The 288,358-nt window shown below is 42.7% G+C and overlaps 4 protein-coding genes and 1 non-coding gene across 10 annotated transcripts in view; 3 read left to right on the forward strand and 2 right to left on the reverse strand.

The window, feature by feature from the left end:
• The window catches only part of LOC139582876 (adhesion G protein-coupled receptor F4-like), a 16,931-nt gene extending 15,932 nt beyond the window's left edge, over positions 1–999 (reverse strand). Inside the window, exons 1-2 of the mRNA XM_071413289.1 lie at positions 864–999; positions 77–180 (exon numbers count right to left, since the gene is read on the reverse strand). Of these exons, the coding sequence (XP_071269390.1) occupies positions 77–178 (102 nt within the window). The 5' untranslated portion in view covers positions 179–180; positions 864–999. The remainder of the gene's footprint in view (positions 1–76; positions 181–863) is intronic.
• A 33,195-nt stretch (positions 1,000–34,194) lies between these two features.
• Positions 34,195–72,901, reverse strand: LOC139582880 (tumor necrosis factor receptor superfamily member 21-like). The gene is made up of 6 exons (XM_071413299.1): positions 72,501–72,901; positions 66,208–66,871; positions 61,534–62,103; positions 44,936–45,201; positions 37,126–37,336; positions 34,195–36,782 (listed from the first exon to the last, which is right to left on the reverse strand). The coding sequence occupies exons 1-6, from the start codon at positions 72,537–72,539 to the stop codon at positions 36,553–36,555; spliced, it is 1,980 nt and encodes a 659-aa protein (XP_071269400.1). The 5' UTR covers positions 72,540–72,901; the 3' UTR covers positions 34,195–36,552.
• Positions 35,531–35,583, forward strand: LOC139583882 (U7 small nuclear RNA). The gene has a single exon (XR_011676641.1). It is a non-coding gene; the product is annotated as a U7 small nuclear RNA (small nuclear RNA).
• LOC139582879 (CD2-associated protein-like) lies at positions 67,278–181,454 on the forward strand. Of its 6 annotated transcripts, none has more exons than XM_071413296.1 (19): positions 67,278–69,796; positions 117,958–118,115; positions 127,024–127,198; positions 128,083–128,183; positions 129,309–129,429; positions 129,660–129,847; positions 133,150–133,237; positions 133,641–133,735; positions 134,980–135,078; positions 135,221–135,277; positions 142,119–142,155; positions 143,375–143,437; positions 165,396–165,540; positions 166,014–166,123; positions 170,398–170,510; positions 170,963–171,046; positions 175,934–176,193; positions 176,576–176,639; positions 178,963–181,454. In XM_071413296.1, exons 2-19 carry the CDS (start codon positions 118,062–118,064, stop codon positions 179,002–179,004), a joined length of 1,896 nt encoding a protein of 631 aa, XP_071269397.1. In that variant the 5' UTR covers positions 67,278–69,796; positions 117,958–118,061; the 3' UTR covers positions 179,005–181,454. The 6 variants fall into 6 exon arrangements, with proteins under 6 accessions (XP_071269397.1, XP_071269396.1, XP_071269394.1 ...); XM_071413295.1 differs by lacking the exon at positions 67,278–69,796 and adding an exon at positions 81,672–81,978 and having other exon boundaries at positions 117,955–118,115; positions 175,976–176,193; XM_071413293.1 differs by lacking the exon at positions 67,278–69,796 and adding an exon at positions 81,677–81,978 and having other exon boundaries at positions 117,955–118,115.
• Positions 181,455–226,943: 45,489 nt separating this feature from the next.
• Positions 226,944–276,498, forward strand: LOC139582877 (opsin-5-like). Its single transcript, XM_071413290.1, has 7 exons — positions 226,944–227,239; positions 235,576–235,726; positions 260,473–260,592; positions 261,895–262,065; positions 270,328–270,662; positions 271,495–271,739; positions 272,233–276,498. Exons 2-7 carry the CDS (start codon positions 235,594–235,596, stop codon positions 272,291–272,293), a joined length of 1,065 nt encoding a protein of 354 aa, XP_071269391.1. The 5' UTR covers positions 226,944–227,239; positions 235,576–235,593; the 3' UTR covers positions 272,294–276,498.
• The last annotated feature ends 11,860 nt before the right edge of the window (positions 276,499–288,358 follow it).

The following is a 288,358-nucleotide window of genomic DNA, read 5'->3' on the forward strand; positions in this document are numbered from 1 at the left end:
TATTTCTCTGACATGCTAAATATCGCCTTGTGAACAATTTTTTAAAGTTTTTGAAGTTTATTGACTGGCATCTTACCTCTGATGTTACATTTGGAGTTTCCAAGCAATCTTGTTTTTCCAGACTACAGCAAAATACCAAGAGGACACTAAAGTACCAAACTGTCTTTGGTGAGGCCATATCTGTATGAATATAGCATAAGATATACAAAACAAAACATCATACTGTCAATATTACACATTTGAGATTTTTTCCCCCAAAGGAATACCATATGGTGTGCAGATTGTGAGATAGCATGGTTGCCAAAAAGGATACAATTAAACACAACTAAATACGCACAAGTTATGGTGACAGCTGAGGTATTTGTGGGCTGTTTTCTTGATTATGTTACTTATTAATATTCATTAACCTGATTGGAATGCTTAGAAGAAAATTGTTGCGTCTGATGAAGAAGGAAACATATGACTGACCAAATGGTTGGTCACGTCTCTGCTGCATTTCAGTGAATATATTAACCTAACTTTTCTGTACATACTGATCCAATTGCATTAAATGCAATTTAATCTGAAATTCATGCTCAAAATGACGCACATAGCATGCACTCCTGGATCTGTATACTACATATGTTCAAATAAGAGATGAGAAAGATTACTTATTATAATAATTGTGACACAGTGTCACAAGCACCATATGTTGTCTAAGAGTCCTTCATTTACTCTTCTGTATTCACATTGTTAAACCTTTAACAAATACTACATTTCTATTTATACCTGAACCCTGTGAAAGGTCATACTTAAAAATGAACTCAATCAAATCATTTACATCTTTTCAATATAAAATGTGAAAAGTACAATTATAATCTTACCTCTCCGACTCTCTAAATTGACTTCTCATGGAAGGGCAAGAAGGTTTTGGTGTGTCTCTTGCCAATTTGCCACTGTACTCTGATTCAGAGGGGTTGGGTTAAATGCGGAAGACACATTTCAGTTGAATGCATTGAGTTGTATAACTGACTAGGTATCTCCCCTATCCCTTTCGCTATCCACATGCCACATCACCTGCTTGACAGGTTTAGGTTTCTCTTCGTTGTCCTTGAACTGTGAGAGCATAGTTGAGTTGAGTCAGAATCTTGATTACAATCCCAAAAATGTGATCATATTACTCCAGTGCTAGCCTGATGAACTCAGGAAGTGCATGAAATGGATGGAAGGGGTGGTTGGGGGGTGAAAGGGAGGTGGAATTAGGGACGTGACTACAGGTTTGGTGGATTTTGAGGTGTTAATGGCAAGAGGGGACTGGGGGGACAAATTGATATATGGGAGAGTGGGGAAAGAAATGGCTGCTTTCCAAAACTCTTCAACCAGAAGTGTTCACAATTTATTTATTTTTTAACTTTTATTTAATTAGGCAAATAAGTTAAGAACAAATTCTTATTTACAGGCAAAAGGCAAAAGGCCTTGTTAAAAACATTAGATTGTTGCAAGCATAATGGGGAGACATTCCACCACAGCACAAGACCACTGGACAACCCCAGGCCAAGTGTTTGCTTTCCTAACCCCTGTATTATTTGAATATTGTGAAAAAAATAATCAACAATTCACCACCTAAAACATTGCAGATGAGGCAGAATCACACAACAGGATAAAATCATGTTTAGTTAGAGTACTGTAAATGGCATTTTATCAGCACAGAAGTAATACTGTGTTATGCTCAAATGTTTTCAGTTGAATTACACTACCTATCCAGGGTTTTTCTTTATTTTTAATATTTTCTACATTGTAGAATAATAGTGAAGACATCAAAACTATGAAATAACACATATGGAACCATGTAGTAACAAAAAAATATATTTGACATGTGAGATTCTTCAAATAGCCACCCTTTGCCTTGATGACAGATTTGCACACTCTTGGCATTCTCTCAACCAGCTTCACCTGGAATGCTTTTCCAACAGTCTTGAAGGAGTTCCCACATATGCTGAGCACTTGTTGGCTGCTTTTCCTTCAGTCTGTGGTCCAACTCCTCCCAAACCATCTCAATTGGGTTGAGGTTGGGTGATTGTGGAGGCCAGGTCATCTGATGTAGCAATCCACCACTCTCCTTGGTCAAATAGCCCTTACACAGCCTGGAGGTGTGTTGGGTCATTGTCCTGTTGAAAACCAAATGATAGTCCCACTAAGCGCAAACCAGATGGATGGCGTATCGCTGTAAAATGCTGTGAAAGCAATGCTGGTTATGTGAGCCTTGATTTGTAATCAATCAAGACAATGTTACCAGCAAAGCACCCCCACACCATGACACCTCCTCCATACTTTACGGTGGGAAATATACATGCAGAGATCATCCGTTCACCTACTCTGCGTCTCACATGGACACAACGGTTGGAACCAAAAACCTAACATTTGGACTCATCAGACCAAAGCACAGATTTCCACCGGTCTAATGACCATTGCTTGTGTTTCTTGGCCCAAACAAGTCTCTTCTTATTATTGGTGTCCTTTAGTAGTGGTTTCTTGGCATCAATTTGACCATGAAGGCCTGATTGACTCAGTCTCCTCTGAACAGTTGATGTTGAGATGTGTCTGTTGAACTCTGTGAAGCATTTATTTGGGCTGCAATCTGACTTGCATTTAACTCTGTTCATATATCCTCTGTAGCAGAGGTAACTCTGGGTCTTCATTTCCTGTGGCTGTCCTCATTAGAGCCAGTTTCATCATCATTTTCCGGATTGACTGACCTTCATGTCTTAAAGTAATGATGGACTGTCGTTTCTCTTTGTTATTTCGAGCTGTTCTTGCCATAATATGGACTTGGTCTTTTACCAAATAGGGCTATCTTCTGTAAACCAACCCTACCTTGTCACAACACATCTGATTGGCTCAAACGCATTAAGAAGGAAAGAAATTACACAAATTAACTTTTAACAAGGCACACCTGTTCATTTAAATGCATTCCAGGTGACTACCTCATGAAGCTTTATGAGAGATTGCCAAGAGTTTGCAAAGGGTGGCTACTTTGAAGAATCTCAAATATAAAATGTTTTGGTTACTACTTGATTCCATATGTGTTATTTCATATGTTTGATATCTTCACTATTTTTGTACAATGCAGAAACGTGTAAAAACAAAGAAAAACTCTGGAATGAGTAGGTGTGTCCAAACTTTTGACTGGTACTGTATGTATATTTATTTTTATGGTCCACAAGAATTGCACTTCGGGGACCATAAAGATCTCTTGAATTGAATTGTTTCCACAGTGACAGCAACCCTCATTGAGAAGGTTGGTGAAGTTGAGTTGGACGTCTATAATATTCCACTTGAAGCCATACATTACCTAAAGTTCCATGTGCTAAATTTAACCCACCCCATCTCCAGTGTGTTAAATGTAACAGAGATGAACATTACTACTGGTAAGAGTTTTTAATTGTTCTTTTTTTCTTCATTTTATAAAAGGTTCAAGACCTACAGGGCTCATGTGTTAGTAAATGGTGTATTTAAAAAACTAACTTGGACGTTGTTGGCATCAGAAGAAAATGTTGTATCTCCATGTTGAGGATGTTCAATCCACTTCCGCTCCATTCACAGAATGCTCCTCAGACTCCGGTGGATTCAGGTGCAGATGTGAGGACCAGTATAGTTGGTCATGTGATCAGTGATCTTACTGCTTGTCCAAGTCCAACTACTACAGCAGGTATTCCAAGAAGTTACTCAAGCAATAGATTACATTTTCTGAAAATAATAGACATGCTTGTCATGATTTATTTTATTGTAATTTTCCATAGAGCCATCAACCATTTCTGGCAGAATCATTGAAATTGAGTTGGACATGACAGATATTTCGGCTACATTGATAGATGTACTTAGGGTCAGTGTGAATGGTCTGACCTCCGATGTGTTAAGTGTAACAGAGGTGAACTTCACTACTGGTAAGAATTTTCTGTTGCTGATGCTCATTTGAGTTTTAATTCCTTGTGCATTGTAAAATATATTCAAGAACTGGTTCAGATATTTTCAAATAGTTGGTCTCACAGATGATGATGATGTTCATTCCACTCTCCTTTCATTCACAGCATGCTACCCAAACAACACATGCAGATGTGAGGATCAGTATGGTTGGTCATGTGACCAGTGTCTCTCTTATGGGTCCTGTGACAACATCACTGATGACTCCTGTGGATGTATCAAAGCCATTCCTCCTTATGGACCGTTTTGTCAGCCAATCACAAGTAACTGTTTCCTTACCACCTCCACTGTGCTAGTTTAATCAATGTTTATGTATTCATTCATCAATGTTTACACTCAAAGCTTACCCCCATCTCATTTACCACATAGATCTGACGGCTTGTCCAACACCATCTCCAACACCAGGTATGAGACAATTATTCATGACTATTTAATTAACAAATGTTTTACTGTACTAATTAGAGTCTTACTAAGAGCAACTTGCCATAGTGTTATTCATAGTTGTATATTTACTTGAGACCTACAGCTGTAAGACAAAAAGCTGTGAAACAGGTTAGAGAACCAGCCACCATCATAATCATCTCACACTTCTCTGCGTCCACAGCTTTTCCAGCAGAAGAGGAAACAAGTACTGGTTTTACACAATAATCTATGTATTTCAAATACATGTAACAGTGTCGAAAATCCACTGACCTGTTCAGATGTGATTTTGTTTGGGTTATCTTTTTGAACTTTTATTTAACTATGCAAGTCAGTTAAGATTAAGAACAAATTCTTATTTTCAATGACAGCCTAGGAACAGGGGGTTAACTGCCTTGTTCAGGGGCAGAACAACAGATTTTTACCTTGTCAGCTTGGGGATTCAATCTCGCTACCTTTCGGTTACTAGTCCAACGCTCTAACCACTGGGCTACCTAACCACTAGGCTATCTCAGAGTATTACACAATAAACAAATTATGGCTAGTGTATGGAAAGTCATTTACAATTTAAAAAATAGATACTCTGTTGGTTAATTAAATATATTTAAAAGTCCATAACAAATAACTTGAGCATTCCAACTCCTGCCGTAACAAGTAAGTTCCTTATTCCATACGTAATTTTTCTCTCACAGTAGTTACGGTACATAACTACTCTTTTAATCAAAATGCAATCATTCAGTGATACACAGCAATGTCAGTAAAGTGAATACTTTTACGCATTAGTGCCAACAACAAGACAGTCCACAGCAAGTTCAACAACTCCAACAACTCCCTCCAGTACAACATCAAAGAAACAAATCAATCATATAATTTCATTGGACCTACGGTATTTCCTTGTGGTATTATTGAGTCGGGCATCACCAATATTCCAGTAACATGCATGCATGAAAACCTATCGTACACACTTTCTACCTACAGCATCTATAGCTATCCCCTCGCCTGACAACTACCGACGCCAATTCAAGTCATACTCTAGTGCAGGGGTGTCAAACTCAAATACCCAGTGGGTCAAAATGTAAAACCTGAACAAAGTCGCGGGCCAACATTGAACAAATTAACCTTTTAATATGGACCCAAACAAGTTTTGCTTTAACATTGAATATGGAACAAGCATCGCTTATTACCATACAATATATAATTTAATAGTGGAGACATGCAAAATCGAATTTCAAATGAAAAAACACTTCAATGGCATTCATTTATTAAATAAATAAAATTTAAATAAAAATCGTATGCCTCTTTTCTATTTGCAGCCTTCTGATTTAAATACCAAAATAAACTTTTTTAAACTTTTTCCACTGGCTAATAATTTTACAAATAAAATGATAATAAATCAATCAACCATTCAAGCCCATGCCTTGTAGCAAGAAAAAGTGCACAAAGAAAACGTTAATTATTGCACACTGATCTAATCTTTTTCACGAACTCTCCCTCATTAAAGGGCCGGGCTGATTTTGCGATCTCTGCAGCCACTATATAACTAGCCTTTACAGCAGCCTCACTTTGTGATGTGGCTTTTTTGAACATATTCTGTTGTGAAACCAAACTTCTTTTCATCTCCTCTACTTTCTGGCTCCTTTGAGTCATGTCCAGGTCCTTGTATTTGTCATGGTGTTTCGTTTCATAGCGTCGTTGTACTCCTTACTTACAGCCACGTTGACTCCACAAACAAGACAAACAGGTTTGTCTTTTACATATGTAAACAGACATTCTGCCTCCCACTTGTCCAGAAAGCTCCTGTTTTCTGCCTTTCTTTTCGCCATTTTTGGGAAGGGATAGCGCGCTGACAGTTGTAGCGTCTATGTTGCTATGACTAGAGAGGGCGTTTCTGGGTCCTGTCCTGATTGGCGCGCGAAAACAACAGCAGAGCATTATGGGATTCGTAGTATTAGCGGTGAATGCGCTGTATAATACCGGCGGGCCAGCTCTAGTAGTAATTTGGTATTGTCTCGCGGGCCAAATATAATTACCCCGCGGGCCAAATTTGGCCCGCGGGCCAGAGTTTGACACCCATGCTCTAGTGGGTCCATTCGATCGTTGGAGTATATTTTTATTCAACATGCTTTGAATAGGGGTGAGAAGGCGTTTGCGTCTTATCATGTAGATGGATACACACAGATTGACGGTGTTGAGACCGTGTTTGAGTCAACGGTTATTTCTTCCACGGTTGTAAATCTTGCTTTGTGCCCCAGGCCATGTGTGTCCTAACCCAAAATACTTTTGGGGAAATGTACCAAGAGTTTCAAGACAAATTGGATTCTTTACAGGCTACTTGCGGGTTAAACGTGGATGTGATGTGGGAGCATGAATGGATCGCACTCAAAAAGTCTGATCCTCATGTTCGAGCCTTCCTTTCCAGCTTTGACACACCAGAACCCTTGGAACCACGACAGGCCTTGTATGGAGGCCGTACCAATGCTTTGACATTGAGGTATGTAGCGCAACCCGACGAGACAATAGGATATGTAGATTTTACATCCCTCATGTAATGAGTTCCTCATGCTATCCTATGGGGCATCCTGAAAGTATTCACCGCGACTTTGACTTACCCCAAAACTATTTTGGTCTGATCAAAGCAACTGTCTACCCTCCTAGGGGTTTGTTTATACCAGTGTTGCCTTACAGGGGACCTCAAGGAAAACGTTTCTTTCCCCTTTGTCGCACCTGCAGTGAAAACAACAACCAGGAAAACCCTTGTGATCACTCAGATCAAGAAAGAGCCCTGACAGGTGTATGGGTCACAGTTGCATTCTCTAAGGCTCTAGAGATGGGGTATCGTGTAGCCAAAATCTTTGAAGTGTGGAACTATTCCAGGAAATCAGACACTCTTTTTAAGAGTACATCAAGACCTTCTTGAGATGCAAGCAAATGGCTTCAGGCTATCCTGCATCGGTCACAGATAAAGAGAGCAAAGACAAGTACATTCAAGACTATCACAACAGAGAAGGCATACTTCTTGACCCTGACAGAATAGAGGTCAACAAAACCAAAAGAAATTTGTCGAAATTGTTATTGAACTCGCTTTGGGGTAAGCTTTTGTAGAGATGCAATATGCTAACAACATCGATCATTAAAGACCCCAAATAATTTTTGGAATTTGTTTTTTCGGACCAATACGAAATTTCACATTTTTAATTCTTGAGTCAAGACATTGCCCTGGTGCAATGGAGGCGTAACAAGAAGTGGGTTCTACCCCCGGGTAATGTAAATGTGTTTCTTGCAGCATTTACCACGGCCTATGGCCGACTTGAACTGTACACCCTCATGGAGCAGCTTCAGAGTTGCGTTCTTTACCACGACACAGACTCTGTGGTCTATGTAAGCAAACAGGGTGATTGGAACCCCCCACTTAGCAAATATCTGAGTGGTTTAACGAGTGAACTCGAAGATGGTGACCATATCACAGAATGGTCCTCCTGTGGTCCCAAAAGCTATGCTTTTAGGACTAAAGACAATCACGTGGTGTTGAAAGCCAAAGGCGTGACTCAAAACCATGAAAATGCCCCGCGTGTAAACTTGGAATCAATCACACGCTTGGTCGAGGGGTTCATAAACGACCGGAATAGTGACTTGGAGATTTTGAGCTCCTACAAAAAAATTGTTAGGGCTAAAAAGGGCTTCCCTTTAAGGAATGCCCCACTTACTAAAAGATTCAGGGTAGTCTATGACAAGAGACTGCTTTTACCTGACGGGACCACATTGCCCTTTGGCTACTGACTTATGCTACAAGCCCCAGTGTGTCTTAAAGCTTAAGATATAATGACTGCTGTAGAAGGTTTTGACCCCCGGTTGCAACTACCATTTTCGGCCTTAATCGCAGGCCCATCCAATAGTGGTAAAACTTGTTTTGTAAAAAGTATTTCAGAGAATTCTGAACATGTGTTATCTCAAAAGCCTGATGATATTGTGTGGTGTTATTCGTGTTATCAACCTTTGTATGATGAATTGTTGAAGAAAATAAAAATCAAGTTTGTTGAAAGAATACCTGATGAACTTCTCCCTCCTCATAAAAACAATCTGCTGGTTTTGGACGATATGCCATTTGCAGGTAGCGAACATACCGAAATTGCACGAGCTTTTACCCAATATACTCATCATAGAAACCTGTCCGTGCTTTACTTGGTGCAGAATGTGTTTCACCAAGGTAAAAATAGTCTACCATTAGTTTGAACGCCAATTACATGGTTTTGTTCAAAAACCCTAGAGACAAACTACAAATTAACACTCTAGCTCAGCAGATGTACCTGGGAAGGACATCTTACTTTATGGAGAGCTATGAGGACGCTACCAAAGCGGCATTTTCTTATTTAATCGTGGATTTAAAAGCAAATACTCCAGAACACCTGAGGCTACGAACCGGTCTGTTCCCATGGGAGTGGCCGGCTGCGTACATTCCTAAAAAGTAACCGCTATGTCTCTGCGTTTCAAAAAGAAACCTGCCCCTCTTGAGAAGCCTAGTTGGGGCTACAGCTAAAGAACGGAAGGCCATCTTGGGTCACTGTTCTTCAGATCTCATATTATCCATATGTGAGATTGCTTTGAATCTTCTCAAAGGACGCATTCCACTCACCCTGACCCAATTGAAAAAACTAAAGAGACAAAAGACATCGATTAAACTCTTTGCCAATAAAAGGGCCAGTCTTCAAAAGAAAAGACATAGCATACAACAGTCTGGGGGTTTTCTTCTACCTTTACTAAGTATAGCCGTGCCCTTCATCACCAGCCTTATTGCTGCCAGACGTGGGGGTTGAACACAGAGTGTGATGGCCAATAAAATGTACTTGGTGCCACAACAAGAGTTGGATAGACTTAAAAAACAAATGCGGGGTCCTGAAAATATCAGACAAACATCAGAAAATTATTTGGATACGGCCATGAAGGATATTTTGAACCAAAAAGGATTGAACCCCTATGATAAGGTCCAAAAATACACAAACCTCTTGCAAAGGTATTTGGCCTTGGTAAAACAAGGTGAGAGAGAGACCAACCATTTAACGCTTTCCCTACTGGACCCTTTAAAAGATGACGAGCCTAGCGAGAGCCAAGCCCCTGTAATGCCTGTACCTGCGATCTTACCGACTGAAGATCAAATGTCTGTTGAAGATAAAGTTATGCATGACATGTTGACACATGTTCAGGCACGTAACAGGAAAAATGTTAGATACATTATGAACAAGATAAAAGACTCAAAGGGGACCACTACTTGGAATGACAAAGGAGAGTTTATCCTTCAGGCCTCTGTTGTCAGGGGTTCATATATGCTTGACTTGCTTAAAAGTACCACGGTTGCCCACAAGGTTGCTGATGACAGAAGACCTCCCGGGTGGCGTCAGTTTCTTACGGCCCTGGCAATCCTCAACATTCCCCTCTCGGGTGTACCCAACTATAAGCTCCGTCAACAGATTCAAGCTTTAAAACAAAAACCTTCAACAAGCTACAGCACCCCTAAAGATGTCCCAACAACCCTGCCCCCTATGAAAGGGATGATGATAACTCATTTACCCACCTGAACATCTCCAGACTTTTTCCTAATCCCGATCTCTCAGGGTGGTTAGACTTTTGAATGACTTTTGAATGACTATGATTAAATTCAATATATTTTATTAGAAAAAATAAGCAGTTTAACATTTGTGGCATTCTTGAAACATTTGACGTGAACATACGCCTTGATTACACGGTCTTAAAGGACACATATTTGAACACTTTTGATATTTTCTAACAAAACAAGCTACAATGTTATCATTACTTCTTAAATCATCATTATAAAGAGACATAACATCTTCAAAATAAACTTCCCGGGCTCTTTGGCATAGGTAGAATACACAGTGTTGACCACATGTAGTGGAAAGGTTATCTTGCACTTGTTTGATGCTGTAGTATATCTTTGATCCGTTTTTGGTCAAAAACTCTTTAATAGATTTGGGGAAATGTGAAAAACCGGGGGGAATAAAAAAAGTTGAGATTTTTCTTCCTCCTTCGTCTTCTAATGTCACAGCTAGCCACTGTTCCCCCGGCATGTGTTTAGGATGGGTATTGACAATAAACATGGCCGGACGCTCCGGCCATTTCTCAATAGGTAATTCATCACAAGCCAACACTCCACAAAATTGTTTTCCAATCAATCGGCTCATGAGCCCTTCCAACTCTTGGGTATTCATGTCTTTGCTCAACGATCCTTAATAATAATCCACTAAGACCTGTCTTCGGGCATTCACTTCCAAGATTGAATCAGAGCATGCATAAACAATCATGCTAACTGTACAGGCTAAAGGTGTACGGAAACGCATTTCCAGCCTGAGGTTACCTTGGGACACCACAGACAGATTTCCTGAGGTGTCATCATCAGGTGATAAATTGAAAGCATACAACGTGTAACCCTCTGCAAAATCATGTCTGTCAATAGGTAAAGAGAGATCTTTTATATGCCTCCCTGTAGCCAGGAATAGATTGTAAAATTCTCGCACAGATATGTTGAACCTCTTAGCGCTAGGGGTCAAAATACATTTTCTTCTTAAAATATTGTTCCCAAGGTAAACTGACATTTTCTCTGGCCCAGATCGTAGAATATGCATATAATTTACAGATTAGGATAGAAAACACTCCAACGTTTCCAAAACTGTCAAAATATTGTCTGTGAGTATAACAAAACGTATTCTGCAGACGAAAACCTGAGAAAATATAACCCGGAAGTGACTCTTGAGCCCTCATTCTGCATTTGGTTATCCCCATGTGTCCGTCATGCACTCTGTCTAGCAATTCTGGTTGTAGAGTCTCTGGGATAACTATCCGTTGTCCTTTCATGAGAAGGTCTCCATTACAGTGGAAGTCACTTTGGTGCACCCAGTAGGGCTTCAGCATTTGAGGCAGTTCCTCCTGCCTGGGCCATCCCTTTTTGCACTGCTGTTGGCAGATGTGGTCTCGTTGTTGCTCCTCTGCAATCTGCTGCAGTTTGGTCTGAGATGCAGGTAGACTGTCCCTTATTGCATTAATGGACACCTGTACCTCACCCTCTAGACATTGCTCCTCCTCTGATAATGGACGTTTAATTGGGGCCCTGGAGAGTGCATCTGCTGTGATCAGTGCCTTCCCTGGCACATACACCATCTTGTAGGTGAACCTCAGTAATCTGAGGCGGAAGCGCAGAACTCTGGGAGGCAAGTCGTCCAGTGCTTTTGTCCCTAACAGAGCCAACAGTGGTTTGTGGTCAGTCTCTGCTGTAAACTGCAGGCCAATAAGGTATTGGCTGAGCCTTTCACATGCCCATGTGATAGCCAACGCCTCCTTCTCCACTTGAGCATATCTTTGCTCTGTGTTGGATAAGCTTCGGGAGATGTATGCTATTGGACGCCACTCCATGTTGTCCTGCATCTGTGTGAGGACCGCCCCTAGCCCAAAGGATGATGCATCTGCTGATACTTTTGTCTTAGCGTGGGGACGGTACTGGGCCAGCACTCTCTGTGAGGCCAGATCTCCTTTGATTTTGTCAAACGCTACCTGTTGCATGTGACCCCATGACCAGTCATTCTCTTTGGCTAGTAAGTCTCTCAGAGGTTTGGTTGTATCTGAGAACTGTGGGAGGAACTTACTCACATATGTGGCCATGCCTAAGAAGGTCCTGACTTCAGCCACATTCTGGGGTCTGGGTATATCTGTGATGGCGCTGATCTTCTCTGGGTCCGGCTCTATTCCAGCTGCACTGATTTTGTGTCCCAAGAACAAGACCTCTGATTGTGCAAAAGTGCATTTTTCATTGAGTGTCAGGCCAGTCTCCTGGAGTCGGGTCAGAACTGCTGTGAGCCTTACATCATGTTCTGCTCTGTCCCTTCCGCACACGAGCACATCGTCCGCATGGACTATGACGCCACTCAGCCCATCCAACAGCTGGGACATGCGTCTTTGGAAATGCTCAGGACCGGAAGCGATTCCAAATGGCAAAACATTAAACCTCCCCATTGAGTTTAATGTCTGAATGCCAGCCAGCATTGTTTTCCTTTACTTCTCCCAGAAAGATGCTGTCCTGCTGTACCTCCTCTGAGACCTCATGCATTTGCTTTAATCGACAGACAGCGGAAAAGTGTCCTCTCCTGTGACATTTCCTGCCTTCCACATCCTTTGCTGGGCAATCTTTCCATCTGTGGAAAGGGGATTTCCCACATTTGCGACAAACACTTGAACTAGCTACTGGTGCTGTCTGTGATTGTTTTCTTCACGTCTGTCTCTGTTCTGTGTTCCCCTCTGTTTTTTTAGCTCTGTATGAAAATGCATGTATTTCCTCACTCTCTTCGTTCTGCAAGGAGCTGCTGTCGGGCAGTATCGTCTGCTGTCTTTTTACTGTCTCACTCTGCCTAACCTGGTTTACCGCTTTGGACAAGGTAAGCTGGGAATCCAACTGTAACTTTTCAGAAAGTGATATATTTCTTATTCCGACTACAATCCGATCTCGGATCAGCTCTTCCCTGAGCGCGCCAAACTGACAATGTTCTGCTAGTTTGTGAACAGCTGTGATAAAACTGTCGGTGGTTTCACCCTGCTCCTGTTTGCGCATATTAAACCTAGCTCTCTCAAAAATAATGTTGTGTCTCCCTACAAAATGCGTTTCAAAACAGTCTTTAACGGCACTGTAGTTAAGTTTCTCTTCCTCGGTCAACGTTGAAGCATTTAATATATCTTCGGCTTCATCACCCTTAATACCCAACTGTTAAACTTTTGGGGCCAGTTTTTCCAGCGGACCAGCACCCATTTTTTACCCTTTTCTAGCTTGGATGAAAGGTGCACAGAGGTGCCCATAGTAAACTGCCTGCTCCTCAGTCCCAGTTGCTAATATATATATATATATATATAATTTAGCTATTGTTCTGAGCTCCGTCTCAGATTATTGCATGATTTGCTTTTTCCATAAAGTTTTTTTGAAATCTGACACAGCGGTTGCATTAAGGAGAGGTATATCTATAATTCCATGTGTATAACTTGTATTATCATCTACATTTATGATGAGTATTTCTGTTGAAACGATGTGGCTATGCAAAATCACTTGATGTTTTTGGAAGTAGTGAATGTAACGCGCCAATGTAAACTCAGATTTTTTGTTATAAATATGAACTTTATCAAACAAAACATGCATGTATTGTGTAACATGAAGTCCTATGAGTGTCATCTGATGAAGATAATGAAAGGTTAGTGATTAATTTTATCTCTATTTCTGCTTTTTCTGACTGCTATCTTTCGCTGGAAAAATGGCTGTGCTTATTGTGGTTTGGTGGTGACCTAACATAATCGTTTGTAGTGCTTTCGCTGAAAAGCGTATTTGAAATCGGACACTTTGGTGGGATTAACAACAAGATTACCTTTAAAATTATATAAGATACATGTATTTTTGAGGAATTTTAATTTTGAGATTTCTGTTGTTTGAATTTGGCGCCCTGCACTTTCACTGGTTGTTGTCATATCGATCCCGGTAGCGGGATGCAGCCATAAGAAGTAAAAGCGATCAACAACTGAAGCTTTCAAATCCGAGCCTGTAGCAAAATGTACAATATTGCGCTTCTTCATGAGTTTCTGAAAAGTATTATTAAAAAATTATTTTCCGCCATCAGTCTGCACTTTCTTGGGGGCTCCTCCTTCCTTCAAGATAGAGTCAAAGGCCCGGGTCACCTCTGCCCCGCTCTTATTTTTTAAGACCCTTACAAATGCTATTTTAGAGAAAATATCTATAACCGTTAGCATGTAGCGATTTTCATAATTTCTATCTGCAAGGGCCTGCATGTCACATAGATCCACCTGAAATTGGGACAAGGAATGAGTAGAAAAAACTATATTTCTTGGAAATTGTTTTCGTACAGGTTTATGTAGAGTATGAGCATCCTGCTCGGCTAACCACTCATTCACTTTAGCTGCGCTTACCCGGCTACCTGTTTCTTCGGCTATAGCTCTCTGTAAACGCTCTTTACCCCCATAAGACCCGGGGTTAGAGGGGTTATAATAAATGTTTTTCAACATCTGCTCCGCCATCCTTCTTGCCTCTCTGAGGTACAATAACGTTAATGAGCCACTTTCAAATAACGACAACATTTCATTTTCATTTTCATTTTTGATTTTTTTTTTGTGCAAACATCAAGTATTACGTATACAGACAATTCAGGACTCGTTGCAGGATACTTGTCCCCGTTTTCTCAACGATCCCAGCATGCAACACCCTGTATATTTGGTTTAGATTTACAGGCTTGTGTCGCTGAATTTTTAAAACACACACATCCGCTATATAAGTATATAAACAACAAATATGATACATGTTACAATTAAATGGTGTTTCAAACAAATAAAGTAAAATCTTAGACAAAGTTGTTTCTAGTTCTTCAGAATCATCCACAAGACGGGATACCAGTTGTGTCCATTGTAGACTCTCGTCCGTATGTCGTACATGATTCATGATTTGCTCCATTTTTAGCACACGCTCTACATTAGCCCAGGCATTGTGTGTTGTGTAGAACGATACATTGTTCACTTTATTGTCAATAATTTGATGCATAACATTTGTAAGTTCTCTCAAAATATTTTATTTATTTATTCTCTCTAACATCGTATGCATATAGTTGCCCATTGCTTTACATTTAAATAACAAATATGTATTGTCACTCGGTCTCTTGGGGTTTATTGAGCCAGAAAGTCATCACATCAGCCACCACAGCTTCCCTGTATTTGTTGTCGTCCACCAGGGTGTGTCGCATTTCTTTGAGTTTCTCGTGGATGTAGATCGCCTTCTTCAGTTCATGTAGGAAGGCCTCGGTTACCCCGTAAACTCTGGGAATAGATGGCACAAGACCCATAGACTCCAGGGCTCTGACCAGCGAAGGTATAAACCTGCAGGACCACAGTCTTTTCACCAGCTCCTCAAAATGGTTGAATAAGTAGTATCTTGGGGGCTCGTATAAACACGGATGACGGCGCTGGCTGGGGTGATTGATCTCACAACCGATGCATTTTTCTCTTATATACTCTCCAATCACCACGTCTAAAAGTGTGGCTACAGAGGCCTTGATGGTGTCCACAAAAATAGTACTGACCACCCCATCAAACACATCCTCGGGCTGTGTACATGTAGGTGGTGTCGTGGGTCTTGCCCGGGGGGAGTAATGGGTGGGCTGCGAAGAATTGCCAGCAGCATACCACCCTGCATACCACTGTTGGCTTGCTTCTGAAGCTAAGCAGGGTCAGTCCTGGTCAGTCCCTGGATGGGATACCAGATGCTGCTGGAAGTGGTGTTGGAGGGCCAGTAGGAGGCACTCTTTCCTCTGGTCTAAAAAATATCCCAATGCCCCAGGGCAGTGATTGGGGACACTGCCCTGTGTAGGGTGCCGTCTTTCGGATGGGACGTTAAACGGGTGTCCTGACTCTCTGAGGTCATTAAAGATCCCATGGCACTTATCGTAAGAGTAGGGGTGTTAACCCCGGTGTCCTGGCTAAATTCCCAATCTGGCCCTCAAACCATCTTGGTCACCTAATAATCCCCAGTTTATAATTGGCTCATTCATCCCCCTCCTCTCCCCTGTAACTATTCCCCAGGTCGTTGCTGCAAATGAGAACGTGTTCTCAGTCAACTTACCTGGTAAAATAACGGTAAAATAAAAAATAAATAAAAAAATAGAGTCCTTAGGGTCTGGCCCCCATGACGTATCGGAGTCCTGGTATGTTGTATGAATATCCATGATATATGCTGAAATTAAGAACTGGAGGCTCTAAGGGCACTCCTTTTATTGTTGAACCAGTCCTTTGGTTATCAGGGCGTGGTTAACGCAGCCGCGTACTTAGTTTTGTTCGGGTCTGACCCTTCAGAGGATGTACCTTCTTGGGGATATTTTGAATCATAATCCTCAGAATTCGTATATATTATGCACTTCCTTAGCTTAACAATGCTCTGCCGCTGTTGGCTCTGTACAAAAAGAGCGTCCAACAACTCTAACATTTTCAATTCCATTAGATCCCAACTTTTAAAAGGAATAAGCATGCGCAACCTAAAATCCCCAGTCAGGCAACCATCACGAATGTTTTGGATGCGGGTTTCCTCGTTGCTGATATAGAATTCCACGCATCCACATGGAAGTCCATTCTTTCTTTGTATTTTCACCCTGTGAAATACTCTTCCTGAGGAGTCAAGGGTACCTTCCCAACTCTCAGTTTGGGACACACAACCTTGCGAAAAACCGGCCAGTCTTCAAGCCCGTAGTCCACTCCTAAAGTCCGGTCTGTATATTATTCTCCTTCGGCTACGGTATAGAGCTTCACTCTACAGGCCTGGTAATCAAACTGATACCCCCATTGCTGTCCATTAGACATCATCACTTGATCTTTCAGCGCAGTTGCGGGCGGTATTTGGGTTCTATACACACTTAGAAACCACTTTTTTGGTGCATCGTATAATGTGGCTTTATACTTGGCCCTTTCTCTATGTTTCAGCCACGGTCCTGCTTCCGTTGTTACGGTCATCACTGCTTTGCTACTGATCATAAAATCCATGTTTATTTTTAAAATCTTGTTTAGTGTTCTGGGGCCACATGTCTTGTTCTGGGCTTTATAATGCGTCTGCCGCAAATACAACCTCCCGGAGATTCCTACTTCATAGACAACAACCCTAAGGGCAATAAAATAGGGCGGGTGTGGGGTCATCCTCTATGAAATGTTCAAACATCCCAGCATGCAACCCCCCCCCCCCCCCCAGTTCAACCAGGTCCCTACACATCAATCATCATGACAACTCCAAAGGAATAGATGCAATATAGATATAAAATAACACACCCTCTAACACGTGACAACAGGAACAGGATGTCCTGGCCGGATGCCCATCTTTGGGCATGTACGCGTCATCCGGACATAGGATCATAAATCAGACATTTGACCCGTGCTGTCTACTTTATTCTCTCTCCCGCCTGCCTGCCCATTCTGCCTGCCCTGACCTCGACCCTGCCTGCCACTCTGTACCTCCTGGACTCTGAACTGGTTTTGACCTTTTGCCTGTCCACGACCATTCTCTTGCCTACCCTTTAAGGATTGTTTAATAAATATCAAGACTCAAACCATCTGCCTCCCGTGTCTGCATCTGGGTCTCGCCTTGTGCCCTTATACTCCATTCCATGATGTGTCTTTCCACATTAATAATTTTTTAGTCAGGAAAATATTATATATTTTCTGCTGGATAATTTTTTAAAGGATTTTTAAAGTAAGGGTATTATTTCAAAAATTATATTAACTGGCCAACGACATCCTTTTTTTGTATTTTTTTCACGTTGGGAAAGTGTTTGGTTTAAGGATCATTACAGAATTGGAGTACATTTTCTGTCCTACCCATGAAATGTAAAATAATCCATGCCCAAAACACAAAAACATGCACTTGTTGTGTAAATTATACTTGTCCTGGGACAAAATGTAAATATAGTTGTAGAAAGAAAGTGGTTACAAAACTATTTAAAATGCCAAATAGCTCTCCACCCCCTAAAATGGCATTTTTCTCTAATCCCACCTTCTTGATGACCAACTTGCACATCAAATATAACAGTTAAAATACGTTTTGTCAATAGGGGGGCGCTATTTTCACTTTGTAAAAAATCGTGCCCAAATTAAACTGCCTCGTACTCAATTCTTGCTCGTACAATATGCATATTATTATTACTATTGGATAGAAAACACTCTCTAGTTTCTAAAACCGTTTGAATTATATCTGTGAGTAAAACAGAACTCATTTTGCAGCAAACTTCCTGTTAGGAAGTGAAAAATCTGAAATCGAGGCTCTGTTCCAGGGCCTTCCTATTAATTTGCCTGAAATCTATGGATCTACATGCACTGCATACGCCTTCCACTAGATGTCAACAGGCAGTGAGAGGTGGAATGGGGTGTCTAGCTTGATCTGAGGCCGAACAAGAGCTTTTGGAATGACGTGACCAGAATTTTCATTGTCTTGGGACCCCCGAGAAGGGACCCCAGATTGCGTTCTGAAAAGCTTTCGGTATCGACGTTAGATATCTCCGGCTCTGATTTTATTTGATATATGTGATAAAACCATCATGAAGTAGTTATTTTAAACAGATTTATATCAGTTTATTGAACGTTTATTGCGATTTTCGGCATTTTCTTTTCTTTGCGTTATGTGAAGTTGGACACGTTTGCGCCACATGGCTAGCTTTGGTTGCTAATTCGACAGGAGAAGAGGACATTCTACAACCAAACAACGATTATTCTGGACAAAGGATAACTTGTACAACATTCTGATGGAAGCTCATCAAAAGTAGGAACCATTTATGATGTTATTTCGTATTTCTGTTGAAAATGTTTAGTCATATTTTCCGCCCTGATTTTGGGCGCTGTCTCGCTATAACGCACGCTGTATGTCGTACTAAAGTTATTTTTAAAAATCTAACACAGCGGTTGCATTAAGAACTAGTGTATCTTTAATTTGCTGTACAACATGTATTTTTTAGTAAAGTTTATGATGAGTTATTTGATTAGATTAGGTGACTCTCCAAGATTTCTCCGGACAATTTTGTGCATTTTGACTACGTATTCACATTGTAAAACCACGATTTGTACCGCTAAATATGCACATTTTCGAACAAAACATATATGTATTGTGTAATATGATGTTATAGGACTGTCATCTGATGAAGTTTGTCAAGGTTAGTGAATAAATGTATATCTTTTGCTGGTTTTTTCGCTATCGCTACCTTTGCGGTGAATGAATGCGGTTGTGTGGTTGGCTATTGTAGTAAGCTAATATAATGCTATATTGTGTTTTCGCTGTAAAACACTTAAAAAATCGGAAATATTGGCTGGATTCACAAGATGTTTGTCTTTCATTTGCTGTACACCATGTATTTTTCATAAATGTTTTATGATGAGTATTTAGGTATTTCACGTTGCTCTCTGTAGTTATTCTAGCTGCTTTGGTGATATTTGTGATTGTAGCTGCAATGTAAAACTATGATTTATACCTGAAATATGCACATTTTTCGAACAAAACATAGATTTATTGTATAACATGTTATAAGACTGTCATCTGATGAAGTTGTTTCTTGGTTAGTGACTAATTATATCTTTATTTGGTCGAATTTGTGATAGCTACCTATGCGGTAAAAGAATGGTGAAAATATGCGGTTGAGTCTTTTGCTATCGTGGTTAGCTAATAGAAATACATATTGTGTTTTCGCTGTAAAACATTTTAAAAATCGGAAATGATGGCTGGATTCACAAGATGTGTATCTTTCATTTGGTGTCTTGGACTTGTGATTTCATGATATTTATATGCTAGTATTTACTTGTGGCGCTATGCTAGGCTATGCTAGTCAGCTTTTAACTGATGAGGATGCTCCCGGATCCGGGATTGGGACCAAGTAGAAGTTAAATCTACTTTTTTGGTATGATTTTGTTGATATGTCTCTGTAATTGTTAAAAAAAATAATAATCATCAACATATTTTAAATTGTATAAATTATGCAATGAAGTTGTGTCCCACAACATGCACGCAGCCCTGTTACCGAAACCTATTTAGCCTGGCAGAGGAAGAGAAAAAACAGTCACATGACACAGCGGAAATGACATCATCAAGACATTTGCTATCACCACGGGTAGACCAAAGGTAAGTCCTCTCTTCTATTTTTCAAACGTTTCCAAATTTTTCAGCCTTGATTGAGTGTCACTCACCAACACAACCCTGTTACTCATATCAGAATAAGACAAATGAATTTCAAAATGTTATGTATTCATTTATATAACTAAGTTGGTCCTTGACCTTGACAGTAATAGCTAGCATCTATTCCTTAGAAAAAGCTAACATTAGCATTGATTCAAGTAACAATTTTGCACTACAGTAACAGGGTTGTGTCTCCTTCAGTTCACTAAGAAGGGACAATCTATTCGTAAAATGAACACTATAACCACGATTTGCCACGTCATTCAACAGAGTTCTGGCACAAGATTGAGCCGTGCTGAAAAGCAGAGGCGCTACCGTGCCAGGCATGATGCCAATGAACAGAGGAGACAGCAGTAGTTAGAAAAAGAGAGCGAAGTGGATGAAAAACTTAGAAACAGGGAAGAAGTGTTCGAGAGCAGCGTGCCCAGCGAAAAAAAGTGGAGAGAGGCTCATAAGAGGAGTAATGCCAGTCAGCCCTGATTCTCCAGTCAGACCAGAATATCCAGTCAGCTCTCAACCTGGGACTTCAAGATCAGAACAGAAGTTAAGGTTATTGAGGAATGCAAGTTAGTGTAGGCACAGATCATGAGGACATATTTAAGTAAAGGAACTGTATCTGTACAATGAACAGTGAAATAGGCATCACTTTTACTTGATAGGTATAATATGTAATAATTACAAGGGCAACACTTTATGATAACCATCATTAGTAAGTCATTTACATCTATCAACTACTGGGTAACTACCCTTAAATAAGTTGCTACTGTGAAATCAATAATGAAAGTATCTATATGGTTACACTTAATGGTTGGCGATGTCTAGTTTGCTGCAGATGAAATGGTTAAGTGACAATATATTTATGTTTGTATGTTTCTTTTAGGCAACATGATCTTGGGAGAGGAAAAATGAGGGCTGCCAAAGCAAAATTAAACAGGGAGTTGCCGCAACTACAAGATCAGTTGAAGAAAGTCGAACAGTGAGCAGAAAAATACAGAAAGCGGCTCCAACGATCGAAAAAGGACCACCCATCTCCAAGATCCAAAGTCAACAAGTTTCAAAAGTGTTGATGCCTAAATTGTCCTCCAATTATGGAATGACCCTTAAGGTGGTAGGGCTGGTTTAGGGTAAGGATTTGGTTTAGGGTAAGGATTTGGTTTAAGGTGGTAGGGCTGGTTTAGGGTAAGGGTTTGGTTTAGGGTAAGGGTTTGGTTTAGGGTAAGAGTTTGGTTTAAGGTGGTAGGGCTGGTTTAGGGTAAGGGTTTGGTTTAAGGTGGTAGGGTTGGGAATAGGAGCTAAAGGCCCGGGCACCCATGGTGGAGAGGTGGAATGGGGGGAGACATCCATGGTGGAGAGGTGGAATGGGGGAGAGACACCCATGGTGGAGAGGTGGAATGGGGGGTGACACCCATGGTGGAGAGGTGGAATAGGGGGGGGGGGGGCATCCATGGTGGAGAGTTGCAATGGGGGAGACACCCATGGTGGAGAGGTGGAATGGGGGGTGACACCCATGGTGGAGAGGTGGAATAGGGGGGGGGACATCCATGGTGGAGAGTTGCAATGGGGGAGACACCCATGGGGGGAGACAAGGAGACCAGCAGAGGAGGAGTGGAGGGAGCTGGAGGGGGCATAGACTTGGAGAAGATCAGAGAGGTAGGTGGGTGCCAGGTTGTGGAGGGCTTTGTAGGTGAGGAGTGTTTTAAAGTTAATACAGGATTGCACAGGGAGCCAGTATAGATCGTTGAGGATTGGTTTGATGTGTTCAGAACCAGCTAAAGTCTAGTGATGAGTTTGGTGGGGATCTGGAGAGTTGACTCTTACAGTAGACCAGTCTGGAAGTAAAGAAGGATGAGGGATTCAGTGCTGGAGTGTGACAGTGAGAGGCGGAGCCTGGAGATTTTGCGGAGGTGGAAGAATGCTGTCCGGGTGCTTGTTTTTGACCTGTGTTTACAGAGGGACTGGGAAACCATCTATTGTGATGCTTGGAAAGAGTGGATTTGGAGCCGATGTGCATGACCTCTGTCTTGTTGCTGTTGAGTTTGAGGAGGTTCATGCTCATCCAGCTCCAGATGTCATGACGGCAGCTGATGAGGGAGTGGAGTGTTGGGTGTTGGGGAGAGGTAGAGCTGGGTGTCATCAACATAGCAGTGGAAGTGAACTTTGTGATGTTGCATGATCTTGCCCAGGGGTAGGAGGTATAGGGACTCTTCTGACAATAACATTCATGGTTGAGAAAGGTTTTTACACATGAATCTGTGATTTACAGGAATGAGGTCCATGGTTTGAATCATATAAATGTAAATAAATACATAAATGTATTCAGAAATCTATTACTTAAAACTATGCGGTTCACTACAAATCACTTATCAATCCATAATCATCCAGCAGCTGTGAGATGGAGGCCTATGTCAGTAGAAATGACAGTATAACTAGTCACTGTAAATCAAGCTGCCCTCAAACCTATATAACTAGTACACAGTAATAAATACAGTATCAACATTGTTCTGAAACACGTTGGCTGGAGTTGTGCTGTTATCTATCAACCAATGCCACTACACTGTAATTACATAGCAGTTATTATGTAAGTACAAAGTGATACCATGTTTCCTAATTAGTTTCCAAGTGAACAGTAAGAAAGCATTTTTATCCAGCACTATCACACCTGAATTGACTGGCCAACAAATCACAAAGCCCTTCATACAGCCTAATGTAATCCGTTGTATCTGATGTGCCTGAGATAGATTTAAAATAGACAGAATATTTATTTACTGAACCACCAATACCTTTCAGCACCAATATTAGAGTCACAGCATTGGAGCACTCCGCAAAATATCACACAATCTTCAGCGCTAACACTCATAAAATGATCCTATCACCAATATCTACTTATTCACTTTCACTTTAAAATAGAAACAGAAATGCACACAAAGTGCATAGGTTTAGTGAGACACGCCCAGGGAGTGTTGTGTTCCTGGCTGGCGGTCATACGTTTGCCATACTTAGGATTCAACGACCAGGCTGCCATTACTGGAAATTGTGTCTAAGGCACCTTCACTTCTCTTGTCCTCTCAAGGAATGGCAACCTTTACAAATAATGGGACTGTTCTGGCCACTGGGAAACACTGGCAATTTATAGGGAAAACCCCACCCACCTGGGGGCAATTACAGTTAGGTGACGCATGTCACACCAATAAAACAGTCGATTTGGGTATTCCGTATTGTTTAATTAGAGAACAATTTAAAAGTGAATCATTATATTACACATGTACTCTTCATTACATAAAGCAATTTGTTTTCCAACATATTTATGTACAAAGAGGTTAAGCTACGCATGACTAAGTCTGCTTAATGAAGTATATTTAAGCAATAAGCTCCGGGGGGGTGTGGTATATGGCCAATATACCACGGCTAAGGGCTGTTCTTAACTCGACGCAACGCGGAGTGCCTGGACACAGCCCTTAGCCGTGGTATATTGGCCATATATCACAAACCCCCGAGGTGCCTTATTGCTATTATAAACTGTTTAACAATGGAATTAGAGCAGTAGAAATAAGTGTTTTGTCATACCCGTAGTATACGGTCTGATATACCAAAGCTGTCAGCCAATCAGCATAGAGGGCTCAAACCACCCAATTTATAATATCATATATTATTAGATAATATCATAAGATGACTATAATACATTACCAAAAGTATGTGGACACTGAAGGTCATGCAAGTACCAGTCCATTGAGTACTTTGTAGGTGAACATGAGCAGTTTGAAAGTGATCCTGTAAACCAATAACACTTGTCACATACAATAGATTGCATATACAGTTGAAGTCGGATGTTTACATACACCTTAGCCAAATATATTTAAACTCAGATTTTCACAATTCCTGACATTTAATCCTAGTAAAAATTCCCTGTCTTAGGTCAGTTGGGATCACCACTTTATTTTAAGAATATTAAATGTCAGAATAATAGTAGAGAGAATGATTTATTTCAGCTTTTATTTCTTTCATCACATTCCCAGTGGGTCAGAAGTTTACATATACTCAATTAGTATTTGGTAGCATTGCCTTTAAATTGTTTAACTTGGGTCAAACGTTTCAGGTAGCCTTCCACAAGCTTCCCACACTAAGTTGGGTGAATTTTGGCCCATTCCTCCTGACAGAGCTGGTGAAACTGAGTCAGGTTTGTAGGCCTCCATGCTCGCACACGCTTTTTCAGTTCTGCCCACAAATGTTCTATAGGATTGAGGTCAGGGCTTTGTGATGGCCACTCCAATACCTTGACTTTGTTGTCCTTAAGCCATTTTGCCACAACTTTGGAAGTATGCTTTGGGTCATTGTCCATTTGGAAGATCCATTTGCGACCAAGCTTTAACTTCCTGACTGAGGTCTTGAGATGATGTTTCAATATATCCACATAATTGTCCTCCCTCATGATGCCATCTATTTTGTGAAGTGCACCAGTCCCTCCTGCAGCAAAGCAACCCCACAACATGATGCTGCCACCCCGTGCTTCACGATTGGGATGGTGTTCTTCGGCTTGCAAGCCTCCCCCTTTTTCCTCCAAACATAATGATGGTCATTATGGCCAAACAGTTCTATTTTTGTTTCATCAGACCAGAGGACATTTCTCCAAAAAGTACAATCTTTGTCCCCATGTGCAGTTGCAAACTGTAGTCTGGCTTTTTTATGGCAGTTTTGGAGCAGTGGCTTCTTCCTTAATGAGCGGCCTTTCAGGTTATGTTGATATAGGACTCGTTTTACTGTGGATATAGATACTTTTGAACCTGTTTTCTCCAGCATCTTCACAAGGTCCTTTGCTGTTGTTCTGGGATTGATTTGCACTTCTCGCACCAAGTACTTTCATCTCTAGGAGTCAGAATGCATCTCCTTCCTGAGCGGTATGATGGCTGCGTATGATGGCTGCGTTGTCCCATGTGTTTATACTTGCGTACTATTGTTTGTACAGATGAACGTGGTACCTTCAGGCGTTTGGAAATTGCTCCCAAGGATGAACCAGACTTGTGGAGGTCTAAAAAAAAAAATCTGATGTCTTGGCTGATTTCTTTTGATTTTCCCATGTCAAGCAAAGAGGCACTGAGTTTGAAGGTAGGCCTTGAAATACATCCACAGGTACACCTTCAATTGACTCAAATTATGTCAATTAGCCTATCAGAAGCCTCTAAAGCCATGACATAATTTTCTGGAACTTTCCAATCTGTTTAAAAGGCACAGTCAACTTAGTGTATGTAAACTTCTGACCCACTGGAATTGTGACACTGTGAATTATAAGTGAAATAATCTGTCTGTAAACAATTGTTGGAAAAATTACTTGTTTCATGCGCAAAGTAGATGTCCTAACCGACTTGCCAAAACTATAGTTTGTTAAGAAGAAATTTGTGGAGTGGTTGAAAAACGAGTTTTAATGACTCCAACCTAAGTGTATGTAAACTTCTGACTTCAACTGTAACTAATTATGTGAAGGTAATTGGTTGCACCAGATTTTATTTAGGGGCTTCATAGCAAAGGGGGTGAATACATATGCAAGCACCACTTTTCCATTTTATATTTTTTCAATGTTTTTGAAACAAGTTATTTTTTTCATTTCACTTCACCAATTTAGACTATTTTGTGTATGTCCATTACATGAAATCCAAATAAAAATCTATTCAAATTACAGGTTGTAATGCAACAAAATAGGAAAAACTCTAAGGGGGATGAATACTTTTTCAAGGCACTGTATGGCGTTGTGTGGACGAGTGATTTGCTGATGTCAAGCGCTCATGGTGACGGTGGGCTTATGTTATGGGCAGGCATAAGCTACGGACAACGAACACAATGGCATTATATTGATGGCAATTTGAATGCACAGACATAACGTGACAAGATCCTGAGGCCCATTGTGAGGCCCATTTTTTTTTAAAGCTATCTGTGACCAACAGATGCATATCTAAACTCAGCAAAAAAAGAAACGGCCCTTTTTCAGGACCCTGTCTTTCAAAGATAATTCGTAAAAATCCAAATAACATCACAGATATTCATTGTAAAGGGTTTAAACCTTGTTTCCCTTGTGGAACGGTCGTTACGACTTTAACTTAGACGGTAGGCAATTAAGGTCACAGTTATGAAAACTTAGGACACTAAAGAGGCCTTTCTACTGACTCTGAAAAACACCAAAAGAAAGATACCCAGTGTCCCTGCTCATCTGCGTGAACGTGCCTTAGGCATGCTGCAAGGAGGCATGAGGACTGCAGATGTGGCCAGGGCAATAAATTGCAATGTCTGTACTGTGAGACGCCTAAGACAACGCTACAGCGAGACAGGACAGACAGCTGATCGTCCTCGCAGTGGCAGACCACGTGTAACAACACCTGCACAGAATTGGTACATCCGAACATCACACCTGCGGGACAGGTACAGGATGGCAACAACAACTGCCCGAGTTACACCAGGAATGCGCAATCCCTCCATCAGTGCTCAGACTGTCCGCAATAGGCTGAGAGAGGCTGGACTAAGGGCCTGTAGGCCTGTTGAAAGGCAGGTCCTCACCAGACATCACCGGCAACAACGTCGCCTATGGGCACAAAACCACCGTCGCTGGACCGACAAAAAGTGCTCTTCACTGACGAGTCGCGGTTTTGTCTCACCAGGGGTGATGGTCGGACTCTCGTTTATCATCGAATGGAATGAGCGTTACACAGAGGCCTGTACTCCTGGAGCGGGATCGAGGTGGAGGGTCCGTCATGGTCTGGGGCGGTGTGTCACAGAATCATTGGACTGAGCTTGTTGTCATTGCAGGCAATCTCAATGCTGTGCGTTACAGGGAAGACATCATTCTCCCTCATGTGGTACCCTTCCTGCAGGCTCATCCTGACATGACCCTCCAGCATGACAATGCCACCAGCCATACTGCTCGTTCTGTGCGTGATTTCCTGCTAGACAAGAATGTCAGTGTTTTGCCATGGCCAGCGAAGAGCCCGGATCTCAATCCCATTGAGCACGTCTGGGACCTGTTGGATCGGAGGGTGAGGGCTAGGGCCATTCCCCCCAGAAATATCCAGGAACTTGTAGGTGCCTTGGTGGAAGAGTGGGGTAACATCTCACAGCAAGAACTGGCAAATATGGTGCAGTCTATGAGGAGGAGATGCACGGCAGTACTTAATGCAGCTGGTGGCCACACCAGATACTGACTGTTACTTTGATTTTGACCCCCCATTTGTTCAGGGACACATTTTTCAATTTCTGTTAGTCACATGTCTGTGGAACTTGTTCAGTTTATGTCTCAGTTGTTGAATCTTGTTATGTTCATACAAATATTTACACATTTTTACACATTTTACACAGTTTGCTGAAAATAAACGCAGTTGACAGTGAGAGGACGTTTCTTTTGTGCTGAGTTTATATTCCCAATCTTGCGAAATCCATAGATTACGGCCTAATGAATTTATGTCAATCGATTGATTTCCTCATATGTAACTGTAACTCAGTAAAATCTTTGAAATTGTTGCAATTTGCGTTCATATTTGTGTTCGGTATAGATACTGTCACGATCGTCTGGACGTGGAAGAGAGGACATTTACATTTACATTTAAGTCATTTAGCAGACGCTCTTATCCAGAGCGACTTACAAATTGGAAAGTTCATACATATTCATCCTGGTCCCCCCGTGGGGAATGAACCCACAACCCTGGCGTTGCACGCGCCATGCTCTACCAACTGAGCCACACGGGACCAAAACGCAGCGTGTGAAAAATACATTCTTTTTTAAATTATATCGACGAAACAAAAACAACAAACTGACGATCGTGAAGCTATTTAAACAAATCGTGCAGACACTAAACACTACACAATGACATAGACAATTACCCACAACAGCCCAATGCCTATGGCTGCCTTAAATATGGCTCCCAATCAGAGACAAATGAATGACAGCTGTCTCTGATTGAGAACCATTCAGGCAACCATAGACATACCTAGAAACCTACACTCAACACTAACCCATACACTCTAACAAAACCCCCTAGACACTACAACCACCCAAGACAAGACAAAAACACAAACATCCCCCCTGTCACACCCTGACCTACCCAAAATATTACAGAAAATAAAGATAACTAAGGCCAGGGCGTGACAGTACCCCCCCCCAAAGGTGCGGACTCCGGCCGCAAAACCTGACACAGAAGGGGAGGGTCCGGGTGGGCCTTCCTACGGCGGCGGCTCGGGTGCGGGACGTGGCCCCCCCTCCACCATAGTTAATACCCGCTTTGGTGGCTCTGGCAGATCCTGTCTGGCGGAAGGCTCTGGCGGCTCCTGTCTGGCGGAAGGCTCTGGCGGCTCCTGTCTGGCGGAAGGCTCTGGCGGCTCCTGTCTGGCGGACGGCTCTGAAGGCTCAGGACAGACGGGCGGCTTTGAAGGCTCAGGACAGACGGTTGGCTTTGAAGGCTCAGTACAGACGGGCGGCTTTGAAGGCTCAGGACAGACGGATGGCTCAGATGGCGCTGGGCAGACGGATGGCTCAGATGGCGCTGGGCAGACGGATGGCTCAGATGGCGCTGGGCAGATAGATGGCTCAGACGGCGCTGGGCAGGCAGGCAGCTCAGACGGCGCTGGGCAGACGAGCAGTGCAGGCGGCGTTGGGCAGACGGCCGACTCTGACCTGCTGAGGCGCACAGTAGGCCTGGTGCGTGGTGCCGGAACTGGTGGTACCGGGCTGAGGGCACGCACCTCAGGGCGAGTGCGGGGAGAAGGAACAGTGCGTACAGGGCTCCGGAGACGCACAGGAGGCTTGATGCGTGGCACCGGAACTGGAGGTACCGGGCTGGGGACACGCACCTGAAGGCTAGTGCGGGGAGAAGGAACAGGGCATACTGGACCCTGGAGACGCACATTAGGCCTAGTGCGTGGTGCCGGAGCTGGTGGTACCGGGCTGGGGACACGCCTCTCAGGGCTAGTGCGGGGAGAAGGAACAGGGCATACTGGACCCTGGAGACGCACATTAGGCCTAGTTCGTGGTGCCGGAACTGGTGGTACCGGGCTGGTACGAGGGGCTGCCACAGGAGAGTTAGTACGTGGGGCTGCTACAGGAGGTGCAGGACTAGGGAGGCGTACAGGAGGCCTGGTTCGTGGGACTGTCATTCCCAGACGGTTAGCACGCACCTCAGGACGAGCATGGAGAGCTGACTCAGGTAACATCACTTCCCGCACACGCTCTGTCGGGCGGATTTTGTGCCTCACGCACCAACACAGCAGCTCCCTCATTTCACTCTCCTCCAAACTCCCCAATAAATCCTTAACATTCTCTGTATCATTCCCGTTGCTCACCTCCAATATCAGCCCGACTGGCTCAGGTTCTTTCTTAGGGTCCTCACGGGTAGCACGGGAGGTTGACGCAGATCTCCTATCTGAACTCGCCACACTCCCTATGAGCCCCTCCCCAAGAAATTTTTGGCGTTTCCTCGAGGGCTTCCTACCGCGCCGTCGTGCTCCTTTCTCCAACTCCATAATCCTGTAACCCTCCTCGCACTGCTCCAGCGAATCCCAGGCAGGCTCCGGCACTTTCTCTGGGTCGCACGCCCACCTGTCTATCTCTTCCCAGGTTGTTCTCCACTCATCCCTTTCCCGGGTCCATTCCTCCACAAAGCGCTGTTCCCTCCTTTCACGCTGCTTGGTCCTGGTTTGGTGGGTAATTCTGTCACGATCGTCTGGACGTGGAAGAGAGGACCAAAACGCAGCGTGTGAAAAATACATTATTTTTTAAATTATATCGACGAAACAAAAACAACAAACTGACGATCGTGAAGCTATTTAAACAAATCGTGCAGACACTAAACACTACACAATGACATAGACAATTACCCACAACAGCCCAATGCCTATGGCTGCCTTAAATATGGCTCCCAATCAGAGACAAATGAATGACAGCTGTCTCTGATTGAGAACCATTCAGGCAACCATAGACATACCTAGAAACCTACACTCAACACTAACCCATACACTCTAACAAAACCCCCTAGACACTACAACCACCCAAGACAAGACAAAAACACAAACATCCCCCCCGTCACACCCTGACCTAACCAAAATATTACAGAAAATAAAGATAACTAAGGCCAGGGCGTGACAGATACAGTGCATTAGGAAAGCATTCAGACCCCTTCCCTTTTTCCACATTTTGTTACGTTACAGCCTTACTCTAAAATTGATTTAATAATTTTTTCCCTCATCAATCCACATACAATACCCCATAATGACAAAGCAAAAACAGGTATTTAGAAATGTTTACACATTTTTAAAAACAGAAATACCTTATTTACATAAGCATTCAGACCCTTTGTTATGAGACTCGAAATTGAGCTCAGGTGCATCCTGTTTCCATTTATCATCCTTGAGATGTTTCTACAACTTGGTTCTACAACTTGATCCTACAATTTAATTGATTGGACATCATTTGGATTGGCACACACCTGTCTATATACGTAAGGATCTGTCAATATAAGGACCCACAATTGACAATGCATTTCAGAGCAAAGGCCAAGTAATGAGCTAGAAGGAATTGTCCGCAGAGCTCCGAGACATGATTGTGTCAAGGCACAGATCTGGGGAAGAGTATCAAAAAATGTCTGCAGCATTGAAGGTCCCCAAGAACACAGTGGCCTCCATCATTCTTAAATGGAAGAAGTTTTGAACCAAAGATTCTTCTTAGAGCTGGCCGCCTGGCCAAACTGAGCAATCGGGGGAGAAGGGCCTTTGTCAGGGAGGTGACCAAGAACCCATTGGTCACTTTTACAGAGCTCCAGAGTTCCTCTGTGGAGATGGGAGTACCTTCCAGAAGGACAACCATCTCTGCAGGACTCCACAAATCAGGCCTTTATAGTAGAGGAGCCAGACGGAAGCCACTCCTCAGTAAAAAGCACATGATACCCCGCTTGGAGTTTTCCAAAAGGCACCTAAAGGAGTCTCAGACCATATGAAACAAGATTCTCTGGTCTGATGGAACCAAATTAAACTCTTTCGCCTGAATGCAAAGCGTCACGTCTGGAGGAAACCAGGCACCATCCCACAGTGAAGCATGGTGGTGGTACCATCATGCTGTGTGAGAGCCCGGACTTGAACCCGATCGAACATATCTGAAGAGACCTGAAAATACAGTGGGGCAAAAAAGTATTTAGTCAGCCACCAATTGTGCAAGTTCTCCCACTTAAAAAGCTGAGAGAGGCCTGTAATTTTCATCATAGGTACACTTCAACTATGACAGACAAAATGAGAAAGAAAAATCCCGAAAATCACATTGTAGGATTTTTTATGAATTTATTTGCAAATTATGGTGGAAAATAAGTATTTGGTCACCTACAAACAAGCAAGATTTCTGGCTCTCACAGACCTGTAACTTCTTCTTTAAGAGGCTCCTCTGTCCTCCACTCGTTACCTGTATTAATGGCACCTGTTTGAACTTGTTATCAGTATAAAAGACAACTGTCCACAACCTCAAACTGTCACACTCCAAACTCCACTATGGCCAAGACCAAAGAGCTGTCAAAGGACACCAGAAACAAAATTGTAGACCTGCACCAGGCTGGGAAGACTGAATCTGCAATAGGTAAGCAGCTTGGTTTGAAGAAATCAACTGTGGGAGCAATTATTAGGAAATGGAAGACATACAAGACCACTGATAATCTCCCTCGATCTGGGGCTCCACGCAAGATCTCACCCCGTGGGGTCAAAATGATCACAAGAACGGTGAGCAAACATCCCAGAACCACACGGGGGGACCTAGTGAATGACCTGCAGAGAGCTGGGACCAAAGTAACAAAGCCTACCATCAGTAACACACTACGCCGCCAGGGACTCAAATCCTGCAGTGCCAGACGTGTCCCCCTGCTTAAGCCAGTACATGTCCAGGCCCATCTGAAGTTTGCTAGAGAGCATTTGGATGATCCAGAAGAAGATTGGGAGAATGTCATATGGTCAGATGAAACCTAAATATAACTTTTTGGTAAAAACTCAACTCGTCGTGTTTGGAGGACAAAGAATGCTGAGTTGCATCCAAAGAACACCATACCTACTGTGAAGCATGGGGGTGGAAACATCATGCTTTGGGGCTGTTTTTCTGCAAAGGGACCAGGACGACTGATCCGTGTAAAGGAAAGAATGAATGGGGCCATGTATCGTGAGATTTTGAGTGAAAACCTCCTTCCATCAGCAAGGGCATTGAAGATGAAACGTGGCTGGGTCTTTCAGCATGACAATGATCCCAAACACACCGCCCGGGCAACGAAGGAGTGGCATCGTAAGAAGCATTTCAAGGTCCTGGAGTGGCCTAGCCAGATCTCAACCCCATAGAAAATCTTTGGAGGGAGTTGAAAGTCCGTGTTGCCCAGCAACAGCCCCAAAACATCACTGCTCTAGAGGAGATCTGCATGGAGGAATGGGCCGAAATACCAGCAACAGTGTGTGAAAACCTTGTGAAGACTTACAGAAAACGTTTGACCTCTGTCATTGCCAACAAAGGGTATATAACAAAGTATTGAGATAAACTTTTGTTTTTGACCAAATACTTATTTTCCACCATAATTTGCAAATAAATTCATTAAAAATGTTCTCATTTTGTCTGTCATAGTTGAAGTGTACCTATGATGAAAATTACAGGCCTCTCTCATCTTTTTAAGTGGGAGAACTTGCACAATTGGCGGCTGACTAAATACTTTTTTGCCCCACTGTAGCTGTGTAACGACGGTCCCCATCCAACCTGACAGAGCATGAGGGGATTTGCAGAGAAGAATGGGAGAAACTCCCCAAATACAGGTGTGCCAAGCTTGTAGCATCATACCCAAGAAGATGTAAGGCTGTAATCACTGCCAAAGGTGCTTCAACAAAGTACTGAGTAAAGGGTCCTAATTCTTATGTAAATGTAATATCTCATTTAAAAAACAAACAAATTGCAAAATTTCTAAAAATCGTTTTTTGCTTTGTCATTGTGGGCTATTGTGTGTAGATTAATAAGGGAAAAAAACAATTGAATACATTTTAGAATAAGGCTGTAACGTAACAAAATGTGTAAAAAGTCAAGGGGTCTGAATACTTTCCGAATGCATTGTACAGTGTGGGTATAGCCTACATGATGAGATTATTATGGAAAAAAGAGCGAGATAATATTTATTTTTCAAACGGCAGCCAAGCATCGATCATCATGTCAACAGACTAAGCCTCTCGATATTTATTGGAAAGGAGCATCAAGCTCATCACCTTGCACTTTCACCAGCCTATGAAGTTCATCATAACTGATTTCATCTGTAGCCTAATAAACTGCATGCTTTCCGAGACTTAGTGGGAGGACCTCACAACATACTGTATTCAACGCGTGACTCCAACTTTGCTTCGATATAATGGATATCTTATCAATATTTGCACACGAAAGCATTTACACCACAATTTCTCACATAATACATTTTACTGACATAAAAATATCCCATCTTGTATAGCGTATTTTGTTTTGTCGACATTTGGAAAGTTTACCAACAAATTTACTGTTTCCATCAGGCTTGTCATTACATTTTTATCTGACATGTACTTTACTCATGTCACACCCTGATCTGTTTCACCTGTTCTTGTGCTCGTCTCCACCCCCTCCAGGTGTCGCCCATCTTCCCCATTATCCCCTGTGTATTTACACCTGTGTTTTCTGTCTGTCTGTGCCAGTTCATATTGTTGCCAAGTCAACCAGCGTTTTTCTCTTAGGTCCTGTTTTTTCCCGAGTCTCTCTTTTTCTCGTCCTCCTGGTTCTGACCCTTGCCTATCCTGACTGAGCCAGCCTGCCGTACCACTCTGCCTGCCCCTGACCTTGAGCCTGTCTTCTGCCCTGTACCGTTATGGAATCTGCCCTGGCTATGAACTCTTGCCTGTCCCCGACCTGTCTTTTGCCTACCCCTTGGACTATAATAAATATCAGAGCTCAAACCATCTGCCGCCTGTGTCTGGATCTGAGTCTCGCTTTGTGTCGTTATAACTCGCATAAAAAGGTTACATGGAAACCTGTTTACTGTAACAAATTCTTGCTGAAAGAGAGATACAGTAAGTATGACACACACTCCACATTATGACAAACGTTTTAACTTTAATTGGTTGATTTAAGATTTTACATAATAGTAAATGTACTGGTTACACGTGTTATGTTTAAGAACAGCCACCAGAGTACATGTACAGTATACCTCAACTTCAACGTTTCAGACTCGTTCTATATGCTTACCTTCACACTCCTACATTAGACCCAACAGCGATGTGGACAGCTCAAACAACACTTCAATTCAGTCCAACAAAGTCCAGAGCAGCTGCATCTATTTTACCCTCCGCAAAGTCCAGAATACTTTAGTAGCGATTGTCCTGAAAGCCCCCCATATCATCCTGGTATTATGCCCAAATAGAGAATTTCAAGTCTAGCACCAGAATAGCTTGATATGATTGGCTTGGCAAAAAGTCAGTCTGTGTTCCTTTCCTAACATCTGTGAGTTGAATACTGGCACTTCACAGCAACATGTTTTTTGGTGGTGCTTTTTTTAAGATGTTGAATTTAAAAGGAACTATAGTTGTACATTGTTATTTTTTAATCAAGTACCACAATCCAGAAGATGACTGTCAGATTCAAGTAGAATATGGAGCAACTATGCATATCTTACATCCAGTAAGATGGTCTCATTACACCAAGCTGGGACATATCAGAATGCCCTTGAAATCATGACAAACATAGTTGCTAAGAAATCAAAAAGCTAAAAAAACAGAAATGGTAATACTCAAAATAAATGTAGAAAAAATATGTGTGACATGTAAGTAAACAGCATTTCAAAGAGACATTGAAGCACATATGGCAGAATGCATACAGATGAAATGGTTATGTTACTCAAAGAACAAGAATTAGTGCATCAATCATATTACATACTATTAGTGTAAGACATTGTGCATCATGAGAGTGTGTCGTAGTGTCCCTCATAAAAAAATACTACAGTTTATTCTAGAATACTACAGTATTTACTATAGAAGTATGTAGTAAACTGTAGTATACTATAAAATTGTATACACTGTAGTATCCCTCGATCATGTGTAGGACTTAGTATAGAATTTTGTAGTACTGTAGAATACTATAATAAATACTACAGTATTATCCACAAAAAAACACTAGTAAATACTACAAAAAAGTCAGCAAAAATACTACAGTCCAAAATTATTATTTTTTTAAACTATAGTATATACTACAGTATATAATTTGTACATACTGTACCCTGCCCATTCCCCTCCCCCATGTCCCAATTTGGGCCACCCGTAAGTTTGAAACCTACATGCCAAGTATAGACCATATATTGTGTTCCCTATGGTTATAGAAAAGAGTAGAAGATCTGAACTCTCCGTGTCAGAACCCAGCACTCTCTACAGGTTATGGAAAATTTGCTCTTAGTATTTCTCTAGTAGGTTTCTTCAAGGAGAAAGCCCCCCACTTCTATGTCAAAGATAATACAACAAAAACACTACAGTACATACTACAGTCTGCAAAAACATTACCGTAATTAATATAGTATACACTACTGTTTGTTTTTACTACAGTATTTATACTATAGTAAACTGTAAATACTACAGTATACTATAGTAAATACTACAGTAAAGTTAGCAAAAACATTACAGTGAATTCTGTAGTATTCCTACCATAGTGTAGACTATAGTATTTCTTCATGTGGGATGTTTGACATTTATAGACATTGTGCATGAGAGTGTGTTGTTGAAGTTTGCTTGCATAAATATGGGTTTATAGCACTGGATGACACACCCACAACAATCTCAAAAATGTAAAGAGAACACTTGTTTAATGCTACATTGACACAAGGGCAATAGCTATGGTTTAATGAGCATAATGGTGATGGTGGTGCTATGTCTGTCCAGAACTCCAGGCTGGGTTACAGAGCCTGGCCACTCTGTCCTGTCCTTCCTCCAGGCAGGCAGGCTCACCATGGGGGGCTGTGTGTGTGTGGGGGGGGGGGGGGGGCCTTCAAGAGGTCAGGCATGTGGCTGTATGGTCTGGCCTGGGGGTGAGAGCGTGCAGGATCATAGAGAGAGAAGAGAGAGAATTTACAACTGCCAGGTCGCAGTTGTAAATGAGAACTTGTTCTCAACTAGCCTACCTGGTTAAATAAAGGTGAAAAAAAAGGGAGGCTCCCTGACCATGGTATTAGTGGGGGATTAAGTCAGGCTGCTAGGAATGGAGGATAGCCGATTGGCGGTCATGAAGGCGTGTAGACGACTATCCAGAATCAAGCAGCATCTCACTAGCTTACCTAAGAGTATTTGTGGGGGTGGGGAGAGGAGGAAGCCACACCCAAGTAGCCACACCGAAAAGGAGGGGTTTGCAGCAGAAGGAAGTGGGGCGTCCCCTGACCACAGTATAGGTCTGTAGCATCACAGCAGTGGGCCTATAGGAGGTCAGGCAGGTGGCTGTAGACCGAGTCCAGCAGGGTCTGGCTGGCTTCCTGGCTCTTGACCCCGGCAATCTCGAAGAGGCGATCCAGTTTGTCCTCTGCCATGGGGATCGCCTCGATGACGTGCAGCTCGTCAAGGTTTAGGATATGCAGCATGTCGTCGAAGATGGGCTGCAAGTCGCACGGGTCCAGCCGGACCTGACGCAGCACCGTGTCTTTCTTCTCTGGAAGTCACAGAGGAGAGGAAGAAAATGTCAGAATGAGGAGGATAGACTGCAACATACTGTGGATGTTAGCTACAGCTTGTTGTTGTCCATAAAATAGGAAATCGTGAATGACTAAATTAGCAGTCACGTTCTGCTGCTGGGAATAAAAGCCCAGTCATCCTTATGATGACTTAGACGTATTTCTCAAAGATTTCATAGTTGATGACTTGCTATAATGGAGTATGAAATCAGGTGCACTTTATAACCAGATGGGGGCAGTAAATACAAATACGTCACCTCTGTAGGAGCCAGTTGCTGAGCATAATTACTGAAACAGAACTGTGTCATAATATGTGCTTACCTTTGGTGATGAATGAGCCGGTCCTGCTGAGGGCGGAGTCTTTGCTGGAGGTGGAGTCACAGCGGAGCAGAGGCTCTGATTCGTCGGGGAAGAAGCCCTTGGTCCGGTCCACAGGAGACTGCTCCACCACCACCCCAGGAGACTCCAAAGACTTGTGGACAGGACTGTGGCTCGGGGTTACATTCACAGTCATCAGCTGGTTCAGATTAAACTGCAGAGAGGGAGAGGGGAGGAGAGAAAGAGAGGGAGGGAGATGGAGAGAGAGAGAGAGAAAGGTATATTATCTACTTCACTTGCTTTGGCAAGGTTAACATATGTTTCCCATGCCAATAAAGCCCCTTGAATTGAATTGAGAGGGAGAGGGGAGGTGAGGGTCAGTGTCCGTGTTGGAAACCAATGGCTGAGAAAGCAGTGTTCTGAGTCACGCTGTTGTCCGGACAGACCACTGCACCAAATACCCCAGTTTCGTACTCCTAGTTATCCGTACACCTCTGAAGGCTCTTGCGTCTTGCTTGCCACTCTGAGGATTTAAAGTATGGTATCTGTGATGACTCAATAGCAATTTGCGACTCTTTGATAGTGGGAACACCACTCAATGGTGACTTTGATCCTGACTGCAATTGTGTCCAGAAAGTGACATGCTGAGAAGTGCCAACGCTAAAGAGATTGCTAGATAGTTGGAAGATATCCTGACACTCACACCTCACCATTGTCATCAACTATTATCAATTCAAGAGCTGAGTGCTCAGGCTTGTCATGTCACAGACAGTCAGTGACTTTTTTTTAGCAATTGCTGACTTTTGAATCATTTACACATCACGACTTATGCCTACTATGGTACAAGTGGTTATTATTAGACTTTGGGATACACCTGCACAAGTTTGGAAACAGGCCATTTTACGCAGTGCAGGGAGAGGACAGGGAGCTCCTGTGTGCCCAGCCCCATGCAGCCCGCGTCAGGTGACACAGTGGGCCAACCCACAGCCCCAGACCACCCACTCCCATCCGTGATTCTCTCTCCTTGCCTCAGGGAGTGTACACAACCGGCCAGACATGAAAGGGATTCTGTGGACTTGGACAGAGCAGGAATGTACTGCCCACAGACCACATGGGCCCAGTCACACACTACCAGGTATAGTACACCACTGTGCTTGCCCTAGGGCTCAGACAAGACATAAATAACAGTCTTCTTCGGTATGGTAATGTAGTGAACTGGTGGTGTATAGACTGGATGAGCTCTTGAGAGACTTACATTTTGACTTCGGAACTGTAGAAAAAAGGCTCTGCTGTGAGTGAGGCACGAAGGAAATGGTAAAGGGCATTTCATACAGGCGATGGAAATGCAATGGAAAACTTTCAGGGTGCTGAAAATCCAATAGAACAGTTCAATATGGCTTCACAGAAACACAATGGAATTTCATGCAGGTGATGGGAGTGCAATGGAAAACTTCTGATGCGAACATAAAATCCGATATAAAACAGCTTGATGTGGCATCAGACAGACCTCACTTACTTCTGCGTGTGTATATGATCCATATGCAGCCCCTGCTATCTCCCCTATTTGATAACAAGTTCCTCTGTGCACTAGGTCAGATGGGCAGGCAATGACACGTCTACGATGACTGGAGCACTACGCCGCCCTGGCCAAATTATGTTACAAACAGCTGTTACAAAACCGACCAACTAACCCTCCAGAGAATCCCCTGGAGACTAAAAATACTTGAACTCAGATCGACTCATCGTGGAGAATTAGGAGAAAACAGGGGGAAATGGTGTCACCGTTCCAGATGCTTCTCTGAGTTGTCAGTAGCCAGTGACTGAGTCATTAGAGGAGAGACAGTGATCTGGCTGAGTCACTGACATAGCCTGTCAACACACACACAGCAGACCCCAGGGTAGGGACATTGTCACGCATCACACAATCACGCACACACTCAAACACACAATAGACACGCTAGGGGGTCTGGCCCTGTGTATGCTGAGGCATCAGAGACACAGAGAACATCCACATTTTAATTCGATCACAAATAACACTGATATTTTGCTGAATCTACAGAGTAGCTGTGATTAATTAATGTGAGTAGCTACAAATTTTGGCGCTTAGGAGAGATGTGTTGCATATTTAGTCATAAACCCTGTTCAGCAGGAAAATACAGCAGGCTATGGAAAAACTGCAATATCAAAAGACATTGTGGGTCAAGAGAGCCTTTACCTGTGTGGGTCAAGAGAGCCTTTACTTGTGACGCTGCAACCACTGATTTTCCAGCTGATACTAAACATCTTCCCCAACAGATGTGATGAAGGGCCTACCTGAAAGTACACGGTGATGAGCTTGATGCTCCTTTCCAATAAATATCCAGGGGCTTATTCTGGTGACATGAAGATAGATGCTTGCCTGCAGTTTGACAAATAAAAATGATCACTCTTTTGTCCATAATAATCTCATCATGTAGGCTATACGCGCACTGTATCTGCCAGCTGTTGGCTAGAAAGCATGTGCCGAGACCAGAGTGGGCACATTCGCTATATAGCGCAGCATTTTTACTGACAAAACCAGTTGAAAAAGCGATGGAAACCCATTTAACTTGTATTTTTTATTTGGTTCATGGGAATTTAACGGCAAAAGTTGTTTTTATGTGCACTACGTCACCACACACACAGCCTTTTATGCGAAACAAGGCAATTTGATAGAAACACATCTCTGGTTGAAAAATGCGCATTATGTTTTTATGCAGATTTTAGAATATTCACATGAACATCAGTCGCCAATTGGATGGAAACCTAGCTACAGTACATATGCATTATGAAAAACCACGCTCTGGGGAGGGGTTGGGGGTGGGATAGAGGGGGGACACAAACACACTAAGATTGGGCCTTTAAATCATTAACTGCTTTTCTGGGGATCTCACTTCCAAGGAGACAAGTGGTGTTTCCCCAGAAAATAATCACTGATTCACGATTGGAGTGTTATATTTGTGTATCGCTCTAGTATGAACTATCAAAAAACAGTATGTATGGGTAAAACAGTATGTAAACATTATTAAAGTGACCAGTGTTCAATGACTCTATGTACATAGGGCACCAGTCTCTAAGGTTGCACAGTAGAGTACAGGGTGGTAGCCGGCTAGTAACAATGACTAAGGTTCAGGGCAGGGTACAGGGCGGAGGCCCGGCTAGTGGTGACTATTTAACAGCCTGAAGGCCTGGAGATAGCAGCTGTTTTTCAGTCTCTCGGTCCCAGTTTTGATGCACCTTTACTGTCTCCACCTTCTACATGGTAGTGCTGTGAACAGGCTGTGGCTCGGGTGGCTGAGGCCCTTAATGATCTTCTTGACCTTCCTGTGACACTGGGTGCTGTAGATGTCCTGGAGGGCAGGCAGTGCACCCCCAGTCATGAGTTGGGCTGACAGCACCACACTCCGGAGAGCCCTGCGGTTGCGGACGGTGCAATTGCCATACCAGGCGGTGAAACAGGCGTAATCATGCGTACCACTGTTGTGTCATGAGCAAACTTGATGATTGAGTTGGAGACATGCATGGCCACGCAGTCATGGCTGAACAGAGAGTATAGGACGGGGCTGAGCACGCACCCTTGTGGGGCCCCGTGTTGAGGATCAGCGTGGTAGAGGTATTGTTACCTCAACACCTGGGATCGGCCCGTCAGGAAGTCCAGGGTTCAGAGTCAGGGCCCCGAGCTTATTGATGAGGGTGTTAAAGGCTGAGCTGTAGTTAATTAACAGCATTCTTACAAATGTATTCCTCTTGTCCAGATGGGATAGAGCAGTGTGTAATGCAATGGTGATTGCGTCATCTGTGGATCTGTTGGGGTGTTATGCAAATTGTAGTGGGTCTAGGGTGTCGGGTAAGGTGGAGGTGATATGATTCTTAACTAGCCTCTCAAAGCACTTCATGATGACCGAAGTGAGCGATAGTCATTTACTTCAGTTACCTTCGCTTTCTTGGGTACAGGAACAATGGTGGATATCTTGAAGCAAGTGGGGACAACAGACTGGGATAGGGAGAGATTGAATATGTTCGTAAAATCTCCAGCCAGCTAGTCTGCACATGCTCTGAGGATGCGGCTAGAGATGTCATCTGGGCCGGCAGCATTGTGAGGGTTAATGGGTAAAGTAGGTGTTTAGCTTGTCCGGGAGCGAGGCGTTGGTGTCCGCGACAAGGCTGGCTTTCCCTTTATAATCCATGTCTGGAGTCCCTGCCACATACTGAACATCTTGTGTCTGAGCCGTTAAACTGTGTCTCCACTTTGTCCCTACACAGTTGTTTTGCCTCTTTGATTGCCTTACGGAGGGCATAGCTGGTCTGTTTGTACACGTCCATGTTCTCAGTCACCTTGCAGAGGTTAAATGCGGTGGTTTGTGCTTTCAGTTTTGCACGAATGCTGCCATCCATCCACGTTTTTTTGTTTGGATAACATCCTCTATGCACTTCCTGATGAACTCAGTCCCCAACTCAGTTTATACGTCGATACTATTCTCTGAGGCAACCCGGGACATTTCCCAGTCTACGTGATCAAAATAAACTTGAAGCATAGAGGAGCAAAATTGACGCATGATCTGATTTGCCGAAGGGAGGGCGGGGGAGAGCCTTGTAGCTGTCATGGAAGGAGGAGTAGCAATGGTCAAGAATGCTCGATGAGCGAGTAGCACTGAATATGTGTTGATAGAAGTTCGGTCGCGTTTTCCTCAGATTTCCTTTATTAAAGTCCCCAGCTACAATAATTGCAGCCTCAGAATATGTGGTGTCCAGTTTGCATAAAGTTGAGTGTAGTTCCTTGAGAGCCAGAAAACTCTCTTGGGAGGTAATGCGGTCAGCATTTGATGGTGAGGTATTTCAGATCGGGAGAACAAAAGGACTTGAGTTCCTGTACATTACCACAATCACACCACAAGTAGTTAGTCATGAAACATACACCTCTACCTTTCTATTTCCTGGAGAGTTATTTCTTCCTGTCCGCGCAATGGACAGAGAACCCTGCTGGCTGAATGGTAGGGGACAGTATATCCGGAGAGAGACATGATTCCATAAAATAGAGTACGTTTCAGCCCCTAATGTCTCGCTGTAAGGAGATCCTTGCTCTGAGCTCGTTTACTTTATTGTCCAGGGACTTAACGTTAGCGAGTAACATACACGGAAGTGGTGGATGGTATGCATGCCTCCAGAGTCTGACTAGGAGCCCACTCCTTATTCCTGTTCTCCAGCAGCGGAGTCTTGGAGCTGCCCCTGGGAAGAAGGGAACTGTCTTGGGGAGTTCAAACAAAGGATTCAATTCTGGGAAATAGAATTTCTGGTCAAATTGCTGGTTGATCTCCAATCTAATATCCAAAAGTTATTTTCTGCTGTAGGTAATAATGCAAGAAATGTTCTGAGCAAATAATATAAGAAATAATATTTTTTAAATACTGCAAAGTTGGCTAGGAGCTAGAAATAGGGCAACCATGTCTGTCGGCACCATCTTCCTGTGCAGACTGGAGAATGCACCTGGGCCTCTGAACGAATGAAAGGACCTTTAATGGGAGTAGTAAACACTTAATAATGTCTGAAATTGGATTCCGTGTGTAGCATTGTGCCTGAAGGGGAGGCTAGAACTCTTATTATGAGAAGTGGCCTTGGTGTGGATGGAAAAGCCCCTACTGGGAGTAGAGGAAGGACCAGAGGGAAAGAAGAAGAAAACAGACAGAGGCAGCTGGCTAGGACCTTTAGGACAATACTTTTTCCCAAGCGGGGATTAACACAACAACCACTGAAGCACTAAGAGAGAATCTTCATTCTGTTAAAGCAGTTTGTTTCCGAGGAGTTGACCTGAGGTCTTGCGTGCCACAGAGAGCCAATGTGTTGTGATGTTTAATCTCTTCCTCTAAATGCATCATTCAGATGACTGAGTGCTTTTTTTGAGCAGGCTAAAACATGTCTGTCTGGGGCACAGAGGAGAGAGGGAGGGTGCCCCAGAAATACCTTACATGCTGAGCAGATTGGGGCTCCAACTACACTCATTTCACTTTATGGGGAGGGTTTTTTGTCTGACATAACGTCATGTTGGTCAGGTTCCTTGCTGACTGAAGCATCATAACACGTGCCCTAGACTTTTGCAGCTGCAAAGAAACAGACAGTGAGAAGTAAAAACACTTTATTTTGACCATTAGCTGGGGCAAAACTGTTTTTGCGGTGACATTATCAGTAAAAGGATATATCTCTGTGTCCTAGGGTAAACTACTACAGTGTGCCAAGGCCCTTCAGCATCATTGGTCTATGGCTAGGCCTCATTTAACACTGACAGTACAGTGACTCCATCAGTCAGCCCTAACCAGCTGAGACCGAGGGCAGGAGGAGAGACAAAGCTCAGCTCACACTGCAGCTATGGTCATCTGCAAGATTAAACAGGAGGACATGCTCCACATGCATACCAACACACGCTGACACATACAGTACATGCTGACACACACACGCACAAACAACTTGGATCAGCCTCTGTCCTTTCTGCTTCAGGCTCCTTGTCTTACAGCTATGATGAAATCACACTATTGGAATGAGAGAATATCAGCTGGGGAGGCAGATCAGCAATGTTTGGGGCTCACCACCTGCGGTTTGTTTAAAAACAACCCAGTCATGGAGGATAGCTCCAAGATGTGTCTTAATGAATTAACAAAACTGGGGTGGCAGCAGGAAACAGTATCCCCTCCCTCTCTCCTTTCCTCCCTCCCTCCTTCGCTCCATCCCTCCCATACATAAGGCAGCCAGCCCACTCTGGTGGAATCACCACACACAGACACCTCATTTATGAATCACACGGATGGGGAAGTCTTACATCAGTGGAACCACATGGTTGTATATTATACCTCTAAGGAAGAATACCATATGTGTACACCTACAATACTGTCTGTCTGCAGCATTTCTGTCTGGTACCAATAAGAAGCACACTGCATGATGAATGGTCATCCCTCCTTACAGAGTATCCCTCATGAATGACCATTTCCTGGTGGTTTACTCTTAAGTTATTTATAACACATGACCCAGTGCCGATTCAATGGAATGAGGAGAAAATCTGTAGAAATGGCCAAGAGTGTACTGAGGAAAAACAAGGGAGGGAGGAAGGGGAGAGAGCAGCCTCCAGCACACTATGTTCCCTACTCATACTGTGCTTCTGCTTCCCTGTTCCCTCCCTCACCAAATGATTTATTACCTGCAATCTCCTCCACCATTGATTGAGACAAACCACACTAGATATTATCATCATCCAAGGATTATTAAGTAGTGACGACAAGCAGAATTACAATAGGCAGCCTGTAAGATATATCTCCGGGTCTCAATATCTCTCATAAGACGACCATAACAAGCCCTTAACTGTAAGAATCTAACCTTGAGCAGAGAAGGTCACTGGACATGGGGATAATATGATATGTATCTGAGAGATGGGAGGAAGTTAGGAGAAAAGTGGAGCGTGATGAATGATCCACTTTCGCAACTGGCCAGTCTCTCTACGTTGACCTCTGTACTGTACAGTAGCGCCAAGCCAGGACAGTCACGAGGGCCCTTCCCTTAAGGCAGGAGGGCTGGTCACCACTCTTGTGACTTGTTTAAATTAACGTTGTGATCCCATATGTGATTTCTATGTTTGCGTTCACGTTGAGTGACTTTGTGAGTGACTTTGTACTCTAGAGATTTGGTGAGATAAAATGAGAACCTGAAGGCTCATTAGTGAGGAGTGCCATTTAGCCCAAATAGCCCACCTGTGATTCAAGATGGGAGAGTTCACTGGAGGACAGAACAGATTCTCTTTGCCAGTAGGGCTTACCTGAGGATTGTCTTCCATGATGCCCCGTATCTTCTCCACCACGTCAATGCGGCGGTGGCGGTGCAGGGCGTTGATGAGCTTGGCTAGGTTGGCGTCCCCATCGCGGATGGTCCAGTGCTGCAGGGCAGCGTATGCACGCTCGTGATCTGACTGGTAGCCGTTGGAGAATGCTGCCACTTCACGCTCCGTGGCATTGGCCAGGGATTGGTACATGTCAATCCAGTGGCTGCCAATCTGAGCTGCCACCAACTTCAGGATGTCCACACCTGGGTAAAGAGAGGAGAGAACAGGTACATTTTATGCCATGTCTGAAATAGACTGGAGCCATTGATTAACAATGGATGTCACTCTTGACTAATAAGTCAATCACTAATTCACATGGACTCTGTTGATCATGAGACATGATATGATCATTTACCCCTTCAGACTTTTCAGCCCTTCCTTCATTTATAGTAATTATGCCCATTAAGTACTTAGAAATCAAATTAAAAGAGCATACAATTATATTACTTGATTTTTCCTTAATTGTAAGGTTGTATCAGTTAAAAGCAATAGTCAACACTATGACTAGTGCAACAACAACAAATGGGTCCTCTTGAACCACACTGAGCCATTGTTCCTTTCTTCTAAAATGCTATTAAGTGAACACAGTGAATCTAACATTTGTGTTGTAGAGATGTAGAGAGTGAGTTTGTATGTGTGTGTTACATAAGGATTATGACCTCTCAGTTACCCTAAGCCTAAGGTCTCAGTTAGGGGGTAATCAGAACAGTTTTAGCCGGCCTGCACGTCTGGTTGCTGCTTATGAGCGATGCACCGTCATAAACTAGTGGATCCAGGAATACACTCTCTGAAAGTGATCTCTCACCAAGCTTTACCTCAGCAGATGCATCTGAAGTTCTCCACTACCCTCCACCTCTCCGCACCTCAGAACTGGCAGCCCATCTGTTCCCTCTGCACACCCTGTCCAGACAGACTCAGCGTGACTCATAAAGCTGAACTGGTCTCAACCAGATGGAGGAAGTGTTACTTTCAGTATATGAAGACAACCTCCTGATGGGTTCAAAGCCCCTTGAAGAACTGCCTGCCTGTCCTCCTGTCCGGCTTTTTGTGCTTTAAAGTAACACTGCCTATGTAGTTGAAGTAGTAGTAGTAGAAGTAGTAGTAGTATTAGAAGTAGTAGAAGTAGTAGTAATAGTAGAAGTAGTGGTACTACACTGCTGATCTAAGATAGACACTCCATTGAAATGATGTTGAGAATGCTCTTTCAGAATCTCTCTCTGATAATCACAATAGGCATGTGTGAGAGTAGCTGGTGCTGAAACAAAGGTCCTTAGTGCCAGTATGGAACATGGTTAGGCTCAGCTGCAGACTCAGCAGGTTGGTTGTCCTTTTCAGCCAGGGCCACTACCAAGGTATAAGACACTGCCTAAGCTCAGAGATAGAGCCCAGAGTTTCTCCTGACCATGTTAACTGACTGGGAAATAAACCCAGTGCCCTGTAGCTTATAATTAGGGAACAGGGCCTGTTTTTTTCCCTGATGGTCTGGAAAACTACTGGACCTACTCATAGATAATTGTGGGTTTTGATAGGGCAATATTGTTGTAAAACTGTAAATGGAAAATGTGCAAACTGTAAGACATTGGATCATCTCATGCCTTGACATATGCATACTTGCTTAAGGTCCGCGCAATAGCATGGCATGCTATAACTCCCTGCTGTTAATGGCATCTGGATAACAAACAATGCATAAATCCATCTTACGGTCCCCTTTGGTCTTTCATGCTAGAAATACCTCTCTTTAGTCCTTACGTCATGGTCTACTGATGAATGTGTTATGATAGGTTTGAGAAAATGCATACTCGTTGGTTTTAATGTAAAAATAGTACTAAGCGGCCTCAATTTGTTTATTGTGAAACGACACAAGAGGAAAAAGAGGACATGGGGTTCTCCTCCTCACCCAACCATAGCCTTTCTGAAGCTGTAGGACCTTATCTGAAGGATATCCTACACCACACCCTGCCTGGCTGGCTCCAGTCACACTTCTGAGGGACGCAGCAGAACATGTTGACTTGTAAATACAAGCCAAGTGGCAGAAATATGTCGGGGGGAGCATTTGTTATAACAGGAAATGTCCCAGACGTGAATAGCCTAACTAATATATATTCAGACTGCCAGGCAGACACAAACATCCCCAGGTGTTAAAACTTTACTCAGTCAAAACAGAACATGTTCGCAAACAGGTGCAGAAAAACCCCATGTCTGTGTGTCTGTGAAACTGGGCCATCCCTGCAGGTGTCACGTTCCTGACCTGTTTTCCCTTGTTTTGTATGTATTTAGTATGGTCAGGGCGTGAGTTGGGTGGGTTGTCTATGTGTTGTTTTCTATGTTGGGGTTTTGTGTGTTCGGCCTGGTATGATTCTCAATCAGAGGCAGCTGTCAATCGTTGTCCCTGATTGAGAATCATACTTAGGCAGCCGGGGTTTCACCTGTGTATTGTGGGTGTTTGTTCCTTGTTAGTGTTTCGCCACACGGGACTGTAACGGTAGTTTCATTTTGTTATTTTGTATCGCATATTGTTTTCGTGTTATTAAATTACCATGGAAACTAACCACTCTGCATATTGGTCCGATCCTTCTCGCCTCTCCTCGTCCGATGAGGAGGACGACATAGACTATCGTTACAGAAACACCCACCACCAAAGGACCAAGCAGAGTGGAAAAGGGCAGCGACAGCAGCAGCAGAAACAGACACAGGACTCCTGGACTTGGGAGGAGATCCTGGACGGCAAGGGACCCTGGGTTCAGCCAGGGGAATATCGCCGTCCCAAGGCGGAGTTGGAGGCAGCGAAGGCAGAGAGGCGCTGGTATGAGGAGGCAGCGCGGCGACGCGGTTGGGAGCCCGAGAGTCAGACCCCAAAATTTATTGGGGGGGGCACATGCGGTGTGTGGCAAAGCCGGGTAGGAGACCTGAGCCAACTCCCCGTGCTTACCGTGGAGTGAGAGGGCGTCGTACTGGTCAGACACCGTGTTATGCGGTGGAGCGCACGGTGTCCCCAATACGCGTGCTTAGCCCAGTGCGGGCTATTCCACCTCGCCGCACTGGTAGGGCTAGGTTGGGCATCGAGCCGGGTGTCATGAAGCCGGCCCAACGCATCTGGTCTCCAGTGCGTCTCCTCGGGCCGGCGTACATGGCACCAGCCTTACAAATGGTGTCCCCGGTTCGCCAGCATAGCCCAGTGCGGGCTATTCCACCTCGCCACACTGGCAGGGCTACGGGGACCATTCAACCTGGTAAGGTTGGGCAGGCTCGGTGCTCAAGAGCGCGTGTACTCCTTCACGGTCCGGTATATCCGGTGCCACCTCCACGTACCAGTCCTCCGGTGGCAGCCCCCCGCACCAGGCTGTCTCTCCGTCTCCTCCCTACAGGTGTACCCGTCTGCCCAGCGCTGTCTGAGCTGCCTGCCTGCCCAGCGCTGTCTGAGCTGCCTGCCTGCCCAGCGCTGTCTGAACTGCCTGCCTGCCCAGCGCTGTCTGAGCTGCATGCCTGCCCAGCGCTGTCTGAGCTGCCTGCCTGCACAGCGTCATCTGAGCCGCCCGTCTGTCCCGAGCCGTCAGAGCTGCCCGTCTGTCCCGAGCCGTCAGAGCTGTCCGTCTGTCCCGAGCCGTCAGAGCTGCCCGTCTGTCCCGAGCCGTCAGAGCCGCCCGTCTGTCCCGAGCCGTCAGAGCCGCCCGTCTGTCCCGAGCCGCTAGAGCCGTCCGCCAGACAGGAGCAGCCAGAGCCGTCCGCCAGACAGGAGCAGCCAGAGCCGTCCGCCAGACAGGAGCAGCCAGAGCCGTCCGCCAGACAGGAGCAGCCAGAGCCGTCCGCCAGACAGGAGCTGCCAGCCAGAGCCAGCCAGCCAGGAGCTGCCAGAGCCAGCCAGCCAGGAGCTGCCAGAGCCGCCAGCCAGCCAGAGCCGCCAGCCAGCCAGGATCTGCCCCTCAGTCCGGTGCTGCCCCTCAGTCCGGTGCTGCCCCTCAGTCCGGTGCTGCCCCTTGGTCCGGTGGGGTTGATATGGAGGGTGGTTGTTGTTAGGAGGCCACGGGGGCGATTAAGGAGGCGGACAAAAACATTGTTAAAGTGGGGTCCACGTCCCGCGCCAGAGCCGCCACCGCGGACAGACGCCCACCCAGACCCTCCCCTAGAGTTTTAGGTGGTGCGCCCGGAGTTCGCACCTTGAGGGGGGGGTTCTGTCACGTTGCTGACCTGTTTTCCCTTGTTTTGTATGTATTTAGTATGGTCAGGGCGTGAGTTGGGTGGGTTGTCTATGTGTTGTTTTCTATGTTGGGGTTTTAAGTGTTCGGCCTGGTATGATTCTCAATCAGAGGCAGCTGTCAATCGTTGTCCCTGATTGAGAATCATACTTAGGCAGCCGGGGTTTCACGTGTGTTTTGTGGGTGTTTGTTCCTTGTTAGTGTTTCGCCACACGGGACTGTAACGGTAGTTTCATTTTGTTATTTTGTATCGCATATTGTTTTCGTGTTATTAAATTACCATGGAAACTAACCACTCTGCATATTGGTCCGATCCTTCTCGCCTCTCCTCGTCCGATGAGGAGGACAACATAGACTATCGTTACAGCAGGCATAGCCATATTCAATTGAAAGATAAGTATGTGCGTCATAATTCAACTTGAATAAATTAAAATTGAAACAAAACCTTCATTAAAACATGGGGGGATTTCCAATTTACTAACAAAATGTAACATTCATTCCAATTCATTAATTGAATTGACGGAAAGTGAAATGGAATTGACCCAAACCTCACTCCACAGACTACAAGAAGCCACATTATGCAGACTGAACTATAATGTGCAGAGAAACTGTAACGGCAGCCTTCCTCCTCTTCACGAGAAGAGAGGGTGTAACAGGGATCGGACCAACACGCAGCGTAGCCAGTGCTTAACATGTTTAATATAACGATAAACAGTGAACACAACGAATACAAAATAACAAATGTGGCTAACCGATACAGCCCTATCTGGTGCAGAGAAAACACAAAGACAGGAAACAACCACCCACAAACCCAAACACAAAACAAGCCACCTATATATGATTCCCAATCAGAGACAACACAAAACACCTGCCTCTGATTGAGAACCATATTAGGCCAAACATAGAAACAGACAAACTAGACACACAACATAGAATGCCCACCCAGCTCACGTCCTGACCAACACTAAAACAAGCAAAACACACAAGAACTATGGTCGGAACGTGACAGAAACATCATTAATAATTCAATTTTGATAACGATCACAGTGATCCCTGATTTAATATCTACTATCAAAGCCCAAACATCCAAAGTGCATAATACAGGGTCGGTTTGGAGAGATTGTAGCTGGGAGATTGACTCGCAGTAAACCTGCAGTGGTTGGCTTGTGACCTGGTCGAGTCCAAGGCTACACTATCGTTGTCCTGCCCTGAGGTCAGAGTCGTGCCACGAAGCGACTTTGTGTTGAACGATGAGACCGACACCTGAAGCCTTTTGTGACAGTTCCTATTGAGCCTGCCTACTGTCACCTTCTTTAGAGAGAATTAAAACAAAGTGACAGAGCTAGGCTAGGGGGAAATACAATCTCTGTTTTAGTTGGATATAATAGATGACCTACATGTATAATTCAGTATGCTAGCGAATGTGTACAATAGTCAGTTTCCTTAACCCCAACCCCCTGGCATGATTACAGTGGTGGCAGATTGAATATAAACAAATTACAGGATAGCTGACCGAAAATGGCTGCCAATCAGTAAATAGTAACGGGACGGAGGAGGGTTTAAAACGCTCAAAAGTAATAAAGACTCCAAATTTCATCTGTTAGTTAGATGTAAAACATAGGTTGAGTTTTCACATTGATGATGGTGCATTGAGATGAGGCGACAAGTTGTGTCACAGTTATAACCCACCGTTCCCCGGTAGGCCGTCATTGTAAATAAGAATTTGTTCTTAAATGGCTTGCCTAGTTAAATAAAACAAATTTAAAATTAAAACAGTTTGTTCACAGCAATGTAGCGTTGCCTGCAGAGCAGAGAAATGTGGCTACTGCAAGGCTTTTCAACAGGTTACTCAGAGTCAACACAACACAAACATACTGTCATGTAGTCTCCATCTATTACAAGTAGAGCCTCTGAGAGGTGGTGAGACAATGTGGAATGTGGTTCATCTCTTATACAGTACCACAGACCCTAATGGGAAGTGGGGGCGCTGTAAAATTTTCATTGGAAAACTCCATTGAGACAGCAAACCAGCCACAGCAGGTCTGAGTTGAGAGGGCTGCATGACAAAGAGGCTACAATAGCAGCCATGCAGTCTTTCCCCTCCAGTCCATCTGCTCTGAGCCTCTCTGGGGATTCCTGCTGGTGACAAAGTAAGCTTGTCATTTTTATTTACCCTTTATTTAAGTAGGCAAGTCAGTTAAGAACAAATTCTTATTTACAATGACGGCCTACCCCGGCCAAACCCAGACGATGCTGGGCCAATTGTGCACCGCCCTATGGGACTCCCAATCACAGCTGGTTGTGATACAGCCTGGAATCAAACCAGGGTCTGTAGTGACACCTCTAGCACTGAGATGCAGTGCCTTAGACCACTGCGCCACTCGGGAGCCCAAGTCATCCTCATGGAAGAGACAAATTGGTCGCATAAGACCAGCTTGCTGCTCAGTCACTTTCATTGTTTCAATCTCTTTGACTCCCCAGGGTTGTGAAGTCTTGCTCAGTTTTTATCATTTTGTAGAAAATGTTGCCGTCATTCAAAAAACACTAAACAAAATGAACGTAAAGTATCATAATCCAATCCGTCTGCATGAAAATTATAATAATACAAAATTCACAGCAGGCCCAACTGACTCACAGCCACAGTCCAGGTCCTATCCCTGCTTCCCTACCTGTCCCTGTGGCCTGGCCCACCCTGGAGCTGAGCAGCACGGCCTCCTATGTACCCCCCCCCCCCCCCCCCCCCCGCCCCCCCCCCCCCCCGGGTGTCGTAAACAGCAGGCTCACACGGGGGATTCATTTCATCTGCACTATGTATACCCTGCTCGCCCTTCACATCACTTTCTGGACTCGTATGAAAGAATTCGCTATTTGTATAATCTCGCCTTCTTTATGTTTCCCATTCCACTTTTTATTAGGAGTGTTTTAACTACTCTAGTAAATAGACATTACAGCCTTCAGGGTAGCCAATTATACACCTTGGACAAATTAACAAACTGTTTTGTTCAAAAGAGTAAACAGCTGTGTAATCACACACACAAACACACACATGGTCTGAATGTAAAACTTGGCATCCAGTTGATAAACATTCTATAATCCTTTTTAAAAAACATGCTGTAAATTAACTTGTTGTTTGAAGTTTAAAATACAATTAAATTCTCTTTTTTGGAACTGAATGTAGACAAACAACGCAGTAAAAATGCTGATTATTTGTATATCTGGACATTGTTTATAGAAATCTTACTACTACTACTACTACTATTTTAAGACAACAGTAAAGAAAAATATGTGAAAAATGTCAGTGCACTTAATTTCTTGATTGCCACTTGTGTGTGTGTGAAAAATGGACAAAACATTTTAAATGCTGAAAATCCTAACATAGCAGCCTGAATCCATGTAAATACCAAAGCAGTTTATCATGGACTTTCCTTGAGGACTTTCCTTGAGGACTCAATTGTTAACAGATTGCTCTCTCTAATGCTTTCAAAATGCCTTTCGTGAGTAACACAAAAGGGAAGTTGAATAGACAATTGTATGTAGTCAGGCTGAATATTAATCACGGTTAGACTACTGATCAAGTTTCAGTTGTCCATTTCTATCTTCGTAATGTCCACATCCCTACTATACACTAACATTCTTGGAACATTCTCACGTGGTGTGAGCGGACAGGTACAATGTGCTAATCTCTTCACTTCACACAGTGAGAGCCCTGACACACGACACCCCCCAGACACCCTACCCATCTTTGACTTGGATAGTTCCATCTGTACCACTGACTTAGTCTGCCTTTAATTCCAGTTTGTCTAGAAATTAATAATTGATATGTTGGATTCATGTCACGTTCTGACCTTTATTTCCTTTGTTTTGTCTTTATTTAGCATGGTCAGGGCGTGAGTTGGGGTGGGCAGTCTATGTTTGTATTTCTATGTTTTGCTATTTCTGTGTTTGGCCTGATATGGTTCTCAATCAGAGGCAGCTGTCAATCGTTGTCCCTGATTGGGAACCATATTTCGGTAGCCTGTTTTGTGTTGGGTTTTATGGGTGGTTGTTTTCAGTCTTTGTGTGTCTGCACCAGATAGAACTGTTTCGGTTGTCACTTTTGTTGTTTTGTATTTTGAGTGTTCACCTTTATTAAAGTAAGATGAACAATTACCACGCTGCGCATTGATCCTCCGATCCTTCTAACTTATCCTCCTCAGACGAGGAAGACGACAGCCGTTACAATTCACATCTTCATCTCTACTAAAAATCTAAGTTAAAGAATAGAACTAGAGCAAATAAAAACGTATTTAAAGTGCATTTAACATATCAATTATTAATTTCTAGACAAACTGGAATTAATAAAGCCACATGTTGATCTATTTGATTTAATTTACTAGGATCCCCTTTAGCCGACGCCAATGGCGACAGCTAGTCTTACTGGGGTCCGACACGTAGCGAAAAATACATTACAGACAAAATATTACAATTGACATACATTTAAAAACATTAGCATGCATCTCTCAGTTACACATACAGTACCAATAAAAAGTTTGGACACACCTACTAATTCAACGGTTTTTCTTTATTTTTACTATTTTCTACATTGTAGAATAATAGTGAGGACGTCAACACTATGAAATAACACATATGGAATCATGTAGTAACCAAAACAGTTAAACAAATCTAAATATATTTGACATTTTATATTCTTCAAAGTTGCCACCCTTTGCCTTGATGGCAGCTTTGCACACTCACACAGTCACCTGGAATGCATTTCAATTAACAGGTGTGCCTTGTTAAAAGTTCATTTGTGCAACGTCTTTCCTTCTTAATGCGTTTGAGCTAATCAGTTGTGTTGTGACAAGGTAGGGGTGATATACAGAAGATAGCCCTATTTGGGGTGTTTTCTTATAAATTTGCAAAAATTTCTAAAAGGCTGTTTTTGCTTTGTCATTATGGGGTATTGTGTGTGATTGATGAGACAAAAAAAAACGATTTAATCAATTTTAGAATAAGGCCGTAACCTAACATGTGAAAATGATACCAATATAGACATTGAAATGATATGCCTCACGTAAAAGTAATCTGGCATTCCAGTAAGCGGATGGGGGCCTAGGTCCAAAGCATAGGTTACACAGATGTCACGGCACACATTTGATAGCCTTCATGTTCTTGTTCAATACTAATGGGAACGCTTCTGTAATTGAAAGGTTTATTCTGGCCTTGATGATACCAAAATAAATCTACAACTACCGCCACTTAAGAGCCAGAAGAATTTCAGAGAACCGCTTTGGGATCCTTGCTGCAAGATGAAGGATCATGGGACGAGCCCTTGAGGTTGCCCCAGAGAAAGCTGAGACCAAGGCCTGCGTGGCTCTCCACAACTACCTTTACACCTTTGACGCTTACAACACAGAGTCATCAACACAGTACATCCACTCCACGTTTGTTGACTACTCCACACCCACTGGGGACCTGCATCCAGGAGAGTGGAGACAGGTGGTACAAGGGGACACCAGCTTCCTGGACCCAAGATACATGTTGGAAGACAGAGTTGCTATAGAGACGTGCGCAACAACCTCAGGGACTACTTCCTCACACCAGCTGGTCAAGTGTCTTTCCAGCATGCTGCTATCACGAGTGTGGTTTGGAACACATGTGGCACATATGTTCTCTTCCTCTGGTTGATGACTGTTTTTATGTCATATTGTGAGCTACACACTTGGTTTTGCTGTTAGATTTAGCTGTTTTTCTTATTCACACTTTACAAATCAAAATAAAGACTACCATAATGACAGTCACTTCATCCTTGTGTGGTTTTAGTTTGTCATATATTCTTTGGAGGCTAGACCCTCAAGACATTTACCTAACGTTGTATTATGTGTAGTGGCCTTCAAATTAGTGGCTGTCCATCTGTAGACAATAAGGCTAGACCCTCGAGTAATTTACCTAATCAGCATTACACATGATCATGTACAACCTTGTGTTGAGGCCTTTCAATGGAGACCTTCCTACTATGGTACATGGGTGAGAATGGCTGTCCATCTGTAGACAATAAGGCTAGACCCTCGAGACATTTCCCTAATCAACATAACACAAGTGTCACACCCTGACCATAGAGAGCCTTTTCTATTCTCTATTTTGGTTAGGTCGGGGTGTGACTAGGGGGGGTGTTCCTATCTACGTGTTTTTGTTTTCTATGTTGGCCTGGTATGGTTCCCAATCAGAGGCAGCTGTTTATCGTTGTCTCTGATTGGGGATCATATTTAGGCAGCCTTTTCCCACTGGGTTTGTTGTGGGATCTTGTTTGTGTATAGTTGCCTTGAGCACTGCATATCTTCACGTTCGTTTTGTTCTTTATTGTTTTTTGCCGGTTCACGTAATAAAGATGATGAACCCAAACCACACTGCGTTTTGGTCCGATTCTTACAACAACGATCGTGACAACAAGGTTGAACATGGTCATGTGTAGTGGTCTTTTAATGGAGACGTTCCTGCTATGGTAATACACAGGTGAAAAGTGTGATGAAAGGGGAAAAAAAACAAAAACCACAAAGTTAACACCAGTAAATTACCCAACACCCTAACGTGTGAATAAGAAAAAAGGCACACAACACCAGTTTTTGGGTTAAGATGGACGGCTCTGTCTCACTCGAGAGTGGACCAAGCGGACACACAGTACTGATCGATGGTCCTGTGAAAGTACATTGTCATGTCCCTGACAAATGGGAGACATGGATCAGGAGGAATAGACACTGTCCATGGTACCATGACCGTGTCTGGACACTGCTGCTGTTTCTGTAACTCCTGCTGGCGTTTCTTTAACTCGCTGCATAATGTCAGTGTCCAAAGGATCCTCAGCCGCCTTGGAGTTGCAGGGCGGGCCTGGACGGTGTGTTGGGTGTTGGTGAGAACGGTGTTGGGGAGAGGGGCCGGGAGGTAATGAACCTGATTGGGGAGATGATGAACCAATGGGCGATGAACCACCTGTAGATGGGCCCTCAGGGCTCAGCTCTGTCTCTGTGCTGTCCAAAACACCACCCCCATCAAACACCGACAAGCATATGGCGAATACATTAGACTGCATTGCAAGCAAATCTTAAAACATCTCCATGGGCTCCTTTGAGTGAAAATGCTTACTCTAAAGAACTGATTTCGTAAACATCTCAATCTAATTAGCCCATACACACACACCACAGTGTCTGTTTTTCTGATGTTTGAACTAGTCACTGTATATGCCCCACTCACAATTTCTCCCATCCAGAAAATAGCTGATTCCACATGTTCTAACTAGGTCACCTAAACATAAGATCACAAACACACACACTGTACAAAAGGACTCGGCTGCATAACAAGAGTCCATACCGTATATGGCATATTGGTGTCTGTCTGATGATGTTTCACGTAAACACGAAGCCAATCCAGTTGACGGACAATTGGAGGAGTACACACCAGCAGCAGCCCCATTCCTCGTCTCCTTCACTCTTTTCAGATCGCAAAAATACTGGTCCCGAATCTTTTTCTATGTTTCTTTGATATCAGTATCGGTGTTAACATTCTGTGATATCTCCTTCCAGCTGTTGTCTTTTGCGTGCTTGGAAGGGTTGTAGAGGTTCTCGTATTGTCTCACCAGCTCCTACAGACGCTCCTCAAAACTGGACAGAGACATAATTGCATGTAGCAAATCTTGAAATAAAAAAGCACAAAAAAGGAAAGCTTGCAAGTAGAATAGCAAGTAGTAGAGGCAAAATAGCAGCACGTCCATCTCTTCCGAGTTTATACCAGAAGGGATACCGGAAAAGATGTGATGTAGACACAGGGACAGTACTTCTGTTACGAAACTCACTCAATACTGCCCCTCAGTCTTCGAAATGATCTGTCGATTCTCAATTTCCAGGTCGAAAAAAACTACAGTATGTCGGATGACAAGGGAGCCACCCCTTTTGTGACGAAAAACAACATTGCGCTACGCTCCGTACCCTCCGTCTACGTAGTGTCTGGATTGGCCTTAAGTGTGTGGGTGTTAGTGTGAGGGTGTTAGTGTGAGTGTGTGTATATGCAAGAAAAACCCTGGAATGAGTAGGTGTGTCCAAACTTCTGACTGGTACTATACATGTAAACAGGGCTGAAAAGTGACTAGTATCAGAAATATATAAATACTTGAGGTAATATTGTATACTAATGGTAACATATATATATATATATACAGTGGGGAGAACAAGTATTTGATACACTGACGATTTTGCAGGTTTTCCTACTTACAAAGCATGTAGAGGTCTGTAATTTTTATCATAGGTACACTTCAACTGTGAGAGAAGGAATCTAAAACAAAAATCCAGAAAATCACATTGTATGATTTTTAAGTAATTAATTGGCATTTTATTGCATGACATAAGTATTTGATACATCAGAAAAGCAGAACTTAATATTTGGTACAGAAACCTTAGTTTGCAATTACAGAGATCATACGTTTCCTGTAGTTCTTGACCAGGTTTGCACACACTGCAGCAGGGATTTTGGCCCACTCCTCCATACAGACCTTCTCCAGATCCTTCAGGTTTCGGGGCTGTCGCTGGGCAATACGGACTTTCGGCTCCCCCCAAAGATTTTCTATTGGGTTCAGGTCTGGAGACTGGCTAGGCCACTCCAGGACCTTGAGATGCTTCTTACGGAGCCACTCCTTAGTTGCCCTGGCTGTGTGTTTCGGGTCGTTGTCATGCTGGAAGACCCAGCCACGACCCATCTTCAATGCTCTTACTGAGGGAAGGAGGTTGTTGGTCAAGATCTCGCGATACATGGCCCCATCCATCCTCCCTTCAATACGGTGCAGTCGTCCTGTCCCCTTTGCAGAAAAGCATCCCCAAAGAATGATGTTTCCACCTCCATGCTTCACGGTTGGGATGGTGTTCTTGGGGTTGTACTCATCCTTCTATTCCTCCAAACACGGCGAGTGGAGTTTAGACCAAAAAGCTCTATTTTTGTCTCATCAGACCACATGACCTTCTCCCATTCCTCCTCTGGATCATCCAGATGGTCATTGGCAAACTTCAGACGGGCCTGGACATGCGCTGGCTTGAGCAGGGGGCACTTGCGTGCGCTGCAGGATTTTAATCCATGACGGCGTAGTGTGTTACTAATGGTTTTCTTTGAGACTGTGGTCCCAGCTCTTCAGGTCATTGACCAGGTCCTGCCGTGTAGTTCTGGGCTGATCCCTCACATTCCTCATGATCATTGATGCCCCACGAGGTGAGATCTTGCATGGAGCCCCAGACCGAGGGTGATTGACCTTCATCTTGAACTTCTTCCATTTTCTAATAATTGTGCCAACAGTTGTTGCCTTCTCACCAAGCTGCTTGCCTATTGTCCTGTAGCCCATCCCAGCCTTGTACAGGTCTACAATTTATCCCTGATGTCCTTACACAGCTCTCTGGTCTTGGCCATTGTGGAGAGGTTGGAGTCTGTTTGATTGAGTGTGTGGACAGGTGTCTTTTATACAGGTAACGAGTTCAAACAGGTGCAGTTAATACAGGTAATGAGTGGAGAACAGGAGGGCTTCTTAAAGAAAAACTAACAGGTCTGTGAGAGCCGGAATTCTTACTGGTTGGTAGGTGATCAAATACTTATGTCATGCAATAAAATGCAAATTAATTACTTAAAAATCATACAATGTGATTTTCTGGATTTTTGTTTTAGATTCCGTCTCTCACAGTTGAAGTGTACCTATGATAAAAATGACAGACCTCTACATGCTTTGTAAGTAGGAAAACCTGCAAAATCGGCAGTGTATCAAATACTTGTGCTCCCCACTGTATATATTTATATATATACTGTATATATAAACAGGAGTAATAGTGAACAGTAGAAGGATAAATATACTGAACAAAAATATGAACGCAACATGTGTTGGTCCCATGTTTCATGAGCTGAAATAAAAGATCCCAGCTTATTTCTATTACATTTTGTGCACAAATTTGTTTACATCACTGTTAGTTAGAATTTCTCCTTTGCCAAGATAATCCACCCACCTGACAGGTGTGGCATATCAAGAAGCTGATTAAACAGCATGATCATTACACAGGTGCACCTTGTGATGGGGATAATAATAGGCCACTCTAAAATGTGCAGTTTTGCCACACAACACAATGCCACAGATGTCTCAAGTTTTGAGGGAGCGTGCAATTGGCAGGCTGATTGCAAGAATGTGCACCAGAGCTGTTTCCAGATAATTTAATGTTAATTTCTCTACCATAAGCCACCACCAATGTCGTTTTAGAGAATTTGGTAGTACGTCCAAACGGCCTCAGACCATGTGTAACCACGCGAGCCCAGGACCTCCACATCCGGCTTCTTCACCTGCGGGATCGTCTGAGGGAGAGCTGAGGAGTATTTCTGTCTGTAATAAAGCCCTTTTGTGGGGAAAAACTCATTCTGATTGAACGCTCCCAAGTGGTGGGCCTATGCCCTCCCAGGCTCACCCATGGCTGAGTCCTTGCCCAGTCATGTGAAATCCATAGATTAGGGCCTAATTTATTTATTTCAATTGACTGATTTCCTTATATACTGTAAACTGTAACTTAGTAAAGTCGTCGAAATTGATGCATGTTGCGTAGTTGTTAGCATTTTAACAGTCTTATGGCCAGGGGATAGAAGCTGTTTTGGAGTCTGTTGGTCTGAGACTTGACGCGCCTGTACGTACCGCCTGCCAGACAGGAGCATGGAGAACAGTCCATGTCTTGGGTGGCTGGAGTCTTTGGCAATTTTTCGAGCCTTTCTCAGAAATCGCCTGGCATGTACGTCCTGGATGGCTGGGAGCTCACCCCCAGTGATGCGCTGAGCCGGCCGCACCACCCCTCGGTAGGGTCTTCTGGTCAAGGGTGGTGCAGTTGCCATATCAGTCGGTGATACAACCAGTCAGGATGCTCTCGATGGTTGCGTTGTCAACCAAACACAATTCAATATTACTTTTGTAATACAGTAAATAGCCTAAACTTAAGGCTATCTAACAAACTAACATTCAACCTTAAAATGAGTAACACATCCATGGCCACATTTTTAAGTTACTGTTACTATACATTTATTTTTCTGTAATCATTTAAAGCATGCATATTCAAGATAGCATACATAGGTCATCATAGGTTTGTGGAGATCTTCACAATTGCTATAATAATCTGGGCAGAATCTCAAACAACATTGATCACTTGCACCGTGTACTTTAATGTGATCTCAACTGCAGTTCAGGCCATTTGGTTCTGCTATTATGAAGCACAGTGATAATAGATGAATCTGTTCTATAAATTAACAAAATATCTGACATTGTGTATCCATTTGAACTTTGCCGTGCTTTTAAATGGTTGAAAGCACAGTGATAGACATTTGGGTGACAACTAAACCCAAATCAGACATTGTTTTTCCATTGGAATTTGGTTGTAATTTTAGATGGTTGAAAGCATAGAGATGATAATACATTAGAAATTCAACTCACTTTTGGCTGTCTTTTTGAGTGGGGGAATATAGGTTGTAATCTCATTGATTACTGTCTCAACCAAATACTACCCAACACACCACGGTGAAATGACGTGGTGTGCCCAGTGGGACATATCTCTGAAAGCAGAGGCCTCTCCAGCCCTCCCTTCACCCTCTCCAGGGTGGCATGTGTCTATGCAATGATAAAGTTGAGCTTCTCTCCAACCACAGAGAACTGGAAAAATCTGGTTTGAACTGAACTGCACTGGGTTGGAGCTCTCCCTCTCTCTCGCTTACAAGCAGATGGATATCTGAGGCTGACATCAGGCTGTGGCAGCCGGCGCTCTTCCTCCTGGCTGCCTGCTGCAGTACTGTGGTTTCACTACTTTAACCGATCAGCCCTATGCGGCCACCCGGGCTCCCATGGTTACACACAACCAGACACATCAGGGAGACAGAGAGAGAATGAAAAGAGGAAGAGAGTAAGGCGTGAGGAGAGGGGGTAAAGAGGGAAGTAGAAAAAGAAAGTGAGACAAAAGAGGATGGGAAAGGTAGAGAAAGAGGAGATACGTGTGGGGAGAGAGAGGTGGCAGTTACAGTCTGTTGCAGACCATGCCCTTGCTTGTGTAACTGCCATACTGTTCTGCTATGTGTAGTGTTCTCTGGCGCAGAAAGAATTGGATTTAGATTCCCCCACTGGTGCTACAACAGATCAACAGATGGTCAGTCTTCTCGGCTGAGAGTCTCGCAAGTCTCGCAAATATCTCTTTGTACCAAAAATATATATTTTTCTGTTAAATTCTTTTCTGTCTTTATAAAGTATACATAGAAAAAGACTTATCACCAAAGTTGCATTTCCTTCTATAAACCTTTGAGAGGCAAAATAAAGCGCCCACTCACCCTGTCCGTTGGAGTAGTAGATCCACTTCTCCTTGGTCTGTCTCGGGGGGCAGGTCTTCTTCTGGATTGCCTTCTCAATGATGCTGCTGGGGTCCTGGACTGGCCCCTTCTTCAGAACTCTGGAGCTCCTCTTTACGCTGCACACCACAATCACCACCAGCACCAACAGCAGCAGCAGCACGATCATCCAGGGCAGGTGCTCATTGATGTCAAAGTGCGTATGAGTGCTGGGTCTGGGGGAGCCCCTCCGCGTGGGCCTGTACCCTGAGCTTTGCACCCATCTGCCCACTTCCACACCAGCTCCATCCTCCATGCCATCCATGACCCGGTTTTTGGCCGCCGGGTGGGTGCGGTGGTTATCACTGGGAACAGAGTACTTGTGGTGTGGTAGAGTCCGTGTGGAGTCCTGGGCTTCAGGCGTAGCGGCCAGGTTTAGGACCTCTCCATTGTCTTCGGGGCTGGCTTCGGAGGAGCCTGCTGGGGGGGAATCCTGGCCATGGCTGGGTAGAATCCCTGTGGCACTCAGTAAGAGCTCTAAGTCCTCAGCACCTGCTGTCAGTCTGAAGTTGTCTAACCCACAGAGCCACACAAACACAAATAGAAATGAAAAGAGAGAACGAGGGAGGAGAGTGAGAAAAAGCGAGAGAGACAAAGGGGGAGGGAGATGCAGAGAAAGATAATTACATTCAGTCCAAAGATAGGCTAAATCCAGACTACAACAACACAGAAGGGAGAAATTGTCAAACTTTAATCCCACAGGCAATCTGCTGGACAGCTGTGGAAGGGAAGGTCCCCGCCCTGGCCAAGCCCCAACTAATCTGACACGAGAAGAGCACTAGATTGCTCCTTCTACAGCTACCACATTGGGGCGGCAGGTAACTAACTTTAGCTCGCCTAATGATGGCAGGGGGCAGCAGGTAGCCTAGTGGTTAGAGCAGTTGCCTGCTGCCCCAATGTGGTAGCTGTAGAAGGAGTGCTCTTCTCGTGTCAGATTAGTTGGGGCTTGGCCAGTCACCGAAAGGTTGCCTTATCAAATCCCTGATCTGACAAGGTAAAAATCTGTCGTTCTACCCCTGAACAAGGCAGTTAACCCACTGTTCCCTGTTAGGCTGTCATTATAAATAAGAATTTGTTCTTAACTGACTTGCCTAGTTAAATAAAAATACAAAATTCATATAGTGTTCTACTAAAGCTGGAGTAAATTCCATTACAGCTCCAGTCTCAGCATGGAAATAAATTAGCTTTTGAGTTGAAAAGAAGTCAACAATATATGCCTAAACACATTCATGTGGCAGTTAGTCAATTGAGATAGAACTGGATATTACTGTTGCAACATAAACAAAGAGCAGGCCCAAATGTCAAAGTTACACTGCCTTTATAGGCTACTGTAGAAACAAAAACAGCCAATCAATAGGGGAGATGTGTTTACTTCCACTGAACCTAAATCAATACTGTAAAAACTCCCTAACCCTGAACTGGAATACCCCTGTCTACTATAGTACTTAACAGATTAGATTAGAATTTCATAATGGCATCATATTGGGGGATGCTTTTGGGATTGGCACCCGGATCATTGGTAATCCTTGGGATTCTATTAACAGTGTACAGGTAATCCAGAAGCAAGCTGTGTTATTGGCATATTCATCTCAACTGCAATGCATTCAGTTCCTCACTGCATGGGGACACAGTGTCATGTCTTGGTGGCTCTTGTGCAAAAGCCTCTTCACCATCCCATCCCATTGAGACTGAGGCATGGGGATCTCTGTAGTACATGTGGGACTGGAACACCCCTCAGCCATTCTCACTGAATGAGGGGGCAAGTTAACCAAGTGAAAGGCTATGAATCTACACACAAGACAAATAGCAGTGGAATTAATGCTCCTCTATGGGTGGTTGACATCGTGAAATACTACTGACGAAACTGGGATGAAACTGTGGACAAAAGCAGTAGCCGAACAAAAAATAAAAGAGAGACTAGTAAAGTCCTGCGAGGGGCTGTGGCATTCATTACATTTTGTTTGCCGGTTATTGTCATGCAAAAGGCTGCCGGTCTCACGGTAACTGATTGTTAATTAAACACGTTTAGCATCTCTAGGCCTCCAAGCTTACAAGCCGCTGATGTGCGCCTTTGGAACATCTACATTTAAAAAGTCTAATAAATCATTTGAATATACACCATCACAATAAGTCCATTACTTATTTTAGGCAGGTCCAAAGAAACTTTATGACATGTAGATGTATTTGCATTTCAGAAGAACAGAATATGAGTTGGCCGACTGTATGTTATCTGGCAATGCACCATGCCAACGGCTGTAGACTTGTTAATTTATCAGACAAGATATGCTTATAAATCCCGTGCCATTATTTTATATTATATGATTTTATAGTAAGAAGAATATAATTGAACTCAGCTGAATAAAATAGAAAGGATATTTTTGCCATTCCGGAGCTATGTTGAGCAGTAGGTTCGGCAGGTAGCCTAGTGGTTAGAGTGTTGGACTAGTAACCGAAGGTTGCAAGATCGAATCCCCGAGCTGACAAGGTAAAAATCTGTCGTTCTGATCATGAACAAGACACTGTTCCTAAGCCGTCATTGAAAATAAGTATTGAAGGTAAAATATATATATATTTTTAAAGTGATAATTTGAAGCATCCTATACGATAGATGTACAGTTATTTGGCAACGTCAGTTGTGAATGATGCAAACCGTAGAATGCCTTATAAATCAAAAAATATATGGGCTGCATGAAGCGACTATAGTCTATTGATTATTTGAGGAAAAAAAGCGTGTGCTCTGTTTCTTGCCTCAGGCTGCACACGCTGTTTTTCACTCATCAGTAGGCTACTCCGGTCATTTCACTGCGCGACAGGGGATATTCCGCCCAAACTCTGTATGCCATGGGCTCTCCAGCCCAGTTCCTGCAGCTAACCAGTGCTTCATTTGGGAAACCAAGTGAAATCTGTTCGGGAACATCGATAGTAACATGTTTTCACAACGAAACATATTTCATTAAACTGTTGACAGGCTTTCTCTCTGCGAGCTGGAGAAAATAATGAAGGAGAGGGGAGGAGATGGACATTTACGGTGGTGAGATATTCTGTAGCTAAAGGTAATGTGTCCGCCTATTAATTATGAAAATATAAAAAACGACCTATTACTATGCTTCACTAAAATCTGCACTTGTTTAATTTAGGCTAGACCAATTATGTACCAAATACATCTTAAATCTGTATATATTTATATTTTGAAATGTTTTTCTGGCATGTGTTTTATGCGGTAGGTTATGTATTGTATAGTGGCACAATCATTATTTTAATTCCGTTTTTTGGGGTCGGGCTTGGACTACGCATAAGCTCTAATATGCATATGGGTGTTTTTAATTAATCATCACCTTAGAAAGCACTGTCCATTTGGTTGTGTTAGGCTTTGAAACAACATCCACAACAACCATGTTTTCCAACCATGTTTTCCAACCTATTGTTGAACTTCTTTCTTCAAATTGATCAATTACAGTGGTGAGTTTTAAAAGCACATACTGTGCTTTTATTGATGTCACAGTGGTTGGAGAGACAAGATGATTGTTTTTATTTAACCAGGCAAGTCAGTTAAGAACCAATTCTTATTTTCAATGACGGCCTAGGAACAGTGGGTTAACTTGTTCAGAACGACATATGTTTACCTTGTCAGCTCAGGGGTTTCGATTTTGCAACCTTTTCGATTACTAGTCCAACACTCTAACCACCAGGCTACCTGCCGCCCCAGCGAGTTGGGTACTACTAATGCATGTCCAGAGTGCATGGGGGGATCACCATGGCGCAACTGTCATATAGAATTTTACTGCGGTCATGAGTCCGGTGTGGAGGTAATACTGTCACCAACTAAATAGTTAGTCAGTCTCTGAGAACTATGTTGCCATGGTAACATTGTCAGTGAGTGACTACTTTTAAATAATTTCTAGGAGACAAAAGTATTTCAAATTTTTTGAGACTTCCCTTCCCTGCATATAGACAGCCTAATATTTGGTTAGTATAAAAAATAGAAACCTTTGACTTGAATGCTTTTATCTGTTTCAGATGAGTATCCTTTGTGATCATTGTCAATATGACCTGTTACATAACACTTGGCAGGGAGACAAATTGGGAAGAAATAACAACAGCCCCTACAAAGGAATCTTTCTCTCTCTTGAGCCCCAATGGCTTCCCCTTGTCTTCCTATACATGTGATGTATTTAAGTAAAAGGGCAACCGTTTACCCAGGTTACTCCCCTTTCCCCTCTACAAGCAATTACTAAAATGTTTTACAGACATGACCTTTTACGGACCAGAGTGAGAACAAGGAAGTGAGTAGTCTGGGAAACAACAACATGTTTTCCACCAAAGCAGTGTTGTCTGTGACAAGACCAAACATGTCACCTTATCACTGTACAGCACCTGATAGCCGGACCAATGTTTGACGTGCCAGACTAAATAGGGGAGAATAATAGCCATCTGGGGACAGGTATTTTAGGAACACAAGCCTGTTCTACAGTCTGGGCTTCCTCTAGAGTTTCTACATGAGAATTACAATCCCCCGAGGGCATATCTAGGGTGATACTGAAATGAAAAACAAAATAACCTTGGTGGGGGAGCAACAGATGTAAAGTAGTTGAGGGAGTCTTGTCCACTGCCCCTTACCTTTACGTACTGGGCCAGCTAAGGAGGAGGAAGGGGAGGGCTCCTGGACGAAGGCAGACTGTGCAGGTCCCAGGAGGGTGGGGGAGGTGGGAGAAGCAGGTCCACAGATGTTGTCTGTCTCTCTAGTGCCCACCGCCAGTAGGGGCAGACTCTGGGCCAGGCAGTCTGTGTGTGTCCTGCACCTCAACACACTGGAGGCCATATCAGAGAAACTCCCCCGTGCGCACGCCTTACAGCGCACATCCTCCACATCGTTGCCCCTCTTCTTAACCCCTGAGCCCACAGGGCACAGGGAGTGGGCCGTGCAGCTGTCCCCCTGGGTGAAGGTGTCCGGAGGGCAGGTGCAGATCCGGTCCGAGGTGGCCGTGCAGGGGACCTTTTCAACGAGGGGGGCGTGGCAGGGCCTCCTGCAGCGGTGGCAATGCTGAATCCCGTTCTCTCCGTGAGTGAATGTGCCCTCGTCGCAGCGGCTGCAATCTCTCACGTTGGTCTGGGTACAGTGTCTGGAAACAAAGGTGCCCGCGGGGCACTTGTCACAGACCAGCTGAATGCCTGTGCTGGGGTCTGTGTGGTAGTAGTGGCGGGCAGACAGGGCCTCTGTCTCAGTGCCTCGGCTGGGTGTCAGAGGCTGGCTGGAGGCCTCACCAACTACACTGTACAGTAGCTGAGAACAGAAAGAAACGACAACAGAGACAGTGTTGGGCTTAGACAATGTACTGCAGACAAGACAAAAACACATAAGAGTCGCTGTTAGAGACTCAGCTGATTTACCAAATAAATTGATGTGTAAAAACAACTACAGCTCAGGCAAAGTCACCCCTAGAACCCCCCAAACTGGCTATAGTTAAAGGACAGTGAGTCACAAACAAGCGCATTGAGTCAACATTACAGGACACAATCTCACACCGGGTGCTTAGCCACCTACCGTACTGGCTTCCCCACATACTGTAATATAACAGAAGCTAGGCCATGGCCAGGGGGCATGCTCTAACAGTGACATCATCATGGAATGGAGAAGTCTATTATGTCATCAATAAATATAATTCCATAAGTACTAGTAGATTGTTAAGTGTTTCTGGTGTTGTTACTACAACCTTTAATAGATCCAATAAACGAATTTAAATAACTTATTCAACTTCTCTATAAAGAAACTAAATATATATGTTTTAACACGGCATGGTTGTATTTAGTTATTTTCAAAAATGTTAAATATTTATGTTAAGGCAATCCATCCAAGGGACACAAAAATATTTCATATTTTCAGTAGCGAGCACTTGAAAATCCATTCAAATAACTGGTACCACAACTTGGCTGATGTTCTAAACAGCACATTGAGGAATTTCATCAAGATAACATCTGGTGAACACACACAGTACCCAATGTTCTGTTGATGTGTGATGTCCTTCTGTTTGACTTTCACTGACAGGCATTCTTTCAGCACTAGTAAACGCTTCCACTCTGAAGTGATTATGGCTTGATTGTGTTCCATGGCAGTGAAATGCCATCCGCATCTACAACAGCCCTCCACTCCTTTCACTGAATTTACATCCAGTCTAGCCCTATGCAAATGTGGGGCTGGATGGGAAGTGGCTCTGTTGATTTCACTTTTTTGTCCAGTGTGCCAATTCGCCACAGAAATATGATGTTTGAGGCTATAACCGCCGATATGCAGGGAAAGAAAGGAGAGCTGCATCATCACTTTCTGAACATGCAGAGCCCTGTTAAAAGTTGTGGTCAAATCCAGTGTTTTTAATGGTTTACATACTGCAGTAGACCTACCAGAGAAACGAGAACGCCCTAATTCATCTCAGAGATGTGGGGTGGGGGGTATTAATATTCTCAGAGCATCTCATCAGGAGCGGGACAATAAAATACCAGCCTCCTCCGCTGCTGCTCCCCGTTTGGCTCAGAAGCACATGTTGTTCTCGCTGATGTGAGGGCTGGGGACCTGGCGGGACAATTTTGAGGGGAGGGGGAGTGAGACCAAACTCTGCTGAACATGAATAGAGATTAGCAGTTTTCCCACAAGCCTGATGTCCTAAACTGAACCACAGCAAAACAGACTTGAGAATTGAATCAACATCCCTGGGTTTGAAGTCGGGGGGGTATTAGCTATACTATTAGCCGCTACACATTGACTGTATGTTTGTTTATTCCATGTGTAACTCTGTGTTGTTGTATGTGTCAATCTGCTGTGCTTTATCTTGGCCAGATCGCAGTTGTAAATGAGAACTTGTTTTCAACTAGCCTACCTGGTTAAATAAAGGTGAAATAAAACAAAAAATCTAAAAAACATGAACTAACATTAACTCAGCACCGGGATTAAAAAATATGATTTAATATGTACAGAGGGATCTGTTGGCAGCAAAAGTATTTTATTAACAAAAAGTAAACAAATTAGTTAGATTTGTTTGTTGTTGCAGTTTTATAGCTAATTTCCTGCAATTCTACTATTCTAACTCTCAACATTAAGTTGAGACGCAGCTTTCTTTTTCCCAACGCAGTTAAGCCAAAACCACGCCCCGTTATTCAGAGAGGCGTTCTACAATGCTTTGAGCGCTCTCCAAGTCTCCAAGTCCGGAAGTGAATATCACGTAGCGTGAAATTTCAGTCACTGATCAATAACATTTGCCCTTGTATTTCAAGATTGAAAAATATAATAACATAATGTCATGGACAGAGATAGCCATTACCTTCCCTTAATGCTCAAAGACAGATTCAATGGCTGTAGCATAGCATGTTCGACTGAATGATTAGCTAATAAATATTTGAGAAATTATGAATAATAAGCATATGCTTTTACCTGATAATAGACTACTAATGATAATATAACTTCAAATACGGAGCTAGTAATGTTAAGTAGCCTAGTAAACTTAGCTGACCTTTAATTGAGGGAATTCAGCAGAGTTCTGAAACATTTTTACAACTCATTGAATCTCTGAAAATAAATACATGGGCAAATGTTACCAAACATGATAATAATAGGTTCTGCATTACGGTAGGCAGCTAATTGTTCAATTACACTTTCCATCCTTACATGGAAGGCCACTGTCTCTGCGCAGATCGCCTGTGAATGAGACAACGCTAGCTAGCCAATGGGAGCGTTATTTTGGCTTAACTGCGTTGGGGAAAAGAAAGACGCAGTTGAGACACTGACTGAGTTCCAAAAAACAAATCTAGTAACAACTATCTGTTTGTGTCATCATGTGCAAATTGACCCCTGACGAACAATGGACATTTGAAGATAAGTAAGGTGCAACTAAGGGCAACATCACTTTCAGCCAACACACTGTCTTTTGATGATATGTCATGAGGTACAAAATGTTGTGTGAAACTGGTTATATTCAACATGTGATGCACTGCAGGGACATTGGTTTGGTGGTCTGAAACTGACAGATATTGACGGTTTGTGGTGTGAATGAATGTGTGCATGCGTGCGAGCGAGAGAGTGAATGTCCCTCCCTTCTAGCTCAGATAAGAGAGCAGGCTCCTGTCACTGCATTTCCTGTTTGAAAAAAACACACCACTGGCATCCTGTCATGAGACTGCTGCTGTCTGAGGGACTGCCCACCATCACACCACACCGCCTGTGAGTGGCCATAAATCACTGATAACTACCTATTACTCTGAATCTACCTCAACCCTCTTTAGCATTTCATACCTGCCATGCAGGATAAAAAGTGAAGGAGAGAAATACTGTAGTCTAATCTGGTTTGTAGATATTGTATACAGCAGTATCCTCTAAATCTAATACATTTGATACATGATGAATGTGTATAGGATACATCTGTTGATAGGACATCATTAATACTAAAGCCATAGCAAGGCTAGTGCTATTACGACTCATATGTTTAGAGCTGAGCTCCAGGAGGTTAGTGAGTGATATCAGGATGCTCCCTCCCTGGCTGGAGGACAGAGAGAGGACAGCCAGCCCATCTATGCCGTGCCACTGCAGTGCTGCTGCTGCACTGGTTGCAAGGCTGGTTCCTGGAGAGACAGCCAGACTCAGCTACATCTGCCCTGCCTGAACACTCTGTAATTCAACCTCCAACAACAACATGCCCGCCCCAAGACACACACACACAACCCTTATGGACCGTACCTCTTTGCACATCATGCACTGAAGAACGGTAACACAAAGGAAATGATTAGGCATTGGGCAATGGTTTTCAATCATCATTGTTCAGAGACATGTTGAACCAGAATCTTATTTTGGTTTCAACACTTTCTCATCTTGGGATTTAGTGTGAGAGGATGGGGTGATCCATCTGAACCTTTTCTACATGAGACATGTGACAAGATGTTATACACAGTTCACTAAGTATACTGTCAGTTATGTGTCTAAGATTGTATAGGGGTTAAGTACACATGATGACAACCCCTGTGCGTGCGTGAGTGCATGTGCCTGTCCATGTGTTAGGTAACACCTCAAAGATAGGCCAATCGCACACGCAAGCAGATCTCTGAGCAACACACAATGGGCAAGTGAAACCATCCACCAGAACTTTTCTGACATCATCTTAAAATAATCACACATACATACATGTGCCACAACATCCTGCATTTCAAAGTTGTTGTCAGAGCCTCTGGTATCATCTAGATCAGGGTTTCCCAAACTCAGTGTTGGGGGCCCCCCCTGGGTGTACATTTTGGTTTTTGCCCTAGCACTACACAGCAGATCCAGGGCCGAGTTTGGGAAACCCTGATCTAGAACAGGGGTATTCAACTCTTACCCTACGAGGTCTGGAGCCTGCTGGCTTTCTGTTCTACCTGATAGTTAATTGCACACACCTGGTGTCCCAGGTCTAAACCAGTCCCTGATTACAGGTGAACAATGAAAAAATACAGTGGAACTAGCTTTGAGGTCCAGAGTTGAGTTTGACGGGTTTAGAACATCCATCTTAGAGCTAAATAAAGGTTAAAAAAACATCCAGCTTAGAGCCTAACTGTGCTGTTGTAGGCTACATGGAAGGCATGGCTGTTTGCCACAACAGTGCAAAAGTAACTATGTGTAACTATGAGCTTCCCATAAGCCATTACAGTACCAGATAACAACCAACCCAGCACCTGTTGCAACATGTCATCATGCAACTAAACGGCGAGGAAGAGTGAGTGTGTTTGGTGCAGCCATGCCTCGTTTATCACTGACAAACACCAGTGGTGCTGCCTCCTTCATGGGCCAGTGAAGAATATTCAATATTCATGTCAGAATGTACTGCCAACAACACAAGCACAAACAAGCAGTGGACCTCGCCTGAGAGGAGATACACAGAGGGGCCCAAACCACAGAAATGACTGACACACAATTACATTTTAGAATGGAAAATATAATTTTGTTATAATATCTGTTCCATGGTGATACTGGAAGATAAGGATACCTCCTTTACTGGTTAAATGTCAATAATTGATTACAGTGGATGATGGACTACTGTATCTGTAAGGTTGGCTAGATACCACCCTAGTATCAGAACTTTGCCAAATAATATTTTTTTTTTTAAAGTTATCAAAAAAATGGTATAAATTGGACATAAAACATGCATAGATTCCTAGATTGTATGTTCTCTCTGGCTGAGAGCACTCATATAAATATTGCCCTGCACTGTATGAAGTGTCGATATTAGACAAAAATACATGGATCTATGTATAAATGAGAACATTACTTAAATATAAGTGTTAAATTGGATTGAGGCAGGGTGGGTCAACATCCAGTACAGCATTTCAATGCAGTCTGTTTTCCCTAAGAGTTTCTCCAGCATTGGAAAAACAAAGCCTGAAGTCTGTATATGAGACTTTGTATTGGATGATTCTAGTAATACATATATGACCTCACAGGTTATAGTCCCATACAAGCTGTTTGAATACAGGGATTCTAAAGATGACATATGTTACAATAAAATTGTGTACAATAAAATAATGTTAGCTAATAACAAGCAATAAATTACATTTACAGGTAGCCTGCAATAAGATGAATAGTAGTGTCATTCTCATGGGGCAAGAGTCATAGCATATAGGCCTATGTGCTATTGTTCATCCATCCTACCATTCTGTTCTGACAATAGATCTTTTTTTATTTATAAAAACGAATCGATATTGTAGCCTATTATACAAGATTACCTGTAAAATTCACGAATTATAGAAGAGTCAAAGTTAACAATATCTTCACTTGGCTAATTGCAGATACGTTTAGAACAGAACAAACGCAAAAATAAAAACTGTCTCTTTAAATCGAGAACCTGCCGGGAAGCACCCCTATAATAAGAACAATACCAAAGACAAAGGTGTCTGGTACTTACCACCACAGACATACAGAGCACTGAAATTGTCCAGAGCATTTTCCCAAAATCAACTAGGACAATTTAGAAAATGCGCATCTCCAGTTCTGAGAAAACGTTAGGCTACTTCTCATCGCACAAGGTGGTACATCATCCCTGCATCAGCAGGAAACATTCTAGATATGCTGTACTGGCTAAGGCAATAATAACAATCTACTGCTGGTGTTCCTTCAACCGGCAGTTTTTATAGTCTGTGTCTCGAAGTGGACTGGCTTCAGATAGTATGGGATAAGAGCTTGGTTCTGAAAGAATGGTATAATTCCCATATCGATGATGGATAAGCAACTGAAATTCCGCCTTGTTTGGTCCAGGTTCCTGCGCGGTCTATGCAGCAAAGCAAGGCGATAACTGAAAGGGGCGGGTACTGGCGACAGACGTCACCAACGAAACTCGGCACTGGCGCGCCGCTCGCCCAAAGCAGAGATACTGTATATAATGACTAAATGGTCTTGTGTCCGCTTTGATGGGAGTGGTTGTCCCAAAGGCGGAAAGGTAGGTGGTCTGCTTATCGGTCTGTATATTGTGGACAAACAGGAGTAAATCATCTCGCTTCGTCTCTTCTGCCCAAACGCAGTTGACTCGGTTTCCCGGAAGAAATTGCATAGACGGGATTACAGTGGTAGACACTATACAGGTGAACACGTACGTAGGCTAGGCTTTATATGTCCGGTACGTTTAATTGAAAATACACAAGGAAAAAAAAATAACTACCAGGTTAAAACTGAGGTTACATTTTATGTTGATAGAGTTATACATAGATTATAGATAATTCAATATCGAAATGTTGACGGATAGTCTATTTGTTTCGGTTTAGGGCACAGGTGAGGGGATTGAACATATTCAGTGTGCTTTAATTGTGCCATCCCCAGGCATATTTAAACTAGGCCAAGGAAAATACAATTTCCCTATGTTTGCCTCCTTATAATGTCAAATGGACAATTATTCCATTGTGGAACACAGAGAGGAGATGTGAATGACCCTATTTTATCATTAATAAAAAAAGCTAAAATATCCACTATCGAATGGTGGCTTCACCCATACTTGATATTTTGTAATAGGGGATGTGTACATGTTTTTGCATGCCATTCAAACAGTGGTGTTGGACTCATATTGGCACAGTCATGTGGATACTGCACATTTTAGGAATGGAAATTCTCTATTTAATCCCCAACATTGGCCGCCATTATTACCATGAGACTGCCATATAACAGAACAGGGCTCCGGGCAGCCGAGCGGAAATGGAGGAAAACTCGCCTCCCTGCGGACCTGGCATCCTTTCACTCCCTCCTCTCTACATTCTCCTCTTCTGTCTCTGCTGCTGAAGCCACTTTCTACCACTCTAAATTCCAAGCATCTGCCTCTAACCCTAGGAAGCTCTTTGCCACCTTCTCCTCCCTCCTGAATCCTCCCCCCCCCCCCCCTCCTCCCTCTCTGCGGATGACTTCGTCAACCATTTTGTAAAGAAGGTCGACGACATCCGATCCTCGTTTGCTAAGTCAAACGACACCGCTGGTTCTGCTCACACTGTCCAACCCTGTGCTTTGACCTCTTTCTCCCCTCTCTCTCCAGATGAAATCTCGCGTCTTGTGACGGCCGGCCGCCCAACAACCTGCCCGCTTGACCCTATCCCCTCCTCTCTTCTCCAGACCATTTCCGGAGACCTTCTCCCTTACCTCACCTCGCTCATCAACTCATCCTTGACCGCTGGCTACGTCCCTTCCGCCTTCAAGAGAGCGAGAGTTGCACCCCTTCTGAAAAAACCTACACTCGATCCCTCTGATGTCAACAACTACAGACCAGTATCCCTTCTTTCTTTTCTCTCCAAAACTCTTGAACGTGCCGTCCTTGGCCAGCTCTCCTGCTATCTCTCTCAGAATTACCTTCTTGATCCAAATCCGTCAGGTTTCAAGACTAGTCATTCAACTGAGACTGCTCTTCTCTGTGTCACGGAGGCGCTCCGCACTGCTAAAGCTAACTCTCTCTCCTCTGCTCTCATCCTTCTAGACCTATCGGCTGCCTTTGATACTGTGAACCATCAGATCCTCCTCTCCACCCTCTCCGAGTTGGGCATCTCCGGCGCGGCCCACGCTTGGATTGCGTCCTACCTGACAGGTCGCTCCTACCAGGTGGCGTGGCGAGAATCTGTCTCCGCACCACGTGCTCTCACCACTGGTGTCCCCCAGGGCTCTGTTCTAGGCCCTCTCCTATTCTCGCTATACACCAAGTCACTTGGCTCTGTCATATCCTCACATGGTCTCTCCTATCATTGCTATGCAGACGACACACAATTAATCTTCTCCTTTCCCCCTTCTGATAACCAGGTGGCGAATCGCATCTCTGCATGTCTGGCAGACATATCAGTGTGGATGACGGATCACCACCTCAAGCTGAACCTCGGCAAGACGGAGCTGCTCTTCCTCCCGGGGAAGGACTGCCCGTTCCATGATCTTGCCATCACGGTTGACAACTCCATTGTGTCCTCCTCCCAGAGCGCTAAGAACCTTGGCGTGATCCTGGACAACACCCTGTCGTTCTCAACCAACATCAAGGCGGTGACCCGTTCCTGTAGGTTCATGCTCTACAACATTCGTAGAGTACGACCCTGCCTCACACAGGAAGCGGCGCAGGTCCTAATCCAGGCACTTGTCATCTCCCGTCTGGATTACTGCAACTCGCTGTTGGCTGGGCTCCCTGCCTGTGCGATTAAACCCCTACAACTCATCCAGAACGCCGCAGCCCGTCTGGTGTTCAACCTTCCCAAGTTCTCTCACGTCACCCCGCTCCTCCGCTCTCTCCACTGGCTTCCAGTTGAAGCTCGCATCCGCTACAAGACCATGGTGCTTGCCTACGGAGCTGTGAGGGGAACGGCACCTCCGTACCTTCAGGCTCTGATCAGGCCCTACACCCAAACAAGGGCACTGCGTTCATCCACCTCTGGCCTGCTCGCCTCCCTACCTCTGAGGAAGTACAGTTCCCGCTCAGCCCAGTCAAAGCTGTTCGCTGCTCTGGCACCCCAATGGTGGAACAAACTCCCTCACGACGCCAGGTCAGCGGAGTCAATCACCACCTTCCGGAGACACCTGAAACCCCACCTCTTTAAGGAATACCTAGGATAGGATAAAGTAATCCTTCTAACCCCCCCCCCCTTAGAGTTAGATGCACTATTGTAAAGTGGTTGTTCCACTGGACATCATAAGGTGAATGCACCAACTTGTAAGTCGCTCTGGATAAGAGCGTCTGCTAAATGACTTAAATGTTAAATGTAAATATAAATGTTCTACTAAAAAGCAGATGGAATGGTTCACTTCATGTGTGTCAGTAGAACAGAAATGGCTCAGGCCCAGCATCAGTGATGTAGGATATTGAGCTTTGCCCAGACAGTGACTCCAAATAGAGTCAATTGATAGATTAGCACAACACACCATCTGGCATGTATGTGGAGGTGCCACTCTGTTTTCTGCTGGGGGGGATCAGTCTAAGTGGGTTAGCAGAGGGATAGAAAGGGCAGAGATGGAGCCAGATACTGGCTAGTGATTTGCCTGCCTGCCTGGCCAACATTGCTGTGCACTCAAGCTGAGATGTGACTTTCAACATGTATAGCATTCCCTTCGCCTTAAGGGAATCTCTGTTGCTCTCAGATCAGAGTTACTAGATTGCCTTAAATAAAACCATATTTTGGAAGGGGAGAAGTTCTGTGCTCAAATCAAATGTTTTAATCAAGTAGAAAATAATGTTATGGGGACTGCCAAGTGCTCAGTATTCGTTGAAATTAGAATTTTAGACCATAAATGGATAAGCCCATGCCCCGTGCTCAACACATATGGAATCATGTAGTAACCAAAAAAGTGTTAAACAAGTCAAAATATATTTTATATTCTTCAATGTAGCCACCCTTTGCCTTGATGACAGCTTTGCACACTTGTGGCATTCTCTCAACCATCTTCATGTGATAGTCACCTAGAATGCAGTTCAATTAACTTCTTACGGCTGAAATCCCGTGGTCCCGTGTGGCTCAGTTGGTAGAGCATGGCGCTTGCAACGCCAGGGTTGTGGGTTCATTTCCCACGGGGGGACCAGGATGAATATGTATGAACTTTCCAATTTGTAAGTCGCTCTGGATAAGAGCGTCTGCTAAATGACTTAAATGTAAATGTAACGGGATCGATTTGACAACAGCCAGTGAAAGTGCAGGGTGCCATATTCAAACAACAGAAATCTCATAATTAAAATTCCTCAAACATACAAGTATTATACAGCATTTTAAAGATAAAATTGTTGTTAATCCCACCACAGTGTCCGATTTCAAAAAGGCTTTACGACGAAAGCACACCATCTGATTATGTTAGGTCAGCGCCTAGTCACAGAAAAACACAGCCATTTTCCAGCCAAAGAGAAGAGTCACAAAAAGCAGAAATAGAGATCAAATGAATCACTAACCTTTGATGATCTTCATCAGATGGCACTCATAGGACTTCATGTTACACAATACATGTATGTTTTGTTCGATAAAGTTCATATTTATATCCAGAAATCTCAGTTTACATCGGCGCGTTATGTTCAGTAATGTTTTGCCTCCAAAACATCCAGTGATTTTGCAGAGAGCCACATCAATTTACAGGAATACTCATCATGAACGTTGATAAAAGATACAAGTGTTATGCATAGAATTAAAGATATACTTCTCCTTAATGCAACCGCTGTGTCAGATTTAAAAAAAGCTTTATGGCAAAAGCACACCATGCGATAATCTGAGTACAGCGCTCAGCCACCATACAGATACCCGCCATGTTGTGGAGTCAACAAAAGTCAGAAATAGCATTATAAATATTCACTTACCTTTGATGATCTTCATCGGAATGCACTCCCAGGAATCCCAGTTCCACAATAAATGTTTGTTTTGTTCGATAAAGTCCATAATTTATGTCCAAATACTTCCTTTTCGTTCGCGCGTTTAGTGAATTTGGATTACTGGACAACGCGCGAGCACTAAGTCCAGACGAAAAGTCAAAAAAGTTATATTCCAGTTAATAGAAACATGTCAAACGATGTATAGAATCAATCTTTAGGATGTTTTTATCATAAATATTCAATAATGTTTCTTTCTATGTTTTTACCGGACAATTCCTTTGTCTTTAGAAATGAAAAGGAACAGAGCTCACTCACACGGCCGCACGCTTGACTAAACTAATGGCATTCTGCCAGACACCTGGTTCAAACAGCTCTTATACGCTCCCCCTTCACAGTAGAAGCCTGAAACAAGGTTCTAAAGACTGTTGACATCTAGTGGAAGCCTTAGGGAGTGTAATCGGACCAAATGTACACTGTATCTTGGATAGGCAAACCTACAAACCTCAGATTTCCCACTTCCTGGTTGGATTTTTTCTCAGGTTTTTGCCTGCCATATGAGTTCTGTTATACTCACAGACATCATTCAAACAGTTTCAGAAACTTCAGAGTGTTTTCTATCCACATCTTCTAATAATATGCATATCTTAGCTTCTGGGCCTGAGTAGCAGGCAGTTTACTCTGGGCACGCTTTTCATCTGAACGTGAAAATAGCGCCCCCAGCCATAAGAAGTTAACAAGTTTGCCTTTTTAAAAGTTCATTTGTGGAATTTCTTTCCTTCTTAATGCGTTTGAGCAAAACCGTTGTGTTGTGACAAGGTAGGTGTCACGCCCTGACCTTAGAGAGCCGTTTTATTTCTTTATTTGGTTAGGTCAGGGTGTGATGTGGGGTGGGCATTCTATGTTTTTGTATTTCTGTGTGTTTAGCCAAATGTGGTTCCCAATCAGAGGCAGCTGTCTATCGTTGTCTCTGATTGGGAATCATACTTAGGCAGCCTGTTTTGCCACCTTAGTTGTGGGTAGTTGTCTTTGTTAGTGGCCTGTATAGCCCTAGTAAGCTTCACGTTCGTTTTTGGTGTTTCTTGTTTTGTTGGCGACATTCTTAATAAAGAAAAATGTACGCTTACCACGCTGCACCTTGGTCCGGTCATTTCCCCGACGACGTTCGTGACAGTAGGGGTGGTATACAGAAGTTAGCCCTCTTTGGTAAAAGACCAAGTTCATATTATGGCAAAAACAGCTCAAGTAAGCAAAGAGAAACAACAGTCCATCATTACTTTAAGACATGAAGTTCAGTCAATACCAAAAAAGTTCAAGAACTTTGTGAAAGTTTCTTCAAGTGCAGTCGCAAAAATCATCAAGCGCTATGATGAAACTGGCTCTCATGAGGACTGCCACAGGAAAGGAAGACCCAGAGTTACCTCTGCTGCAGAGGATAAGTTAATTAGAGTTAACTGCACCTCAGATTGCAGCCCAAATAAATGCTTCAAAGAGTTCAAGTAACAGACACATCTCAACATCAACTGTTCAGAGGAGACTGCGTGAATCAGGCCTTCATGGTCAAATTGCTGCAAAGAAACCACTACTAAAGGACACCAATAAGAAGAAGAGACTTGCATGGGCCAAGAAACACAAGCAATGGTGATTAGACTGGTGGAAATCTGTCCTTTGGTCTGATGAGTCCAAATTTGAGATTTTTGGTTCCAACCGCTGTGTCTTTGTGAGACGCAGAGTAGGTGACCGGATGATCTCCGCATGTGTAGTTCCCACCATGAAGCATGGAGGAGGAGGTGTGAGGGTGCTTTGCTGGTGACACTGTTAGTGATTTATTTAGAATTCAAGGTACACTTAACCAGCATGGCTACCACAGCATTTAGCAGCGATACACCATCCCATCTGGTTTGTGCTTAGTGGGACTATCATTTGTTTTTCAACAGGACAATGACACAAAACACACCTCCAGGCTGTGTAAGGGCTATTTGACCAAGAAGAGTGATGGAGTGCTGCATCAGATGACCTGGCCTCCACAATCACCCGACCCCAACCTAATTGAGATGGTTTGGGATGAGTTGGACCGCAGAGTGATGGAAAATCAGCCAACAAATGCTCAGCATATGTGGGAACTCCTTTAGACTGTTGGAGAAGCTGGTTAAAGGAATGCCAAGAGTGTGCAAAGTTGTCATCAAGGCAAAGGGTGGCAACTTTGAAGAATCTGATTTGTTTAACACTTTTTTGGTTACTATATGATTCCATGTGTGTTATTTCATAGTTGTGATGTCTTCACTATTATTCTACAATGTAGAAAATAGTAGAAATAAAGAAAAACCCTTGAATGAGTAAGTGTGTCCAAACTATTGACTGGTAATGTAGGTCTACTCTGCTTTCATTTTATGTCTGTTTCTCCGTTAGTTTAATGTTTCTCTAGCCTATGCGGGGTGGGTAGAAACCACTAACGTTCGGTTTTCATGGATACAGTATCTTCAACCTAGCTTCCGTTTCCCTTGAAAACCGGATGTGGGCACTCCGCTCAGGTGTTTCTATTACATCTGCTACTTAGGTTAATGTTTCTCTGACCGTGTTCTTCAAGCCAACTGCTGCGATAGGAACACCAAGTTTGACCTCTGCTGGACATCTTGGTCTGTTACAATCTTCGGAAGTTTTTGACTTTAGCCTATTGTAACTGCTCAGTGCTCTATCACCTATAATCAAACTATGTGTATTCAGTGTTTATTTAAGTATTGTAGGCTATTGTAATATTTTGTGTGAGATCTTTTTCCAATAAAATTAATATAGACATTAATTATACATTCTAAAGTCAAGGCAAAGGAGAGTAAGCTACACTGGAGTGACATGTTGTTCCATGGCTCTCTAAAACTAAAATGAATGATTTACTCTTTGTCAAAGTTAAAAGCACTCTAACTAGTTCAAAGGCGCTCTGCCTTAGAAGCCAGTCATATCTTATTGGCCATTTAGATTACTGTTTGTTATTTTGTAAGTCTACATCTATGTCAGAGTTCATTGACATTCTCTAGTCCAGCCTATAAACCTAAATTTTGGATCCAGTTTTATTCACCTTCTGAAATGTTGCACCTGAATCCTGCCTGTAGCCTGATGCTTTGCAACCCCCTGACAAGACTGTAGGGTTCACTATTTTACAATTAGATACCATCATTTCCCAATAGGATTTCAGATCTCTCTAAAATATCCTTTATGGAACGCTGAATTACTTGTTGTAAATTGATTTTCAACACAAGGTGGCAGTACATTCCACTAAGTGTCAAGGTTCATACTGTAGCACAGAGAAGTAATGTAGGAAAGCCAGCAACCAGCAAATAAAAAATTTCTGACAGTGGATTAAGTTGCATTAATAATATTACATATGTTGAAGTGATGTTACAGAGCCAGTGCTAATCTTCATTCTGTATTCTGCTCTAAAATAGATCTCTATGCCTCATTCTGAGCCGTCCCTGGTGTCCCTCCATGTTTAGCCTTTTTGTGGTTAGATTCATTTGCATAGAATTTGTGTATACGCCGCTTCTTTATAGGATGTTGGAACTCCTGTCAAATTGATCCAATCAAGCAAATTTGTCTTCTGTACTTCATTTTACAGTGCACTTTGCATGTAGTACAGATAGGTCAAACCAGGATGTCTCTGCTAATAGGGGACAGGGGGAGACAGGTGGGAGTCACTGGGCTAATTCTACATCAGAATTTAGGACCAGGGATTTTTCTGACCAGGAGAAACTTGGGGCCCTAGTCATAACCTGTGGTCAGAAAAAAAGCTTTAATCACAATGCAGTTTAAACTCTGCATGTTTCATTACTCCCTGTCAAATTAAAGGTTAAATAAATAAATAAAATACCTTGAATCTGCTCCCCGTGATTGACTTTTTGGCCAGAGTACCAAGCAGTGCCCCCTCTCTGTGTCATTCTCAAGTTCAAATATTTATTTCTAAGAAAAATAACAATAAACGAGGATATCTTTGTAGCCTATTTAATACAATGAAAGCATGGAATGACCCTTATAATAATGTTATTCTACCATGACCAACTGGAGAGATAAAAGTAGATTTATTTAATAATAAACATGAATATCAATCATGTTTCAGTCAATTTTGTTGTCTGTCTGATGATGCAAATGTCAAAACTAATGTTCACCAGGAAAGCAATGGTCACTGATGATGCTCAACACGGATTAAAGTGGTGGATAGAAAAAAATCTCCAGTCCATCACACTGTTCATGCTGTGTGCTAATGAACGAATGGCATTCCATTAGTTCCAATTTCCTCTCGCGGGACTCACATTTCTAAATATCGCGAATTTTCCTGCTGTTTATACGTGTGGCAGTAGTTTCAGGCAAGTCCAAGAAAGGTGGAGACTTCCCTGCACAATAATCATTACAAACATAGGGTTGGTAAGCTGCTATTCACCCAAAGGCGAATGGCTTAACTTGCATATCGGTAGTGAATTTGCAAAAACCACCTTGGCTTAGTAAATACACATAGCTAGCTAGCTAGCATTCAAGCTGCTAGCTAACGCGAGCAACCGGATAGCAGATTCCAAACATCTGATAGCGACATTGAAGGACATTATGGGTGAGTATTTTCATTTATGTGGTTCTTGCTTATCGTGATGGCTATCCGATGTTCCCCGCTTCAAATTGCCTGTAGCCAGAAATAGGGATCCATCATCACCAACCGTGCCCGGATTTGGAGTGTGCTCCTTGTGAGATTGATCAATGTACTATCTACGTTTAGCTAGTTAAATTAGCTATTTAACAAAAAGCGATAATGTCAACTAGTTAGCTTCCATGCTAACATAAACTCTATTTTGCCGGCAAGTTTGCTCAATTATCTAGCTTTGCTAGCTAACTAACAAGGCAATTCCATGGCCAGGTTTTTGCGTCAGAAGTAATGGTTACTGTATGCCTGTTTTTAGATAGTTAACTAGTTAGCAATAGCACCAGTTAGTAAAAATGTAAATGTTTTATCGGTCCAGTGGAAAAGCAAATAGCACGCCACCTCTCCACCCCATCTTTGCTACTTGTTTGCTAGCTACGCGTTATGGGGTGAAACCTAAATATGATTAAGAAGCAACATTTTCCTCCCACTGCTTGTTCTTTTTGTACAGCATTTCAAGCCAGGTTTGCCCTCGATTATATTACTTGCAAAAATTATGGTTTCAAACCCGCTTGACACAACTCATTGACAGTCCCAGTTTCACACCCAAAGTCTAAGCAACACAGAAAACCTTCTGATAAGTGTGCGCCTGGGGGAAGGCACCAAACACATCTTCCCCATAATCTTGACATATTGCAAAGTGTGAATCTCAAACTTGCATGTCATGAAGCCGTTTTTAAAAGAGCTGTATTTGGATGTAACATTCAGTGTGAAGTTGTTCAACACTGCTATGTTGTGAAAGGTTAACACTTATGTTTTTAAACATACTATACACTAGTGGTGAACAAAGTACCCAATTGTCATACTTGAGTAAAAGTATAGATACCTTCATAGAAAATGACTCAAGTAAAAGTCACCCATTAAAATACTACTTGATTAAAAGTCTAAAAGTATTTGGTTCTAAATATACTTAAGTATCAAAAGTAAATATAATTGCTAAAATATACTTAAGTATCAAAAGAGAAAGTATACATCATTTTAAATTCCTTCTATTAAGCAAAGCAGGCGGCACCATTTTCTTGTTTTTATGTATGTATAGCCAGGGGCACACTCATTTACAAACGATGCATTTGTGTTTAGTGAGTTCACCAGATCAGTAGGGATGACCATATGTTGTCTTGGTAAGTGTGTGAATTGTACCATTTTCCTGTCCTGCTAAGCTTTCAAAATGTAACAAGTACTTTGGGGTGTCAGGTAAAATGTATGGATTAAAAAGTACATTATTTTATTTAAGAATGTAGTGAAGTAAAATATGTTTTTTATAGTAAAGTACAGACACCATAAAAAACTACTTAAGTAGTACTTCAACATATTTTTACTTAAGTACTTTACACCACTGCTGTACACACGGCATGCTGGTGTCTACGGTTTATCATTGGGTTGCGTCCTTTCTTACCAAGGTTCAGTGTAACTAGCAGTCGATGTGTTTCAACATGTCAGAGTTGTGAGCCCCTTACGTTTATCGTCTGTGGCATGCTCTCCGTATTTCCATCACATAGTTTGTATCAGGCTTCCCACTTTAACTTTAGCCATTTATCTCTCTCTCTCTCTCTCTCTCACATACACACACACACACACACACACACACACACACACACACACACACACACACACACACACACACACACACACACACACACACACACACACACACACACACACACACACCAACTACAAGTGTTTCCGATCAGTGGGAAAGTATGCAGATATGAGTTTCCTCTGCTCATATGTTGGCTAGCAGTCAGTCAGTGTTTGTGTACTAGACTCTAGAGGGGTCTGGGTACAGCTGTGTAGAATGCGGCTAGCAGGCAGCTTCCTGGCCGGCCGCTGTTTCAATGTGTAGCTTACATAACCCAGTGACCGTGTGATGCATTACCTGAGAGGGGGAAACAGTCATGGCCACTCTTGCGTTTAAGCTACACATTGAAACAGCGGCCGGCCAGGAAGTACTTGAGTGAGGGAAACAATAATCTGGAGGTCTTTGATATCCAGCTTTATCTGGCCTGGCCCAGCCTTGAGAAAATGTCCTCCTTGAGTAACTTTACTCGTACACCAGGGCAAGCCCTGTGACAGTATACACTGTCATTCTCAAAGTATTTGTATTTGTTATGGATCCCCATTAGCTGCATCAGTTACTTGATGTGGAATAGAATTTCATGTAGTCATGGCTCTATGTAGTACTGTGTGCCTCCCATAGTCTGTTCTGGACTTGGGGACTGTGAAGAGCTCTTGTGGCATGTCTTGTGGGGTATGCATGGGTGTCCGAGCTGTGTGCTAGTAGTTTAGACAGACAGCTCGGTGCATTCAACAAGTCAATACCTCTCCTAACTAAAAGTAGTGATGAAGTCAATCTCTCCTCCACTTTTAGCCAGGAGAGATTGACATGCATATTATTAATATTAGCTCTCTGTGTACATCCAAGGGCCATCCGTGCTGCCCTGTTCTGAGACAATTTTCCAAAGTCCTTTTTTGTGGCACCTGACCACACGACTGAACAGTAGTCAAGGTGCAACAAAACTAGGGCCTGTAGGATCTGCCTTGTTGATCGTGTTAAGAAGGCAAAGCATCACTTTATTATAGACCGACTTCTCCCCATCTTAGCTAGTACTGCATCAATATGTTTTGACCATGACAGTTTACAATCTAGAGTTACTCCAATCAGTTTAGTCATCTCAACTTGCTCAATTTCCACATTTATTTATTACAAGATTTAGTTGAGGTTAAGGGTTTAGTGAGTGTTTTGTTCCAAATACAATGCTTTTAGTTTTAGAAATATTTAGGGCTAACTTATTCCTTGCCACCCACTCTGAAACTAACTGCAGATCTTTGTTGAGTGTTGCAGTCATTTCAGTCGCTGTAGTAGCTGATGTGTACAGTGTTGAGTCATCCGCCGACATAGACACTCTGGCTTTACTCAAAGTCAGTGGCATGTCATTAGTAAAAATTGAAAAAAGCAAGGGGGCCTAAACAGCTATCCTGGGGAATTCCTGATTCTAACTAGATTCTATTTGAGAGGGTTCCATTAAAGAACATCCTCTTTTCTGTTAGACAAGTAACTCTTTATCCACATTATAGCAGGGGGTGTAAAGCCATAACACATATGTTTTTCCAGCAGCAGACTATGATCGATAATGTCAAAAGCTGCACTGAAGTCTAACAAGACAGCCCCCACATTCATTTTATCATCAATTTCTCTCAGCCAATCATCAGACAAGTGCTTTGCTTGTTGAGTGTCCTTCCCTATAAGAATGCTGAAATTCTGTTATCAATTTGTTTACTGTGAAATAGCATTGTATCTGGTCAAACACAATTTTTTCTAGAAGTTTACTAAGGGTTGGTAACAGGCTGATTGGTCGGCTATTTGAGCCAGTAAAGGGGCTTTACTATTCTTGGGTAGCGGAATGACTTTAGCTTCCCTCCAGGCCTGAGGGCACACGCTCTCTAGTAGGCTTAAATTGAAGATGTGGCAAGTAGGAGTGGCAATATCGTCTGCTATTATCCTGAGTAATTTTCCTTCCAGATTGTCAGATTCCAGTGGCTTGTCATTGTTAATAGACCACAATCATTTTTTTCACCTCTTCCACACTGACTTTACAGAATTATGTCTTTCATAATTTGGTCCGATATACTTGGATGTGTAGTGTCAGCGGTTTGTTGCTGGGATGTTATCCCTAAGTTTGCTTATCAATGAAAAAGTCATTAAAATAGTTTGTAATATTAGTGGGCTTTGTGATGAATGAGCCATCTGATTCAATTAATGAAGGAGCCCGAGTTGGCTTTTTTCTCCAAAAATGTCAGTTAAGGTGCCCCAAAGCTTTTTACTATCATTCTTTATATTATTTATCTTTGTTTCAGTGTTTCTTTTTATTTAGTTTAGTCACATGATTTCTTAATTTGCAGTACGTTTGCCAATCAGTTGGGCTGCCAGACTTAATTGCCATGCTTTTTGCCTCATCCCTCTCAACCATACCATTTTTCAATTCCTCATCAATCCAATAGGATTTAACAGTTTTTTTGTCATTTTCTTAATGGGTGCGTGCTTATTAGTAACTGGAATAAGTAGTTTCATAAATGCATCAAGTGCAGCATCTGGTTGCTCCTCATTACACACCACAGACCAGCAAATATTCTTTACATCAACATATGAATCACTACAAAACCTCTTGTATGACTTCTTATACACTATATTAGGCCCAGCCTTTGGAACTTTAGTTTTCCTAGATATGGCTATTATATTGTGATCACTACATCCTATGGATTTGGATACTGTTTTAAAGCAAATATCTGCAGCATGGGAATGTTAATGTTAAGTTAAAAAGGGAAAAGTGATAAGATGGAGACAGCGTAACAGGTCAGCAAGATTAGACATGGCAGAGTTTGTGGACACCCACATACACACCCCTTTCTGGGTTAAACAGGTTTGGTGCCAAAGTTTAGGAATGGCTAGACAGAACAGAGATCATTGTCTGGCTCAATATATTTAGACATAAACAACAATCCTATACACAAAAGCTTTATGATATGCTAGTGTACATGCTTAATGCACTACTTATAACAGGCAGCTGACATTGACCTTACAACCCCCATGCTGTTGACTCGTTCTATCGAGTCAAAGTTTATTGGTCACGTACACAGTTTAGCAGATGTTATAGTGGTTGCAGCAAAATGCGTATGTAACTGTCACTTGTCTTTGATTGAGCGCCAGTCTCAGCTGAGACAGCAACAGCTTTTATCTACATTTTCCTTTACAATGATTTGATCCCCCTTGGTAAATGGTAGGCTACTACTTTGTGCTTCAAAAACGCCCCTCTGTTGAAATTGAAAGCAGAGTCTAACGCAGTCTTCTAGGTCTATGCCCTATTCTGCTGTGTGGACCTTTGGCAGACACATCATAAGAGAGGCTTCTAAATCAGGATTACTGGACAGCAGCTCAACATTGGGTTTGGCCCGGGGACAAAAACTCGTGTCATTAGCAATCAATATAATTGTAAATTGCGTCTCATGGCACAAGCCTAGTCTACAGCCTCCAATGACCCAGCATGCTGGCTGTGTCCTGGATGATATTTTTCCCAATATCCCCATTGTCTGATAAACATCTCTTTCTCAAGTAGCACTTTTGCAAGCATTTTCACTGGCTAGTTCCCAAGGCATGTGCAGACAGACAAAAATGAGAGAACTGGAGGATATTGAGCAATGGTGGGTGGAACCAAAAAAGGGAAGGAGAGTTCATCTCCAAGTGCCCACCATGCCTTGCCTAGCCTCACTTATGAAACTCTGCTGTGGAACGACTCTCTGGCTGGAAATACACTACATGACCAAAAGTATGTGGTCATTTGCTCATTCCAAAATCATGGGCATTAATATGGTGTTGGTCCCCCTTTTGCTGCTATAACAGCCTCCATTCCTCTGGGATGGCTTTCCACTGGAGGTTGGAACATTGCTGTGGGGACTTGCTTCCATTCAGCCAAAAGGCTATTAGTGAGGTCGGGAACTGATGTTAGGCGATTAGGCCTAGCTCGCAGTCGGCGTTCAAATTCATCCCAAAGGTGTTTGAGGTCAGGGCTCTGTGCAGGCCAGTCAAGTTTTTCCACACTGATCTTGACAAACAATTTCTGTTTGGACCTCGCTTTGTGCATGTTCGCATTGTCATGCTGAAACAGGAAAGGGCCTTCCCCAAACTGTTGCCAAAGAGTTGGAAGCACAGAATTGTCTAGAATGTCATTGTATGCTGTAGCATCAAGATTTCCCATCACTGGAACTAAGGGCCCTAGTTGATCCATGAAAAACAGCCCCACACCATTATTCTTCCTCCACCAAACTTTACAGTTGGCACTATGCATTGGGGCAGGTAGCGTTGCCCTGGCATCCGCCAAACCCAGATTTGTTCGTCATATTGCCAGATGGGAAGCATGATTCAACACTCCAGAGAACGCGTTTCCACTGCTCCAGAGTCCAATGGCAGCGAGCTTTACACCACTCCAGCCAATGCTTGGCATTGGGCATGGTGATCTTAGGCTGCTCCGCCATTGAAACTAGTGATGATATAACATTTTTGGCCGATAACGATATCCGATATTTTCCTTGCCAAAAAAAACAATAACCGATATTTAAAATTTAGGGGCCTTTTAAGCATTCTAGTACAGTTAAATAGTTAACATACACACATGGACACAGCAGTCTAAGGCACTTCAGAGGCGTCACTACAGTCCCTGGTTCGAATCCAGGCTGTTTCACATCCGGCCATGTTTGGGAGTCCCTTGGGCGGCGCACTATTGGCCCAGCGTCGACTGGGTTTGGCTGGCGTAGGCCCTCATTGTAAATAAGAATTTGTAACTTCTTGGTGACAGGGGGGCAGTATTGAGTAGCTTGGATGAATAAGGTGCCCAGAGTAAACTGCCTGCTGCTCTGTCCCAGATGCTAATATATGCATATTATTAGTAGTATTGGATAGAAAACACTCTGATGTTTCTAAAACTGTTTGAATGATGTCTGTGAGTATAACAGAACTCATATGGCAGGTGAAAACCTGAGAAAAATCCAACCAGGAAGTGGGAAATCTGAGGCTTGTAGTTTTTTAACTCAGCCCCTATTGTAGATACAGTGGGATATTGGTTATGTTGCACTTCCTAAGGCTTCCACTAGATGTCAACAGTCTTTAGAACTTTGTTTAAGGCTTCTACTGTGAAGTGGGACCGAATGAGCCAGGTGTCTGGCAGAGTGCCACAGGCTCTGAGGCGCGGTCACGAGAGAGTTAGCTCTCGTTCCATTGCTTTTCTACAGACATAGGAATTTTCCGGTTCGAACATTTATTGAAGAATTATGATAAAAACATCCTAAAGATTGATTCTATACTTAGTTTGACAAGTTTCTACGGGCTGTAACGGAACTTTTTGAACTTTTCGTCCGACGTTCAGCTGGACCAGAATGCGCTTTTAGATTTGTTTACCAAACGCCCTAACAAAAGAAGCTATTTGGACATAAATGATGGACATTATCGAACAAAACAAACATTTATTCTGGAACTGCGATTCCTGGGAGTGCATTCTGATGAAGATCATCAAAGGTAAGTGAATATTTATAATGCTATTTCTGACTAATGTTGACTACCCAATATGGCGGATATCTTTTTGGCTGCTTTGTTGTCTGAACGCTGTACTCAGATTATTGCATGGTTTGCTTGTTCCGTAAAGTTTTTTTGAAATCTGACAAAGCGGTTGCATTAAGGAGAAGTATATATCTAATTCCATGTATAACACTTGTATTTTCATCAACATTTATAATGAGTATTTCTGTAAATAGATGTGGCTCTCTGCACAATCACCGCATGTTTTAGAACTACTGAATGTAACGTGCCAATGTAAAATTAGATTTTTTGATATAAATATGCACTTTATCGAACATACATGTATTGTGTAACATGAAGTCATATGAGTGTCATCTGATGAAGATCATCAAAGGTTAGTGATTCATTGTATCTCTATTTGTGCTTTTTGTGACTCCTCTCTTTGGCTGGAAAAATGGCTGTGTTTTTCTGTGAGTTGGTGGTGACCTAACATAATTGTTTTGTGGTGCTTTCGCTGTAAAGCATTTTTGAAATCAGACACTGTGGCTGGATTAATGAGAATTTTATCTTTATATGGTGTAAAATACTTGTATGCTTGAGGAATTTTAATTATGAGATTTTTGATGTTTTGAATTTGGCGCCCTGCCTCTTTCACTGGCTGTTGGCGAGGTGGGACGCTACCGTCCCACATATCCCAGAGAGGTTTTAACTGACTTGCCTAATTAAATAAAGGTTACACACACCACACTGACCAACATGTTATTTTGTTGGCATTTACGTATGTCCCCATTACCCGTGATACATAATCAAAACCTATTGATTTTACTTGCTGTGCTGTTTCGTTGTTTCTTTCTCAACCAGGATTTCTATGGAACGTCGTTTGGGTCTTTACGTGTCAAATAACACTTTGACGTGTCAAATAACACTATTTGACCAATCAGGACCTGAATATGACTGCACGTCACATAATAATTTAATGCGTTTAATGCGTTTTTTTACATAGTTATTACTTACTGTTTACACTACCACTCGTATTTCACATGTCACAATGATACGTATGCTATGATGCTGGTAAAGTTGTCTCGCGCGCCTACAGTGCTGGTCATAAAAAAAGCTAGTTAGCTCATGGATGCAAACAATGTTCTTCCTAATATCAGCCGATTCCGATATGTTCACCGATTTAAAAAAATAAAATAAAAATAATTTTTGTTTTGTTTTGTGCATCCCTAATTGAAACCCATTTCATGAAGCTCCCGGCGAAAAGTTCTTGTGCTGAAGTCCTCTGAAGTGTTGAGTGTTGCAACAGAGTACAGACAATTTTTACGTGCTTCAGTACTCGGCAGTCCCGTTATGAGCTTCTTCGGCCTATCACTTCGCGGCTGAGCCGTTTTTGCTCCTAGACGTTTCCAATTCACAGTAACAGCACTTACAGTTGACCGGGGAAGCTCTAGCAGGGCAGAAATTTGACGAACTGACTTATTGGAAACGTGGCATCCTATGTCGGTGCCATGTTGAAATTCACGGAGCTCTTTAGTAAGGCCATTCTACTGCCAATGTTTGTCTATGGAGATTGCATGGCGGTGTGCTCGATTTTATACACCTGTCGGCAACGGGTGTGGCTGAAATAGCCAAATCCACAAATTTGATGTGTCCACATACTTTTGGCCATGTAGTATATGTTCACTGCCTCTACCTTGTGGTGACACACTGTGACAGTGTGTTTCTGTTTCCAAAGGGCCTGAGTGAGTTACTGAGCCCAGTCTTTTCCCACTAATCTCCATCTCATTTAGCATTAGCATATAGCCTTAACCTCCCTATTATGTTAGAGCTAGGCCTATATTTGGCAATTATGGTGACTCACATGAATGTGTACACTTACTTGGGGTTGTTAATAGTATGTGGAGTTGTTTGGAATGTACTCTCTTGATGCTAAGTTTAAGGCTTTTCCCCCCTTCAGCTTCCAATTGGAGAAACACACCTGTCTTTTATTTGGTGTCCTTGTCAAATCAAATTTTATTTGTCACATACACATGTTTAGCAGATATTAATGCGAGTATAGAGAAATGCTTGTGCTTCTAGTTCCGGCAGTGCAGTAATATCTAACAAGTAATCAAACAATTCCCCTACAACTACCTAAAACACACAGAGCGCTTCAGGCTTGACTTTCAGAATGTGTGTTGTTGGTTTTATAGTGGGCTCTTGGAATCAACACCCGCTTGTTGCAAATGGTTTAGCCTATGTTTTGTAGACTACATTCACCCCAACTTAAGTCAATCAATGTTTTACAAGGGATTTGTTATTATTGTGCTCATAATGTGTGAAAGCAACTGAAGGTTTTTATAAGAAACTTGGTCATGCATGTCTTTCTTAGTCAAACTTTTCAATAATCTAAGGTACAACCTGGTCTCAGAGCATTTCATATTACTTCATTTAGTGTGATCTGTTACATTTCCTATGGTATGTATTAATTTGTGGATGTCAATCACCCATTTCGAATGATATGTTACAAATTACAATTCGTATTATATGTTATGAATTATCAAAAAGTACAATATGTTACAACATTTTCTAAATGTTTAATATGTTACACATTCTAGCTAGCTGACTAATGTTAGCTTGGCTAGGTGTTAGGTTTAAGGTTAGGGTTAGGTTTAGGAGAAAGGGTTAGCCAAAAGGGTTAGGGCAGTGGTTCTTAACCTTGTTGGAGGTACTGAACCCCACCAGTTGCATATGCGCATTCTTAATTGGAAAAATAAAATATATTTTTTTCAAATTCAAAACATAGGTATATATTTTACTGGTGCACAAAATGAACCGTGCATCAACATCAACACCGTGTGTTCAAAGAACAAAATCATCAATCATGATTTTCACACAAAAACATAATAATGAATATTTACTGCAAATCAGTAGCGCTGTTGCCTTTCAGAGACCAGTTCAGAAATGCGCGGCTTCACCTTGGCAAGTGTCATTGTCATTTTCGCAACAAAGTCTGTTCCTTTTCTTCGTTTTTATGTCCAGCATCCTCGAAAAGGATTGCTCGCAAAGATATGTTGTAACAAACGGTATGAAAATCTCCAGAGCTTTCTTAGCAATAACAGGGTACGTTACCATTTGTTGACACCAAAACGTTGAAAGCGTGTGTTCTGAAGAGTTGCTGTTGAACCTGCCTCTGAATTTCAATGATTTCATCGAGGTATTCATCATTGACATCTGTTGTCTCAACACTAAATGTGAACGGCTGTCTCACCCATGCTGGATATGACTCTCTTGTAGGGAAGTATCCGTCGAGAGACTTTGCAAGCTCATCTAAGTGCGTGGCAATTGCTTGCTTCAGTTCCACGGGTACAGAAATGTCTCCGATTCCAGATACATCTTCGATCTTACTTACACAGTTGTCTAGCAGGGGAAAGTTTGCGAAGTTATCGTTCTCTGTTCGTCGTTTCCATAACGGTAGCTTTTTTTGAAAAGCCTTCAGGTTTTCCTCCGCTTCGATGATGTTGACTCCACCGCCCTGCATCTTTTGATTGAGATGATTGAGAGCTGCAAAGATATCAGCCATGTACGCTAAAATGAGAATGAACTCAGAATTTTTGAAGCAATCTGCATGACAATGTTGGTGCTCTTGCAAAAACAGGGCTAATTCCACATGCACGGCAAAAACATGATTCAGCACCTGTCCCCGGGATAACCACCGAACGTTAGAATGGTACAGAAGTACCTCGAATTCAGAGCCCATTTCTTTACACAGCTCACTGAAGATGCGGTGCCTCAGAGCACTAGTTCGCACATAGTTCACGCATTCCACTACAATTTTTAATACTTCTGCCAGTTTTGGAGGCAAGGTTTTTGTTGCCAACGCATGCCTGTGCAGAATACAATGCGTAACAATGATGTGTGGTGCATCGGCTTTCACTAGCGCACCAAAACGAGACTTTCTTCCCAGCATGACTGGAGCTCCGTCCGAACAAACTGCAGAAACCATATCCCACGAAAGATTGTTGTCTTTGAAGAAGTCATCCACAAGTTTCTTCACATCGGCTGCCTTAGTTGTTGTTGTAAGAGGCTTACAAAATAAAACATCTTCCTTTATCACGTCGTCTTTCACATAGCACACGAATACAGCAAGCTGGCTTAGATTGGAAACGTCTGTGGTCTCGTCGAGTTGAAGGCTGAATTTTGCCTCTTTTCCCAGGATGATATTCGCCATCTTCAACACAGCTGGTTTTATGAGTGTTTCACCAATGGTGTGTGGTTTGCCCTGCTTTGCGATCAGGTAAGCAACTTCGTACGATGCTGTGAGGATCGGTTTGTTGATGGGTACAAAGCCGAGAACAGGCAGAGTAGCCTTTTCATCGAATCTGGCTCTCTTCACCTTGAATTCAGCGAGCGTTGTGTTCTTGTATTTTCCATCTCCATGCAGCTTAAGGAAGTGTTCTCTTAGTTTTGCCGGTGCTAGACTAGAATTGCTCAACTTGGCATTGCAAATCATGCAGTTAGGACGCTGACTCCCATCACGTTCCGTTATACATGTGAATCCATATTGTACATATTCGTCCGACCACTTTCTTTTTTTGCTCGACATAGTAAGTATGAAGGGATTAAAATATTAAGAAAGAAATCACAAGACGTACCATCACGACAGTCACAAGTCGACTACTGAGCGCACCAAATTCCCTGCAGCACAGATAGGCCAAGCGATGTAGCGTGATCACCTGCAGCCAATGATGGCCAAGCGGGGCGTGTCATCACGAATCATATGAGTCGGATGTGTGTCTTGACCTCCGCCGAACCCCTGAGACTGACTCACCGAACCCCTGGGGTTTGTCCCTGATGAGATTCGACCTTACAACCTTTGGTTTGCTAGACGTTCACGTTATACGCTCACCCATCCACACTGACCAACCACCCTACTTTCCTTTTTGCCTTAAGTAACCGTCTGTCTTATGCAACCATATCAAACGTAATATGTACTAATTTGAGTGTCCCGGATTTACATTTACAATGTTACATCTAGTCTATAAGACCAGGCTAAAAGGTAGTCAACATTATGCTAGTAGTATTCACAGATTTTTTCCCTCTTTCACTTAAAGTAGTGCTGTCACTTCACATTCAACTGGTGTGCCCATCGGGCAGTTTGTTCACTACGAGGCCAGCACCTGTGGGTTGCTGAAGCCTCCTGTGCTTTTGTGTGTACCACTGAGTGTGTGCGACGTGTGTATGTTGCCTGCCTGTCTCCTCCCAGAGAGGGAGAATAAGGCTGATTACAGAGTGCAGCCATGGTCCTGTATAATGACACAGTAGTCTAGCTGCAGAGAGATGGCTCTCATTAACTCAATCCAACTTGAAAGCGTTCTCTTCTGTAACGTTCTGTCAGGCCCTCTTCGTTAGAAGACATTGTAACTAGTAGGGCCCTGACGATACCAGTATCGTGATTCTCATTATTATCGTGGCAAGGAAACAAATCACATAGTAGATTTAACTTCTTTAGGAAAACAGCCCTTATGTTGGAAACAAACATCATTATGTTGTCATCCAGAGTCACATTTATTTTCCAAGCTATAGAATGCAGTATTTTACATACAGTAGGTTTGGTCTTCTTCGTGTCTTCATTTTGCTATGGAAAAAATATTGCGACACTGTTATCATCCCGGCCCTATTAACTAGCCTGCTGCACAGGGGTTGTTATTTTCCAATTGTTTAATTCTGAACAGAACCATTATTTTTTGTTTCAACCAGCAATATAAAGTTCTCTCTCGGTTTGAACCAAAAACAGTTTATATCGTTCCTTTTTAAACCTCTGAATTAGATTCTTTTGTATTTTTTATTTAGCTCGACATTTACAGTGGGGAGAACAAGTATTTGATACACTGACGATTTTGCAGGTTTTCCTACTTACAAAGCATGTAGAGGTCTGTAATTTTTATCATAGGTACACTTCAACTGTGAGAGTCGGAATCTAAAACAAAAATCCAGAAAATCACATTGTATGATTTTTAAGTAATTAATTAGCATTTTATTGCATGACATAAGTATTTGATCACCTACCAACCAGTAAGAATTCCGGCTCTCACAGACCTGTTAGTTTTTCTTTAAGAAGCCCTCCTGTTCTCCACTCATTAGCTGTATTAACTGCACCTGTTTGAACTCGTTACCTGTATAAAAGACCTGTCCACACACTCAATCAAACAGACTCCAACCTCTCCACAATGGCCAAGACCAGAGAGCTGTGTAAGGACATCAGGGATACAATTGTAGACCTGCACAAGGCTGGGATGGGCAACAGGACAATAGGCAAGCAGCTTGGTGAGAAGGCAACAACTGTTGGCGCAATTATTAGAAAATGGAAGAAGTTCAAGCTGACGGTCAATCACCCTCGGTCTAGGGCTCCATGCAAGATCTCACCTCGTGGGGCATCAATGATCATGAGGAAGGAGAGGGATCAGCCCAGAACTACACGGCAGGACCTGGTCAATGACCTGAAGAGAGCTGGGACCACAGTCTCAAAGAAAACCATTAGTAACACACTACGCCGTCATGGATTAAAATCCTGCAGTGCACGCAAGGTCCCCCTGCTCAAGCCAGCGCATGTACAGGCCCGTCTGAAGTTTGCCAATGACCATCTGGATGATCCAGATGAGGATTGGGAGAAGGTCATGTGGTCTGATGAGACAAAAATAGAGCTTTTTGGTCTAAACTCCACTCGCCGTGTTTGGAGGAAGAAGAAGTATGAGTACAAACCCAAGAACACCATCCCAACCGTGAAGCATGGAGGTGGAAACATCATTCTTTGGGGATGCTTTTCTGCAAAGGGGACAGGACGACTGCACCGTATTGAGGGGAGGATGGATGGGGCCATGTATCGCGAGATCTTGGCCAACAACCTCCTTCCCTCAGTAAGAGCATTGAAGATGGGTTGTGGCTGGGTCTTCCAGCATGACAACGACCCGAAACACACAGCCAGGGCAACTAAGGAGTGGCTCCGTAAGAAGCATCTCAAGGTCCTGGAGTGGCCTAGCCAGTCTCCAGACCTGAACCCAATAGAAAATCTTTGGAGGGAGCTGAAAGTCCGTATTTCCCAGCGACAGCCCCGAAACCTGAAGGATCTGGAGAAGGTCTGTATGGAGGAGTGGGCCAAAATCCCTGCTGCAGTGTGTGCAAACCTGGTCAAGAACTACAGGAAACGTATGATCTCTGTAATTGCAAACAAAGGTTTCTGTACCAAATATTAAGTTCTGCTTTTCTGATCAAATACTTATGTCATGCAATAAAATGCAAATTAGTTACTTAAAAATCATACAATGTGATTTTCTGGATTTTTACAGAAAAATTACAGACCTCTACATGCTTTGTAAGTAGGAAAACCTGCAAAATCGGCAGTGTGTCAAATACTTGTTCTTCCCACTGTGAATGACTTCACCAATGGATAGAGCAGCTTGCTATGGAGCGGGATAGCTATGTACATGCATTGGACAGACAAGTGAAGTGTAAGGTGCAAGATGTGACTGAAATTTGCGGGTGAGATTCTGTTCCCTGAATCGGTTCCAACCTGTGCTGCTGCATGACTTACTTTCCATCAGAAACAATTACCATACACTGTAGGGTAAAGAAGAGAATAAATAGCCTGACTAACTCTTCAGTGACAGAAATACTTAGAGGGGAAGTTCACCCAAAAACACTTTATAACAATTGCCTGGCTGTTTGTCAGTACTCCCAGACAGTTTTAAGGTCCATTGTTTGAGCATTTAGATTTCTGTATCTATATAAATAAATAAATAAAAACTGAATTTCTGAAATGATCCTAAATGCATTAACTAACTGTATATTTATTGTTACATAAACAATGATTGCATTGCCAAATACATGTGTTTTTATATGTAAAAAGTATAATAAACAAAGACTGACTTTATGTTAGCTCAAAAGTCTTCCAATAGATACTCTTCTTTGTGGTTCTAAGATGGATAATTACAGGAGGTGGGACAAAAGGAGCATTTTACTATTGGTTTTCAAGAAAGGAAATCAGAACGAAAGGAAGTAAACAAAGAGATGGTACCTAGCTAGGCTAGCGGTTAGTAATCTCTGAAGTAAAGGAAGGCTAGGCGAATAACGTTAGTAGTAGAGTTACTGTTAGCTGAGTGATGTTGGTAAAAATTAAGTGCGATGTACCCAGATGAAGTAATGTTCCGGTCAGATACAAATATACTCCACATTTCTACTCTTTTCCTGATCGCAATGGAGCTTTTTGCCAGGCATGGCTGCAGGCCATCTGACATCCTGCTTATGGTGTCGTTACGACATCAAGTCATTCATTGGCCTTTTTTTGCCTTTACCTCCCTTATCTCACCTCATTTGCTCACATTGTATATAGACTTATTTTTCTACTGTATTATTGACTGTATGTTTGTTTTACTCCATGTGTAACTCTGTGTTGTTGTATGTGTCGAACTGCTTTGCTTTATCTTGGCCAGGTCGCAATTGTAAATGAGAACTTGTTCACAACTTGCCTACCTGGTTAAATAAAGGTGAAATAAATAAATAAAAATAAAATTCGCCAGCTGTGGTTGACCGAGTCTGGTGATCACATTGTGGTCACTGACTACAATGGGGACCGGTTGAAACCGGGTCCTGTTCCCACCCTCTTTGGATGGGAAAGCTCCAACCATTCAAGGTATGTTGCTTGCTAAGTTGCTAACACCTGTAGCTTGTCACCACAAAGTAATTTATAATGTTATTTGTTTGCCATTCTCTGAACTAGTTGGTGGTGATGTTATTCTGTCCTACTGACTGTTCTGTTTATTTTGCTTTGTGATGCAATTCCCTTTTTCATTATAACGTTACTGATAATAAATACTATATTTTCTACTGGGCATCAGTTTTCTGTAGTGCCATTGATTGTATAAAATGACTTGCCCTAGTTAAGGTCCATGAATGGGACACAGCCCTAGCCAGAGCCATGTAGATCAATATATGGCTCTAGCTGGTGCAGGAGTTGTAATGACCACAAACTAGCCAAACCTTTAAATTATTTCAATTAAAACATTACACATTTTAGCTCATGCCTGCCTGGGAGGGAATGGAAGGAGAGGGGTGGTGGAACCGACATGAGGATAGGACAATGAACCACACTGTCTCGGGTTTGATCTTTGTTCAATTTCTCATATCTTCTTTGTATCACACCCTTTTCAAAGAGGGCACCCAATGTCCCTCCACTCATGCCTCCTCCAATCATTTTTCAGGAGGATGCAAGGAAAGACTAATTAGGACTCTTATTTTATTATTCTGTTACACATCTTTCAGGATATTTAAGAAGACGTGTGGAGCATTCCAAACAGGACAAGAACTGGGTAGAGAAGAGTGTCTGAACAGAAGACATTCAACTTTAGAACACGATTGACCCAGCAGGCTGTCAAGCGGAGGGAAGATAAACAGATCATATACAAAGACCCAAACTTCAAAGTTGACACACTAGACTAGACCTACCTCCCAACATCGCCCTGGTTGAAAAACCAACCAAGGAGGCGCTAGTGGCAACTTTTCTGCCAAACTTTGCAACTAACTTTAGCTAGCCTAATGATGGCAAGGGGCGGCAGGTAGCCTAGTGGTTAGAGCGTTGGGCCAGTAACTAAAAGGTTGCTGGATCGAATCACCGAGCTGACGAGGTAAAGATCTGTCGTTCTGCCCCTGAACAAGGCAGTTAACCTTTTCTCAATATAGGGGGTGTTGTTTCAACGTTACCATTTATCGTTCCCAAATTAAACTGCCTCGTACTCAATTCTTGCTCGTACAATATGCATATTATTATTACTATTGGATAGAAAACAATCTCTAGTTTCTAAAACCGTTTGAATTATGTCTGTGGGTGAAACAGAACTCTTTCTGCAGCGAAATTCATGACAGGAACTGCGAAGGTCTGAAAACGAGGCTCTGTTCTCAGATCAGTTTAAAGCTCTGTATGTATCCTATGGGTCGACATGAACTGCACCCGCCTTCCCCTGGATGTCAGTAACCAATGAGAATTGGAATGGAGTTTCTACGCAGATCTCAGACCTTATAAAGCCACAAGGAACGGAGGGAGCTTTCTTTTTGACGTTCGTCATGACGCAAAGCAAGACCTCAGGATGGCATTTTGAAACGCTCAGTTATCGGCCTTAGATATATCCGTCTGTAATTTAATTCGATATAGGTGTTAGAAACATCATAACGAAGTTATTTTAAACCGAGTTATATCAGTTTATGCAAGTATATTGCCATTTTCGGAATTTCCTTAGTATTGCGTTTTGAACATTTGTGCATGTCGGCATCACATAGCTATTGTTAGCTGCTAGTTCCAAAGTTGAAGAGGACTTTTTACAACCGAGCAACGATTCTTTTGGACAAAGGACATCTTGCCCAAGATTCTGATGGAAGCTCGTCCAAAAGTAAGAGCTATTTATGATGTTATTCCGTATTTATGTGGAAAAATGAAAAAGGATTTGTCCGCCATTATTGCGGCACTGGTCTGGCTGTAACGCACACTGTATGTCTAGTAACGTTAATTTTAAAAATCTAACACAGCGGTTGCATTAATAACTAATGCATCTTTCATTTGCTGTCCAACCTATATTTTTTAGTCAAGTTTACGATTATTTATCGATTAGATTAGGTGCCTCTCCAAGATGGCGCCGGCCAGAATGCATGAAATGCTGCTAATGATCACATTGTATAACCACGATTTGTGCTGCTAAATATGCACATTTTCGAACAAAACCTATATGCATTGTGTAATATGATGTTACAGGACTGTCATCTGATGAAGTATATGAAGGTTAGTCCAATTATATGTCTTTTGCTGGATTGTTACGATCGCTAACATTTGCTGCTGGTAAATGCGGTTGTGTTTCTGGCTATTGTGGTAAGCTAATATAATGCTATATTGTGTTTTCGCTGTAAAACACTTAAAAAATCTGACATATTGACTGGATTCACAAGATGTTGGGCTTTCATTTGCTGTACGCTGTGTATTTTTCTGAAATGTTTTATGATGAGTAATTAGGTATTTGACGTTGGTCTCTGTAATTATTCTGCCTGCATCGACGCTATTTCAGATTGCAGCTGCAATGTAGAACTGTGATTTATACCTGAAATATGCACATTTTTCTAAAAAAACATATGCTATACAATAAATATGTTATCAGACTGTCATCTGATGAAGTTGTTTCTTGGTTAGTGGCTATTTATATCTTTATTTGGTCGAATTAGTGATAGCTACTGATGGAGTAAAAAACTGGTGGAGTAAAAAAAGTGGTGTCTTTTGCTAACGTGGTTAGCTAATAGATTTACATATTGTGTCTTCCCTGTAAAACATTTTAAAAATCAGAAATGATGGCTGGATTCACAAGATGTGTATCTTTCATCTGGTGTCTTGGACTTGTGATTTAATGATATTTAGATGCTAGTATTTACTTGTGACGCTATGCTAGGCTATGCTAGTCAGCTTTTTTACTGATGGGGGTGCTCCCGGATCCGGGTTTGGGAGGAATTAGAGGTTAACCTACTGTTCCCCGGTAGGCCGTCATTGTAAATGAGAATTTGTTCTTAACTGACTTGCCTAGATAAATAAAGGTAAAATAAAAATGGCAATTTGACTGGTCAACTCATGGGTACACTTGCAATGGCTACCTGGTGTTGTTATCAAGTCAAATTTGATTTGTTACATGCTTCGTAAACAACCGGTGGAGACTAACAGTGAAATGCTTGCTTACGGGCCCTTCCCAACAGAGAGAGAAAATTGAGAAATAACAGAAAAGTAATAACATTACACAATGAGTAAGGATAACTTGGCTATATACAAGAGATGATGTTGAGGGGTACGAGGTAATTGAGGCAGATATGTACATATAAGTAGGAATAAAGTGACAAAGAGTAACAGCAGTGTATGTGATGAGTCAAAAAAAGTTGGTGCAAAAAGGGTCAATGGGTAGCTATTTTGGGTAGCCCGGGTAGCTATTTGTGTACTATTTAGCAGTCTTATGGCTTGGGGGTAGAAGCTGTTCAGGGTCCTGTTGGTTCCAGACTGTGTATTGGTACCGCAATAATTGGCCTCAACCTAGATGTTCTCTCCTCAGCATCCACTCCAGGGTGAGCCAATAAGAGACCAGTCTGTATTGTCTAGAGCAGGGGTGGGCAATTCCAGTCCCCGTGGGCCTGATTGGTGTCAGTTTTGCCAGCTAACACACCTGACTCCAATAATCACCTAATCACGATCTTCAGTTTAGAATGCAATTTGATTAATCATCTGTAATTGCTAGGGATGGAGAAAGTGTGACCCCAGTCAGGCCCTGAGGACTGGAGTTGCCCACACCTGGTATAGAGAGACAGAAAATAAATTAATGATGTTTTATATACAACAATCAAGAAAATAAATATGCCTAGGCCTGTACAACATATATAACAGGCTCAGGAATCATTAAGCATATTCATTTGTAAGCCGTATTGATGATGGCACAATACATTTACTTTTAGGTAATTTAGCGACCAACAGGAGCATTTATGTTTAAGTGCCTTGCTCATGGGCACATAGACCGATGTTCACCTTGTAGGCTCGGGGATTCGAACCAGCAACCTTTCGGTTACTGATCCAAAACTCTAACCGAAAGGCTACCTGCTGCAATACTATTGACAGCTCTCTTTGTCTTGTATACTTGAAGACGGTATAGCCAACTCATTGTTCAAAGGGTGTTAGTGGTCAAGTGTGATGCTGTATACTTCTGACTTTATACTTCTATTTCTATGGCACACAGCCACTCGTTCTAGACACTGTTTACCTAGCCAGCATGTCATCATTGTCAAACAAACTTGAAGGGGAGTACAGTAGCCAGTTACATTATGGGGTTTAGGCAGGTTACTGGAAAATACAGTTGGAAGGGTGTCATTAGGCATGCTATTTATTTTCATTTAAAAGAGTAATATAACTATCCTGTGTGTAATATTAGCCAAAATACTTACTCTTCAGAGAGCTTTCAATTTGGACTGTCAGGTGTGGTACGTCTTTTCCATTGATCCTGGGCATTCTGAAGAAAGTCTCCAACACACCAGGATTGACGAGAGACAAGAAATCGTATATTCTGCTGCATCGTCAGTCTGATGTTCTACCTCCTCCATTATTAGAATTAGCTGGTCCCATTCTCGACAGCCAAAACTTTCCCTGTCTGTTGGTAGAGGTATGCGTCTCCTGCAGCTGTACCACCAGTCACTGCGTTCTGGGAAGAGCCTGTGTTTCCTCCACATCTGCTTGCTAACTTCTCTCTAGCTCTTTTCTCTCGGTCCCCTCACGAAAAAGATTGCAGTCAGAGTGCAGTATAACTGCGGTATGCTGCAAATATTGCGTACAAAATACGTTTTTTTTTTTTTACTGCATTAATTTTGCAGTGTAACTGCAGCTATTCTGCAATTACTGCTTCCAAAATACCACTGTCGACTGCAGTTACTGCGGTTTCAAGAACTGTAATCTTTTTTTTGTAAGGGTCAGCTCGCAAATGGAACTCAGCCTCAGTACACTTCGGCTCAAACCGATATGGCCCAAAAGTATCATTCTGAAAATAAGGCAGGTCTCCAATTTCCTCTTCGTTCTCGATCTGACATTCTTCACTCTAATAAATTTGACGAGGGCAGCAAATACTGTGAGGGAGTGAGAACAGAAAAGTATTGTTTACATCCTTCAACCATGCCCACCTCGGAAGTCACGACCACGCATTAATCTACTTCCTGGATATTAATACGAAAATAACAATCAATTGGTAAAAATTTGCCTACTGAAATAAGTTAGCTTAAAAATTGTGCTGAGTCATTACAAGGACTATTGCGGTCATGGGAGGTCAGTGGTGTGTTTGGGAGGTATTTATGATGGACTTTGACATTACATTGGGTTTCTTTGGAAAGGCGGGGTAGAATCCGCTTATTAGGCCTACTGTACCTACATCTAAATACTCAAGCAATGGACTGACAAACGACAAGGCAAGTGTTATAAAGGGCCCAGAAGTGTTTTTGGGTGAACTTCCTGTTTTTTAAGATGGACTTGTTGAACACTGTTGGTTAGTCAGGCTAGCAGACTACGCTTCTCTACGGCAATTACATGTTAACAGAATTACATGCTGACCGGACACGTCGCGTGCGCGAGCGTCGCAAAATAAATGTAGAAATCCATGTTATTCAATTATTGCACCCACACTGCTTGTGCGCGCCAACGAGCGTCTGCGCTGCGCAAGGGCTAAAATAGAAGTTGTTCCTATTTCTGACGCAGATCGCGCTGAAAGTCCTGCCTCTCCCATCTCCTCATTGGTTTATAGAAGCAGGTACCCACGTGCCATCTCCTCATTGGTTATACCCACGTGGGTGACAAAGACAAACTTTGTTGTCGTGGTAATACAATGAAAGTTTAGATGCGATCACCATATAAGTTAAACAATGAAAAAGCCTGGAAGGAGGAGAGATGACTAGAAACGATTCGGCTGACCGTTTTATGTGTGGATTAATTGTCGGAGTAGAGGTCCTTGTGCATTTCAGGTAAAATAACAACTCAATGTTTATATCCCAGGACAAATTAGCTAGCAACAGCAAGCTAGCTAAATAGGACAAATTAACGTTAGCTAGCAAGTGCAAGCAAGCTAGCTAAATTGCCATACATGTTTAATGCTTTTCGACCTGTCCCCAAATTAATGTCATTGGTTCAGAGTTTGTTTTGATATTTTAATCTGCGTTTGGTGTGGGGGGACAAAATAAATTTATGCACGATGGCGCATGTGCGCAGCCGGTTTGGGTTCCGTGTTACGCTTTGACTTTTTTTTTTCACTTTAAAATGTATGACAAACAAAAACCATTGATTTCAAAGTTTAACAAACCATAACGCTATTCACAAGGACTCTTTTTAACAATTTACACAGAAAAATGTATGAACATGAACTTAGTGGAAGAACTGTGCAGATGCAAACTTTGGTAATGGAATTAAGGTCAAATCTCCCTGCCCTTACAAGAAAAGATAGCAGTAAAAGTGCAGTAACTGCAGTCGACTATGGTATTTTGGACACAGTAATTGCAGAATAACTGCAGTGTACTGTAATTGAACACATTTTCCAGAAACTCTTAAGTATCTGCTCTGAATTAAGATTCAAAGATATCTGCAGAAAGAATGGGGTGTCAGCTATGACATGGAGTTTGAAATAAATCTATTTTGGTTATTAAACTACAGTAAGTGAAGTGGATTTACAACCGGTAACAGAATTACGATAATGGAATTAGATCATGAGTCCCTGATCTGTACTACACAGAAATGCATAATTCTGGATTTGAATGTCATTCTCCTCATGTTTCACAAATGTGCAAACTTAGGCTATTTACTTCATCTCCCTCCCTCTGTTGCTTTCTATTTTCTCCTTTCGGCACCCTGGTAAAAAATGGTGCGTGCCCTATCAAAGTCAACATTTCGGGACTCCAGGTGATCACTGCCTATGGGGGAAGCGTTTCCTGATCAGAAGTCGGTTCTGGCAGCTAACACTGGACCCAGGGCAGACCACAGAAAGCGCTGCGAGCTTAGCGCGTGCCTGGAACATCTTAAATACCGCTGTCAGAGACTTCCACCACATACACCCTCCCCTCAGACAGGCAGAGAGAGAACAAGTGGTTTGGAGGATGTTTCAGATGTTTCAGGTAATTGCAGCGAGTCTATAAGTATAAAAAGTTGGAACCTGAAATTGAATGTCATGGTCAGTACACCTGCGTTATCAGAATGCAACACTTTTTTTTCCTGCCTGAGAAATCCTGAATGCTGTGTTAATGCGACCCATGAGTACAGGACAATATACTCTACTCTGCTGTACTATACCCTACTTTCCTTTACTGTACTCTACCCTATTGTACTGTACTACTGTATTGGACTCTACTGTACTCTATTATGCTCTACTCACTGTATTGTCCTATCCAAACTTGTGAAACATCTATGGTCGGTGTCAGTAAGAACTGGGAGAGGTGACATTAACTGGAGAGGGAAAGGGGCATAGAGAGAGAAGGGTTTGTCCAGACTCAGGCTGTTTTAACTAGAGGTCGTCCGATTATGATTTTTCAACGCCGATACCGATTTATTGGTGGACCAAAAAAAGCCGATACCGATTAATCGGCCAATTTATATATATTTGTAATAATGACAATTACAACGATACTGAATGAACACGTTTATTTTAACTTAATATAATACATCAAAATCAATTTAGTCTCAAATAAATAATGAAACATGTTCAATTTGGTTTAAATAATGCAAAAACATAGTGTTGGAGAAGAAAGTAAAAGTGCAATATTCCTTGCTCAGAACATGAGAACATATGAAAGCTGGTGGTTCCTTTTTATATTACCAGGTAAGAAGTTTTAGGTTGTAGTTATTATAGGACTATTTCTCTGTACCATTTTGTATTTCATATACCTTTGACTATTGGCTGTTATTGCCAGCCTAATCTCTTGAGTTGATAGGCTTGAAGTCATAGGCTTGAAGTCATAAACAGCACAATGCTTGAAGAATTGCGAAGAGCTGCTGGCAAATGCACGAAAGTGCTGTTTGAATGAATGCTTACGAGCCTGCTGCTGCCTACCACCGCTCAGACTGCTCTATCAAATATCAAGTCATAGACTTAATTATAATATAATAACACAGAAATACGAGACTTAGGTCATTAATATGGTCAAATCCGGAAACTATCATTTCGAAAACAAAACGTTTATTCTTTCAGTGAAATACGGAACCGTTCCATATTTTATCGAACGGGTGGCATCCCTAAGTCTAAATATTGCTGTTACATTGCACAACCTTCAATGCTATGTCATAATTATGTAAAAGTCTGGCAAATTAATTACGGTCTTTGTTAGGAAGAAATGGTCTTCACAAAGTTCGCAACGAGCCAGGCAGCCCAAACAGCTGCATATTTCCTGACTCTACTTGCACAGAACGCAAGAGAAGTGACACAATTTCCCTAGTTCATGTTAGCAGGCAATATTAACTAAATATGCAGGTTTAAAAATATATACTTGTATATTGATTTTAAGAAAGGCATTGATGTTTATGGTTAGGTACACATTGGCGCAACGACAGTGCTTTTTTCGCGAATGCGCTTGTTAAATCATCGCCCGTTTGACGAAGTAGGCTGTGATTCGATGATAAATTAACAGGCACCGCATCGATTATATGCAACGCAGGACAAGCTAGATTAACTAGTAATATCGTCAACCATGTGTAGCTAACAAGTGATTATGTTAAGATTGATTGTTTTTTATAAGTTTAATACTAGCTAGCAACTTACCTTGGCTCCTTGCTGCACTCACATAACAGGTAGTCAGCCTGCCACGCAGTCTCCTCGTGGTGCAATGTATTCAGCCATAATCGGTGTCCAAAAATGGCGATTACCGATTACGAAAACTTGAAATCGGCCCTAATTAATCGGCCATTCCGATTAATCGGTCTACCTCCTAGTTTTAACACTCTTGGTTTGACCACCAGACATCAAAGACCAAAGAAAACAGTTATGAGCTAAACATAACAGTATGCCATTGGAAGGGAGGACAGTAGCAGGTGACACAACTGTGGTTTGTGACTTATGATTTTCCATTGTAACCAATTCAGTTGCAGTAATTCCGTTACTGATTTTATTTTGGGGAATTACAGTGCATTCGAAAGTATTCAGTCCCCTTGACTTTTTCCACATTTTGTTACATTACAGCCTTACTCTAAAAGGGATTAAATCGTTTTCCCGCCTCATCAATCTACACACAATACTCCGTAATGATAAAGAAAAACAGTTTTTTTGAAATATTTGCAAATGCATAAAAAATACAAAACGAAAATATCACATTTGCATAAGTATTCAGATCTTTTACTCAGTATTTTGTTGAAGCACCTTTGGCAGCGATTACCACCTCGTCTTCTTGGGTATGACGCTACAAGGTTGCCACACCTGTATTTGGGGAATTTCTCCCATTCTTCTCTGCAGATCCTCTCAAGCTCTGTCAGGTTGAATGGGGAGCGTCGCTGTACCGCTATTTTTGGGTCTCTCCAGAGATGTTTGATCGAGTTCAAGTCCAGGCCCTGGCTGGGCCACTCAAGGACATTCATTGACTTGTCCCGAAGCCACTCCTGCGTTCTCTTGGCTCTGTGCTTAGGGTCGTTGTCCTGTTGGAAGGTGAACGTTCGCCCCAGTCTGAGGTCCTGAGTGCTCTGGAGCAGGTTTTCATGAAGGATCTCTCTGTACTTTACTCCGTTCATCTTTCCCTCAATCCTGACTAGTTTCCCAGTCCCTCCCGCTGAAAAACATCCCCACAGAATGATGCTGCCACCACCGTGCTTCACCGTAGGGTTGGTGCCAGGTTTCCTCCAGACGTGACGCTTGGCATTCAGCCAATGAGTTCAATCTTGGTTTCATCAGACCAGACCATTCTTGTTTCTCATGTATTGTTTGGCAATGCCACTGTTAGCAAGAGACATATGCTGGGAAGGATTATCACCACAGCAAGGGAATTGGAGTGAAATAGACATGCCTGGATGCTCATAAAATCATTTTAGACCCAAGCCACCCCCTGTACCTAGACTTTGAACTAATCACCTCTGAGGGCAGGTCTAGGGCGTTTGTGCCAGGTGTGATATCCCACCTAAATAACTCGGGCTAATGTTCTTATCGACCCAGTAAGGCCATCAGGCTAATGTTGTTGTTTTTTGTTGGTATGTAACTGTTATGAAATTTGTATTGTCAGTTTGTTTTATATTTAAACATCACTTTAAACGTGTACATGACGCTGCAAGAAAATCTCCCCATGGGGACAATAAAGTCAGTAAGGAGTTCTTTAGGTGCCTTTTTTTCAAACTCCAAGCGGGCTTTCATGTGCCTTTTTCTGAGGAGTGGCTTCTGTCTGGCCACTCTACCATAAAGGCCTGATTGGTGGAGTGCTGCAGAGATGTTTGTTCTTCTGGAAGGTTCTCCCATCTCCACAGAGGAGCTCTGTCAGAGTGACCATCGGTTTCTTGGTCACCTCCCTGACCAAGGCCATTCTCCCCCGACTCTAGGAAGAGTCTTGGTGGTTCCAAACTTCTTCCATTTATGAATGATGGAGGCCACTGTGTTCTTGGGGACTTTCAATGCTGCAGAAACACAGATTTTTTTGGTACCCTTCCCCAGATCTGTGCCTCGACACAATCCTGTTTTGGAGCTCTACGGACAATTTGTTCTATCTCATGGCTTGGTTTTTTCTCTGACAACTATGGGACCTTAAATGTGTGTGGTGTGTGACATTGTGTGTGCCATTGCAAATCTTGTCTGATCAATTGAATTTACCACAGCTCAATTTCGAGTCTCATAGCAAGGGTCTGAATGCATAAGTAAATAACATATTTTGTTTTTTATTTTTATGAATTTGCAAAACTGTCAACCTGTATTTGCTTTGTCATTATGGGGTATTGTGGGTAGATTGAGGAAGAAAAACAATTTAATCAATTTTAGAACAAGGCTGTAAGGTTATAAAATGTGGAAAAAGTCAAGGGGTCTGAATACTGTCTGAATACTTTCTGAATACACTGTATATAACAAGTAGTACATTTAATTCCTATAATTTCCCAAAAAATTATTTAGTTACGGTAATTTCTACTAATGCCTTAAATATGTTGTTAATCCAGTCTTTTACCATTCTCATTGTCGGCGTGGAGACGTTGTTTGCAGCGCGCACAACCTATGCTACACTTGTGAGAAACAAGTTTTGGTTTATTTCATTACGTTTACGAGTTTTGTCAATTTAGTCATTGTCTTTTGTTTGGAGCGCTCCTGTCAATATTGAGTAAGGAAGTGCACCTGATTACCTAAAGTAGGCCTATAGGCTACCTGGCCTGCGTGCAAATGTAGGCATATAAATATGCCCATTTGGGGATCTGATTGGCTTAACAAAAATTCTGATTGGCTTAACAAACCACCACTAATGAGCTGTGGCGCTTCTCAAAGTAATGTTTTCTTCACCTCAAACAGCCAGCAAAGTCTGTTTTTACATCCATTGAGCGTGACAATAGTTCCTCAATGTACTTGGAAAATCTTTCCATCTCCTTTTGATAACCACTCGGCGGCGTGAAAGGGAAAATGTCATGCTCCGATCCACTGGAAATGTCATAAAACAGGCCTACCTGATTACTTCTTATCCCATGCGCAGCTATTTGTAGGTACACTATATTTACAAAAGTATGTGGACACCCCTTTAAATGAGTGGATTCGTCTATTTTAACCACATCCGTTGCTGACGGGTGTATAAAATTGAGGACACAGCCATGCAATCTCCATAGACAAGCATTGGCAGTAGAGTTACCTTACTGAAGAGCTCAGTGACTTTCAACGTGTCACTTCGTCAAATTTCTGCCCGGACTAATCTGGATTTGGCAGATGCCAGGAGAACGCTACCTGCCCGACTGCACAGTGACAACTAAAGTTTGGTGGAGGAGGAATAATGGTTCGGACTAGGCCACCTAACGCTACAGCATACAATTGCATTCTAGATAATTCTGTGCTTCCAACTTTGTGGCAACAGTTTGGGGAAAGCTTTTTCCTGTTTCAGCATGACAATGCCCCTGTGCATAAATTGAGGTCCACACAGAAATGGTTTGCCAAGATCAGTGTGGAAGAACTTTACTGGCCTGCACATAGCCCTGACCTCAACCCCATTGAACTCCTTTGGGATGAATTGGAACGCTGACTGTGATCCAGGCCTAATCGCCCAACATCAGTGCCCGACCTCACTAATGCTCTTGTGGCTGAATTTGAACAAGTCCCCTCAGCAATGTTGCAGCATGTAGTGAAAAGCTTTCCCAGGAGAGTGGAGGCTGCTTTAGCAGCAAAGGGGGACCAAATCCATATTAATGCCCATGATTTTGGAATGAGATGTTTGACAAGCAGGTGTCCACATACCTTTGGTCATGTAGTGTATGTAGTTGGCAATATAAGTAATTTTTTAGGTTTGGATCATTTTCATTTAGATTTGGATATGATTTTGATTAACCACATAACAATGATTTTGAGATACAAAGATGTTATTATATATTAAATTAAACAGTTACACGAAAATGTGTATGAAACTGTAACTGCACGCAGATTGTTAGAAATGGTAATATAAATTGAGTTGTTTTTGCCTTATGGTATCAAACAGTGACTTAAAGCATCAGACAGGCTCAATGCATATACCTGATTTTATTAAAACACATAGGGTGTGTCTATATATGGAAAAATACACATTTTAAAATGTCCACCAATCGATTAGTCGAAAGAACAGATGACTTTCGGACGATTTTAAGATGAATTTTGGTGTGGATAGCCCTACTTTATAGGCATATCATGTTATGCCATTTTCCCAAACGATTCCATTATATTTAGAAATGCATCTAAAATACCTTAGAACCACACATATCCATGTCCTAACAGTGGTGGGCCGTCAGGGCCTGCAAGGCCTTCTCTGCTGGCCTAAACATCATCAGAATATATATTTTTTTTAAAATATATTTTCCCACAAATATGTATTAAATTATTCCCCAGAGTAAGAGTTATACTCTTCATTTCATAGATTTCCTCTTGGTTGCACTGCTTCCAGCCCCAGGTTGAGATTTGGAGGGCTGGTCTTTATGTTAGATCTTTTATCCAATCATATTCAGCCATCATGTGTTGCCAGGGGTCTAAAATCTGCCCTCAGGCCTTCAGAATCAACAGTGCGGGCGCTTGTAGCTTAAAGTGAATGGAAATTAAAATTTTGTGTCAACCAATCAGCTTTAGAGTTGGCTATTATACGCCTGCTGGCTGGCTCCAGTGTTACACAGGAGCCAGCTAGCAGGCGTAGTGCGTCCACGTCTTTTGATTGGATTACCAATATTGAGAGGCAGGTCCTATGGGCAGGTCTATGCAGATCTAGGAAACTGAATTTGATAAACGAATTAATTCGCGTTCTACTAAGCTGTTTTTTCAACCCACAATGGCGGAAGGAGGAGAAGATATCGATTTGGTCGAGGATATAATTATAACGCCATTCTCAAGACGAACTTTTCAAGAAAAGTTAGACATTGTAAGGAGAGGTCGCCCGACGCCACAAAGCCTGTCACAGGCGGGAAAGGGGTTCGTTCGCTCGCCACTTTCAAAGTTTCAACTACGAGCGCTGTCAATTGCTCACAGGCTCCGAGAAGCACTGCAAACTGTACTGCTGGGAATGCCTATTATTTGCAAGTGATCGATTTGGTGTTTGGAGCCACACTGGCTTTGCAAACTTGAGTTGTCTGTTAAACACTGTTTACCCAAAAATGTCAATTTGTCAATTTCAAGGTGACGCAACGCCTGGTTATACTGCGTTTCTGTCTAAATGTATAGTGTCTAGAGCCATGGCATAATGATGGTAATAAGAGGTGGATTAATTCGGGTGGGACTGTGTAGTACCTCACTGAAGGCCTAGGCCCCAGGCCCACGGCACGCCACTGTGTCCTAATAAACTAATATTACCTGTAAAGAACTTAAGCATAATTTATTATTATTATTATATTTTTTATCTCCACTTTCGAATTTTGAAAATACACGTAATTACAGTTCTTATGCTGAAATAACAGGTATTTTAGTCAGTTGCATTAAGATCACCGAGTTTAGTATTATGCAAGTCATTTGGGATTAACAAATGACAGTTTGTATTGGGTTACTGAATCTAAAAAGAGCTCAGTACAGCTTTAACTAACTACAGATCCTAATATTAGTGATATTAGTTCTTTTTTTGTCATGTTTTTTTTGTCAAGTGCCAGTTTTGTGAGAACCACCCTTTTTAGGTATCTGCTATTTACTGGCTAATCAATCTAGTCTAGACAAGACCACTATGTGGCTCATTGAGGCTCATTCAATACATTGACCACATTTTCAAAATGAGTCTCCTTTGAACAAAATCACTGTCTGCCACTTGGCTTTCTTCGATATCCAGTCATCGTTAGCCGACCACAGCACACAAACACGCCTTGGGGAAAGAAAAGACAGTCATTTGCTAGATGACTGACTTGAATGTCGGAGCTGTGTCATGTTGTCTACAGCGCCCTTGTAATATGCTATATCTAGTGACTCAGTCATTCATGCGCCTGAAAGCCATTTGATTGGTTGTTTGCTCACACACACACACACACGCAATCTCTGTTGACCGTGGTTATTTACATAGCGATGTGGGAGATAAGCAAGCCAGTAGTATAGTGCAGTACGTGTACTAGCCAGTCTCCTTGTGGAAACAAAGGCAATAGGCTAGCCAGACAGACCGATTGTTACAGACTAATAAGCCTGTAAAAATCTTAGATAAGAGCCAATTGAAAGATTTTTTAAATATGACAAATTCTACAATAAGCAGAGATTAAATCTTACAAATGGAAATGTTGAGAAAATATAAGTAGGGCAACAGATGAAAATGTTACAAATGGAATTGTATAAGACTGACTGATCTCATACTAGCCTACTATCACTTATTCACAGAGGCCATGTCTGGATCAATGTGACTACACTCTCTCCTTCCTCCATCATAAAACCAGAGCTGTTAACTCATACAGAGTGAAATCCTCTCCTGTGACCCTATTCTGTCATCTGGTCCACTGTTGTTAGCATTACCATGTTAGCTAATGTGTAAGCCCAGCCACTGCTGAACTGTTCTGTCTGTTCTGCTGCTTGTGTCCTGCCCTCTCATTATGCAGGCCATGATGATGATGATGAGGAGGGCAATTCACTACTATAAATATAGGACTATAGAATAGTTTGTCCAATGAGCAGCCAGCGTGTTAATCAGCCAGGAGGAGCGGTGCTATGCTGCTTGGCGTAAACATAACTTAGCCCACACAAATGGGACCACTATACAACACAGACATACAGGAGAACAAAGAAACACCATGACAGCACATAAGCATGACACACATCAAAGCAGTCAATGATGCACACACAGCAAACGGCCTTGTGCACGCACGCACACACACACCATAGCAGTTTAGTTGGCAGAGTCTTTGGCTGGGCCTTGGTGGCAGCTGAGGTGCCGTTCAGCACTAAACCACACACTGGGCAGCCAGGTCAAACTTACTGTTGAAAATAATTGCTCAGTGGCTCTGCTCCTCTGACATCATCAATGTTGGCCCAGCAGCCTGGGCCTGCTCCGAGGGAGAAAATACCGCTAATCACAGATCCATGATCAGCTTTCCCTACCCGCATCCGAACCCTCAACCATTACGACTTGAAACGCCAAGCTGGACTGGGACCTGCATGTGGGAACGACTGCCAGCAGGATCCCTCAGCCTCTTTACCTCAGGCTTCCATCCAGACACTCCGATCCTCATCCTCACTTAGGCCTGGCAAGGACATTCTGCCATTTAGCTGATAGCGAGCTCTCGCGCCTTAATAATCCATCCCACTGGCCAGCAGCCATCAATTCCCCCAGCGCCCATTATTTACCCAGGCACCACCGATAAGGCCACTTCTGCTTACACTAATCAGTGTTAGCGTTGATGGTGTAGCCTATATTGAGAAGGCGCAGCAGGGCATGAGGCAGGGTCCTGACCAGACCAGCAGTCTGTCTGCAGAGCCTTGTTTACCACTGGCCAAAGTCAGACAGTATCTCATCCTGTTGTTACACGGACAGAAATTAGGAGCTCGTCCCTCCCGTTGGGGGCCTCCATAAATGATGCTGTGGTGAAGCAGAGATAAGTGGTGGATGGAGATCGGGGACAAAAGATGCTTTCATACCACCGTGTTTTGCCTCCAAGAGTCCTTTGCCAAAGGTGGCCTCGTCGGCCTATTAAAAAGGGGTCTAGGCTAAATCATCCTCTTTTTGTCTTAGATTGTCCTGGGTTGACTTGTTCTTATTCTGCCAGAGTAATGTTCGCCCTTGAAATACCGGCCCTGCTTGGAAGGAGACAAAGAAAGCCCTCTTAGTTTTTCCTTAGGAAGAAATGCCTTCCTAAACACATTACAGCACACTACAGCACACAGGTGGTTAGTGCAGCAGCTAGGCTTTCTTTTTTATAGGAAATAGTGCACATAGAACACATCTACTGCTTCTTAGACTTGCTTTCAATGAGAATGACATTTCACATTTCCATGTTAAATTGGTCTTGTCACCCAAGAAGTTACATATTGCAGCTTTAACTTGGAATGCATTTATGAATGCATTTAATAATAAATTCAATACAATTAGTGGATTTCCTTCTATGTTAAAAGTTTTTTTTTTTATATATTATTGAATTCCGTTTCAATGTCTAGATTCCGTGATTCCGTCGGCATTATTCGCAATTCAGATTTTATAGGACACTTCTATTTTTGTGAAGTAGACTGGGGGCTTTCTGAATACTCCCATTAAGGCACCATGTTTACCAGTGGAACTTCCTTCCAGTTCAGTTTTATAAGATTTGAAAGAGTCACCTCCTGGACTGAAAAACGGGCCAGAAGTGGAGCATCATGACTTAGGATAGGCCTACGTTACAAACTAAAATAAATTGCCTATTTCAACCAGCTCAAAAGTATTGGCCTATTATCGGTGTACAGATGAACACACACACACACACACACACACACACACACACACACGGCTGGATTCAAAACATATGCTCACAGTGGGAGAGAGGTCAGGACTAGCTGTTCCCTGAGTGCTTCTGGAACAAAGTGGGTCCGCTGATTAAATGGGTCAGTGGGTTAATTTAATAGCACTACTACCACGTCCAAGACGAGGAAACACTGTAGACTAATACATACAGGGAGAGGTCACACACCAGTCAATACTATACTAGGATGCCAAGACACAGTAGTAGTGAGAGCAGCTCATGTTGTTGAGACAGACGGGATGGGGGTGATTCAGTACAGTCCAGTCCCAGAGTAGCCTAATGGCATCAAAATCAAATTGTATTTGTCACATGCGCCGAGTACAACAGTTGTAAGTAAGCATTTTACTGTAAGGTCTACAAGTCCTTAACCAACAATGCAGTTTTAAGAAAATACTTACGAAAAAGTAAGAGATAAAAGTAACAAATAATTAAAGAGCAGCAGTAAAATAACAATAGTGAGGCTATACAGTGGGGAGAACAAGTATTTGATACACTGCCGATTTTGCAGGTTTTCCTACTTACAAAGCATGTAGAGGTCTGTAATTTTTAGCACTTCAACTGTGAGAGACGGAATCTAAAACAAAAATCCAGAAAATCACATTGTATGATTTTTAAGTAATTAATTAGCATTTTATTGCATGACATAAGTATTTGATCAGAAAAGCAGAACTTAATATTTGGTACAGAAACCTTTGTTTGCAATTACAGAGATCATACGTTTCCTGTAGTTCTTGACCAGGTTTGCACACACTGCAGCAGGGATTTTGGCCCACTCCTCCATACAGACCTTCTCCAGATCCTTCAGGTTTCGGGGCTGTCGCTGGACAATACGGACTTTCATCTCCCTCCAAAGATTTTCTATTGGGTTCAGGTCTGGAGACTGGCTAGGCCACTCCAGGACCTTGAGATGCTTCTTACGGAGCCACTCCTTAGTTACCCTGGTTGTGTGTTTCGGGTCGTTGTCATGCTGGAAGACCCAGCCACGATCCATCTTCAATGCTCTTACTGAGGGAAGGAGGTTGTTGGCCAAGATCTGTATCAAATACTTATGTCATGCAATAAAATGTAAATTAATTACTTAAAAGTCATACAATGTGATTTTCTGGATTTTTGAAATTACAGACCTCTACATGCTTTGTAAGTAGGAAAACCTTCAAAATCGGCAGTGTATCAAATACTTGTTCTCCCCACTGTACATGCTTTTAGTTTGTCCAATTTATTTTCCAGCGATTGAACGTTGGCTAACAGTACGGATGGCAAAGGCAGATTAGCCACTCGTCGCCTGATCCTCACAAGGCACCCCGATCTCCTTCCGCGAAATCTGTTTCTTTCCCCTGCGAATGACGGGGATGAAGGACTTTTCGGGTGTTTGGAGTATATCCTTCCCGTCCAACTCATTAAAGAAAAATGATTTGTCCAATTCAAGGTGAGTAATCGCTGTTCTGATGTCCAGAAGGTATTTTCTGGCATAAGAGACAGTAGCAGAAACATTATGTACAAAATAAGTTACAAAAAAATAGCACGGTTGGTTAAGAGCCAATAAAACGGCAGCCATCCTCTCCGGCGCCATCATATGTCTAGTCCACTGATCCAAGCCTGGACCTGATCAAAGCACAGGAACCAATGGAGCACGGGAAAGGCTCTGACGGTACTGCAATTACCAATAAGCTTCTGGGGATATCTGCTGAAGTGGCCATCATTATATTGGGGCAGCAGGTTAGCCTAGTGGTTAGAGCGTTGGACTAGTAACCGAAAGGTTGCAAGTTCGAATCCCCAAGCTGACAAGTTACAAATCTGTCGTTCTGCCCCTGAACAAGGCAGTTAACCCACTGTTCCTAGGCCGTCATTGAAAATAAGAATTTCTTAACTGACTTGCCTAGTTAAATAAAGGTTAAAAAAAATGTTTTAACACATCACTAAAGCCCATTCATGCCTCCATCTTGGTAAGGTAATGGTTCTCAAAGGTTTTTCCAATTTCAGCTTTTTAGTAATTCCGGTAATGACAAGGTCAAGCGTCGTAAATGGGGTGTTTGAGAATAAGATCCTCATTCTGAAAGCATATAAGTGAAATAATTCAATAAAAGTATGCTCATGTAAGGACTTCTCCTCCAGATTATGCATCATGGGTGAATTAAACCAAATTATTGGAGATTTTACAGCAACTTCAAAAAGTGTTACGGTAATGAGAAACATGTCCAGAGACAGTTTTTACGCAATAAATATGATGGTTTAATTTAAACTTCAACTAGTAAACAGTTTTTATAATTTATGGACAAACTACAGCAACATATTTCGTTTTATTCAGATAAATTAGGTTTTTCTTATGGAACATTTTATAAAATGACCGGACAAATTTCGGTAATGAGAATTTGGTGTGGAAATTACACTACCATAAACTAAACATCTTAGCCTATAGAATAATAGATGAATGTTGTAGATGCACCATGATTTTCAAACTTTTTTGTTACTGCCATGGATAAATCTAGTTTCCTGAGAATCACCCAATTTATAGACTTCATATAGTAGGTAAGCTATGTTGTTTGATCCATCCCTGTTTTCCCAAAGAACGCTTTGCTTTCAATTCACACACTTGTAGCCTAAAATGCAAAAACATTCTTCAAATGCAACATGTTTGGGCTCCCGAATGGCGCAGCGGTCTAAAGCAATGCATCTCAGTGCTAGAGGTGTCACTACAGAACCTGGTTCGATTCCAGGCTGTATCACAACCGGCCGTGATTGGGAGTCCCATAGGTTGGCGCCACAATTGGCCCAGGGTCGTTAGGGGTAGGCCGGGTTTTGCTGGGGTAGGCCGTCATTGTAAATAAGAATTTGTTCTTAACTGAGTTGCCTAGTTAAATAAAAAATAAAATGCATTTTAACAAGCATGCAGGTCTGATCAATGTCATTGAGTGAAGAGTCGGTATGCACAATTGCAGTCATGATTTGTATGCAGTGATGCCTCCGTATAGTCTAGCTGTTGCAAGGCTTCAGGACTGTCATACATCTACATGTCATGACAATGTGTCCAGCGATCTCTGTTTTGTTATATTGGTAACTCCCTCTCTCCCCCCCCCACTCCCTCTCTCTCCCCCACTCCCTCAATATCTCCCTCCCTCTCTCCCTCAATATCTCCCGCCCATTCTCGCTTCTGCCCGCCCGCTCTCTCTTGGTCCCGCCCTCTCTCCCTCCCGCCCTACCTCCTTCTCTCCAGTAGAGGTTGTGGTTGAGTATGAGTATGATGCCCTCCATGAAGATGAGCTGACCCTGAGGCTGGGAGACGTGATCAGGAACGTCCGCAGGATCGAGGAGGAGGGATGGATGGAGGGAGACTTCAACGGGAAGAGAGGACTCTTCCCTGACAACTTCGTCAAGGTGATTTAGAGCCTCTCCCCATTTTAAACAATATTGAGACACTGACCCAAAACAACTTCCGGGTTGACAGGTACACTAACAGTATTATAATATATGCCATTTAGCAGGCAGTTATTTTATCCAAAGTGACGTAAGGGTGGTCCTGGGAATTGAACCTGCTATCCTGGCGTTGCAAGCTCCATGCTTTACCAACTACAGAGTACTGGTTGCACACTTGGGACTTGTAAACCCTAGTGCACCATGAAATCTGGTCTTTCCGTTGAAGACATGCGTACACTTCTCTTTCTAATATGAAATGCGGTTGTCATGGTACTGATTGCAAATTGTACGTCGAGCTAGTAGTAGAATGTTGTGATGAAGTCACAGAGAGCGGCTGCTCTTCCCTTGTCCCTCCCTCCTGGCTGTAATCCAGAGTAGTGAGATAGGAAGTCTGGCAGCTTTGAGGAGGGATATCTCACTGTACTGAACTGAACTTTGCTCCCGGACACTGAGACTATTTTTCTTCCTCTAAGTGCTTCTGTGACTGTCTGAGACTAAAAGTTCTTCCCAGGAAATAATGTCTGAGTTGGAGGAGTCGGTAAGGGATTTACTCGTCTTTACTAAACATCAACATGACAGGGTTCTTTGAGGTGTGTATTATAATCAACAACTGCTCTTTGCCAGCGGAGGTCTTGATGTTTTGGGTGTTGGCGGTGCTGTCACAGTTTGCACTTTTGATACCTCAGAGGCTTAAATCTGTTTGTTTGGCTCTCCAAGGAGAGGAGGGAGAAAAGGAAAGAAACTCCTTTCCTCAATATGTGGTTGTTGGAAATAGCAGCCAATTATGCAAGAAAAGTTAGGTATTTTTTGTGTCTGGTACATTTGCCGTTTTGTTCAGCTTCACCACAGTGAGTTGTACAAGTCAGCGTTAAACTCTTAGAAAGTGTTATTGTTCTGAGAATGGCTGTTTCTCTTGGGATAGAGCTGAGCGTCAGCCAGAGGAGGATGTCTTTCCTTCTCTCTCCCCCCTCTCAGCAGTCTGGCTCCTCCCGAGGACTCTCAACTCCTTGCCGTCACTCTTGACTTGGTCTTTATTTTATGGATTGAATGAATCTTATTAAAATAGTTTTATAATTCAGGAGTCAGGACACTGGTTGGGACACTGGTCTCTCCTGAAACAGGAGTAAAAAAAGTGAAATGTGTTGTTTTACATGGTCAGCTATAGTAGTACGGCACCCCTGAAGCAAATTAGCGTTAAGTGCCTTGCTCAAGGGCACATCGGTATATTTTTCACCTTGTTAACTCGGGTATTCGAACCTGCGATTCGGATACTGGCCCAACGCTTTAACCGCTAGGCTACCTGCCGCCCAGTAGAGAAGAGTCTTGCTGTCCAGTGTGAGAGAAGCAGCCAGTCAGCAGGACACACACAGCGTTCCTGTCTGTCTCCTCTTCCTCTGCTGTGAAAATACCCAGTCAGCATGTGTGAACCAGGAAGCGGATGGAGCGGGGAAGAGCAGGGGTGAAAGTAGGTTTAATTTCTTACTGGTACGGGACACCCAGATGAATAAAAACAATGTTGTCTGATCGATGTTGGACTTCTGAGTGGAGCAGGGGTCTAAGGCACTGCATCTCAGTGCAAGAGGCGTCACTACAGTCCCTGGTTTGAATCCAGGCTGTATCACATCCGGCCGTGATTGGGAGTCCCATAGGGTGGCGCACAATTGACCCAGTGTCGTCCAGATTTTGCCGGGGTAGGCCGTCATTGTAATTAAGAACTTGTTCTTAACTGACTTGCCTAGTTAAATAAAGGTTACATTTCAAAAATACATATAATTGGCCTACGAAAGGGGAGACACAAATACAATATTTGACCGACCGACTGTCGATTTGGCCTTATGTAGCATAATTTGAAATTGTGGTTTTTTTTACGTTGGATAGAAGTAGAGACTCGGAAATAGAAAATTGTATATCATACATGACAGTTGAGGAACAATGGGAAAGTAATTCTGCTTTGAAAGTTGATAAACTTGCAACCTTACTTTTGAGAAAATGACCCAACTCACCCAACTCATTTCTAAGTTAGAAAGGATTACCTACATACTGACCAACTCATATTATAGACAGAAGCGAGCTACATGGCAGACCAATCTGAACTTCTCTCTAGGCATGTCCAGCCCCCTCATTATCTCAGCCAATCATGACTAGCGGGAAGGTTGCTCGCTTTTTCCATGGCTAAACCAACTAGTCTTGTAAATTAAGTTGTATTCCTATTTACAGATGGCATACACGTTTGTTATTAAGGCACATGAAAGTTCACAATGTTCCAGAAGACAATTCTTCCCCCAAAAATATTTTGATTTTTAAGTTTACGTTCAAGTGGCTCTCCTGTGAAGTAGTGACACGCAACATACGCCTAGTTTTCTGAAAGGAGTCACATATGACGTCCATCTAACCTGGAGGAGGATATTATCGTCCAAAAACAAACAAAAGTGGCACAGACCCAATGATCAAGACATTGAATATGCACACTCAGCAGGGATTTGGCCAATGTTCTCCGCTGGTGCAATAGCCATTTGCTTTTCGAACAGTTTTTCTGCGATTTGTATTTTTTTTAATTCTGATATGCCTGGCTGGGTCTCTCTGCTTTTCACTGACAGTCACAACTTAACAATCATCTACACTGAACAAAAATATAAACGCAACATGTAAAGTGTTGGTCCCATGTTTCATGAGCTGAAATAAAAAATCCCAGAAATGTTCCATACACACACAAAGTTTATTTCTCTCAAAATTTGTACACAAATTTGTTTACATCCCTGTTAGTGAGCATTTCTCCTTTGCCAATATAATCTATCTACCAGGTGTGGCATATGAAGAAGGTGTGGCATACGAAGAAGCTGATTAAACAGCATGATCATTACGCAGGTGCACCTTGGAGTATTTCTGTATGTAATAAAGCCCTTTTGTGGGGAAAAACTCATTCTGATTGGCTGGGCCTTGCTCCCCACTGGGTGGGCCTGGTTGCTAAATGGGTGGGCCTATGCCCGCCAAGGCCCACCCATGGCTGCACCCCTACCCAGTCATGTGAAATCCATAGATTAAGGCCTAATTTATTTATTTCATTTAACTGATTTCCTTATAGGAACTGTAACTCAGTAAAATCTTAAGTTGTTGTATGTTGCGTTTATATTTTTGTTGAGTGTATTTGGCCATTTGCAGCTTCAAATCTTGACATGGTTGGACTTTGTGCCTCTTGAACTCCAATAGTAGTTGTTCTTTACAACCTTGCAAGTGGAACAGTAGTAGTCTGTAATATGATCGTTTGATGTCAATTCAGCATGTGAAGACTTTGCAAAGCAAGTTTCAAAAGCAGGTTGCCATAGCTCTCATTTGTTCAGTGAGGTGGACTCCACTAGAGACTGGGAGCGATTCCATAGTGCTTCCTTACAGCGTTCCTGGGAGTTTCTGGCAGGGTGAGTGGAGCGGGCTGTGGCTGGCTGGCTGGCTGCTGTCCTAGCCCTGCTCAATGGCCTGAGCTGGAGAGGAAAGGAAGCAGGTCTCAACATGAGCAGACAGGTTCACGGAGTAGTAAAGCATACACTCACACATTCACTCAGAGCATGTACTATATTGTATCAGTTATTATAGTGGTTAATGCTGTGGAAATGTTAAGGTGAGAGACCTGTGTCAGCAAACTTTTAGTACAGTAGATCAATAGTGTGATTGTGTATGAGGAGTCTAGTTGTTGTGAGTTTTTGTATGTTTATGAGGAGTCTGTTAAAGTGCTCTGAGGAGGAATGACCCTGTGTACTTCCTGCTGCTCAGCTCTGTGAATCATAGCATTTCTGAGGGCGTGAACTACAAAATGGTTGATTCCACCTGGGCAGTTAAAGGGAAACCTTGGCCTACATGAACTTAGCCTTTGGCTGCTTCCCCCCACGACACACTATTCAAATCTTGACATGGTTGGACTTTGTGCCTCTTGAACTCCAATAGTAGTTGTTCTTTACAACCTTGCAAGTAGAACAGTAGTAGTCTGTAATATGACTTAACAATTTACTAAACTCAACAATTTACGATGGAGTTGCGTAACGACTAGTGTGGGCGGACTGGAGCGCCGATGTAACATAAGTTACTTTTTAATCCTGCGTTGTTGGGAATGGGTTTGTAAGTAAGCATTTCATGGTAAACTCTACACCTGTAGTATTCGTTGCATGTGACCCATACAATTTTATTTTAAAATAATGTTTTTATCCAAAACTAATTATTTGGATAATCAGTATTTTTTGATTAAAACATCATTTTATGTGAAGTCGGAGCTCCAGTCCGCCCACGCTAGTTGCCGCTCAACAGAGCCCCTGCCCAGCAACTGAGTTGAATCTGCTAACATAAACTTAAATGTTAGGGTTAGATGAAGTGAGAGCCTATACATGGTTGGCCTGTGAAAGTTACTTTACAAGTTCAATATGAAGGCATCAGATATTTTGGCTATATCAGTTCATGATTGTAGGTTTTGTGTTCAGGGTTGTGGCGATCGTGACATTTTGTCAGGCGGTAAATGTCATGCAAGTAACTGCCGGTCTCACAGTAATTGACCGTTAATTAACATAAACACGTTTGGCATCTCCAGGCCTCTACAAGCCACTGATGCGTGCTTTTGGAACATCTACATTTAAAAAACATTTTTTTTCTTCAATCCATTTAATATAAAGCATCACAATAACTCCATTATTTATTTTAGGCAGGTCTAAAGAAGCATTATGATATGAACAAAATGTGTTTCAGAAGAACAGAATAGCATATGAGCTAGAGTATGAGCGTAAAAGTGATATACCTCGTACCCCTGCACATTATCTCAGTACTAGTACTCCTTGTATATAGCCTTGTTATTGTTTTATCGTGTTACTATTTCCTATTTAATTTAGCAAATATTTCTTTTACTTTTTAACTCTGCATTGTTGAATGGGCTCGTAAGTAAGCATTTCACGGTAAAGTGTACACCTGTTGTATTAGGCACATGTGACCAATAAAATAGTATTTGATCATTTAAAACAAGTTCTATATGCTAGATTTAGAGTTATTTGACCACTTTAGTTGTGAATGATACAATCCTTAATGTCTTTAGAAATTAAAAACATATACTGTATGGGCAGCATGATGCAACTATATTGATGATTTGGGAAAAAGTTGCAAAAAAAGCTCTGTTTCTTGCCTCAGGCTGCAAGCTGTTCTCTCATCAAGTGATCATATTCTCACCTATCAGACTATTCTCAATTTAATCTGGTCTTTACTAATATGTGAAATTAATTTCAATTTAAAATACGCCCTTATCAAATGGGCAGGAACAAGGGCAGGAACAAGGGCAGGAACAAGGGCAGGGACAAGGGCAGGGGGAAAAAGACATGTCATTTGTATGTACTTGAATGGCGAATGGAGGATGCCATTTCCAACGGTTCATTTTGGTTTTTACAGCTGAGCAATGTGCTTAATATTAGCAGCTGAGAAATAAATACGTGTGTGTGTGTGTGTGTGTGTGTGTGTGTGTGTATAGGGGGGGGGGCTGGGACCATCCTCTTTTTTTAAATGGCAACCATCATTCTGTAGCTAAAGGTAGTGTCAGCCTGTTCATTATGGAAAATATAACAAATGCCTTATTACTAGACTATTCAAAATCAAATACAAATTCACTGTAATTGTAGGCTAACTATACTCTGTAAGCCACCCTGCACTATCGATAATAATACAGTCCACACTCAAGGGCTATAACAAGAGTTTGTTTAATTTTGGTGTAGCCTATAGGCTAGACCAATTATGTACCAAAGACATCTTACACAATAAAATAATAATTCTGCTGTGCGTAATATATAGTAGTCTATTAGGCTATGTATTGTATAATGGGACAATAATTTTTGTTGTTGCTTGGGCTCGTGTAGGCCTATGCATAAGCTCTAATAAATGTTTGGAGGTTCTACATGTGACATCTTAAATGCTTTGTTTTAATCGTCACCTTAGAAAGCGCTGTCAAATTGTTTTTTGAAACCAGATACACAAAAAACATGTTTTCCACTCAGTTGCAACCTTTTGTTAAATGTCTTTCCTCAAATTGTTTGATCACAATGTAGCATAACGGTGGCTTTTTAAAAGCATGATACTGTTTTGATAAGTGTTTGATGTGATTTTAGATTGCATGTGCATTGACGTCAGAGTGATTAGAGGGACAATACCAGGCCACTAGTGACCTGACTGTCATTAGCGAGTTTGGTACTTACAACACATCAGCACCATGTACAGAGCACATAGGAGATTTGACTGCGTTCATGACCCATGACTGCCGGTGTGGCGCAGGTTTTCTGCTAGGAAAGTGTTGCGCCGGACAACGTGACCCGGGAAGATTTTAGTTTACTGGCCATTTTGAGAAATTTACCGGACCCATATGCATTGGGTGCGTAATCCATTAGTGCGTCCTCCTACGGTGCTCAGAATGACATAAATCACTTTTAGATTATGGTTATTCTTCTTAACAGTACATGCAACTCCTGTAATGAAGCAGCCAATGAAACATCATTTTCAAACATTCACGGGAAAACACTATTCTAAACCACGCACCTGATGAGAGTTGTTCCATATGTGACAGATTAAAATCTCTGTTAGAAACTTAGATGCAACAACTAGGATTGGTTGCTATTACTAGGATTGTGCCTTTTTGGCTTCTGGACAACGAAAGAAAGTTGATATGAAAAGACCAGGAGAGAAACGGCACATGAGGAATTCTTTCATAGGTCCAATAGGCTCGGGAAGTAAATTGAAATACATTTTTCAAAATGATATAATTACTCCTGTCTGTACAGAAACAAATAAAATCATTAGTAATACTTCACCAGAAAGCATGACTTAGCCACAGAGGAATCATGGATCATTAGCTTCTTTAAAATGTTTTGCTGTGGATTGTTTCAAATCACAAGCTTGTAAGCCTATGCCTATTTGGGAAGCCCGCAAGACAATAAGTTTAGATGATTATTGAGTTGCGGCTGTCAGTGAAAAGCATCTCAGTGCATTCGGAAAGTATTCAGATGCCTTGACTTTTTTCACATTTTATTACGTTACAGCCTTATTTTTAAATTGATTACGTCCCATCATCAATCTACACAGAATACCCCATAATGACAAAACAATAAGAGGTTTTTAGAAATTTTCTCCAGAGATGTTCGATCTGGTTCAAGTCCGGGCTCTGACTGGGCCACTCAAAGACATTCGAAGCCACTCCTGCGTTGTCTTAGCTGTGTGCTTAGGGTCGTTGTAATGTTGCAAGGTGAACCTTAACCTGCTCCAGAGTGCTCTGGGGTGTTCATCAAGGATCTCTCTGTACTCTGCTCCATTCATCTTTCCCTCGATCCTGACTAGTCTCCCAGTCCCTGCTGCTGAAAAACATCCCCACACCATGCTTCACCGTAGGAATGGTGCCAGTTTCCTACAGATGTGACGCTTGGCATTCAGGCCAAAGACCAGAGAATCTTGTTTCTCATGGTCTGAGGCCTTTAGGTGCCTTTTTGGCAAACTCCAAGTGGGCTGTCATGTGCTTTTTACTGAGTAGTGGCTTCCGTCTGGCCACTCTACCATAAAGGCCTGATTGGTGGAGTGCTGCAGAGATGGTCGTTTTTCCAGAAGGTTCTCCCATCTCCACAGAGGAACTCAGAAGCTCAGTCAGTGACCATCAGGTTCTTGGTCAACTCCCTAACCAAGGCCCTTCTCCCCCGATTGCTCAGTTTGGCCGGATGGCCAACTCTTCTTCCATTTAAGAATGATGGAGGCTGTCTTCCGTGTTCTTGGGGACCTTCAATGCTGTAGAAATGTTTTGGTACCCTTCCCCAGATCTGTGCCTCGACACAATCCTGTCTCGGAGCTCTACGGACAATTCTTTCAACCTCATGGCTTGGTTTTTGCTCTGACACACACTGTCAACTGTGGGATCTTATATAGACAGGTGTGTGCCTTTCCAAATCATGTCCAATTAATTTAATTTTCCACAGGTGGACTCCTACCATGTTGTAGAAACATCTCATGGATGACCAATGGAAACAGGATGCACCTGAGCTTAATTTCAAGTCTCATAGCAAAGGCTTTGAATGCTTATGAGACTAAGGTATTTCGGTTAGTTTTTTATAAATTTGCTAACATTTCTGAATAGTCCATAATGACAGAGCAAAAACATGTGTTGTGTGTAGATTGAGTCCAAGGGGTCTGAATACTTTACAAATGCACTGTATGTGTGAAGATAATGTGTCTTGCATATAATTAACATTTTAGACAGGAAAGGGAGGGGTGCGTGGCGAAGATATAGGCGAGTCTCTCTCCAGAATGGTTCAGCTGTCTCCCGCCAATTCTTGCGCAGTCATTGTTTCATTGTGTGAATTGTTTGCCCTTTGTTTGTTTGTTTGTTTATTTTGATCAATTCCCATTACATCCATCACCAGAAAGTAAACAGACGTATTGGGGAATTGATAAAAAGAGAAACTCAAGTCTAGACAGAATTGCAGGCAGACAGGCTGAGTAGAAAGATGAAGGCTACTGAAAGAACCTGAATTTATGTTTTTGTCGTTTTTATGTATGTTTACTTAGTTGACAATGGAATTTATTGGCCTACTGCTTCATTAGGCTATGAGTTCCATGCCCTAATTTCTTTAGCTGCCAATAGATCTCGGTGCATCAATGTGTCCACATGGCATAGGCCGGTGCTCTCACTTTAGTTGAATTTTAACTTTTAGATCATTTTCATTCAGATTTCAGATTTTTATGATTAGCCACGTGACAATGATTGAGAAACAAAAACATTATTTGAAATGGAACTGTTCCACAAAAATGTGCAACTGTTCCTCTTGTAATATAGCCTAAAATAATCATTGTCCTCTCTACTGTGTGTGTGTGGTGGCAGGAGGTAAAGGAGCCCAAGGAGGTGAACGTGACAAAGGAGGAGGCCGAGGAGGAGCTGCCCCAGCGGAGAGAGAAGAGTGCAGGGAACGTGGCCAACCTGGTCCAGAGGATGAGCACCTACGGATTCCCAGCTGGGGGCTTCCAGCCACACTCACAGCCCCGTGGACTCAAGAAGAGTAGGTTGTGCGCTGGCTGTGCTTTCATCTTTATAATCACATGTTGTCTCCACTGAAGCACTAAGTGAAACACTAGGTAGAATTCCATTCATTTCTGTGGACTTAATCTGCCATAGGCTAAAGCCTGCTGCACACAGAGGGAACCAACACATATAACTCTCAGAATAAACTGCTTTCATTTCATGTTTCCCAACACTGTGGAAGGAAGGAAATCAGATGTCTGTCCTCTGAAGTGTGTCAAATCTATTAAAAGGATTGTAGGTGCATACTGGATATAGCCTATATTTCCTGCTGCTGTATTTGCATGTCTGTCTGTCGAGCCTTTGTATAGCATACACACATTCTCTTGTGTGACATTGGTGAATAGAACTTGATTGAATTGTGTCAACAGCAGCAGGGTTTACATGAAGGTCAAGTCCCTATTGAAATGCAGCATTAAAGTGGAGATGACGAACTTCTGATAATCATGTTCGTCTCTGCAGGAAACTCCCACTAGCCCATGCCTCCTCCAATCCAATGCTTTTAGATTTGTGGGAAGAAGTGAATGAGTGTACCCTTCAGAAGAAAGGAGATATTATTGGAACTCAGCCCCTGTGTGCAGCTGTGCTTGTTCAGAGGGGCGTGTCCTGCCACAGGAGCACCTTGCTGAAAAGTCCCATAGTGCTCCTAGCAGGAGAGGAGTGTTCTCCTCCTCCACTTCCTGGATCCAGACACCCTTCCCACACTGCCCTCATGCACACCAGGGTGTATAAACACATCATAAACAAACACCCGTGCACGCGCTTCCAGGATGTTGATGCCATTAGCCGACCTATTGAGCAGCGAATGGACTGATGTAACTGGTGTTCCCAGCCTTCTCCTGTCTTCTGTTGTTGTTGTTGCAGTGTCTAAGAAGCGGCAGTGCAAGGCGCTGTTTGATTACGTGCCCCAGAACGAGGATGAGCTCGAGCTGAAGATAGGGGATACCATCGACATCAATGAGGAGGTGAGGCTAGTGCTTCGTTACACTGCCCTACATTTAGCTATTTACATATGCTGCTCGTAATGACTTTCCTGCATTGGGTTACCTTACCTGTGCTTTATTAAACGTGTTAGACACATTTTTCTGTTTAGAGTTGATTTGTCTGTTGAAGTTGTAGAGGTTAGGATTGCATGGGAGAATGAAAGAGAAATTGCCATGCTCTTTCTGTAACTAATTTACAGCCTAATGGTGTTTACACATGACCATATTTACATTGGATGCAAATCCTAACTCACAGCTAATAGTTCTTTAGGTAGAGCTGAGAGATTAACAACATTTTTGTTGTTTTCCGCTTTTTGGACAACTAATTGATCTGTTCAATTATTTGAATTCCATTTAGTTTTTTTAGTTTTTAGTCAGCTCAATGCACAGTTTTCTCTGGCGATTTATGACATCAAGCCAAAACTGTAGGGAGTTGTAGTTTCCAACAGGCCAATATTCTGCATAGTTTAGCGTAGAAAACGTGGTAATTAACTACAATGACCATAAACTATTGCACACCTACTTGTCCAGTCTGTGTGGGGCAAAACACTGAGGGGATAGAGAGCAGTTGCTTCGTGAGGTATCTCTACCTGAAAATACATGATCTAAGTGATTGATAGTTGGTTTTCAGCAGTCATAAAAGTATACCTTATTTACTTTGAACTACTAAAAAGGGGATTTTGACAGACAGCATAGTCAGCAGCTCTGTAGAGATGGGTGACTTGGAATGAAATAAAACAAGTAATCAAATAAAACAAATGTAATGTACACAACAACTGAAATATAAGTCATGTGAATAAATGATGGTTAATACGTGATAAGCAGTAATGGGCAGTCACTACCATCATGGGACTTTTATTCATCGTTTTATTCTGTGTTACAGCATTTAACCCGCATAATGAATTGAATGTTTAAAAACAGAATCAAAACAACAACAATTTTATTTTTATTTTTTATAACAAAACTGACCTCAAAAAAGCACAAATCGCTCAGAATAACCTTAGGCTATAGGCTAATGTTGGAACTTGGTGATGTATATGGTATATTATTCTAAGGTGATTAGATGTGTACATCAGGTATTCAGAGGGTTCTGATTGGTTGTTCCAGGTAGAGGAAGGCTGGTGGAGTGGAACCATGGACGGCAAATCAGGACTGTTCCCCTCCAACTTCGTCAAAGAGATTGAGACGAACGAAGATGAAGAAACGAACGACGTAACAGATGAAACTGGTAATAATGGAGCTAACGGAGCGTGACTCGTGTTCAATCGGAGCATGTCATAACAAGTTAGAGCTGCTAAAGGATTTTGTTTTTTTGCTGGACTTCCAGGCTTCTGTTTGTATTATTGTGTCTAGGTAAGAGGCTATAGTGTGTGTGTGTATGTGGGCGAGCGTGTGTGTTCTTCTACTGCACGTTTTTGTTTTCTTCCATTCACATTTTACATTGTGTCCTTCCCACAGACGTTAGCGGTAAAGAAGCTCTGCTTCTCCCCACCCCCACCTCCCCCATCCACCCCTCTCCAGGCAACGGAGTGATCGCCCAGCCCAAGAAGATCCGGGGGGTGGGCTTCGGGGACATCTTCAGGGAAGGCTCAGTCAAGCTGAAGGTCCGCCTGCCCAACTCAGAGGGAGAAGAGAAGAAAGACAAAGTAAGTGAGCTGAGCCAGGACTGAGAGATGCCTGTCTGAGAACTCAGGGTGTCATGGACCTCAACAGGTCCCGATAAGGCTTAAATACTTCCCCTTAAAATATGCCAAAGTCCTCTGAGAACTAATTCACAATTGAGAGGAAGATGGGCATGCTTTTAAATGTCCAAAAAGTTTTCAACTGTCATATGTTAGATAACTGTATAAAACTAGTAAGGAATGTTTATGGTCAGTGGTGGGAAAAATTTCCCAATTGTCATACTTGAGTAAAAGTAAAGATGCCTTAATAGAAAATGACTCAAGTAAAAGTGGAAGTCACCCAGTAAAATACTACTTGAGTTAAGGTATTTGGTTTTAAATATAGTTATGTATCAAAGTCAATGAAATTGATAAAGTATAAATCATTTCAAATTCTTTATATTAAACAATCCAGACGGCACGATTTTTCTTCTTTTTTAAATTTACGGATAGCCAGGGGCTCACTCCACTCATAATTTACAAACATTATTTAGTCAATCCGCCAGATCAGGTAGTAGGGATGACCAGGGATGTTCTCTCGATAAGTGCATGAATTGGACCATTTTCCTCTCTTGCTAAGCATTCACAATGTAACAAGTACTTTTGGGTGTCAGGGAAAATGTATGGAGTAAAAAGGACATTATTTTTCTTTAGGTGAAGTAAAAGTTGTCAAAAATAGTGAAGTACATATACCAAAAAAAAATACTTAAGTAGTTCTTCAAAGTATTTTTACTTAAGTAGTTTACACCACTGTTTATGGTTAGCATGTTGATACTGAGAATCATATCACAAAAGTCAGAAATGGATTGCATTGACACCAAATACGAAATAATTTAACATTGGATAATATTGGTTTATGAACTTGTTTACATTAGCTAACATTCTGAGTTCAGCCACCTTTACACAGTCAGTATTGTTTAGTGTTGCGTGAAGGAGTAATCATAGGTGTCGCTGGCCTTTTGGAATCCCCTGAGTGTTTGTTTAAGTCCTGGGAGAGGTGGCGCAGTGTAGTGTGGGTTGGCTTACTTTGTCAACCTTTCCCTCTTCAGCTTTGTTTTGTTCGCTAATTGTTTGGGTGGCAGGCAGGCAGTTTCCCTGCTCCCTCTGACTGACCTAGTTTCCTGGCGTCATATCGGAGGTAGATGTTTCAGTGTGTCTCTATGGTAGGTATTTCAGTGTTTCTGTGGAAGAAATTTCAGTGCGTTTCTGAAAGAGATATTTCTGTGTGCTTAAAGCACACAGAAATATCTCTTTCAGAAACGCACTGAAATTTCAAAGTGGTAGGCCACATAAGCTCACAGAACAGGACCGCCGAGTGCTTAAAGCACACAGAAATATCTCTTTCAGAAACGCACTGAAATTTCTACCGGGAGATACTCTTGTGTATATATAGTTTGTGGACACCCCTTCAAATTAGTGGATTCGGCTATTTCAGCCACACACATTGCTGACAGGCGTATAAAATCAAGCACACAGCCATGCAATCTCCATAGACAAACATTGGCAGTAGAATGACCTTACTGAAGAGCTCTGACTTTCAAGTGGCACCGTCATAAGATGCCACCTTTCCAACAAGTCAGTTTGTCAAATTTCTGCCCTGCTAGAGCTGCCCCGGTCAACTGTATGCGCTGTTATTGTGGAGTGGAAACATCTAGAAGCAACGTCGGCTCAGCCGCAAAGTGGTAGGCCACATAAGCTCACAGAACAGGACCGCCGAGTGCTGAAGCGCGTAGCGTGTAAAAATCTTCTGTCCTCGGTTGCAACACTCACCGAGTTCCAAACTGCCTCTGGAAGCAACGTCAGCACAATAACTGTTTGTTGGGAGCTTCATGAAATGGGTTTCCATGGTCGAGCAGCCGCACACAAGCCTAAGATCACCATGAGCAATGCCAAGTGTCGGCTGGAGTGGTGTAAAGCTCACCGCCATTGGACTCTGGAGCAGTGGAAACGCGTTCTCTGGAGTGATGAATCATGCTTCAACATCTGGCAGTCCAACGGATTAATCTTGGTTTGACGGATGTCAGGACAACGCTACCTGCCTCTATGCATCGTGCCAAGTGTAAAGTTTGGTGGAGGAGGAATAATGGTCTGGGGCTGTTTTTCATGGTTCAGGCCCCTTAGTTCCAGTGAAATAAAATATTAATGCTACAGCATACAATAACATTCTAGACGATTCTGTGCTTCCTTCTTTGTGGAAACAGTTTGGGGAAGGCCCTTTTCTGTTTCCGCATGACAATGCCCCCGTGCGCAAAGCGAGATCCATATGGAAATGGTTTGTTGAAATCGGTGTATGAAGAACTTGACTGGCCTGCACAGAGCCCTGACCTCAACTCCATCGAACACCTTTGAGATGAATTGGAACGCCGACTGCAAGCCAGGCCTAATCTCCCAACATCAGTGCCCAACCTCACTAATGCTCCTGTGGTTGAAATGGAAGCAAGTCCCCGCAGTGGAAAGCCTTCCCAGAAGAGTGGAGTCTGTTTATGGCAGCAAAGGGGGGGACCAACTCCATATTTTAATGCCCATGATTTTGGAATGAGATGTTCAACGAGTTGGTGTCCACATACTTTTGCTCATGTAGAGTATTTCAGCACGTTTCTGGGTGAGATGTGTTTCTGAGGAAGATATTTCGGTGTGTTTACAGACAAACTGTAGCTGCACATCCAGATTAGTTTTAGATTTTGCATTAATAGTCCTGCTAATAGCACACTGTCGATTACAGCATCCATTTAACCCCCTCTGAAACTCTTCTCTCTTCCCTCCTTCTTCCCCCCTCCTTTGTCATGGCAGCGTTGGTTCAGTCTTCGTCCCACAGCTTACAAGATGGCATATTCCATTACGCTGTCGTTCACACACACACTCCATCAGTAGATGCATCTCTCTCTGCTCTCTCTTTCCTCGTGACTCAACAGCTTGTTGCTCTCAGTTCCTTTCATCTGAGACAAAACAGACTACCTTAGGCCTGCCTGGCTCTACCACTTGTCTGTCTGCTCGCGCCGCAACTAACAAAGGCTGTTCCATGTCGACTCTTTCCCATCCCAAGCTTTCTGATGTTGGTATATGTTTTAGCATAACTCTTAACCCATGTGACATAGTCTGTAGTAGACTGGCATACTCTTCACAAACACTGACCTGCACGCTGACTGACACACTGTCTGTTGACCAATCAGTGAGTCCGCTGATGGCTCTGTGTTCATTCCGGTCAGGGATGTGGTGGAGACCATCTGGGCATTGTGCTGTGCATCCAATCATGTCAGTAAATCCATCTGTGGTTTGCTTCATTTTAGCCAATCCCATCATTACCATCTGCCGCAAAGCCCGCCCATTCCAACACGACAGATTCACTGAAAGCAGAGGGGGACAGCAAAGCAAAAGGTAAGAGAGAGGGTAAAGTCCCAGTGTTTATGATTGAGAAGTGACTGTTCTATGCAAAATGTCATCTAGTGTTGCGTTCTCAGACATTACACTTGATCATCATAACACAACATGTATAGTGTTTTATTGTGATTCTTACATGTTCTTACATTGAGGGTAGGTTCACAGGGTATACATTGTTTTATTGTGAGGGAATGTGTAACTACAATCACACCGTTGCTACCTAGCTAAGTGTTAAACTTTTTAAAGCCAATTGCAGGGTTAGGATTAGCCAATGGGAATGGTATCACTAGGAAAAAACATATCACATCCATTACTTAACACGTGTTCATGTATTCTGTGTGTGTGGTTTGTTTGTCAATGACTTCTTGAGAAATGCAGAGTGTTGTTCCTCCTTCCCCAGTAAAAGAATACTGCAAAGCCACCTTTGCTTTTGAGTCCACAAACGAAGACGAGCTGACACTGAAAGATGGTGACGTCATACAGATATTGAGTAAGGTAAGTAAAGCCACACTGACCAGCAACAAGCCCGTGGCCCTAGCCTATTCTCAGTGGAGAAGCTTAAAGCTACTACTACTGCTACTATTCAACAGTCTCCATTTGCTAGTCAAAAAGGTTTTCAAACAGACTACATGACTGTCCCTCTTGTAAGGGAGAGAGGTAACTAGATAGAGGATCTATATTTCCAGCCCTGTGTCTACACTTTAAGCCTGGCAAATGTGCCACATATTAACACCGGGCATTATCTATTTGGTCCTGGTCAACATGGTCCTTCACAGACCATGGTCCTCAGTGTGTTAATCTCACCCCCAGACCAGACCCAGGTATAGTCATCCATCCTACTGCACACTCTCCAACCCTGCCTGTCTATTCTTCCCTGGTGACATAGGTGAATGTTGTGAGCAAGGACTGGACCAGGACCCCAGGGACAGATTTGAGTATTTAGTCCTAATGCTTTGTATTGGGATTTAGGTAGACCTGGGTAGTTTGTCGGCACGACGACATTTAGAAAAATAAAATGAGTTATCCTCTTATTGGACCAGTTCAGATAGTACCTCTCCATTTCAAAAAGCCCTCCAAACACAACGCTGATCACCAACGTTTTGGAAGCAGTATGATGAGGAAGCTGTCGTCATAGCAAGTAGGTGATTTATGGCAGTTAGCTTCCCTTGATGTTGGCCAGAGACTGGGGACTTGAATTTCACACCCTGAAGAAAAGCATTAATGCCCTGACTGGGAATGCGGTCAAGACATAGTGCTAGTCCGTCTGGAGAGGTTGAGTTACCATTAAGAGATGATGTGTCTCTCGAATCATGGTTTGTTATTTAAGGCAGACACATTATGAAAGATCATGTTTTGCTGCGGGTAAATCAAGCTGTTTAAGCGCCATCTAGTGTCCATTAAGCAGATTGATGTTCAAGGGCTGCATTCAACTTGATTTGAAATCTAAAGGCAATGTTTCTTCGTTCGCGGAGACTGCATTCACCGTAAACGCTGCATATGTGAACGCTGCATCTAACATCAAGTGAGGCTGATTTTATATTGAATGAAAATAATCATTGTTTATTGAGAGGAGATGGGAGAATTTCTTTTGATTACAAAATGGCCTGATGCAGACATTTAAAATGTTTCTCAGACTCCCGTCTCCCAACTGTCTGTATTATGATGTTCTGTGATTTTATCTTAGCCTTTTCATCATAATGTTTGAAAAGTGCTTCACCATTAAAGTTATTATGTTTCAGGACACGGGGGAGCCGGGGTGGTGGCGAGGGGAGATCGGAGGTAAAGAGGGCGTCTTTCCTGACAACTTTGTGGCTGTTATGTTAGATGAAGACAAAGAGGTAAGATAAAAGTGGAAGTGAACGCCAGAACCCATATGTGTTCCCTAGTTGCCTTTTTATCCTCTAGTAGCCTGTGTGTTAAGTCAGTCATTTGTCTTATGATCATGCATGTTTAGTTCTAAAAACTGTCTTCATGTTGCAGCCGGCTCCCACATCAAGAGGATCAGTCAAACTGTCTCCCAAGCAGGAAGCAGAAGAGGTACGCTGGGCTGTCCACATGCTTGTGTTAGAGTACATGGTGTTGGTGTATGTTCACAGAATTCATATGGGCATCTTCCATTGATATAAAACACAGTTATGATGAGAGTGGTATCCTGGGAATGTTCTGCTGATATTGTATCCACCATAATGTGTGGTCTTTGTCAGGGGGCTCTGTGAGTCATCACTCACTTTAGACTGAAACTTATGCTTTCTCTAAATATTCATACATAATACAGTTGAAGTTTACATACACCTTAGCCAAATACATTTAAACTCAGTTTTTCACAATTCCTGACATTTAATCCTAGTCAAAATTCTGTCGTAGGTCAGTTGAGATCACCACTTTATTTTAATCATGTGACGTGTCAGAATAATAGTAGAGAACTTTTCTTTCTTTCATCACATTCCCAGTGGGTCAGAAGTGTACATACACTCAATTAGTATTTGATAGCATTGCCTTTAAGTTGTTTAACTTGGGTCAAACGTTTCGGGTAGCCTTCCACAAGCTTCCCACACTACGTTGGGTGAATTTTGGCCCATTCCTCCTGATAGAGCTGGTGAAACTGAGTCAGGTTTCTCGGCCTCCTTGCTCTCACACACTTTTTCAGTTCTGCCCACAAATTTTCTATAGAATTGAGGTCAGGGCTTTGTGATGGCCACTCCAAAACCTTGACTTTGTTGTCCTTAAGCCATTTTGCAACAAATTTGGAAGTATGCTTTGGGTCATTGTCCATTTGGAAGACCCATTTGCGACCAAGCTTTAACTTCCTGACTGATGTCTTGAGATGTTGCTTCAATATATCCACATAATTTTACTCCCTTATGATGCCATCTATTTTGTGAAGTGCACCAGTCCCTCCTGCAGCAAAGCACCCCCACAACATGATGGTGCCACGCCCGTGATTCACGGTTGGGATGGTGTTATTCGGATTGCAAGCCTCCCCCTTTTTCCTCTAAACATAACGATGGTCATTATGGCCAAACAGTTCTATTTTTTGTTTCATCAGACCAGAGGACATTTCTCCAAAAAGTACGATCTTTGTCCCCATGTGCAGTTGCAAACCGTAGTCTGGCTTTTTTATGGCGGTTTTGGAGCAGTGGCTTCTTCCTTGCTGAGCGGCCTTTCAGGTTATGTTGATATAGGACTCATTTTACTGTGGATATCGATACTTTTGTGCCTTTTTCCTCCAGCATCTTCACAAGGTCCTTTGCTGTTGTTCTGGGATTGATTTGCACTTTTCGCACCAAAGTACGTTCATCTCTAGGAGACAGAACATGTCTCCTTCCTGAGCGGTATGACGGCTAAGTGGTCCCATGGTGTTTATACTTGCGCACTATTGTTTGTACAGATGAACCTGGTACCTTGAGGAGTTTGGAAATTGCTCCCAGGGATGAATCAGACTTGTGGAGGTCTACCATTTTTTTCTGAGGTCTTGGGTGATTTCTTTTGATTTTCCCATGATGTCAAGCAAAAAGGCACTGAGTTTGAAGGTAGACCTTGAAATACATCCACAGGTACACCTCCAATTGACTCAAATTATGTCAATTAGCCTATCAGAAGTTTCTAAAGCCATGACATCATTTTCTGGAATTTTCCAAGCTGTTTAAAAGGCCCTGTCAACTTAGTGTATGTAAACTTCTGACCCACTGGAATTGTGATATAGTGAATTATAAGTGAAATAATCTGTCTGTAAACAATTGTTGGAAAAATTGCTTGTGTCATGCACAAAGTAGATGTCCTAACTGACTTACCAAAACTATAGTTTGTTAACAAGAAATTTGTGGAGTGGTTGAAAAACGAGTTTTAATGACTCCAACCTAAGTGAATGTAAACTTCCGACTTCAACTGTAGTTTCTGAGCTCTCACAGTTTTAATCTTGTCTTTAGCTAAGACTCCTCACAGGAAATGTTCCTTCAAAAAATGTTTGGGTCTGAGCAAATTTAGTCTAATTTTTTGTTTTTATTTAACCCTTATTTTACCAATTAAGTTGACTGAGAACACATTCTCATTTACAGCAATGACCTGGGGAATACTTACAGGGGAGAGAAAGGGGGATGAATGAGCCAATTGTAAGCTGGGGATGATTAGGTGATGGTATGAAGGCCAGATTGGGAATTTAGCCAGGACTCCGGTGTTAACACCCCTACTCTTACTATAAGTGCCATGGGATCTTTAGTGACCACAGAGAGTCAGTACACCCATATAACATCCCATCCGAAAGACGGCACCCTACACAGGGCAATGTCCCCAATCACTGCCCTGGGACATTTTGATATTTTTTTAGACAAGAGGAAAGGGTGCCTCCTACTTGCCCTCCAACACCACTTCCAGCAGCATCTGGTCTCCTGTCCGGGGACCAACCAAGACCAACCCTGCTTAGCTTCAGAAGCAAGCCAGCAGTGGGATGCAGGGTGGTATGCTGCTTGTTGATAGGGGTGTGGGCCACAGAAAAACTGAACTTAACATGAGGGGCCGCAGTGGCTTGCGGGTCTGCGTACCCTTAGCCATACCCACACATGCAGTCAGAGACATAGCCTTTTGGGGTCCTAAGTTACATTTTGTTGAGGGGCCCCCCGCACCTTGCAAGCATTTTAGCGGCATTTTGCCATGGGGCATAGAGAAAACATTGCAGTTTTAAAGCAAGTTTGATGCAAAAGATTTAGCAATTTTTTAACAAATTTCATACATTTCAAATAATTTTGCCATGGGGTGGAGGATTTGTTTTCTTCAGTTTTACAGGTAATTTCCTGCAACTCTACAAATTTTGTCATAGGGTGGGGAGAAATGTTTGCAGTTTTTAATGATTTCGGAGTGAGACGGCCTAACAAAATCATTGGGGGCCCCCGGTCGGTAGTTCAACCATTATTACTACAAGTTTAGATAGCGACTAATTTACCAAAAAAGCGTCTAGTTGACATGGCTAATTGAGAGAGAGAAACTGCTGATGCACAACCAAATGTTGAAATTGCACGTTGTATATTCTACTATTCTAACTCTCAACAGGAAGTTGAGACTCCAACTGAGTTCCCCCAAAAATATATATGTATTTTTTGGGCGGGCCTGCATTCCTGATATAGGTCTACCAGAATGGCATACCATCAAAAACAATGGAGAAAATGCATCTAATAACGTTTCTATGATACAGCCTACAGTAGTAACCTATGTGTGTTGTTCAATGTAGCCAACGTTCAATGCGATTTTATACAAAATAAAATTAATTATTATCCCCATACCATTATTATAGTGAATCAGACAATGTATGGCTGCTACCCTCTGCCTATTGGCGTCTTAACTTACTCAAGCCTGTCTCAAAATACAACACTGCCCCTTTAAGACATAAAAAAGCTCTGACTCGATTTTCAAGGATGGCTAGAAATGTACACATTTTGTGCTGTTGTAGGAAGCAATCACACCCCATTGCAGACCAGAAATGATCTGTAACTAGGTTATTAACCAGCAAAGAATATGAATAAATGTGCACACGTGGCTACATGTGTTGTGCTGTCAATAGAATCCTCAGGCGTTGCGCTCTGCCTACATCAAAATCACACAGTCTTGTTAGATTTGTTTCGGTATGTTGCATTGAAAGGTGGACAATATGTTGATTTGATCACAATTCCCACATTAGAGGGACACATTGATTATGTAAACTAACAGGGCAAACTACTAATGTTGAGGGAAGTTCAATCTCGTGCATCTCTTTGCGGGCTGGTATCATCTGCGCGGCAGTCCTGGGAAAGCTGCGCACGAGCACGCGCACAGCTTAGAGGGGACATTGCTCACAGCTGTTCTGTTCAAAGAGAAGTGTACACTATCAATTCCTTCTGGTCAAAAAGTATCCTCCAGCTAAATAGTCATTTGTTGAATTTTGAAGAAGATTCCTTTTAATCGTAAGTAAAGTTCCTGGTACTTGAACTAGTTCCATCGCCATGGCAAAGAGTCCTGGCCGTTGTTGCCTCATCGGCCCACACAGTGGCTGTTGTTGTGTCACGGCCCTGTGGAGTGAACACGCTGCTCTGCCCCCCAACATGTAGGTCAATGGGTGAAGCAGTGGTGGAGCACAGTCTTTTGGCCCAGAGCATTGGGAGAGTTTTTACTCCATAAATGAGCTCAATGTTGCCCTTTGTTTAAGGCCCTGGCCTAGGCAGAGGGAATGTGATGAGCACTGGCTCATGTGATGGTTGAGAAACACACGCTGGTCAAATGTTCATGAGAGGGAGGGATGGGAAGGGTATGTTCTCAGCTCTGCTAGATGCTCGGTAGAGGGCAGCCATAAACAGATCTCCATTAAGAGGTTACCAGGGCAGTCTCTTTTGCTCTCTCTCTCTTTCTCTGTTTTCATTCTTGTTTTCTTTCTCTCCATCTCTCTCTCTTTCTAAATAGTTTTTGCCAGCATGGTATAAACTCCCAGTGTGGATTGTTACAGCATACATATCCCGGTATGCATCTTTTGTGGTGCTGGCAAGGAACATTATCAATCTGAAATGTTGCAGTGGCCTGTGGCTGTATCCATCCTATTATCACTGCATGACGTTTACTTACAGGAGAAAGACTGAGCTTTAAACCTCCTAATCCACCACTCATAGGTGACCCACTGATGCTGTTGATAAAGATTGCTCGTTCCCTCTTGACTACCACAGTTTGTCTGCAATTAATTCTCAGGTATAGCCTTAACATGGAAAGTTGCCATGGAAGTTGTCATCACACTATAATAGAATGATCTCATTGGGCTTGTGGAAAAACTTACAAACTTATTGAATGTGGGCTATGAATATAAAGCACACACTTATTGTCTAGAAGCTGTCAGTGTTACTGCGGTGTCTTACTGCTTGGCATCATCTATTAAGGACGTAATGTAATTCCATAGGACAAACATTAAAGCACATGTTAAGTTCAGTGTAAGTTATTCATGGAAACTGAGCATAATTGCTTGTTGTGTTCATTTGGAGCATGTGCTTCTCTTCTGACTCATGCTCTGGCCTCCGCATTAGATGCCTGGCATCACTCTTCCTCAGCCCTCTAGTCTCTGACACACTGATGGGCCTGAGCAAGGCGCTGTGCAGATTCCTTCATCTTTATCTAAGGTGCAAGGTGATTTGTAGATCAGTGATTTGGCCCAGTGCATTGCTCAGGCTGGATCCCTGGAACAGCTGCCGTGACATCGGCATCTCTGGCACATGACTTTACAGTAAGGAAGCCCTGTGTTGCTATTGATATACCATTTAAATTGGAATGATATCAGGTAGACTACAGTCTAAGCATGTTCAAATATATTACAGAAGTCAGGCACAAATAATACCATGAATTGGGAAGAATTTAAAGAAACTGATGAAGACCAAAATCATCCAAACATTGTTGTTAAGATTACAGCAAAGGGCAGTCATTCTCTGGAGCAACAAACAATTGTTGAACAGACCCTGCCTTTCTTCTTTGTTAAATGTGAAATTCATCTGAGCAATTGCCCCAAAACAATTGAATTTAGTTGCGCACTTATGAAAACGTTGTGTCCCCTTGAACAAACAATTAACCCTAGGCCTACTGTCTTTCGGTGTTCACAAACCATCCCCTCACCCCTACCAACTCGCTTGGAGGGCGCTCTGTTGTCACATGTTGCTGATGAAACTCAGACGGTGAGTTCAAGAGTGGCAAGGGATCAAATAAACCAATCAATTTCAGGACACACTCATGACTTGAATAATGCAATTCATGTTCCACTTTTAAATAATAAAACAAGCATGACCTTCAAATGAGAACATTCCCCTCGTAGATATAAACCCCCAGTAACAGTTCAAAAAATAATTTGGGAGGTATTTAATATGTTACATTTATCAAGCCTTGAAATCCAACACATACAAATACAGGTGACTCATAATTAGGGATGACTATTATTTTGTGTGAAATTGCGCAAACTTAAAAATGATGCGTTGTGTTATGGGATACCACTTCGCTCTGAAGCCGGCAGTGTAGCTGACTCGGTCTAAGTTGTTTTCGAAGGGATTAATTAGCCCCTTAACCCTTTCACTCCCTCAGCTTTGGGACACTTGTGCATATGGCGGAAGCACGTGTGAACGTGCAAATGGAGGGACAAAGGGAAAGGGGTGATTTGACACAAGGAGTAAATACACAGTAAATAACGAATAACGAGTAAAAAATAACATGGCTATATACAGGGTGTACCAGTACCAAGTCGATGTGCAGGGGTACAAGGTAACTGAAGTAGCGATGTGCATATAGTAGGGGTAAAGTGACTAGGCAACTGGATAGATAATAGAGCCTTCCGGTTGAGGGTGGAGCTGTTGCCATACCAGGCCGTGATACAGAATACATAGATCAAACACTAGTATGGAATGGAACAATCTAACATCTCATGACAAAGATAAAATACTGTTGGTTTGTCATCTGAGTTCTAATCAAACTAATATTTGAAATGGTATGTGTATTCTTTACATTAATAAGTGGTTTATCCTTTTGATAAATGATTAGTCAAATGAATGAGACTCATGTTTCATGTCTTAGTTGAATTGGTTTGAATTCATTTCTTCCTTCAATTCAAAAATTCTGCGTCCCTTGAGGTATGGCCAATTCAAATTCGTTCTGGGTTGTTTTTCATCAGTTTTGTCACCCATAACAAGGTATTCTGGGTTGCTTTTCTTTCGGAAAAAGACTTGACTTGTTACCTTACTACGTACTGTACTTAACATATTCCCTGAATGTTTAACCTAATTCAGTGGGGCAAGAAAGTGCTCTTTCTCTCTGTACTTGTTGGCCATCATGGTGTGTCTGCTGGGAGTCTGTTTAAACTGAGGGCTACTGTATTGACCCACTTTGTGTTTTTCAGATACTCAAGAAGCTGCCGCCACCATCAAAAAGCATAGGTAAGGCCCGTTTCATAAGGAACATGTGACCATCATCAATCTCCTGTAGATGAGCATGTGTAGTAGATCACTATCAGTTAACGGAGAGGCAGGCAGCGGGCGACTTCTTATCTTCAAAACATCCCCATGTCTCTAGTACAGTAGCAAACAATATGGGCAGACAAACATAAACGTGTACCTCTGCCTGTGTCCATTAGCACATCCTGTCACCTAATATCATGGGCGGCAGGTAGCCTAGCGGTTAGAGTGTTAGGCCAGTAACCGAAGGTCACTTGCTCGAATTCCTCAGCCGACAAGGTGAAAAATCCACCAGATAATTGTCATTTCCAGTTCTGAATGCTTGGTTAGGGGATGCTTTATAGATTTAAATGCCACTCAAAGATTTTCCTAAGTGGCAATTGCTGTAAATCTCCGAGAGGATGCCTAAATTGGTGCGTTATTAAGAATGCCTTGAGTTGAGATGATGACTGTGTTGCGCTACGACCCCAAGGGGTTCAAGTTTCAGGGCAAAGAAACCAACATCTAAGACTTTCCCAACTTTGTTTACTACCAAGTAGTACACTCAGTCCAGATCAAAGCCGAACTGCCAAGGCCGACAGAGACGTGATGCATGTAGGTATTTAGGATCCTTTGACTCCTGTCTGATAGCACAATGTAGTCTCATAGCAGACTCCTAGGGCTTTCATCCCTGCGTCTGTTAGATACAAGACCTCTGGTATAATGGGTTTTAACTATGCCATAGATCTAGATCTCTGGAGGCATGGAGACTTCCCTAATGCCCTTAAGGTGTAGGTTTAATGACTAGGCCCATTCATTCTAAGTGCTCACATATTTGTATATAGACTTTTCCGAATTGACGAAGGTACTTGGCTGTTCTATATAGCACCGGCATTCACCTAGATATCTGTCTTGATAGGAAAAAATAATGTTTTCTCTTCTGAGGTTGTTGTTTCCGAGAGGGGTGCTAAGACTGATTGAACGAAAGGCTCATATCTAGCACACCCACATCTGAAGTTACAGACGCTTGCAAAAAGCACTGCAAAGATTTCTGTACTCCCTTTAGTCTGCACAGGAAACACTTATGTGTGTCTCCACATCCTGTCTGCAGAATATCTGTTTAGTTTGCTCTGTGCTCGAGTGGCTGTCCTCATAGACTCATAGATCCACGGTAAAGAGAGGAGGACGTTACTAAACAACGGCAACATGCTTCGCTTTTCAGGTCGAAAACCCGAGGTCCCGAGCGCCGACAAGAAGCCCCAGCATCCCCATCCTGAGGATAGAGGTAAGGGTCGCCCTCTTCCCTCCCTTCCACCCATCTGCCCTTTCCCATTAAGTGGTGAGAAACCTCTCCCCTCTCCCCCCTGGGAGCAGCACTTGTGCTCCAGCAGATGAGTTGGTGTGAAGAAGGTTGTAGACAACACCTCCCACCTCCCAATCAGCCCCGACTGCTCCAAGGGACATGTGGCTCTCCGGATGAGAGCCCACCCCACCAATCACATCCTCTCCGATATCACATACAGTGAGGGAAAAAAGTATTTGATCCCCTGCTGATTTTGTACGTTTGCCCACTGACAAAGAAATGATCAGTCTATAATTTTAATGGTAGGTTTATTTGAACAGTGAGAGACAGAATATCAACAAAAAAATCCAGAAAAACGCATGTCAAAAATGTTATGAATTGATTTGCATTTTAATGAGGGAAATAAGTATTTGACCCCTCTGCAAAACATGACTTAGTACTTGGTGGCAAAACCCTTGTTGGCAATCACAGAGGTCAGACGTTTCTTGTAGTTGGCCACCAGGTTTGCACACATCTCAGGAGGGATTTTGTCCCACTCCTCTTTGCAGATCTTCTTCAAGTCATTAAGGTTTCGAGGCTGACGTTTGGCAACTCGAACCTTCAGCTCCCTCCACAGATTTTCTATGGGATTAAGGTCTGGATACTGGCTAGGCCACTCCAGGACCTTAATGTGCTTCTTCTTGAGCCACTCCTTTGTTGCCTTGGCCGTGTGTTTTGGGTCATTGTCATGCTGGAATACCCATCCACGACCCATTTTCAATACCCTGGCTGAGGGAAGGAGGTTTTCACCCAAGATTTGACGGTACATGGCCCCGTCCATCGTCCCTTTGATGCGGTGAAGTTGTCCTGTCCCTTTAGCAGAAAAACACCCCCAAAGCATAATGTTTCCACCTCCATGTTTGACGGTGGGGATGGTTTCTTGGGGTCATAGGCAGCATTCCTCCTCCTCCAAACACGGCAAGTTGGGTTGATGCCAAAGAACTCCATTTTGGTCTCATCTGACCACAACACGTTCACCCAGTTGTCCTCTGAATCATTCAGATGTTCATTGGCAAACTTCAGACGGGCATGTATATGTGCTTTCTTGAGCAGGGGGACCTTGCGGGCGCTGCAGGATTTCAGTCCTTCACGGCATAGTGTGTTACCAATTGTTTTCTTGATGACTATGGTCCCAGCTGCCTTGAGATCATTGACAAGATCCTCCTGTGTAGTTCTGGGCTGATTCCTCACCATTCTCATGATCATTGCAACTCCACGAGGTGAGATCTTGCATGGAGCCCCAGGCTGAGGGAGATTGACAGTTCTTTTGTGTTTCTTCCATTTGCGAATAATCACAGAAACTGTTGTCACCTTCTCACCAAGCTGCTTGGCGATGGTCTTGTAGCCCATTCCAGCCTTGTGTAGGTCTACAATCTTGTCCCTGACATCCTTGGAGAGCTCTTTGGTCTTGGCCATGGTGGAGAGTTTGGAATCTGATTGATTGATTGCTTCTGTGGACAGGTATCTTTTATACAGGTAAGAAACTGAGATTAGGAGCACTCCCTTTAAGAGTGTGCTCCTAATCTCCGTTCGTTACCTGTATGAAAGACACCTGGGAGCCAGAAATCTTTTTGATTGAGAAGGGGTCAAATACTTATTTCCCTCATTAAAATGCAAATCAATTTATAACATTTTTGACATGCATTTTTCTGGATATTTTTGTTGTTATTCTGTCTCTCACTGTTCAAATAAACCTACCATTAAAATTATAGACTGATAATTTCTTTGTCAGTGGGCAAACGTACAAAATCAGCAGGGGATCAAATACTTTTTTCCCTCACTGTATATATATTTTTCGCGGCATTGCAGTTCAACCTGGCCCTAACTGGGTTTATGTGTGTGGGGAGTCAGTCTCATCCGTAACACCAAAGCAGAGTTTGCTCTGTTTGCCGATAGACATGCAGGTCTTGATTTACTAAGTGTTCGTACCAAGTGTCAAGGAGAAAGCCGACATTTGCCTGTGCATTTGGACCCCACATGAATAACTTAATAAATAATATGAATAAATAACTGTGAATGCTCAGTAAAGCTGTCCTCAAGGGTCTAGACCCTAGACACACTTGTCATACAGAGAACAGTAGGGATCCACTTTTTGACAGTAGAACAGCTTGAAGGGCGGTGGTGATTATGCTAATGTGCTTTTGACCTGGTCCTGGTTCCCTCGCTACAGCGGTGACTTTTTAATCAGTGGGAGTTTAGCAGTAGTAGCACCAGTCCTAGCCATACCCTACCATACCCCAGGGTATTAATAGAGGAGCACAGTCTCATCTTTTTATTTCATATGTTGGGAAATGTGTCCTCCTGGATAAACACAACACTTGTTTCTTCAGCCTTCTCTTTATTAACAAGTGAAGGTTTATACAATTATAGTTTAATACAATCGTTGGACAATTTATCAGATTGGCCACCAGTTCACACATACTATGGATGGTTTTATTTATCCTATAGAAATTCTATGATTTCTCCCACCTATTGTGTAAGAGACATTATGTACAGTGCCTTCAGAAAGAATTCACACCATTTGACTTTTTACACATTTTGCTGTTACAGCCTGAATTTAAAATTTATTGAGATTTTGTTTCACTGGCCTACACACAGTACCCCATAATGTCAAAGTGGAATTATATTTTTATAATTAAATTATTAAAAAAGGAAAGGCTGAAATGTCTTGAGTCAATAAGTATTCAACACCTTTGTTATGGTAAGCCTAAATAAGTTCAGGAGTACAACTTTGCTTAACAAGTCCCATAAGTTGTATGGACTTACTCTGTGCAATAATAGTGTTTAACATGACGACTACCTCATCTCTGTACCCCACACATTCAATTAATTATCTGTATGGTCCCTCAGTCGAGCAGTGAATTTCAAACCCAGGTTCGACCACAAAGACCAGGGAGGTTTTCCGATGCCTTCCAAAGAACGGCACCTATTGGTAGATGGGTAAAAAAACAGACATTGAATTAGGGCTGACCCCATTTAGTCGATTGTTTGGTCGATAGGGTGTTGGCCGACCGAGATGTATTTAGTCGAGCAGTAGCAAAAAATTATAATTCATGGTGTACCATACTGTATCGCGCCTGTCTGAGTGGACTAATTCTTTGTGGAGGCTGTGGGGATGGCATAGTCAATCGCTCTAAGACATGTGCTACTGAAATTGTATATGGTGATATTACAAAAGAACAATGGTGCAACGCTAATAAAAATTATATTAGTTAACAAATGCAGATAGCGGCCACTGTCCGCGGTTCTGAAACATCCGTGTGCTGTTGACAATGTTGCTCAATTTAGCCACCCTTTGCGTTGATGACAGTGTTGCGCACTCTTGGCATTCTCTCAACCAGCTTCACCTGGAATACTTTTCAACATATGCTGAGGACTTGTTGGCTGCTTTTCCTTCACTCTGCGGTCCAACTCATCCCAAACCATCTCAATTGTGTTGGGGTCGGGTGATTGTGGAGGCCAGGTCATCTGATGCAGCACTCCCATCACTCTCCTTCTTGGTCAAATAGCCCTTACACAGCCTGGAGGTGTGTTGGGTCATTGTCCTGTTGAAAACAAATTATAGTCCCACTAAGCGCAAACCAGATGGAGAATGCTGTGGTAGCCATGCTGGTTAAGTGAGTCTTGAATTCTAAATAAATCACTGATAGTGTCACCAGCAAAGCACCATCACACCACCTCCCCCATGCTTCATGGTGGGAACAGCACATCTGTTCACCTACTCTGCATCTCAAAAAGACATGGCGGTTGGAATCAAAAATCTAACATTTGGACTCATCAGACCAAAGGACAGATTTCCACTGGTCTAATGTCCATTGCTCGTGTTTCTTGGCCCAAGCATGTCTCCTCTTATTATTGGTGTCCTTTTAGTAGTGGTTTCTTTGCAACAATTCGACCATGAAGGCCTGATTCACGCAGTCTCCTCTGAACAGTTGATGTTGAGATGTCTGTTACTGGGGCTGCATTCTGAGGTGCAGTTAACTCTAATGAACGTATCCTCTGCAGCAGAGGTAACTCTGGGTCTTCCTTTCCTGTGGCGGTCCTCATGAGAGCCAGTTTCATCATAGCACTTGATGGTTTTTGCCACTGCACTTGAAGAAACTTTCAAAATTGTTCAAATTTTCCGCACTGACTGACCTTCATTTCTTAAAGCAATGATGGACTGTCATCTCTCTTTGTCAGCGCCATTTTCCATATACAAATATGCAGAGGGCTGCCTCGCTTCTAGTCCTTTAAACTTTGCAGTATTTCGTTTTTTAAAATTGTATTTCTTACATTTACATGTATTTGTTAGCACAGAAAATCTTAAGTGTTATTACATACAGCTGGGAAGAACTATTAGATATCATAGCGGCGTCAACTTACCAGCACAATGACCAGGAATAGGACTTTCTCGAAGTGGATCCTTTGTCCGAACCACCCAGGGCATTTGAACTGATTCCAGAGGCCGACCCAAAACAAGCCGGAGAAGAGGTAGACGGAGCGGCCTTCTGGTCAGACTTTGGAGGCGAGCACACCACCCATCGCTTCTGAGTATATTACTCACTAATGTCCAGTCTCTAGATAACAAGGTAGACAAAATTAGGGGAAGGGTTGCTTTCCAGAAAGACATCAGGGAATGTAACATACTCTGTTTCACGGAAACATGGCTCTCTCGGGATATGCTGTCGGAGTCAGTACAGCCACCTGGATTCTCTGTACTTTGCGCCAACAGGAATAAACATCGGGAAGAAGGGTGGGGGTGTATGTTTCATGATTAACAACTTATGGTGTAATTGCAACAACATACAGGAGCTCAAGTCCTGTTGTTCACCTGACCTAGAATTCCTCACAATTCTCCTCCACCTTACCTGTCACCCTAGACCAGGCCTGAGCAACTCCAGTCCTCGGGGGCCTGATTGGTGTCACGCTTTTGCCCCAGCTAACACACCTGACTCCAATAATCAATTAATTATGATCTTCAGTTAAAAATGCACTTAGTTTAAATCAGGTGTGTTTGCTAGGGATGGGGGAAAGGTGTGACATGAATCAGGCCCCCGAGGACTGCAATTGCCTAGGCCTGCCCTAGAAACACTTCAATTTGCTTACCGCCCGAATAAGTCCACAGACGATGCAATCGCCATAACACTGCACACTGCCCTATCCCATCTGGACAAGAGGAATACCTATGTAAGAATGCTGTTCATTGACTACAGTGCCTCTTCAACCTCCGGAGGCTGAAGAAATTTGGGGGTGCGGTCTGCACAACCCATCACTGGGGGCAAACTACCTGTCCTCCAGGACAACTACAGTACCCGATGTCACAGGAAGGCCAGAAAGATCATCAAGGACAACAACCACCAGAGCCACTGCCTGTTCAACCTGCTACCATCCAGAAGGCGAGGTCAGTACAGGTGCATCAAAGCTGGGATCGAGAGATTTCAATTCCATCAGACTGTTAAACAGCCATCAGTAACTCAGAGCGACTGCTGCTTACATACAGACTTGAAATCGTTGGCCATTTTAATAAATGTAATGTAGGCTTAGTATAGCAGCCTTGTATAACCACCATCGAGCTTTAGGCCTAGGAGCGCATCCTGTTTATTCTTAATAGCGTAACTTACTCATGCCTGTATTTCAATACTTACTGTATACAGGCTGCTGTATCAATCAATAATTAATTTGTTCCTGTCATCACACAGCATATGAGTCAATCATGATTTGATATGCAGTCAAGCATTTTAGTTATAAAATAACAAAGCGTCCCTTGAATAATTAGCGTAAACAATTAATAAACCGTTCCATGTCTGCAATTGCATTCACGAGTGCATGCATCTGTTTTTAGTTTTTGCTGTAATAAAGGCTTTCTTTAAAAAAGTTACAACCGACTCTATGGCACGCTTATTATTTCTTTAGTGTTTTACGTTGTTCCAAACGGTCAGAAAAATATTTTGTCATCTAACTGCACCAGTTTGGCACACATAATATGCACGCAGCGCTTGTTCCTTACCTTTTATTTTGTGATCTCCTGTATTTATAACCAATTTATTGATGTGATTATGATACGCTATAGGTCAGTCTCTATTGGTCACGTGCATGCGATGCATACATGTGTCACGTAAAGAAAGCAAGGGTTGAGGGAATAGGCAATGTTTTTCCTAAACAAATGAGGGATTTTGGTAACAATTTTTCAGTCAGAAGTGGCGGTAATTATGTTACAGCTTCAGCAACATGGACAGCGTGATAAACACTGTTGATGTTCTGTGGTGGTCGCTGCAGCAGGGACGAGAGAGAGAGACAACTGATGCTAGTCACACAGTCTGAGCCCGGCCTGTCACAATCAAATCAATTGCGGTCGGACTCCCTCTTGTCATTTGTGTATCTTAATTATTTCATGTTTTTTAAAGCATCATACAAGCTCAGTACATATAGTTGATTTGATTAAAACACATAGGATGTCTATATGTGGAAAAATACACCTTTGAAACTTTCGACTAATTGACTGGAACAGAATACTCTCGGTTGACCATGATAATTTTTTTTGTCGGGAACAGCCCTACATTGAATAACCCTTTGAGCATGGTGAAGTTTTTAATTACACTTTGGATGGTGTATTAATACACCCAGTCACTACAAAAGATACAGTCATCCTTCCTAACTTGCACTGGTTCCTAAACTTTTTTTATAGTCCCGTACCCCTTCAAACATTCAACCTCCAGCTGCATACCCCCTCTAGCACCAGGGTCAGCGCACTCTCAAATATTGTTTTTTGCCATCAGTGTAAGCCTGTTACACACACAATACGATACATTTATTAAACATGAGTGTGAGTTTTTGTCACAACCCGGCTCTTGGGAAGTGACAGAGCTCTTATAGGAACAGGGCACAAATAATAATAATCAATCATTTTGCTCTTTATTTAGCCATCTTACATATAAAACCTTATTTGTTCATTGAAAATTGTGACCAACTCACCACAGGTTAATGAGAAGGGTGTGCTTGAAAGGATGCAAATAATTCTGCAATGTTGGGTTGTATTGGAGAGAGTCTGTCTTAAATCATTTCCCACACACACACAGTCTGTGCCTGTATTTAGTTGTCATGCTAGTGAATACACTCTCACATAGGTACATGGTTGCAAAGGGCATCAGTGTCTTAACAGCGCGATTTGACAAGGCACCCAAAAAATCATAGAATGATGGAAAGACCTGTGTGTTGTCCTTGTTAATGCAGACTCAATCATAGCCTCAATTTTCTCCCACACATTGAATATAGTTGCAGAGAGCCCATGTAATCCTAGATTCAGATCATTCAGGCGAGGAAAAACATCACTCAGGTAGGCCAGTCGTGAGAAACTCGTCTTCAAGCGGTCAGACAAGTGAAAATTATGGTCAGTAAAGAAAACTTTAAGCTCGTCTCTCAATTCAAAAAAACGTGTCAATACTTTGCCCCTTGATAACCAGCGCACTTCTGTGTGTTGTAAAAGTGTTACATGATCGCTGCTCATATCATTGCATATTGCAGAAAATACACGAGAGTTCAGGGGCCTTGCTTTAACATCTCTGGGATATGTGGGACGATAGCGTTCCACTTGGCCAAAAGCCAGAAAAAAATGTAGCGCGCCAAATTCAAATATATTACTATAAAAATCAATCTTTCATGAAATCACAATTTAAAGCTACACATGTTGTGAATCCAGCCAACATGTCTGATTTCAGAAAGGATTTACGGCGAAAGCACACCAAACGATTGTTAGCTCAGCACAGAAAACCACAGCCATTTTCCCAGCAAAAGATAGTAGTCACAAAAAGCAGAAAGAGATAAAATGAATCACTAACCTTTGATGAACTTCATCAGATGACACTCATAGGACATCATGTTACACAATACATTTATGTTTTGTTCGATAATGTGCATATTTATATCCACAAATCTCGGTTTACATTGGCGCCATGTTCAGAAATGTCTCAAATATCCAGAGAAATTGCAGAGAGCCACGTCAAATAACAGAAATACTCATCATAAACTTTGATGAAAGATACATGTTTTACATAGAATTAAAGATACACTTGTTCTTAATGCAAACGCTGTGTCAGATTTCAAAAAAACTTTACGTAAAAAGCACACCATGCAACAATCTGAGACGGTACTCAAAAATAACATTTCTCCGCCATTTTGGAGTCAACAGAAATACGAAATTACATCATAAATATTCCCTTACCTTTGATCATCTTCATCAGAATGCACTCCCAGGAATCCTAGTTCCACAATAAATTGTTGTTTTGTTCGGTAATGTCCATCACTTATGTCTAAGTAGCTACTTTTGCTAGCATGTTTAGTGCACATGTCCAAACGCTCGCGCAGATGCAGGCGAACTCGGACGAAAACTTCAAAAAGTTATATAACAGGTCGAATAAACTGGTCAAACTAAGTAGAGAATCAATCTTCAGGATGTTGTTGTCATATATATCCAATAACGTTCCAACCAGAGCATTCTTTCGTGTCTGTAGAAGTTATGGAACGCAAGGTGATATCATGAGGAAAGCGCGTGACCAGGAACTGGCAATCTGCCAGAACACTGACTCATTCCCCTCTCATCCAGCCCCACAACACAGCATAAGCTTCATTCCACGTTCTACAGACTGTTGACATCTAGTGGAAGGCGTAGGAAGTGCAAACAGATCCATATCTTACAGGGAATTGAATAGGCGATGAGTTGAACGTTGACCAGTCTCAGAATTCTCACTTCCTGTTTGGATTTTTTCTCAGGTTTTTGCCTGCCACATGAGTTCTGTTATACTCACAGACATCATTCAAACAGTTTTAGAAACTTCAGAGTGTTTTATATCCAATAGTAATAATAATATGCATATATTAGCATCTGGGACAGAGTAGGAGGCAGTTCACTATGGGCACGCAATTCATCCAAAAGTGAAAATGCTGCCCCCTATATCAAATAAGTTAACAAAGTTAACCATTTTCACTGTAGTGTTCAAAATGTATTTCAAGCTGTCAGGCATTCCCTTGGCAGCAACAGCCTCTCGTGGATGCTGCAGTGTACCCAAGTAGCGTCGGGAGCAACTGCTTGCATGCGTGTTACCACTCCACTATGTCACCCTGTCATGGCTTTTGCGCCATAAGTACAGATACCAACCCATCTTGACCACCAAAGTCCATTTGATGTCACAAAGCTGTCCAGTACTTAAAAAATATCCTCTGCTGTTGTCCTGGTTTCTAGCTTCCACATTTGCGCCTCTTCGATGGTCCATAGTGCTTTCCCGGTTAAGAGGGCAGTAGCTCTTCGGCTGCACAACTGTCAGTGTCCATGCTAGCGGGGCTAACAAGAAATGTAGAATTACTGATGCTAGCATTGGATGTGCTTGTGGAAGCAGAACAACTTGTGTCATTGACAGGTGCAGGTGTAGTACTGCTGGTAGTAGCAGTACTACCAATAGATCTGATATGTGTCTCTATGAACACGGGCGTGCCTTACTTTTTTTTTTAAACCATTAATCAATTTTCGAGCAAACGGAATGAGCAGCAGCTACGTTTGGCTACATACAGACCGTTAGTAGAATTCCCACTGGAGAGTAACGTTAATGTCATTGGATGTTAATTATTTGACTAGGCTACCTGTATTGACGTTATTTCGCGTTATTTCGCTTATTTCGGTTTAACTTTATTTTTGGGAGAGATATGAGGCTACTCAGGCGAGAGAAAAACATCACCTGTTGGAAAATCTAAATAGACTGTTTGAAAATGCAAAGATTTAAAATAAATGTTTTAAAAAATGTGAATCACATTTTTATTTGGCGTACCCCCAACAGCATTGCGCGTATCCCAGTTTGGGAATACCTGCCGTAGAGGAAGGAAACCGCTCAGGGATTTCACCATGAGGCCAATGGTGACTTTAAAACTGTTACAAATGGCTGTGATAGGAGAAAACTGAGGATGGATCAAGAACATTGTCGTTACTCCACAATACTAACCTAAGTGAAAAGAAGGAAGACTGTACAGAATAAAATATTCTAAAACATGCATATGGCACTAAAGTAAAACTGCAAAAAATGTGGCAAAGAAATTTACTTTAAGTGCTGAATACATTATGTTTGGGGCAAATCCAACACATCAGTCAGTACCAATCTTCATATTTTCTAGCATGGTGGTGGCTGCATCATGTTATGTGTATCCTTGTCATCGGCAAGAACTGGGTCGTTTTTATGATAAAAAGAAACGGAATAGAGCTAACTAAGCACAGACAAACTCCAAGAGCAAAACCTGGTTGTCTGCTTTCCAACAGACACTGGGAGACAAATTCAGCTTTCAGCAGGACAATAACCTAAAACACAACGTTAAATTTACACTGGAACGGGCCTCCCGGGTGGCGCAGTGGTCTAAAGCACTGCATCGCAGTGCTATGCTGCGCCACCAGAGTCTGGGTTCGCGCCCAGGCTCTGTCGCAGCCGGCCGCGACCGGGAGGTCCGTGGGGCGACGCACAATTGGCTTAGCGTCGTCCGGGTTAGGGAGGGTTTGGCCGGTAGGGATATCCTTGTCTCATCGCGCTCCAGCGACTCCTGTGGCGGGCCGGGCGCAGTGCGCGCTAACCGAGGGGGGCGGGTGCACGGTGTTTCCTCCGACACATTGGTGCGGCTGGCTTCCGGGTTGGAGGCGCGCTGTGTTAAGAAGCAGTGCGGCTTGGTTGGGTTGTGCTTCGGAGGACGCATGACTTTCGACCTTCGTCTCTCCCGAGCCCGTACGGGAGTTGTAGCGATGAGACAAGATAGTAATTACTAGCGATTGGATACCACGAAAATTGGGGAGAAAAGGGGATAAAATTTAAAAAAAATAATAATAATTAAAAAAATTAAAAATAATTACACTGGAGTTGCTTTCCAAGATGCATTGAATGTTCCTGAGTGGCTTAGTTACGTTTTGACTTAAGTTGGCTCAAATCTAAGGTAAGACTTTAAAATGGCTGTCTAGCAATGATAATCAACCAACTTGACAGAGCTTGAAAAATGTTTAGTAATATTGTACAATCCAGGTATGCAAAGCTCTTAGAGACTTACCCAGAAAGACTCACAGCTGTAATCGCTGCCTAATGTAATTCTAACATGTATTGACTCAGTGGTGTGAATTCTTATGTAAATGAGATTTCTGTATTTCATTATCAATACATTTGCTACAATTTATAGATATGTTTTCACTTTGTCATTATGGGATATTGTGTGTAGATGGGTGTGAGGATTTTTATTTTTATTTTTTATCCATTTAGAATTCAGGCTGTAACGCAACAAAATGTGGAATAAGTCAAGGGGTATGAACACTTTCTGGAGGCACTGTATCTCTCTGGAAGTTTCTTTGTATGTGAGCATCCCTGGTGGTTTCAAAGCAACGTCAGCTGCAGTCTGTCCTTTGAGACACTGTTGCTCGACAGCCCTCAAATTAAAACGTGGAGCTCCAAAGTCAGTTCCACTGCTTTTTTTCTTCCCCTCTAATCAGGGACTGATTCAGACCTGGGATACCAGGTGTGTGCAATGAATTATCAGGTAGAACAGAATACCAGCAAGATTTGAATACCCTGCTCTACAACAATGTTATTTTACTTGAAAGCTGTGCTGCTTCTCAGCATCCTGTTTTCTAAACAGGCAGTCAGCTTCCTGACCTCAACATACTTTTTCTGGGATGTTCATGTTTACAATTAACACTCTTCTTCCAGGGTACTAATCAGATAAGTCACCTCCACGCGGCCTAATGAGAGAGAGAGAGATACATTTGCATATTTACTGTTTACTATCAGTTGTCAGACTGAATGTAGGACAAAGTGTTGTGAGTGTGCTGTTAACACGGTGACGAAGTTGACACTAATGAGTCACTAATTGACACCCAAGTCTATCTGGTGAAAACTTGTGTACACATATGTTTCAGGTCCTTTTGTATAATCTGCAACACTTATGTAATTCTATTGTCAATCAATTGTGATTTAATATTACCATCCTTTTAGTGGACAAGTAAACTCCCCCTCTATCTCCCAAGTGGCAGGAACCACATCAAATTACATATGTAATTTGTTTTTGAGTACTTGATGTTAATAGGGACATTTCATAGGTCATGGGGATTGAGGCGCTATCAATTAATTTGTGCTGCTTTTGTTTGCTGTTGTCTCTCAGCCTCCAGTCAGGCTTAATAATATTTTTATTTGACCTTTATTTAACTAGGCAAGTCAGGTAAGAACACATTCTTATTTACAATGACGGCCTAGGAACAGTGGGTTAAATGCCCTGTTCAGGGACAGAACAACAGATTTTTACCTTGTCAGCTCGGGGATTCGATCTAGCAACCTGGCCCAACGCTCTAACCACTAGGCTACCTGCTGCCCCAATATGTTGCACTGCCGTGCTACTTGCTGATTATGTAAGCCCAGAAGACCATAGGCCTATTTATATGTGCGTAGTGCACTGAGACCTGTTAATCTACAACCCTCAAATTGACATCTGGACCTCAAAGCCAGTTCCACAGCTTTTTAATTAAATGTCTTCCCCCTCTAATCAGGGGCTGCTTCAGACCTGGGACACCAGGTTTGTGCAATTAATTATGAGGTGAAAAACAGTAGTGGTCCGGACTAAGGTTGGGCGATATACTGAATCGTGGGGTATTTTGAAATACCCTCTGTATGATTTTCCATTACAGTCAATAGTGTTTTTAATACATTTGAATATTTGTACATTTTAAATGAATACCTGCAGTCAACTTGTCCACTAGGTATTAGGTAAAACGGATGGCCTTCATAATTTCGTCTGGTAAATTAGTTTTAATTATTAATCTTACCAATAATAGTTTCCCAAAACAGCTGTTTTGAGCCAGTCGTGTTTCTTTACCAAGTAGCACAACGAGCGAAACAAGCGCTTCTTGGGTTGAGTTTCCTGCAGCGCAACTTAAGTGAGATGATCATGTTACACTTGTATGAAATTCTCTTCTAATGTTTGCCAGCTATACATCTTATAACTATCTATTACGTTAACTACACTATATACAATGCCTTCGGAAAGTATTCAGACCTCTTTACTGTTTCCACATTTTGTTACGTTACAGCCTTATGAAATTGATTTCAACAAAAAAAATCTCAATCTACACACACTACCCCATAATGGCAAAGCGAAAACCGGATTTTATACAATTTTACCAATGTATATAAAAAAAACTAGACAAATACCTTATTTACATGAGTATTCAGACCCTTTGCTATGAGACTCGAAATTGAGCTCAGGTGCATCCTGTTTCAATTGATCATCCTTGAGATGTTTTTACAACGTGATTGGAGTCCACCTGTGGTAAATTCAATTGATTGGACATGATTTGGAAAGGCACACACCTGTCTATATAAGGTCACACAGTTGACAGTGCATGTCAGAGCAAAAACCAAGCCATGAGGTCGAAGGTATTGTCCGTAGAGCTCCGAGACAGGATTGTGTCGAGGCACAGATCTGGGGAAGGGTACCAAAAATGTCTGCTGCATTGAAGGTCCCCAAGAACACAGTGGCCTCCATTTTTAAATGGAAGAAGTTTGGAACCACTGAGCAATCGGGAGAGAAGGGCCTTGGTCAGGGAGATGACCAAAAACCCAATAGTCACTCAGACAGAGCTCCAGTGTTCCTCTGTGGAGATGAGAGAACCTTCCAGAAGGACAACCATTTCTGCAGCACTCCACCAATCAGGCCTTTATGGTAGAGTGGCCAGACAGAAGCCACTCCTCAGTAAAATGCACATAATAGCCAGCTTGGAGTTTGGCAAAAGGCACCTTAAAGACTCTCAGACCATGAGAAAAAAGATTCTCTGGTCTGATGAAACAAATATTGAACTATTTGGCCTGAATGCCAAACGTCACGTCTGGAGGAAACCTGGCACCATCCCAACGGTGAAGCATGGTGGTGGCAGCATCATTCTGTGGGATGTTTTTCAGCAGCAGGGGCAGGAGACTAGTCAGGATTGAGACAAAGATGAACGGAGCAAAGTACAGAGATCCTAGATCAAAACCTGCTCCAGAGTACTCAAGACCTCAGACTGGGGCGAAGGTTCACCTTCCAACAGGAAAACAACCCTTAAGCAAACAGCCAAGACAACGCAGGAGTGGCTTCGGGACAAGTCTCTGAATGTCCTTGAGTGGCCAAGCCAGAGTCTGTACTTCAACTCGATCTGTCATCGCTGGAGACCTGAAAATTGCTGTGCAGCAACGCTCCCCATCCAACCTGACAGAGCTTAAGAGGATCTGCAAAGAAGATTGGGAGAAACTCCCCAAATACAGGTGTGCCAAGCTTGTTGCATCATATCCAAGAAGACTCGGTGCTGTAGTCGCTGCCAAAGGTGTTTCAACAAAGTACTGAGTAAAGGGTCTGAATACTTGTGCAAATGTGATATTTTAGTTTTGTATTTTTAATACATTTGCAAATATTAAAAAAGAAACTGCTTTTGCTTTATCATTACAGGGTATTGTGTGTAGCTTGAGGGGGGAACGATTTAATCCCTTTTAGAATACGGCTGTAACGTAACAAAATGTGGAAAAAGTCAAGGGGTCTGAATACTTTCCGAATGCATTGTAATTCCAAAGAATTACTAAATTAAATTTTGGGTCAGAATATTTATGTATATGTGATATTTCATTTTTTTTTGCAAAAATTCTAAACCTGTTTTTGCTTTGTCATTATGGGGTATTGTGTGTAAATTGATGAGGGGGGGGGCAATTTAATACATTTTTGAATCGGGCTGTAACGTAACCAAATGTGGAACAAGTCAAGAGATTTGAATACTTTCCGAAGGCACTGTATACAAAAGAATGTGGTCTCCCCTTCAAATTAGTGGAATTGGCTATTTCAGCCACACCCATTGCTGACAGCTGTATTAAATCGAGCACACCGCCATGCAATCTCCATTGACAAACATCGGCAGTAGAATGGCCTTACTGGGAGAGCTTAGTGACTTTCAACATCGAACCATCATAGGATGCCACCTTTCCAACAAGTCAGGTCGTCTAACTTCTGCCCTGCTAGAGCTGCCCCGGTCAACTGTAAGTGCTGTTATTGTGAAGTGGAAACGTCTTGGAGCAACAAGTGGTAGTCCACACAATCTCACAGAACGGGACCGCCAAGTGCTGTAGCGCGTACAAATCTAATGTCCTCGGTTAAAACGCTCACTACCGAGTTCCAAACTGCCTCTGGACGCAACGTCAGCACAAGAACTGTTTGTCGGGAACTTGATGAAATATCAGGGGAACGCTACCTGCCCGAATGCATAGTGCCAACTGTAAAGTTTGGTGGAGGAGGAATAATGGTTTGGGGCTGTTTCTTAATGGTGTGGGCTAGGTCCCTTAGTTCCAAGGACGGGACATCTTGACGCCGCAGCATACAATGACATTCTAGACCATTCTGTCCTTCCAACTTTGTGGCAACAGTTTGGGGAAGGACCTTTCCTGTTTTAACATGACAATGCCCCCGTGCACAAAGCGAGGTCCAATGGTTTGTCGTTCAGTGTGGAAGAACTTGACTGGTCTCCACAGAGCCCTGACCTCAACCCCATCTACCACATTTGGGATAAATTGGAACGCTGACTGCGAGCCTGGCCTTATTGCCTAACATCAGTACCTGACCTCAATAATGGTCTTGTGGCTGAATGGAAGTCCCCGCAGCAATGTTCCAACATCTAGTGGAAAGCCTTCCCAGAAGAATGGAGGCTGTTATGGCAGCAAGATGGGCACCAACTTTATATTAATGCCCATGTTTTTGGAATGGGATGTTCGATGAGCAGGTGTCCACATATATGTAGCGTATCTAAGATGTGCCAAAAGAATTCTCTCCAGCTGGGTTTTGCTAACATTAACTTAGTGCCTAACGTTAGCTTGCAAGATCAAACTTGTTGGTAACAGCAGCAGAGACAATCCCCTCCTGTATTAAGATACCTGCTGTCAAATGTTTCGTTTTTTGCGTGCTGCAAACTGCGTTTTGAGATACTTCCATAACTTTATTAGCTGTGTTGTCTGTCTTAGTAGTACATGTTTGCATGCGCTCGTTAACATTTACCTGGCATTTAAAAACAAATGTCCCTAGCAATTAAAAACAAATATCGATGAGAGTGGAAAAGGTGCTCGTGCATTTTCTTTTTATATTCATAAGGATTCCCAGCGGCTACTCTTCCTGGGGTCCAAACAGGAAACAGCTCGGTAGGTAATCAGCTTCCTGACCTCAATTAACCTTCTCTGGGATGTTCACGTTTACAATTAATACTTCTTCCAGGGTATTCATCAAATAAGTTAACTCCATGTGGCCTAATCTATGATTGAGAGAGAGAATGCAGAGTGGAACACTCAATTGTGTAAAATGGCTGACGGTGCTGTTAACTATCAGTTGTCAGACTGAATGTAGGACAAAGCGTTTGTGTGTTGTGAGTGTGCTGTTAATACGGTGATTTAGTTGACACTAATGAGTCACTGGTTGAGGGGGAACAGCCAGGGAGGTGGATCTATCTGGTGAAGACATCTCAAAGGCCTCTCTTCTGACGGCTTTTGTGAGCCTAGAAGACCATGACCTAATATATACAGTGCATTCGGAAAGTATTTAGACCCCTTGACTTTTTCCACATTTTGTTACGTTACAGCCTTATTCTAACATGGATTCAATTGTTTGTTTTTTTACCCCCCAAAAAACAACTGAAATATCACATTTATGTAAGTATTCAGACCCTTTACTCAGTACTTTGTTGAAGAACCTTTGGCAGCGATTACAGCATAGAGTCTTCTTGGGTATGACGCTACAAGCTTGGCTCACCTGTATTGGGAAGTTTCTCCCATTCTATGCACATCCTTTCAAGCTCTGTCAGGTCGGATGGGGAGCATCGCTGCACAGCTATTTTCAGGTCTCTCAAGAACATTCAGAGACTCGTCCCGAAGCCACTACTGCGTTGTCTTGGCTGTATGCTTAGGGTCGTTGTCCTGTTGGAAGGGGAATCATGAGCGCTCTGGATCAGGTTTTCATCAAGGATCTCTCTACTTTGCTTTGTTCTTCTTTCCCTCGATCCTGACTAGTCTCCCAGGCCCTGCCGCTGAAAAAAATCCCCACATCATGATGCTGGCACCACCATGCTTCACTGTAGGGATGGTGCCAGGGTTCCTCCAGACGTGACGCTTGTCATTCAGGCCAAAGGGTTTGATCTTGTTTCTCGTGGTCTGAGAGTCCTTTTGGCGAACTCCAAGCTGGCTGTCGTGTCTTTTACTGAGGAGTGTCTTCCTGGCCACTTCCTACCATAAAGACCTGATTGGTGGAGTGCTGTAGAGATGGTTACCCTTCTGGAAAGTTCTCCCATCTCCACAGAGGAACTCTAGAGCTCTGTCAGAGTGCCAATCAGGTTCTTGGTCACCTCCCTGACCAAGTCCCTATTCTCCCGATTGCTCAGTTTGGCCAGGCGGCCAGCTCTAGGAAGAGTCTTGGTGGTTCCAAACCTCTTTCATTTAAAAATGGAGGCCACTGTGTTCTTGGCGACCTTCAATGCTGCAGAAATGTTTATGTACCCTTCCCCAGATCTGTGCCTCTACACAATCCTTTTCTCGGAGCACTATGGACATTTCCTTCGACCTCATGGCTTGGTTTTTCCTCTGACATTCACTGTCAACTGTGGGACCTTTATATAGACATTCAATCAATTGAATTTACCACAGGTGGACTCCAATCAAGTTGTAGAAACATCTCAAGGATGATCAATTGAAACAGGATTCAGCTCAATTTCGAGTCTCATAGCAAAGTATCTGAATATTTATGTAAGTAACTTATTTCTATTTGTCTACATTTCTAAAAACTTGTTTTCGCTTTGTCATTATGGGGTATTGTGTGTAGATTGATGAGGAAAATGTTTTATTTAATCCATTTTAGAATAAGGCTGTAACATAATTAAATGTGGAACAGTTAAGAGGTTTGAATACTTTCTGAATGCACCGTAATATACAACTAACTCTTAATGTAAATGTCCTGTACTGGGCTATGTTTTAGATATCATTTTCAGTTTTGACATATGTATTTAGATTTAAGAGTGTCTGGTAATTGACTAAAACCTAAATGTAGCCTAAATATTTTAATTAATACGTTTATTTCATGTATGTCAGTTTACTTTTTGTTTTATCCTCAAAGCACCCTTAGTTTTTATATATATTGTAGCTCCAGGTAGGGCTGTTACGGTGACTGTATTACCGCCACACTGGCAGTCACGAGTCATGACCACAGTCAAATTCCACGTGACCGTTTAGTCTCGGTAACTAGCTTCTCCAAGCTCTGATGCTGCTGATGGTCTTTAGTAGCCAACCAAACTTGCTAACTGCCTGGTACTCAGCACTCTATTGTCCCTCTAATCACTCTTACGTCAATGCAAATGTTTTTGAAAGTCTAATCAAACACTTATTGAGAGCCCATAAGCTCATGTTGCACAACATTTCTATAGGCTATGCAGTTGCATGAGAGAATAGAGTTTTGATGCTCTCTATTAACAAGAGGATCCCATCAGCTTCTATAGGCTGACTATATATTTATTTCTCAACTTTCCTCATATTAAACACATTGGTTCTCTTTACAACAGCTTACCTGGCTGGCATGATAATGAACTATGTGAAAAGTGTCCTCCATTAGGTATTTAAATGCCTGTATTTTTCCCCCCTGCCCATGTTTCGAGACAGGTGCATGACAATGGTCCTTTCTAAATCAAAACAAATTTTCACACATTATTTGGTATTTGTAAAGACGAGATTACATCAAGAATAGTCTGATGGGTGACAATTAGCGTATCACTTGTGAATGATGTCCAGCTTGTGTGCAGTAAGGCAAGAAACAGCACATGCCTTTTTTTTGGCAACTTTTTCAAATCATAGTCGCACACCTCATTTAGCCTAGCCCATATGCCTATATTTTTTTATAAGAATTGTTTCACAACTAAAGTGGCCAAATAACTTCTTACAATGAAGCACATTAATCTGCTTTACAACGGGTATAGAGCCTAACTAGCATACATGCGCGGCGCGTGAGTTTCAAGTTCGGGGAAGATCATTTTCACCATAAAAATGTACCTTTATAATAAAAGCTTTACATGCGCATTTTTGAGAATGGTGTTTTCCCACTAATTGATTGCATTTTGGAACATTCACATTTATATACTACGGCCGCGTGCGCATTGCTGCGCTTACAATGTTAAGAAATAGGCTAATAGTTTATCAACCGTTTAAGCTAAATGTTCTGATCTGTTGCGTCAGCCTCATTTGCTTTTTACATTTTTTCTTTTGATGCAAGTGGTTGTATTAATTTGGGATCTATTGCAACTGTCCCAGACAATGTTTGGAATATTTTGTTCTCGAATAGAATAGGTACATTTTAGTTCTATGCGGGATAGTAGATTGACATAGGACAGTACTTTTGCTGTTTGTTAGGCCTACTCATCTTGTTGGCTGACGAAAAGTAAATGTGGACAGTTCTTCCAACCTCGGAATTGGATAACGACGCGCGCAGTTGTGTCCCTGATGTGTCTGTCTTCATTTGTAGCCGTTGAGAAGGACCTGATCACGTGACGTGCATTGGCTAATAAGACTTGAGATCTGCGAGAGCCGTGTGAGTGAGAGGTGCTACGGAGCACGCAGCCGGGGAGACCACACAAAAGGGATGCGCCGGGAAATTCAAGTCATTTATTAAGTGCTTGTTACATTGTGAATGAGAGACTGAAGTCTGTACAGCCTGTGCAAAAAAACAAAGCACAGCTCATGCCTTTCATGCAACTTTTTTCAAATCATCATTAGTCGTATCATGCAGCCTACAACTAAAGTTGCAGAAATAACTCTAAATTAAGCATATAGGAGGACTTGTTTCTTAGGTAACAGCTCAACACCGATTGGAGAAAATATTTATATTTTATTAATCTATGTTCAATTGTATTCTTCATACTATAAAATAATGCCACTGAATTTTAAGCAAATCTTGTCTGCTAAATGAACTAGTGTAGCCCACAGCCATATGGCATAGTTAGATCAGGACCTAACATAAGGACAACTCCGAGTATGCTATTCTGTTCTTCTGAAATACACTACATTTTCTTCATATCATGTTTCTTTAGACCTGTCTAAAATAAATCATGGATTTATTGTGATGGTGTACGTTATATGAAATGTATTTTAGACTTTTCAAAATGTAGATGTTCCGAAGGTCTGAATCAGTGGCTTGTATGCTATGCGTGGAAACCAAGAGATACTAAATGTGTTTGTTAATTAATTGTCAATAACCGTGAGACCGGAAGTTATTTGCTTGACAATCACCGGCTGACAAAATGTAATGACCGCCACAGCCCTAGCTCCAGCATTTTTGTCTGATTTTAGTTATTTTTCAAATTGTTTATCTTTAATAGTGCAGATTGTAGTTGTCTGCTTCATTGTAATTGTCTGCTTCATTTCCAATCCCCCATATATATTTTTTGTAAATATATATACTGTACCAGGCAAAATTTTGGACACACTTACTCATTCTTGGATTTTTCTTTATTTTTACTCTTTCTACATTGTACAATAATAGTGAAGACATCAAAACTATGAAATACTACATATGGAATCATGTAGTAACCAAAAAGTGTTAAACAAATCTAAATATATGACAGAAAAAAGATTGTAGACAGTCTGGTTCATCCTTGGGAGCAATTTCCAAACACCTGAAGGTACCACGTTCATCTGTACAAACAATAGTGCGCAAGTATAAACACAATGGGACCACGCAGCCGTCCTACCGCTCATGAAGCAGACGCGTTCTGTCTCCTAGAGATGAACGTACTTTGGTGTGAAAGGTGCGAATCAACCCCAGAACAACAGCAAAGGCCCTTGTGAAGATGCTGGAGGAAACAGGTACAAAAGTATCTATGTCCAAAGTAAAAAGAGTCCTATATCGATAGAACCTGAAAGGCCGCTCAGCAAGGAAGAAGCCACTGCTCCAAACCCGCCATAAAAAAGCCAACTGCACATGGGGACAAAGATCGTACTTTTTGGAGAAATGTCCTCTGGTCTGATGAAACAAAAATAGAACTGTTTGGCCATAATGCCCATCGTTATGTTTGGAGGAAAAAGGGGGAGGCTTGCAAGTCGAAAAACACCATCCCAACCGTGACGCACGGGGGTGGCAGCATCATGTTGTGGGGGTGCTTTGCTGCAGGAGGGACTGGTGCACTTCACAAAATAGATGGCATCATAAGGGAGTAAAATTATGTGGATATATTGAAGCAACATCTCAAGACATCAGTCAGGAAGTTAAAGCTTGGTCGCAAATGGGTCTTCCAAATGGACAATGACCCCAAGCATACTTTCAAAGTTGTGACAAAATGGCTTAAGGACAACAAAGTCAAGGTATTGGAGTGGCCATCACAAAGCCCTGACCTCAATCCCAGAAAGATTTGTGGTCAGAACTGAAAAAGCGTGTGCAAGCAAGGAGGCCTACAAACCTGACTCAGTTACACCAGCTCTGTCAGGAGGAATGGGCTCAAAATTCACCCAACTTATTGTGGGAAGCTTGTGGAAGGCTCTCTGAAATGTTTGACCCAATTTAATCAAAGATCAAAGATGTACCCCTATTCTTGGTTGGCGTATCTAATCGGCCTCAATGCATAGGACACATTTTTCACAGGATTGTTTGTTTATTTCTCTTTCTCTTTGAAGAATGAAGAATTTCCCTAATGAGATTAAGGGTTGGCTACTTTATTGTTATTGTGGAGTATGCCTTGGGACAGATGCTAACATGTCCTGGCTGCTGAGAATGAAAAATGAAGGCACCTAAAACAACCATCAACCTTTCTGGCTTCGTCCCATAAAACTATAAGAAATATTTGATCACAATGATCATGCTGATTCAGAATTTCTCTCTCTCTCTCAAGGTGACAAGACAGATCACAAAGTGTCAAAGCCTACTGCCCCTCTGGTCCCCCCCAAGAAGCCCATACCCCCGCCAAGCAAGGGAAGACCAGGCAGCCTCCCTCCAAAACGACCAGACAAGCCTCTCGCACCCTCCCCAGGGTCCAAGTAAGTTTCCCCTTCTGCCCATCTTTCTTTTCTTCCATCCCTCCCTCTGTTCAAACATCCATTCGGCCAATGTCTGAGCCGTCTAGGGTCACATATTGGGTATATACACTGCACATTGAGGAAGGACAACATTGCCTAGTTCTGACTCATGCCTCTATGTTGCATAATGATGTTTGTATAATAATGTTAATAAACTAATGTAAACACTAATGTATTTCGTTTTTTTGTTTGTCGTGCCTTTAGACATTTTATGCCTTCTGAATGATTGCATTCACTCTGAAAATATGCTATTTTCTAAGTCTACAGGTAATAAAGCCAGAATCCTTAATCTTTCTAGGCGCACTAGTGCTCCTAAATAAAAATTCCAGGTCACATAGCAAAATATCAGGCACATATGCAAATCAAATGGTCTCACTGATAACAACCGTTACTAATGGTACTACTGTTACTGATGTTGTTTTCCCCCTCTACAGGCACAATGGAGAGGTGCCTTCCACGCGACCAAAGTCTGACATTGAGACAACATTACCCAGCAAATCAAAAACGCTGTCCGGTGACTGGGGGGACAAAGCCCTTGACATGGGTATGTATGGCTCTGCTGAAGTGAACTTTTATTTTGAGGACATTCTGAGCATTAAGACCTTGAACAAGACATGCAGTGAAATGTTCATTTGTGGTCTTGAACATATACACTTCACTTCCACAATTATAAAGCTCCATGACATCATTATTATACTGAACAAAAATATAAATGCAACATGCAACCATTTCAACAATTTTACTGAGTTGCATTTCACATAAGGAAATCAGTAAATTTAAATAAATAAAGTAGGCCCTAATCTATGGATTTCACATGACTGGGCCTTGGAGGGCATAGGCCCACCCACTGGGGAGCCAGGCCCAGCCAATCAGAAGGAGTGTTTCCCCACAAAAGGGCTTTATTACATACAGAAATACTCCTTGGTTTAATCAGCTGTCCGGGTGGCTGGTCTCAGACGATCCCGCAGGTGAAGAAGCCGGATGTGGAGTTCCTGGGCTGGCGTGGTTACACGTTGTTGCCACGATACCAGTATTGTGGAAAACAAAACAAAACATGAATTGGACTAAATTTCCTGAGGAAAACAGTCCTATTGTTGGAAACAAACAGCCTTATGTTGTCACCCAGAATCACACGTTTCTTTTCCGAGCTATAGCACACAATATATTACAAACAGTACGTTTTTTTAAAGGACCGAAGAGTTTAGTCTGCTTTGCCTTTTTGCCAAGGAAAATCAGGTATTGTAGGATCACGATGCTGGTATCGTGACAACCGCAATTGAAAGCATGGGGTGTTTCCACACAGGAAGTTACAGACACTTGTAGAATCTATGCCACGGTGCATTGATGCAGTTCTGGTTGCTCTTGGTGGCCCAATACCCTATTAAGACACTATGTTTGCATTTCCTTTTAATTGGCAGTTACCTGTAGCAGCAGGCTACACAGAAAATGGAACCGCTCGAGTCACCCAAAAGAGAATATAACATTGCGTTTAAAATTCGGAATTACACAATTTCGTGTGTACTGTACAACATCTAAAGACCTGCATCACTATACTGAGAGCTTGGCTGTTTCTAAAAGGATGTATTTTCAAGGCCCCAATACTACACAATAAGGATGACGATGTGATTTGCTGTATGGGGTAAGTTTCTTAAAAACATGTGACATCACAAAAGGTCTCTGCAACCTTCTATAACATGCCATTTACATAAAAAATAGAGATTTGGTTGTAGAAAATAGCTCCTTTTTAAAGCTGAAATCTGGATAAGGTGAAAGAGCGCCACTGTTCGCCCCAGCACTTTTGTTATTGTTTTTGTTTTGTTGATGAAACTGAGGAGAGGAGCATCCAGCATGGTGGGGGAAAAAACATTGCAGTACATACTATGCTGTTCTATTGCACGTTCAATGATGTCCAAGGTAAAAAATAAAAAAGTTTAAAAAAATAACAGGATTGGTTGTCTGGAGTAAATTCTTTGTTGAAATATTGCAAATGGACGTGGCAGTTTTAAAGATTACAAGTCTTCTTTTTTTTTTTTACTCAAAATAGTTCAAAGTGCTTAATTCATTTTAAAGTTGAATACTAGTAGCTACTAGTACTTACCCTAAACAGTTGTGACCCTGCCTAGTGGTTTATGCCCCTTTGTCACTTTGACAGTGTCTGTGCCTATCCATGTAGAGTACCACCAGCACCAGTTGTCTGTAGCACTCTGCAGTAGCTCCTTCCTCCCCAGGGGTCTGCAGCCCTCCTGTGTTTAAACAGAGTTTTGGGATGAACGGAGGATTAGTGCACCAGATCCATAATTGAGTTGTGGATTGCTCCTCCTGCTGCAACAGGATGTTGGAGTAATGGATCCAAGAGCAGGAAACACTGACTTAAAGGGAGGGGAATGAGCTCAAAACCCTTTTTCATAATTTGGTTTTCATTTGGGTTATTCTTATTTGGACATTCTTTGACATGTTGGCTTCCAACTTTTAAAAGGTGATTAGGAAGAGAGTAAAGAATGGAGAGAGACAGAAAGGTGAGGGAGGACGAGGGAGTTTAGGTGAGGCGAGTTCTCAGAATGTAGGTGGGGGGCCGATGCCGAGAACAATGAAGTTGATCGATCGATGTCGAGGGATTTCTTTTTGTATATGACAATGAAAGATTCTTATGTTTACTGTAAAAGTTGTTGGCACCTTCAATTCTTGCTAATTTTCTCTGAAAAAAATATATTTCATCACTGTCTGCTCGGGCAAATTTGAGAACTGCTAAACTTGGAATCAATCAGAACTCCCGTACATACCCTTCATGATGAAGGCAGCCATTGGCCTGCTTACATCTAAAGATGTAAACACAGCCTACCATGAAATTGTGATCTGCTGTCAATGTGTTAAGAGGAACTAATATTAGGTCCCAAAGACTGAAATAGGATTTTTTTTAAATTTGAATGCACTTGAAATATGCAGCATGCAATACGAATGGTCTCGATCATATGAAGAGGTAACTGCGTTGACCATTTAGCCAATTTATTGAAAGCTAGCCAATCTTACGGTTTACTAGTTTAGCCACTAGCCTGCTAATACTATAAACATCAATGTGCCTGCTCAGAAAACTAGCATTTCATTAGCTATCTCTGTCGGTGAATTACATTTTTTATCATGTTTTGGCATGATTGTCTCATTTCAAGTAACTAGCTGCAGACTTAATTAAACATTAAATTATATAATTTGCATAAAAATAAATAAATGCATCTAGATAGAAATATGTGTGTGTGTGCCATGTATACTAGAATGAAGGTTTAAAAACGACAGCTATATATGCAAATTAGCCGATACATATGGCATGTACTGTCTATAACAGTTTATTAGGTACACCCATCTAGTAATGGGTTGGACCCCACTTTGCCTCAAGAACAGCCTGAATCTTTTGTGGCATGGATTCTACAAATGATTCTACACATTCAAATGTTGCTCAATTGGTATCAACAGACCTAACGTGTGCCAGGAAAACATTCCCCACACCATCGCCACCAGCCTGTACCGTTGACACCAGGCAGGATGGGACCATAGACTAATGCTGCTTATGCCAAATCCTGACTCTGTCAGCATGATGCAGCAGGAACCGGTATTCATCGGATGAGGCAACGTTTTTCCACTCCTCAATTGTCCAGTGTTGATCACGTGCCCACTGGAGCTGCTTCTTCTTGTTTTTACCTGATAGGAGTGGAACCCGGTGTGGTTGTCTGCTGCAATAGCCCACTCGTGACAAGGACCGATGAGTTGTGCTTTCCGAGATGCTGTTTTGCACACCGTTATTTGCCTGTTTGTGGCCAGATTCTTGCCATTCTCCTTCGACTTCTCATCAAACTGTTTTCGCTCACAGGACTGCCACTGACTGGATGTTTTTTGTTTGGCGCACCATTCTCTGTAAACAATAGACACTGTCGTGCTTGAAAAGCCCAAGAGGCTGGCCGTTTCTGAGATACTCAACTGGCGCGCTTAGCATCTACGAGCATAGGTCACTCGTTTTGCCTATTCTAACGTTCAATTGAACAGTAACTGAATGCCTTGATGCCTGTCTTGCCTGCTTGATATAGCAAGCCACGGCCACGTGACTCACTGTCTATACGGGCGAACCATTTTTGTGAACCGGGTGGTGTACCTAATAAACTGGCCACAGTAGCATTTGCCTGTCCAGCTAGCGAACATACATTTGTTTTGAAAGAAATTGCTCAAATTGGCATTGCCAACAAAAGGAAATGTTTTCAGAATATGTAAATATACACAACGTAAAAACCAGCTCTTCCCTCGACAGAGATGAATCATCCAGAAAACTAAAGCAGATAGCTTGCTATGGCCCACCACCTAGTAATGACAGTGTGGAGGATAGGGAGTCGTGTCTGTGAGCCATACCGCTAAAAGCGACAAAATAGCTGCTAAAACCATGATGGCTCTCAGCTCCAGAGGTCATCAGCCCCATGGGCTCAGGGCATGAAGACAAACACGGAAACACACTCCTCATTCTCCTTTACCTCCATCTTCACTCTTCTGGGAGTTCTGCAATCTTACTTAAGATCCTGTCTATAGTCTTTAAATAGGGCTATATAGTGCGTACTTAGATTGCAGTGATGGCTTTGTGTTATAGTGATTGAAGATGGTGTCATACTGTGTGGCAATGTTTCAATGTATACAATTTGCAAGGCCGTCTTAAAGTAACTGTCCAGTGTTTCCATATTTCTATGAAATATGACCTATAATTAATTACAAAATGTGTAAAATCGTTTTCCTTTAAAAAATGTTATCTTTTTTTCACTCTTTTTTCTCTTCCCTTTCACTGTGAAGAACTCATGAGCTTTGATCTGTCGTCTACCTCTGAGAAGCTGTCTCACCCTACCGCTAACAGGCCAAAGATGCCAGGCAGGAGGCTGCCCGCTCAGTTTGGAGGAGGCCACTCGGTGAGTACACACACCGTGAAATACCAACATGCTACGGAGGACACACAACTCTGCACACCTACACTTACACACGCCATGTGTTCATCTTGCTCCATACATTACATTGAGACATCAAATTCCTCTCAGAATTTCCACAGGCCCTCTCTGTACAGCAAATGTACATCACTGTATTCCATACCTCACCTTATCTGCACCTCATGATGGGTTGGGGTGAGATGGGAACAGGGTAGTAAACATCCAATTGAAAAGACATTTGACTTACTTGAAGGGCTGAGAGGAGACTTGTCGGGTCGTTCCGATTGTCTTTGATTGACTGAGTTCCCTGAAGACTAATGTGAAAGCTTTCCATTAGAAACAGGGGGACATTACAAGCCAGAGTGTTTCAGTCAGTGTCTGGCAAGGTGTGCCATAAACTGAGCAGACCTGTTGTGATTTGATTTCTGTCTTCTCAGCCAAACAAGGACATCAGCGTGGAGAAAACCTTAAAGTTGGACGAGGAGGAAGCCCCCAAACCAAAGTTGATAGACACGAGAAAGGTAACGATGACATTGACGTGTCTGATTGTATTGGTCAGTGTCCGTCCTGTATTGAACTTGTATGTTTGGTACACCAAGAACCATTCCAGAACAACTATTTTGTATGTATGGATCAATGTCCCAAATGTACATTAGATCTATCTCAGTTCAGACACTTGTCATTCGTCCAGTATGCATCCTATTGCTGCAAGTTAGTCACCTCAGCCAATGTTTTCCCTCAGTGGAGAATTCATACAGAGGACACAACACCCCAAAAGAAGAACAGCAAAGCAAATGTCTCAGAAACTGACTCAGGTTTGACTATAGAAATTAACTAATACATCCCATGAAAAATGGCCTGCAACCATCTTGTGGTTTTTAGTTAAGTCATAGATAGGTCTTGGAGACCTCTCTCAGTGCCTCTGAGTAATCCCTCACTAATATGTCTAAATCGTCCTCATATCTTGATGAACCCTGATCCCTCCAGTACAGTCGCAAGCCTGGCGTACACACAAAAGTGTTGTGGCGTCCACATCACTAAGGACTTAACATGGTCCATACACACCGGTATAGTCGTGAAGAGGGCATGGCATCGGCCTCTTCCCCCTCAGGAGGCTGAAAAGATTTAGCATAGGCCATCAGTTCCTCAAAATGTTCTACAACCGCACCATCGAGAGCATTTTGACTGGCTGCATCACCGCTTGGTATGCCAAATGCACCGACCTTGACCGCAAAGCAATACAGAGGGTGGTGCGGACAGCCCAGTACATCCAGGATCTCTATGTAAGGCGGTGTCGGAGGAAGGCCTGAAAAATTGCCAAAGACTCCATCCATCCAAGCCATAGATTGTTACTCTGCTACCATCCGACAAATGGTACCTGAGCATCGGCTCTCGGACCAACAAGCTCAGAGACAGCTTCTCTTATTAGAAGTTATTAGACCGCTAAATAGCCATAATAATCCAGACTACCTGCACTGACCCTACGCACACACTAGACCAGTGGTCACCAACCTTTTTTAAATCAAGATCTCTTTGAGTCAAAATGCATGTCGATATACTGCTCAGATTTTTTTTAAACATGACTTCAAAAACCTAAACCAACCTAATCAAAACATGAACCTATTAAAAACAAATACTTAGAAATTAGGTTTTGTCGTCGGCTATATGGCTTTATCACTGCATATTGGCTATGTTGAATTGCCCTGCCAATGTTCTTCTCAGACCATATTGAAATAATATATTTTTTTTTTTGGTATGATCATACTAGTAACAGATCATGTGTTGCATTACTTGCAAAACACAGCTGAGTGAGCATAATTTGCTTTTTTATTTTACTGGACTGATGTCCTGCATCTGATGGTCAGTCTGAGGGGAGGGAGAGGGCAGCGGTGAGAAAAGGGGGGACAGTCTTCCAGCTGATGGCGAAACTCAAGTCACATTCCGTTATTTCTGCCTCATGCACCAATTCATGTTATTAATCCGATGTCCAGATGAAGTTTAATATTACTCTATATAAAAAAGAGACAATCTGCTAATAATAACAACGCAAGCTTATCGAAACACTCCTATACTCATTCATTGCAGCTGCAGTGCTGGTTGTAGCGTGAGTGGAAGTAGGGAGAACACGCATTTTAAGGCTTGTAAAATATAAACGTGTTGAACAAGGTGTTGTCAGTGCTGAATAACAACTTCAACATGAACTTACTCATAAAAACTGCAGCGCTTTGTTGTATTCGTTGAGTCTCTTCTAGTCGTGGTTTTAAAAGTTTGGACATATCACATTATTAACTTTGCTGTGCGCTAGATGCTTCTTTTTACATCTATGGCTCAAGGAAACTGTGCAGACGCGATGATCTGAGGTATCTGATTGGTCAGCGGTTGGCCTTTAGGTGAACTTGATTTGCTCTCTGGGCCTACCAGGTAGGCGGAGTTCTACCTTCAGACACGTGAAATGGTTCAAAATGGGAACATTTTGTCTTCCCGGCCCTAGGGCTGCTGAATCAAGTGCACCTACCGCAAGAATCACAAAATGAATAAAAAACTAGTAATGCCTCGGTGGAATGCCTCGGTGACCACTGCACTAGACTATATATACGCACCATATAAATCACTCACTCACACTACATTGACACTCCCACACAAAACCCACATACATACATACACTACAAACACGCATACCGACGCAACACAAACACACACATACATACACATTAGACACACTCACTCACTTTTACACTGTTCATTTTAGCCTTCCTTCATGTACATATGTACACTAAATTACCAAAAGTATGTGGACACCTGCTCGGTTAACATCTCATTCCAAAATCATGGGAATTAATATGGAGTTGGTCCCCCCCTTTGCTGCTATAACAGCCTCCACTCTTCTGGGAAGGCTTTCCACTAGATGTTGGAACATTTCTGCGGGGACATGCTTCGATTCAGCCACGAGCATTAGTGAGATCGAGCACTGATGTTGTGCGATTAGGCCTGGCTCGCAGTCGGCGTTCCAATTCATCCCAAAGGTGTTTGATGGGGTTGAGGTCAGGGCTCTGTGCAGGCCAGTCAAGTTCTTCCACACCGATCTCGACAAACCATTTCTGTATGGACCTCGCTTTGTGCACGGGCGGCGTTGTCATGTACACTACGTCGTCATTGTAAATAAGAATTTGTTCTTAACGGACTTGCCTAGTTAAATAAATAAAAAATTATGCTGAAACAGAAAAGGGCCTTCCCCAAACTGTTGCCACAAAGTTGGAAGCACAGAATTGTCTAGAATGTAGCGTTAAGATTTTCCTTCACTGGAACTAAGTGGCCTAGCCCGATCCATGAAAAACAGCCCCAGGCCATTATTCATCCTCCACCAAACTTTACAGTTGGCACTATGTATTCTCGCAGGTAGCGTTCTTCTGGCATCTGCCAAACCCAGATTCGTCCATCGGACTGCCAGATGGTAAAGCATGATTAATCACTCCAGAGAACACATTTCCTGTGCTCCAGAGTCCAGTGGCGGTGAGCTTTACACCACTCCAGCCAACGCTTTGCATTGCACATGCTGATCATAGGCTTGTGTGCGGCTACTCGGCCATGGAAACCCATTTCATGAAGCTCCCGACAAACAGTTCTTGTGCTGACGTCGCTTCCAGAGGCACTCGGTAGTGAGTGTTGCAACCGAGGACAGAAGATGTTTACACGCTATGCTCTTCACCACAGGGCGGTCCCATTCTGTGGACTTGTGTTGCCTACCACTTCGCGGCTGAGCCGTTGTTGCTCCTAGACGTTTCCACTTCACAGTAACAGCACTTACAGTTGACCAGGGAAGCTCTAACAGGGCAGAAATTTGATGAACTGACTTGTCGGAAAGGCATCCTATAATGGTGCCATGTTGAATGTCACTGAGCTCTTCAGTAAGGCCATTCTACTGCCAGTGTTTTCATATGGAGATTGCATGGCTGTGTGCTTGATTTTATACACCTGTCAGCAAAAGGTGTGACTAAAATAGCTGAATCAACTAATTTAAAGGGTGTCCACATACTTTTGTATATATAGTGTACCTCAAATACATTGATCTGGTACTGGTACTCCCTGTATATAGCACCATTTATTTTATTTTTGGTTTTAATATTATTTTTAAGCTGCACCGTTGGGAAGGGCTCGTAAGCAAGCATTTTACAGTAAAGTCTACACCCGTTGTATTCGGCGCATGTGAAAAATAACTTGATTTCAGTCAAACCCTCTAACGCAGATATTCGCACACATTCACCAAATCATTCTCTCTTGCATTCCTACACACGCACTCAGGTCCAGTGTAAGGTAGGTGCTTCTCATTAGCACAGGAGGCTAGGCTACAGTCAGACTGGGACACTCTGTTAATAACTTAGCTAGTTGTCCTGCAGATGCGAGATGAAGCGCATCCTCACTTTTCTAATGAAGACTTAGTTTCCATCCACGTGGTGTTTGTCTTGTTAGTCTCCCGCTGAGCATCTGGGGAAACACTGAGGGGAGTACAACGCCCTCCGCCTCCATGCTAACAACCATGCCATTAGAATGGTCATTCTAGAACCTCTCCTTTCTCCACAGACCGTACAAATCCCCAGGGCTCTCTATAGTGAAGGCATGCTGTCGTCTTCATGCTGTTATCCCCAGACTCACACCGACCCATTAAACACAGCGGCTAATTGTCACCTTCCAGTTAGCATGTTTCTTTCACTATAATTGCACTTGAGGAGACGAGAGATTTTGTCGTCCAAATTAAGGCACACCTTGTATTATTGGCTGACAGACCATGGGCTGGATGTTGTGGGGAAACTTCACAGTGGAGATATCATGATTTGGGAGCAATAAGAGCCCTTGTGATGGTCTGTGTGAGGAGACCAGCCCCACTGGAGGCCCTTTCAAAGGACCCACTAGACTCGTCGTTTATCAGTACCACTCAAATCGAGTGAATAATCCCTGCGCATCAAGCTCCATAACTGTGGGCTCAGAACTCCTATAGGTTGAATTAAAGATTTTGACCCTCTGACAAAAATAAATAATTAAAAACCATATCCCCGAGGCGATGGGAGGTTGAAGTTCACAATATTAAAGCACCCCTGACATAACTTCAGAGGGAAACACAGGGAATCAATTGTGTTCAATCTAAATGAAATAGACTTCCGCAGCTTCGGTAGGTACAATAATGCTCAACAACAGTGTGATTAAAATAGCTACTGTAGCTCCCTCGTACGCAGTCATGGCTCGTGGCTAAAGACTAATGTATGTTATGACCAGAAACATTGACTCTGTTTCTTTGCTCAAAATTAGACGTAATTAGTCAAAATCATTCAGAAAGCTCAAAGGAGTGTCACAGCCAGGGCAAGAATATTTAGTATCCCCCTGTCCAGCTAACAGTATGTGTCTGGTGTCCACAGCCTTCCATGCACAGCTCACACTCCCAGTCTCCCGTCCTTAAGCTCAGCCCATCCCTGTCGGAGGGGCCAAAAGCCTACCTGGCGTCGGTCCCTGGCCGCAGAAGCCCCAGCCCTAGCTTCAGCCGAAACCACAGCCCAGGCCCCGGCACAGAGCCCAAGCCCAGGCCAGAGCCAGAGGAGCAGAGGTCTGAGCTGGAGGACCTCCAATCCCAGATGAAAGAACTGCTGCTGTCTGTGGAGCTCCTCAAGACCCAGCAAATGTAACTAACTACCACTTTCCTGAGATGATGTTGTTCAGTTCCTACGTACTGCTCTCAAACTCTGATTTTAAAGGGATAGTGCATAATTTTTGCAATCAAGACCTTTTTTCCAAGCAAATGTTACCTTGTTAAGATCCTTTAGCTTCATCATTATCAAAGCTAGCTAGAAATATCAGTCAACAATTTTTCTTTGTGTACCTTTCTCAGAATAATATTTTATATAGTGCCATATGGCTTGTTTCTAGGGAGGTATATAGACGAGTCACTGTTAGAACTTGTGATTGAAGCCTGGTCGGACAGAGCTGATGGTGATGTGATCTTATCGTTGAGCAGATGCTAGCCAGGCAAGCACTGACGTGAACGTCTTGGCATTGCTTTGCAGGAGAGAGATGGCAGAGCTGAGAAGCGAGCTGGACGAGGAGAAGTTGAAACGAGTGGCTCTGCAGGTAAATTGTCCATCTTTACATCACAGCTTGTCACAGTGTGTAAACCTGACGGGTCCAGTCAGATGGTGAGAGGTGGGCTGTAGAGGGTGAGAGGTATGAACACACATTACTATTGGACACACCCACGCACACACACTGCGGGATGCTTTATGGCCCTACTCGGCACTACCCACGGAGAGACCTAGCCTACCACAACCTTGTCCATCATTTTCCCCAGGAGCAGTGAAGGGAGGCAGGCCTGTGTAGACCCCCTTCTGGGCCCCAAGCATACACACATCCATCCCGCTAAAGATTTTCTCTGCCCTCCCCTCCCTACCTCAACCCCTTGTTGCTGTGTCCATGTGTTGATTTACAGAAGCACTGCAGAGGTCTTATTTAAGACTGGGAACTGTAGTATCTGTCTGCATTCATTCAGAAATAATCCAGAATACAAGATACTTTTTTATAACTTTCTTCATTTTTGTCTTATCGATTTTTTCCCCCGATCTCTTTCCCTTTCTGTCTCTTTCGCTATCTCTCTCATCTTTGTATTCCATTTACATCTGAGTGAGAGCTTTTCTCTGAATGCAACAGATGTTCATATCGTTGCAAATTTCTACCATCTTCAATCACCCTGCCTATTAGTATTCAAATGACAGTGAGCATGAAATGATTCATTAGAAGGCATGCTGTGGGTCAGTGTGCCACAGCCTCACAGTAATGATTGGTTGTGGTGACTTGGTTTGCAAAGCTACTGGTAATTTACCAAAGTTACTGGAATCTCCTGTCATTTTGGTAATTTATACTTAAATAACGTTTACATGTATTCATATATATAGTATTACATTTTTAAAATATCAGTGTCCATGGGGTTCGAGTGGATAGACCATATGGTTCAAGAGAAAACAGGGGCATTATTTTCAAATTGCTCGGCAACTCTTTCAATTTTGCTCGGCAACTCTTTCAATTTAGCCCGGCAACTCTTCCAATTTAGCCCGGCAACTCTTCCAATTTAGCCCGGCAACTCTTCCAATTTAGCCCGGCAACTCTTCCAATTTAGCCCGGCAACTCTTCCAATTTAGCCCGGCAACTCTTCCAATTTAGCCCGGCAACTCTTCCAATTTAGCCCGGCAACTCTTCCAATTTAGCCCGGCAACTCTTCCAATTTAGCCCGGCAACTCTTCCAATTTAGCCCGGCAACTCTTCCAATTTAGCCCGGCAACTCTTCCAATTTAGCCCGGCAACTCTTCCAATTTAGCCCGGCAACTCTTCCAATTTAGCCCGGCAACTCTTCAAACTATTTTTTCACAACTGCCACCAGTTTTTCCCCAAAACATTTACAACAAAACATATTGACAGTCAAATAAGTGTGATTAAAAAATAAAAAAGGATATGTCATGTTGAAACCCTCATACTAAACACCAATGGTATTCACAGTTTGTTTAGGATAATGTTTTACAGCTTTGTCATTTTAAAATTGTTCATATATTTTACATATGATAAGGCCACACAGAGGGTCAGAGATGATTAAAGACACCTGTGATAATCTGAAGTACCCAAAAAGGCCTCTAGATGTCATGTGATCATTCCATAATTCTGTTAAAGTTACCAAAATTCTGCTAGTTTACTAGCAAAATTTGAAAGTTTCCAATAATATACTCTCGCTTTGCAACCCTAGTGATGACTCTATTATTCCTGTCATTGCTCATAGCTCTGTGCAGCCGTTTTAAAGTGATATCCTGCAATTATGCCATGCAGCTGAGAGAAAATGTTGCAGTATTGAAGCTAATTTCCTATGATTCTACATATTCTGCCATGGCGCTAAGAGAATGCATTGCCGTTTTAAAACTAGTTTCCTGCAATTCTATGCTTTTTGCCATGGCTAATGCTGTGTTTTTTATACTCAAACATAATAACAAAATCAATTCTGCAAAATTTGTTTTTCGAATTTTAAATTCTCCCGGACTGTCTACCTTTTATTTTGGTAATTGTTAGTTCTCAAAGATATTATTTTAAAAAGATAGGTCCATTATTTTTTTTACATCCTGGAAATTACATATCTTTTTTAAATAATAATTACACTGTTTGCACTTAGGCGACCCAAAAAAACACTTACACAGCCCACCCAATGATTACAATGACAGAAAAATCCCTGCTATGCTATGGATGGGTTAATTTGCATCACAAGTGGAAATAATACATTATTTAATTCAAGAGCTGATGCCCATACATACTTCCCTGTGAGGCTGTTAGCTACGATGTTATCAGAATTGCATCTGATGCTGCTTTCGCATGAGAAAATGTGTTAAAACACACGCTGTGTGTGTTCCTGCCTGCCTTTCAGATGGAGATAGAGAAATTAAAGAAGACCGTTCAGTCGACGTGAAGTCTGACCCAATCAGCCTGGAACATCAGTCCCCTATCTGTCTGTCACTGACCCCGCTGGGCAGAGACTCAGGAGGGGGGCGATGGCATTCCTATAATCCTTTTAGTTATCAAACTATTCCACATTTGTAAGATTTACATTTTTGCACATGAAGGTTTTCTAGTTATATAAAGGTGTAATTAAATACAGATGTATATGTTTTTTGTTACGTTTTAGTTTCTGTTTTGCCAACACAAATGATTGAGGCCTTACTACTGTGCTGGACTGGCATTCTCTATGGGAATGTGTGAGGATTGCTCTCAATACTACTACTGATGCTGTATGAAGCAATAGTTTCTTTTAGCGATTGTTTTCTTATTTTTTATGACTTCCAAGTAGTTGATTTTAAGTATCCATGTTAGCGTCTTTAGATCATAATGAATGATATTGTGATTTGTCTGTTGCTATGGCGGTGTTGTACTCCATTGCTTTGGCATTAGGGAGATTTTTTTTTTTTACATTCCTATCCAGGGTATCACTATTGTGCCTGTTCTGTTAAAACAATCTTAGTGTTAATATTGGTAGCTTACATTTATCAAACGGTTTAGGCTTGCTGCATGATATATTTTTTTAAGTCTACTGACGATGTGCTTACACAGAGGGTCGTTTTTCTCTTCTTGTACAATTTATGTGAAAAGGTTCTCTCAGAAAGAGCAATTAGAGTCATTGTACAGGTGTATAATATAGATCCTATATTTAGTACCATCAAATACAGCCAATAATAGCCATACTTGAAAAGAGCACCAGTGATTTACGGGCTAAAATTCCATTTTATTTCATGCCACTGTAAAAGTTGTGGCTTACTCATTGATTGTTGTTCTCCTGTACGCCAAATGCTCTGACCCCTCTTTTATGAACCATATGCAGCTCTCTCCAACTCTTTCTCTGTAAAGGAAAGCCATGTGTACTTTAGAGTGAGCAATCTCTTTCCATCCTCCCAGATGAGACCTGAAGTCCTGTATAGCAGTGAATTTTTGTGTGTCTGTTTCCATGTTGTCCTGAATGTGTCACATGTCTTTATGCTTTGACCAAGTACAAACATGGAGCGCGGAGGCTAACTGGACAGTACACAGTATCTCTGCCATTTCTCAGTACTGTAAGTGAGAGGCTGAATGGAAATGCATTAAGGAAGAGATCTACTTCACACAGAACGGTTAAGCTCTGCACCGTACTTATGCACCGCCAACACCACTGTTTGTCATTGAAACATCTGTTGTGACTGTCTGTTGAATGGTATTGGAGGACTCCGAGACCCTGCTAGAGTTTGAGTTGAAAGCCTTAAAGATGGACGCCACATTAGCGTGAGCAGGGTGAACTCATGGAAGGGAGTTCACACAAGGTGTTTTTGATGGTATGCATTCTGTGTACCGCGCAGACAAATCATGAAAGAAATCGCCTTTGATAAAAAGCATTGGTTGCAGTTTATGCAGCAATCTGATGATTCTTAACGTGTTACTTAACCATGATGATCAGAAGGATATTTGCCTTGACTCCAGATCCTCCTGAACACTATGGATGGTCTTCTGTCTGCATCCTTCTGCATATTATTTTTTAGCAGGTGAATTATTGCTTTACATTTTAAATATATAGTACCCGTCAAAAGTTTGGACACACCTACTCATTCCAGGGTTTTTCTTAATTTTTATTTTTTCTACATTGTAGAATAATAGTGAAGATATCAAAACTATGAAATAACACATACAGAATGATGTAGTAACCAGAAGTGTTAAACAAATCAAAATAAATTTTAGATTCTTCAAAGTAGTCACCCCTTGCCTTCACTTTGAAGAATCTAAAATATATTTTGATTTGTTTAATACTTTTGGTTACTACATGATTCCATATGTGTTATTTCAAAGTTTTGATATATATATATATATATATATATATATACTGATCTCACAAAATGTCTTATCCAGGAAAATTATATGTTGTTCTTCACAAGAGTACACCAAGCTGTGTACTATCCTCAGGCTTATCTTATCCCTTAAAAGAAAGCATTCCTGAACACGGGCTGTGTGTGTCCATGTGTATGCATGGAAGGAACCCTGAGAGCCTATGTGTGTCTGAGGTTGGATTTTAGGTTTGTAAGTGTGTTTGGCCTTGTTGACATGCTGATCCCTAAAGCAATAAGAATCTGTAATGTCTTGTTTCCATCCCTCCATGTTTCGCATGGCTACATTCTAAGTTGAGGTTGACTAGAGAGATAATCATGCAAAGGTATATATAGTATGTATATATAAAGAAAAGGCTATCCATGTAACGGTTATTTGGCTTAATTACTGTACATTCCATTATTTGATGCATAGACAATATGGGCACATTTAACATCAAGTGATCTTGTTTACATGTGCTGTGAAATTGCATGAAATTAGATTTTTTCCTAAATTAATAAATATCATCTTTATTTACCCTCATGAGTACCAGGTTATTTTATAATCATTTGTTATTGTGTTATGTGATTTTGTCCACTGGTTGAGCTCGATCCTCTCATAACTAGACATAGGTACACCACACCCTCATGGGGAGTCCTTTTCATGGCTTGGTAAGCCAGAGGACATATTTACTCATCAGTAAATGGAAGCAGCAGAGAATATTGACACAGAGCTGAATTGATAGACTCCCTTGCTGTAATAACATGTGGACCTATCTTGGAAGCATATAGTAGCTCTCCTGTCTATAGGATGAATCAGAGCTGACTTTATACAGTGCATACAAAGTATTCAGACCCCTTGATTTCTTTCCACATTTTGTTACAGCCTTATTCTAAGATTGATGAGGGGAAAAAACTATTGAATCAATCTACATACAATACCCCATAATGACGAAGCGAAAACAGGTTAAGAAAATTGCAAATGTATTCAAAATAAAAAACTGAAATTACATTTACATAAGTATTCAGACCCTTTACTCAGTACTTTATTGAAGCACATTTGTCAGCAATTACAGCCTTGAGTCTTCTTGGGTATGATGCTACAGGCTTGGCACACCTGTATTTGGGGAGTTTCTCCCATTCTCTGCAGATCGTCTCAAGCTCTGTCAGGTTGGAGGTGGAGCGTTGCTGCACAGCTATTTTCAGGTCTCCAGAAATGTTAGATCGGGTTCAAATCCGGGCTCTGGTAGGGCCACTCAAGGACATTCAGAGACTTGTCCAGAAGCCACTCCTGCGTTGTCTCGGCTGTGTGCTTAGCGTCGTTGTCCTGTTGGGAGGGGAACTTTTGCCCCAGTCTGAGGTCCTAAGCGCTCTGGAGCAGGTTTTCATTAAGGACCTCTATGTACTTTGCTCCGTTCATCTTTCCCTCAATCCTGACTAGTCTTCCAGTCCCTGCCGCTGAAAAACATCCACACAGCATGATTCTGCCACCACCATTCTTCACCGTAGGGATGGTGCCAGGTTTGCTCCAGATGTGACGCTTGGCACTCAGGCCAAAGAGTTCGATGTTGGTTTCATCCGACCAGAGAATCTTGTTTCTCATGGTCTAAGTCCTTTAGGTGCCTTTTTTGGTACCCTTCACCAGATCTGTGCCTCGACACAATCATGTCTCGGAGCTCTACGGACAATTCCATGAACTGTCAACTGTGGGAATTTATATAGACAGGTGTGTCTTTCCAAATCATGTCCAATCAATTGAATTTACCACAGGTGGACTCCAATCAAGTTGTAGAAAGATCTCAAGGATCATCAGTTGAAACAGGATGCACCTGATCTCAATTTCGAGTCTCATAGCAAATGGTCTGAATAGTTATGTAAATAAGGTATTTCAGTTAATTTTTTATACATTTGCTAACATTTCTAAAAATCTGTTTTCGCTTTGTCATTACTGGGTATTGTGTGTAGATTGAGGGGGGAAATACTTTCTGAATGCACAGTAGCACCCGACGGGAGATGTATTGGAAACAGAGTTCTGCAATTAAATGACGCGAAACTTATTTTTACGGATGTGCATTCTCTAGGGATGCTTAAGCATATATATAACATTGGACAGATCGAACCTAATCATGGTGGATTCTTGGAGCACTGCTGTCCTGCAGAGTGAGAGTGACTGTCAGAGGCTACAGTCAATTTCACTGACACCGTCACACAATAGCAACAACATCCAATGTCCTAGCAATGCCACAATGGCAATTTACAACACCTTTTTGCCCTCTGTTCTCGTCTACTGTCTGAACTCTGACCACGTTGTCTATTCTGAAAGCAATTGCCGCACTCCACTCATAAGGAAAAGGGGGACAGTGAGTCTCCCAGAGACAAAGACGGGTGTCTTACTGCCTTACGCATCTTTGTCAGCTTGACAATAGCAGCTGTGAGCACTTAAGCCCTCCATACAAAAACTCTGCTTCAGGGGATTGACTAGCATCATGGCAAAGAGCTTTCTCCTGCCTTAATTTGGTAACACTTTACCCCCAAATCCTCCTACTGGAAGCCCAACACAACACTGTCATGTGAGTCACAATATGACTGGTATTGTGACACCATGTGTAAAGGATCGTGTAAATACAGTTTTCAGTGCATGGAATGTCAGTTAGTGTGATGCCTAATTAGTATGTATCTTGTAAAAGAGCTGTATTTACTTAGGCTAAACATGAGGAAAGATCACAGCATGAATGGTTATAGCACTAGCTAATTAGACAGTCTGAGAATACCTAATTGATGTGGTAGAGGGCATAATAATAGTAGCTTCAAATAAGCTTGTTGACCATGAAAGAGACATGGGGTGTTTTGCCATAGTAATTTTGCTCATGAGCATCAAGATGTGGTGCTACAGTGCGGTTATCAATGGCCCACTAAACTCTGATATTTCAATATAATCCAATACATTACTCAGACATTTTTTTGAAAAACATGGCCAAAAGTCAAAACTATTATAACATCCTAAGATATTTGCAATTAACTGACATTTACAAGTGACTGTGTGGGATATTTTTTAATTTGTACAGTATTTTACCAAATACAATAATACCCTGTTTGGTTGCCCTCCCCACTCAACAGATGTACATGCTAATTAATTAAACAGACTTGTTTCATTTTCTAAAGGTGCCCATAAAAGTGTTGCCCTCCTGAACCATCTGTGTAATTGATATTTCATAACAAGCAGCCTGTTTCGTAACTGGGATCTAATGCTGTATTGAAGAGGAAGCTTTTATGATAATTGCCAGCCAGGATTACACAGGGTGCAATTTCTTAAATGTTGAAGATTGTCTGCATTTATTTAGAGAAAAAGAGTGTAGACGTGTATGACAGTGTGCAAAATGTGACATGACGTAATGCACTTGTTACGTTGAATAACAACAAAAAAAGATGAAGTATGAGATTCTCACATCTTCATCAGGTTTTGTCTTGTTTCTCCTTTCTAGCTGTTTATTTTTGATGTTACGGCTGAGCCACAGGCTTTCCATGTGTTACGTGTCCTTCCTGTGTGAATCAGCTGATGTTCCATTTGATAGACTCGCTGGTACAAATGAAAGCGTGTCACTCCACTGGTCTCAGCAACATGGTAACTGCACACACTCACTCCGAGCACCACCCCACTGCTTGATGATTGCATGCTGCTACCTCAGGATTGTATTTTTTTGCTTTTGTTCATCAACAGAATTCCTCTTTATTCCGCTAGGACTGAAGTTCACTGAATCTCACTGGGTCCTCAGGCATAGCTGTGGAGGAGTTTTCTGTTCATTTAAACTATTGGAAACTTGGTTTGTATCAAATTGCCTTTCAAGCCTTACACATTCTGTTGTTAAATATTTGGATTGTTTGTCACTAATCATTAGTTCAAGTTCTTGCGGACAGTAAATATGAAATTCTACTTTTACCTCTCACAAAGAATGTCATGTTTCTGTCTAACTGTAATGATGACGTAGCCTGATGTTATAGTGATGTACAGTATGTATGCCTTGGATTTCTTCACATTTTATTGTTTTAAAATGGATTTGTCATTTTTGTCAACAATCTACACAAAATACTCTGTCAAAGTGGAATAGAAATTATATATATTTTTTAAGATAAATAAAAATTATCTAAAATAGTTTGCCTAAATTAGTTCAGGAGGAACATTTGGCTTAGCAAATCACATAAGTTACATGGACTCAGTCTGTGAAATCATAGCTGGGTTGACAACTTTTTTAACGACTAACCCTTCCGCTGTCCCCCATACATGCATCTGTAAGCGTCCCTCAGTCAAGTATTGAATTTCAAGCACAGATTCAACTACAAAGACCAGGGAGCTTTTCGAAAGCCTCAAAGAAGGGGAGTGATTGGTAGATGCTTAACATCAACAAATCAGATATTGACTATCTCTAAGCATGGTCAAGTTAATGGCTATGCTGTGGATTATGTATTAAGCGAACCAGACACATCAAAGATAGTCGTACTGAACTGAGCAGCAGGACAGGAATGAAATTGATGTTACCATGAGGCTATTGGTGATTTTAAAACCGCGACAGAGTTCAATGGCAGCGATGGGAGAAGGCTGAGGTGTGCACATACATTGTAATGACTCCACAATAAAAACCTAAATGACAGAGTGAAAAGAATAATAAAAATACTCCAAAGCATGTATTTTGTATGCAACAAGACACTAAAGTAATACTGAAAAAAAAAAACAGCAAAAGGAATACACTTTTTGGCTTAAATGCAAAGCCTTATGTTTGTGGCAAATCCAACTGCCTCCTTTATTTTCAAGCATGGTGGTGGCTGCATAATGGTATGGGTATGCTTGAGATCGGCAAATACTGGGGAATTTTTCAGGATAAAAAGAAACAGAACGGAGATAGGCACAAGCAAAATCCAGGGAAACCCTGGTTAAGTCTGCTTTCCGCCAGAGACTGGGAGAGGGATTCACCTTGCAGCAGGTCTATAACCTACGACAAGGCCAGATCTATACTGGAGTTTCTTACTAAGAATACAGTGAATGTTCCTGAGTGGCCAAGTTCGGACTTAAATCTGCTTGAAAATCTATGGAAAGACTTGACAGAGTTTAAAGAATTTTGAAAAGAATAATGGCCAAATATTGCACAATCCAGGTGTACAAAGCTCTTAGAGACTTACCCAAGAAGACTCACAGCCATAATCGATGCCAAAGGTGTTTCTAACATGAATTGACTCAGGTAGTTGAATACTTATGCAATAACTATATTTTAGTTATTACGTTTTTATTCATCTTAAAAACAAATACAAAGAATTTTCTTCCACTTTGACATTACAGAGTATATTGTGTAGATTGTTGTTTAATCCCACTTTGTAACACAGTCAAATGCCAAAAAATCCAAAGGGTCTGAATACTTTTGCAAGGCACTGTGTCTATTTCTTGTTCATGTATTTGGATGTGTAGAAGGTAATCTCTTGGAGTAAGAATTTTGTCATGGAGAAGACTCCACCCACCCGCCTGCTCACCCGGGCACAAGGTTCACAGTGTATTGTCAGTTTTTTTTTTTTTTTTCATTCCAGTAAATACTTGTTTTTGTTACTTTATTACAGCTTTCAAGAAATAATAAAACGTTAACTCAGATGTTAAGTCCCCTTTTGACTGGTACTCTGTGTGTGTGTATTTGTGTGTGTGTACGTACATACATACATATAATATACACACACACAGTACCAGTCAAAAGTTCGGACACACCTACTCATTCAAGGGTTTTTCTTTATTTTTACTATTTCCTACATTGTAGAATAATAGTGAAGACAAAAGTATGAAAGAACACATATGGAATCCTGTAGTAACCCAAAAAAGTGTTAAACAAATCAAAATGTTATATTTAAGATTCCTCAAAGTAGCCGCTTTGATGACAGCTTTCCACGCTCTTGGCATTCTCTCAACCAGCTTCATGAGGTAGTCACCTGGAATGCTTTTCAATTAACAAGTGTGCCTTAAGTTAATTTGTGGTATTTCTTTCCTTAATGCGTTTGAGCCATATATATACACTGCTCAAAAAAATAAAGGGAACACTTAAACAACACAATGTAACTCCAAGTCAATCACACTTCTGTGAAATCAAACTGTCCACTTAGGAAGCAACACTGATTGACAATAAATTTCACATGCTGTTGTGCAAATGAAATAGACAACAGGTGGAAATTATAGGCAATTAGCAAGACAGCCCCAATAAAGGAGTGGTTCTGCAGGTGGTGACCACAGACCACTTCTCAGTTCCTGATGTTTTGATCACTTTTGAATGCTGGCGGTGCTTTCACTCTAGTGGTAGCATGAGACGGAGTCTACAACCCACACAAGTGGCTCAGGTAGTGCAGCTCATCCAGGATGGCACATCAATGCAAGCTGTGGCAAGAAGGTTTGCTGTGTCTGTCAGCGTAGTGTCCAGAGCATGGAGGCGCTACCAGGAGACAGGCCAGTACATCAGGAGACGTGGAGGAGGCCGTAGGAGGGCAACAACCCAGCAGCAGGACCGCTACCTCCGGCTTTGTGCAAGAAGGAGCAGGAGGAGCACTGCCAGAGCCCTGCAAAATGACTCCAGCAGGCCACAAATGTGCATGTGTCTGCTCAAATGGTCAGAAACAGACTCCATGAGGGTGGTATGAGGGCCCGACGTCCACAGGTGGGGGTTGTGCTTACAGCCCAACACCGTGCAGGACGTTTGGCATTTGCCAGAGAACACCAAGATTGGCAAATTCGCCACTGGCGCCCTGTGCTCTTCACAGATGAAAGCAGGTTCACACTGAGCACATGTGACAGACGTGACAGTCTGGAGACGCCGCGGAGAACGTTCTGCTGCCTGCAACATCCTCCAGCATGACCGGTTTGGCGGTGGGTCAGTCATGGTGTGGGGTGGGGTGGCATTTCTTTGGGGGGCCACACAGCCCTCCATGGGCTCGCCAGAGGTAGCCTGACTGCCATTAGGTACCGAGATGAGATCCTCAGACCCCTTGTGAGACCATATGCTGGTGCGGTTGGCCCTGGGTTCCTCCTAATGCAAGACAATGCTAGACCTCATGTGGCTGGAGTGTGTCAGCAGTTCCTGCAAGAGGAAGGCATTGATGCTATGGACTGACCCGCCCGTTCCCCAGACCTGAATCCAATTGAGCACATCTGGGACATCATGTCTCGCTCCATCCACCAACGCCACGTTGCACCACAGACTGTCCAGGAGTTGGCGGATGCTTTAGTCCAGGTCTGGGAGGAGATCCCTCAGGAGACCATCCGCCACCTCATCAGGAGCATGCCCAGGCGTTGTAGGGAGGTCATACAGGCACGTGGAGGCCACACACACTACTGAGCCTCATTAGACTTGTTTTAAGGACATTACATCAAAGTTGGATCAGCCTGTAGTGTGGTTTTCCACTTTAATTTTGAGTGTGACTCCAAATCCAGACCTCCATGGGTTGATAAATTTGATTTCCATTGATCATTTTTGTGTGATTTTGTTGTCAGCACATTCAACTATGTAAAGAAAAAAGTATTTAATAAGAATAGTTCATTCATTCAGATCTAGGATATGTTATTTTAGTGTTCCCTTAATTTTTTTGAGCAGTGTGTATATATATATAGACACACACACACACACACACACACACACACACACACACACACACACACACACACACACACACAGTGCCTTCGGGAAAGTATTCAGACCCCTTGGCTTTTTCCAGCCTTATTTTAAAATTGATTAAATAAAAACATACCCCATACGCACAATACCCCATAATGACAAAGTGAAAACAGATTTTGGGGCAAATGTATTAAAGATAAAAAAAACACGTACGTAAATAAGGTAAGTATTCAGACCCTTTGCTATGAGACTCAAAATTGAGCTCAGGTGAATTCTGTTTCCATTGATCATCCTTGAGATGTTTCAACAACTTGATTGGAGTCCACCTGTCGTAAATTCAATGGATTGGACATGATTTGGAAAGACACACACCTGTCTATAGAAGGTCCCACAGTTGACAGTGCATGTCAGAGCAAAAACCAAGCCATGAGGTCAAATGAATTGAGTGTAGAGCGCCGAGAAAGGATTGTGTCGAGGCACAGATCTGGGGAAGGGTACGAAATCATTTCTGCAGCATTGAAGGTCCCCAAGAGCACAGTGGCCTCCATCATTCATGGAAGAAGTTTGGAACCACCAAGACTCTTCCTAGCGCTGGCCGCCCAGCCAAACTGAACAATCGGGGGAAAAGGGCCTTGGTCAGGAAGGTGACCAAGAACCCGAAGGTCACTTTGACAGAGCTCCGGAGTTCCTCTGTGGAGATGTGTACAACCTTCCAGAATATCAACTATCTCTGCAGCACTCCACCAATCAGGCCTTTATGATAGACTGTTCAGACGGAAGCCACTCCTCAGTAAAAGACATATGACAGCCCGCCTGGAGTTTTCCAGAAGAAGTGACGCTTGAATGCCAAGCTTCTAGAGGAAATCTGGCACCATCCCTACGGTGAGGCACGGTTGTGGCAGCATCATGCTTTGGGGATGTTTTTCAGCGGCAGGGACTGGGAGACTAGTCAGGAACGAGGGAAAGATCAACGGAGCAAAGTACAGATAGATCCTTGATGAAAATCTGCTCCAGAGAGCTCAGCACCTCAGACTGATGTGAAGGTTCCCCTTCCAACAGGACAACGACCCTAAGCACACAGCCAAGACAGAGCAGGAGTGGCTTTGGGACAAGTCTCTGAATGTCCTTGTGTGGCTCAGCCAGAGCCCGGACTTGATGTGGTGTGCCGAGCTAGTAGCGTCATACCCAAAAAGTCTTAAGGCTGTAATCACTGCCAAAGGTGCTTTTCTTTATTTTTATAAATTAGCAACAATTTTTTAAATCCTGTTTTTGCTTCGTCATTATGGGATATTGTGTGTAGATTGATGGGGGGGGGGGGGGGACGGGGGACAATTTAATCAATTTTAGAATAAGGCTGTAACCTAACAAAATGTGGAAAAAGTCAAGGGGTCTGAATACTTTCCAAAGGCACCGTATATTATTTAACCCTACCGTCCCACCCCTGATTGGAGTAAACTAACGGACCTTAATACGTCTTCTCCTGCTTCTTACAGCTATTTTCTTTTACATATACAGTACATGTAGTTAACTAATCATACATGCATTCCTAATTTACTGTTTCTGCAAGTGCTGGATTTTCATACACAGCTGCCAATCTCCCATTCATTTTGATCTTAACTCCAACCCTCCGATGTCCACAGATTAATGCATGTTTCCAAGTATAATACCATTTCGCTATTTGCTTTTTCAATGCAGTAAATCCCTCCATTTTACTGTGATTTTACGTCAGTCACTAACCTCCCTATTTGTTACATTTCTACGGATATTGCCCTAAAAATAAACACTGATCGTGTTTTTTGTTTTAAAATGTCCTAACAATACAGTTTGCAGGTCCATCTGAACCCTGGTATTATGACTTAGCCATTCCCGGAGCTGACTCCAAAATGAGCTACCGATGGTGAGCACCAGAAAAGATGATCTATTAATTCTGTTTCCTTTTGGCTGTTCAATGCCCCATATATTGAGCATTATTTTTGATGCAAATATTTTATGTATTAGCTTGAATTGAAATGAACAGATTGCTGTATTTATTGTTTTATATATCAGTTTGTGTTTTTTTTTTATGGATGACAGATTCTTTCATTTCTTCTTTAAATAATTACATCTTCCAATTTTGTGGCAGAGCCACGATGAGTTGGGTATAATTTGGTATTGAGCAGACACCTCCATACACTGTTAGTTGTTTGTGTAACATCATTTTACATTCCTTCGTTACAATGTCCTTCATAAATATTATACACTTGTAAAAAAAATCCCCAAGAAAATGGTGGTTTTCTCTATCAGTACTTTGGAGTTTTGCCATATTATTTGCTGTAATATTTAATCTGCCTTTTCTGGAGGAGGAAATTGAATTTGCAGCCAATTCTGTATGGCTTATTTTGAGTATCTTAATTTTTTAAAGATGATTCAATGTCAATACACTGAAAAATAGGTTTAAATCTCCAAAAAGGCAAAGTGCCCCCTCTTAAACATATGTGCTTCTCTTTGTAGCCTGATGGGAAAAACTGTTTGGATTTAGACATGCACAGAACATGAGCTGAAATAAAAGGACTAACTGGTTTTACGCACAAAGAAACGTTCTACCTTTGAAGTTGGGAGAGTGTAATGGTTTTATAGATTAAATGTGACACTGTCTTTGGAGCAAGCTGAACATAACTATACTGAAGAAAAATATAAATGCAACATGTAAAGTATTGTTCCCATGTTTCATGACCTGAAATAAAAGATCCCAGAAATGTTCCATATGCACAAAAAAGCTTATTTCTCTAAAATGTTGTGCACAAATTTGTTGCCATCCCTGTTAGTGAGCATTTCTCATTTGGCAAGATAATCCATCCACCTGACAGGTGTGGCAATTAAGAAGCTGATTAAACGGAATTATCATCACACATGTGCACCTTGTGCTGGGGACAATAAAAGGCCACTCTGTGACATTTTGTCACCCAACACAATGCCAAAGATGTCTCAGGTTTTGAGGGAGCGTGCAATTGGCATGTGGGCTGCAGCAATGTCCACCAGAGCATTGTATCTTAATTTCTCTACCATAAACTGCCTCCAACGTAATTTTAGAAAATGTGGTAGTACGTCCAACCGGCCTCACAACCGCAGACCACGTGTAACCATGTCAGCTGAGGAACTCCACATCTGTCTTCACCTGCGGGATCGTCTGAGACCACCTCCACTGTTTTAGAGAATTTGGCAGTACATCCAGTACAAGCGGTCTCACATCTGCGTACCCACGTGTATGGTGTCGTGTGGGCAAGCGGTTTGCTGATGTTAACATTGTGAACAGAGTGTCCCATGGTGGGGTTGTGCTATGGGCAGGCATAAGCTACGGACAATGAACACAATTGCATTTTAACGATGGCAATTTCAATGCACAGAGATACCGTGATGAGATCTTGAGGCACATTGTCGTGCCATTCATCCGCCTCCATCACCTCATGTTTCAATATGATCATGCACGGCTCCATGTCGCAAGGATCTGTACACAATTTATGGAAGCTGAAAATGTACCAGTTCTTCCATGGCCTGCAAACTCACCAGACATGTCACCCTTTGAGCATGTTTGGGATGCTCTGGATCGACATATACGACAGCATGTTCCATTTCCTGCCAATATCCAGCAACTTCGCACAGCCATTGAAGAGGAGTGGGACAACATTCCACAGGCCACAATCAACTGCCGGATCAACTCTATTCGAAGAAGATGTGTCGTGCTGCATCAGGCAAATGGTGTTCACACCAGATACTGACTGATTTTCTGATCCACGCCCCTGACTTTTTTTTTTTTTAAAGGTATCTGTGACCAACAGATGCTTATCTGTGTTCCCAGTCGTGTGAAATCCATAGATTTGGGCCTAATTTATTTATTTCAATGGACTCATTCCCTTGCATGAACTGGAACTCTGTAAAATCTTTGAAATTGTTACATGTTGCGTTTAGATTTTTGTTCAGTATAGTTTATGGAGGCTTTTTTAATGTAGCCCTCCACTCTCTAGTTAACTTCATCTGCGTGGTTTGCCATTCCAAATTAAATTGAATATTTTTTAGAGCCCGGATTTGAACCCGATCGAACATCTCTGGAGAGACCTGAAAATAGCTGTGCAGCAACGCTCCCCCTTCAGCCTGACAGAGCTTGAGACGATCTGCAGAGAAGAATGGGAGAAACTCCCGAAATACAGGTGTGCCAAGCTTGTAGCATCATACCCAATATATATATATTTTTTAATATATATATAAACTGAAATATCATATTTACATAAGTATTCAGATGCTTTACTCAGTACTTTGTTGAAGCACCTTTGGCAGCGATTACAGCCCCCAGTCTTCTTGCGTATGAAGCTTAGCACACCTGTATTTGGGGAGTTTCTCCCATTCTTCTGGTAGTCACTTCCGGCGCCGAAAAGAGATGGCCGCCTCGCTTCGCGTTCCTTGGAAAATATGCAGTATTTTGTTTTTTTATGTGTTATTTCTTACATCGGTACCCCAGGTAATCTTAGGTTTCATTACATACAGTCGGGAGGAACTACTGAATATACGATTAACGTCAACTCATCATCGTTCCTACCAGGAATATGACTTTCCCGAAACGGATCCAGTGTTTTGCCTTCCACCCAATACAATGGATCTGATCCCAGCCGGCGACCCTGTGCGACGCCGTAAAAGGGGCAAACGAGGCGGTCTCGTGGTCAGGCTTCGGAGACGGGCACATCGCGCTCCACTCCCTAGCATACTACTCGCCAATGTCCAGTCTCTTGACAATAAGGTTGATGAAATCCGAGCACGGGTAGCATTCCAGAGAGACATCAGGGATTGCAACGTGCTCTGCTTCACGGAAACATGGCTAACTCAAGAGACGCTAACGGAGTCGGTGCAGCCAGCTGGTTTCTTCATGCATCGCGCCGACAGAAACAAACATCTTTCCGGTAAGAAGAGGGGCGGGGGGGTATGCCTTATGATTAACGAGACGTGGTGTGATCATCATAACAACACACAGGAACTCAAGTCATTCTGTTCACCTGATCTAGAACTCCTCACAATCAAATGTCGACCGCATTATCTACCAAGGGAATTCTCTTCAATCATAATCACAGCCGTATATATTCCCCCCCAAGCAGACACATCGATGGCCCTGAACGAACTTTATCTGACTCTTTGTAAACTGGAAACCACACACCCTGAGGCTGCATTCATCGTAGCTGGGGATTTTAACAAGGCTAATCTAAAAACAAAACTCCCTAAATTCTATCAGCATATCGATTGTGCTACCAGGGCTGGAAAAACCCTAGATCATTGTTATACTAATTTCCGCGACGCATATAAGGCCCTCCCCCGCCCCCCTTTCGGAAAAACTGACCACGACTCCATTTTGTTGATTCCAGCCTACAAACAGAAACTAAAACAACAAGCTCCCGCGCTCAGGTCTGTTCAACGCTGGTCCGACCAATCTGAATCCACGCTTCAAGACTGCTTCGATCACGCGGATTGGAATATGTTCCGCATTGCGTCCAACAACAATATTGACGAATATGCTGATTCGGTGAGCGAGTTCATTAGGAAGTGCATTGACGATGTCGTACCCACAGCAACGATTAAAACATTCCCAAACCAGAAACCGTGGATTGACGGCAGCATTCGCGTGAAACTGAAAGCGCGAACCACTGCTTTTAACCAGGGCAAGGTGACCGGAAGCATGACCGAATACAAACAGTGTAGCTATTCTCTCCGCAAGGCAATCAAACAGGCTAAGTCCCAGTACAGAGACAAAATCGAGTCGCAATTCAACAGCTCAGACACAAGAGGTATGTGGCAGGGTCTACAGTCAATCACGGATTACAAAAAGAAAACCAGCCCCGTCGCGGACCAGGATGTCTTGCTCCCAGACAGGCTAAACAACTTTTTTGCCCGCTTTGAGGACAATACAGTGCCACTGACACGGCCCCCTACCAAAACCTGCGGGCTCTCCTTCACTGCAGCCGAGGTGAGTAAAACATTTAAACGTGTTAACCCTCGCAAGGCTGCAGGCCCAGACGGCATTCCCAGCCGCGTCCTCAGAGCATGCGCAGACCAGCTGGCTGGTGTGTTTACGGACATATTCAATCAATCCTTATCCCAGTCTGCTGTTCCCACATGCTTCAAGAGGGCCACCATTGTTCCTGTTCCCAAGAAAGCTAAGGTAACTGAGCTAAACGACTACCGCCCCGTAGCACTCACTTCCGTCATCATGAAGTGCTTTGAGAGACTAGTCAAGGACCATATCACCTCCACCCTACCGGACACCCTAGACCCACTCCAATTTGCTTACCGACCCAATAGGTCCACAGACGACGCAATCGCAACCACACTGCACACTGCCCTAACCCATCTGGACAAGAGGAATACCCATGTGAGAATGCTGTTCATCGATTACAGCTCAGCATTTAACACCATAGTACCCTCCAAACTCGTCATCAAGCTCGAGACCCTGGGTCTCGACCCCGCCCTGTGCAACTGGGTCCTGGACTTCCTGACGGGCCGCCCCCAGGTGGTGAGGGTAGGTAACAACATCTCCACCCCGCTGATCCTCAACACTGGGGCCCCACAAGGGTGCGTTCTGAGCCCTCTCCTGTACTCCCTGTTCACCCACGACTGCGTGGCCATGCACGCCTCCAACTCAATCATCAAGTTTGCGGATGACACTACAGTGGTAGGCTTGATTACCAACAACGACGAGACGGCCTACAGGGAGGAGGTGAGGGCCCTCGGAGTGTGGTGTCAGGAAAATAACCTCACACTCAACGTCAACAAAACAAAGGAGATGATTGTGGACTTCAGGAAACAGCAGAGGGAGCACCCCCCTATCCACATCGACGGGTCAGTAGTGGAGAAGGTGGAAAGTTTTAAGTTCCTCGGTGTACACATCACGGACAAACTGAATTGGTCCACCCACACAGACAGCGTTGTGAAGAAGGCGCAGCAGCGCCTCTTCAACCTCAGGAGGCTGAAGAAATTCGGCTTGTCACCAAAAGCACTCACAAACTTCTACAGATGCACAATCGAGAGCATCCTGTCGGGCTGTATCACCGCCTGGTACGGCAACTGCTCCGCCCACAACCTTAAGGCTCTCCAGAGGGTAGTGAGGTCTGCAGAACGCATCACCGGGGGCAAACTACCTGCCCTCCAGGACACCTACACCACCCGATGTCACAGGAAGGCCATAAAGATCATCAAGGACAACAACCACCCAAGCCACTGCCTGTTCACCCCGCTATCATCCAGAAGGCGAGGTCAGTACAGGTGCATCAAAGCAGGGACCGAGAGACTGAAAAACAGCTTCTATCTCAAGGCCATCAGACTGTTAAACAGCCACCACTAACATTTAGCGGCCGCTGCCAACATACTGACTCAACTCCAGCCACTTTAAAAATGGGAATTGATGGAAATTATGTAAAAATGTACCACTAGCCACTTTAAACAATGCCACTTAATATAATGTTTACATACCCTACATTACCCATCTCATATGTATATACTGTACTCTATATCATCTACTGCATCTTGCCATCTTTATGTAATACATGTACCACTAGCCACTTTAAACTATGCCACTTTATGTTTACATACCCTACAGTACTCATCTCATATGTATATACCGTACTCTATACCATCTACTGCATCTTGCCATGCCGTTCTGTACCACCACTCATTCATATATCTTTATGTACATATTCTTTATCCCTTTTTTTTTTTTTTTTTTTTTTTCACCTTTATTTAACCAGGTAGGCTAGTTGAGAACAAGTTCTCATTTGCAACTGCGACCTGGCCAAGATAAAGCATAGCAGTGTGAACAGACAACACAGAGTTACACATGGCGTAAACAATAAACAAGTCAATAACATGGTAGAAAAAAAGAGAATCTATATACAATGTGTGCAAAAGGCATGAGGTAGGCAATAAATCGAATAATTACAATTTAGCAGATTAACACTGGAGTGATAAATCATCAGATGATCATGTGCAAGAAGAGATACTGGTGTGCAAAAGAGCAGAAAAGTAAATAAATAAAAGCAGTATGGGGGGTGAGGTAGGTAAATTGGGTGGGTAGTTTACAGATGGACTATGTACAGCTGCAGCGATCGGTTAGCTGCTCGGATAGCAGATTTTTAAAGTTGTTGAGGGAGATAAAAGTCTCCAACTTCAGAGATTTTTGCAATTCGTTCCAGTCGCAGGCAGCAGAGAACTGGAAGGAAAGGCGTCCAAATGAGGTTTTAGCTTTAGGGATGATCAGTGAGATACACCTGCTGGAGCGCGTGCTGCGGGTGGGTGTAGCCATCGTGACCAGTGAACTGAGATAAGGCGGCACTTTACCTAGCATAGCCTTGTAGATGACCTGGAGCCAGTGGGTCTGACGACGAACATGTAGCGAGGGCCAGCCGACTAGGGCATACAGGTCGCAGTGGTGGGTCGTATAAGGTGCTTTAGTAACAAAACGAATGGCACTGTGATAAACTGCATCCAGCTTGCTGAGTAGAGTGTTGGAAGCTATTTTGTAGATGACATCGCCGAAGTCTAGGATCGGTAGAATAGTCAGTTTTACTAGGGTAAGTTTGGCGGCGTGAGTGAAGGAGGCTTTGTTGCGGAATAGAAAGCCGATTCTTGATTTGATTTTGGATTGGAGATGTTTGATATGAGTCTGGAAGGAGAGTTTGCAGTCTAGCCAGACACCTAGGTACTTATAGATGTCCACATATTCTAGGTCGGAACCGTCCAGGGTGGTGATGCTAGTCGGGCGTGCGGGTGCAGGCAGCGAACGGTTGAAAAGCATGCATTTGGTTTTACTAGCGTTTAAGAGCAGTTGGAGGCCACGGAAGGAGTGTTGTATGGCATTGAAGCTCGTTTGGAGGTTAGATAGCACAGTGTCCAAGGAAGGGCCGGAAGTATATAGAATGGTGTCGTCTGCGTAGAGGTGGATCAGGGAATCGCCCGCAGCAAGAGCAACATCATTGATGTATACAGAGAAAAGAGTCGGCCCGAGAATTGAACCCTGTGGTACCCCCATAGAGACTGCCAGAGGACCGGACAACATGCCCTCCGATTTGACACACTGAACTCTGTCTGCAAAGTAGTTGGTGAACCAGGCAAGGCAGTCATTAGAAAAACCGAGGCTACTGAGTCTGCCGATAAGAATATGGTGATTGACAGAGTCGAAAGCCTTGGCCAGGTCGATGAAGACGGCTGCACAGTAATGTCTTTTATCGATGGCGGTTATGATGTCGTTTAGTACCTTGAGCGTGGCTGAGGTGCACCCGTGACCGGCTCGGAAACCGGATTGCACAGCGGAGAAGGTACGGTGGGATTCGAGATGGTCAGTGATCTGTTTGTTGACTTGGCTTTCGAAGACCTTAGATAGGCAGGGCAGGATGGATATAGGTCTGTAACAGTTTGGGTCCAGGGTGTCTCCCCCTTTGAAGAGGGGGATGACCGCGGCAGCTTTCCAATCCTTGGGGATCTCAGATGATACGAAGGAGAGGTTGAACAGGCTGGTAATAGGGGGTGCGACAATGGCGGCGGACAGTTTCAGAAATAGGGGGTCCAGATTGTCAAGCCCAGCTGATTTGTATGGGTCCAGGTTTTCCAGCTCTTTCAGAACATCTGCTATCTGGATTTGGGTAAAGGAGAAGCTGGGGAGGCTTGGGCGAGTAGCAGCGGGGGGGGCGGGGCTGTTGGCCAAGGTTGGAGTCGCCAGGAGGAAGGCATGGCCAGCCATTGAGAAATGCTTGTTGAAGTCTTCGATTATCACGGATTTATCGGTGGTGACCGTGTTACCTAGCCTCAGTGCAGTGGGCAGCTGGGAGGAGGTGCTCTTGTTCTCCATGGACTTTACAGTATCCCAGAACTTTTTGGAGTTAGAGCTACAGGATGCGAATTTCTGCTTGAAAAAGATGGCCTTTGCTTTCCTGACTGACTGCGTGTATTGGTTCCTGACTTCCCTGAACAGTTGCATATCGCGGGGGCTCTTCGATGCTATTGCAGTTCGCCACAGGATGTTTTTGTGCTGGTCGAGGGCAGTCAGGTCTGGAGTGAACCAAGGGCTATATCTGTTCTTGGTTCTGCATTTTTTGAACGGAGCATGCTTGTCTAATATGGTGAGGAAGTAACATTTAAAGAATGACCAGGCATCCTCAACTGACGGGATGAGGTCAATATCCTTCCAGGGTACCCGGGCCAGGTCGATTAGAAAGGCCTGCTCGCAGAAGTGTTTTAGGGAGCGTTTGACAGTGATGAGGGGTGGTCGTTTGACCGCGGACCCGTGGCGGATACAGGCAATGAGGCAGTGATCGCTGAGATCTTGATTGAAGACAGCAGAGGTGTATTTGGAGGGCAGGTTGGTCAGGATAATGTCTATTAGGGTGCCCATGTTTACGGATTTAGGGTTGTACCTGGTGGGTTCCTTGATGATTTGTGTGAGATTGAGGGCATCAAGCTTGGATTGTAGGACTGCCGGGGTGTTAAGCATATCCCAGTTTAGGTCACCTAACAGAACAAACTCTGAAGCTAGATGGGGAGCGATCAATTCACAGATGGTGTCCAGGGCACAGCTGGGAGCTGAGGGGGGTCGGTAGCAGGCGGCAACAGTGAGAGACTTATTTCTGGAGAGATTAATTTTTAAAATTAGAAGTTCGAACTGTTTGGGCATAGACCTGGAAAGTATGACAGAACTTTGCAGGCTATCTCTGCAGTAGATTGCAACTCCTCCCCCTTTGGCAGTTCTATCTTGACGGAAAGTGTTATAGTTGGGTATGGAAATCTCAGAATTTTTGGTGGCCTTCCTAAGCCAGGATTCGGACACGGCAAGGACATCAGGATTGGCAGAGTGTGCTAAAGCGGTGAGTAAGGCAAACTTAGGGAGGAGGCTTCTGATGTTGACATGCATGAGGCCAAGGCTTTTTCGATCGCAGAAGTCAACAAATGAGGGTGACTGGGGACATGCAGGGCCTGGGTTTACCTCCACATCACCCGAGGAACAGAGGAGTAGTAGGATGAGGGTGCGGCTAAAGGCTATCAAAACTGGTCGCCTAGAGCGTTGGGGACAAAGAATAAAAGGAGCAGATTTATGGGCGTGGTAGAATAGATTCTGGGCATAATGTGCAGACAGGGGTATGGAGGGGCGCGGGTACAGCGGAGGCAAGCCCAGGCACTGGGTGATGATAAGAGAGGTTGTATCTCTGGACATGCTGGTCTCAATGGGTGAGGTCACCGCATGTGTGGGGGGTGGGACAAAGGGGGTATCAGAGGTACGGAGAGTGGAACTACAGGGTCCATTGCAAACCAAAACAATGATAATGAAAACTAGCCTGAACAACAGTATGCAAGGCATATTGATATTTGAGAGAGACATACAATAAGGCATAAAGTGATTGCAGGTCTTGATTGGGAGAGCTAGCTAAAACAACAGGTAAGATAACAGCAGCAATAACAGGGTGCTAGTCTAACACAGCAACAACAGGTAAAAATGGCAACGACTAGGCAGAGAGGGTCGGATTAACTACACACAGATCCTGAGTTAAAGCACAGAGCCGACAGATAAAACACAAATAAACAGAATGGAGTACCGTGAATTAATGGACAGTCAAGCATGCATCAGCTATGTAGCCAAGTGATCATAGTGTCCAGGGGGCAGCCGTAGATGGAGCAGGGAGGCCTCGCGGCGTTTAAAGTTAGTAGCCCGGGGGGTGGTCTGCTCAGACGGAGGGGGTCTGCTCAGACGTGGTCGTGTCGACAGAGAATCCAAGCCAGATGGCGATGGCGAAAGAGAGGTTGTGAATTGTAGAATTGTGTTTGCTAACTGGTGCTAGCTTCGTGGCAGTGGCGCTAGCTGCGCTAGCCGCAAGCTAGCTGTGAGGATCAGAAGCAGTGGCTCAGGGATTACGGCAGGAATCCGGCGTTGTTGTCGAGAGACAGTCCGATGCTGGTAAATTGGTGAGTAATATCCAGGCTAATAACAGGGCTGGTGTCTGTGCAGAAGGTAAAAGCTACTAGCAGCGGCAAAAAAAAAAAAAATGGCTAAATTAGCTTGTAGCTGGTATTGTAGCCCAAGAATTCGCTGGTAGACCTCTTCAGCTAGCCGGCAGATGGGCCTAGCTCGAGGCTAGCTCAAGGCTAACTGGTGCTTGCTTCGGGACAGAGGTGTTAGCCAGTAGTAGCCACTCGGTTGCAGCTAGCTAGCTGTGATGATACGGTGTAATTGTCCAGAGCTTGCGTCAGGAATCCGGTGATGTGGTAGAGAAAAAGCAGTCCTATATGCTCTGGGTTGATATCGCGCTTGCAGACTGGCAGGTATTGGCCCGGTATTGAAGCTGGCTGTGTCCGAGTTGAGGGTGAAGACCGCAGCAGTGGCTAACTGACTACTAGCTAGTAGCTAGTTATCTGGCTAGCTTCTGATTGGGGTTACGGTTCTAAAGTATTAAAAAAAAAAAAAAAAAAAAATAGCAGGTCCGTACCACATTGGGTGAGGCGGAATGTAGGAATGTATATTCAGTTCCTAGATGGAAAGTGAAATTAAAATATATACGAAATGTATACGAAAAATACGAAGACTATTTACTATTTACACGCGACAGGACAATACAAACACACGTCCGACTGCTACGCCATCTTGGATATACACTTGTGTGTGTGTATAAGGTAGTAGTTGTGGAATTGTTAGGTTAGATTACTTGTTGGTTATTACTGCATTGTCGGAACTAGAAGCACAAGCATTTCGCTACACTCGCATTAACATCTGCTAACCATGTGTATGTGACTAATAAAATTTGATTTGATTTGATTTGATTTGGAGTTTCTCCCATTTCTTTTCTGCACATCCTCTAAAGCTCTCAGGTTGGATGTGGAGCATTGTTGCACAGCTATTTTCAGGTCTCTCCAGAGATGTTCAAGTCCGGGCTCTGGCTGGGCCACTCATGGACAGTTAGAGACTTCTCCCAAAGCCACTCCTGTGTTGTCTTGGCTGTGTGCTTAAGGTCGTTGTCCTGTTGGAGTCTGAGATCCTGAGCACTCTGGAGCAAGTTTTCAACATAGATCGGTCTGTACTTTGCTCCGTTCATCTTTCCCTTTATCCTGACTAGTCTCCCAGTCCCTGCCGCTGAAAAACAATCCCCACAGCATGATTCTGCCACCACCATGCTTCACCATAGGGATGGTGCCAGATTGCCTCTAGACGTGATGCTTGGCATTCAGGCCAAAGAGTTCTATCTTGGTTTCTTTAGTCTTTAGGTGCCTTTTGGCAAACTCCAAGCGGGCTGTCACGTGCCTTTTGCTGAGGAGTGGCTTCCATCTGGCCACTCTACCATAAAGGCCTGTTTGGTGGAGTGCTGCAGAGATGGTTGTTATTCTGGAAGGTTCTCCCATCTCCACAGAGGAACTTTGGAACTCTGTCAGAGTGAGAATCGGGTTCTTGGTCATTTCCCTGACTAAGGCCCTTCTACCCCGATTGCTCAGTTTGGTCGGGAGGCCAGCTTTAGGAAGAGTCTTGGTGGGTCCAAACTTCTTTCATTTAAGAACGATGGAGGCCACTGTTTTGGGGGACCTTCAGTCCTGCCAATATATTTTGGTATCCTTTCCCAGATCTGTGCCTCAACACAATCCTGTCTCTGAGCTCTATGGACAATTCCTTTGACCTCATGGCTTGGTTTTTGCTCTGACATGCACGGTCAACTGTAGAACCTTATATAGACAGGTGTGTTTCTTTCCAAATCATGTCAAATCAATTTAATTTATCACATGTGGACTCCAGGTTGTAGAAACATCTCAAGCATGATTAATGGAAACATGATGCACCTGAGCTCAATTTTGAGTCTCATTGCAAAGGGTCTGAATATTTCTGTTTAATTTATTTGTTATAAATTTGCAAACATTTCTAAAAACCTGTTCACTTTGTCATTATGGGGTATTTAGTGTAGATTGATGAGGATTTGTTTTTATTGAATCCATGATAGAATAAGGCTGTAACGTAACAAAATGTGGAAAAAGTAAAAGGATCTGAATACTTTCCATATGCACTGTATATACAAAAGTATGTGGATACCCCTTCAAATTAGTGTATTTGGCTATTTCAGCCGTACCCGTTGCTGACCGGTGTATAAGATTGAGTATACAGCCATGCAATCTCCATAGACACATTTTGGCAGTAGAATGGCCTTACTGAAGAGCTGAGTGACTTTCAACTTGGCACCGCCATAGGATGCCACCTTGTCAACAAATCAGTTCATTAAGTTTTTGCCCTGCTAGAGCTGCCCCAGGCAATTGTAAGTGCTGTTATTGTGAAGTGGAAACGTCTAGGAGCAACTATGGCTCAGCCGCGAAGTGGTTGGCCACACAAGCTCACCGAACGGGACCGCAGAGTGCCGAAGCGCGAAGTGCGTAAAAATCGTCTGTCCTTGGTTGCAACACTCACTACTGACTTCCAAACTGCCTCTGGAAGCAACGTCAGCACAAGAACTATTCTTGTGTAGGGAAATCTTAACGCTACAGCATACAATGACATTCTAGACTAATCTGTGCTTTCAACTTTGTGGCAACAGTTTGGGGAAGGTCCTGTCAGCGAGGATCATACAGAAATGGTTTGTCGAGATCTATGTTGAAGAACTTGACTGGCCTGCACAGAGCCCTGACCTCAACCCCATCGAACACCTTTGGGATGAATTGGATAGCCAACTTCGCAGCCAGGCCTAATCACCTAACATCAGTGCCCGAACATCTCATTCAAAAATAATGGGCTTTAATATGGAGTTGGTCCCCCTTTGCTGCTATAATAGCTTCCACTCTTCTTGGAAGAACATTGTTGCAGGGACTTGCTTCCACTCAGCCACAAGAACATTAGTGAGGTCGGGCACCAATGTTCCTTAAAATAGACAATTCAATTTCAGGAGTGCAAACTTGAACGCTGTGAAAATTCTTTGCTACTTCCAGCACGCGTTTACTGTGAACACTGAGGCTGTACCAGCTTTAAGCCTACTTGGCCACTGTTAAAACTAACTATTTGATCATAACGTAGACCTAACAGGGTGGCCTACCATCAATGGAGAAAATGCATACCATAACATTCTAAAGTCGTGGCCAAAAATGTTGAGAATGACACAAATATTAATTTCCACAAAGTTTGCTGCTTCAGTGTCTTTAGATATTTTTGTCAGATGTTACTATGGAATACTGAAGTATAATTACAAGCATTTCATAAGCGTCAAAGGCTTTTATTGACAATTACATGAAGTTGATGCAAAGAGTCAATATTTGCAGTGTTGACCCTTATTTTTCAAGACCTCGGCAATCCACCCTGGCATGCTGTCAATTAACTTCTGGGCCACACCCTGACTGATAGCAACCCGTTCTTGCATAATAAATGCTTGGAGTTTGTCAGAATTTGTGGGTTTTTGTTTGTCAACCCACCTCTTGAGGGTTGACCACAAGTTCTCAATGGGATTAAGGTCTTGGGAGTTTCCAGGCCATGGACCCAAAATATCGATGTTTTGTTCCCCGAGCCACATGTTTTGTTCCCCGAGCATTGTTCGTCAACAAACTGTTCCTGGATGGTTGGGAGAAGTTGCTCTCGGAGGATGTGTTGGTACCATTCTTTATTCATGGGTGTGTTCTTAGGCAAAGTTGTGAGTGAGCCCACTCCCTTGGCTGAGAAGCAACCCCACACATGAATGGTCTCAGGATGCTTTACCGTTGGCATGACACAGGACTGATGGTAGCGCTCACCTTGTCTTCTATGGACAAGCTTTTTTCCGGATGCCCCAAACAATCGGAAAGGGGATTCATAAGAGAAAATGACTTTACCGCAGTCCTCAGCAGTCCAGTCCCTGTACCTTTTGCAGAATATCAGTCTGTCCCTGATGTTTTTCCTGGAGAGAAGTGGCTTCTTTGCTGCCCTTCTTGACACCAGGCCATCCTCCAAAAGTCTTTGCCTCACTGTGCGTGCAGATGCACTCACACCTGCCTGCTGCCATTCCTGAGCAAGCTTTGTACTGGGGGTGCCCGATCCCGCAGCTGAATCAACTTTAGGAGACGGTCCTGGCGCTTGCTGGACTTTCTTGGGCACCCTGAAGCCTTCACAACAATTGAACCGCTCTCCTTGAAGTTCTTGATGATCCATTAAATGGTTGATTTAGGTGCAATCTTACTGGCAGCAATATCCTTGCCTGTGAAGCCCTTTTTGTGCAAAGCAATGATGACGGCATGTGTTTCGTTGCAGGTAACCATGGTGGACAGAGGAAGAACAATGATTCCAAGCACCACCCTCCTTTTGAAGCTTCCAGTCTGTTATTCGAACTCAATCAGCATGATAGAGTGATCTCCAGCCTTGTCCTCATCAACACTCACACCTGTGTTAACGAGAGAATCACTGACATGATGTCAGCTGGTCCTTTTGTGGCAGGGCTGAAATGCAGTGGAAATGTTTTTTTAGGATTCAGTTCATTTGCATGGCAAAGAGGGACTTTGCAATTCATCTGATCACTCTTCATAACATGCTGTAGTATATGCAAATTGCCATCATACAAACTCAGGCAGCAGACTGTGAAAAATAATATTTGTGTCATTCTCAAAACCTTTGGCCACGACTGTACAGTATCAGCCAATGTGTGGTGTTAAATGTAGGCCTAAATTCCATGAGACTTTCGGAAGAAAAACAATATGCAGGCCTTGAAATTAACCTGTTTATCCACTTCTCCTTCACACACGGAGGTGACTGAAAATGTTGTTGCATTTGATGCAAGAAACCACTTTATAAAATAAATTCCATTACTGCAGAGAATCAGACAAATTATGCTACTCTCTGCCTATTGGCTACTTAGCTTATTTAGGCCTGTTTGAAAATACAACACTGCCCCTTTAAGAGAGAAAAAAAGCTCTTTACCTGACTTGCTTTTCAAATATGTCTAGAAATGTACACATTTTGTGCTCTGGTAGGAAGCAATTACTCCCCTATTGCTGACTACAAATGATCTAGAACTAGGTTAATAACTCACTAACTAGCAAAGGATATGAACAAAATGTGCACACGTGGCTACATGCAGCTCTCGCTTTGATCTCAAAACAAGCACATCTACTCACAGTCCAGTTCAAAGTAAGCCTCACCGGTTTGTGTAGAGTAGAGGCTGAGTAGTGCGTGTCAATGCAATAGAATCGTACTCTGATGCCTTCTGCCTACAACAAAATCTCTTGCATAGTTGTCGGGCACTGATGTTTTGTGATTAGGTCTGGCTCGCAGTCGGCGTTCCAATTCATCCCAAAAATTTTTGGTGGGGTTGAGGTCAGGGCTCTGTGCAGGCCAGTCAAGTTCTTCCACATCAATCTCGACAAACCATTTCTATACGGACCTCGCTTTGTGCACGGGGGCATTGTCATGTTGAAACAGGAAAGGGACTTCCCCAAACTGTTGCCACAAAGTTTGAAGCACAGAATCGTCTAGAATGTCATTGTATGATACAGCGGTAAGATTTCCCTTCACTGGAACTAAGGAGCCTAGCCCGTACCATGAACAACAACCCCAGATAATTTTTCCTCCACCAAACGTTACAGTTAGAACTATGCATTCGGGCAGGTAGCGTTCTCCTGGCATACGCCAAACCCAGATTCGTCTGTCAGACTGCTAGATGGTGAAGTGTGATTCTTCACTCCAGAGAACGGGTTTCCACTGCTACAGAGTCCAATGGTGGCGAGCTTTACACCACTCCAGCCAACGCTTGGCATTGCGCATGGTGATCTTAGGCTTGTGTGCGGCTACTCGGCCATGGAAACCCATTTCATGAAGCTCCCAACGAACAGTTCTTGTGTTGACGTTGCTTCCAGAGGCAGTTTAGAAGTCGGTAGTGAGTGTTGCAACCAAGGAAAGAGGATTTTTACACGCTTCAGCACTTGGCGTTCTTGTTCTGTGAGCTTGTGTGGCCTACCACTTTGCAGCTGAGCCGTTGTTGTTCCTAGACATTTCCACTTCACAATAACAGCACTTACACTTACTTGCTGGTGACACTGTCTGTGCTCTATTTAGAATTCAAGGCACACTTAACCAGCATGGCTACCACAGCATTCTGCAGCGATACGCCATCCCATCTGGTTTGCGCTTAGTCCCGCTATCATTTCTTTTTCAACAGGACAACGACCCAAAGCACACCTCTAGGCTGTGTAAGAGCTATTTTACCAAGCAGGAGAGTGATGGAGTGCTGCATCAGATGACCTGGCCTCCTCAATCCCACGACCTTAACCAAATTGAGATGGTTTGGGATGAGTCGGACCGCAGAGTGAAGGAAAAGCAGCCAACAAATGTTCAGCATATGTTGGAGCTCCTTCAAGACTGTTGGGAAAGCATTCCAGGTGAAGCTGGTTGAGGGAATGCCAAGAGTGTGCAAAGGGTGGCTATTTGAAAAATCTCAAATATAACATTTGTTTAACACTTTTTTTTGTGTGGTTACTACATGATTCCATATGTGTTATTTAATAGTTTTGATGTCTTCACTATTATTCTGCAATGTAGAAAATAGTAAAAATAAAGAAAAACCCTTGAATGAGGTGTTCTAAAACGTGTCTGAGCCGTTGATTTGCGACTCCACTTTGTTCCTGTACTGTCATTTTGCCTCTGATTGCCTTAGAGGTCAGCTGATCTGTTTGTCCACGTCCATGCTCCCAGTCACCTTGATATGGTACATGTGGTGTTTATGCTTTCAGTTTTGTGCAACTGCTGCCTTCTATCCATGGTTTTTGGTTTTAATAAATTCTAATCCTCACAGTGGAAACAATATCCTCTATGTACTTCCTGATGTCACGAGTCAGTGTATACGTCGATACTATTCTCAGAGTCAATCTGGAACATTTCCCAGCCCGCGTGATCAAAACATAGATTCCGATTGGTCAGACCAACTTTAAACAGTCCTTACCATGGCTGTTTAAGTTTCTGCCTATGGCTTGGGAGGAGCAGAATGGAGGCATGATCTGATTTGCCGAAGAGAGAGCAGGGGAGGGCCTTGTAGCTGTCCCGGAAATGAGACTAGCAATGATCCAGGGCACATGATGCTTGTGTAGCACAGGAGATGTGTTGGTAGAATTTGGTAGCTTTTTCCTCATATTTCCATTATTAAAGCCCCCAGCTACAATAATGTGGCCTCAGGATATCCGGTTTCCAGTTTGCACACAATCCAGTCTTGTTCCTTGAGAGCCGTCGCGGTGTCTGCTTGGGGGGAAAATACGCAGCAGTGACGATGACCAAAGAAAATTAGCTCTGGAGTTAATGTGGTTGGCATTTGATGGTGAAGTATTCCAGATTGGGAGAACAACAGGACTCCTGTACGAAACAAACCCCTCCGTCAGCATTTTGGTGCAGCCCTCAGAATGAATATAGCTGCCTCGAAGTTCTAACACAATTTCCAGATCAGGGAAGTCGAATTAGTATTTGAATTTCTGGTCACCGCCGATCTCATGTCCAAAAGTTATTTTTGGATGTAGGTAATAATACAAGAAACGTTCTGCGCAAATAATGTAAGAAATAACAAACACAAAAAACAGCATATGTTGGAGCCTGAACTCATATGCCTGAATAAAACGCATTTAACTGAATTCCTCCATGGGTAGGCATCCCCTTGAGTGCTTTATTCTCCCGTTCAGTGTTTTGGTATCTAATGTGTTTACAAGTGCCTTTAGCTCAGCTTGACAAATTAAAGAAAGAAAATGAAATATTCAAGGTGTCCATGACCCCCTTAGCTTTGCTGTTGAGGAAATGTAGGTCATATGTTAATTCCCTCAGCCAATGACAGCGAAGATATGGACAGTTTAGAAGGAAAAAAATATGGAAACCATGCACCAATGTGACCCAAAAGCAACTCTGTCATTTTAGCATGACAAGAGAGCAATTTACATTTAAACCTTTCATGTCTGGTTTCATCCCGAAACATTGGTATTCATATTGTTAAAGAGATTCTTCTGTACTTTTGTATACTTTTTAGCCAGTTCTGAAAGTAGCGCTCGAGCCAAAAGTGGTCCCTGAAAATTGGATACTACGCCAGATACTGTATGTGCAGATATGTGCATCACGTCATTGCTCTCTCTATCCTTCTGCTGTGTGTGCATCATGCTAGCTGTCACTTAAATCGCAAAGGTCATTGGCTGAAACTAAAATAGTTTGGGAGCTGGTCCACATGGGGGAAAATGGTATCGCACAGCTTCCAGAAAACAGTTGCTTTCAAACTAGGGATTTTGTGGCTAATGGAGGTAAGCATTCTGAATTCTGCTCATAGATTATGCATGTACCGTATGAACGAGACATTGACACATCCAGCACAAAGTGGAAGGTTTAAAAAATACTTACTAGTCGCCAAAGTTGTCTTTAATAGATGGTGATATGCATTCTTCGTTCCTCCCACTCTCTTTCTCTTTGCCCTTCACTTTTCTATTTTAATAAGCAAGACATCACCGGTGAGAGCAGCCAGGAACCAAACTGATAAGTAAAATGATGTATTGCATGCACCAGAGTTCCTAGTAGGCTCTATAGCATTCTTACAGCTAGTCTGTAATAGAGTATTGTTTCCATATCACCTTTAATTTCCTCTACTAATGAACCTGCCAAAGTTCCTCCTGCTGTGAGAGAAACCTGCAACTCCCTGTATGTATGTGATAAATAAATCTCGACCATAACCTTCTCTTATACTCTCACTTTTTCTCTCGCTCTCTCCCCCACCGTGTTTCTTTCCCCCCTTAAGGGTGCAACCGTGTGCAATTTGCCAATCTCCTCTGGTCTTACAGCAGCAGAGAAGTTAAAGACTTTAGCCAGCCCATGGAGTAGTTTGAGGAGACTCTTGATTCTTTCTCTCCATAGCAGTGGAGAATTTTAGCTAGGAGCCCTGTTACAGGTAAAGCATGGATTTGATTTTAAGGGGCTTTGAATGTCAGACTCACTGACATCTTGAATGCTCTCGGTGAAGCAGGGAGCTGTGTGTCTGTTCTTCTCTACCCACTGAAGCAGCATCAGTGAAAACTCAGAGGCTGCTGGGTCACCAGCTTTAGGAGGAGAAGTACAGTATTTTTGGTTCTACATGGAATCGAAAATAGTTTCTTCAAAGGGTTCTTCTCCCTTCTCCCTTTCAGGTTCTAGATTCCACTTTTTTTTCTCAAGAGTGTAGAGACCTAAACCCAGGACTATCGAAAGAAAATTAAAAAAATCTCTCATTGTTTCTTCTGTAGTAGTTAGAAAAGGCGGAAAAGCCTCAAGTTGAGTTCAATTGGGAAAGAAAATACAGGGGGATGTTTATTTTTTTAAACTTTTATTTAACCAGGAAAAGCCCATTGAGACCCAGTCTCTTTTTCAAGAGAGACCTGGCCAAGAAGGCAGCAACAATCAATACATTACAGAATTAAAACATACAACAATACAATACAACATGATCCAGCCTAACAAAAGCCTTGACACTCCTCTGTAGCAGTCTCATCAATATTTTAAATTCAATCAGTGGCACTAACATATCTAGATGAAACATGGATTGTAGACTATTCCATGCGTCTGGTGCACAAGAAGAGAAGGCAGTCTTGCCTAATACTGTGGATGTAAGCCCAGAATCCACTACATGTCAATATTTTTCACACCTTGATGACTTTTAATCTAATTCAAGCCCAGCTAGCACAAAACGTTCTAATCAAAATGTGTTTGTTAGGACAAACACGCTCTATGGTTATTTTGCATACAAACTTCCCACAACATTCTGGGAATGATGCAGGATAGTTGCTTAGTTTTGGAACATACTCAGCACATTTAAGGAACTTCACCCCCAAACTTTTTGTCCTTGGTATTTCATTACTTTAACAGACCTTTTCCCAAAAGGTTCACACATGGTAACTTTAAGAAACAATGTTCTTCTGAAAACATTTCAGTACTGCAGCATAATGTTTCCCACAGGTTACTGCATGGTTCTATTTAATGTAATGTTCTCAAATTGTCCAGAGACCTTTTAAGAATCCACGTTCTTTCGTGGGAATTTCAGTACTTCAGCATAATGTTTCCTCATGGTTCTATTTAAAGTAGTTCAGAGAACTTTAAGAATCTGAGAACATGACTTTAAATAGAACCACGAGGAAACATTATGCTGAAGTACTGAACTTCCCACGAAAGAACGTGGATTCTTAAAGTTCTCTGAACAGACAACATTCTCCCCATGTGGTTCTATTTAATGTAATATTTTTACTACATTCTGGGAATGTTCTCAAAAATGGTGTGACTTAAGCTATGCTCTCAGAACGTTCGGTTCTCTTATGTCAGTTCCTGGCAATATTCTGGGAATGTTCTAAAAAACACAACGTTTGTGACTCAGAGAACATTCTAAGAATGTCCATTCTGGAGAGAAGATCATAGGTTCGAATCTCACTAATGTTGTCACAATAAAAAGTGGGGTCCCCCTTAAGGGTGCAAAAGAAACACGTGTGTGTGTGTGTGTGTGCTAAGCATATTCATTTCCATGTGTCCTCTGCTTGGAGTTCAAAAAGTTAACCCAAAATAAGCTGGCGCTGTTATTAAAAGTTGACACATTCAGTGACATTAAGGAATTTATTTTAAAAAATACATCCAAATAACGTTTACATTTTGTTCTTACAGTTTAATGAAGATGTACCATTTATAAAACGGGTTGTTTTGATCCTTGATGCTGATTGGTGGATATGTTGTGGGACAACTCCCGCAAAATACCAATACCAGTTAATGTCATAATTCCACTGTCCCACAGCCCAGGCAGGAAATTCATAAACTTCCTCTCCCTCGGGGGAAAAAAGCATCTACACATTATTTTCCCATGCTACTATTTGGTTTGCAACAGTTGGGGGTTGTATAAACCTACCTGTCTGCCTTTACGACCTGTCCAACAATGTATCATTTTACAAATGTGATTTCTCCTGTGCCAGTATTCAAGCTAGCCCAAGAATGAACATGAAACTAATAATTCAGCAGTGCTGGAGTGCTACTTTACCTGGCAACAATGTGAGTGGGATGTCCCATTCTCCAGCAGAGGCAAGCACTGGCTGTCACCAACCAGCACCAGGACCAGGGACAGCTCTTCCACACGTGCCATCAATGGAAACATCAGGCATGATGATTTTGGAATGAAATGTTCGACGAGCACTAGACAACATACACTACATGATCAAAAGTATGTTTATAAAAGCAATAATGCCCTGGAACCTGGGAATTATCCAGGTTTTGCCTTGGCTTCGCCTCGGGCCTCAGAACTGGAGGGTTGAGCCACTTACAAAAACAGCCCACGTAAGTGCACGCACCGTTGATGCAGCACCTCTCTGTATGGTTTTCACAGATAAGTGCCTGACACTGACACCAGATTACTGAGACAGTTCAGCAGCACAAACAAACAGAACGATTCATGACAAACTGTACTGTGATGGGGAATTATCAGAATTACCATGTTCAATAAGACTACTGCAATACGATTAAAAAACTGACGGAATTATCTTACCAGTACATAAATATAGATTTTTAAGAAAAGGAAAGAATCCCAAGGCAAAAGCTCATGATTGAAACTACCCAGCTGGCACATTTGGTTCCTTGGAATTTGGTTGTTTGGTTCCTTGGGAGCGTGTATTTAATTTTAGATTGGTTATGGGAACAAAACCCTACATTTCCTGACCAGTAAAATGTAATGTAATAGTCTCTTCAAGCAACACATCAAATCATCTTTGCCACTAAGGTGAATGCATCATAGGAATTTTTATCCATATAATCATTTGAGTCAGTCATCAAATCAGGGGTGTTCCAACCATCTATCCTCTGGTCATCACGTTCACAGCCCATAGACTTTGTTTGATCATGCCCGTTTGTTTTCTTCCCACTGGACAACTTCACTGCTCCACATAGCCTGCAATCACCCCACATTCACCTCTGCAATCAATTAACCAATTCTGAAAATCTGTCTTGATGCTAATTTATGGACCAAGATGTGCAAAGAAAATATAATAAATGTGAGTTTACAGTGTGCCAAGCAGTCACGTTTAATAGAAAAGAGATGCATCTATGGTGTCTATATAGCTGTTCTTTCTGTTCTAATGCTGTATCTGTGATGATTAGACAAGCAGTAGGTTTTATCATGAAATCCTACTGGATGTGTGTGTTTCATACTATCGACTTTCAGTTTATTGGGCTAATTTAAAATCTAATTTCCCCATTACTACTCTATACTAAATTAAATTAGCTCTCTCATGCGATATGATGTTGGCCTTAAACCAGGATCAGCTAAAATGAAAACTGTGACACATTAAGTACTGTATACCAAACATTAGGTACACAATTCCACAAGGATGCTGGCCCATGTTGACTGAAACTGAAAGTGGATGAGAGGGGGTGTGCCCACAAACAGCAATAATGTCATTGTTTACTTTGCTGTGTGTTGGTCGTTCAATCTCTGAACTTTTCTATGCAAGATTTTTTTAAACATTTGTTTTTCACTGTTTGTCATCATGCCTTTCTGATGTTCTGTGCCTGGCTGTGCTAATTACAAACAAGCTTTCACCATTCTACCTACCAGAGATTCACCCTGATTCTGCCAGTGGCTTGCGGCTATCAAGAATGATGTGGTGACTAAAGATTATCAGAGGGATTTTCAGTCTGAACTGATGAGGAATCCATTTTGACGGCAGCTGAGAAGTGATGCGATACCATCAATCCTTCACAACAAAACAGAAGATTCTCAATTAGAGGTAACCTAACGCTAGCTAGCTAGCTGAGCTTAGCTGGGTAAATTAGCTAGCAAGCTAATGTTACAGTCCTGTATTGAACTCTGAAAGCATTCAGATAGCTATCTTTTAGTATACACACTGTCAATCCATTTTGCCTATGCCATGGTAGTCACTGCTAGACACCTTTAGCAGAGTAAACGTGTTTGTTCGTTCTATCTTTGACTGACGCTAGCTATCGTAACACTGGGCGGAAAGGGTCAATATCAGAGGATATCTTTTCTATATAGATAAAATGTCAGATCTCTCTCAATCTATTAGATATACTGTAAGGAGCAGACATGCTCTATATAGGCATGTCATATGTGTGTCGTGGTAAGGTTGGACCCAGGTGCAGAGAAGAGACTAGACGAGGAATCAGAAAAACATAATACTTTACTGAGATACGGTAGCCGCAGGATCACAGTATACTTGAAAAAACTCAAACTCACTCAGGGAACGAACGCACACGGTAAACAATTCAAACTTGTGCAAAGGACCATAGCAAACCCACCTCTTTTAACAGGGACACAATCATGAAATAATACGACACACCTGAGTCCAATAAAAGTCTCTAGGGCGGTCTCTGCCACCCTCTGGTGCCAGGAGGAACCATGATAGTACCCCCCAACCCCCCCCCAGGAGCGTCTCCAGCCGCGGAGCCATGAAGACCACCACGTAGTTGTTTGAAGTCTAACAAGAACCGACAGTATATGTGCACAGGCACAGAGATTACATTTACAACATTGTGGTATAACCCTCAACCTTTGCACAGTGACCAGACCGTACAAATGAGCCTAGGTAGGTAGACAGACAGTATCTACCTACAGCCATGTCTATCCGGCATGCTTAGGCAAATAGTTTTAATTATAAAACCAGTTTCAGTTTTTACAACAGTTTAAATTTCAGATCCACAACAGTAAATTGTTGAATTATTGTTTCTCCTCACTGTTTGCTTGTAAACTTAGTTAGCTAGCTTGCTGGATATACAATACTTATTTACATCTGTTTGAAATCCTATCTTGCGTCATTCCTGTAATTATGACCTTGGATGCATTTCAATCTCACATAATCATAACCAATGTCAACCCTCAATTGTTACATAGCTAGCTAGTAATATTATTTACAATTGCTGATGTTACACGTTTGCTAACAAGTTACAAATGTGAGGCATGGTGCATAACAAGTTAGCAGGCGCCAGGCTAACCAGCTAGCTAACTACAGTCATGCACTAACGTTTGCTAGTAAACCTAGCTTTAGGTGGCTGGTTGTAATGTTGTTTCTTGCTGTTTAGTAGCTAGCCACATCTACGATTAAAAAGAGAAAAGATTAGCAATCGAGATTCAAAAGATCTCGGATTGTAATACATCTATTTTTAGTCATAGATATGGCTACCAGTAGTTGTTTAGCTAGCCAACTTAGCAAACAGAAAAATAGTTTTATTTCCTGCCACTGTAACACAGTAGAGAGTATGTTAGCCAGTATGTTAGCTCATCGAATTCGTGTTGATGAGAGGAATTACTTGAAGCCATTACGCATGGTCAGTCCATTCAGTTTTGCACAAAGAATTGTTGTCCGCCTCCTTTAAAAAAAAGCCTGCCTTGTGGGAGGTATGGGGGCCAGAGCACGAAGCACCGCACAACACAAGATGTAGTCTTTCAGAGACTGGAAAAATGCGTCTGCTTGTATACTTTTCAATTAATCAGCTGATAGGAACATCGCTGAAAGATGTCAAATGGATGAATCAAAGAAGAACAACCATATCTACACACACAAAAACGTATTGCGGGATCAGTATTACATAGAGACTTTGCGAAATGCCACAAAGCAGGAGTACATGTATTTTTAGATCTCGCCCCCCCCCCAATACATGGGAAGCCGTCATAGGGTGTATCATTCGCCCATGAAGCCATGTACTAGCCAAATATATGTGAAACACATCTCACTGTCCTAGAAATGACTCAGAAATGACAAAAACCATTCACCCTCTGAATGGTACACATACACAATCCATGTCTCAATTGTCTCAAGGCTTAAAAATCCTTCTTCACCTTCATCTACATTCATTGAAGTGGATTTAACAAGTGACATCAATAAAGGATCATAGCTTTCACCTGGATTCACCTGGTCAGTCTGTCATGGGAAGAGCAGATGTTCTTAATGTTTTTGTATAATATAGGCTATGCTCCTCCTATGTGTGCCTATCATAACAACATTTTAACCATTGGTCAGAATGAACTAGTGAGTCAGAGCTAACAGCGGATACTGGAACATACAGCATATGGGGAAGTCTTACGGAGAGGGAGGGAAGAACTTCATATACAGTAATTACATAAGGCCTATATCACATACAGTGCAGTGACTCAGGCTGCGTTAACACAGACAACCCAAATTGGCTCAATGATTGGCAAAGGAGCTGATCTGATTTGTCAAAAGACCTATTAGTGAAAAAAAATATCAGAATTGGTCTGTCTGTGTAAACGTAGCCTTACTGGCTTGACTTGACTTATTCCTTTTAGCTCCTAGCTTGGAGCAAAATGTGTCAAACACATGTTCTTTTCCATCCATATGAAGTTACATTCAACACGTCTTGTGAGACCAAAATAAAGAGTAAAGCCAATAACTATTTCTGTAAACAATCAATCATAAAAAGATGAACAACATATCGGTTTCGACTTGCCAAGATCTGAACTTCACACCACCACGACACACTCAGACCTGGTCATGGTTTCCATTAGAGGTGCTAGTTCCAAAGTGCTACTGACACACTTCAGGACAGAATCAAAACATTGTGATAAGAAAGAGAAAAGTCAACACCTGCTGTCTGGCCATTTTGGTCCTACTTCCAGAGTGCTGATTGTGACTCTTTGCAAACACCACATTCAGATGTGTCTCCAATGGATAAACGATTGATTAAACTTTTTTTCACCAGTAGACATAACCAACAAACTAACATGGTCCAAACACACCAAGACAGCCGTGAGAAGGGCACGACAACACCTATTCCCCCTCAGGAGACTGAAAATATTTGGCATGGGTCCTCAGATCCTCAAAAAGTTCTACAGCTGCACCATTGAGAGCATCCTGACTGGTTGCATCACTGCCTGGTACGGCAATTGCTCGGCCTCTGACCGCAAGGCACTACAGAGGGTAGAACATACGGCCCAGTACATCACTGGGGCCAAGCTTCCTGCCATCCAGGACCTCTATACCAGGCAGTGTCAGAGGAAGGCCAAAAAATGGCCAAAGACTCCAGCCACCCTAGTCATAGACTGTTCTCTCTGCTACGGCACAGCAAGCGGTACCAGAGCACCAAGTCTAGGTCCAAAAGGCTTCTTAACAGCTTCTATCCCCAAGCCATAAGACTCCTGAACAGCTTTTCAAATGGCTACCCAGACTATTTGCATTGTCCCCCCACCACCCCTATTTTTACACTGCTGCTACTAGTCTCTGTTTATTAGCCATGCATAGTCACTTTACCTCTACCTACATATTACCTCGATTAACCGGTACCCCCGCACATTGACTCTGTACCAGTACCCCCTGTATATAGCCTTGCTACTGTTATTTTATTGTTGCTCCTTAATTATTAGATTTTTTTTAAATGTATTTTTTTACTCCAGTTTATTTGAGTAAATACTTTAACACTTTTTTTTCTTAAAACCGCATTGTTGGTTAAGGGCTTGTAATTAAGCATTTCACTGTAAGGACTACACCTGTTGTATTCGGCGCATGTGACAAATACAATTTGATTTGATTTTTATATTTTAAATCGAAAATGTGCACCAATATTGGATTTTAAAAGCCTGTTATATTAAATGAAGTGCCCTTTAATGTAGACCATATGGAACATTCCATAAATCAGATTTTTAATATGAATAAAGGCTTGCTAAAGTGCATTTTTACATGTCCCTCTCAACCCTGTGTCACTTCTGGAAAGATTTCAACCCACTTACATTTCTCCAAGTTTAACCATCATTGTAAAGCCCTAGTTATTTTGTTGCTTTGACAAAGTCATTTCTGAAGATTATTATTCATTTACATCTGTCCCCATTTAAGGTTAACTTTGTTACGTGAACTGAATTCTTGTTTGATATGATGAAACTATTCCTTTAAAAATATTTTTTCAAAAGAAACATTGAACATCTAATAGTCAAGTCATAGTGTTTAAAGCAGGTGAGCTGGGTTTACTATTTTTGAAAATGTTCTGGTGTTTTGTGGTGGGAAACTAAGACGGTCAAGCATAACACGTCAACCCTATTACCCATAGATAGACAGCCTAGAAATGTTCATTTCCATTTTTGTGAAGCTTGCATTCAATTTCCGCTCCCTGATGCACATAAAGTTCCATTACCTTTGTCATGAGGGGATTTATGACTGATTTAAGATTAAATTGGCAACACTGTTACAATCAACGCTGTTACTTTATTTGGCACTTAATAGAGATGAGATGGGAATACATGTTTTTATTAAGTTGAAAATGTTCTCTTTATGATAGAATGTTAAAATGAAGTGAAATCAAATGTTTTTTTTCGGGACCAAATTACACTGCACCGAATCGGCGGAACAACCCAACTGTCAAGTAAAAAGGATGAGCTATTTGACTTTACATTTTTCTCAATTGTTTACAAGCTATTTTTAGAACAATGTTGTCAATTTTCAAAAACAGTGTTCACAAGACACAGAACTCTGTGGCCTTTTGCAAAACAGTAAATACATGTTAAAATTGTAGTTGCCTCAAAACATAAATACATTCATCAAAACTAAATTATACCATCAACATTGCAAATACATTCATCAAACGAACCTGACTGTCTGCAAAAAGATTAACACAAACATACTGTACATCTCGAGTCTAAGCTGACAAAATCTCCCAGTAGATTTATTGATTTTTAATGCAGTCACTATAATACATCATGTTGATAAAAAATTGGAAATACAACTAACAAAAAGTGCAGAAAAAGGCTAAGTGCCGTTATCCTTGCATGGGAGGGTGCTGAAAACAAGGATGCCTATTTGTTAGAAGACCAAGTCCATATTATGGCAAGAACAGCTCAAATAAGCAAAGAGAAATTACACTCCATCATTACTTTAAGGCATGAAGGTCAGTCAATCCGGAACATTTCAAGAACTTTGAAAGTTTCTTCAAGTGCTGTTGCAAAAACAATCAAGCGCGATGATGAAACTGGCTTTCATGAGGACCACCACAGGAATGGAAGACCTACAGTTAACACATCTCAACATCAACTGTTCAGAGGAGACTGCATAAATCAGGCCTTCATGGTCGAATTGCTGCAAAGAACTACAAAGAAGAGACTTGCTTTGGCCAAGAAACATGAGCAATGGACATTAGACCGGTGGAAATCTGTATTTTGGTCTGATGAGATCAAATTTTAGATTTTTGGTTCCAATAGCCGTGTCTTTGCGAGAGGCAGAGTAGGTGAACTGATGATCTCAGCATGTGTGGTTCCCACCGTGAAGCATGGCGGAAGAGGTGTGATGGTGCTTTGCTGGTGACACTGTCAGTGATTTATTTAGAATTCAAGGGACACTTAACCAGCATGGCTACCACATTCTGCATCGATACGCCATCCCATCTGGTTTGCGCTTAGTGGGACTATCATTTGATTTACAACAGGACAATGATGCAACACACCTTCAGGCTGTGTAAGTGCTATTTGAACAAGGAGAGTGATGGAGTGCTGCATCAGATGACCTGGCCTCCACAATCACCCAACCTCAACCCAATTGAGATGGTTTGGGATGAGTGAGGAAAAGCAGCCAACAAGTGCTCAGCATATGTGGGAACTCCTTCAAGACAGTTGGAAAAGTATTCCAGGTGAAGCTGATTGAGAGAATGCCAAGAGTGTGCAAAGCTGTCATCAAGGAAAAGGATGGCAACTTTGAGGAATCTCAAATATAAGAAACACCCTTGAATGAGTAGGTACTGTAAATATAGTAGAACAGCAATGATCAAATGCTGAAACATTTACAGAACGTCTGATCATTTTCTTGCCTTAGTACCCAACTTGCATATCTTAGATCACCTTTTGCAAAACATTAAATACAAATGTCATCAGTGAATATAATGTTTTGTTCACGGAATATTAGCACATTGTTTTCATCAAGAGAAATGTGTGGCATTGTGTTCACTCTTTCTGGCAATCAGTAAATACTAATGCACAAAATTCTAAATAATCCAGTCAGTGTCCTACCATGTAGAATATTTGGAAAGGTCTAGCCAATGGGGACTGTCTAATTGTTATGTTTTTTTACAATATTGAGGTCATGTAGAGAATGAAGTTGAGTTACTTCTATGTAACTTTGGGTTACTCTTAAGTCATCATCTTCAACATTGTGACCTTCCATTATACACAGGTTCAAAAAGGGTTCTTCGGCTATCCCCGTAGGAGCACCCTTTTTGGTTCCAGGTAGAACCATTTTTTTTGCCAGGAAGAACCCACTGTGGAAAGGGTTTACATGGAACCCAAAAAGGTTCCACCTGGAACCAAAAGGGTTCTACCTGAAACCAAAAAGAGTTATTCAAAGGGTTCCCCTATGGGGACAGTCAAATAACCATTTTAGGTTCTAGATAGCACCTTTTTTTCTAAGAGTGTAGAGCTTTGCTTTGGTGTGTATGTAGGTCTATACATTCATATCAGTTGTGTTCTTCCATTGTATTCACCTTTCCTTATTTCCACATTGCAACAATTCTCTTCTGATAAAACAAAGAGTTGATATTCTGTGAAAAAACACACACTTTACACAGAATTTGGAATGATTCATGACAATTGTATTTAAAGTTTGCAAAAGTGAATCTATGATTTGCAATCCAGGTACAAAAGCAAGAAAATGATCAGACAATGATGCACATGTATTTAACCATTTGATCATTGTTGTTTTGCTAGGTATGCTTGACCACAGTTTCCAAAAAATGCTTGTACGCGATTGAGAAAAACTATAATGAAAAATCAGTTCGGCTGAGCTTTCTCCTGCACCCTGGCATAGTGATTTTGTGGTAGTCGATATTTTATATTAATTTGGAGGTAGTACAGTAGTTATTCTGTAGCTTTCCAGGATGAAAATATCAGGGTAGTGACGAGACATTATAGCTAATCTGGGGCCTGCACATTCCAATCTATGACTAGCTCATCGTAAGGATGTCATAAATCAAAATTTCACCCGCTTTCTCTCTCATTCTCAAATTGCACTCTCGACAATACTTTTTGGGTAACATTACTTTTCTCATTCATCACCATAATCAAAACCATTGTCAACCTATTCAGACAGGATTAATTATTCTCCTACAGAATGGAATGTGCTCTGAACTGCTTTGTGCCACCCACAGAGTGAGAGTGGTGTATACACTTAATTGATTCATTATCAGGGAGTGAGTGTTTGACAGTGCAATAATAATTTGTCTTTGGAATTGAATTTTCATAATGACTTTTTACACAATCTCTGTTATAAAATAATGTATACAACATTTGGTGACCTTTGGAGTGTTGGGTAAATTACGTGCCACCTTTGAAATAAAGTAGGATGGCCAGCCTTATGCTCCTATACCTACAGTGCATTCAGACAGTATTCATACCTCTTGGCTTATTCCACATTTTGTTGTGTTACAGCCTTAATTCAAAATGGATTGAATAGATTTTTTCCCTCACCCATTAACCCATTCCTCACCCACCCATTAACCCATTCGATTTTTTGTGTGTGTTTTTTTACATTAACCTCACACAAACAGTTTTGTAGGAATGAGGTTTGGGCAGTAGGCCTAATACATTATCACAGTGTAACAGTATAACTTTAGTACGTCCCCTCGCCCCGACCTCGGGCGCGAACCAGGGACCCTCTGCACACATCAACAACAGTCACCCACGAAGCATCGTTACCCATCGCTCCACAAAAGCCACGGCCCTTGCAGAGCAAGGGGAAACCCTACTTCAAGTCTCAGAGCAAGTGACGTAATCGATTGAAACGCTATTAGCGCGTACCCGCTAACTAGCTAGCCATTTCACATCCGTTACACTCACCCCCCTTTCGACCTCCTCCTTTTCCGCAGCAACCAGTGATCCGGGTCAACAGCATCAACGTAACAGTATAACTTTAGTACGTCCCCTCGCCCCGACCTCGGGCGCGAACCAGAGACCCTCTGCACACATCAACAACAGTCACCCACGAAGCATCGTTACCCATCGCTCCACAAAAGCCGCGGCCCTTGCAGAGCAAGGGGAAACCCTACTTCAAGTCTCAGAGCAAGTGACGTAATCGATTGAAACGCTATTGGCGCGTACCCGCTAACTAGCTAGCCATTTCACATCCGTTACACTCACCCCCCTTTCGACCTCCTCCTTTTCCGCAGCAACCAGTGATCCGGGTCAACAGCATCAACGTAACAGTATAACTTTAGTACGTCCCCTCGCCCCGACCTCGGGCGCGAACCAGAGACCCTCTGCACACATCAACAACAGTCACCCACGAAGCATCGTTACCCATCGCTCCACAAAAGCCACGGCCCTTGCAGAGCAAGGGGAAACCCTACTTCAAGTCTCAGAGCAAGTGACGTAATCGATTGAAACGCTATTAGCGCGTACCCGCTAACTAGCTAGCCATTTCACATCCGTTACAACAGCATATAGGCTGTTGCGCCTTCTTCACCACGCTGTCTGTGTGGGTGGACCATTTCAGTTTGTCCGTAATGTTTACGCCGAGGAACTTAAAACTTTCCTTCTCCACTACTGTCCCATCAATGTGGATAGGGGGGTGCTCCCTCTGCTGTTTCCTGAAGTCCACGATCATCTCCTTTGTTTTGTTGACGTTGAGTGTGAGGTTATTTTCCTGACATCACACTCCAAAGGCCCTCACCTCATCCCTGTAGGCCGTCTCGTCGTTGTTGGTAATCAAGCCTGCAAACTTGATGATTGAGTTGGAGGCGTGCATGGCCACACAGTCATGGGTGAACAGGGAGTACAGGAGACGGCTGAGAACGCACCCTTGTGGGGCCCCAGTGTTGAGGATCAGCAGGGTGGAGATGTTGTTTCCTACCCTCACCACCTGGGGGCGGCCCATTAGAATGTCCAGGACCCAGTTGCACAGGGCGGGGTCGAGACCCAGGGTCTCGAGCTTAATGACAAGTTTGGAGGGTACTATGGTGCTAAATGCTTGAGCTGTAATCGATGAACAGCATTTTTACATATATATTCCTCTTGTCCAGATGGGTTAGGGCAGCATGCAGAGTGATTGCGATTACGATTGCGATTGCATCGTCTGTGGACCTATTGGGGTGGTAAGCAAATTGGAGTGGGTCTGGGGTGTCAAGTAGGGTGGAGGTGATATGATCCTTGACTAGTCTCTCAAAGCACTTCATGATGACAGAAGTGAGTGCTACGGGGCGATAGTCATTGAGCTCAGTTACCTTAGCTTTCTTGGGAACAGGAACAATGGTAGCCCTCTTGAAGCATGTGGGAACAGCAGACTGGGATAGGGATTGATTGAATATGTCCGTAAACACACCAGTCAGCTGGTCTGCGCATGCTCTGAGGACGCGGCTAGGGATGCCATCTGGGCCGGCACCCTTGCGTGGGTTAACACATTTAAATGTTTTACTCATGTTGGCCGCGGTGAAGGAGAGCCCGCAGGTTTTGGTAGTGGGCTGTGTCAGTGGCACTGTATTGTCCTCAAAGCGAGCAAAGAAGTTGTTTAATTTGTCTGGGAGCAAGGCGTCGGTGTCTGCGACGGGGCTGGTTTTCTTTTTAAAATCGAGATTGACTGTAGACCATGCCACATACGTCGCGTATCTGAGCAGTTTAATTGCAACTCTACTTTATCTCTATACTGACGCTTAGCTTGTTTGATTGCCTTGCGGAGGGAATACACTGTTTGTATTTGGTCATGTTTCCGGTCGCCTTGCCATGATTAAAAGCAGTGATTCGCGTTTTCAGTTGTGCGCGAATGCTGCCATTAATCCACGGTTTCTGGTTGGGAAAGGTTTTAATAGACACCATGGGTACAACATCACCGATGCACTTGCTAATAAACTCGCTCACCGAATCAGCGTATACATCAATGTTATTGTCTGAGGCTATCCGGAACATATCCCAGTCCACGTGATCGAAGCAATCTTGAAGCGTGGAATCCGATTGGTCAGACCAGCGTTGAACAGACCTGAGAATTTTGTCTACCTTGTTGTGAAGAGACTGGACATATGCAAGTAGTATACTCGGGAGCGGTGAGCCCGTCTACGGAGCCTGACCAGAAGACCGCTCCGTCTGCGGCGTCGTTGTTTTGGGTCGCCTACTGGGTTCCGATCCATTGTCTTGGGTGGTGGTCCAAACAGAGGATCCGCTTCGGGAAAGTCGTATTCCTGGTTGTAATGTTGGTAAGTTGACGTTACTCTTATATCCAATAGTTCTTCCCGGCTCTATGTAATAAGACTTACGATTTCCTGGGGTAGCAATGTAAGAAATAATACATTAAAAAAAAAACTATTGCATAGTTTCCTAAGAACGTGAAGCGACGCGACCATCTCTGTCGGCGCCATTGTACTTTGGTACCTGCATCTGATGGTCAACGAGGTCAAATCACGACGTAAGTGATCTTCAGGTCGAAAAGTCGGGAGTTCTAGAAAGATGCCCGAGTTTCCGACTTGGAATTCCGAGTTGGATGACCGTTCAAAGCGATTTTAAACTCTCTGTTTTAAAGTCACCATTGGCCTCATAATGGTGAAATCCCTGAGTGGTTTCCTTCCTCTCCAGCAACTGAGTTAGGAAGGACGCCTGTATATTTGTAGTGAATGGGTGCATTGATACACCATCCAAAGTGTAATTAATTACTTCACCATGCTCAAAGGGATATTCAATGTCTGCTTTTTACATTTTTACTCTTCTACCAATAGGTGCCCTTCTTTGCGAGGCATTGGAAAACCTCCCTGTTCTTCGTGCTTCTAATTCACTGCTCGACCTTTACAGATGGAGAGATGAGGTATCATTCAAAAATCATGTTAAAAACTATTATTGCACACAGAGTGAGTCCATGCAACTTATTATGTGACAGAGTTAAGCAAATGTTTACTCCTGAACTTATTGAGGCTGCCATAGCAAAGGGGTTGAATATTTGACTCATTAAAAAAAAAAAAAATGTAAAAAAAAAAAGAAAGGAAAACATAATTGCACTTTGACATTACAGGGTATTGTGTGTAGGCCAGTGACAAAAATATCTAACTGTAATCACTTTTAAATTCAGGCTGTAACAACAAAATGTGGAAAAAGTAAAGAGGTGTGAATACTTTCTGAAGACACTGTGTAAAGAAAATTATCTCTCACAAATGTTCATGTAACCAGTGTGAAATGGGTAGTTAGTTAGCGGTGTGCGCTAGTAGCATTTAAATCGGTGACATCACTTGCTCAGAGACCTTGAAGTAGTTGTTTCCCTTGCTCTGCAAGGACCGTGGTTTTTGTGGGGCGATAGGTATCGATGCTTTGAGGGTGACCATAGTCGATGTGTGCAGACGGTCCCTGGTTCAGACCCAGGGACGAAACAAGACTGATGTTTACTGTGTTCATGGCTCAGCCTATATAACTACTGCTGTACGCACCTGTTCTATTCATATACTGTCCATAATGTCTATACACATCATCATACAGTATATTTATATTCTGGACTCTGACATTGCTTGTTCTATATTTCTTAATTCCTTTCTTTTTAGGTTTTGCATGTATTCTTTTGTATTGTTAGGTGTTACTGCACTGCTGGAGCTAGGAACATAAGCATTTCGCTACACCCACAATAACATCTGCTAAATGTGTACGCGACCAATAACATTTTATTTGATCTGTGTTGAGAAGCAGACTTGATTTACATTATAGGGTCTATCCTTTGCAGTGGGGTAAAGTACTTAAGTAAAAATACTTTAAAGTACTACTTAAGTAGTTTTTTCAGGTATCTGTACTTTACTATTGATATTTTTGGTAACTTTTACTTCACTACATTCCTAAAGAAAATAATGTACTCTTTACTCCATACATTTTCCCTGACACTCAAAAGTACTCGTTACATTTTGACAGAAAATGGTCCAATTCACATACTTAAAGTATCAAGAGAGCATCCCTGGTCATCCCTACTGCATCTGATCTGGCGGACTCACTAAACACACATGCTTTGTTTGTAAATTATGTCTGAGTGTTGGAGTGTGCCGCTGGCTATCCGTCAATACAAAAAAAACAAGAAAATTATTCCGTCTGGTTTGCTTAATATAAGGAATTTTAAATGATTTATACTTCTACTTTTGATACTTAAGTACATTTTTGCAATTCCATTTACTTTTGATACTTAAGTATTATCAAAACCAAATACTTTTAGACTTTTACTCAAGTAGTATTTTACTGGGCTGACTTTCACTTTTAATTGAGTCATTTTCTATACAAGGTATCTTTATTTTTACTCAAATATGACAATTTAGTACTTTTTCCACCACTGATCCTTTGGATATTAACTGAAGTGCAGACAGTAAAAGCAATGTAACCGCTTTGGTTGTTGTGCTTCACGCCAGGATATCATTCACTAACTGCACAGTGGACAGCATTCTTTCAGAGGAGATAGACAACAGTTGAAAGGGTCATGTGAAAACGAGTGCTATTTATTACTCCATGTGGTCTTTGCGATAGTCATATCCATCCACTGAGGAGGACGTGCAGCATCTGTGGTGCTACAAACATAACCCAGAGGACATTGGAGATATGTTAAGATTTCACCATCCACGACTTCACAGGCTTGATTCACAAACAGAGAAATAAGGGGAAACATTGAGACATACAGTTTGCGCTGTATAGGCCTATGCCATAAGGTGGGTTGAGTAATTCTGAGTGATACAGCATTGTGAAAATGACTTATTCAGTCACATCACAAAAGGGGATTAAGGAAGGCTCTCTTTCATTTCATTAGCCTTATCTGCTAAGCATTCAATAGAAATAGTTTTTTCTGCATGCATGATTTTTTTGTTGAGCAGAGTGCAGTTTGCAGAAGCCACAAGTTGTAGGCCTAGATGTGACTTCTCAGACCATGATAGCTCTGGGCAGTTTGAATAAATGTGTTTTTGTTTACTAGATGCAAGGGTTATGTTTTCAGACTTGGCTCCCTAGAGTTTAGTGCAACATCTAAAGTATAACTTGGTTGATATGATGATTGTTTACTAAATGTAAGAAATGGGTCCAGTGAGCTCCATGCATCCCTATTTCTACAGCCTCCTAGCAATATCCTATATGAGCACCTATGGCAAGTACCCTCCACATCTGGCAGCTTCATGTAGCCTGCTGTCTGTTTTACATTACATTGCCTGATTAAGATGGGTGGTGCTCAATCCATTATACAATGAATAGGCTCCAGTGTGCATTCAAGTATGCGGCATAGTTTGGATACTCCACTCACGAACGAGAATCAAACTCTTCGACTGCAACCTGATTCACTTCTTTGGATTATATGGATAATAAGCCTGATGACGTCCTATTTTATCCCCGTTGTGGTTATGGATTTCAGTTGCATCCAAAGATGAGGCCGCGAGGTTTCCTGTTTTTACACTCTAGATGGGATGTGTTTAATTCCGTAATGAAGTCAACACATGACACTATTGTAGATGACTGAACGCAATGATTCAGCTGTGGTTGATTTACTCGCAGCGGTAGTTTGGAGGCGCCGCGCATCACCAAAGCGCTCTACTGAGAATCCCCCACCAGGACGACGAAAACAGGCTGTGAAGAAAACAGGCTGTGAAGAAAACAGGCTGTTACACGGAGTGCAATCTCTGTCCAACGGGTGTACTATCACAAGAACACTTACAAAGTATTTGCTACAGTTGGTTGTCGGTTCTTTATTTTTAATTTTGCGGAAGGAGGCAGTTGGACAGTATTATTTTGGCGGAAAGTGAACGGAACTACCGGGAATGACTGAAGACTTGTAAAGGCAAGTCATTTCTACTAAGACTCACTCACATTGTTATTATTATTCTATATTATACTATCATTATTGTGAGTCTTTGTGGAAGACTTAGATTTATTTTCAAAACAAAAGTTGAAAAAATATTGACATGAATTTGCAATGTAGGCTATTCAGTTTGTTTCTCGTAAAAATGTTGGACAGTATACAAACCTCGCTCAATGCGCTTTCAAGAAGCGGGAATGTGTTGCATCGATTTAGTCTTTATTATAGGCTACATCATTATCACTTCTGCAGATATTTTTGGTAAATCAGTCATATGAGAGCCAACAATGCATTGTATAGACTACTATAGTACCAGTATAATCCCTTCCCACTGGGCAAAAACTGGCCGACTCGACTCAACGTTATTTCACGTGATTTCAACCAAAACAATCAATGTGATGACCAACGTGGAGAACTGATTGGATTTACTAAAAGGTCACCATCTTAAGTGCATATTGTCTATTTTTTACCCAACTTTTAACCTAAATCCAATGACATGGTGACATGTTTAGTTTATTTCACTTGAATACACGTTAGTTGAAAACTCAACCAAATGTAAATCAAAACTTGACATTGAACTGACTGAAGTCTGTGCCCAGTGGGTTGTGATTTATGTAGTCATGCATATGTTAATGAAATCATGTATAGAGGAGTAAGGCTGATAATGGATACCACTGAATTATACCCGTTTATTTTTCTTGTAAAGTCGATGGGGTTAGGACGGTTAATAGCCTATTCATAAACTACTCATTCATATATTTAGAACTTTCTGTAATAGATTTCTAATAAGTTCAACCAAAACTTAATATAATCATTTATACAACTAACAGCATTTATGAATCCACAGATGCTTATTCTGCATTACACGCAAGGGGTATAGTGCATTCGAAGTAAGCAGAGTACAAATTATACAGTGGTCAGGGGTCTCTTTTTCACGGGAACTCCTATGTGTCCACGAAAACAATTTATGGGCCTAATAGTAAATATGTAATTTAACGGTAAAAAAGTTGTACCTTTTAATGAGGCATGAACACAACCAGTTACGATGTTTTCATCTGATTGTCAAACAAATCACTTCAAAAAGTAGGTTACCTGCGCATGTTCCGCCACTCCAAAACAATTCCAGAATCCAAACAGTGCACTGTGCACCTGCCATTTGTTGAATGGTAAGAGACATCTGTTACAAAACACCAAAAAGTGTAATGACATTCTGCGATTGTCATTAGGTCTACACTCAAATTAATTGATGTGTCTTGCCGACAAAATGACCTTTTTTGTAGAAAGAAAAGTGGGTACACCTGAAATCCATGTGCAGCATCACAACAAAAAGATTCACCCTACACATTAGCACCTTCTTCGGTTGTCTATCTACGTCCGATTCTGATAACACGCGGCAAAGACACAAGTTGGCAAAATCCAACACATGCCACACCACAACATATTCCAGCAGATGAGTCGCAGCGGTGCGGATTGCCTCCCATTGAAATTAACTTCCGGCAGAACGCATAGAGTTTGACACAGTTGGTGTACAAGAAAGCCTCACACACAGTTGGTGTACAAGAAAGCCTCAGTCCACCAGATGCGTCAACTCTTTGTGTTCAGATGGAAGTCATGCCTTGTCAATGGAGCAGTCCACAAAACTGTGTTGGGGATACCGCACTAGGCTGCGCTCCGTTCTGTGTACCGCATGCGTTCAATATTTTCAATTTGTGCGTCGCTTTACCGTGCAGTGGTACAAACGGAAGTTCATAAACAGTCAAGCTAGCTAGCTGTCTAACTACAAAGCTAACCATTTTGCTAGATAGCTTAGCTAAGAAATTACCAGCACATAGCTTCCACTTTCCAGTTTTGTTATTTAACAGTCAACTGACCATGTAATCCAATCTCATTGGTGATGTGTCTCCATGCAGCATTTTTAGCATGGCAGTCCGGATAGCAATCTGCGCTTTGGTCGAACACGGAAGGAAACCCAGAGACGGCGAAAATAACCTTCTCCATTCTGCAGCCTTGCGAAGCACATGTGCATCAAGTATGGAAAATGCGGACTAGACAGCAAATGTGCAAGGCAAAACATCTTGCGCATCTGGTGTACATAATGCGTTACAACGCGTGCACACAGGTTATTGCTGTACGGTACTTTTTACGTAATCGTATATATAATGCATGCATTCATAATACATTGCAGGTGGAAGACCTACTCTTAAAGTAGCTATATGATGTCTGCAGTGCACATATGACTCTGGAGGGAAAGTTGATGCAGAACTGCAGCATCATATTTGGAGATAATCAAAACAGCACTATATATACAGGATCAGTTTGGATACACCTACTCATTCAAAGGTTTTTATTTATTTTTACTATTTTCTACAATGTAAAATAATAGTGAAGTTATCAAAGCTATGAAATAACACATATGGAATCATATAGTAACCAAAAAAGTGTTAAACAACAGATTCTTCAAAGTAGCCACCCTTTGCCTTGATGACAGCCTTACACACTCTTGGCATTCTCTCAACCAGATTCATTGTTTGAATGGTAAGATGCCAATCTTAGTCATCTGGAATGCATTTCAATTAGCAGGTGTGCTTTGTAAAAATATATATTTGTGAATTTCTTTCCTTCTCTGCTACAGAGGATAAATTCATTAGAGTTAACTGCACCTCAGATTTCAGCCTAAATAAATGCTTCATAGAGTTCAAGTAACAGACACATCTCAACATCAATTGTTTAGAGGAGACTGTGTGAATCAGGCATTCTTGGTCGAATTGCTGCAAATAAATCACTACTAAAGGACACCAATAAGAAGAAGAGACCTGCTTGGGCCAAGAAACACGAGCAATGGACATTAGACATCTTACCATTCAAACAATGAATCTGGTTGAGAGAATGCCAAGAGTGTGTAAAGCTGTCATCAAGGCAAAGGGTGGCTACTTTGAAAAATCTCAAATATATTTAGATTTATTTAACACTTTTTTGTTTACTACATTCCATATGTGTTACTTCATGGTTTTGATGGCTTCACCACTATTCTACAATGTAGAAAATAGTAAAAATAAAGAAAAACCCTTGAATGAGTTGGTGTGTCAAAACTTTTGACTGGTACTGTTTATCAACTGTGGCCACAGACACAAATCTGCTAAAATATGCTCATTCATTTATTTTCAGGAAATATCTGGTCCATGGAAGTTGCATTGTTTGTAACAATATAGTAGCAGTGAGATGTGGATATATTATCTTTACATATTTTAAAGGTAGTTTTTATCGCAATATCAAATCACTTCTGGGTAACAATTAAATACCTTACCGTGATTGTCTTCCATTAAAATGGTAAAAAAGAAAAACAATTTACTTCTTAGCAAAGAGAAATTTCTCAAGCACAAATTTTTGCTAGGACTTTCTGGGAGTGGTCTTAATGTGGAGGGTAAAACTGAAAACAAGTTATTATTAGCAGAGGTTTGGAACTCTCTTTCTTATTATCAAACATCTGGTTTTCCATGTGTTTGATACAATTCCATTCCATCCATTATTATGAGCCATCCTCCCCTCACCAGCCTCCTCTGATGTCTCCCCTGTGTTTAATTGCAAAAGCACCAAAGGGAAGGTGGAAGTGTAGTCATTGTACTTTCAGATTGCTGCATCAGTCACAGTAAACATTCAATAATGTCATGTTCTGAAGTCTTCCTCATTCAAATGGAGCCCCATCAGGTATGTTTCTCCTCTTGTTGTTCTTGTCGAAAGACCAAATTGTACATAATCAATGATCATCCATCTCCACAGAGGATCATTAGACGAGACGTCGTTAGACCACAATATCAAGTTGATTGGGTTTCTGCTGCTATGGTGTCCTCAATCAAACTGCACAGACTACTTCTGAAAAATCTTGCATTGAAATCCATAATCCATGTAGCAACTTGCCCCCACATTCTATCTCTAACCTCTATATAACAGCTCCAATCTGAAGTAGTTTAGCAGTCAAAGTTGTCAACACTATGCATGCTGTGGATGGCTATAGATGTTTGTCCCCATAGACAGCAACCTGGTCTCAGAACATTTTGTATTATTCTGTAAGTAAATCCAAGACACTCCATTTAGTACGATATGTCACGTTTGGTATGGGTACATAAGACAGATGGTTACTTAAATGGTGTGTCTCGGATGTACTTTGAAAATTCTGATGTATGACAGAATTCTCAAAGTACATCACAGTCAATACTTCATCATGCAATTCACTGGGTTTGATTAAACATCAAGCATACAGTCCTGATTATTTTGTTGAATACCAACAATCACCTGTAACTTCAGGTCAAGAGATGTATAGTGCAGGCAGCCAATCAGAGAAAAATAATACATCCACAACGCACATTTGACTAACATGGTCTTAATCTGTAAACTGCATTTAATCTTATATAATTATTCATGAATTTACCGTAGCCTATTAAAGCAAGCAAATGCATTCCAGATTCAAGTCAGCCACAGTAGCCTGCAGGGGGTGGGAGCTCCTGCCTAAAGTTATATGCTATATTTACTTAACCTTATCGTTATTATTCCCCTGAAGAATTATGCATTTGCTGTCATAGTGAATGTGTCACTATTTTGGGGGATTTTGCTAGATTCTGCTACCACTTTTCAAGGTCATGTACAGTTCTTTATCTTTATGTTTTCTCCTTTGAATATGTTCATTGGAATTTCTTCCTTAACATTGTGAGCTATAGTAGAAGTTCTGCTGTTCAGAGTCAGACTCTTCTGCCCTGGCATGGACTGCTCATCAATTATTCAAATAAACCTACATTTTCGAAGAAGTACCGTATTATACATAATATACTGTATGTGTGGTACTGTATATCAAACTCCCCAGTCCACACATACAGTGCCTAGTGAAAGTACACACCCTTTGTACACATCCTTTTCTAATTCATTATATTGTGTGGGGTTTTGTGGTGTCCCTTGTCAGAAATACTCAAGTTGTAGGACCTGCCAGTGTTTTACTCTTGATTGGCAGACAGTAGGCAGACTTTTTTGGTTGGGGAAAGTCATGATAATCTGCTACTGGAAGTAACCCCTAAAGGTGCTCCTGAAATTAAATATAGCAAATAACTTTAGGCAGGTGCTCCCAACCCTGCAGGCTACTGTGGCTGACTTGAATCTGGAATGCATTTGCTCACTGCCTGCCCTCCAAGGACACCTACAGCACCCGATGTCACAAACTTCTGTTTGTTTTAGTACTCTGAAGAACATTTGGTCTTGTTTTACATGGAGAGCCTGGTACCTAGGCTTAGGCTGTAATTGTATCGAAACTGTGCTACTGGACACCTAGAGCATAGAAAAACATATATTCTCACGTTTTTTTGAGAGAAAATTGCAGACTTATTTTTATTCTGTTTCAGATTTTAGACTTTGTTGAAGGGCTTTGAAAACGAACAAACTATTGTGGGGTGTGTAATATAGTTTCAACACAACAAGGGAAAGATTGGCTTGCAACAGGCCTTCAGAGTTAAAGCAAAAGTTGACCTTTTTTCATGTCTGACTTGTCTGACTTGTAAATGGAGGTATGCTTTCTGAGGGGAAGTAGATTTTGAAGGCAGAAGTGCCACTCAGTGTAACGTCTGCTTCCAACTCACACTCTCAAATTCGTAGATCTCCTGAACGCAGCTCACTTTCCAGCCCACTTTCCAGCTCACGCTCTCAAACACATAGATCCCATGAACGCAGCTCACTCTCCAGATCCCAATCATCTGAATTCTGATCACCTGTTCACACACCTGCATGACATTTACACACACTATTTAGTTCAGTTCTTTGCACCCCATCATTGTGAGGTATTGTTTGTTTTGTTACATGTACTACTCGAAGCTCTGGTCATTTCCGTATTAGTATCATAGTTTTTGGCCATCCTCACTAACAATGCCTTTTTGCCTATTCCCTGCCTGTACTGTTACCGTTTTGGAGTCCCTGTGTATGACCTTCTGCCCGTCCCTGGACCCAGCTACCTGCCTCTTCCTGATGTCCTTTGCTAATAAACACCTGCTGTGCCCTGCGCTTGAAACCAGAACTCTGTCTCCCATCGTATTCATTACACTAAGAATTGCCTGGCTGGCTGCTCGTTCTCTTAGCGGAGCCACACCTTCAGAGGTTGGGGGTGTCTGCCATAGGATTCACTGCACTGATTCTGGCCACAACAAACAAACTCCCCAGTCCACACATACAGTGCCTAGTCAAAGTCTCTTGCACAGTCATCATATTTTGCTGCCTTAAAAATTTAATTTAATTTTTTTCCTACCGATTTACATAACCCTGTATTGTGGTGGCTGCATCATGTTATGGGTATATGCTTGTCACTGTCAGGATCTGGGGAGTTTGTCAGGATATAAATATGGAAGGAACAAAGCACAGATAAAACGTTAGAGGAAACCCTGCCCCAGTCTTCTAAATACCTAACCCTGGGATAGAGTTTTATTTTTCACCAGGTCAATTAAACAGATTTTAATGGCAAAGACACACCAGAATGGCTTTCCAATAGATATTGAGGGTTCCTGAATGGTCCAGTCTCAGTCCTGACTTAAATCTGATTGAAATTCAGAGATAACTCAAGAAATCTGTAATACATTTTATGTTTTTGCAGGTGATTAAGATGTTTGGTGAAGTATTTCTCAAGTGAAAAAATGTGCATGAAAACCTCTCATTGAATGACAACAAACATTTAATTGAAGAATCCCTACTGTTGCCCAATCACTGAAGAAGGGGCTTAGACTTCCACTACCGAACTTTGGCTTGCCTCCAGAACATTTTTTGTGTGCACAAACCGCTGAAAAAACCCTTATGGAAGACCAAAACGAAGACCAAAATGTCATCATAATAACTGTTTTTGATGGAAAGCATGCAGGCGCCTTAAGGGCTACGGTGTGCCTCCCTGCTGAAGGACCTACTGGCCAGCAGAAAGGGATTTCACAAAAGGATTATAGTGTTTTTTTTGTGTGTATCTGTATCTCTCCGTGTGTGTGTGTTTGTGTGCTTGTTTAATGGATGACTCACGAGTCCCAGCAGTGACTTCCTGTATGACCACCAGAAAATTGGGGTTCTTTGTTTTCAGAAATTACTGTGTTTGTGTGCATGCATGTGTGTGTGATCTTGTGTCTGGTTTGTGAGTATTCGTGTGTCCAGTTTCTGCCTTTGAACTCAAAACAGTGTGCCTAAAACACTAAAGAACATTGAAATGGTACCATTGGTCTCTCTGTAAAGTTATGTGCTTCTTCTCACGATAAATCTAGTAGTGATTTCCAGTCATCGCCCCCACACTTACTCATAAATCCCCCTCCCAATTCACTGAAGGAGCTAATTTATGTGTGCCTATAGGTTACTCCTTTGCCTCGTGCAAAATTTGGTCATGCAGAAACGAGAGACCAAATGTGTGACTTTTTATGAAAATTTGGGAATAGTTGGCCAATCAAACATTTCTGGTTGGTCTCAAGGAATGTAAAAAAGTTAGGAAGGGAGACATTGAAAATCAAATTGAGAGAAGTAGCAGAAAATATGTTGAATGAGCAACTAATAAGCATGGATCGCCTCACAATTTTGACGAAATTATGTTATATCTTTCAGTCTAATATTGCTATTTACTTTGTAGATCTTCATCAGAAGCAGCTTTTTGTAGGTAGTTAACTGTCCTCTCCAAGTTTAGCTCGATTTGAGACCGAAAGGATTTGACAGTGATTGGTTGACGAAATGACATTGGCCTACGTCTCGCCTTGCGCTGTGCTGATTATCAGATCTTAACAACAATTGGATAAGTGTTTAACATCTCCAGTACCACATCCTTGTGATATACTGTATATCTTGTCAAAAGCGCAATGTGACTGCAAACAGAGACAAGATGACGAGATGCTCATGTTTCCGCCCTAACAATGGGAGTTGTTATCCCAAAGGCGGGAAGGCAGTGGACCAGCTTAGGTCCAAAATAAGACAGTAAAAATGCATTGGGCTTATTTTGGACATATTTTGAATTTGTTGATCAAATGCCGGACATGTGGTCACCCTAGGTGAGATGGTGCAGTGTGTGGAGGGAGCGATAGCCAAGGACAGTAAGCAGGAAACTAGACTGAACCCCATGGTGACTAATCTGGGATTTATTCTTCATGGCCAAGTGTTTGATTAAATTCTCTCTCTTATCGCTGTCTTCCATTAGAGGCAATATACAGCACTGAACATCATGGAGGTACAGACTGATAATTCAAGACATGATTGAGTTTTACGAATGCAGTAATAGAATGTGAGCTAGTAATCAGGTGTGTTACTGCTTTTTCTTTTTTCTTTTGGCTCCCCAGGAAGCGGCTGACACTCCTAATCATGGCTCTGATAGGAAATGAAACCTCAGCTCGCCCCGATTATGTTCCCCATTACCTCCTGGCGGGCGACCCTTTTGCCTCCAAGCTGTCCAAGGAGGCCGACATCGTGGCTGCTTTCTACATCTGCATCATAGGTAAGTGTCAATAAAGTACAGGGATGTAGACTGCATAGGGAAGTAGACTCATCAATAGACTCACTGATATCCTCTGCTCAATCATCTCCCTTGAGACATAGCCTAACCGGTCTTCACCTCAAGGAGAGCCATTCTGATTCGATTATGTTTGCAATCAATTGTGATTCATCAAGGTTGTCCATTGTCTACCGATGTAGGATCTTAATTTGATCACCCTGTTGTAGGACACCTTTCCGTTTTAAACTTGTAGTGTATTTGAGGTTTAAAAAGGCTTCGAAAGTTTTACATTTTCCACTTCATTTTCCCTTATGAAAAATGTATCAACCGCTACAAAAATGTCCATTCATTATAATCCACATAATAATTCAAATTTTCCTGCTAAGAGACTGGCTCAAATTAAGATCCTACATCCAGTGCTTGACTTGGGCAGGAGCTCACCAGAGCTGAATACTGCTTATGCTCCTCTTCCTCCTATAGAATAGAATATTAGCTCAAAAGTATTCTGGAGCTCCTGCACCTAGATATAAACAGTACCGGCACCCAAAATGAGTACCGGCACCTATTTCAGCCCAAGTCAAGCACTGCCTATATCTGTAAGACATTGTACATTCAAAATGTATTTGAAAAGGGATAGAAGGTTATTTTCTTTTCGAATGTAGAAGATCCTATATTCAGTAGCTTTTCAGCTTTGCTTCAATTGATAGCAATAATCTGGTTGTAATGATTCCACATACTTTTCCATCACTCATTGCACCTTTTCAAAGACGATAGAAAGTTTAATTTATAAACGTACCCCTCTCCTCCTCTATCAATTTGTGTGTGGACCAAAGGGAGATGTTACGTGGACAACATGAAGAGTACTGTAGCTGTTGCCTACGTTACAGAGAAAGTGGATAAAATAGACATACATCTACTGTATAACCTGCTATTATCAGCTATGTGGCACATTGACATGAAAGGACTTTAATAGAACAGTCAAGAGGTGGCTGTGTATCAGCAGTTAACATGCAGTTAGAAAGAGATGCCCGTCTCCTTATATACAGACAGACTCCCCACTGGAAACCACTGTGTGTTTCTCCTCTAAAGGGTACAGTAGTAATTACAGGTTATTTTGTTGGCTAAGTTGTCTAGGTTGGCTAGGTTGGCTAGGAAATGGAAACCCTCTTTGAAGCCAACTAAAACGATTAAAATGACATTTTGACAGCAATGTATCACACAAATGGTGATGGTTAGTGGTTAGTCTATTAACAGGTTAAATGAATTCTAATGTGCCCCTGCCTTTCTATAAATGTTATCACATTAAGAAAGGTTTGAATGTTCATGCTAATTAACACAGTTACAGGACACAAACTGATCTATGACAGCCTCCAGACATGTTGACTATGGGCTACTGAGTTGTAAAGGCCACTATTTGGTCTGCCAGACTGCACGGGCATAGGGGACTGCTTTTACGGCTAGGGGTTCCGCTAGCGGAACGTTTCGACAACATCCGGTGAAATGGCAGAGCGTGAAATTCAAATATATATACAAGTGCAATAAACCAAATTAAAACTTAACTTCTTGTTAATCTAGCCACCGTGTCATATTTCAAAAATGCTTTACGGCGAAAGCAAACCATGCTATTATCTGAGGACAGCACCCCATCAAACAAACACATGACAATCATAATTCAACCCGCCAGACGCGACACAAAAGTCAGAAATAACGATATAATCCATGCCTTACCTTTGAAGATCTTCCTCTGTTGGCACTCCAATATGTCCCATAAACATCATAAATGGTCCTTTTGTTCGATTCATTCCGTCGTTATATCTACAAAATGTCAATTTATTTGACGCTTTGATTAAAAAAAAAAACGGTTCCAACTCGCGCAACATGACTACAAAATATCTAATAAATTACCTGTAATCTTGATCTAAACATTTCAAACAACTTTCCTAATACAACTTTAGGTATTTTTTAACGTAAATAATCAATCAAATTTAAGACGGGATAAACTGCGTTCAATAGCGGATAAAAACAAAGTGGAGCGACCTTTCAGGTCACACCCCAACCACAACAGTACACTAGACTAGACCCTCATTCTGAACAGCCCTACTTCTTCATTTCTCAAAGGAAAAACATCAACCATTTTCTAAAGACTGTTGACATGCAGTGGAAGGGATAGGAACTGCAAGCAAGTGCCTTAGAAATCTAGATCCACATAGAAACCTCTTGGAAACACTGTCACCTAATTTTTTTTTATCCTGGATGGTTTGTCCTCGGGGTTTTGTCCTGTCAAATAAGTTCTGTTATACTCACAGACATAATTTTAACAGTTAGAAACTTAAGAGTGTTTTCTATCCAAATCTACCAATTATATGCATATCCTAGCTTCTGGGCCTGAGTAGCAGGCAGTTTACTTTGGGCACGCTTTTCATCCGGACGTGAAAATACCGCCCCCTAGCCCGAAGAGGCTGTTCAGAAGCCAGACTGCACGGGGCATAGGAGACTCCTGTTAGAGGCTGTTCAGAAGCCAGACTGCACGGGGCATAAGAGACTCCTGTTAGAGGCTGTTCAGAAGCTCTCTGTTGATAATGTTCTGGCATCCTGATTGGTCAACAGCTCTGATGAGCTTTCATTGTGGGATATCATGCTATATGATCACCAGGTTGTTTGATCCATCTGTCAATCAAGAATGTTCTTCTATCAACCAATGTTAATCAACATACATTATTGTGGTCATTCAAGTACATAACACTTAAATGAAACCTTAGGAATTTGAATGTTATGATATAAAATGTATTCGAAGGATGTGCTTAGATCGATTATCAACAGATTGATTTAGGAGAGGAAGGTACTGTAATATGGAGTGATGTTTGCTCAACATCAAAGCTGAATACATCCTACTTTGAAAATGCATTTAATGTAGACATAGCTTTAGCTACTGGATGGAAAAATGTGAATTCAGGGATAAAGTTCCATCTTTTTACTGTTGGCGTTTTCTGCTGTATCCACCTCATTTCTGCATGCTTTTAAAACACGGAAGCCAAATGAGGAAACTATGGAGACAACTTCCTCTGTGCTTGTGCATTATCATAACTCATATCTGCGCCACTAGAAATCCCTGCAATTGCATTATTCTGTTAGCTGATACATCCTGTCAAAATACCAGTAGTGGTGCGTGGGTAAAATCACTGGAGAAGCCTTGCTAGAAAAAATATCCATATTACAACCTATGTGTTGTGATTTAAATACACTGCTCAAAAAAATAAAGGGAACACTAAAATAACACATCCTAGATCTGAATGAATGAAATATTCTTATTAAATACTTTTTTCTTTACATAGTTGAATGTGCTGACAACAAAATCACACAAAAATGATCAATGGAAATCAAATTTATCAACCCATGGAGGTCTGGATTTGGAGTCACACTCAAAATTAAAGTGGAAAACCACACTACAGGCTGATCCAACTTTGATGTAATGTCCTTAAAACAAGTCATAATGAGGCTCAGTAGTGTGTGTGGCCTCCACGTGCCTGTATGACCTCCCTACAACGCCTGGGCATGCTCCTGATGAGGTGGCGGATGGTCTCCTGAGGGATCTCCTCCCAGACCTGGACTAAAGCATCCGCCAACTCCTGGACAGTCTGTGGTGCAACGTGGCGTTGGTGGATGGAGCGAGACATGATGTCCCAGATGTGCTCAATTGGACTCAGGTCTGGGGAACGGGCGGGCCAGTCCATAGCATCAATGCCTTCCTCTTGCAGGAACTGCTGACACACTCCAGCCACATGAGGTCCAGCATTGTCTTGCATTAGGAGGAACCCAGGGCCAACCGCACCAGCATATGGTCTCACAAGGGGTCTGAGGATCTCATCTCGGTACCTAATGGCAGTCAGGCTACCTCTGGCGAGCACATGGAGGGCTGTGCGGCCCCCCCAAAGAAATGCCACCCCACACCATGACTGACCCACCGCCAAACCGGTCATGCTGGAGGATGTTGCAGGCAGCAGAACGTTCTCCACAGCGTCTCCAGACTCTGTCACATCTGTCACATGTGCTCAGTGTGAACCTGCTTTCATCTGTGAAGAGCACAGGGCGCCAGTGGCGAATTTGCCAATCTTGGTGTTCTCTGGCAAATGCCAAACGTCCTGCACGGTGTTGGGCTGTAAGCACAACCCCCACCTGTGGACGTCGGGCCCTCATACCACCCTCATGGAGTCTGTTTCTGACCGTTTGAGCAGACACATGCACATTTGTGGCCTGCTGGAGGTCATTTTGCAGGGCTCTGGCAGTGCTCCTCCTGCTCCTCCTTGCACAAAGGCGGAGGTAGCGGTCCTGCTGCTGGGTTGTTGCCCTCCTACGGCCTCCTCCACGTCTCCTGATGTACTGGCCTGTCTCCTGGTAGCGCCTCCATGCTCTGGACACTACGCTGACAGACACAGCAAACCTTCGTGCCACAGCTCTCATTGATGTGCCATCCTGGATGAGCTGCACTACCTGAGCCACGTGTGTGGGTTGTAGACTCCGTCTCATGCTACCACTAGAGTGAAAGCACCGCCAGCATTCAAAAGTGACCAAAACATCAGCCAGGAAGCATAGGAACTGAGAAGTGGTCTGTGGTCACCACCTGCAGAACCACTCCTTTATTGGGGGTGTCTTGCTAATTGCCTATAATTTCCACCTTTTGTCTATTCCATTTGCACAACAGCATGTGAAATTTATTGTCAATCAGTGTTGCTTCCTAAGTGGACAGTTTGATTTCACAGAAGTGTGATTGACTTGGAGTTACATTGTGTTGTTTAAGTGTTCCCTTTATTTTTTTGAGCAGTGTATATACAGTGGGGAGAACAAGTATTTGATACAATGCCGATTTTGCAGGTTTTCCTACTTACAAAGCATGTAGAGGTCTGTAATTTTTATCATAGGTACACTTCAACTGTGAGAGACGGAATCTAAAAAAAATCCAGAAAATCACATTGTATGATTTTTAAGTAATTAATTAGCATTTTATTGCATGACATAAGTATTTGATACATCAGAAAAGCAGAACTTAATATTTGGTACAGAAACCTTTGTTTTCAAATCACCTATGCTTAGTCTAATACTGTGACAACAAAAACATACAAAAAACTATTTAGTTCAATTAACGTAAGCTAAATATGATGTGGCTGTCGATGGTTCTGATTTCTGTGTGTGTGTGTGTGTGTGTGTGTGTGTGTGTGTGTGTGTGTGTGTGTGTGTGTGTGTGTGTGTGTGTGTGTGTGTGTGTGTGTGTGTGTGTGTGTGTGTGTGTGTGTGTGTGTGTTAAATCAAATAAACTTTGTCACATGCGCCTAATACAACAAGTGTAGACATTACCATGAAATGCTTACTTACAATCCCTTAACAATGCAGTTCAAGAAGAGTTAAGAAAATATTTACCAAGTACCAAGTAGAAAATTATAATAAAAAGTAACACAATAAGAATAACAATTATGAGACTATATACAGGGGACACCGGTACTGAGTCAGTGTGCAGGGGTACAGGTTAGTTGAGGTAATTTGTACATGTAAGTAGGGGTGAAGTGACAATGCATAGATAATAAACAGCGAGTAGCAGCAGTGTACAAAAGGGAGGAGGGGGGGTCAATGTAAATTGTCAGGAGGCGATTTTGTTAATTGTTCAGCAGTCTTATGGCTTTTAGGTAGAAGCTGTTGAGGAGCCTTTTGGTCCTAGACTTGGCGCTTCGGTACTGCTTGCCGTGCGGTAGCAGAAAAAACAGTCTATAACTTGGGTGACTGGAGTCTCTGACATTTTATGGGCTTTCCTCTGACACCACCTATTATATAGGTCCTGGATGGCAGGAAGCTTGGCCCCAGTGATGTACTGGGCCGTTCGCACTACCCTCTGTAGTGCCTTACGGTCAGATGCCGAGCAGTTTCCATACGAGGCGGTGATGCAACCGGTCAGGATGCTCTTGATGCTGCAGCTGTAGAACCGTTTGAGGATCTGAGAACCCATGCCAATTCTTTTCAGTCTCCTGAGGGGGAAAAGGTTTTGTCGTGCCCTCTTCACGACTGTCTTGGTATGTTTTGACCATGATAGTTCGTTGCTGATGTGGACACCAAGGAACTTGAAACTCTCGACCCGCTCCACTACAGCCCCGTCGATGTTAGTGGGGGCCTGTTCGGACCGCCTTTTCCTGTAGTCCACGACCAGCTCCTTTGTCTTGCTCACATTAAGGAAGAGGAGGTACAGGAGGGAACAGGGAGTACAGGAGGGGACTAAGTACACACCCCTGTTAAGGATCAGCATGGCAGACATGTTGTGGCCCACTCTCGACCCGTCAGGAAGTCCAGGATCCAATTGCAGAGGGAGGTGTTTAGTCCCAGAGTTCTTAACTTAGTGATGAGCTTCCTGGGCAATATGGTGTTGACCGCTGAGCTGTAGTCAATGAACAGCATTCTCACATTGGTGTTCCTTTTGTCCAGGTGAGAAAGGGCAGTGTGGAGTGCGATTGAGATTGCATCATCTGTGGATCTGTTGGGGCGGTATGCGATTGGAGTGGGTCTAGGGCGTCCGGGAGGATGCTGTTGATGTGAGCCATGACCAGCCTTTCAAAGCACTTCATGGCTACCGACATGAGTGCCACGGGACGGTAATCATTTAGGCAGGTTACCTTAGCTTCCTTGGGCACAGGGACTATTGTAGTCTGCTTGAAACATGTAGGTATTACAGACTTGGTCAGGGAGAGGTTGAAAATGTCAGTGAAGACACTTGACAGTTGGTATGCGCATACTTTGAGTTCACGTCCTGGTAATCCGTCTGGGCCAGCGGCTTTGTGAATGTTGACCTGTTTAAAGGTTTTGTTCACATCGGCTACCGAGAATGTTATCACACAGTCATCCAGAATAGCTGGTGCTCTCGTGCATGCTTCAGTGTTGCTTGCCTCGAAGCGAGCATAAAAGGCATTTAGCTCGTCTGGTAGGCTCGCGTCACTGGGCAACTCGCATCTGGGTTTCCCTTTGTAGTCCGTAATAGTTTTCAAGCCCTGCCACATCTGACGAGCGTCAGAGCCGGTGTAGTAGGATTCAATCTTAATCCTGTATTGACGCTTTGCTTGTTTGATGGTTCGTCTGAGGGCATAGCGGGATTTCTTATAAGTGTCCAGATTAGTCTCCCGCTCCTTGAAAGCGGCAGCTCTAGCCTTTAGCTCGATGCGGATGTTGCCTGTAATCCATGGCTTCTGGTTGAGATATGTACGTACAGTCACTGTGGGGATGACGTCGTCGATGCACTTATTGATGAAGCCGATGACTGACGTGGTGTACTCCTCAATGCCATTGGATGAGTATTCCTTTCTGTGCTAGAAAAACAGTCCTGTAGTGTAGCATCCGCGTCATCTGACCACTTCCGTATTGAGCGAGTCACTGGTACTTCCTGCTTTAGTTTTTGCTTGTAAGCAGGAATCAGGAGGATAGAATTATGGTCAGATTTGCCAAATGGAGGGCGGGGGAGAGCTTTGTATGCATCTCTGTGTGTGGAGTAAATTATTTTTTCCCTCTGGTTGCACATATGACATGCTGGTAAAAATTGGGTAAAACTGATTTAAGTTTGACTGCAATAAAGTCCCCGGCCACTAGGAGCGACGCTTCTTTTTTGCTTATGGCCTTATAGAGTTGATTCAGAGCGGTCTTGGTGCCAGCTTCATTCTGTGGTGGTAAATAGACGGCTATGAATAATATAGATGAGAACTCTCTTTGTAGCTTATCACAAGGTACTCTACCTCAGGCGAGCAATACTTCGAGACTTCTTTAATGTTAGACATTGCGCACCAGCTATTATTGACAAATAGACACACACCCCTCGTCTTACCAGAGGTAGCATCTCTGTTCTGCCGGTGCATGGGAAATCCCGCTAGCTATGTATTGTCCGTATCGTCGTTCAGGAACGTCTCGTGTAATATAAGATATTACAGTTTTTAATGTCCCGTTGGTAGGATAATCTTAATCGTAGGTCATCAATTTTATTTTCAAATGATTGCACGTTAGCAAGAAGAACGGATGGCAGTGGGAGTTTACTCGCCTACGGATTCTCAGAAGGCTGCCCGATCTGCGGCCCCTTTTCCTGCATCTTTTCTTCACGCAAAAGGCGGGGATCTGGGCCTGTTCCAGTGAAAGCAGTTTATCCTTCTCGTCGGACTCGTTAAAGGAAAAAGTTTCTTCCAGTCCGCAGTGAGTAATCGCTGTTCTGATGTCCAGAAGTTATTTTCGGTCATAAGAGACGGTAGCAGAAACATTATGTACACAATAAGTAAAAAAATAAGTTACACAAAACGCAAAAAAACCTAACAAAATAGCACAATTGGTTGGGAGAATGTAAAACGTCAGCCATGTTCTTCGGCGCCATCTTATGTGTGTGTGTATGTGCGTGCACGTTTGTGCAAGTAGAAAAAACATGTTGACTCACCCTACTTGTAGAGAATTGCGAATGCCATCCTCCTCTGTTTCATGTTGACAAAACAGTCTATGACCCTGTCATACAGTACACACTATATTTTGTTGTCCTAGGCTACCTGGCTAAATTGCATGCCTGCTAGCCTAACTTCCTTTCATGGGCAACGTTAAGGTCTGGGGAGTTTCCTGGCCACGGACCCAAAATATCTATGTTTTGTTCCCCGAGCCACTTAGTTATCACTTTTGCCTTATGGCAAGGTGCTCCATCATGCTGGAAAAGGCATTGTTTGTCACCAAACTGTTCCTGGATGGTTGGGAGAAGTTGATCTCGGAGGATGTGTTGGTGCCGATCTTTATTCATGGCTGTGTTCTTAGGCAAAATTGTGAGTGAGCCCACTCCCTTGGCTGAGAAGCAACCCCACACATGAATGGTTTCAGATGCTTTACTGTTGGCATGACACAGGACTGATGGTAGCGCTCACCTTGTCTTCTCCAGACAAACTTTTTTCCGGATGCCCCAAACAATCAGACTTTACCCCAGTCCTACATTTACATTTACATTTAAGTCATTTAGCGGACGCTCTTATCCAGAGCGACTTACAAATTGGTGCATTCACCTTATGATATCCAGTGGAACAACCACTTTACAATAGTGCATCTAACTCTTTTAAGGGGGGGGGGGGGGGGGGGGGTTAGAAGGATTACTTTATCCTATCCCAGGTATTCCTTAAAGAGGTGGGGTTTCAGGTGTCTCCGGAAGGTGATGATTGACTCCGCTGACCTGGCGTCGTGAGGGAGTCCAATCCCTGTACCTTTTGCAGAATATCAGTCTGTCCCTGATGTTTTTCCTGGAGAGAAGTGGCTTCTTTGCTGCCCTTCTTGACACCAGGCCATCCTCCAAAAGTCTTTGGCTCACTGTGCGTGCAGATGCACTCACACCTGCCTGCTGCCATTGAGCAAGCTCTGTACTGGTGGTGCCCCGATCCCGCAGCTGAATCAACTTTAGGAGACGGTCCTGGCGCTTGTTGGACTTTCTTCGGCTCCCTGAAGCCTTCTTCACCACAGTTGAACCACTCTCCTTGAAATTCTTGATGATCCAATAAATGGTTGAGTTAGGTGCAATCTTACTGGCAGCAATATCCTTGCCTGTGAAGCCCTTTTTGTGCAAAGCAATGGTGACGGCACGTGTTTCCTTGCAGGTAACCATGGTTGACAGAGGAAGAACAATGATTCCATGCACAACCCTCCTTTTGAAGCTTTCAGTCTGTTATTCGAACTCAATCAGCATGACAGTGTGATCTCCAGCCTTGTCCTCGTTAACACTCACACCTGTGTTAACGAGAGAATTGTTGCAGGGCTGAAATGCAGTGTTTTTGGGGGATTCAGTTAATTTGCATGGCAAAGAGGGACTTTGCATTTAATTGCAATTCATCTGATCACTCTTCATAATATTCTGGAGTATATGCAAATTGCCATCATACAAACTGAGGCAGCAGACTTTGTGAGAATTAATATGTGTCATTCTCAAAACTTTTGGCCACGACTGTAGACGTTGTTGTAAATGACTATTGTAGCTGGAAACGGCAGATTTTTTATGGAATATCTACATAGGCCCATTATCAGTAACCATCACTCCTGTGTTCCAATGGCACGTTGTGTTAGCTAATCCAACTTTATCTTTTTAAAAGGCTAATTGATCATTAGGAAACCCTTTTGCAATTATGTTAGCACAGCTGAAAACTGTTGTCCTGATTAAAGCAATAAAACTGGCCTTTAGACTAGTTGAGTATCTGGAGCATCAGCATTTGTGGGTTCGATTAGAGTGGGAGGCCTCGGTGCACAAATGAGCAAGAGGACAAGTACATTAGTGCGTCTAGTTTGAGAAACAGACAAGTCCTCAACTGGCAGCTTCATTAAATAGTACCCGCAAAACACCAATCTCAGTCACCAGTGAAGAGGCGACTCCAGATGCTGGCCTTCTAGGCAGAGTTGCAAAGAAAAAGCCCCATCTCAGACTGGCCCATAAAAGAAAAGATTAAGATGGGAAAAAGAACACAGACACTGGACAGAGGAACTCTGCCTAGAAGGCCAGCATCCTGGAGTCACCTCTTCGCTGTTGTGAGGCATCTGTTTCTCAAACTAGACACTAATGTACTTGTCCTCTTGCTCAGTTGTGCACCAGGGCCTCCCACTCCGTTTTCAATTCTGGTTAGAGACAGTTTGCGCTGTTCTGTGAAGGGAGTAGGACACAGCGTTATATGAGATCTTCAGTTTCTCGCATGGAATAGCCTTCATTTCTCAGAACAATAGACTGACGAGTTTCAGAAGGCCTTAATTCTGGCCACTTGATCCTGTAATCAAACCCACAAATGCTGATGCTCCAGATACTAAACTAGTCTAACGACAGTGTTATTGCTTCCTTAAAATCAGAACACTTTTCAGCTGTGCTAACATAATTGCAAAAGGGTTTTCAAATGATCAATTAGCCTTTTAAAATGATACACTTGGATTAGCTAACACAACGTGCCATTGGAACACAGGCGTGATGGTTGCTGATAATGGGCCTCTGTACACCTACGTAGATAATCCATAAAAAATGCAGTTTCCAGCTACAATAGTCATTTACAACAACTCTTCACTGTATTTCTGATCAATTTGAAATTATTTTAATGATAAAATTTGAATTTCTTTAAAAAAAGCAAGGACATTTAAGTGACCCCTAACTTTTGATCGGTAATGTAATGTACATTAGACCAAATCGAGGTGTACACATACAGAAACAGAGGGGTGCTGTTTCGCTCGCTTCAATGCTTTCTCCGGTGAGATAGTCATCCTCTTGCAAATTGAAGGACAATTACGAAAACAGAGACGAAATATACATTTCTGTATCCCCCATGGTAAATGTTTTGGGGAAGCCTAGTTTCCCTTGGCATCCATGAAGACACGCCACTGCAAAATACTGGTCTACTAGTGTGCCTTGACCTTGTAGGCTAAATTGCAGAGAAAAAAACCCCATAACTGATCCAAATGGTTTCCCAATCAGGTAGGCTAGATGCAGTTATTTCAAAATTAATATGTATTGTGAGCAGACCAAGTACTTGGAGGTTGCTCTAAAGTAGAAAGGTAGAATAAACGAGTCAGGAGCAAGTTCTTAATTGAACAAAGTTCTCTATTGAGGTATTTTTTACCCTTCTCAAACACAATCAAGGACGATATCCCAAGGAAAACAAATCTTCACAAGGAACACAAGGTGAGTATCTTTAAACTATAACATAAATCATGGGTGTGTCACCACCTTCACGATCCGTCCGTGGAGAGCTCCCTTCGGGCGGTTGTCCGGATCCGTGGTGAACATTCCCTAGAGGTGGTGTCCTCTCCTTTGTAGAAGCAAACGCTCTTTTCTTTCTCCCTGTTCCCTCCTCTCTCTTGTAGGGGAAGAGAATAGCTCATTAGTACCGTCAGCTGTGCTTAATTGCCTCTGATCACCCTGACTCACATGCCGGGCTGGGCTACTGTCTGTGGGAGCAGCCTGTCCTCTGTTGGTCCTTCCACAGTATTCAAAATGCCAGGCTTTTGAGCTATAGGCTATTTACTGCAGTTGACAGCCTAGACTACAGTTTAGTACTCTTGATAACAATATTAACATTACATTGTGCTGTTGTAACTTAGGTAGGATACATTTATTGTCCCTAAAAACATAATCAATAGGGTAGCTTTTCAAGCTGCATGCTCAGGGACTCATCGCATCTTTTGGAGTGCACATAATGTAGACTAGGCCTACCTATGATTTCCTTATCTGTTAACTTTTTTTCTTAAGCTGTGTGAATTGACTGGATCTAGAGTGCAGTCTAGAGTAAAGCAAAGATCTGCCATTTCATCATCTGTTAACTTTGTTTTCTTGCACTTTGACAGGTAAATATTTAGTCTTTAGCCCCAGTTGTGTAAAAAGTACTCAGTTGTTATACTTAAGTAAAAGTAAAGATACCTTAATAGAAAATTATTCAAGTAAAAGTGAAAGTCACCCAGTAAAATACTACTTGCGTAAAAGTCTAAAAGTATCTGGTTTTAAAGGTACTTAAGTACAGTGGTGGAAAAGGTACTCAATTGTCATACTTGAGTAAAAGTAAAAAGTCAAAGTAAATTCTACACATCAACGTCCTTATATTACGCAAACCAGACAGCAAGATGTTCTTTTTTTAACAGACAGCCAGGGGTCCGAGGATGACAACGCGTTATATTGATAGATGCGTGAATTGGACCATATTCGAAATGTAAAGAATACTTTTGGTTGTCAGTGAAAAGGTATGGGAGTAAAAAGTACATGTTTTCTTTAGGAATGTAGTGGAGTAAAAGTAGAAGTTGTAAAAAATGTGAATAGTAAAGTAAAGTACAGATTTAAGTAGTACTTCAAAGTATTTTTCATGGCTACTTTACACCTCTGTATAGCCCTAATATTTAGCTTCTTACGTTGGCTAAACATCAGTAGCCTCTCTTTTCCAGCAGTTCCCGTGCACAATAGGCTGCGGAAGTCTCTCAGCATTAGGCCATTCCTCTTCTCTTGAAATCCCAGGTTAGGCTTTAGGCTGCCAAAGCTATAGGACATTTATTTTGATCATATTTCTATACTAAGCCTAATAGCTCTGGGGAAAGAAGCAGGCTTAAAACAGGCCTACAGCATAGGCCATATTATCTGTCTGGGAAAGCTGAGGAGAGAAATTGCATTGGTGTGATCACTTTTGGCCGATTATGATAACATTGTTGCACTGATGCATTGCAAATAGTTGAACAGAACAGACAGAGAGATGAGCACAGTGAAAAAGAAGACCCAAAGTAATTGACAACCATTTGAAAAATGGAAATCACTTGCAAACCACATGAGCCACGAGGCAATGACATGCTGTAAAATATGTGCAGGCTAAACAGTGTTTGTTGTTGAATTGCAACATTTAAATATGAGTTAATATATTATTTTTCATTATGCCTACATGTACATTTAAGTATTATTTTCAGTTGTCACTGTGACAATGACACCCTGAAATCACTGAATGGTCTTGTGTTACCACCTTATTAATAGGCAGTGTGCAGTAGGATGCCTTGATCAGTTGATTGACAGGTGTAGGACAGTAGAATGATACACTTTCCTCTAGTGTGGATGCTCACCATCGTTTTATAGTTTTTTAATTATCGTTATAGTATAGTTATTGGCTTGGTGGATGGCCCTTAATGCTGACACAACCATAGAGAATGATAGATGACTCTAGTGGCCAATAGGTCATTTTAGCATGGGCAGCGCCATTGAGGGCTTCCACCATATTTCCACCATTTTAAATTAGTCATAGTAGTCAACTGTGTAGAGATTCCTTAGGGTTGTAGCCTCAGTGGTGCTGTCCATGCTGTCACAGATGCTATAATAGCAAAGATCTAAAGATGAGTCCTATCTATCTCTATGTATCACAACAGAACTACTAGAAGGTAATGTTAGCTAACTTGAATGAAATAAATGTAAAATTACACTTATACACATATACTTGTTTACTTGAATTTTATACTCTATAAATGGACTCCTTCAAATAATTTACTCCAGCAAGTTTTCCATCTGCGCGCTGAAGTGCGGAAGTAAAGCGGAAGTCAAATCCATTACTTGTGTTATTTGGCTGTGCCCGTAGCAATGTTTGAAAATTAGGTCGATTTGTATCCATGACTCAAATTGATTGAATAGATACAGGAATCGATAGATTCATTTATGAATAGATACAGTTATGCAATCTCTGTCTCTTTAATATGCTCACCTTCGTATTAAACATCACTTGCAGTCAGTAGGGAAACTCAGGGTTTTCTTTTCCTAGATGTCAGATTACTTATTTCTTTCCTTCAGGATGCACACCTGTCACAAATCTTTTCTTGTCATTTTTTGTTTCTCTTGCCACAACAACTGCCTTGTGTGTGTTCACAGAAATGTTCATACCGACAAATGTTTTGTTTATACATTGCTGAGCCATTTGCAAACTCTACAATGCCCTGTATAACTGCTGTCCTGACCTAATGAACGGATGGACGGTGAAGATGCCTCATGCCAGGGTCTCATGCATTTTGATGTGGCTTTTCAGTGAGAAAGACATTTGGGGCTTATCCCTCTGAGCTCCTGAGTCCCATGAATCCCATGTCTCTCTCCCACTCCCTCCCTCCATCTCTCACTCCCTAACACCCATAAGTCCTACACCTGTCTACTCCATTACTTGCTCCGAGGGACTGTACCATCCCCATCCCTGGTCTGCACTCTCTTTACAGCTGTGTTGGTTGACTTTGATTATGCTAATGCTGCTAGCTAATAAGCCCAGTTGTACAAGACCATTCTATAAACCCCTCACAGTCTCTCCCGCTAGAAACAGTAGTACCACTAGCAATGCCATAAATGACCCCAAACGATTGACTGATTTTAATGTGTGTCAGGCCTCTCTATGGAATAGGAGATCATAAGAAAATATGACTGACCCGAAACTGGCACACAATAAACAACAGGCAGAGGTAACTTCCACATTGAGGCCCCTTGCTAACCTCCAAAGATGTGTGGACTTAGGTGTACTGAGCAGAGTCTGGAAGGTGGTGATGGGAAAAGAGAGAGAGGCAGGCAGCAGTGAACAGGGACATCCAATTCACCCTAAAGTGTCTAACAGAGAGACAGGAGATGCTTTGACATTAAAGTGATGAGTTGCTGTGTACAAGGACATTCGGGATATAAATTACATACAACTTCAGGTCTGCTTGGCATTTCTTGGTGACCTCAGTCCCACCAAACAGGTTCAGGACATTCAGACCATTCCTTTGTTTGCTAAAGGTTCTCCAAATGGTATTGTGTGAAGTTGTATTGGTTCTTCATAAAAATATTTATTTAACTGGGCAAGTCAGTTAAGAACAAATTCTTATTTACAATGACGGCTTACCAAAAGGCCTTATAGTACAAAACACACATCACGACAAGAGAGACAACACAACACTACATAAAGAGAGACCTAAGACAACAACATATCAAGGCAGCAACACATGACAACACACCATGGTAGCAACACAACATGACAACAACATGGTAGCAACATAACATGGTAGCAACACAACATGACAACAACATAGTAGCAACATAACATGGTAGCAACACAACATGACAACAACATGGTAGCAACATAACATGGTAGCAACACAACATGACAACAACATGGTAGCAACATAACATGGTAGCAACACAACATGACAACAACATGGTAGCAACATAACATGGTAGCAACACAACATGACAACAACATAGTAGCAATATAACATGGTAGCAACACAACATGACAACAACATAGTAGCAACATAACATGGTAGCAACACAACATGACAACAACATAGTAGCAACATAACATGGTAGCAACACAACATGACAACAACATAGTAGCAACATAACATGGTAGCAACACAACATGACAACAACATAGTAGCAACATAACATGGTAGCAACACAACATGACAACAACATAGTAGCAACATAACATGGTAGAAACACAACATGACAACAACATAGTAGCAACATAACATGGTAGCAGCACAAAACATGGTCTTTTTATTTTATTTTTACATTGATCCTATTTAACTGGGCACGTCAGTTAAGAACAAATTGTTATTTACAATGACGGGCTACCAAAAGGCAAAAGGCCTCCTGCGAAGACGGGGGCTGCGATTACAAAACAAAAATATAAATATAGGACAAAACACAAACCTCGACAAGAGAGACAACACAACACTACATAAGGAGAGACCTAAAGACAACAACATAGCAAGGCAGCAACACATGACAACACACCATGGTAGCAACACAACATGACAACAACATGGTAGCAGCACAAAACATGGTACAAATATTATTGAGCACAGACAACAGCACAAAGGGCAAGACAATACATCATGCAAAGTACCACAGCTGTCAGTAAGAGTGTCCATGATTGAGTCTTTGAGTCTTTGAATGAAGAGATTGAGATAAAACTGTCCAGTTTGAGTGTTTGTTGTAGCTCGTTTCAGTCGCTAACTGCAGCGAACTGAAAAGAGGAGAGTCCCAGGGATGTGTGTGCTTTGGGGACCTTGAACAGAATGTGACTAGCAGAATGGGTGTTGTATGTGGGGGATGAGGGCTGCAGTAGATATCTCAAATAGGGGGGTGTGAGGCCTAAGAGGGTTTTATAAATAAGCGTCGACCAGTGGGTCTTGCGACGGGTATACAGAGATGACCAGTTTACAGAGGAGTATAGAGTGCAGTGATGTGACCTATAAGAAACATTGGTGGCAAATCTGATGGCCGAATGGTAAAGAACATCTAGCCGCTCGAGAGCACCCTTACCTGCTGATCTATAAATTACATCTCCTTAATCTAGCATGTGTAGGATGGTCATCTGAATCAGGGTTAGTTTGGCAGTTGGGGTGAAAGAGGAGCGATTACAATAGAGGAAACCAAGTCTAGATATAACTTTAGCCTGCAGCTTTGATATGTGCTGAGAGAAGGACAGTGTACTGTTCTCTTGCATGTTTCTTTGCATGTTTTCTTTACTTTTCTGCTTAGGTATAAATTAATCACAAAAGTCAAACAACTCGTGGTCACATTGATATTGCATGGCACAAACAAATGTGTGCAGCCATACTAACATTGTCCATTTAACCCTTAAGCTAGACATGGAGTTAATCATTAAGAAGATCAAATGTGGTTACGCCCTGATGTTCTGTCCATATCCTGTGCCCTCGATAACTGAAAAAATTAACTGTATAACCCATTTGTTTAGTCTTTCTGTAATCTGTTAATCATATGATAGAATTGGAATGCAATAGATAATTCATTTTTCCCCTCCTAAATTTCTCTCAATAACTTGCTTTGTGTGTAAAACCAGGGTCATTCAGCTGATGCAGTCCAGAGTGAATGGAACATTTTACCAGAGAATGAGCTAGAGAGCCTTCACTTTATAGCAGGGTTTCCCAAACTCGGTCCTGGGGCCCCCCCAGGCGCATGTGGTTTTTGCCCTAATAACCAGCTCATCATCAAGCTTTGATTATTTGAATCAGCTGTGTAGTGCTAGGGCAAAAACAAAACATGCAGCCAGGGGAGGCTCCAGGACTGAGTTTGGGAAACCCTGCTTTACAGGGTATATGCTCACATCACATATCATAGAATAGAGCAGAGGATAATGTCTTTCTACCCAAACATGAAGCGTCTCTTTGTCTTCTTTTCATGGGTGTTTCAATGGACTTGTACACACAACAGTAGATCATGGTTTACATGACAATAAAATAAACAGGTGTTAGTGCTACAGGTACATAACAGCATTTACATAAGTATTCAGACCCTATGCTATGAGACTCAAAATTGAGCTCTGTTGCATCCTGTTTCCATTGATATGCTTGAGATGTTTCTACAACTTCATTGGAGTCCACTTGTGGTAAATTCAATTGATTGGACATGATTTGGAAAGGCACATACCTGTCTATATAAGGTCCCACAGTTGACAGTGCATGTCAAAGGAAAAACCAAGCCATGAGGTCGAAGGAATTGTCCATAGAGCTCCGAGACAGGATTGTGTCGAGGCACAGATCTGGGGAAGGGTACCAAAACATATCTGCAGCATTGAAGGTCCCCAAGAACACAGTGGCCTCCATCATTCTTAAATGGAAGAAGTTTGGAACCACCAAGACTCTATTTAGAGCTGGCCGCCTTGCCACACTGAGCAATCGGGGGAGAAGGGCCTTGGTCAGGGAGGTGACCAAGAACCCAATGGTCACTCTGACAGAGCTCCAGAGTTCCTCTGTGGAGATGGGAGAACTTTCCAGAAGGACAACCATCTCTGCAGCACTCCACCAATCATGCCTTTATGGAGTGACCAGATGGAAGCCACTCCTCAGTAAAAGGCACATGACAGTCTGCTTGGAGGTTGCCAAAAGGCACCTAAAGGACTCTCAGACCATGAGAAACACGATTCTCTGGTCTGATGAAACCAAGATTAAACGCTTTGGCCTGAATGTCAAGCGTTACATCTGGAGAAAACCAGGCACCGCTTATCACCTGGCCAATACCATCCCTACGGTGAAGTATTGTTTTGGCAGCATCATTCTGTGGGATGTTTTTCAGTTGGAGGGACTGGGAGACTAGTCAGGATTGAGGGAAAGATGAATAGAGCAAAGTACAGAGAGATCCTTGATGAAAACGTGTTCCAGAGCACTCAGGACCTCAGACTGGGGCAAAGGTTCACCTTTCAACAGGACAACAACCCTAAGCACACAGCCAAGACAAAGCAGGAGTGGCTTTGGGACAAGTCTATAAATGTCCTTGAGTGGCCCAGCCAGAGCCCAGACTTGAACCCGATTGAACATCTCTGGAGAGACCTGAAAATAGCTGTGCAGTGACGCTCCCCATCCAACCTGACAGCGCTTGACAGGATCTGGAGAGAAGAATGGGAGAAACTCCCCAAATACAGGTGTGCCAAGCTTGTAGCGTCGTACCCCAAAAGACTCGCATCTGTAATTGCTGCCACCGGTTCAAGCCCAGTAAGGGGACAGGGACGTAGAGGAAGCAAAGCTGTTAGCAGCACACTGACGTCAGTATTGACAGATAAATACATGTTTGTGAATAACAATTAACTATTGATCAGTATCAATGGAAAGCCTATTAAGATGGCATGTGCAGACTTCCGGCAATGGCGAAGCTCTAACAAGATGCGTCTGCGTAGCGTCCTCAAACTTTAGAAAACTTTTAAGGCATTTTGACACGGTTTACCTGTTCATTAATAGTGAGTTGGAAGTTAAAACATATATTTTTGCAAAGCCACAGACGAGGCATGGAAAAGTGCCCCCCTCTTACAGTCCTTTTCGACCTCGACGGATGCTAGCTCGGAAGAAGCACTAGCATGGTTCAGAATGGAGAAGGACAAGAGTATAACAAAAATCCAAGAGACACTTTCTGAACGCCTCATCAAGATTGATGTGCTGGTCGATAAACTCCACGAAGACCAGAAAGTCACAAAGGGGCGAGTGACAAAGTTAGAAAAAGACTATGCTGACCACCAGGCTTCCATCCTCGACATCTGCGAGGATGTGGACCAGAAGTACAAGAAGTTTGGAGACACCATTTCTAAACTCAAGGAGAAATTTGATTATTGCGAAAATGTACAAAAGCGCTCGAATTTGAGTCTGTTGAGGGAGTCTCCTTTCTACAGGAATGAATTCCCCAAATTCTGGATTTACCCTCTTCCGCGTACCCACTGGAAATCGAGAGGGCCCATCTCACGCTACGGAGGCGGCTGCCTGGCCAGGTTGCACCCAGGGCATTTGTCAAAACATTTCTACGGTACCAGGGCAATGTCCGCATCCTCTCTGCTGTCCGAGCAAGGTGAGAGCTCAAGTACGGAGATGCCAGAATCATGATATTTCCTGATATTTGTCCCATACTACACAAGAGGAGGATGGCTTTCTCCCCACCGAAGAGGCTTCTGCGGCAGGCTGGCTTGGCATACGGCCTGCGCTACCCGGTGACTTTGTGGATCGAAACCAAGAATGGTGAGTGCACATTTGACGCTGTGAAGACGGCTGAAACATACATGAGGAAAGAACTCCCTGACTTGTTCACTCCTACTACATCATAAGGAACTGTCTTTTGAATTTGGATCCAGTGTGGGTTACCTACCCTTACCACCTGGGGGTGGCCCGTCACTAGTGAAACATGAGGATACCATGAAATTACTTATATGATCGACTGGCTGTCAGGGTTGGCTGGCTAGATGGCTAGCTTGATAATGACTGGCGAGGTAACGTTGGATCATAGCTAATGTTGGCTGCGCTATTAAGCCAGCTCGCTAAGTTTACAAGGTTGTGACTATAGCTATAGCTACATTACCTTTTTCTGTATACTTTTCTTTTACGCATAGTGGTCCAGTCGGGTTTGGTTAAATAGCTATGTGGCTTTTGACTGGGTTTCAAGCCAAACTATGTTGTTTATATTACTTCAGGGAATTTTAGCTACTAATGTTTGCTGGTTTGTTTATTGTTAGAGATGTATGCTAGCGTTAGTGATACCGAGGCAGGGATAAGCTGTACACCAGTTGGCACTGATATGTGACTGACCGCCTAATTGCCAGCTAGACGATAGCTTTAAAATTGTGTATGTGTATGTATCTACAGTACCAGTCAAAGGTTTGGACACACCTACTCATTCAAGGGTTTTTCTTTATTTTTACTATTTTCTACATTGTACAAGAATCGTGAAGACATCAAAACAATAAAATAACACATGGAATTTTGTAGTAACCAAAAAAGTGTTAAACAAATCTAAATATATTTTAGATTTTAGATTCTTCAAAGTAGCCACCCTTTGCCTTGATGACAGCTTTGCACACTCTTGGCATTCTCTCAACCAGCTTCACCTGGAATGCTTTTCCAATTGTCTTGAAGAAGTTCCCACATATGCTGAGCACTTGTTGGCTAATTTTGCTTCACTGTGCGGTCCGACTCATCCAAACTATCTCAATTGGGTTGAGGTCTGGTGATTGTGGAGGCCACGTCATCTGATGCAGCACTCCATCTCCCTCCTTCTTGGTCAAATAGCCCTTAAACAGCCTGGAGGTGTGTTTTGGGTCATTGTCCTGTTTTGGGTCATTGTCTTGTTGAAAAACAAATGATTGTCCCACTAAGCGCAAACCAGATGGGATGGTGTATCACTGCAGAATGCTGTGGTAGAAATGCTGGTTAAGTATGCCTTGAATTCTAAATAAATCACTGACAGTGTCGCCAGCAAAGCACCCCCACACCATGACACCTCCTCTTCCATGCTTCACGGTGGGAACCACACATGCAGACATCATCCGTTCACCTACTCTGCGTCTCACAAAGTCACGGCGGTTGTAACCAGAAATCTCAAATTTGGACTCATCAGACTAAAGGACAGATTTCCACCGGTCTAATGTCCATTGATCGTGTTTCTTGGCCCAAGCAAGTCTATTCTTCTTATTGGTGTCCTTTAGTAGTGGTTTCTTTGCAGCAATTTGACCATGAACGCCTGATTCACGCAGTCTCCTCTGAACAGTTGATGTTGAGATGTGTCTGTTACTTGAACTCTGTGAAGCATTTATTTGGGCTGCAATTTCTGAGGTGCTGTTAATTGCTGATTTCTAAGACTGGTACCTCTAATGAACTTATCCTCTGCAGCAGCTCTGGGTCTTCCTTTCCTGTAGCGATCCTCATGAGAGCCAGTTTCATCATAGCGCTTGATGGTTTTTGCAACTGCACTTGAAGAAACTTTAAAAGTTCTTGAAATGTTCCACATTGACTGACCTTCATGTCTTAAATTAATGATGGACTGTCATTTCTCTTTGCTTATTTGAGCTGTTCTTGCCATAATATGGACTCAGGATGATGGTGATTTGTTTAACTAATTATCTCTATTTCATATACGGGATGATAGTTCTCATCTGGTAAAGGTTTTCATTTATTCATCATAGCTTGATAACTTTTTTCCTGTGCTGCTTGGGTGCATTTGTGGTCAACACTTTTGTCACCGTGCGGCACAGGTTTCAGGGTGCCTTGGGGAATGACGATTCGTTGACATTTGTGTGTGCGGGTAGGTGTTGCTAGTGACCATGAATGAATCCTCTGTTTTTTTCTGTTTTTGTTGTTGTTGACATGGTCATGTGGGGCTAAATAATCCCGTCATCATTGTTGACGACATTTTCCGCTTTGATTGATTTTGTGACTCGACTGACAACATTTTCATATTACAGTGAACAGGCAATGCACTTTTATGTGCTATCTTGTACATATAATTTAGAATTGACCTACTTCAGGCGATGCTATGCATAGCAGATACATCTAGCTTAAAGACTAGTGTCTAGGGGTATGGGTTTTTAACTCCCTCAGTTTGGGAGGGGGTTGGGTGGGTTTGTGGTAGGGTCAGGGTATTAGCCCATGAGATGTTGACTATTTTATACTTTCATTTTGTACAATTTGTACACGCTCAACACAATTTTAGTTACATCTCTTTCCCTCTTTCTTATTTTCTTTAAAGATGTCGACACCTAATATGTATACATTTATGACAACTAACATTAGGGGTACTAAATGCCCAGTCAAGCGCAAACGCATTCTGAATTATCTAAAGCAGCATAAGGTTGATATAGCTCTTCTTCAGGAGACACACCTGACTGACTCTGAGCATGATAAACTGAAGAGAGAGTGGGTGGGTCAAGTGTACTATTCATCTTTCACCTCTCGGGCAAGAGGGGTGGCCATTCTCATTAATAAGCAATGCTTCTTTCAGCTTCAATCTCAGATTAAAGACAAAGGAGGTAGGTTTGTGATCATTCAGGGTTGTATTAATACTGAGCCCATTACCATTGTGAATGTGTATGGGCCTTGTAAAACAGGGGTGGGCAAACTTTTGCATATGTTTTTGTCCTGCCCTGAACTAGGCAATTATTGGGAAGAATTATTCAGATCTTATCACAGGTCACTAATATGACTGTACCACTAGATCCTTCCCTTATTCTCCTTGGAGATGACTGTTCTACCAGTTAATATTGGTAGCAAAACCAGATTCATTAAATTTGCAGTCATTGCAGCCAATACATGCACAGCGTTTCTATGGAAGAGTGACACTCTGCCAAGCAAGCAGATCAAATCAAATCAATGTTTATTTGTCACATGCGCCGAATATAACAGGTGTAGACCTTAAAGTGAAATGCTTACTTACAAGCCCTTAACCAACAATGCTGTTTTAAGAAAATTAAGTGTAAAGTAAAAAATAAAAAATAAATGTAACAAATAATTAAAGAGCAGCAGTAAAATAACAATAGCGAGGCTTTTTACAGAGGGTACCGGTACAGAGTCAATGTACGGGGGCACCAGTTAGTCAAGGTAATTGAGGTAATATGTCTCATCGTTGTCGGTGATCATATTTGACTGTTGTGTCATCAGCAAACTTAATGATGGTGTTGGAGTCATGCCTGGCCATGCAGTCATGAGTGAACAGGGAGTACAGAAGGGTACCGAGAATGTGTTGTTGCCTACCCTTACCACCTGGGGGCGGCCCGTCAGTAAGTCCAGGATCCAGTTGCAGAGGGAGGTGTTTAGTCCCAGGGTCCTTAGCTTAGTGATGAGCTTTGAGGGCACTATGCTGTTGAACGCTGAGCTGTAATCAATGAATAGCATTCTCACACAGGTGTTCCTTTTGTCCAGGTGGGAAAGGGCAGTGTGGAGTGCAATAGAGATTGTATCATCTGTGGACCTGTTGGGGCGGCATGCAACCTGGGGTGGGTCTAGGGTTTCTGGGATAATGGTGTTGATGTGGGCCATGAACAGCCTTTCAAAGGACTTCATGGCTACAGACGTGAGTGCTACAGGTCGGTAGTCATTTAGGCAGGTTACCTTAGTGTTCTTGGGCACAGGGACTATTGTAGTCTGCTTGAAACATGTTGGTATTACAGGCTCAGACAGGGAGAGGATGAAAATGTCAGTGAAGACATTTGCCAGTTGGTCAACGCATGCTCAGAGTACACGTCCTGGTAATCCATCTGTTGCGCCTTCTTCATCACACTGTCTGTGTGGGTGGACCATTTCAGATTGTCAGTGGTGTGTACGCCGAGGAACTTGAAGCTTTTCACCTTCTCCACTGTGGTACCATCGATGTGGATAGGGGGGTTCTCCCTCTGCTTGGGAGATAGTACGGTCGGCATTTGATTGTGAGATATTCTAGGTTAGGTGAACAGAAGGACTTGAGTTCCTGTATGCTATCACAGTTACACCATAAGACGTTAATCATAAAACATATACCTCCACCCTTCTGCTTCCCGGAGAGATGTTTGTTCCTGTCGGCGCGATGTACTGAGATCCCAACTGGCTTTACAGAGTCAGACAGTATATCTCGAGAGAGCCACGTTTCTGTGAAGCAGAGTATGTTACAATCCCTGATGTCTTTTTGAAAAGTAACTCTCGCCTTGAGCTCATCAATTTTATTATCCAGAGATTGGCGAGTAAAATAAACGAGCTTATATTTTGGGTTCTAATGGGGTACGACAGTTCAACTAAGATCATGAGGCATTTCTAAGTTATATTCTTCAAAAATCTATATGTACATATCATTCATTTATAAGTCAAAAAATGGACGTAGCAACTGCAGATTGCCCCTTTAAAGTATTATAGCATTATAATTAAACCAATTATGCCATAGGCCTAAGTATGTAAATTGACTAACCTGTAGGTACACCCTGTCATGTTGCATTTTACAACTTGTCATGTCTTCCTCTTGTCCTCTGTTTTCTCTGCAGGGATCATGTCAGCCATAGGAAATGGCTATGTTATATACATGACCATCAAACGCAAGACAAAGCTAAGGCCGCCTGAGCTCATGACAGTCAACTTAGCCATATTTGACTTTGGCATATCAGGTAAACCATCCGTCTCTTCATACAGTATGTCCATGTACAGTGTGTTTCTGTACAGAACAGTGTATGGTGGATTGGTCCTGTGTAGTCTGTGTATTTCCATTCAGAACAGCATGGATATGAACAATGGTAGCGCTGCATTAACATTTACTCATGTACTGTACATCCTGATACATGGGAATGGTTGTCATGGTTGGAAGAAGATGAAGTGGTGGAATATAATGACAAGAAAGCGAGAGAGTAAGAGAGAGAGAGAGAATCACTGAGTTGCTTTAAAGTCATAACTTTTTAGGCATGTTTGGTAACTGCTAAATTGTGGTTTAATCTGGAATTAGTCCTTTATCGCCATCGTTTGGATATTAGAGGAACAGCATCACGTAAAAAGAACTCACCTCTAATATTACTCTACCTGGCATATTGATCACACTATATCGAAAGACTAGGCCTTTGATGTACAAGAGATTTAGTTCCACTGTAAGCAGTCATCTTAGTTAAGAAATTTTGTTTTAAAAATCCCCTTTATCTGAGAATATTCTAGTTTCTCAAAGAGTCCCTGTGACCCAGCCAGAAGCAGAATTCACAACAGTATGTCTCAGTCTCAGAACAATCTCTGGCCAGCTCTCTCTGTGTCTCATACAACCACGGGATGCTCACTTGTTTATCTGTTAATTTCTTGGTCTTTGGGCCAACTATGTCTCTCTGTATGAGATGCCTGCATTGCTCTCTAGGACTTGAGCCAACGTCCACAGCAGACAACAAGCATGATCTATTTGTGTCTGCCAGCTTTGCCTGCATCTTGGGAATATCACTCAGATGTTGGAGGTCCAAATGAAAAGAGGGCCAGAATATTTCGTAGCCATTTTACCGTAATACTGTAGGAGTCATAAAGTGAGAGAAAGACTATTTTATTAACTATGAGGGTTGGTGGAGAGTGCAGTGTGTGTACGTCAACATGTACATAGAGACAGGGTCATAACTGTGCTCTCTGAACCTCTGTGGCGTCAGACCGGTGAGGATGCCACTTTCTCCTCACACGATAGAAACACTATTCATTATCACCTCTTCTGTCACATGCTATGCCTCAGGATTGTAACTTTACTGTATCTGTTATCATTGTGGGGTTTGAAGAAACAGCACTTCTGTTATGTCAAGTGGATGAAGATGATGGTTTTTCATTGGAATTCTCATGCATTTTAAGGCCTGCATTACTATGTTACTGTACATGTATACTATATATTCGCATGTCTTCACAGCACACACTGATCATTTGAGGTAGTTAACAACTGTGTGTGTTTGGTCTTGAAGTCACAGGGAAGCCGTTCTTTGTGGCGTCCAGTTTCTCCCACCGCTGGCTGTTTGGCTGGGAGGGCTGTCGTTTCTATGGCTGGGCTGGCTTCTTCTTCGGTGTTGGCAGCCTCATCACTATGACCGTAGTCAGCCTAGACAGATATCTCAAGATCTGCCATCTCAGATACGGTACAGTGGGCTATGTTCTCAGTTTGTGTTTGGTTTACAGCAGGGGTGTCAAACTAACATTTGTCCCGCGGGTCGTATTCGGTCTTCAATGGTGTCCGTAGTGCTGCACGGAAAATCGCTTACATTTCCGTGCCTAGCAAAGAATTAGCAAAGAATATCCTCTAACAAATAAATTACTAACAGTGAAATGCTTACTTACGGGTCCTTCCCAATAATGCAGAGAGAAAGAAAATCTAGAAATAATTGTCACGATCGTCGAAATAACATTCGGACCAAGGCGCAGCGTGATATGCGTTCCACATCTTTTTATTCGTGAAACGCACAAAACAATAAAAAAACAGCAAACGATACGTGAAGCTATGGAGTGCTCACAGGCAACTACACATAAACAAGATCCCACAAAACACAGTGGGGAAATGGCTGCCTAAATATAATCCCGATAAACAGCTGCCTCTGATTGGGAACCATACCAGGCCAACATAGAAAAAAACAACCTAGATTACCCACCCTAGTCACACCCCGACCTAACCAACATAGAGAATAAAAAGGCTCTCTATGGTCAGGGCGTGAAAGTACCTGACTCCATAGGGGAGGGTCCGCCGTGCCTGGACTGGGCCTCGGCGCAGAGGAAGAACCCGGCCATGGAGCTGGGCTGAACGCCGCACCCGGACTGGGCACCGGCGCCGAGGTAGGCCCCGGCCATGGAGCTGAGTTAGCCGCCGTGCCTGGACTGGGCACCGGCGCAGAGGAAGGTTCCAGCCATAGAGCAGGACTGGACGCCGTGCCTGGACTGGACATCGGCGCAGAGGAATGCTCCGGCCTTGGAGCGGGACTGTACGCCGTGCCTGGACTGGGCACCGGCGCAGAGGAAGGCTCCGGCCTTTTAGCGGGACTGGACGCCGTGCCTGGACTGGACATTGGCGCAGAGGAAGGCTCCTGCCCTGGAGCTGGACTGGACGCCTTGCCTGGAAGCTCCGGACCGTTGACCCACGCTGGAGGTTCCGGACTGTGGACCGTCGCTAGAGGTTCCGCACCATGGACCGTCGCTGGTGGTTCCGGACCGTCGCTGGAGGTTCCGGGCCCTGGACCGTCGCTGGAGGTTCCGGACCGTGGACCGTCGCAGGAGGTTCCGGACCGTGGACCGTCGTAGCAGGTTCCGGACCGTGGACCGTCGTAGCAGGTTCCGGACCGTGGACCGTCGTAGGAGGTTCCGGACCGTGGACCGTCGCTGGAGGTTCCGGACCGTGGACCGTCGCTGGAGGTTCCGGACGACCTTCGCAGGAGGTTCCGGACCGTGGACCGTCGTAGCAGGTTCCGGACCGTGGACCGTCGTAGCAGGATCCGGACCGTGGACCGTCGTAGGAGGTTCCGGACCGTGGACCGTCGCTGGAGGTTCCGGACCGTGGACCGTCGCTGGAGGTTCCGGACCGTGGACCGTCGCTGGAGGTTCCGGACGACCGTCGCAGGAGGTTCCGGACCGTGAACCGTCGCCGGAAGCTCCGGACCGGGCGCCGGAAGCTCCGGACCGGGATCCGTCGCCGGAAGCTCCGGACTGGGGACCGTCGCCGGAAGCTCTGGACTGGGGACCGTCGCCTGAAGCTCTGGACTGGTGACACGCACTTCAGGGCACGTGCGAGGAGCAGGCACAGGACGTACCGGACTGGGAAAGTGCACTGGAGGCCTGGTGCGTGGAGCTGGCACAGGTGGCACCGGACTGGTGACACGCACTTCAGGGCGAGTGCGAGGAGCAGGCACAGGACGTACCGGACTGGGGAGGCACACTGGAGGCCTAGTGCGTGGAGCCGGCACAGGTGGCACCGGACTGGTGATACGCACTTCAGGGCAAGTGCGAGAAGCAGGCACAGGACGTACCGGACTGGGAAAGCGCACTGGAGGCCTGGTGCGTGGAGCCGGCACAGGTGGTACCGGACTGGTGACACACATTTCAGGGCAAGTGCGAGGAGGAGACACAGGACGTACTGGGCTGCGGAGGCGTACTGGAGGTCTTGTGCGTAGAGCCGGCACAAATTGTACCGGAACGATGACACACTTCGCACGGCGAGTGCGGGGAGCTGGCACAGGACGTACTGGGCTGTGAAGGCGTACTGGAGACTTGGTGCGTAGAGCCGGCACAAATGGTACCGGACAGATGACACGCTCCTCAAGGCGAGTGCGGAGAGCTGGCACAGGACGTACTGGGCTGTGGAGGTGTACTGGAGACCTGGTGCGTGGAGCCGGCACAGTTCTTACCAGACTGCTAGCACGCTCCTCAGGACGAGTAGCGTTCCTTGGAAAATATGCAGTATTTTGTTTTTTTATGTGTTATTTCTTACATCGGTACCCCAGGTAATCTTAGGTTTCATTACATACAGTCGGGAGGAACTACTGAATATACGATTAACGTCAACTCATCATCGTTCCTACCAGGAATATGACTTTCCCGAAACGGATCCAGTGTTTTGCCTTCCACCCAATACAATGGATCTGATCCCAGCCGGCGACCCTGTGCGACGCCGTAAAAGGGGCAAACGAGGCGGTCTCGTGGTCAGGCTTCGGAGACGGGCACATCGCGCTCCACTCCCTAGCATACTACTCGCCAATGTCCAGTCTCTTGACAATAAGGTTGATGAAATCCGAGCACGGGTAGCATTCCAGAGAGACATCAGGGATTGCAACGTGCTCTGCTTCACGGAAACATGGCTAACTCAAGAGACGCTAACGGAGTCGGTGCAGCCAGCTGGTTTCTTCATGCATCGCGCCGACAGAAACAAACATCTTTCTGGTAAGAAGAGGGGCGGGGGGGTATGCCTTATGATTAACGAGACGTGGTGTGATCATCATAACAACACACAGGAACTCAAGTCATTCTGTTCACCTGATCTAGAACTCCTCACAATCAAATGTCGACCGCATTATCTACCAAGGGAATTCTCTTCAATCATAATCACAGCCGTATATATTCCCCCCCAAGCAGACACATCGATGGCCCTGAACGAACTTTATCTGACTCTTTGTAAACTGGAAACCACACACCCTGAGGCTGCATTCATCGTAGCTGGGGATTTTAACAAGGCTAATCTAAAAACAAAACTCCCTAAATTCTATCAGCATATCGATTGTGCTACCAGGGCTGGAAAAACCCTAGATCATTGTTATACTAATTTCCGCGACGCATATAAGGCCCTCCCCCGCCCCCCTTTCGGAAAAGCTGACCACGACTCCATTTTGTTGATTCCAGCCTACAAACAGAAACTAAAACAACAAGCTCCCGCGCTCAGGTCTGTTCAACGCTGGTCCGACCAATCTGAATCCACGCTTCAAGACTGCTTCGATCACGCGGATTGGAATATGTTCCGCATTGCGTCCAACAACAATATTGACGAATATGCTGATTCGGTGAGCGAGTTCATTAGGAAGTGCATTGACGATGTCGTACCCACAGCAACGATTAAAACATTCCCAAACCAGAAACCGTGGATTGACGGCAGCATTCGCGTGAAACTGAAAGCGCGAACCACTGCTTTTAACCAGGGCAAGGTGACCGGAAGCATGACCGAATACAAACAGTGTAGCTATTCTCTCCGCAAGGCAATCAAACAGGCTAAGTCCCAGTACAGAGACAAAATCGAGTCGCAATTCAACAGCTCAGACACAAGAGGTATGTGGCAGGGTCTACAGTCAATCACGGATTACAAAAAGAAAACCAGCCCCGTCGCGGACCAGGATGTCTTGCTCCCAGACAGGCTAAACAACTTTTTTGCCCGCTTTGAGGACAATACAGTGCCACTGACACGGCCCCCTACCAAAACCTGCGGGCTCTCCTTCACTGCAGCCGAGGTGAGTAAAACATTTAAACGTGTTAACCCTCGCAAGGCTGCAGGCCCAGACGGCATTCCCAGCCGCGTCCTCAGAGCATGCGCAGACCAGCTGGCTGGTGTGTTTACGGACATATTCAATCAATCCTTATCCCAGTCTGCTGTTCCCACATGCTTCAAGAGGGCCACCATTGTTCCTGTTCCCAAGAAAGCTAAGGTAACTGAGCTAAACGACTACCGCCCCGTAGCACTCACTTCCGTCATCATGAAGTGCTTTGAGAGACTAGTCAAGGACCATATCACCTCCACCCTACCGGACACCCTAGACCCACTCCAATTTGCTTACCGACCCAATAGGTCCACAGACGACGCAATCGCAACCACACTGCACACTGCCCTAACCCATCTGGACAAGAGGAATACCCATGTGAGAATGCTGTTCATCGATTACAGCTCAGCATTTAACACCATAGTACCCTCCAAACTCGTCATCAAGCTCGAGACCCTGGGTCTCGACCCCGCCCTGTGCAACTGGGTCCTGGACTTCCTGACGGGCCGCCCCCAGGTGGTGAGGGTAGGTAACAACATCTCCACCCCGCTGATCCTCAACACTGGGGCCCCACAAGGGTGCGTTCTGAGCCCTCTCCTGTACTCCCTGTTCACCCACGACTGCGTGGCCATGCACGCCTCCAACTCAATCATCAAGTTTGCGGATGACACTACAGTGGTAGGCTTGATTACCAACAACGACGAGACGGCCTACAGGGAGGAGGTGAGGGCCCTCGGAGTGTGGTGTCAGGAAAATAACCTCACACTCAACGTCAACAAAACAAAGGAGATGATTGTGGACTTCAGGAAACAGCAGAGGGAGCACCCCCCTATCCACATCGACGGGTCAGTAGTGGAGAAGGTGGAAAGTTTTAAGTTCCTCGGTGTACACATCACGGACAAACTGAATTGGTCCACCCACACAGACAGCGTCGTGAAGAAGGCGCAGCAGCGCCTCTTCAACCTCAGGAGGCTGAAGAAATTCGGCTTGTCACCAAAAGCACTCACAAACTTCTACAGATGCACAATCGAGAGCATCCTGTCGGGCTGTATCACCGCCTGGTACGGCAACTGCTCCGCCCACAACCGTAAGGCTCTCCAGAGGGTAGTGAGGTCTGCAGAACGCATCACCGGGGGCAAACTACCTGCCCTCCAGGACACCTACACCACCCGATGTCACAGGAAGGCCATAAAGATCATCAAGGACAACAACCACCCAAGCCACTGCCTGTTCACCCCGCTATCATCCAGAAGGCGAGGTCAGTACAGGTGCATCAAAGCAGGGACCGAGAGACTGAAAAACAGCTTCTATCTCAAGGCCATCAGACTGTTAAACAGCCACCACTAACATTTAGCGGCCGCTGCCAACATACTGACTCAACTCCAGCCACTTTAAAAATGGGAATTGATGGAAATTATGTAAAAATGTACCACTAGCCACTTTAAACAATGCCACTTAATATAATGTTTACATACCCTACATTACCCATCTCATATGTATATACTGTACTCTATATCATCTACTGCATCTTGCCATCTTTATGCAATACATGTACCACTAGCCACTTTAAACTATGCCACTTTATGTTTACATACCCTACAGTACTCATCTCATATGTATATACCGTACTCTATACCATCTACTGCATCTTGCCATGCCGTTCTGTACCACCACTCATTCATATATCTTTATGTACATATTCTTCATCCCTTTACACTTGTGTGTGTGTATAAGGTAGTAGTTGTGGAATTGTTAGGTTAGATTACTTGTTGGTTATTACTGCATTGTCGGAACTAGAAGCACAAGCATTTCGCTACACTCGCATTAACATCTGCTAACCATGTGTATGTGACTAATACAATTTGATTTGATTTGATTTGAGTACGGAGAGCTGACTGAGGTGGCATCAAACTAATAACACGCTCCTTAGGGCGAATGTCATGCATCATACACCAACACAACAACTCTCTCATTTCTCTCTCCTCCAATTTCTACATCAACTCACTGACGGTCTCTGACTCTCTCCGTTCACTCTCCTCCAATTTCTTCATCTTCTCCCAGATTGGCTCTGGTTCACTCCTCGGCTCCGCCGACCACCCCGTGAGCCCCTCCCCAAAACATTTTTGGGGCTGTTCTTTGGCCTTTCGTTGTGGCCGCAAAGCCTGGCGTCGTCGCTGTCTTCCCTTCTCTCCTTGCGTCTGCTTCCAAGGAAGGCTTTCGTGTACTCCCATTATTTCCTCCCAAGTCCAGGATATCTTCTCCTCCTTGATCTCCTCCCAAGCCCAGGATACCTTCTCCTCCTGGGCACGCTGCTTGGTCCTGGTGTGGTGGGATCTTCTGTCACGATCGTCGAAACAACATTCGGACCAAGGCGCAGCGTGATATGGGTTCCACATCTTTTTATTCATGAAATGCACAAAACAATAAAAAAATCAGCAAACGATACGTGAAGCTATGGAGTGCTCACAGGCAACTACACATAAACAAGATCCCACAAAACACAGTGGGGAAATGGCTGCCTAAATATGATCCCCAATCAGAGACAACGATAAACAGCTGCCTCTGATTGGGAACCATACCAGGCCAACATAGGAAAAAACAACCTAGGATTACCCACCCTAGTCACACCCTGACCTAACCAACATAGAGAATAAAAAGGCTCTCTATGGTCAGGGCGTGACAATAATAGAAAAGTAAAACATACAATAAAATAAGTAATAATAAATACACAATGAGTAATGATAACTTGGCTATATACAAGGGGTACCAGTATCGAGTCGATGTGCAGGGGCATGATGTAATTGAGGTAGATATGTACAAAAAAACTAGGAATAAAGTGACAAATCTTAAACAGTAGCAGCAGTGTATGTGATGGGTAAAAAAATGTGTGCAGTCAATGCAGATAGTCTGGATAGCTATTCGTTAACTATTTACCTAACCACACTGAACAAAAATATAAATGCAACATGCAACAATTTAGTTACAGTTCATATAAGGAAATCAGTCAATTGAACTAAATTCATTAGGCCCTAATCTATGGATTTCACATGACTGGGAATACAGATATGCATCTGTTGGTCACAGATACCTTAAAAAAAGATAGGGGCGTGGATCAGAAAACAAATCAGGATCTGGTGTGACCACCATTTGCCTCATGCAGCGAGACACATCTCCTTTGCATAGAGTTGATTGTGGCCTGTGGAATGTTGTCCCACTCCTCTTCAATGGCTGTGCGAAGTTGCTGGTTATTGGCGGTAACTGGAACACGATGTCGTACACGTCGATCCAGAGCATCCCAAACAGGCTCAGTGGTTGACATGTCTGGTGTGTATGCAGGCCATGGAAGAGTTGGGACATTTTCAGCTTCCAGGAATTGTGTGCATGGGGCTGTGCATTATCATGCTGAAACATGACGTGATGGCGGGGGATGAATGGCACAACAATAGGCCTCAGGATCTCGTGACTTAAAGCTCTCCACCCGCTCCACTACATCCTTGTCGATGTGAATGGGTGCGTGCTCAGCTCTCCGTTTCCTGTAGTCCACAATCAGCTCCTTTGTCTTGCTGACGTTGAGGGAGAGGTTGTTGTCCTGGCACCACACTGCCAGGTCTCTGACCTCCTCCCTATAGGCTGTCTCGTTGTTGTCGGAAATCAGGCTAACTTAATGATGGTGTTGGAGTTGTGCTCTACCCGCAGTAGCGGGTGAACAGGGAATAGAGGAAGGCATCTAAGCATGCACCACTGAAGGGCTCCCATGTTAAGGGTCAGCGTGGCGAATGTGTTGTTGCCTACCCTCACCACCTGGGGCCGTCCTGTCAGAAAGTCCAGGATCCAGTTGCAGAGGGAGGTGTTCAGTCCCAGGGTCCTTAGCTTACTGTTAGCTTAGAGGGCACTATGGTGTTGAACACTGAGTTGTAGTCAATTAACAGCGTTCTCACATAGTGGGAAAGGGCAGTGTGGAGTGCAATAGAGATTGTGTCATCTGTGGATCTGTTTGGGATGTACAGTGTATCATCTAATCGTTTAAAAAAAATTGTAGATACTTCCTGACTGTTTAGCTTTCAATTCAGTGATTATTATCGAGCTAGACACAGTCAACAAACTTTATGAATGTACTGTAGGTCCATTATCATTTCTACACAGTTTGATTTAGTCATTTTAAAGTATAAAAAAACTTTACAAGTTGTATTTGTTTTACTTAAACCACCCGGGAGCTGGATTGGACCCGGCGTGTATGTTTGACACCCCTGTTTACAGTAACACAAGACCTTTATAAGAATGAATGAGCACTTTTTCATGAATAAGTTAATTGAAATTATGATCTGTGATATCTGGACACTTTATTATTATGATGAACCAATTAATTATCAATCTTTCTGCCCATAATTGTACCCACAGGGACGTGGCTAAAGAGGCAACATGCTTTCCTGAGTATGGTGTTTGTGTGGCTGTATGCAGGCTTCTGGGCCACCATGCCCCTGGTAGGCTGGGGCAACTATGCTCCCGAGCCCTTTGGCACTTCCTGCACTCTGGACTGGTGGCTGGCCCAGGCCTCCGTGGCGGGCCAGAGCTTCGTCATTGCAATCCTCTTCTTCTGCCTCATCTTCCCCACCGGCATCATCGTTTTCTCCTACGTCATGATCATCTTCAAGGTCAAGTCCTCAGCCAAGGAAATCTCCCACTTTGACACCAGGAACCAGAACAGCCATAATCTGGAGATGAAACTGACCAAGGTATGTGTGTGTGTGTGTGTGTGTGTGTGTGTGTGTGTGTGTGTGTGTGTGTGTGTGTGTGTGTGTGTGTGTGTGTGTGTGTGTGTGTGTGTGTGTGTGTGTGTGTGTGTGTGTGTGTGTGTGTGTGTGTGTGTGTGTGTGTGTGTGTCAGAGCCCTGAACAGACATTAATTTTAAGCCCGAGCCCTACCTATGCCTACAACGTTCAGGCTCTACCCTACCCAGGCCCGATTGCTTCTGCCAAATATAAGGCCCTACCCGAAATCAGAAATAACATCCTCTGTTAGTAAATCAATTAGCTGCTCCTCTCTGTCTGTCACTCGCTCCCTGAGCGCTGCTCACTCTGCATGCTCTCTGCTCATGACGAATCTGAGTCTGTGAGTATCCATAGCAACGGCTCCACTTGGGCTCCTCTGCTCAATTATGAGACATGAGAGAGCAGTTTGCTGTTAGCAACTTTGTCACTCTAAACTCTGACAAAACTCAAGGAACATCATTATTTTCTGTGAAATAATCTCTCCTGTCTTATATTTGAAAAAGAACTTCTGACACAATGTTATGATCTTAGTTAGATATGACTGTACTGCGCAGCTTCAAAATGTTAGTGATCAATTTATGGATACCCAAGCCCTGCCCGTACCCTAGTTATTGAGGAAAAAACAGGCCCTACCTGGCCCTAACCCGATGTATAATGTCAGGGCCCGTCGGGCTCGAGTCGGTTAGCAGATCTCTTGTGTGTGTGTGTGTGAACTTGTGTGCACGGAACCTCACCTCAGAGATACTTTAACTATTGTGAGACTGACCAATGATGTGGTTCTACTTGTGTCCTCCAGGTGGCGATGCTGATCTGTGCCGGTTTCTTGATAGCGTGGATCCCTTATGCAGTGGTCTCAGTGGTGTCTGCGTTTGGCGAGCCCGACTCAGTGCCTATCTCGGTCTCTGTGATCCCCACTCTGCTTGCTAAGTCCTCTGCCATGTACAACCCCATCATCTACCAGGTCATCGACCTGAAACACTCCTGCGCTAAATCCTCCTGTTTTCAAGTTCTGAAGAAGCGCACACATTTTAAAAAGTCACGGTATGGAGTACTATTCATTTCATCGCTTTCTCTTCTACTTTCTATTCCCCTGGAATGACAGTTCAAACTGTACAGACCTAGTTTAACATTTCCATGGTTTAATGGCTTGCAAGAATTAAAACAATATAGTTTAACATTTTCTCAAACAGCTTGCTAGATCTAAAGTTAAATGCTAAATGACGTTGCCACAAGCAGCATCGCAGATATTAAGATGAGCGAGATGCAAGACTTTGCTCTCACACAGTCATACATAATATCTGCTCATGTGCACGGGTTCGCTTCACGCTGTTCACAGCGTGGTAGTCAGGGCACCAAAACAGCTGAGAAGTTGAGCCTCATGCTTCAATGCTCTTAGTTGTTGTGGAAATTGACCCACTATGCTGTTTACTTTCTGCATGTACGTCATATCGCCGCTATACCTTATAAAAACTGCATCGTTTTCAATGCAGCTTTTCTAACTTATGAAACTTTTCTCCCATTGTATCTTCCACAGGTTTTACACAATTTCTGGCTCACTTAAAGTCAGTCCGTCCAGTAATGAGTCTCACATTTAAATGTGAGAGAAAGACAGTGGTAATCTCCTATGATTTGACACCTGTCCAATCACAACCCTGCTATCATCTGCAAAGATATTGACCACCGCTCATCACCCAGACTTACTGTACGCTACCCAGCCTTGCTGTATCTATGTTCCTGCTTCAAACAGCTCTCTGTACTCTCCTACCTCACGTCCCTCTGTGTTTACAGCTCAAGGCTGTTGTCAAGATGTATTTTTACACTTTGTACAGATTGTGCATTGTGACACCTGTGACATGCATATTTAAACTTTAACCTTTATGTGCTCCTGTAACATCTAAAGTGTTGTTAAGAATGAGGTATGATATACAGATGTTGGATCTTAATTTGACCAGTTTCGTTGCAGGAGTAAAATAATCCTGCAGCAGGAGGAGGATTATTTGATTATTCTCCCCAAAAAGTTATTTCTAACAGGAACATTGTTTTGATAGGCTACAGTAGGCTATAGTTTAGGTGTGAGATCTAGTGATAGAAAGAGAAACTGCAGGTTTTCAGGGACATTATGGTACTACTAGGACTCTTAAAAATGTTCTGTGGAGTAAAGTGATCAAATGAAGATACCATATCTGTACAGAGAGCTGGAGAGACTGTGGTGTTGATGTTGGGGTTAAGTGTTATTCCCTGCTTCAGGCAGGTTTGACCGTAGCAGCACTTTTTTATCAACGGTCAAAGTCATCATATGATTCTTAGTGTCACTGGATACATGTTTAGAGACGTCATTGACATCATGAAACAAAATACTATTTTAGCTCATGCACAAACTGCACGCTCCACTGCGAGGTAGCCACCAGCGTATGTTAATTGGACCAAATATCAAGTCACAGCACAACAATGTCTGTTAAGAGTAGTGGCTATGTGGTACAGCACTATGCTCCTGTCATCGTTATCCATTCTGTATGCACAGATGTTAGCCTTTACGTCTCATATACAAGACATTAAGAACACCTTCCTAATATTGAGTTACACCCTATAACCCCCAGAACAGCCTCAATTTGTCGGGGCATGGATTCGACAAGGTGTCAAAAGCGTTCGACAGGAATGCTGGCCCATGTTGACTCCATTGCTTCCCAAAGTTGTGTCAAGTTGGCTGGATGTCCTTTGGGTGGAGGACCATTTTTGATACACACTGTAAAATCAAGCAGCGTTGCAGTTCTTGACACAAACCAGTGCGCCTGGCACCTACTACCATAACCCGTTCAAAGGCACTTCAATGTTTTGTCTTGCACTTTCACCCTCTAAATGGCACACATACACAATCTATGTCTTAAGGCTTAAAAATCCTTCTTTAACCTCGCTCCTCACCTTCGTCTACACTGATTGAAGTGGGTTTAACAGGTGACAGCTATAAAGGATCATAGCTTTCACCTGGATTCACCTGGATTCACCTGGTCAGTCTCTGTCATGGAAAGAGCAGGTGTTCTTAATGCTGTGTACACTCAGTTTATGTTGATTGACAAAGCACAATTTAATAAAAATAAAAATCCACATGATCAGAAAGAATAAGACAACCATAAATGTGTTTTTTGCTTGTATACCTTTCAATTACTAAATTAATTAAAGTAATTCAATGAATTAAAGTAAGTTGAGGTGCTATTAAGATCAAAGTCAGTTTTCTTTTGAGTAACATGTTTTGTTTTAAAGTATTTATACTGTGTGTGCTTGTGTATGGAGTCCAGGCTTTGAGTTATACGCAAGAAAACAATCTTTAGAAAAACATAAACATTCAGTGCAAATAATGATCCTATTGGTTATTATTACAACTGTCATATTGTCTATTATTGCCTTTTAAATCTTTCATCTTTACTCTAACTGAGGGTGTCTGCATTCAACACACGGTAAAAACAAAAGAGGCCCTAGTCTTGCTGACCTCCTTAGAACAATAGAAAGGCAGAAGGATCAACACACCTGCACTCAGCCTAAGGTCCTAACATTGGCAAGAACCATCAACAATCTTTATTTGACGGGATTTATTCAAAATTATACAACAGGTGGGTCTAATCCTGAATGCTGATTGGAAAACCACATTCCAGCTAGCGTCTATTCCACAAGTTACCACCGGCTAAATCTATGATGTTAAAATGCCTATTTACTCTGTTCCATCTGACGGTGCAATCCACTGTCTCATCAGCCCAGCCAGGCAATTTATAAACTTGATCTCCACTATAAAAAGCATCTAGACATTATCTCATATTTCTTTTAGACTAACATTTAGTTTTCAACAGTGGAGATTTGTATAAACCTTGCTGTCTGTCTCTCTGACATTTACAACATTGCTTCAATATTCAAATTCGATCTCCAGCACATGTTGGGACGAGACAGGCAGGCAACTTTTCTCAGACAATCGAAATCATGAATCAGCATAATTTTTAATGTATATATACAAAGAACTATCAATAGAAAACTGGTCAAACGAAACGTTTGCAGTCTTTCTAGCTGCAGTTTGAAGTGATTATGTTAGCTGTGTTGTTGGCTAGCTTCTCTGAACAACAGTTTCCTGAGGAGAGAGCACATTTTCTATGCCAGGCAAAATCGTGCCTCATTAGCTCATTGTTATGGATGTATCCGATTAAATGTCTCTAGAAAACATTTAAAAAAGGCAAATGCAGCTACTGTTGTTATTCTAGCTGCACTGTTTGACGTGACTGTAAGTTAGCCATAGTTGGATATCTAGAAAGCAAGGGATGAGTACAGCCAGCCAGCCAGTATGGCAATGGAACATTTAGAACAAATGACTGGGTCGCATCCATAGATACAGAACAAAAAGACTGAACGAATGGGTCGCGTCTCTGTCAACCGAACCGATAGAACGAACGACCAGACGGCTTGGGTAGCAACTCTAGATTTGTGTCGGCACTATATCTTGTGGAAGGATGAAATAGTATGAATAAATTCATCAAAATAATGTTTTTAATGAAAATATGTCAATCATTATGTGAATATGTTGGTTACCCGTTGTATAAAAGTGATAATGCCCTTGAAGCCAGTGTTTGGAGGATATATTGGCACGGTTTGCCGGCCCTCGACTTACAACACCCGTGCCAATATATCCTTCAAACACCGGCTTCAAGGGCATTATCACTTAAGCAATATCACATTTCTCAGTGTCTTACTGGATCTGTGTTTTTGTTTGTTTGTATGATTTTCAGTTTGTACTCTTTCATTGCCTTGCTAATCATTTGATTTGATTTGTTTATTATTGTGTAAAGTTGTGAATGACAGTATTAGGAGAGCTTATTGATATAAAATGTTCTATAATGTTATGCATTTTCTTTCCATTTTTGAGATTTGCATCTGTACAAAATGTATGTCAACTAAGAGCTTAATATTGATGTCAAAGAGGTAGTAGTCAACTGTAATGCTAACCTGTCATCACATCTTGCTTATGTACAAAAATTATGAATGAGGAAGGAGATAGCTAATATGATGTCGTTATTTGATCTCAGGTATAGGTTAAGACAAGGTGTAATTTTTTTCCTTGGTGGGCTGTCTGTATGTCTCCACATCACAGTATTAATCTCACCATCTCTGTTGGGTTTCTTAAAGGGGTTTAAGGATGATGCACTAGTATACTTCAACAGGGTTTGATTGTGTCTCAGAAAAGAAGGCTGCTCTACAGGTGTAGGATCTTAATTTGAGACAGTTTGCTGCAGCAGGAAAGTAATTATTCAGCAGGAGAAAATTTGAATTATTTTGTGGATTATATTTAATGTTCATTTTTGTTGGGGTTGATACATTTTTTTGTGCGGGAACATCAAGTCTGAAATTTCAAAGTGGAAATTACAAACTTCAGAAGCCTTTTTAAATTTCCTGCAGCAGTGTGATCAAATTAAGATCCTACATCTGTCATTCATTGCATTTTCCAATCTAAATCACCGAAAGTGTTTTGTTTTAATGTTTTATCATGAAGAACATCATCTGAAGAAGCAAGTACTGTGGTCCAGGAGGAATATGTCACATTGCTTATTGTCATATGTATTTCCTAAAAGCATACAGTAATTGTATTAATTTATACTACCTGTAGTTTGCTTTCAAGTACCACATGTCACACCTTATACTTCATTACACATTCTTTGAGGAATTCATTTTGTTCCTTTATTTTGTAAAGAAAAAGTACAGCATTCCATAGCCATTGCAAATCTGTTGTGTTGAATAAAGATGCAAATAAAAGGTGCAGTTATGCACATATATTTAGATGATATATATGTTTTATTTATGTTTGATAAGGCAGCCTCATGAGGCATTCAACACCCTCATGAGGAGAGAATAGAATGGTACACAAATAGTCTGTCTCCCATGTTGATACACACTTAATTCAGAGTCACATAACACTTCTACTGGAAAGTCTGGTTCAATCATCATGAGTTACATGCACAATACCCTACAATAAATTGATCCTAAAATGTAAGATATCTGTATAATATTCATGTGAAGCATATATATATTTTAATATTTTCTGCAGAATTATAACTGAACATTTCCATGCCTTTGAGCATGCATGGCCTAAACATTTTATTGCTGTATTTAGTTGCTGACAATGGCACTTAACAGCAAACCATTTGATTTAATTTGGCAAAGGCTCAAGATCTTGCTGTAGAAATGGATATCCAGTACCAAGATAGCAGATTTTCCTCAGTTTTAACTACATGCTTACAGTGCATTTGGTAAGTATTCAGACCCCTGCCTTTTTTCACATTTTGTTACGTTACAGCCTAATTTAAAAATGTATTAATTAGTTTTTTCCCCCCTCGTCAATCTCCACACAATACCCCATAATGACAAAGCAAAAACAGGTTTTTAGACATGTTTGCAAATGTATTAAAAAAATAACTGAAATATCACATTTACTTAAGTATTCAGACCCTTTACTCAGTACTTTGTTGAAACACCTTTGGCAGGGTTTTCAGGCTCGTATCTTGTTCGGTATGATGCTACAAGCTTGGCACACCTGTATTTGGTGAGTTTCTCTTATTTTTCTCTGCAGATCCTCTCAAGCTCTGTCAGATTGGATGGGGAGCGTCACTGCACAGCTACTTTCAGGTATCTCCAGAGATGTTCGATCGTGTTCATGTCTGGGCTCTGGCTGAGCCACTCAAAGACATTCAGACACTTGTACCTACAGTTGAAGTCGGAAGTTTACATACACCTTAGCCAAATACATTTAAACGCAGTTTTTCACAATTCCTGACATTTAATCATAGTAAAAAGTCCCTGTCTTAGGTCAGTTAGGATCACCACTTTATTTTAAGAAGGTGAAATGTCAGAATAATAGTAGAGAGAATTATTTATTTCAGATTTAATTTCTTTCATCACATTCCCAGTGGGTCAGAAGTTTACATACACTCAATTAGTATTTGGTAGTATTGCCTTTAAATTCTTTAACTTGGGTCAAACATTTCATGTAGCCTTCCACAAGCTTCCGACAATAAGTTGGGATAAATTTGGCCCATTGCTCCTGACAGAGCTGGTGTATCTGAGTCAGGTTTGTAGGCCTCCTTGCTCACACATGCTTTTAAAGTTCTGCCCACACATTTTCTATAGGATTGAGGTCAGGGCTTTATGATGGCCATTCCAATACCTTGACTTTGTTGTCCTTAAGCCATTTTGCCACAACTTTCTAAACTTGCTTGGGGTCATTGTCCATTTGGAAGATCAATTTGCGACCAAGCTTTAACTTCCTGACTGATGTCTTGAGATGTTGCTTCAATATATCATCATAATTTTACTCCCTCATGATGCCATCTATTCTGTGAAGTGCACCAGTCCCTCCTGCAGCAAAGCATCCCCACAACATGATGCTTCATGGTTGGGATGGTGTTCTTCGGCTTGCAAGCCTCCCCCTTTTTCCTCCAAACATAACAATGGTCATTATGGCCAAACAGTTCTATTTTTGTTTCATCTGACCAGAGAATCGTGTTTCCCATGGTCTGAGAGTCCTTTAGGTGCCTCCAAGCAGGATGTCATGTGCCTTTTGCTGAGTCTGGCCACTCTACCATAAAGGCCTGATTGGTGGAGTGCTGCAGAGATGGTTTTCTTTCTGGAAGGTTCTCCCATCTCCACAGAGGAACTCTGGAGATCTGTCAGAGTGACCATCGGGTTCTTGGTCAACTCCCTGACCAAGGCCCTGCTCCCAGATTGCTCAGTTTGGCCGAGCAGCCAGCTCTAGGAAGTGTCTTGGTGGTTCCAAACTTCTTTCATTTAAGAATGATGAGGCCACTGTGTTCTTGGGAACCTTCAATGCTGCAGACATTTTTTGGTACCCTTCCCCAGATCTGTGCCTCGACACAATCCTGTCTCGGAGCTCTGCGGACAATTTCTTCAACCTCATGGCTTGGTTTTTGCTCTGATATGCACTGTCAAATCATGTCCAATCAATTGAATTTACCACAGGTGGATTCCAATGAAGTTGTAGAAACATCTCAAGGATGATCAATGGAAACAAGATGCAGCTGAGCTCAATTTTGAGTGTCATAGCAAAGGGTCTGATTACTTATGTTAATAAGATATTTTGTTTTTTTTATATACATTTGCAAAAATATCTAAAATGTCATTATGGGGTCACTTTGTCATTATGGGGTATTTAATCTGTTTTCGAATAAGGCTGTAACGTAACAAAATTTGGAAAAAGGGAAGGGGTCTGAATATTTTCCGAATGCACTGTACGTCTACTATGTCCTATAATCAGATGGCCAACACAATCAATAGGGAGAAGATGAAATATTTTAATTTCATAATTAGCAAGGAGATCCAAGGAGACATCGTTTTTTGCATCATGCCCTTTAAATGCCATTCTTAAATGATATCTGATGATCTGATGAGATTGTGGCTTTAAAAGATAGGGTCTCCCAAAATTCAAACTCATAAGATAATTGTGACCTACTGTAATACTTGGCCTGCTTCAGATGGAGACTGGGTCACTAGGCGTCCATTGGATATATTCTATCCACTATCCTTTACTGCCACCAGCTGGTAACTGAGATGAACTACACCATATTTGCCTCCTGGATGGAAGTGGTTGGTGATGCAAGTTACGTTATTTTGTGTAGACATTCTACAAATATGAAATATATCGAAGGCAGTAGCCAGTAGTAACTCCTAGTATGGCTGTATGATTGCTGTTTTTTTAGATCCTTTTGTTTCGCAAAGCGTATTCCCTGATGCTCACTAGGGTGGTTTTATTTAGACATTTACCAATTGTAGATGTTCATCTCAGAGTGAAGTTTTTCCCTTCATACATCTGCCCTACGCTTCTGTGAACATTGATGTGATAATCCTGTAAAACAATCTTAATATTGTAAAAAAGTATACATATTTAATTGATCAATTCTACTGTCAACATTGTCACCCATCATCATCAACAATCAAATACATTTAACTTGTAAAGCTTTTACAAAGTAATTAGTCACAAATCAATTTAAACCCCAAAAACAAAGATTGCAAAGAAAATGAGAGACTGACGATTAAATATGCTTTTAAGCCCTGTAGAGGGAGCCATCTACCAAGGCTTTAAAAACAAAACAACCACCTGTAATGGAATCAAATACATCAAACACATGGTTTCCGTGTGTTTGATGCCATTCCATTTACTCCGTATTCCAGCTATTATGAGCCGTCCTCCCCTCAGCAGCCTTTACTTCATTCCACTTATTCCAAACTTTTTGATTGTATCATTAAATTCAGCATGGGGGTGTGGAAAAAAATATGTGTTAAATAAAGAAAAATATATTGTGTTGTAGAAACAGTCAAGTGATTGCTACTAGGAATGACTAGCTCCACCTTGGCAGCAGACATCTGGAGATGCATTCATTCATTATCCATTTCCGTGACACGCTTTTGCATTTCTTTTAGTGGAAGTAGGATGGATAGAGGTTGCTGTTGCCAGGGCTCTGCTCTTATAATACACTGTGTGAACTCGGTGGGGGACGGCTGTATGATAGGCAGCAGATAAAATCCAGGTCTTCCATCAATATTTCATTCCTTGAGAGACAGTGGAGTGGGTGAGGAGCAGAAAGAGCGAGAGAGAGTGAGAGAGAGAGAGCGAGAGAGAGGGAAAGGGTAGATGAGTGAGGGGGTGAGGGAGAGAGAGAAGGGGCATAGCTTGACATAGCAACAGCACAAACACGCACAGCTGATGAGAGATACTAAATCTCCAGGCCACAGCACTCCCTGTCTCCCTCTGCCTCCCTTTGCCTACACCAAGCCAAATGGACTGTTTTCATAATCTGATTGGATTTTATAATTAGTACAGATGAAATTCCCTCTAACGTAATTAATTTTGAATCAGACATGAGATTGTCATTCTTCTTTGCATGGCTAGATGTGCCAGGGAGATATTTCCAGTTAGTCAGTTTCATTGGTGTCGCAGGGATCTGGTGGCCTAGCTGGTTCATTGGAATACAATAGGAAAAACCTGGGCGCTGGTGTTTGTGTGGAGAAACTCAAATATTGGGTCCTGTCAGATGATTACATTAATTTGTCTAGCCGTGATCCCCATGTTAATTCAAAGTAGAGTCGAATCACATCGTATGCTTCAGCACGGCGAGGATTGATAAATGGATTGATCATTCCTTGGCTTCGCATTTCCACTGGATTCATAGTAAGAGTGCCAGGAATAATTTTGTAAACAAAGATACTTAATATATATGATAAATATGACTGGCAGGTTTGAATGAATTCCACTCTGACTGTTCCTTCATGAAATATATCATAAAAACTATAGTGCCATTAAATATGAATTCATCTAAGCCCTCATTGTAGCTACACAGGAGTAAAAAAACACACACAGTGAATGGGAGGCGAACTGAACTGTAGGAGTAGTGCTATGCATTGTGAATTGATTGAGGTTATAAATATTCCCCGCCTTAGGCAGTGCTAGTCCACATACATAATCAATGTGGCTCTAACAGATGTCTCAGCCCTGCCAAAAAACAAAAGAAACAGCATAGACCAGCATACATTTCAAGCTGTTCCATGCTGATCTTTGCTGTTCGATGTTGGTCGAGCTGGTCTGACCAGCTTGTCTAACTGGTTCGTCTGGCCGACCAGCATGGTCTAGCTGGTTATGCTGGCAGACCAGCTTGTCTAACTGGTTCGTCTGGCCGACCAGTATGGTCGTTTTTTCTGTCAGATCATCCTTTGTTGTGTTTTTGCTGGTGACCTGCCTTCGCTGTGTTTGGTGACCAGTATAAGCTAAAGTGAAATCAGCATCAAGTCACATTATGCTGGTTTACAAAGTGATGTTTAATTCCTAGAGTGGATCCCACAATCTGCATTTAGAATGACCACTAAGGTTAGAAAGATGAATGAATGAGACTACCTAAACCATATAAAGTGGAACAACCATTTCAGTAATGGGCGCAATAAATCAAACTAACAGATTGGATTAGTTTAGAAAATTTATGCTATCTTTGTGTAGCATAAAACAAATTAATTGTTTAATTAACCAATCAATGTACATGCAAAAACACAGATACTGCAACAAACAATTCAAAAAATCTAATGACGGAGTGGTTTTGCAGACCGCCAAAATTCAGATTACTTGGGCATCAATCTCACTGGGGAGTTGAGTTCACTACCTCTCGGTTGCCAGTGACCTGAATTTCCTGCTATCTGTGGGTATGATAAAGATTGTTAAAATATTAGAACCAATAGACATTAGGGAGAACCCTTTTGGGTGCTACATAGCACTCTTTGATTTGCCACTGTAGGGGAACACTTTTGAGTTCCATTTAAAACCAATCATGAAGAAGCCTCTGGTTCCAAGTAGAACCAATGACAGGTTCTACAGTTATACTTCCAGGATACTTCTGATGTACTTATGGCAGACACCGTTAAAAAGTACCTATAATTTGACAGTAAGTTACTGGCTACTGAGTTGTAGTAAAAATACAGTATTTTTACAGTTGAATTAAGGAGTTATTGTTGTAAAATAACTTGTTGTTTACCTTACTGCACTTTGAAACATAGGTGGGCGGGAGAAATATGCTGACAGGGGCTATTTAACATATTTGGGGGTATGGTTTAAAATATGATGTATTGTGCCAACCGTTAGTGGAAGTGTTGTACCAGTTTAAGTGGTGCATTATTGTTATATTTATTAATTTGTCCTCTCCCAGTTCTATAGTCTTTGTAAGTGCGGGGGCAGACGGAGCGGTCTTCTGGTCAGGCTCCGTAGACGGGCACATCGCGCACCGCTCCCGAGCATACTACTCGCCAATGTCCAGTCTCTTGACAACAAGGTAGATGAAATCCGTGCAAGGGTGGCCTTCCAGAGAGACATCAGAGACTGTAACGTTCTTTGTTTCACGGAAACATGGCTGACTCGAGACATGCTATCGGAGTCGGTACAGCCAGCTAGTTTCTTCACGCATCGCGCAGACTGAAACAAGCATCTTTCTGGTAAGAAGAAGGGCGGAGGTGTATGCCTTATGATTAACGAGACGTGGTGTGAACATAACAACATACAGGAACTCAAGTCCTTCTGTTCACCTGACTTAGAATTCCTCACAATCAAATGCCGACCGCATTATCTACCTAGAGAATTCTCTTAGATTATAATCACAGCCGCATATATCGACACATCGATGGCCCTGAACGAACTTCATTTGACTCTATGTAAACTGAAAACCACATAGCCTGAGGCTGCATTTATTGTAGCTGGGGATTTTAACAAGGCTAATCTGAAAACAAGGCTCCCTAAATTCTATCAGCATATCAATTGTGCAACCAGGGCTGGCAAAACCCTAGATCATTGTTATTTTAACTTCCGCGACGCATATAAGGCCCCCCCGCCCTCCTTTCGTAAAAGCTGACCACGACTCCATTTTGTTGCTCCCTGCCTATAGACAGAAACTAAAACAGGAAGCTCCCGCGCTTAGGTCTGTTCAACGCTGGTCCGACCAATCGGATTCCACGCTTCAAGATTGCTTCGATCACGTGGACTGGGATATGTTCCGCATTGCGGCGAACAACAACATTGATGTATACGCTGATTCGGTGAGCGGGTTTATTAGCAAGTGCATCGGCGATGTCGTACCCACAGCATCTATTAAAACATTCCCAAACCAGAAACCGTGGATTGATGGCAGCATTCGCGCAAAACTGAAAAGTGCGAACCACTGCTTTTAATCAGGGCAAGGTGCCCGGAAACATGACTGAATACAAACAGTGTAGCTATTCCCTCCGCAAGGCAATCAAACAAGCTAAGCGTCAGTATAGACACAAAGTAGAGTCGCAATTCAACGGCTCAGACACAAGAGGTATGTGGCAGGGTCTACAGTCAATCACAGACTATAAAAGGAAAACCAGCCCCGTCGCGGACCAGGATGTCTTGCTCCCAGACAGACTAAACGACTTCTTTGCTCGCTTTGAGGACACTACAGTGCAACGGACACGGCCCGCCGCAATCGCAATCACAATCACACTGCACACTGCCCTAACCCATCTGGACAAGAGGAATACCTATGTGAGAATGCTGTTCATTGACTACAGCTCAGCATTTAACACCATAGTACCCTCCAAACTCGTTATCAAGCTCGAGACCCTGGGTCTCGACCCCGCCCTGTGCAACTGGGTCCTGGACTTCTTGACGGGCCGCCCCCAGGTGGTGAGGGTAGGTAACAACATCTCCACCCCTCTGATCCTCAACACTGGGGCCCCACAAGGGTGCGTTCTCAGCCCTCTCCTGTACTTCCTGTTCACCCACGACTGCATGGCCATGCACGCCTCCAACTCAATCATCAAGTTTGCAGACGACACTACAGTGTTAGGCTTGATTACCAACAACAATGAGACGGCCTACAGGGAGGAGGTGAGGGCCCTGGGTGTGTGGTGTCAGGAAAATAACCTCACACTCAACGTCAACAAAACTAAGGAGATGATCGTGGACTTCAGGAAACAGCAGAGGAAGCACCCCCCTTTCCACATCGACAGGACAGTAGTGGAGAGGGTAGAAAGTTTTAAGTTCCTCAGTGTACACATCACGGACAAACTGAAATGGTCCACCCACACAGACAGCGTGGCGAAGAAGGCGCAGGGGCGCCTCTTCAACCTCAGGAGGCTGAAGAAATTCGGCTTGTCACCAAAAACACTCTTACAGATGCACAATCGAGAGCATCCTGTCGGGCTGTATCATCGCTTGGTACGGCAACTGCTCCGCCCACAACCGTAAGGCTCTCCAGAGGGTAGTGAGGTCTGCACAATGCATCACCGGGGGCAAACTACCTGCCGTCCAGGACACCTACACCACCCGATGTCACAGGAAGGCCAAAAAGATCATCAAGGACAACAACCACCTGAGCCACTGCCTGTTCACCCCGCTATCATCCAGAAGGCGAGGTCAGTACAGGTGCATCAAAGCAGGGACCGAAAGACTGAAAAACAGCTTCTATCTCAAGGCCATCAGACTGTTATACAGCCATCACAAACATTGAGTGGCTGCTGCCAACATACTGACTCAACTCCAGCCACTTTAATAATGGAAAAATTGATGTAATATATGTATCACTAGCCACTTTAAACAATGCCACTTCATATAATGTTTACATACCCTACATTACTCATCTCATATGTATATACTGTACTCTATACCATCTACTGCATATTGCCATCTTGATGTAATGTATCAATAGCCACTTTAAACAATGCCACTTCATATAATGTTTACATACCCTACATTACTCATCTCATATGTATATACTGTACTCTATACCATCTACTGCATATTGCCATCTTGATGTAATGTATCACTAGCCACTTTAAACAATGCCACTTCATATAATGTTTACATACCCTACATTACTCATCTCATATGTATATACTGTACTCTATACCATCCATTGCATCTTGCCTATGCCGTTCTATACCATCACTCATTCATATATTTTTTTATGTACATATTCTTATTCATTCCTTTACACTTGTGTGTACAAGGTAGTTGTTGTGAAATTGTTAGGTTAGATTACTCGTTGGATATTACTGCATTGTCGGAACTAGAAGCACAAGCATTTCGCTACACTCATTCAAATCTGCTAACCATGTGTATGTGACAAATACAATTTGATTTGATTTGACACTCGAGAGGTGCACTGTGAAGAGATTGCTGTGCATTTTCTAGTAATTTAGTGGCAGTTGGTCATTGGGAAGTTCATGTTTAATTTTCAGTAACTTACTGTCAGCTTGCTGCGATTAGTTATTGATAAATTCACAGTAACTTACTGTGGCTGATCACCGTAATGGTCACTGCACTGATGGTGTGACAGGAAGGTCAGTCTGATGCCAACAAAGAAGGTGAGGCTGGATCCCAAGTGTGCTCACTATAACGAATACTTAGTTGTTACTTAATGTTTCAAGCTTTTCTGTAATCAGAAAACTACTGCTAGCTACTGGCAGCTAGTTGCAAGTGCATGTTACAATAACTTACTGACATCGGTTTGCCAATGCATTGCTAGCAGTTACTGTGAGTTTTACAATAACTCACTGACAGCTGGATGCCAATTAGGTAATACAAAATTCACAGCAACTACTTTTCATTAAATGAATGTGACATGCACGATAACGTTTTAACAGTGCAGCTCTTTCATGTCACATGCGCTTACAACAATTGCAGAACTGCCCATGTTAAAAAAGAGGTGACAACCTTTGACAACATAATCATCAACCACTTAAACTGGTACAATACTTCCATTGACGGTTGGCACAAATACACATATATTAGATCACAATCCCAAATATGCTAATGAGTCCCACAGGTACATTGCCCCCACATACATTTCAAAGTGCAGCGATGACTGTACCTTATTTTTAAAATATTGGGTAGAAAATTTTACCATTTACCATGAAGTTTGTCATCAATTCTTACATAACCTACTTTTATCGCACATGGACTACTGCCCAGTCATATGGTAAAGTGCCACAAAGAGGGACATAGGCAAATTACAGTTGTCCCAGAACAGAGCAACATGGCTGGCCCTTAAATGTTCATCGATTGCTAACATCAATAAAATGTATGTCAATCTCTCCAGGCTCAAAGTAGAGGAGAGATTGACTGCATCAGTACCTGTCTTTGTAAAATGTTGACATGTTGAAAGCACCGAGCTGTCACGCCCTGACCATAGTTTGCTTTGTATGTTTCTATGTTTTGTTTGGTCAGGGTGTGATCTGAGTGGGCATTCTATGTTGTATGTCTAGTTATTTCTATGTGTTTGGCCTGATATGGTTCTCAATCAGAGGCAGGTGTTTGTCGTTGTCTCTGATTGGGAGCCATATTTAGATAGCCTGTTTTGTCATTGTGGGTTGTGGGTGATTGTCTATGGTTAGTTGCCTGTGTCTGCACTTGTTTATATATAGCGTCACGCTCCTTTTGTTGTTTTTGTATAGTTTGTTTAGTGTTTCTTCGTTAATAAATAGAAGAATGTATTCACATCACGCTGCGCCTTGGTCTCCTCCATTCAACGAATGTGACAGAATCACCCACCACCTAAGGACCAAGCAGCGTGGTAACGGGCAGCAGCAGCGATCGCAGGACTACTGGACCTGGGAGGAGATTCTGGACGGCAAGGGACCCTAGTGTTTAGTGTTTCTTCGTTAATAATTAGAAGAATGTATTCACATCACGATGTGCCTTGGTCTCCTCCATTCAACGAACGTGACACAGACACCCAGGCATACCCCACAAGACATGCCACCAGGGTTCTCTTCACAGTCCCCAAGTCCAGAACAGACTCTGGGAAATACCACATCAAGTAACTCAATGAAGCAGTAAAATCAGATTTAAAAAACAGATAAAACTGTACCTTATGGACAAACGTGGACTTTGAAGACACACACACACAGGCACACACACGCACTCTACACACATGTACATTGCAATGTTGTAATATTGTGGTATTATAAATGGTGTATTGTAGTAATGTAGTGGTAGTGTCACGACTTCCGCCAAAGTCGGCTCCTCTCCTTGTTCGTTCGGCGGTCGACGTCACCGGCTTTCTAGCCATCGCCGCTCCATTTTTCCATTGTTCCATTTGTTTTGTCTTGTTCCCTGCACACCTGGTTTTCATTCCCTAATCACACTGCATGTATTTATTCCTCTGTTCCCCTCCATGTCTTTGTGTGAATTTGTTTTTGTTACATGTTTGTGTGTACACGCCAGGCTGGGTTTTTCCCCGTTATTTCCGTGGCTTTTCACGAGGGATGTTTATTGTACAACATTTGCAAAATTTTTGTGATTGTTTCGCGCATAAACCTTTTACCTTTGGCTTGAGGTTTTGACGCAGTGGCGTCTGTCTATTTTATTTGCCTCTGCCTTAATAAGGTGTGCGCCTGTTCACAACTCTCTGCTCTCCTGCACCTGACTTCTCCACCAGTAGCGCACACCGTGACAGGTAGAGTGGTGTAATAATGTGTTGCATTTTTATTTTTTTTATTTTTTATTTCACCTTTATTTAACCAGGTAGGCTAGTTGAGAACAAGTTCTCATTTGCAACTGCGACCTGGCCAAGATAAAGCATAGCAGTGTGAACAGACAACACAGAGTTACACATGGAGTAAACAATAAACAAGTCAATAACATGGTAGAAAAAAAAGAGAATCTATATACAATGTGTGCAAAAGGCATGAGGTAGGCAATAAATCGAAAATTACAATTTAGCAGATTAACACTGGAGTGATAAATCATCAGATGATCATGTGCAGGAAGAGATACTGGTGTGCAAAAGAGCAGAAAAGTAAATAAATAAAAGCAGTATGGGGGGTGAGGTAGGTAAATTGGGTGGGTAGTTTACAGATGGACTATGTACAGCTGCAGCGATCGGTTAGCTGCTCGGATAGCAGATTTTTAAAGTTGTTGAGGGAGATAAAAGTCTCCAACTTCAGAGATTTTTGCAATTCGTTCCAGTCGCAGGCAGCAGAGAACTGGAAGGAAAGGCGTCCAAATGAGGTTTTGGCTTTAGGGATGATCAGTGAGATACACCTGCTGGAGCGCGTGCTGCGGGTGGGTGTAGCCATCGTGACCAGTGAACTGAGATAAGGCGGCACTTTACCTAGCATAG

This window comes from Salvelinus alpinus, chromosome 8, assembly GCF_045679555.1.
Source record: "Salvelinus alpinus chromosome 8, SLU_Salpinus.1, whole genome shotgun sequence".
NCBI classification, from domain to species: Eukaryota; Metazoa; Chordata; class Actinopteri; order Salmoniformes; family Salmonidae; genus Salvelinus; species Salvelinus alpinus.

What these genes read in the sequence shown, in the direction of transcription:
- LOC139582880 (XM_071413299.1), bottom strand. Translation starts at nt 72,539, where the DNA reads ATGCTCTGGACAATTTCAGTGCTCTGTATGTCTGTGGTG. An exon ending in CTACTACTCCAACGGACAGG is followed by an intron (nt 45,202 to 61,533) that starts GTGAGTGGGCGC and finishes CTCTTTACCCAG; the next exon opens with GTGTGGACATCCTGAAGTTG. An exon ending in CGGCTCATTCATCACCAAAG is followed by an intron (nt 36,783 to 37,125) that starts GTAAGCACATAT and finishes TGTGACTTCCAG; the next exon opens with AGAAGAAAGACACGGTGCTG.
- LOC139582877 (XM_071413290.1), top strand. Translation starts at nt 235,594, where the DNA reads ATGGCTCTGATAGGAAATGAAACCTCAGCTCGCCCCGATTATGTTCCC. An exon ending in ATTTGACTTTGGCATATCAG is followed by an intron (nt 260,593 to 261,894) that starts GTAAACCATCCG and finishes TTGGTCTTGAAG; the next exon opens with TCACAGGGAAGCCGTTCTTT. An exon ending in TGGAGATGAAACTGACCAAG is followed by an intron (nt 270,663 to 271,494) that starts GTATGTGTGTGT and finishes TGTGTCCTCCAG; the next exon opens with GTGGCGATGCTGATCTGTGC.
- LOC139582879 (XM_071413293.1), top strand. An exon ending in TCCCTGACAACTTCGTCAAG is followed by an intron (nt 118,116 to 127,023) that starts GTGATTTAGAGC and finishes GTGTGGTGGCAG; the next exon opens with GAGGTAAAGGAGCCCAAGGA. An exon ending in GGGGGACAGCAAAGCAAAAG is followed by an intron (nt 133,238 to 133,640) that starts GTAAGAGAGAGG and finishes CTCCTTCCCCAG; the next exon opens with TAAAAGAATACTGCAAAGCC.